Source organism: Muscardinus avellanarius, assembly GCF_963383645.1.
Source record: "Muscardinus avellanarius genome assembly, chromosome: 1".
In the NCBI taxonomy this organism is placed as follows: Eukaryota; Metazoa; Chordata; class Mammalia; order Rodentia; family Gliridae; genus Muscardinus; species Muscardinus avellanarius.
In genome coordinates, this window is record NC_137786.1 from 66,369,086 (window position 1) to 66,657,443 (window position 288,358).

The 288,358-nt window shown below is 40.6% G+C and overlaps 2 protein-coding genes across 10 annotated transcripts; both read left to right on the plus strand.

Moving 5' to 3' along the window:
* Nucleotides 1-62,032: 62,032 nt before the first annotated feature.
* TENT2 (terminal nucleotidyltransferase 2) lies at nucleotides 62,033-116,750 on the plus strand (the record flags this gene model as incomplete). 9 transcript variants are annotated; one of them, XM_080709766.1, is made up of 14 exons in its annotated part: nucleotides 62,033-62,169; nucleotides 62,611-62,700; nucleotides 64,722-64,959; nucleotides 74,394-74,508; nucleotides 74,600-74,691; nucleotides 76,610-76,688; nucleotides 79,629-79,698; nucleotides 84,956-85,032; nucleotides 85,796-85,924; nucleotides 93,709-93,752; nucleotides 100,421-100,557; nucleotides 110,373-110,464; nucleotides 114,150-114,229; nucleotides 116,676-116,750. In XM_080709766.1, 14 exons carry the CDS (start codon nucleotides 62,033-62,035, stop codon nucleotides 116,748-116,750), a joined length of 1,455 nt encoding a protein of 484 aa, XP_080565892.1. The 9 variants fall into 9 exon arrangements, with proteins under 9 accessions (XP_080565892.1, XP_080565894.1, XP_080565893.1 ...); XM_080709768.1 differs by having other exon boundaries at nucleotides 76,622-76,688; XM_080709767.1 differs by having other exon boundaries at nucleotides 64,725-64,959.
* A 4,773-nt stretch (nucleotides 116,751-121,523) lies between these two features.
* Nucleotides 121,524-216,430, plus strand: CMYA5 (cardiomyopathy associated 5; the record flags this gene model as incomplete). Its single annotated transcript, XM_080712395.1, has 14 exons — nucleotides 121,524-121,660; nucleotides 163,284-165,325; nucleotides 165,632-173,157; nucleotides 178,788-178,883; nucleotides 179,959-180,192; nucleotides 181,756-181,778; nucleotides 186,253-186,371; nucleotides 191,520-191,669; nucleotides 194,479-194,625; nucleotides 196,229-196,376; nucleotides 209,519-209,652; nucleotides 210,201-210,300; nucleotides 212,526-212,699; nucleotides 216,184-216,430. The coding sequence occupies 14 exons, from the start codon at nucleotides 121,524-121,526 to the stop codon at nucleotides 216,428-216,430; spliced, it is 11,277 nt and encodes a 3,758-aa protein (XP_080568521.1).
* Nucleotides 216,431-288,358: the final 71,928 nt, after the last annotated feature.

Genomic DNA, 288,358 nt, shown 5'->3' on the forward strand with positions numbered 1-288,358 from the left:
AAGAAGGATGCTAAAATATAGAAAAAAAATGATTAAAATCTGTGAAAATAGAAAAGACAATATGTAAACTAGAACCACTTCAGCAGTTAGGAATACTTGAAAATATTCCTCCATGCAACAGCGATTGTTTTTACTGGGTACAGGCCTTGTGCCGTATTGTGCTGCTGCCTGGGGTGACAAAGATGAAGAGACATGATCTGCTCTCTTTGGGAGTCTACAATCTGAAATAGACAGCAAAACAATACAAGAGATCTAAACAAAGTGGGAAGGAAATTATATATGAAGGGGAGACATTTTGAACTAAGATGTGAAGAGCAAGTAGAAGTTCACCAAAAATAAATGAGAAGATTCTGCAGGAAAAAAAAAATACATGCTAGGGATGCGGAGTGGGAGTAGGACACGCTAGGCAGGATGAATCTGTGTGCAAACGTACGGAGGCTGAGAAAAAGACAATCTCAGATTCAGGAGCCTATGAAATGCAAGAAAACACCAGGAGAAGACAGAGCAGAGCAGATGGGCCAGGGCAGATAGAGACATAACCGGGACTCCATTCTGTGGGTGATTAAGAGCCAGGAAGAGTATCAGGAGCTAGGAAGACATGATTCTTTTTGCACATGAGAAATGTCACCCTGTGGAGCCCAGTGATACCTAGAGGAATTAGGAGGAGTGGAGCAGTGAGTGGCCGTGGTCCTGTGTGGAGTCTGAGTTGGAAGATGGTGGGTCTGAGAAAATCTGGACATGAGATTTAGAAGTAAAATTATCAAATAAGGTAATATTGAGGGTTTGTGTAGATTATAATTAAATAAGCAATCATTAACATCTGGTAATAACTTGTATAGGTTCCCAAAGTGGCTGACACCACCCTACCCTCCTGGAAAGTGCTGTAACAAAATACAGACACGTCAAAGAATGCAAATTTGTCACTGCATCTTTTTGTTTATTTGCTTAAAGAACATATGTATTTAGGGGGGCACTGAGTAATTTTTTTTTCCAAAAAAGGGGCATCAAATAAGTCTGGGAACATATGCTACAGTTTCCAAAGAGAATTTACATCCTTCCACCTAATCACGACTGGGGGAGAGCTGCTGCTTGAAGAGCCCTTTTTTTTTTTTTTTTTTTTTTTTATAAAGAGTAGGTCTCAGAAGGCTGAAGTGGTTCGCCTGAGCCATCATGCCTCGGGAAGCAGGGCAGTGCCAAAATTTAGTTTCTCTGGCTTGAAGCCCACTCCTTCCCCCTCGATTGGATTGTCTCCATGAAAATCAGGTGAACAGATTAAGAGTATAGAAAAAGTATTTTTAAGGTAGTTCTGCCGTTGAAAAGGCAACAAAAGCAAGGAAAAAGACAAAAAAGGTCTAAAGTTTTGTCTGAATTTTCCATATAATTAAACATTTTATTTATTCATTAATATGCCAAAAGAATGAACACATTCAGGAGTCAGAACTTGAGTCTTTCATCTATTGATTTTGTGCTTAAATTTGAAAGAAAGAATCTTCATTTTTTTTTATTTTCCTCTCTGAAGGAAAATTATATTCTATAGTTTTGTGAGCAGGGCTATTTTTCTCATTGCAATTTTATCATTCATTTCAAAAATGGCATGTACAGACAGTCTCTGACTTGTCATGGTTCAGTTTACAATTATCAGCTTTTTGATGGTGCTAAAGTAATATACATTCAATAGAAATGGTACTTTAAAATTTGAATTTTAGCAGGGTGTGTTGGTGTAGGCCTGTAATTCCAGTACTTAGGAGGCTGAGACAGGAGAGTCCCAGGTCTGAGGCCAGTCTCAGCAACTTAGGCACTCAGCACAACTTAGCAAGACCCTGTTTCAAATGAAAAATATAGCAGGGCATGGTGGCACATACTTGTAATCCCAACACTTGGGAGGTGGAGACAGGAGGATCGCACAGGTTCAAAGCCAGCCTCAGCGACTTAGTGAGGCTCTCAGTACCTTAATGAGACCCTGTTTCCAAATAAAGTATAAAAAGATCTGGGAGTATAGCCCAGAGGTAGAAAAGCTCCTGGGTTCTATCCTCAGTACAGAGAGAGAGAGAGAGAAAAGAAGAAGAAGAAGAAGAAGAAGAAGAAGAAGAAGAAGAAGAAGAAGAAGAAGAAGAAGAAGAAGAGGAGGAGGAGGAGGAGGAGGAGGAGGAGGAGGAGGAGGAGGAGGAGGAGGAGGAGGAGGAGGAGGAGGAGGAAAGAAGAGAGAAAAAAAAGAAAAAAAGAAAAATATAATGGGCCTGGAAGTGTAGCTCAGAAGAAGAATGCACCTAGGTTCAATTCCTGGTATCACAATAAAATAAATAAATAAATAAATAAATAAATAAATAAATAAATAAATAAAGGAATGGGGGGCTAGTGACTTGTGGTACTGATATACTGATATTCTCTTGATACTGGGCAGCAGTAGTGAACTGCAGCTTCCAGTGAACCCCTGTGTTCCTCTCCAGTATGGTGCTGCTAAACTGTGTTTAGTAAGTTTCATGATTTAAATGTATTTGCACAGGTTAGTCATGTGGCTCAGCAGCAGAGCACGTGCTTAGCATGTGTGAGGCCCTGGGTTCAATCCCCCACACCCCCCAAAATAAAATAATTTCCAGCCCCTGATGGGTTTATCAGGACAAAGCCTCATCCTAAGTCAAGGGACATCTGTACTGAATTTCATAGTGCTCTTGTAGCTGCTTCTAATGATACTTGGACTGAGTCTTTAGGTAACACTGATCTTCTAAGGAATACAACAGACTTAGGCTGGCACCATTCAACTCACTCATCGTTATGATGTTTCCAGTGTTCCAGCATACCTCAGGAACTTTTACTCCTTCCTTGCAAATATGGAAACTCAGTAATAAAATGGTTAAGTCTGTTTCCAAGAGTTTTATAGAATAGGCCAATGCCATTCTCTTTAATCTAGTAGAATAGACAAACCAGATGAAAAAAAAAAGATTTTCTCATTTTGGATTCAGAGCCACATTCATTTATCCTATATTTAATGCCTAACTATAGGCTGGGTACTATTTAAGTTATTTTGTCCAGTACTCAGGAATTTGCTACTCTTTCATCTACTTACATAATGATTGATGGCATTAATTTAGTAGAAAGGAAATGCATTAATTGACTTTTTAAATCTCTGGGGCAGGAACCCTGAATATTTTTTTCTCCTTACATTAAACATAAACTGCAAATACAGTCTTTTCAGTAAATGGTGCTGGGAAAATTTGATATGTACATGCAGAAGAATAAAACTAGACTCTGTCTCTCACTAGTTACAAAGCCAACTAAAAATAACTTAAAAACTTAAATATAAGGTGTGAATCCATGAAAGTACTAGAAGAAAATATAGGGAAAACATTCCAAGACATTGGAATGAAATGAATTTTTTTTAGGATAAGGCCCCCCTCCAAAAAAAAAACAGGAAACAAGCAAAAATAGATGGGATTACATCAAGGAAATAATCAACAGAATGAAGAGACGATGTATAAAATGAGGAAATATTTACAAACCATACATCCGACAAGGAATTAATATCTAAAATATACAGGGAGCTCACTGAAACCTCCACAGAAAACAAAAAACAAACAAACCAAAAAGATCCCATCTCAGGGATGTAGCTTGGAGGTCAAATGCCCCTGGGTTCCATCCCCAGACCCGCAAAAATAAATAAATAAATATAAAAAATAAAAACAAAAAGATCCCATCTAAACAGCCTGATTAAAAAAATGAATAATAGCTAGCCGGGCATGGTGGAGCACGCTTGTAATCCCCGCACTTGGGAGGCTGAGACAGGAGGATCGCGCTGGTTCGAACCCAGCCTCGCTGGCTTAAGAGACCCTGTTTCCAAATAAAATATAAAATAGGTCTGGGAGTGTAGCCCGGAGGTAGAAGGGCTTCCCCAGAACCACCAAAAAAAAAAAAAAAAAAAAAAAAAAGAAAAGAAAAGAAAAGAAAAAAAGAATAATAGCTGAGTGTGGTGGCACACATTTGTAATCTCAGTTACTTGGGAGGCTGAGACAGGAGGATTGCAGATTCACAGCCAAGCTCAGCTACTTAGTGAGGCCCTCCACAACTCAGTGAGACCCTGTTTCAAAATAAACAATAAAAAATTGGGCTGCAATGTAGCTCAGAGGTAGAATGTCTCTGGGTTCAATCCCCACTACTAGGGGAAAAAAAGAAAAAAGGAAAAAGAATAATCAGCCATGGTGGTACATGCCTGTATTCCAGTATTCAGGACGCTGAAATAGGAGGATTACAGGTTTGAGGTCAATGTGCAATAACCTAGTTAGACTGTTTCAAAATTAATAAAAAAAAATTTAAAACAGGTATGGAGGAATAGCTCAGAGGTAGAACATGGCTGGATCCAATCCCCAGTACCCACCACCCCTATAAAAATGGATAATAGGCTTAGATATTTTTCAAAAGAAAGACATATAAATGGCCAACATGTATATGCAAAAAAACTAGACATCACTAATCACCAGGGAAATGCAAATAAAAACCACAATGAGATATCATTCTCCAGTAAGAATAGCTATTATCAGAAAGACAAAAGAGAACATGTCCTACGGAGGATGTGAAGAATAAAGAACCTAAGACACTGCTGGTGAGACTGTAAATTAGTATAACCATTATGGAAAACAGAATGGAGAGTACTCAGATTTAAAAAATAGAGCCCAGCACAGTGGCACACGTCTTGAATCTCAGTACTTGGGAGGCTGACAGAGCAGGATCAAAGGTTTGAGGCTAGCATGCCGTAACTTAGAACTTGTTTCAAAGTAAGAAATAAAAGGGGCCGAAGGTGTCACTCAGAGGTAGAATGCCCCTGTGTTTAATACCCAGTACCAAAAAATTATAGTAAATTCAAATGATCTTTCTTTGACTTTCATATTATTTAGTTATAATGCCTAAAATGTATTGCACAGGGAAATTTAAGAGACAATAAACCACCATTTTAAAGCCGATTTCTTTAGTTGCAGTGCCAGAGGACACCACCAGGGGGCAAGCAAAACTTATTTCCAAAATGATTCTGAAATCGCTGAATCAGAATTTTAGAGCAGGAAGTGACCCCAGAGGTCATCAAATCCATACTTTCATACTGCCACTGGTGAGATTACTTGATTTGCCCAGTGTCACACAACCATCCATAGAGGCAGGGGCTAGAGATGTACCTGGGTGGTAGGGAATAGAAGTTCTGGGTTCAATCTTCAACAACATGTGTAGATCACACACACACACACACACACACACACACACACACACACACACACACACAGCATAAGTGGAGGAGCAGCTTAGAAGTCAAGCTTTCTGGCTCCCATCCAACACATTCTCCTGCTGGAATTCAGGTGTGAGTTCTTTCTATAGCATCATGTATCAAGATGTACCATCTTCAGTGAAGTTCACATCCTCCTAGCTTTTGCCTTGGATGTGGAAACTTGGAGACTTGTGTCAAGTTTCTTGAGTGTCTTCCTGTGGTTCTGGCAATGTTAGGTAATAGTCTGAAGCCAAAATAGTACGCACAGCGTGAGCCTTTCCAATTGTATCAGTACTCAGCAAGGAAGTAAGTCTTTCTCCTTGTCATCATCAAATATATGATCTGAGTATGTTATAGTTTGGCATTGTTTTACTTTGCCAATTATTTCCCCCAGATATTACTATCTACTTATAATTGGAAAGTAAAAATTGTATATATTTATGTCATACAGTCTGATGTTTTGACATATGTATACATTGTGGAACGGCCAGAACAAGCTATGTATTATCTCACATACTTTTTGTGTGTGTGGTTAGAACACTTAAAATATACTCTCTCAGAAAATTTAAAATACGTAACACTAATTGTAGTCACTGTAATGTACAGTAGATATCTTGTACTTACTCCTCATCTAACTCAAATTAATCTATTTTGATGAATACTTGAACTCTTCCCTTCTACGATTCTACTCTAGTAAAAAATTGTACATATATATGCCAAGAGACATGAATAAAAATCTTTATAGAAGCATTTTTTGTAAAGAAACAAAAAACTGTAAATAACCCAAATATCTATCCATAATAGAATAGATAACTAAATTGTGGTCTACTCATACACTGGAATATTATAGAGTAGACAAACCAAATGAATTATAGCTTTATATTGGTTAATCTCAAAAACATGTTGGACAAAAAAAAAAAAAAAGCAAAGCACACAGGTTTCCATTTACAGAAATTGCAAAATCAGACAAAATTAAGTAATATATTACTTAGGGATACATATGTATAATAGAAACTTAATAGAGGCAAGGAATGATTAAGAAGTTTCAACATATAGTTATCTAGGGGTGGGAAGGAAGAGAAACATTTTCAAGGAGAGGCATAAAAGAAACTTCTATGGTACTGGTGCTGGTGATACTGTGTTCCATTTCTTGACATGTGGTAGAACCATTGTTTTATTGTTTTGATTTTTGTTTTTGGAGGGATTTTTTTTTTGTATTGGAGATTGAACCAAAGGTTATTCTACCTTCAGCTACACCCCTAGCTCTTTCAACTTTATTCTTTAAAAAAAAACAAAAAAACAAAACAGGGTCTTGCTGAAGCTGCCCTCAAACCTACCAGCCTCCTGTCTCAGCCTCCCAAGAACTAGAATTGCAGGGGTGCACCGCTGCACCCAGCTGGAACATAGCTATTCAAAAAAGATTATTCTAGCTGGATGTGCTGGTGCATGTTTGTAATCCCAGTACTTGGGAGTACTGAAAAAGGAGGATTGTGGGTTCATGGCCAGCCTCAGCTATTTAGTGAGGCCTTTTGCCACTTAATGAGACCTTGTTTAAAAATAAAGAATAAAAAATAGGGAATAGGGTTGTTAATCTGTTAATATCTGCAAAGTGTAGCTTAGAGGTAAAGTGCCCCTGGGTTTCATCCTCTGTACTGCCAAAAAAATAAAAAATAAAAAGATTATTCTAATTAATCTCCTCCAAATGGCATATACACATACAAATACTCTTATGGAGGCATGATAAATGTTGTAATTTTGAATTAAAGTTTGATTTTAACTTATATCTCTGAATATACTGAGTTAAACGTAGTACAAAATGTTGCAAGAGAACCATGTTTTAAGAAACACACTTACACCAAGGATGGGTAGGCTAAATATGGCCAGCTCTGATGTTGTTGGGTATAGCTATATTTATATTGGGCCAATGCATTTGAAAACCCAAGCATCCTTTTTTCAATGTTTCAGGAAATAAGACCTTGTATCTAGTAAGCCTTACATTGAAAACTGAATCAACTTGGTATTTTTTCCCCTTTGTTTTAGGTGTGATACTCTAAAAGCTGAAGTTGTCAAAGAGAACATATTCTATTATCCAATGTAATAGATCCTCAGCCATATGGTAACTGAAATCTGCCTTTGCCGGCATTAACATGACCTTAAAATAAACAAGTATGTGTGTGTGTGTGTGTGTGTGTGTGTGTGTGTGTGTGTGTGACACACACGTGCATTAAAAAAAACTTTATTATAAAGAAATGATTCTCTATTCCCATGTGTGTAATTATTGTGGTAGATTTTTGTTCTATATTGACACCTACTTGCTCTGTTAATATCTGCAAAGTAAGGTGAGGACCTTTTGGCTGAGGGTAGAGCAAGTCTGTGTCAATTCCTAAGGGAAGAGGTGGGTCCTTAGACAGGAAAAGGAAACTAAGAAAGCAGGTTCTTGCTGTGGGGTCGTAGGTGAGGAGGATGGATCTCTTGTTCTCTTAATCTAGACTTTGAACCAAATTCTAGAAGTCCAGTCAGTGAGTGCCTACACGGCCCATATAATCCATGGTACAAATTAATAGAAGGTGCCACTTTCTCATGTCTCCCTTAATACATTCTACTTCTACTGTTTGTTTTTGTTTCAGCATTTTTATAATGTAGCCAGGTGTGGTGGTTCACATCTGTAATTCCAGTCCTTAAGAGGCAGGAAGATTACAGGTTTGAGGCTAGCCTCGGCAATTGAGACTTTCAGCAACCTAGCAAGACCCCGTTTCAGACCAAAATAAATAAATAAATTAATTAATTAATTAAAACAAAAACAGGGCTTAAGGTGTATCTTCAAGGTACAACCTAGCACCTGGATTCAACTCCAGCACAAAAAATAAAATAAAATTGTTGTAACACAGCACTTACCTGCCACTTGCCAGAAAATTATATTGGTAAATTAAGAAAACTATGGTGTCTTCAATGTGAAGGTGCCTTCTTAGGCCTGATTTCTCTGTGAAGGCATACACTGCCTTGGAGACACTTTGGGATACACTGTAAGAAAGTTAATCCCTTTCTTATAGTCCAGTTTGTCTTCAGTTTGTAAAAAGGAATGACTCTGGTGGCTGGCAAGATGTACCACAGTAGAGTCTCCGGTTGTGGTGATTCTCCAAGTTACCAGACAGAGCTCCTGGAGTTTATTTCATTAATAAAAATGGCATCTCTAAGCCAGGCTCTGCAGTGCACACCTGTAATCCCAGTTATTTGGGAGGTTAAGACAGGATGACTACAGGTTTGAGACCAGTCTTGGCAATTTATCAAGACCATGTTTAAAAAAAAAAAAAATTAAGGCCAGGCGTGGTGGCGCATGCTTGTAATCCCCGCGCTTGGGAGGCTGAGACAGGAGGATCACACAGGTTCAAAGCCAGCCTCAGCTACTTAGTGAGGCTCTCAGCAACTTAGTGAGACCCTGTTTCCAAATAAAATATAAAATAGGGCTGGGAGTGTAGCCTGGAGGTAGAAAGCCCCTGGGTTCCAACCTCAATAGCAAAAAAAAAAAAAAAAAAAAAAAAGTATATATTAAAAGGGCTAGTATGTAACAGTGGTAGGTAAAACACACCCTAGGTAAAACACACACACACACACACACACACACACACACACACACACACAGCATTTTCTTGTAGATGCTCCCTGTAAGTCTGTATTGCTAGGAACCAAAGATCTGCAAGTTTGAGTAAGTGAATACAGAGACAGAGTTCAGACACTTCAGGTTTTAATAATAATAGCAAATGCTTGTTAAGTACTGATTATGAGCTGTTCTAGATGTTTTACATACTTACTTTTTTTTTTTTTTGCAGTACTGGGAATGGAACCCAGGAGCATTCTACCTCCAAAGTATATCCCCAGCCCTATTTTTTATTCTTTGATTTTGAAACAGGGTCTCACTGAGTTGCAAAGGGCCTCACTAAGTAGCTGAGCCTGGCCTCGAACCTGTGATCCTCTTTTCTCAGTCTCCCAAGGATTGGAATTACAAGTGTGTGCTTCCATGCCTAGCTACATAATTAGATATTTTAATCTTTGCAACTGTGATATGAAGTATATTCTCATAAAAGGAATTTGGGGCTTGCAGGATTTAAGTAAATTTTACTAAATTACACAGAAAATAAGTGGCAGAGGATAAATTAAACACAGATCTGTCTGATTTTAGAACCAAAAATTACCCTTATATAATTTGCAACTACCCTGAAAGACCTAGTGACTTTATGAATGGATTGAGTACTGAGACAAATATACTGTGAAGCCTTAAGACAGGCCTGCCGGGTGTGGTGGCACACGCTTGTAATCCCCACGCTTGGGAGGCTGAGACAGGAGGATCGCACAGGTTCGAAGCCAGCCTCAGCTACTTAGTGAGGCTCTCAGCAACTTAGTGAGACCCTGTTTCCAAATAAAATATAAAATAGGTCTGGGAGGATAGCCCAGAGGTAGAAAGCCCCTGGGTTCCACCTCCAGTACCACCAAAAAAATAAAAGGACTTAGGCCTCAGTGCACCTCATGTGCACAGGTCCTTTCCAAGGCCCAAGAAGGACCTCAGAAGTGGGCTCATGTGAGCTGGGCGTGGTGGCGCATGCTTGTAATCCCAGCATTCGGGAGGCTGAGACAGGAGGATCACAGTTTGTGGACAGCCTCAGCTACTTAGTGAGGCCCTCCGCAACTTAGTGAGACCCTGTTTCAAAATAAAGAATAAAAAATAGGGCAGGGGGTGTAGCTCAGAGATTGAATGCCCCTGGGTTCCATCCCAGTACTGGAGAGAGAGAGAGAGAGAGAGAGAGAGAGAGAGAGAGAGAGAGAGAGAGAGAGAGGGAGAGAGAGAGAGAGAGAAAGGGAGAGAAGAAAAAAGAAATGGGCTCATGTGGTCATAAAGGTCATACAATACTGTAACATTTAAAAGCATAATTTTCTTATTCTTTTTTTTTAAAATAGGCTCCCAAATTGTGCAGGCTTCTGGCCTCATGAGACCAGATCAATTCCTGGCTGCTGGAGACTCATGGGAGTAAGCTGAGTACCAGTTAGTGCCATCCCAGTGGGTCCAGCTGGCACTCATTCAGAGGCTTTTGCAGAGTAATCCTTGCCACTTGGAACTTAGGTTCAGTCTTGTACAATACTTGTAGTAAGGGCATCCATGTAACCTGCCAGAATGTGACTCCTTAAGAGTAGGAAGTACAGTTTTTAGCCTGAATTTCCCTGGCATTTAACTCATTAATTCCCTGGCTAAGGTCTTATCAAATACTGGTTGAGTGGATAAATGCATGAACATGAGATTCATGAAGAACAAAAATGTCCTCCCCATGGTACTGATGATTAGAAACCTGAACATGGGGAGAGAGTTTATTCAGAGGAGTAAAATCTGGAGCTGTCTTCTTTTTAGCCAGAACACTGGGCTTAGATTTGAGTATAAGAGGGTCTGTTCCTGGTGGCAGTGACTGGGGTTAGGGGAGGTGTGAACTCAGGTCGTATCTGGACTAAGGACATCGAATGGGTTGGGCTGACCACAGGCCTTTTCACACAGGCTGGTTGTTCTGCTGTGGATTTGGGGATTCATATCAGTCTGGAGCTAAGTTGTCAGTGGAGTCACATTTTGCCTGCCTTCTGTGAGACAGGAGTGTATGGAGTTTTGTATACCTCCTCCAGTGCGGGTGAGGGCACATCACCACCACATCTCAAGGAACATGAAAGAGGCTCCAGAAAACTACTTGGATAACTTAGGATGTGTCTTGGACTTGGGAGGAACTCAGACCCTGCCATATGCCTGGAGATATGTGAGCAGGAGAAGGCCAGTGAAGGGCTAAGCGGTAACACAGAGGTGTGACAGTTAGTGGTGTATTGACTAGACCATGGGGTGTCCAGAAATTTGGACAAACATTATTCCAAGTGTGTCTGTGAACGTGTTTCTGGATGAGATTAACATTTGAGGAATTAAATGCTAACCTGAATAAAGCAGATGCTTTCTCTAATGGGTGGCTGGGTCCCATCCAATCAATGAAGGCCTGCCTGAAGAGAACACAGAGGCTGATCCTCTGTGAGTAAGGGCCGCCTCCTGCCTGGTTGCCTTCGAGCTGGAACAACAGGTTATTTTGTTTGTTTATTGTTGTTGTTTTCTGATTTTGGACTAGAATTAAAACACCTCATCTTCCTCCAACTTGCTGTAGATCTTTAGACAGGTCAACCTGCCTAACATAAGCTAATTCCTTAGAATCTCTCTCTCTCTCTCTCTCTCTCTCTCTCTCTCTCTCTCTCTCTCTCACACACACACACACACACACACACACACACACACTTCTCCAGGTTTGTGGGTTCCACATCCACAGATTCAACAATCCACAGATTAAAATAATCATTTAAAAATTTTTGTTTATACTTAACATGTTGAAACTATTTTTGTTATGATTCCCTAAATAATATAAGTACAACTATTTACTTAGCATTTGTATTATATTAGGTATTATAAGTAACCTAGAGGTGATTTAAAGTATGCAGGAGGATGTGTATAATTTAAGCAAATACTATACCATCTTATGTAAGGGATTTGAGCATCTATAGATTTGGTATGGAGAGAGGTCTGAAATAAATCTCTCATGTATATAGAGAAACAGCTGAATATATGTCCTTTGCTTTTGTTTCTTTAGAGAATCCTGATTAATACAATTGGGAATAAGGGTCTGTGGGCAACGATACAGGATGCATGTGGGTTGAAAAGAGCTGGACTAGGTCTTATTTATTTATTTATTTATTTATTTATTTATGTGGTACTGGGGATGGAACCCAGGGGCATTCTACCTCCAACCTACACCCCCAGCTCTATTATTAATTATTTATTTTGAAACAGGGTTTCACTGAGTTGCAAATGGCCTCACTAAGTAGCTGAGGCTATCCGTGAACTGCACTCCTCCTGTCTCAGCCTCCCAAATGCTGGGATTACAAGCGTGCACCACCATACCCGGCTCTTAGGTCATCTTAAAGGGACTTGACCAAAATGGTCAAGAGCACCCCGCTTTGCCCCTCATGCCACCCCCAACGCATTTGGGGGCTGGAAAGCTCGATTCAGGTCTAAGGATGGAAGGAAAGGGAGTGGCAGCTTGAAGAAAGCAGTGAATCAAACAAAAACATGATTCGTGTGTGTGTGTGTGTGTGTGTGTTACTGGGGATGGAACCCAGGGGCATTCTACCTCTGAGCTACACCCCCAGCCCTATTTTCTATTCTTTATTTTGAAACAGGGTCTCACTGAGTTGCAAAGGGCCTCACTAAGTAGCTGAACCTCCTAAAATTGTTTCCAAGGATAGAAAAGAATGCTTTGACAAAGCAGGTTTGAAAGCGTGGTGGAAAGCAGTAAAGCTGTTTTCTTTTGCCTCTGACTGAGTCCAGCTCACTCAGTGGACCAGTTACATGCAGTGAGCCAAACAATCCCTGGTGGCACTTCCTTTGGAGGTGTCAGTTTGCAAAATTTCCTTATAACTACCATGACTATTTTATTTTTATCCTAAAATTATTGTAGTGAACTAAGTATTCTTTTGTGATAAGCCCTAAGGATCAGATCTCCTCCTCCCCCCTCCCCCTCCTCCTCCCCCTCCCTCCCTCTTCTTCTTCTCCTTCTCCGTCTCCTCCTCCTCCTCCTCCTCCTCCTCCTCCTCCTCCTCCTCCTCCTCCTCCTTCTTCTTCTTCTTCTTCTTCTTCTTCTTCTTCTTCTTCTTCTTCTTCTCCCTCTCTCTCCTTCCATTTTTCTTGATTGCAATAGGTCAGTATACTTATTTTCTGAATCAACTGGATGATTCAATGATCTCCAAAGCATTAAGAAGATATCTCAGGATTCATTAAGAAGAGATTGAATATTGTAGCTTTGTATAATATATGCATTGAAATGACACCAAGACTTAATGAACCAACAAGGGACTTGATTAATTCAGGGAGTCTACTGAGGAGGGAGAAGATGCCTTGACAGGAATGTCACTGCTCTTTATCAAGTGGAAGAGATGTTCTCATGAAAAGCAGAGCCATGAGTCCCTAAGAGAGGTGAAAGATGTTGGGCTATAGTTTTCAGGCCTTGGTCTTATTTCCAGAAACAATACCTTTGTCCTTAAGTATTTACTATGTCTCTCAGCACCTAACAACCCATTGCTTTTTGCCAGTCATCAAAGTTCTCTGATAAGATGTTGTCAGATCATCAGCCCACAAGCTATAAACCACCTACCCACCAGCTCTGTTCTTGAACACTACATTTCTTTTAATGCCTGTTTGTTTGGCAGGGAGGGGGAACAGGGAGCTGTTTTGATGATTTATAGCATCTGCTTGATCTCCAAGATTTGGTTTGTTTAAATATTGAGTCTGGTATTCAGAAACACTCAAAAAGTTTTGCAAATAAGCAAATACCTTTTTCTTCGAACAGAATGGAAAGAATGATTTAACCCTCCGTTTCTGCTTCTTTACCCAAAAGCGGAGAAATTAGAAAATGTCAGATGGGGTGAGGCACCTGTTGTGCCAGATTCTGTGTGATTGTTCAAACTGAGGCCAACACCTCCTTCATTTGTAATCTAGGTTTGATTTTCCAAAGCAGCTTCTGCAGTCTCAGGACCTAATGGATGGGCAGACTTTCAGGACCACCAGTCTCATCTTCTTGGACTTCCCACATGATGCTACTTAGAGATTTCTACATAATAAATCTCTGCTCCTTTAAGGAGAGTATCATCCTTCTCCTTCTGTTCTCACTTTTCAAGCCTCTGGAAACTTCTCCCTAAAGTGTCTCACCTGCAGATAAAATGCTAATGTCTTCTGGTTACAAGTCATTTATTCAACATGGAAACGTGAGAGCCTCCGTATTATTGGTAAGGGTGGAAAACCTCAAAGAATCTCAGCAGGAAACTTTCATTTGCTTTTGAGAAGCTGAAAGCCTGGTTAGTGTATGTGACCCGGTCTCTGGGTCACATATTGTGCTGCGACATCACGCTACCTTGTTGTGATTTTAGCCCAGGGGAGTTTCTTTTCTGTTTGCCTTTTTTCTGTTTGCTTTCACTTCAGCCTAGACAAGGGGTCAGTAACCTTTTGGGCCTCAAGATAACAATGAAGCTGTTGATGAGTTTAAAGGGTAGTAGGCAGAAAGAAAATGAAAAGGCAGAAAGTAATTTGAGTGTAAAAGCAAAGAGAAATGGAACAAGAGAGAGAAGGGAGAAAGAAATAGAAATGGCAGAGGAGTTTATGTAGAAGACTGGCATATTGCAAGTATCACACATGCCTACTTTATTATTTTATTTTGTGTGTGTGTGTGTGTGTGTGTGTGTGTGTGTGTGTGTGTGTGTGTATGGTGCTGGCATTGAACCCAGGGGCATTCTACCTCCAAGATACACCTCTAGCTCAAGCCCTATTTTTCCTTTTTTTTTTTTTTTGAAACAAGGTCTTGCTAAGATGTTGGGAATCTTGCTACTTGCCAAGGCAGTCCTCAAACCCGTTATCCTCTTGTCTCAGCCTCCCAAGTACTGGGATTACAGGTATGTGCCACCATGACCTTGGCCTAGTTAAACTAATAAAAAGCATATTTAATGTACAAGCCTTTTGCACCTTCTCATAATGTGGAAATCACAAGAACAGTCATTTTCCTTGGTGCATTTGATTCTCTTGGCCTTTTACCTTGGAAGGAGATGTGGTAAGTTTTGTTGGTTTGGAAAACTGTTACATGAAATGGGATGAAGTAAGTAAGGGATTTAGCCTAATGTCTGCCATATTGTAAGTATTCAATAAAATGTTAGATTCTCTTTGAAATAATAGACATAAGTGTTCCATTAAAGAAAAAGAGCACAAGAAAAAAACCCCACTACAACAACAAATGGCTGAAATCTCTAAGTGATTATATGTCCTCCTTTATCTACAGATTCTAAACTCTCCATTGCTTTTATCATTTTGGGTGGCAGGAGGGTTGCTGCTGGGGATGGAAGCCAGGGCCTTGCACATGCTAAACATGTGCTCTACACTGAGCCACACCCTCAGCTCCCTCCACTACCTTCTCTGCCAGGGCTCTTAGTAACAATATTTACTGATTAAGCTTTTCCTCTCCTGCTTCCTCCATTAGAAGAGGTTGTGTGGAACATGATGGCACACACCTGCAATCCCAGTACTTGGGAGGCTGAGACAGGAGGACCACAGGTTCAAGGACAGCCTCAGCAACATAGCGAGACTTTTAGCAACCTAGCAAAGACCTTATTTAAAAGATAAAAAGTAAAAAAGGCATGGGGTGTATCTCTAAGGTAGAATGCCCCTGGGTTCAATCCAATGTACCACAACCCCCCCCCAAAAAAAACAAAGGAAAGATAATATCAAGCAGGGTATGGTGGTACATACCTCTAATGATAGTACCTAAGAGACCAAATCAGGAGGATTAAAGGTTTGAGGCCAACCTCAGCAATTTATACACACACACACACACACACACACACACACACACACACATGAAGAGGGGAGGGGAGGGAAGGAAGGAGAGGTAGTATCAACATAAAGCAATGACTCTGCTTTTAAAGCAAATAAGAAAATAGCTCATTCTGTGCCAGGCATGAGGAACCATGACCTGGAAACATAATTCAAGTTCCTTGAATGACATGTTTCACTGTGGAAGAAGTTGCATGAACTTTCACAGAACAAAGAAAGTCTTAAGTCAATGAATTTACCAATTACATTGGTGGGTGCAGCAGGCAGGTGGGCTATAGTGACATGGGGAAACCTCTTCTTTTAAGTGGTATCTTCCAGCATTCTTAGTTTTAGGAGTGGTGAGGTTAGAGGTATGCCAAGCTTATCTGTACTTTCAGAGAAGTTTATCTACTAGTCATAAGAATGTTAGGTCAGATATAAAAATTTCAGTGAGCTGGGTGTAGTGACACTAGCCTATAATCCCAGTATTTGGAAGGCTAAGACAGAAGGATCCTGGTTCAAGGCCAGCCCCAGCAACTTAGTGAGACAGTCTCTCAAAATAAAGACAAAATAGGGCTCAGGATGAAGCTCATAGGTGGAATTCCCCTGGGCTCAATCCTTAGTACCAAAAAACTAATTAATTCATTAAAAAGTTAGGGTAATTGTTTTATTTTCTATTACTAGGACTTGAATCCAGATGCATTCTACCTCTGAGCTATATCCCCAACCCTATTTTATTTTCTATTTGAAACAGGGTCTCACTAGGTTGATGAGACTCTCACTCCTTGCTGAGGCTGTCCTCAAAGCTGCCATTCTCCTGTCTCAGCCTCCCAAGTACTGGGATTACAGGTGTGTGCCACTATACCTGGTGGTAATTGATTATTAAGAGCCTAAGATAGCCCAGGATAATTTTGGCTCTTGACTTAGAATATTCCATCTCTCCATAGTGACTACTCTCTAGCCGGCCAAGGTCGATCAGCCTGAGGGACCATGCCTCCTCAGGATCTTTAGTGGGGACACAGCTCCTTCAGAGAACTTCATTTCACAGTAGTATTCATTTTGCTGTGGTGGGGAGAGGGAGAGAGTTGTTTCTCAGAACCTTTCTGTGCTGTGCTGAGGGCAGTGAACTACACTCTGCAGGCCTAGGAGCCAGTAGCACTTTCTAAGTGGGAGAGGGTGCAACGGGCTTTTAGTTTCTAAACAAACGTTCATCTGGTGGGGGAACCTAGAAGAGCGAGGCTCTAGGCTGAAAATCATTTACTTACTCAACAGCTATGTACTGAGTGGTGTGGTATAGCAGTTGTACCAATTTACACATACCCCCAGCAAGGATGTGTGGTAGGAACAAGGGACACAAGGTCTCTGACCCCTTGGAGCTGGCTGACTAGGGGGAGAGGCAGGCCCACAAGTAAGTATATGAATCTATACTTTGGTAAATGTGATCAAAGAAAAGGGTAGGTCCTGTGGATGAAAGGAAGAGATATTTCACCTGAGAATTAATGAATCAGAAAGGAGCAGGGACTCAGGGAAGACTGTATTCAGGAAGGAAAGACTTGGGCATGCTCTGTGAGGGCAGGGCGAGGTAGGGAGGAAGGAGGGGGAGAGGTAAGTACGGAAACAGGTGATCATTTGTGGAGCAAAAGCCCTTGGGTGATGGTAGGGCACAGACCTCGGTACAGTGGTAGAATTAGTCTTGGCCAGGCAGAAGGTTAACACTGGCTCTGAGACGAGATGGAGGGTGTCTTAGTCCACTTTTAGTTACTGTAACCAAATCCCACAGATTGGGAATTTATAAGGAATAGAGGTTTAAGCCGCACATGGTGGCACACGTCTGTAACCCAGTACTTGAAGACTTAAACAGGAGAATCACAGGTTCAAGACCAACCTAAGCAATTTAGTGAGACTCTTGGCAACCTAGGGAAACTGTTTCAAAACAAAAGATTAAAAAGGCGTGGGGGCTGTGGGTATTGCATGGAGGTAGAATACCTCTGGGTTCAATCCCCAGTACCCACCCCACCCCCTTTACACACACAATAAAGATTTATTCCGTTCATGGTTCTGGAGGTTCAAGATCAAGGAGCCACATCTGGTTAGAGCCTTCTTACAGATGTGAACTCCATGCAGAGTGCCGAGGTGGTACAGGCACCACCATGCCTTTTTTCCTTTTTTCTTTTAAATCACGTGGGAGGCAGAGCAAGCTTGCTAGCTGGCTCTCTCTTCCTCTTCCTGTAAAGCCACTAATGCAATCACAGAGATAATGTGCTCCAGGCCTTCTCTAATCCTAATCCTTGCCAAAGGCTTCAGTGCCAAATGCCATCAACACATGACATTGGGGATTAAGTGTTTAACACATGAATTCCAAGGACACCTTCAAACTACAGCAAAAAAAGAGAATAGAAGCTGGAAAGTTTTCAGATGAAGGATAGCGGTAGCAGCTTCCATGTGAGTCTGTTTTCAGTGGGAGGAGAATGAGTGGTGGCCAGATATTAGCGAGGCTAGCAGAGGAGAGGGCTTGAGGAAAGTGGGAGGTGGGTTGAAGTGGCTCTCTTGGCACACTGGGAGCCTGAGATCAGTCTGGCTCTTTTTCAGAGGCTCCTAAGAATCCTCTAAGGGAAACCCCTGTAGTGTTCCCTTTCTCTCTTTAAATATTACATTTTCCAAAGGATTCAGTAATGGCATATAGCAGCCATGAGGAAGCACATAGGAGAAATTTTTCCCATTACATTTGTGCCTCCCACACTAGAGAAATAATACGTTTATGCAGGCCTGCTTCCATCCAAACCATAAATGAGACCCAATAATGAGATTGGCAAAAATGAAAAATCTGACAATATTGAGTGTGGGTGTCAGTGTGGGCAAAGGGACTCTCATCCTTGCTGGGGGTGTGTGTAAATTGGTACAACTACTATAAAGAGCAATGTTGCAATATTTTTTAAAGTCTGAACTGCCATTACCTGTATATACCATAATGTCTAGATACAGACCTCAGAAGATTGTTTTTCAAACTAAAGATGGAGAACCCAATGATGTAGACCTCTAAATATAGATTCCAAGTAGCAATTTTAAATGACTTAGATGAAAAATAAGTAACGTCAGAGGACATTATAGAAAGGCTATGGGATTTTTCTCTTATAGCTTTGTTTTAGTTAATGACAATGAGACTTGGCTCATAGTGAGACATTTGTCACTGTGGGCTGGGCCAAAATATCTGAGAAACACTGCTCTAGAGAAACTCTTGCACATGAGCACAAGGAATCATAATTAAAATTAATTATCACAGGTTTCATTATAATCGTGATTAATAATTTAGGAAATAATCTTTATCAATATATAAATGAATTAAAAATGGCCTATTTATACAATGAAATACTGAACTAGGTCTAAATATATCAGCATACATACGTCTCAAAAATAACATTGAAGGGAAGAAGCAAGTTGCAGAATATGTGAATGTGAAACCATTTATGACATTTCTTAAATGTGCCAGTATTGGGAATGACCTAGGAAGATTTGGGAAAGCTCTGATTATTAATATATTTCAAAAGAAAATAATTGATATATTTCAAAATAGTTGTGTCAAAATGGCAGCAGACATGGGTAAAGAAAGGACTTGATTTCTGCCTAAAACGGGCAGCTATTCCAATGTAAATTAACCTAGCTCAAAGCAATTAACCAGTCAATAGGAGAGGAGAACTAGGCCTGTCTCTATCTAAAGACAGATCTTAGTTGAGGAGAGAACAAGCCTTTATCTAAAGACAGATCTACAGGATGATCTAGGGAGGGGTCGACCTTCATGAAAAGAGACACCTCACCACAGCTTGCTAGGGGAGGTACCTTACAGGGACATTCACTATCAGAATTATGCAAACAAGATGGAGGTCATGGGTATAAAAGGCTGAGTCCACGTGTAATCCCTTTGGTGTATTCATTTCGAGTCACCCCCTCATGCCATTTTGGCATGGGGCTGTATTTCTATTCTCTGTATTTCTATCTTTCTAATAAACTTCTTTATATCTTCAGCAACTGTCCAAGCCATGCATATTTATTCTTAGCTTAGGACAAGAATCCACGGTTTTTCTTATGTTTGGGGTCGTTTTGGGTTTTGTTATGGGTTGGGGGTAAGTATGTCCGGGGCCCTAGCAGGGGTTCCTGGGGAACAGTTTCCTCAAACCATACTCCAAATCCGTAACATTAAATATCTAAAGAAAAATACTATACATCGTTTTCAGTATACTTATGTATATGTAAAAATTTTAAAGGATTGGAAAGATTTAACCTACAATTGGATAGTTGCTGCCTCTGGAGGATAGGAAAGGGATTGAAACTGAGCATGGGAAAAAGATTTTATTTACATTTTTATTATTATATTATTCTCAAAGATGTTCATTGGGATTCATATCTGTAATCCCAGTAACTCAAAAGGTTAAGACAGGAGATCACAAGTTCAAGGCCAGCCTAGGCAATTTAGAGAGCCCCTATCTCAAAATAAAAGAAGATGGGCTCAGTGTGTAGTATAGTGGTGGAGCGCTTGCCTAGCATGTGTGAGGCCCTGGGTTCAACCCCCCCACCCCCTCTCACACACACACACACACACACACACACACACACACACACACAAACACTATGCTCCAGCCCCTTCCAACAATGTGATTATAATCTCAAAAGAGACCCAAAGCAGAACCAACCCAGCTATGCCACTCTCAGGATACTGACCCTCAGAAATTATAGGAGATAATAAATATGTGTTGTTTAAAGCCACTAAATTTTGGGGTAATTTTTAATGTAGAATTAGATAACTAATATATGTTCTTCTGTATATTAAATTTTTCGCAAAAGAGAAAAATCACCTCTAAATGAAATTCAATAAAGCCTTAAAACAAAACACATTTGAAATGAATTTAGAAAAGTAATTGTCTCATATATATTTGCATGTATGTATATATACATATATTTATAGGACTGAACCTGGGGCATTCTACCTCTGATCTATATTCCCCAACCCCATTATTATTTTTTAACTTATTATTTTGAAACAGGATCTTACTAAATTGCTGAGGCTGGCCTCGAACCTGCAATCCTTCTGTGTCAGCCTCCCAAGTGCTGAGATTACAGGCATGTGCCACTACACCTGACTTATTTATTTTGAAACAGGGTCTTGCTAAGTTGCTACAGGATTTGCTAAATTTCTGAGTCTAGTCCCAAACCTGTAATCCCTTTGTCTCAACTTCCCAAGTGTTAGAATTACAGGGCATGTGCCCTGTGCCCAGCTAAAAGTTTTCTTTTTTTCTTTTTTCTTTTTACCTCAATTATATCTACTGAGTGACACCATTTTTAAGGGTATCTTCATATACAGTGCTCATAGAATCCTTAAAATTATTATTTTCAACTGGACACAGTGGCATGTGCCTTTAATCCAAGCAACAGGAGGATTCCAAATTTGAGACCAGTTTCCACAACTTAGCATGATCCTGTTCCAAAAATTTAAAAAGGGCTGAGGATATAGCTTAGTGAGAGAATGCTCAAGGTCAATCATCAATACTACAGAATAAAACTAAAAATAAAAATTGTATTATTTCAAATCCATAAAATTCTCAGAGAGCTTATCACTTGCTTACAAAACTGGTTAATAGGCCAAATTCAAGCTCAAGTCTTGGTAACAAGATTAGTGACATAAATAGTGTTTGGCTAGTTGAAAGGGTTTGTTTGTTTTGTGGTACTGGGGAATGAACCTAGGAGTGTTATACCTCAAAGCTAAACTCTCAGCCTTATTTTATTTTTTATTTTCAAACAAGGTCTCACTAAGCCAGGCGTGGTGGCACACATGCTTGTAATCCTGCGCTTGGGAGGCGGAGACAGGATTGAGCAGGTTTGAAGCCAGCTGTGCTGGCTTAAGACACCCTGTTTCTTTCTTTTTTTTTTTTTTTTTTTTTTTTTTTTTTTTTTGGTGGTACTGGAGGTGGAACCCAGAGGCTTTCTACTTCCAGGCTATACTCCCAGACCTATTTTATATTTTATTTGGAAACAGGGTCTCACTACGTTGCTGAGAGCCTCACTAAGTTGCTGAGGCTGGCTTTGAACCTGTGTGATCCTCCTGTCTCAGCCTCCCAAGCGCGGGGATTACTAGCATGAGCCACCATGCCCGGCGACCCTGTTTCTAATAATAATAATAAAAAAAATAGGTCTTGGGAGTGTGGCCCGGAGGTAGAAGGGTTTCCAGGAACCCCAGTACCACCAAAAAAAATAAAAAAGATCTCACTAAATTGGTGAGGGCCTCACTAAATTGCTGAGGCTGGCCTCAAACCTGTAATCTTCCTGTCTCAGCTTCCCAAGTACTGGGATTACAGGCGTGCACCACCATGCCTGGTATTTTAAAATTAATTGATGATAAAGATTCCAAAGCTCTAGTTAGGATGTTGAAGTTGCTATTGTTTGGATGTTGAACGTTCCCCAAAGTTCCATTATTAAAGCCTTGGTCACCAGAATGGCACAATCGGGAGGTTGTGAAACCTTTAGTATGTGAGACTTTATAGGAGGTTGTCTGTTCTCTGGGGGGCATGCCCGCCCAAGGGCGACCGTGGGACCCCAGTCCATCTTTCTCTTCACTTCCTGGAACATGGTGTAAATGGTTTGTTTCATCATATGCTCCCACCATGATGTGTTGCCCCTACCAGAGGTTCAAAGAATGGAGCCCCCCAATCTTGGACTGTAAGCCGCAGAACCGTGAGCCTAAACAAACTCTCTTTCTGTGTTTTTTGGTTTTTTTTTTTGGTACTGCAGATTAAACCCAAGATAGTCTACCTCTGAGCTACACTCCCAGCCAGCCCTATTTTTTTAAAAAGCATTTCACTAGGTTGCTGAGAGTGTCACTGTGTTCCTGAGACTATCCTCAAACCCGCAATCTTCCTGTCTTAGCCTCCCAAGTACTGGGATTACAGGTGTGCATCACCAGAGCTGGCTACATTTTCTCTTTATAAATTAATTTAAGGTAATTTTTTCCTAATATTTAAGTACAGTAACACAAAGCTAACTAACATAGTATTCTCTCTCTCTCTCTCTCTCTCTCTCTCTCTCTCTCTCTCTCTCTCTCTCCTGTTATTGTTTTTGTGGTACTGGTATCAAAAGTATTCTTGATTGCAGCCAGGCGTGGTGGCGCACACTTGTAATCCCCACACTTAGGAGGCTGAGACAGGAGGATCGCACAGGTTCAAAGCCAGCCTCAGCTACTTAGGCTCTTAGCAACTTAGTAAGACCCTGTTTCTAAATCAAATATAAAATAGGTCTGGGAGTATAGCCCAGAGGTAGAAAGCCTCTGGGTTCCACCTCCAGTACCACCAAAAAAAAAATAAATAAATAAAAAAAAGTATTCTTGATTGCAGGTTATTATGGACCACCTTCACGTTTTCCCATGGGGTAATACAAGATCCTCAGTTTATCCTTAGAAAGAAAAAGACCCATTTCCCCATAATGCATTGGTCTATTTGATTTCAGTAATATTCTTCTAATTGGTTCCCTATTAGATATTCAAAAGCGCAACATTTCCTAGCCAGGCATGGTGGTACACATTTGTAATCCCAGCATTTGGGAGGCTGAGACGGGATGATCATGGTTCGCGGACAGCCTCAGCTACTTAGTGAGGTCCTTTGCAACTCAGTGAGACCCTGTTTCAAAATAAAGAATACAAATAGGGCTGGGGGTGTAGCTCAGAGGTAGAATGCCCCTGGGTTCCATCCTCAGTACCACACACACACAAAAAGAGCAACATTCCAGTCAAGCACTAAAATTTTGCATGTTATCTAATGAGATTTTAGTAGAATATGAAGAGACTGAGGAAACACTCTAATTAAGACCAAACTAAGGGCTGAGGCTATAGCACAGTGGTAGCCCTTCCTAGTTTGAGTGAGGCCCCGGGATCAATCGCCAGCATGAAACAAACACAAAAACCCAATGTAAAGCCTGATATGCAGCAACTATGACAGTTTACCTTTTTCGCTTGACTTTCACAACAATTCAGTGGATTGTAATGAGATGTTTCCTTTTCTTACAGATGAAATAACAGAATTTCAGAGCATTGAAGTGACTTAGAGTCGCACAGATTAGAAGTGGCAGAGTTAATACTAGTACTCAGATCTTTCTTGAATGCACTTTGCAAAACATCACTGTAATTTTCCTAGTAATTCCACAAGTGTATCTTTAGCCTATAAAAATACCCCCAATGTGTGCAAGAATATATGTATAAGGGTGTTTATTATAGCATTATTCATAATAGGGATAACTTAAAGACTATCTAGATATTCAACCACAGAGGATTGTTTAAATAAATTAGGACACTAAGAAGCTATCTAAAATAATACATATGCATATATGTATAGATCCAGCAACATGGGAGATTAGCCAGCTATGTTGTTGCATTTAAAAATCAAGTTGCACCTGGCGTGGTGGCGCACGCTTGTAATCCCCGTACCTGGGAGGCTGAGACAGGAGGATCACACAGGTTTGAAGCCAGCCTCAGCTATTTAGTGAGGCTTTCAGAAACTTCGTGAGACCCTGTTTCCAAATAAAATATAAGATAGGTCTAGGAGTATAGCCCGGAGGTAGAAAGCCTCTAGGTTCCACCCCCAGAACCACCAAAAAAAAAAAAAAAAAAATCAAGTTGCAAGCTAGGCGTGGTGGCGCATGTTTGTCATCCCAGCATTCCGGAAGCTGAGACTAGAGGATCACTTAGTGAGGACCTCTGCAACTCAGGGAGACCCTGTTTCAAAATAAAGAATAAAAACTAGGGCTGGGAGTGTTGCTCAGAGGTAGAATGCCCCTGGGTTTCATCCCCAGTGCCATAAATAAATAAATAAATAAATAAATAAATAAATAAAATAAAAATTATGTTGCAGAACAATATGTATACTGTAATTCCATTTTTGCGCCTTAAACAGAAATAATGGGAGGCCACTGTTTTGGACTGAGCTCCTGCACTAGGCCCCAACAGACCAAACCAAACCAAAATGGAGTCACTCAAGCTAAATGCCATATGATCAAACTGAAACTTTAATCAAACTGAAACTGATTCCAAAATATACTAAACTGGGTTTTCCTGAAAACAAGAGATTGCAGTCTACCTTAGTCGGTGCAATAAGAAAGTCTTTCTGCTTTAATACTTACCGGGGGGGGGGGGAGGCAGACAGCTGTAACCTGATGTTAGCCAGTTTGTTTTTTTTCAGTTGTTCTGTTCCCTTGTGTTCCACCTATAAAAAAACCATGGTTCTGCCTTTGTCCAGTGGGAGCTGTCATTTCATTTTGTAGAATGGAGGCTTCCCAGAGTCATGAATCTCAAATAAAAGCCATTTGGATCTCTAGCTAAATTGGTTGTAACTTTGTCTTTTGACATATATATGGGGAAAATCCTTATATATTAGTGTGTCTGTACATTTAAAAAGGTCTAAGAAAACCTACAACAAATTTTAACGATGATAATCCTGTATAGAATGGTTTAGAGTAGAAGAGAAAAAGGCATATGGACCCCAATATATACTGTTTACATTTTTACTTTTTTTTCAGTACTGTGGCTTGAACCCAGGGGCCTTCTACCTCTGAGTTACAGCCTCAGCCCTATTTTATTCTTTATTTTCGAAACAGGGTCTCATTAAGTTGTGGAGGGCCTCACCAAGTAGTTGAGGCTGGCTGAGAACCTGTAATCTCTTGTCTCAGCCTCCCAAGTACTGGGATTATAAGTCTGTGCAACTACGTCCAGTTGACAATTTAAAAATGTTATACATTACTTTATACTTGAATAAAATATTTTAAATTGAATCACCAACAGTGGTGTGGGGGGGGTACTGGGGATTGAACCCAATGAACTCTACCTCTGAGCTATACTCCCAGTCCTATTTTATAGTTTATTTTGAAACAGGGTCTCACTGAGCTGAGGAGGGCCACATATTGCTGAGGCCGGCTGCGAACCTGTGATCCTCTTGTCTTAGCTTCCCAAATACTGGGATTACAAGTGTACACCACCATGCCTAGCTACTAACAGTTTTTAAAAACTGGCATGGCTTCTCCAATATTTGTTGAAAACCTGTTATGTGTGCGCTCAGCTCTCTGCCAGGGTTAAAGAACCCAAAAGGAAGCTCTCTAGAGGAACTTAGCATCAGCTTGGAGAGGGAAGCAGAACTTAGAGAATGATACAAGACAGAAGCTGGAGAAATGACCACTCAGCGTACCAGTCATGTTCCCTTAAAGTGGGTTCACAGCTGATCATAGTGGTGGCATTCCTGTAGTCCCAGTGCTTGGGAGGCTGAGACAGGAGGATCTCAGGTTTGTAGCCAGGCTCAGCAACTTAATGAGGACCTCCACAGCTTAGTGAGACCCTGTTTCAAAATAAACAAAATAAAATAGGACTAGTCATGTAGATTAGAGGCAGAATGCCCCTGAGTTCAATCCCCACTGCCCCCTTCCCACACACAAATGAGGTCACACTATCTGTAGGAGGATTTGTACAAGGGAAACTGTCTCAGGTACCAAGTTTCCCTGCACTGGGAACTAGGGTAACTTCAAATATCACTAAAAATTATAAATTTCAGTATGAGTTGGGCCAATTAAACTAGGCCTCTCCATCTATCATCTATTGTTCTCAAAGGCAGAATTTGATTTTAGCTAGCCGGGCGTGGTGGTGCATGCTTGTAATCCCCGCTCTTGGGAGGCTGAGACAGGAGGATCACGCAGGTTCGAAGCCAGCCTCAGCTACTTAGTGAGGCTCTCAGCAACTTAGTGAGATCCTGTTTCCAAATGAAGTATAAAATAGATCTGGAAATAAAGCCCAGAGGTAGAAAAACCCCTGGGTTCCAAAGCCAGCCTCAGCTACTTAGTGAGGCTCTCAGCAACTTAGTGACACCCTGTTTCCAAATAAAATATAAAATAGGTCTGGGAGAGAGCCGGGCGTGGTGGCGCACACTTGTAATCCCAGAATTTGGGAGGCTGAGACCTGGAGGATCACGGTTTGCGGACAGCCTCAGCTACTTAGTGAGGCCCTCTGCAACTCAGTGAGACCCGATTTCAAAATAAAGAATAAAAAAATAGGGCAGGGGGTGTAGCTCGGAGGTCAAATGCCCCTGGGTTCCATCCCCAGACCCGCAAAAAAAAAAAAAAAAAAGGTCTGGGAGTATAACCTGGAGGTAGAAAGCCTCTGGGTTCCACCCCAAATACCACCAAAAAATTTAAAAAAAGAATTTGATTTTAGCTTGTTGGGTTTCACTTGACAAGAGGGATGAGGTTACCAGGTAGAAAGTGGGTAAAGCCATCCCAGAAGAACATGGTATCTCTTAAATGTATCCAATATAAGGTCTTTTCTGGCTTATGTAGCTGTTCCTATCCAATCTGAGCCAAGTCAAACTTTGTTGACAAAGCCTATTTATTGAGCCACAAAGATCTAGATGGAAGAACTAACTGATGCCACTTCTTTATGGCAAATATGAATTCTTGCATTGCAAAAAAGATATAAGTTAAAGTACAAAAAAATCCAAGAAATATTGATATATAATAGATCACATGATCCAGCTTCTCAAGCTTTCTCAACCAAACTTGCGTAAGTCGCTTAACTAGCTTTACACTAAACGATATACCCATCCCACTCCCAATAATCCACTCTCTTTATTTAAGACAAACAGTTCACATTCTTTATGTGAACTATGATGCTTTGCTTTATCTGATGCTTAGGTTTATTTCATGAACCTTTCTCTTGCTAAAAAGCTCTCCTACACTGGCCTTATTTTAGTTCCACAAATGTCCCATCTTCTCAGCTCTTAGGCCTCCAAGAAGTCATTTCTATTTCCTGAAATGCTCCTTTTCTTTCTCTTCTCCCTGGGCAAAACTCACATCTCCAGCTACCACTCCATTCTTTCCCCATCTTACCTGCTTTTTCAGCACTCCATACCCCCTCTAGCCCCATTTTTCCTGCTTATCACACATGGTAAGAAGGTATTTTAGCAAAATAATAACCCCGATTCTATGCAGAGAGGAGAGCAATATTTGCAGAAAACATCTTGTTTTTTAAAAATGTGTTTGTGTGCTTGTTTTGTAGGTTCTGCACTTTGAAGACTCTAAAAGGCCTAACCAATTCAATTGGTCTAAGGGAGGCCTTACTATGCCCTTCTATGGCTGAGCCAAGGGCAAGAATCCACACAGAATACCAGTCAGGGAACTGGTTAGATGGAGAGGATCCTGGGGCTACCACAGAGGGGAAAAAAGGGAAAGAAAGAAGCAGTCAAGAGAGAAAAGGGAACTGATACCTGTAATCCCAGTACTTAGGAGGCTGAGACAGGAGGATGGTAGGTTTGTAGACAGCCTCAGCAACATAGTGAGACTCTCAGCACCCCAGGGAAACCCTGTTTCTAAGACACAAATAAAAGGCCTTGGGGGGTGTAGCTCAGAGATAGAATGCCCCTGGGTTCCATCCCCAGCATAAGAGGGAGGAAGGGAGGGAGAAAAGAAGAGAGGAAGGGAGAGGAAGAGATAGGGAGGGAGAGAAGGAGAAAAGAGGTCTGGTCTCTGTTTGGAGGTAATCTTTGAGAAAAAGCAATAGTCACCATCCTCTGGACCTTATTCTGTCACTAGTCAAGTAGAGTGATCTTTCTGGGGAGTGAATATATATAATCACCCTTCTAGACATTCTGGGAGCAGAATAAGCATCATAGTTCAGATATTTTGAAGGCCCGAAGGCCTGAAGAAGTGAGAGGGAGCAATTCCTGGAACCCAGAGATAGAGGACTGTGTGGAAAAGGCTCCCTGAGACCTCAGTCACTGGACACAGCCATCCTACATGATGTGCTGGGAGAAGCCTGAGGACTGAATAATACAACCTCTTCCTCCCTCCTTGTGTCTACTGCAGCTCTGGATTGGCCCAATTCAACAGGAAGCCCAACAGTGAGGGAGTCAGTGATAGGGCCCAATATATTTCAGTTTTTCAGGTAGGAATAGGATAGTCCTAATTGGGAGATATTCAGGACAGATGGAAAATATCCAGCACTGTACTGGTAAACTTATCCATTTACTCTTTGTAGGGAAGCAATACAGGAAGTCAAATTATAACCATAAGGTTGCTCAGGGACTATGGACTCACAGCAAAGAAAATTAGTTGGCTAAAAGGGATTCTGCTGAGGCACAGGAAGTTTGAGCTGTTATGTTAAGAAACTTACTGCTCTTTAGCACAGCCATGCGAACACTGTCCTTTTTATGATTTATTCTTCTCCATTTGTCAGGTACTGATCTTCTCAGGTACATATTATAAATTTCATATATAAAACCACATCTTACTTAGGCCTTTTTTATAGTTCCAATACAGTGTTAAAAGTTAGATTTAAGGGCCAGGATGTAGCTCAGTGGCAAAGTGCCTGCTTTGCAGGTGTGGCACTCTGGATTTGATCCTCGGTTCCAAAAGGACAAAAAAAAAAGAACCCCTTTAAAAGTTAGATTTATAATGATGATCACTTTTTCAAAGAAATAATATTTTAAAAAATCAATTCACAGGTGTCCCCATGTATATAAAGATAAGAAAAGAGTAAAGTCAAATTTATAGGTATATTTCGGGTAGTCAGGTAGGGTCACTTAGTAGCTGGTAATTCCGTAAAACTAGAATTTATGTATATGGAATTCAAGTTTCAATCACAGAAGAATTACAAATTATTCCAAGACAAAGGCTCTACTGCACATTGATTATATCCACAGTATTTCAATCCGTTCAGTCCTCTCTGAGGTTATGTTCAAATTGCTTTCACTGGATTTGGGATGTTTGTAACCTATAATTATACTTTAACTGAAAGTCTCTTAGGACTTGTAATTTCTAATTTTTGTGAATTTTATTTCATCATCGTGCATAAAATATACATGAATAAAAATAAAGGAATACCTAGGTACTCGCCACTCAGTTTAGGAACTAGAACATCACTATCTGATGTTCCACCCCCCGTCCCTCTACCATTCCGCTCTCTTTTTCTTCCTTACCCATGGATAGGAGCTACCCTGACTTATGTACTTAACATTCTTGCACTTTTCCTTATAGTTTTATCAAAAATAGATGTTACCTCAAAACAACAAATTGTTTCATTCTCCATGCTTTTTAACCCTATATAACTGGAACCATATAGGTATTTTCTCCTACAGCTTGCTCCCTTCTCTCCTTTTATGTACAGGTTTATAAACAGGACAGGTTTATCCGTATTGACATACATACTTATAACTTATTTTCACTGTGGTAGTATACTTCGTTTTATGAACGAACCATGCTTTCATCATTAAATTTGTCGGTGAGAATTTGAGTTACTAGTTTGTTTTTGTTTTTATTTTTAGTGTTTGTAGCAATGCTGTCATTAATACAACGGTACATGTTTCCTGGGTAAGAATTTCTTAAGGAATTGTTGGATTACATACTCAACTTTATTTGCAATGCTGTGGAGATTTTCAAGATGGTTTAAAACAATTACCACATTCACTCAAAGTATTTAAGAGTTCTCATTGTCTCATATCCTTATTAATACCCCATATTGAACTATTTTTAATTTTTCCCAGGAATGTCAATCTACAATGGCTGAGCATATCGTATCCTTTTATCTTTTCTGATTTCATTTTTGGATTCAACTTAAGCCTCCACTTGGAAGTAGCCTTTCATCACCTCCTTGTGTCACTTATGCTTTTTAAAAAGCTATCACTTTAGAAAAAACCTGTTTCTCAGGTGTTGAGTGACGTTCTGGATGACGTTTAGATTGACGAATGACAGTGATTCACTCCTCAGCACGGCACCGTCTCAGTTGTACAGTGGCCCAAATTTATGTACTCTGCATTCTTCCGTCCCCCGCTCTCAGCCATATCTACCCTTCTGAAATATCAAGTTGCTTCCGGGGGGATCAAGCTCCTGAGACCTCATGCTGCAGTACCTGAAAGAAGCCGGCCTCTAAAGTTCATAGGTACAATTAAATATCAAGACAAAAACTTCTGTTGTGTTTAGGACGTGGAGCCACCTGCTGAATTATTTAATTATTGAAACCAAAATCTAAAAATTAAAATTCAGCACAGATCTCTTATAGATCTACTTTATTAACATCAATCTTAAAGTTCAACTTAGGGTTCTCTTCTTATGATAGCAACTGAGTTGTCCAGGAAGACTGTTCAGGGTAAATCAGAGATGACCCCATGCATATACTGTCAACTGGAAACAAAGAGCCTGGTAACCTTTTCTGGGGGCAGAGTGGCAGGAGTAGAGTCCTGGTTACTATTCATAGTGGTTAAGGCTAAACATTGTAATACTCAGGAGAAAAATGAAAGAAACAGGTATCTGAACTGAAATTTTGCCATTCTTAAGACATATGTTTAAATCCTTAGTAATAGCATTATACTACAAGTATTAATATTATTTTTATTTTAAATCTTTACGTTACTAAGTATCTGCTCATCATAGCAAAGAGGTAGGTGCTATGATTATTTTCATGCAGTAGGGAAATTGAGATGCAGAGATTAAGAAATAACTTGTTCACTGGAGGCTGAGATAGGAGGATTCCAAGTTTCAGCCAGAATCAGCAACTTAGAAAGACCCAGTTTATTTATTTTGGGGGGTGGTGCTGGGAGTGGAACCCAGGGGCTTTCTACCTCCGGGCTATACTCCCAGACCTATTTTATATTTTATTTGGAAACAGGGTCTCACTAAGTTGCTGAGAGCCTCACTAAGTAGCTGAGGCTGGCTTCGAACCTGCGTGATCCTCCTGTCTCAGCCTCCCAAGCGCGGGGATTACAAGCGTGCGCCACCACGCCCGGCTCTGAAAGACCCAGTTTAAAAATAAAAAAATGCAAAGGACTGAATTGGGTCCAATTCCCAATACACCACACAGACATGCATATACAAACAAAAGAAGTAACTTGCCCAAGGACTTGGATAGTGACTAGAATAATGTAGCTAATGAGGGGATAAAATATATAGACAAATAGACTTTATGTTTTCGAATGATGCCAAGACTTTGAAGTTCTTTTACTTTTCTTATTTTAATTACATTTCTATTTTTTTGTAAACCAGAAGCCCCACTCCAAATCCCTATTCTTAGATTTCTGGCAGCTTGGACATCTACCCAGATGACTGGTATTTCAATCTTTTTTCTTTTCAAAGTACTCACTTGTAGGTGGCAGTGTTAGTTTCAAACCCTACTTTGCATTTTTTCTGGGGAAGATTAGAAAAAGCCATCTGGTTAGCATCACCCTAAAAAATTCTTCTGTGAGTGGGACTTCCTTAAGAAAAAAATGTAAGAGAAGGAAGTGTGGTACAAAGCTAGGCAGAATACAAATAGAAAAATTTAAAAGTAAAGCATTAATTCTGATACTTACCAGAACTATCTTTTTGAAGCCTGGTATGGTGGTACACACTTATAATCTCAGTATTTAGGAGGCTGAGACAGGAAGATTGCAGGTTCTCAGCTAGCCTTGGCAACTTAGGGAGCCCCTCCACAACTTAGTGAGACCCTGTTTCAAAATATAAAAAATAAAATAGGAGCTGGGCGTGGTGGTGCACACTTATAATCCCAGCATTTGGGAGGCTGAGACTGGAGGATTGCGGTTCTCAGACAGCCTCATCTACTTAGTGAGGCCCTCTGCAACTTAGTGAGATCCTGTTTCGAAATAAAGAATAAAAAAAAATAGGGCTGGGGGTGTAGCTCAGAGGTCAAATGCCCCCAGGCTCCATCCCCAGACCCGCAAACAAACAAATAAATAATAATAAAAAAATAGGGCTTGAGGTGTAGTTCAGAGATAGAATGCCCCTGGGTTCAATTTCAAGTACCACAAAAAAAAGAAAAGAAAAATTATTTTTCTGTGTAATAAATTTACTTTTCTTCAGCCCTCCACCACTTTTTCTTTTGTAGAGGGCCTAAGTTGCTGAGTCTGGCCTCAAACCTATAATCCTCCTATCTCAGCCTCCCAAGTACTGAGATTACAGGCATACACCACCACACCTTGTCTAGTTGAGCACTTACATGCCATACGTATTAGTCAGCTTTCTATTGCTGTAACAAAATACCTGACATAAATCAACTTAAAAGGAGGAAAGATTGGTTTTGGCTCAGTTTCAGAGGTTTCAGTCCATCGTCACTTGGTTCCACTGTTTCTGGATCCATGGTGAAACAGAACACCATGGTGGAGCGGGCACAGAGAGGAGAGCTGCTTACCTCATGGCAGCGGAGGTGGGAGGAGAGAGAGAGAGAAAATAAAACTGGGGAAGATATGTTCTTGGAAGATACACCCCCCAGTGACCTGTTTCCTTCAACTAGACCCCATCTCCTAAAGTTTCTGCCATTTCCAAACTATTCCACCATTGGGGCCCACGCCTTTAACCCATTAGCCCAGGGGAGGGCATTCCAGATCTAAACTGTGACAGCATACACCAAGCACTAAGCGTTGCCTTTGGTCGAGCAGTGATCACTGAGTCCCAGCCACTGTGCCAAGCACCTGCCATCTCAGAAATGTTTTTTTTTTCTTACCTCAATGTTTTACCCAATTTCGACTCTTTTTTTCAGGCAAAGCTTCCTCTGAGCCTTCAGGATTCAGGTCCTCCAAGAAGTGAATGCTGATAGTATCAGACATACAAGAGATCTTTGGGGGAAACATCTGCGGGAGAAAAAAGGGAGGAACCAGGGAATGAGTAGGGAAAGCCTCAGATTCCAACGCAAGTCTGTCATCTGTTAAAGGGGAGGTAAAAAAAAAAAAAGGAGACTGGCATAGACAAAGACGGTGTTACTGTTCTAAAAACGTTTAAGCTAGGCCAATGGGAAGTTCTTGAGCCAGAATTGCACATAAGAGGAGTTCTAATGGGCGAGCACTGGGCTCCCCACGCACTCAGTCACTGGCTGGTTGCCGTTCAGGAGAAGCATGTCCTCAGCCCCAAGCGTGGTGATAGATCCAGAAAGCCATCAACCAGGCAATCAATGAACTGTGCTCCCCACTTGGTAGCATGAGCAGAGTCCTCACACCCTCATGATACATTAGGTTCCTCCCAGTATTCCCCCTTTTGCTAACGTGCTTTTCCTTTTCTATCGTATTATCATTAAGACTACATTTTTGTTTCTAAATTTTAAAGGCTTTCTATTCCTCTGAGCTACGTGAAGGTTGTTAGGTCAGTTTTGGTTTTCACTGTATCCCTGCTGTGTTAGTCAAGGTTCATTAGAGTTACAGAACTCACAGGATGTGGACATGGTAAAGAGGGATTCATCAGATCAGCTTACAGTCCAAAGCAGTGTAGTCCCAAGTGGTCTCCTGCTTGCAGAGCTGGAGGAACCCACAGCTGGTAGAGTGGTCCAATTGCTGGTCTCAGAATAGGAGCAACTGATAATGCAGTCCCAGTCCAGATGGAGGGGCCAGGGAACTGGAGAAACGGTGGGGCAAGTCCAGTGTGAAGAGCAAAGGAGCTGAAGGCTGATATCCCAGGTGAGAGCAGATGAGCTTTTCTCAAGAGGAACCACAAGTGCCTTCACAGGGCTTTCTCCTTTTGATCCAGGTCCTGTGCCTGTCAGCACAGCTGCCTACATTCAAGACAGGACTCCCCCTTCAATCAGCTATTTCACAAGCCAATCAACTCAGGAACACACCTTAGAGTCACATAATCTTAGGTGTTTCATGATCTAGTAAAGTTGACAGTCCAGATTAACCACCACACCCATGGTGCACAAGATGAAATAGCACATAATAGTACAAGATAGAATAAAAAGTTATAGCCGGGCATGGTGGTACATGCTTGTGATCCCAGCATTTGGGAGGCTGAGACAGAAGGATCGCGGTTTGCAGACAGTCTCAGCTACTACTTAGTGAGGCCCTTTGCAACTCAGTGAGACCCTGTTTCAAAATAAAGAATAAAAAATCAGGCTGGGGGGGGGAGGTGTACCTCAGAGGTAGAATGGCCCTGGGTTCCATCCCCAGTATCACAAAATAATAATAATAATAATAATGATAATAATGATGATGTTATTTTCTGGACAGGGTGGTACATGCCTATAATCCCAGTACTTGGGAGGCTGAGACAGGAGGATTGCAGGTTTGAAGTCAACCTGAGCAATTTCTTGAGGCTCGCAGACACACATATACACACACATACACTGATAATAGTTATGATAGTCATTAGTTTCATATTCTTCATTCTGTTCTACACATTACTACATTCATTCAGACTAGTGTTAAAACTGCAGATTCTATCCTAATGTATATTTTAGGATTTGTTCTTATTTATTTATTTATTTATTTATTTATTGTGATACTAGGGATTGAAACTAGGGGCATTCGACCTCAGAACTACACCCTCATCCCTCTTTGATTTTTATTTTTGAAACAGAGTCTCACCAAGTTGATGAGTCTGTCCTCTAACCTGTTATCTTCCTGTCTCAGCCCCCCAAGTACTGGGATTACAGGTGTATACCACCATGTCTGGCTTTATTTTTAATATATTCGAAAAACTTAATCAAAAGTCGTGAGGAGTTGAAGACAGTCTCATGAATGTGCTAACATTCACTCCCAGGTTCTTGTTCTCTTGTTAAATTTTCAGTGTGTCTGTTCAGGCACCTTCTCTCTCTGGGCCAAGAGAGCCCTGCAGGCTGTCGGTTGTTAGTCTCTCTTCTAAACAACCTGCCTCTCCACTTGCCTTGCCTTTCCTGATAGCAACATTTTCAGCAGAAATGGCAGAAAGTATTAAGGAGATGGGAGTGGAGATATAAATGGATAAATCCAGGATAAGGGAATTTGGAAGAGGGTATAGATGATTTCAACTCACTGATGAGCTCAAGACCCCATTCACATGCCAAATATACACTTAAGAAAAAAATCAAAGCCACATCAAAAGTCCTCAGGTGCCTAACTGCTGCCCTTCTTTGCTGAGTCTGCTCAGCAAAGGGAGGGAGCTGAGCACTGAAGGGCGAGACTACCCTGGAGAGAAGCATAGAGCACCAGAGTTGGGCTATTGAGATTCAAGGCCTGACTGTGGAATTATTTGTGAAACACTGAACAAAGTGCTTGGCCTGAGACTCAATTCCTACCTGTAAAGTGGAGAAAATGATAGCAGGTAGGTTAGGGGGCTGTTAATCAGATTGTAAGAGATCATTTTTTTTTTTTTTTTTTTTTTGGTGGGTCTGGGAATGGAACCCAGGGGCATTCAACCGCTGAGCTACACCCCCTGACCTATTTTTTATTCTTTATTTTGAGACAGGGTCTCACTGAGTTGCGGGGGGCCTCTCTAAGTAGCTGAGGCTGTCCGTGAAATGTGATCCTCTGGTCTCAGCCTCCTGAATGCTGGGATCACAAGCATGTGCCACCACGTCCGACTTGTAAGAGATAATTTATGTAAAGTGATTAGCACTAGTTAAGCTTCTAACAAATCACTCTACTATCAATTTTTGTGAATATTTACATAATATCCTATTTTAACCATTTTCAAAATGTGATCCATGAGCATTTTCAGCAGTTATGAGGTTAAAATTTTTCATAATTTATAGTTTCATGCCGGATCAAAGGCAAACTCTGGCAGATAACAATGCAATACTGTTTTATAACAAGATGACCATAATAAAAAATAGACAGCTGGGCATGGTGGCACATACTTGTAATCCCTGCACTTGGGAGGCTGAGACAGGAGGATTGCACAGGTTCGAAGCCAGCCTCAGCTACTTAGTGAGGCTTTCAGCAACTTAGTGAGACCCTGTTTTCAAATAAAATATAAAATAGGTCTGGGAGTATAGCCCGGAGGTAGAAAGCCCCTGGGTTCCACCTCCAGTACCACCAAAAAAAAAAAAAAAAGAAAAGAAAAAAAAAAGAAAGAAAGAAAGAAAAAGAAATAGACAATAGCAAGTGCTGGCGAGGATAAGGAGAAATTGGAATACTAGTACAGCCACTTTGCAAAACAGTTTGAAACAGTTTGGTAGTTCCTCAAAAGAGTAAGCATAGAATTACTGTTTGACCCAGTAATTTCACTACTAGGTGTACACCCAAGATAATTGACAACATATGTTTAAACAGTAACTTGTTCAAAATAGCATTATTTATAATAGCCAAAAGGTGAAAACCACTCTAATGTCTATCACCTCATGAGAAGTTAAACAAAACATGATATGTCCAAACAATAGAATATTGGGGTAGAGAGTGCTTTGGCATGGTGTGTTGTGTGTTGTTAGTATGTTTGGCAGTGTTCTTGGCTTCCTAATTCATTAGATGCCAGTAGTAACTTATTTCAAGTTGTAATCACTGAAATCTGCCAGGTGTTTTGAAATGGGGTGCAGGGGGTGGGGGAGGGAGGAGATCATCTCCTGTTGAACTCTACTAGCACAAATTAATAGACCTTACTTTCTTCCCTGCCATTCACTTGAAGTTTATAAAAGTTACCGGCCAGGTGTGGTGGGCCATGCTTGTAATCCTGGTACTTGGGAGACTGAGACAGGAGGGTTAGAGGTTCATGGCCAGCCTCAGCAACTTAGTGAGGCCCTTTGCAATTTAGTGAGACCTCGTTTCAAAATAAAAGAACAAAATAAGGCTGGAGGTGTAGCTTAGAGGTAGAATGCCTTGGGTTCTATCCCTAGTACCACACACAAACAAAAAAAATAATAAATTCCAGTTTCCAGTTTTGCTTGGGAATGTCCTTAATGAATCAGTAATAAGTTATGAATTTTATTAATCTTCACCTTTGAATACACATCTTTGAAAATATTTTATGGGGAAAAAAAGAAATTGTCATAAAGCACTGATTTTGTTTATTTTGTACTGGGGATTGAATCCAGGAGTATTCTACCACTTAGCTATACCCCCATCCCTCTTTTTTTTTTTTTTTTTTTTTTGTGGTGCTGGGGATTCAACCCAGGGGCATGATGAGATGGAAGTAATATTAAAAAATGTGATATTTTGATAATGTAAGATAAAATGTGTCAATATTTAGAACTTTATAACTCGGTGAACTAATGTTTCTAAATGATCAATGTATCATATTACAAATCATATATGGTTTAAAAGACTTACTCAGCATATAACATGGCCCCATTAAAGCCTTTTATTTTTTAATTTTACAGATTTTTGAGGTATAATTGGGACATAAGTTAAATATGAACATCCACACACATAAAAAAACACTCAGAATAATGACTGTGTCTATCCCTCCCTAAAGTTTGTTTGTATAATTTGGCCAGTGTCTTCCTTTTTCCTTTCTCTGCTCCCCTTTCCTATCTGCCAGGCTACCACTGACCTGTCTTTTTTTCCCTAAAGATTTATTTGCATTTTTTTTTATTGGTGCACTGTATTCATACATCATAGTGGGATACAAACTTTTGTAGACATACATGCACACATCACCCAGTCAGCCCCCACCCGATCCCCACCCCATTCTCTCCCCATCCCTCCTTCCCATGCTTGGCTTAGTGGTTGACATCTAGTATTATAGCAATTTATCCAAAATTAAAAATGATAATCTCACATAACAGTTTCATTTGTCTGATACCAAGCTTTTGATGACTTAAAGTTAACATTTCGATATTTCTTTTTGCTTTCTTTCTTACCAGAGAATATTTTTTTCTATTTTTTTTAGGTGAAACTATCATATATTTATATATTTATTTTTCAGAAAAAAATCTATCCTAATATGGAATATGGATTCTAGATACCCAAAACGATCTTGAAAAAGAACAAAGCTAGAAGATATATATTTTCTGATTTCAAACCATATAAAGCTACAATAATTGAAACAGTGTAGTACTGTTCTAAAGGCAGATATATAAACCATTGGAGTTAAATACAAGCCTAGAGCTAAATTCTTCCCTATATTGTCAAGTTATTTTTGACAAGGTTTCCACGAACATTTGGTGGGGGGAATAATAATCTTTTAACTAAATATTGTTGAAAAATAATAATTACATGGAAAAGAATAAAATTGGACCCTTACCTAATCCCATATACAAGTATTAACTCAAAATAGATAAAAGACCTAAATATAAATCTTAAGACTATAAACTTTTAGAAGAAAATCTGGGTCATAAAACCTCACAACATTGAAATTGGCAGTGATTTCTTGGATATGATTTCAATGGCACAGGCAACAGAAGAGTATACAAACTCCCTAAAAAATAAAAAAATATTGTATATCCAAAGACAATGTAAACAGAGTTAAAAGTTACTAATAGAATTGGATAAAATATTTCCAAATGGTATATCTGAAGGTATATTAATATTCCAACTAGAAATCCTAAAAATTAACAACAATAAAGGCAAACAATACCATTTAGAGATAGGTAAAAGACTAACATAAATAATGAATCTCCACAGATAACCAATCTTAGTTGTCTGTTGGATGGAAAATCTTGTTTCTCTGGTTCTGGTGTGTGTTACCTATTTCTTCTTTGTAGTTAATCTCTTTGAGTATTTTCTCTAGCGCTGGTTTTGAAGACATAAATTCCTTCAGATTCTGTTTGTCATGGAAGCTTCTTATTTTTCCATCTAATTTGATAGAAAGTTTTGCTGGATAGAAAATTTTTGGCTGGAAGTTGTTTTCTTTCAGAGTTTGGAATATGTTACTCCAAGCCCTTCTGGCTCTCATGACTTGGTTTGGGAAGTCTGGAGTGATTTTAATTGGTTTGCCTCTGAATGTCACTTGGCCCTTTGTTTTTGTTGCCTTTAAGATTCTCTGCTTGGCTTCCTCAGTGGTCATTTTGACAATTATGTGGCGTGGGGATCCTCTTCTCCAATCCTGTCTAAAGGGAGTTCTATAAGTTTCCTGGACCTGTGTATCGACCTCTTGCTCTATGTTTGGAAAATTTTCTGCTATTACTTCCTTGAAGAGATTGTTGATCCCTTTGGTTTGACTTTCTTTTCCCTCCTCTATTCCAATTATTCTTAGGTTAGCTCTCTTAAAATGGGCCCATATTTCTTCAATGTCAGATTCCTGCTGTTGGATATTATTTTCTAGATTAGAAACTATGCGTTCATTTTTGGAATGATCATCTTCTAAGAGCGAGATTCTGTTCTCCATGTGGTCTAATTGGTTGTTTGTGCTTTGAATTGAAGCCTTTACTTCATTAATTGCATCCTTTATCTCTTTTTGGCTCTCTCTGAGTTCTTTTCGAAGCACCTCTATTATTTCTACAGTTATTTTCCTGATTTGATCTTCTAGAAATCTCTGATTTTCTGTTTTATCGGGTTCTGATGTTGTGGGGTTATGGGCATTCATTGCTCCAGTGTTATTCCTCTTTCCCATGATTTCGGAAGTTTGTGCCTTCTCTGGGTTCTTCCCTTGGGTCACTACGACTTCACTTAAGGTGCTCTGGATCTCGAGTCAGTAGTATCTCAGACCCCACTACTCCTTTACTGGGTTGTATCTCAGAGTCTCTGACCCAGGGAGTCGATAGAGGTGGCTTTAAACTATGGGGGGTGCCAGGTTGCATGTTCTCCTATGGTGTGATATCTCTGCCACCGCCACTCCCCCACTGGGTCAAGTCCCAGGGAGTACAGTACTGGGATTTCTCCTCTGTGGCCCGCAATTTGACTCACTGTTCTTGAGTTCGCAGATGTAGCTGTACTGGACTCGTTGAATTCGCTGCTGCTGCCGCCGGTGGCAATATGGCGCCGCTGCTACGCCCTTGGCTGTGAGGCTTCCTTATTTCTTCTTGGTTTTGAGTTCCACTCTGAGTCCCTGCAGCGTGTGCTGAGCTCAGCCACTGGGAGCTTTAGATGCTACCTGCGCTGAAAAATCCCGCCTGGCTTTTCCGCAGCGGCTCACCTCGGCTTGCTGTAGCCGTCCGGTGAACTCGCCGCTGGCGCTGACAGTATGGCGCTGCTGTCGCGTCCTCGGGCATGAGGCCGGTGTATCTCCTCTGTGGCTCTGAGCTCTGTTCTCAGTCCGCTTTCTCTCTGGAGCCTGGTGATTTTTTTGTTTCTCTGGTGATGGTGTTTTCTGGCTATGAAAGGTGCTGATTTTGTGGTAATGGAGATTGGTTGTTAGCGGGGCTCTTAAGCCCTGCTTTACTCGGTCGCCATCTTCCCGGAAGTCTCCTATTTGCATTTTTTAAATGAATATAAATGGGATTATATAGAATATACATTTTGGGGTCTGATTTCTTACACCATTCATAATTACTTGAGATTGATCAATGTTATTGCATGTGTCAAGAGTTTGTTTCTTTTTATTCTGAGTAGTGTGCCATTGTATGGATATATCATGAATTGTTTTTCCATTTTCCTGCTGATGGAAAGTTGTGTTGTTCTAGTTTTTGGCTATTACAAATACAATTGCTGTGAATTTTGGGGGATAACTATCTGTGTATATGTACACTTTAATTTCTTTTGGGTAAAAACTAGGAGTGGAATGACTGGATCACTTGGAAACACAGGCTTAAGTTCCTAAGAAAATGCCAAAGTGTTTTCCAAAGAATTTGTATCATTTTATATCTCCATTAGTAGTGTAGGAAAGTTTCAGTTGCTTCCTGTTCTCACCAATACTTGGTATGTCAGTCTTTTTAATTTTACCATTAGACAGGTAGGTTGTGGTATTTCATCATGGTTTGGAGAAATATATATATCTGGAATTATGTTTTTCTTTAAAATATACCATGTTACCTGCGCTGGTGGTACATGCTTTTAATCCCAGTACTTGGGAGGCTGGAACATGATCACAGGTTCATTACCAGACTCAGCAACTTTATAAGACCCTCCACAACTTAGTGAGACTCTATTTCAAAATAAAAAATATAGGCCGGGCCTGGTGGTGCACGCTTGTAATCCCAGCATTTGGGAGGTGGAGACCAGAGGATAGCTGTTTGATGACAGCCTCAGCTACTTAGCAAGGCCCTGTTTCAAAAAATATAAAGACAAAGCTGGGCGTGGTGGCACAAGTTTGTAATCCCAGCGCTTGAGAGGCTAAGACAGGAGGATCGCACAGGTTTGAAGCCAGCCTCAGCTACTTAGTGAGGCTCTTGGCAACTTAGTGAGACCCTGTTTCCAAATAAAGTATTAAAAAAAAAAAGTCTGGGAGTATAGCCCAGAAGTAGAAAAGCCCCTGGGTTCTACCCCATTACCCCCCCCCCCACACACATGCACACACACACACACACACACCATATATATATATATATATATATATATATATATATATATATATATACACACACACACACACACACACACACACACACACATACACACACTAAAATATAGGACTGGGGGTGTAGCTCAGACGTAGAATGCCCCTGGGTTTCATCCCCAGTACTGCAAAATAATAATAATAATAATAATAATAATAATAATAATAATGATGAAGTTGGAGGTGTAGCAGAGGTGGAATAACCCTGTGTTCAATCCCCAGGATCACACACACACACATACCCATACACACATGCGCGCCCTCTGTAACTTACTGAGACCCTGTTTCAAAATAAAGAATAGACTCTGGGCCCCGGGCCGAACTGCGAGTAGCACGCCAGACCCCTGGAGAAACCGGGCCCAGTAAGACACTGGGTTCTGGGCAGGGGTCGCGCGCGGGGCACGCCAGCCAGGGCCCGGGTCGCGGGACTCTAGGCCCTGGGCGGAACTGCGAGTAGCACGCCAGACCCCTGGAGAAACCAGGCCCAGAACAGAAAAAGATAAAGAAAAATATCAGAGAGGAGGTAAGAAAGCCGTTATGGATGCCAGGACACTGGAGATGCAGACAAAACTTATCTAAATGCACTCGAACTTATGGAAAAACTCGCCATGAAAGAGGATTGCTATTTCTCTATATTGTTAAGAATCTCAGACATCACCTGTAAGGAGAGAGTTTAGCGGAGACCAAGGAGAAAGGCGGTGTTGAAAGAGTTCTCCGCCATGGTGGTGGAGACTTGTATTCAGGAGAAGCAGAAACCGGATCCTACCAACTTTATTTTTTTGGAGAAATTACACCAAATGTCGAATGCTACCATCACGCATGCTTAGGAACACTGGACAACATTCAGAGTGGAAAAAGAGCCTGGGAAGGATTTGAAACGGTGGAGGCAGTGGCAATGCCAATGGCCAATACTCAAGGGAGGCAGAGATCTGATACATTACACTTGGAACCTTTGAAATAATAACCACAGAGACAGTGATCGGAACCTGCTGAGGGGTTAGGTGGGCGCCGGGGCCAGTGGCCGACATCTGAGCTTGCTGTGAGGCAAGGCCACTACTGAGGCCTCTGTGGCCGGGATTGGAACCTGCCGAGGGGTTAGACCGATGCTGGGGCCAGCGAGGCCGGCATTGGAGTCTGCCATGAGGTAAGGCTTGTGCTGGGGCCTCCGAGGTCGGGTTTGGAACCTGCTGAGGGGTTAGGCCGGTGCTGGGGCCAGCAAGGCCAGCATCGGAGCCTGCCGTGAGGCAAGACCGGTACTGGGGCCTCTGAGGACGGGACCGGAGCCTGCTGAGGGGTTAGGCCGGTGCTGGGGCCAGCGAGGCCGGCATCAGAGCCTGCTATGAGGCAAGGCCGGTACTGGGGCCTCCGAGGTCAGGATAAGAGCCTGCAGAAAGGTTAGGCCGGTGCTGGGGCCAGTGAGGCCGGCATCGGAGCCTGCCATGAGGTAAGGCCGGTACTGGGGCTACCGAGGCTGGGATAAGAGCCTGCCGAGGGATAGGCCGGTGCTGGGGTCAACGAGGCCGGCATCGGAGCCTGCCGTGAGGCAAGGCCGGTGCTGGGGCCTACGAGGCCAGGATAAGAGCCTGCCAGGAGTTAGGCCAGTGCTGGGGCCAGCGTGGCCAGCATTGGAGCCTGCCATGAGGCAAGGCCGGTGCTGGGGCCTCCGAGACAGGGATAAGAGCCTGCCGAGGGGTTAGGCCGGTGCTGGGGCCAGCGAGGTCAGCATCGGAGCCTGCCGTGAGGAAAGGCCGGTACTGGGGCCTCCTAGGCCGGATTCGGAGCCTGCCTTGAGGCAAGGCCGGTACTGGGGCCTCCGAGGCCAGGATAAGAGCCTGCTGAAGGGTTAGGCCGGTGCCGGGGCCAGCGAAACTGGCATCGGAGCCTGCCGTGAGGCAAGGCTGGCATCGGAGCCTGCCGTGAGGCAAGGCCAGTGTTGGTGCCTCTGTGGCTGGGATTGGAGCCTGCCTTGAGGCAAGGCTGGTACTGGGGCCTCTGAGGCCAGGATAAGAGCCTGCCGAGGGGTTAGGCCAGTGCTGGGGCCAGCAAGACCAGTATCGGAGCCTGCCATGAGGCATGACCAGTGCTGGGGCCTCCAAGGCCAGGATCTGAGCCTGCTGAGGGGTTAGGCCGGTGTTGGGGCCAGCGAGGTCAGCATCGGAGCCTGCCTTGAGGCAAGGCCGGTACTGGGGCCTCCGAGGCCAGGATAAGAGCCTGCTGAGGGGTTAGGCCGGTGCTGGGGCCAGCGAGGCCGGCATCGGAGCCTGCCGTGAGGCAGGGCCGATACTGGGGCCTCCGTGGTCAGAATAAGAGCCAGCCGAGGGGTTAGGCCGGTGTTGGGGCCAGTGAGGCCGGCATCGCAGCCTGCCATGAGGCATGGCTGGTGCTGGGGCCTCCGAGGCCAGGATAAAGCCTGCTGAGGGGTTAGGCTGGTGCTGATGCCAGCGAGGCCGGCATCGGAGCCTGCCGTGAGGCAAGGCTGGGGCTGGGGCCTCTGAGGCCGGGATTGGAGCCTGCCTTGAGGCAAGGCCGGTACTGGGGCATCCGAGGCCGGGATAAGAGCCTACCGAGGGGTTAGGCCGGTGCTGGGGCCAGCGAGGCCGGCATCGGAGCCTGCCATAAGGCAAGGCCGGTGCTGGGGCCTCCAAGGCCAGGATAAGAGCCTGCAGAGGGGTTAGGCTGGTGCTGGGGCCAGCGAGGCCAGCATCGGAGCCTGCCGTGAGGCATGACCAGTGCTGGGGCCTCCGAGGTTGGGATCGGAGCCTGCCGAGGGGTTAGGCCGGTGCTGGGGCCAGTGAGGCCGGCATCGGAGCCTGCCTTGAGGCAAGGCCAGTGCTGGGGCCTCCGAGGACGGGACCGGAGCCTGCTGAGGGGTTAGGCCGGTGCTGGGGCCAGCGAGGCCGGCATCAGAGCCTGCCATGACGCAAGGCTGGTGCTGGGGCCTCCGAGGCCGGGATAAGAGCCTGCCGAGGGGTTAGGCCAGTGCTGGGGCCTGCGAGGCCAGCATCGGAGCCTGCCATGAGGCAAGGCCGGTGTTGGTGCCTCCGAGGCCGGGATAAGAGCCTGACGAGGTGGTAGGCCGGTGCTGGGGCCTCCGAGGCCAGGATAAGAGCCTGCTGAGGGGTTAGGCCGGTGCTGGGGCCAGGGAGGCCGGCATCGCCGCCTGCCGTGAGGCATTACTGGTGCTGGGGCCTCCGAGGCCAGGATAAAGCCAGCCGAGGGGTTAGGCCCGTGTTGGGGCCAGCGAGGCTGGCATCGGAGCCTGCCATAAGGCAAGGCCGGTGTTGGGGCCTCCGAGGCCAGGATAAGAGCCTGCAGAGGGGTTAGGCTGGTGCTGGGGCCAGCGAGGCCAGCATCGGAGCCTGCTGTGAGGCATGACCAGTGCTGGGGCCTCCGAGGGGTTAGGCCGGTGCCGGGGCCAGCGAGGCCGGCATCGGAGCCTGCCATAAGGCAAGGCCGGTACTGCGGTCTCCAAGGCAGGGATAAGAGCCTGCCGAGGGGTTAGGCCTGTGCTGGGGCCAGCGAGGCCGGCATCGGAGCCTGCCATGAGGAAAGGCCGGTACTGGGGCCTCCGAGGCCAGGATAAAAGCCTGCCGAGGTGTTAGGCCGGTGCTGGGGCCAGCGAGGCCGGCATCGGAGCCTGCCGTGAGGCATGGCTGGTGCCTCCGAGGCCAGGATCGGAGCCTGCCATGAGGCAAGGCCGGTACTGGAGCCTCTGAGGCCGGGATTGGAGCCTGCCGAGGGGTGAGGCTGATGCTAGGGCCAGCGAGGCCGGCATTGGAGCCTGCTGTGAGGCAAGGCCGGTTCTGAGGCCTCCGAGGTCGGGATCTGAGCCTGCCTTTAGGCAAGGCCGGTACTCGGGCCTCCGAGGCCAGGATAAGAGCCTGCGGAGGGGTTAGGCCGGTGCTGGGGCCAGCGAGGCCGGCATCGGAGCCTGCCGTGAGGCAAGGCCTGTATTGGGGCCTCTGAGACCAGGATAACAACCTGCCGAAGGGCTAGACTGGTGCTGGGGCCAGCGAGGCTGGCATCGGAGCCTGCCATGAGGCGAGGCCAGCAGTGGAGCCTGCCGTGAGACATGGCCAGTGCTGGGGCCTTCTAGGCCAGGAACGGAACCTGCCGAGGGGTTAGGCCGGTGCTGGGGCCAACGAGGCCGGCATTGGAGCCTGCCGTGAGGCTAGGCCGGTGCTGGGGCCTCCGAGGCCGGGATTGGAATCCTGCCAAGGGTTTAGGCCGGTCCAGGGTCCAATGGCCAGCATCGGAGCCTGGCGTGAGGCAAGTTCACTCCTGCGGCCTCCAAGGCCGGACCAAAGCCAGCTTAGGGGTTAGACCGGTTCAGGGGCCAGCGAGACCAGAACTGGGGCCTCCTATGAGGCAAGGCCGCTGCTTGAGCCAGCGAGGTCTGGATCAGTCCACTGAGTAGCCAGGCCACTACTGGGACCATCAAGAGTGGGATCGGTACTTGCAACGCAGCATGCACAGAGAAATATCGTAGAAAATATAAATCAGACTCTTCTCTTAATCAGCAATAACTAGGAGGAAAAGGGCAACAGGAAGAGGTTGAGCTATAGAAAGGGCCCTATAGTGAAGCAACTAATGTGACCAATCAGAGGGTATGTAATACTGGAGGACGGAGCCTCTTTAAAACGCAGGAGGTACACAAACAAATGTATCAAAGTAAATCACCAAGGAAGCGTGGGATGGAGGGAGGGGGAGGGAATGGGATGGGGGCTGGAGGAGGGCTAATTGGATAATGTGTGCTTGTATATCCTCTCAAGTCTTATACTCCAATGTGATTGATAGATGACTACAATGCACGAATTTAAAAAATAAATTAATAAAAAAAAACAAAAAAACAAAATAAAGAATAAAAAATAAGACTGGGTGTATAGCTCAGAGGTAGAATGCCCTTGGGTTCCATTCCCATTATCAACAAAACAAAACAAACAAACAACAACAACAACAAAAAACAGGGCTGGGGGGTTGTAGCTCAGAGGTGGAATTCCCCAAAATGCTGGAGTGTCTGTGTTACTATCAGACATTTGGAGCAAAGTGTACTTTATTACCAGGGCAGTAAAGGGCCATTTATATAATGCATCATTTCATAATGATAACACTTTAAAAAAGATAATTTTATCTAAACAACAGAACAATTATGTTTATACAGCTAGTAGTAGAACCTCAAAATACAATTTAGGAAAAAGTGATAGAATTACAAGAAATAGAAAAAAATCTACATAGTTAGATTTCCATATTCCTTATATAATAAAAGAATAAGCAGACAGAAAATCAGAAAGAATATAGAAGATTTGAGTGATAATATCAATCAGCTTGATTTTCTTATTTTTCAGTACTGGGGACTGAACCAGCATCTAGAGGCTTAGGCAAGTGTTCTATCACTGAGTTACCTCTATAGTCCCTTCTATTATTATTATTATTATTATTATTAATTTTTTTTTGTAGGTTTGGGGATGGAACCTGGGGGCATTTGACCTCCGAGCCACACCCCCAGCTCTTTTTATTCTTTATTTTGAAACCTGGTCTCACTGAGTTGTAGAGGGCCTCACTAAGTAGCTGAGGCTGTCCGCCAACCGCGATCCTACGGTCTCAGTCTCCTGAATGCTGGGATTTCAAGCATGCGCCACAATACCCGGCTTGATTATTAATTTTGAGACAGGGACTCGCTGAGTGCCCAGACAGTCCAGGATCTTGCACTCCTCCTGCTTAGCCTCCTGGGTCAATGGGATTTACAGGGTTGCTCTAGGGTACCAGACTTCAACTGCCTTGACTCCAATGACACTCAGCGCCAATTACACATTCAGTTCAAATGCATATTCAAACTGAATATTTACCAATACAGACTATATTCTGGTCCACAGGACAAATTTCAATAAATTTTAAATGACTCAAATGAGTTGGGGATGGTGGTACACGCTTGTAATCCCAGTATTTGGGAGGCTGAGACAGGATTGCAGGGTAGTGGCCAGCTTCAGCTACTTAATGATACCCTGCTTCAAAATAAAGAATAAAAACAGGGCTAGGAGAGGAAGAAAGCTGAGGTTGTTTAATGGAGGAGCTACATATGAATATGTGTAATAGCATAAATACAACATGACTGGGTGGAGGGAAAGGGAGGGGGAAGGGCATGAAGCACAATGTAAATGTACACCACTCTCAATATGTTCCAGTTATAAAAAACAAGAACTAAATAAAAAAAAAAAAAAAACAGGGCTGGGAGACTGGGCATGGTGACTCATGCTTGTAATCCCAGCATTGGGGAGGCTGAGACAGGAGGATTCGGGTTCATGGACAGCCTCAACTATTTAGGCCCTCTGCAACTTAGTGAGACCCTGTTTCAAAATAAAGAATAAAAAAATAGGGCCGGGTGTGTAGCTCAGAGGTAGAATACCCCTGGGTTCCATTCCCAGTATCAAAACAAACAAACAAACAAACAAACAAACAAACAAAAAACAGGGCTGGATGTGTAGCTCAGAGGTGGAATGCCCCTGGGTTCAATCACCAGTACCACAAAATAGAAAAAAAAAAAAAAAGATTCAAAGGATACAAAGTATGCTTTCTGATTACAGTGGCATTAAATCAGAAAACAATCACAGAGAAAGATATTCAGAAAAATCTTTTAATTTCAGACTAAACAACACATTTGGAAAGAACCCACGGGCCAAATCAGTCAATAGGGAAATTAGAAACTATTTGGAGGTGAAAGAAAATAAAAACACAACATATCAAAATATGTGAGATGCAGCTAAAGGTGAACCTAGAGGAACACTCATGCCACCAAATGTCTATTACAGAAGAATAGACAAGTCATATCAATTACTTAAGAGATTAGAAAAATAAAAACTTTAAAATTTAAAGATAATTTAAAGCATTAGAAAAGAAACAATGAACAGGAAGAAATCAATGAACTAGAAAAGCAGAAAAAGCAAACCTCTGAAAGTAAAAGGAGGCTCTGAGATCTGAGGTCTCTTTGAGATTGAGAAACATAAATCTAATAAGCTTTTGTCCAGATTGGTCAGAAAGCAAAAAAAAAAAAAAAAAAAAAAAAAAAGACTCACATGATCAATTTCAGGAATGAGAGCATTCCTGAGAAGCTATGACAAGGGTAATAAAGGAATATTATTAACGGATTTAAGAAAATTTATAGACATCATAAGCTATTTGAACTCACTCAAAGAGGAAATAGCGGCATTTGTTCAACTAGTGAATGCTAGCTATTATTATGGGCAGGGCGATAGGTCCTTGCTTTAGAGGTACAGAAGGCATTTTGGCCCTCAGGAAGCACTCAGTTTATTGGAGGGAACAAAAACAACGAAAACAGAACTGATCCAAAGGAGAAGAGCGAGGTGGTGGTGGGGAACTGGTTCAGCAACGGCCTCACGGCGAGGAGTTACCCCGGCGACCTTGGCACCCTTTGGGAACGCGCATCACAACACCGCGGCTCCGCGTAAGCCGGAGCCAGGGCGCACCCGCAGCCCCGGGCTCGGGACCTTTCCCACGCGGGCGCGCGCCCGCGGAGCAGCCTCCCGCGCGGCCGTACTGCGCCTGCGCGTCCCCGCCGAGCGGACGGAGCGGGCGCGGCGGCGGCGGCCGGAAGCGTGACCTCCAGCTCCCGCTGCTTTTCTCATCCGGGGTCACGGTCGATTTTCCGGATATCTCTGGCAGGGCTTACTACGCCTCTTTCTCGGCGACTTTTTAGTCTTCCGCTTTTTGCTACCGCCCCCAAACTTCCACCCCCTGGTCGGCCCGGCCTTTTCCCGTGTCGCTCCTCCCCCGGTGGCCGCGCCCGGGCTGAGATCGGCGACGGGGTCGGGAGCTGGGCCTAGCCAGCCGCGGGTCGCCGCCAGCGCCGTGGCCTCGCCGCTCGGGTCGGTGCGCCCGGGCCGCGCTCAGCCTTCCCCGGGCGCTGGTGAGTCGCGGGGTCCGAGGGGGACGCGGCCGCGTAGGCCCTGGTCGGGGGCGGGGCGCGCCTAACTTTTTTCCAACTGTATTCTTTTGTTTTGCCTGGGAGATCTGGCATTGGCTCCCAGATAGCCCAGACGTGAGGGCGGCCCCCGAGCGGCTTGACTTTTGGAAGAATCTCACGCCCGCTTACTTCTTTCTTTTCTTTTCCCCGCGTCCCGCCCCACGCCTCTTTGCACCTCCCCGCCCTGTCCCCAGTCCCAGATCGAAAGAGGAAGATTGTTTTGGGACTTCTGCATGGTTGTTTCAATAGGCGGCGACGAACTAAGGTAAATATCTGGATTAATGAACTATTTTAAAAGGCATGTATCTTTGCAGCTTTTAACTAAATGACAGGTAATTGCCTTAGTTCTTTTATCCATGGGAAAATGCACAGGTTGGGACTGTTGGATAGTTGAGTGCCCTTGTTTTCTCGCTCAGACTTTGTAGATGGGATCTTCATCTGTCTAGTTAAGAACACAGGGATTTATGTGTCTCACAACTTCTGGATTATTTAAGTTCCCTGTCTCGTCTCTTTCAACTTTGTTAGAAATGCCAGCTGTTTATACTTAGATTATGCACACGGATGGGGTGAACAGAAAAGATACAAAAAGAAACTGAAACTCAAACCAAGTTGGCGACTTGTTAACAGATGTGCATGATTCTGTGAGGAAAGAGATCATAACCGATCACTAGGTTTGTGTGTGTGTTTGTATGGCAGGTAACACATTACCTTTGTACCCATCTTCATATCATACGTTCTAGTACCACAAGGGTTTAAACACGTGATTAATAATCGTAAGGCTTTGAATTTGTACTGATCAGTTGCCAGTAATAGTGACATTAATTTGTCGATGTGAATAGGCGCACTTATGTCTGAGTTGGACATGTAACACATAGACTCCATGTGAAACATCATTTTTCAGTTATTTAAGAAATACTCATTTAGAATCATGTGACTAGATTTATTTTTTTTAACACTTGGATGGATAAAAAGGAATGTTCTGTTCAAAACCTGACAGTCGATGTGACAGTAGGTGAGCTGGATTTAGAAATTGAACTTTTTCTATTGTGGAGAAAAAAAGTGTGAGGGGATCAGAGGTATATGGACAAAGTGGATAGGTAACTTGGTTTAGTCGGTACAGATGCAATTTTTATTCTAGGTATGTCTACCTTCCAAGGACTGACTCCTCATGAAGTAATTATGTAACTTTGAGTGTTCTGTAATTTGTTGGAGGAGAGGGCAAGTTGGTTACAGAAAGTTGAGGTTACAAGTTATAGGACCAAATACTGTATCACTAGGGAAATACTTTGTAAACTTATTGTGTTATTACCTTGCCTTATGTATGATTATTTATAAATCTGCATGATTTCCTATTGGATCAAACGTATTCAGGAAGCAGTCTATAAGGCTTTAAAATTAGTTTGAATTTACCTATATTTTATAGTTAAAGACCAAAAAAATGCTGTTTTATTTTTATTTTTTACTTTTTGTGGTAATAATTAAACCCAGAGGCATTCTACCTCCGAGCTATACCCCCAGACCGATTTTACTTCTTATTTGGAAACAGGGTCTTACCAGGTTGATGAGAGTCTCACTACTTGCTGAGTCTGTCCTTGAACCTGTGATCCTCCTGTCTCAGCCTCCCAAGTACTGGGATTACATGCCTGTGCCACTACACCTGGCTTAATTGCTAACTTTTTTTTATTTTTGGTGGTACTGGTGGTGGAACCCAGAGGCTTTCTACCTCCAAGCTATACTCCCAGACCTATTTTATATTTTATTTGGAAACAGGGTCTAGGTTGCCAAGAGCTTCACTAAGTAGCTGAGACTTGCTTCGAACCTGTGCGATCCTCCAGTTTCAGCCTCCCAAGCGTGTAAGGATTACAAGCCTGTGCCACCACACTCGGCTTAATTGCTAACTTATTATTATTTTTTTGGTGGTACTGGGGTTCCTGGAAACCCTTCTACCTCCGGGCTACACTCCCAGACCTATTTTATTATTTATTTATTTATTTATTTATTTATTTTGCGCGTCTGGGGATGGAACTCGGAAGCATTTGACCTCCGAGCTGTACCCCCTGCCCTAGTTTTTTTATTCTTTGCTTTGAAACTGGGTCTCACTAAGTTGTGGAAGGCCTCACTAAGTAGCTGAGGCTGTTGGCGAACCTCGATCTTCCCGTCTCAGCCTCTCGAAGCCTGGGATTACAAGCGTGCTCCACCACGCCCGGCTCTATTTTATATTTTTATTTGGAAACAGGGTCTCTTAAGCTAGCGCGGCTGGCTTCGAACCTGTGCCATCCTCCTGTCTCCACCTCCGAAGCATGGGGATTACATGTGTGCGCCACCACTCCCAGCTAATTGCTAACTTTTAAAGTAAGAAAAATAGGATAATGCCAGCCTCAATTTTATTTATCACAAATTGTGAGAATAATATTTTGTATAGTTTATGTCTACTTAGTGAAGAGGTTTTTTTAGTAATAATGTAAAGACTTTTTTGTGGTGCTGGGGATTGAACCTAGGGCATTCTGTCTACAAGCCACCCCCCCTCCCCCAGCTCTATTTTTCATTCTTTATTTTGAAACAGGGTCTCACTAAGTTGCAGATAGCCTCACTAAATAGCTGAGGCTGGCCTTGAACCTGTGATCCTCCTGTCTCAGCCTCCCAAGTATTGGGATTATAAATGTGTGCCATAACGCCAGAGATTGGGGAGCATTTTATGACATTGGTTAAATTATTTAAATTCACTAGGAATGATTTTCTTCACTTTGAAGGCTGACCTGGTTAAGAGACTTGAAGGGCCAAGATTCCTACTGAGGAGAGCCTGACAGATATTTTGTTTTGGAAGGACTTCAAAAGTGTCACTGCTTATCTGAGAATTTTGGATAGGCTAAAGTTTTGGGTTATACTAGATATCTGCCCTAGAGTAAACTTTTGGCTGTGGAATCAGTCTAAGCTTTTAAAAAAGCCTGGGATAATTTGGTTATTAACTCTGTAGAGCAGATGTGGGCCACACTGCATCTTTTGATTTATACTTAGTTTGGATTTGGTCATGTTATGGGGTAGAAATAAGGTGAGGTTGGGCTCTTAAGTCATTTTGTATCATCAATTTGAATGCACATATAACATAAGGACCTTATTTGGGTTCAGAGGAAAAACACAGTTTATTATTTATAGATATAAATAAAAATGTCTGTGAATGGATTAAACTGTGACTTATTTAAATAAACCTGAAAACAGCATTTTAATTCTATTTTTTAGGTCATATTCCTTTGATTAGGTCTATAGTATGTGCATTTGAACAAAAGTAGATATCAAGAGAAATTCATTACATTGAGTCATATTTAATGTAATTTCTTAGAAATTTTATAAAATATGAATTACATTTTCTGGGAAGATAGGTCAGAAAAGCCAATTAAAGAAGACCAGGTTTGACTCTTGAATCTGGCAGTCCATGATTATTCAATGTGCTTTTTTTTTGTACTGAAGGCTGAACCCAGGGACATTGTACCTCTTGAAGTACAATGCTAGTCCTGTTTTATTTTTTTATGTTGAGACTGGGTCTAGCTAAGTTGCTTAGAGTGGACTTAAACCTGTGATTCTTTTGTCTCAACCTCCCAAGTGTTGGGTTTCTGGGCATGCACCACCCACCATGTCAAGCTTTGAATGCACTAGGATTCCCTAGAATTCTCTTTGGCAATATATGTGTCCACATCTTCTGAGCAGTGAACATGAGAGAGCACAGGTCAGTAGATACTGATATTTGTTCTTTTATTTTCTTTTCCATTTTTCAGTACTGGGGATTGAACCCAGTGGTATTCTACCTCTGAGCTATAGCCCCAGCCTTATTTATTTATTTTTGGTTCTGGAGGCTGAACTCAGAGGCATTCTACCTTCAATTTGTACCCCCAGCCCTATTTTATATATATTTATATTTATTTTGAAACAGAGCTTCACTAAATTACTGAAGATCTCATTAAGTTGTTGAGGCAGCCTCAAACCTGAAATCTTATCTCAGCCTCCTCAGTGCTGGGATTATAGGTGTGTGCTACCACACCCAGATTTGTTTTACTTTTTATATTGAAACAGGATTTCACTAAATTTCTGAGGGTCTTGTTAAATTGCTGAGGTTGGTTTCTAACCTGAAATCCTCCTCTCTCAGCCTCTCAAGTATTGGAATTATAGGTATGCACCATTATACCTTGAAGTCTTTTCTTCTTAAAAAAACAAACAAAACAATCTCCTGTAACAAGACGTGAGGGCTTGCTGAAGAAAGCTGATAATTCTTCTTAGAGGTAGTAATTTGGTCCAAATTAAATATTCAGGTAGCCAGGTGTGGTGGCGCACGCTTGTAATCCCAGCATTTGGGAGGCTGAGACTGGAGGATCACGGACAGCCTCAGCTACTCAGTGAGGCCCTCCACAACTCAGTGAGACCCTGTTTCAAAAATAATAAAAAATTGGGCAGGGGGTGTAGCTCGGAGGTCAAATGCCTCTGGATTCCATCCTCAGACCTGCAAAAAATAGGTAAATAAGTAAATAGGCATTTGGAGTAAGATCAGTAAGATCTCATGATGATCCTCATTATAGACTTCTTTTTGTAATCTGTGATGCATCCTGGACTGGTGGATCTCACTGTCTGTAGCCAACCTAGGGAGTACTAATCTTATAGAATTAAAAAATAAGGAACAAAGTTTGTATAAGTGATTTATTGACTTCCTCCTGAATCTCTTAATCTTCTGTTGTCTCTTCCAGTTTTTCCAGCTCCCCTATTTTTAATCCTCAGAAGCAAAACTACTTTCTTTTAACTAGCTAATTTTTATTCTTCTTTGTTGTTTTAAGAGAAAAGCTTCCATAGCTCATTCTTTCTATTTACACTTACCAAAAATGAAGATTGAGCACCTTTTTATGCCCTCTCATCTTCTATGTATATATACACACACAAATTGCCATATATAAATATATAATAAATGTAACAAATATAATAAATGATAATGAATATCATAACTCTTGTTTAAATTCCTATATTTAATGATTGTTATTGTAAGAATTATGCAACTGGTTATATTTCCTTTTCTCTGTTACCTTTAGAATGTTTTTTTCTGTAGTTTAGTAGCTTATTTTTAGGTAGCTGCTTTTCTACAATTCTGTAATTATTTAGGACTCTGGTCAAATACATCAGATTATCTAGCAGTTGATTATTTTTTCTCCAGTATCTTCTTGAAATCCTCCATCCTTCTGTTTTAATTTTGAGCTGTTTACTACTCTTTACCATCATCTGGGTAATTTACTTTGTTTTGCTCTATATAGGATCGCCCTTTTCTTACATCCCAAGTTTTCTTTTCACCCTACATGTCAAAATATCTTTATTATTCCTTTTATCGGTAGCATAGCTGAAGATATATAGTTTGAGAGCATTTCCGCCAGAGTTTTGAAGGCGTTAGTCTGTATCTTGTAGTTTCTGCTATTGCTATTGAGAAGTCCAAAGGCATTTTGATCCTTGACTTTTTGTTCTTAACATTTCCTCCTCTGGAACATTTTATAAACTGACCTCCCATATTCTGGAGTTTTATCATATATGCCTTAATAATGTATGTTTTTTTTTTTTTACTGTTTTATATTTATTGGGTTCTCTTTCTCTCTTTCTTTTGTTCTTTCTTTCTTTTTCTTTCTCTTTTTATGATATTGAGGAATGACCCAGGGTGCTCTATCTCTAAGCTATGCTTGTGGTCCTTTTTATTTTGAAACGGGGCCTCACTACATTGCTAAGGTTGGTCTCAAACCTGTGATCCTCTGTCTCAGCTTCCCAAGTAATTGGGATTACAGGTGTGTGTTACCATGCTTGGTCTTTTTAATCTAGAGATTGGTGTCTTTTAATTCTGGACTTTTTTTTTGTTTTGTTTGGTAGTTTCCTTTGTATTTTTCTCTCTTCTTTCTGTACATTCTATTACAGTGTCAGATGTTGGACTACCTCGTTTGATTGTCTGTCTGTCTGTCTGTCTGTCTCTTTGGTTGGTCATATTGGGGATTGAACCCAGGGCTTTTTGGCCTCCAAGCTATATCCTGGTCCTAGTTTTTATTTTTATTTTGAAACAGTCTCACTAGATTACGGAAAGCTTTGCTAAATTGCTGAATTTGGCTGCAGATACTCGATCCTTCTGTCAGCCTCCCAAGTACTGGGAATACATGTGTGCGCCACCACACCCATCTTTGATTCTTTTTTATTTCTCACCTGTTGACCCGCCTATCTGTTGCTCCTACCAATTTTTTCTTTTCGTCCCCCCCACCCCAAGTACTGGGGATTGAACCCACAGATATGCTATACTCCCAGCCCTATTTTTTTATTCTTTGTTTGACTTTATCACTTAAGTTGTGGAGGGCCTCACTGAGTAACTGAGGCTGGCCTTAAACTTGTGATCCTTCTGTCTCAGTCTTCCAAGTACTGGGATTATAAGCATGCTTATTCTTTTTTTTTTTTTTTTGAAGATTTAAAGAAGTTTATTAAAAAGATAGAAATACAGGAGATAGTTACAGCCCCATGCAGCCCCATGCCAGAATGGCATGGGGGGAGGGTGGTCTGAGCCGATTCATCACCCCCCCATGCTTATTCTTTAAAAAAATTTTTTAAATTTGTTTTTGGTGTGTGTGTGTGTGTGTGTGTGTGTGTGTGTGTGTGTGAGAGAGAGAGAGAGAGAGAGAGAGAGAGAGCGCGCGAGCGCGCGTGTGCCTCTTTTTGTGTTGCCCAGGATATAGTTGAACTTAATTCTTTTTTTTTAATTTTTTTTATTTTTTTTATTTTATTGGTGCACTGTATTCATACATCATAGTAGGATACATACTTTTGTAGACATACATGCACACTTTTCCCAATCAGCCCCCACCCAATCCCCACCCCATTCTCTCCCTATCCCTCCCTCCCATGCTTGGCTTAGTAGTTGACATTTAGTTTATGGCAATTTATCTAAAATTAAAAATGATAATCTCACATAACAGTTTCATTTGTCTGATACCAAGCTTTTGATGACTTAAAGATAACATTTCAATATTTCTTTTTGCTTTCTTTCTTACCAGAGAATATTTTTTTTCTATTTTTTAGGTGAAACTATCATATATTTATATATTTATTTTTCAGAAAAAAAATCTATCCTAATATGGAATATGGACTCTAGGTACCCAAAACGATCTTGAAAAAGAACAAAGCTAGAAGATATATATTTTCTGATTTCAAACCATATAAAGCTACAATAATTGAAACAGTGTAGTACTATTCTAAAGGCAGATATATAAACCATTGGAGTTAAATAAAAGCCTAGAGTTAAATTCTTCCCTATATTGTCAAGTTATTTTTGACAAGGTTTCCACGAACATTTGGTGGTGGAAATATTAATCTTTTAACTAAATATTGTTAAAAAATAATAATTACATGGAAAAGAATAAAATTGGACCCTTACCTAATCCCATATACAAATATTAACTCAAAATAGATAATAGACCTAAATATAAATCTTAAGACTATAAACTTTTAGAAGAAAATCTGGGTCATTAAACCTCACAACATTGAAATTGGCAGTGATTTCTTGGATATGATTTCAATGGCACAGGCAACAGAAGAGTATACAAACTCCCTAAAAAATAAAAAAAATATTGTATATCCAAAGACAATGTAAGCAGAGTTAACAGTTACTAATAGAATGGGATAAAATATTTCCAATTGCTATATCTGAAGGTATATTAATATTCCAACTAGAAATCCTAAAAATTAACAACAATAAAGGCAAACAATACCCTTTAGAGATAGGTAAAAGACTAACATAAATAATGAATCTCCACAGATAACCAATCTTAGTTGTCTGTTGGATGGAAAATCTTGTTTCTCTAGTTCTGGAGTGTGTTACCTATTTCTTCTTTGTGGTTAATCTCTTTGAGTATTTTCTCTAGTGCTGGTTTTGAAGACAAAAATTCCTTCAGTTTCTGTTTGTCATGGAAGCTTCTTATTTCTCCATCTAATTTGATAGAAAGTTTTGCTGGGTAGGAAATTTTTGGCTGGAAGTTGTTTTCTTTCAGAATTGGGAATATGTTACTCCAAGCCCTTCTGGCTTTCATAACTTGGTTTGGGAAGTCTGGAGTGATTTTAATTGGTTTGCCTCTGAATGTCACTTGGCCCTTTGCTTTTGTTGCCTTTAAGATTCTCTGCTTGGCTTCCTCAGTGGTCATTTTGACAATTATGTGGTGTGGGGATCCTCTTCTCCGATCCTGTCTAAAGGGAGTTCTATAAGTTTCCTGGACCTGTGTATCAATCTCTTGCTCTATGTTTGGAAAATTTTCTGCTATTACTTCCTTGAAGAGATTGTTGATCCCTTTGGTTTCACTTTCTTTTCCCTCCTCTATTCCAATTATTCTTAGGTTAGCTCTCTTAAAATGGGCCCATATTTCTTCAATATCAGATTCCTGCTGTCGGATATTTTTTTCTAGATTAGAAACTATGAGTTCATTTTTGGATTGCTCATCTTCTAAGAGCGAGATTCTGTTCTCCATGTGTTCTAATCGGTTGTTTGTGCTTTGAATTGAGGCCTTTACTTCATTAATTGCATCCTTTATCTCTTTTTGGCTCTCTCTGAGTTCTTTTCGAAGCACCTCTATTATTTCTACAGTTATTTTCCTGATTTGATCTTCTAGAAGTCTCTGATTTTCAGTTTTATCAGGTTCTTTTGTTGTGGGGTTGTGGGCATTCATTTCTCCAGTATTATTCCTCTTTCCCATGATTTCGGATGTTTGTGCCTTCTCTGGGTTCTTCCCTTGGGTCACTATGACTTCACTTAAGGTGTTCTCGATCTCGAGTCAGTAGTGTCTCAGACCCCAGTACTCCTTTACTGGGTTGTATCACAGAGTCTCCAACCCAGAGAGTCGATAGAGGCTGCTTTAGACTGTGGGTGGTGCCAGGTTGCACGTTCTCTTATGGTGTGATATCTCTGCCACCGCCCCTCCCCCACTGGGTCAAGTCCCAGGGAGTACAGTACTGGGATTTCTCCTCTGTGGCCCGCAATTTGACTCACTGTTCTTGAGTACGCAGATGTAGCTGTACTGGTCTCGCTGAATTCGGTGCTGCTGCCGCCGGTGGCAATATGGCGCCGCTGCTACGCCCTCTGCTGTGGGGCTGGCGTTTTTCTTCTTGGTTTTGATTTCTACTCTGAATCCCTGCAGCGTGTGCTGAGCTCGGCCACTGGGAGCTTTAGGTGCCCTCTGCGCGGAGAAATCCCACCTGGCTGTTCCGCAGTGGCTCACCTCGGCTTGCTGTAGCCGTCCCGTGAATTCGCCGGTGCTGCCGGCAGTATGGCGCTGCTGCCGCGTCTGCTGCATCCTCGGGCGCGAGGCCGGTGTATCTCCTCTGTGGCTCTGTTCTCAGTCCGCTTTCTCTCTGGAGCCTGGTGATTTTTTGTTTCACTGGTGATGGTGTTTTCTGGCTATGAAAGGCGCTGATTTTGTGGTAATGGAGATTTGTTGTTAGCAGGGCTCTTAAGCCCCACTTTTCTCGGTCGCCATCTTCCCGGAAGTCGAACTTAATCCTTTGTTTCAGCCTCCCGAGTTAGTTGTGATTATATAGGTGTACACCATTATGCCCAGCTCCTTATTGTTCTTTCTAATAATTTTCTTCAGTGTTTACTTTTACTTTTTACTGTTAGTCTGCTGGTTATTTCTGCTTTCAATTTTGTTCTTCAGTTTTTTTTTAATTTTTTACTACTGAAAATTGAATCGAGGGACACCTTACTACTGAGCCACATTCGCAGTTCTTTTATTTTTTATTTTGGGACAAGGGTCTTGCTAAATTGTCCAGGCTGGTCTTGAGATTTTAATCCAAATGCTTCAGCCTCCCAAGTAGCTAGGATTATTGGTATGCCACCAGGCCCAGTTTATTGTACTTATTATTTTTGTGGTACTGGGGATTGAACCTAGGAGTATTTTACCTCTGAGCTACACCTTCAGCTCTTTTTTTTTTTTTAACTTTGAAACAGGGTTACTGTGTGCTGATGTTAATGCTGTGATCTTCCTTTCTTAGCCTCCCAAGTACTGGGATTACAGGTGTGTTTCACCACACCTGGCTTATTTGACACTATCTCTGTTTATTCTCATATCTTTTTTCCCCCTCTTGTGATCAATTGTCTCTTTTAAGTGAGAGCTACTAGAAGTCTATTTGGAAGCTCTATTTGTAGGTAGGGCCAACCAACTTTCATGTAGGTTGATCTGGTAGCTAGTTTGACTTTTCCTTGGTTGGACTTCCAACTATGTTATAGTTTCTCTTGTTACTATGTCACATAGTTTATCTCTCATTTTTTTTTGGAGAAGAGTTTTCTAATTGCTTGCTTTGGTAGGTGACCTGGGAGGTCCCATTTTTACACTTTGTACACTTAAATTTTTTTTTCCCTGTTGTACTAGGGATGGAATCCAGGGGCATTCTACTTCTGAACTACACCCCCAGTCCTATTTTTTTTTAGTTTCTTATTTTGAAACAGGGTCTCACTAAATTGCAGAAGGCCTCACTAAGTAGCTGAGGCTGTCCATGAACCATGATCCTCCTGTCTCAGCCTCCCAAATTGGGATTACAAGCATGTGCCACCACGCCCAGCAACTTTACTTAATTTTTTTTTTCTTTTAATTTTTTTGCGGTACTGGGTATTGTGCCCAGGGGTATTCTACCTCTGAGCTACACTCCCAGCCTTAATTTCCATTCTTTATTTTGAAACAGGGTTTCACTAAATTGTAGAGGGCCTCGCTAAGTAGCTGAGGCTGGCCTTGAACCTGATATAATCCTCTCGTCTCAGCCTCCCAAGTATTGGGATTACAAGGATGCACTGCCACTCTTGGCTTGGTATGTTTTCTTACCCCATTCTTTTTTTTTTTTTTTTTTTTTTGGTGGTACTGGGGGTGGAACCCAGAGGCTTTCTACCTCCGGGCTATACTCCCAGACCTATTTATAGTTTATTTGGAGACAGGGTCTCACTAAGTTGCTGAGAGCCTAGCTGAGGCTGGCTTTGAACCTGCGCGATCCTCCTGTCTCAGATCCTCCTGTCTCAGCCTCCCAAGCGCAGGGATTACAAGCGTGCACCACCACGCCCGGCTACCCCATTCTTTTTAAGTCAGTATCCATGTTGGATCAGTCATTGCAAAGAAAGACCATCATATCTCCTGCCTAGGTCAGTAAAAGGTTCAAATTTCTTCTTGAAATTTTTCTTAATTCCTATGGAATGGATCCCTCTTTTATTGGAAATCTTATATAAATCTTATATAAATTATGTAGACTTTGAGAGAAAACTTAGGATTTTATAAATTGGTAGGTGATAAAAACTTCTTTCTTTGTTTCATCAGATTTGTAAGATCTAGGAAACAGATTGTCATTGTATGAATGGGATTGAGAATATATGTAAGAAACTGTGTTATTTCATTAAATGTTTCTCTTGAATTTTTGAATGATTTTTAAAATTATTAGAGTATGTGGTGATAATATTGTTTTTAAAAAGATTTGTTGATATTAGGAAAAATTTACTAGGGTATATTCATCAGAAAATTAGAAACATGTATTTTGCTATTATTTGAATAATATGTTTAATCTAGATTTAAAATTTATTATTAGTTTTTTGTCCCTACAGTAGAATTTAAGAGACCTGTTTAAAGTTTTAAAAATAACTGCAAATAAAGTTAACTTAGTAACTAATTTTTTTTGTGTATGTGTGTGGTACTGAGGGTGGGACCCAGGGGCTTTTCTACCTCTGGGCTATACTCTCAGACCTATTTTTTATACTTTATTTGGAAACAGGGTCTCACTAAGTTGCTGAGAGCCTCACTAAGTAGCTGAGGCTGGCTTTGAACCTGCGCGATCCTCCTGTCTCAGCCTCCCAAGCGCAGGGATTACAAGTATGCGCCACTACGCCTGGCCATAACTAATTATTTTAAATAGCAGATAATAGTTATGAGAACGTTCACCATCTTATTTATTTATTTATTTATTTATTTATTTATTTATTTATTTTTGGTGGTACTGGGGGTGGAACTCTGAGGCTTTCTACCTCCGGGCTATACTCCCAGACTTGTTTTATATTTTATTTGGAAACAGGATCTCACTAAGTTGCTGAGAGGCTCACTCAGTAGCTGAGGCTGGCTTCAAACCTGTGCGATCCTCCCGTCTCAGCCTTCCAAGCGTGGGGTTTACAAGCATGCGGCACCATGCTGGCTTCACCATCTTTAATTTATAATAATTTAATACAATCTTTTAAAATTATTCTAGGTAGAAGAATACATGTTCACTTTCAGTGAACAGGAGCATGTTCCCAAACTCAATTTTGGGTCGCCCGCCCTTCACTCCAAACCATCATCACCACAATAACTTCTTTGCCCTGTCACCAACTCTTTATTCACACCAGCAACTGATAGATGCTCAGTTCAACTTTCAGAATGCAGAGTAAGTATAGTTCTCTTTTGGACCATGTTGTTTTATATTTTCTGTTTGACATAAAATTTTTATTGTGAAATGCTTTATGGTAGAGAAAATATTTATACTTCTTTTTTTGTGTGTGTGAGTCTGGGGATGGAACCCAGAGGCATTTGACCTCTGAGCTACACCCCCTGCCCAGTTTTTTATTCTTTATTTTGAAACAGGGTCTCACTGAGTTGCGGTGGGCCTCACAAAGTAGCTGAGGCTGTCCTCAAACTGCATTCCTCCCGGTCTCATCAGCCTCCCAAATGCTGGGATTACAAGCGTGTGCCACCATGCCTGGCTGAAAATATTATACTTCTTATTTTCTTTTGGTCAGTATAGTATTTCGTTTTATGAAGTTGGTTTTTGTTTTACAGGAAAAATAATGTATATGACTACTGTTGTTTGTTTGTTTGTTTTTGGTAGCTTGTCTAGAGCTGTGTCATTACAGCAGCTGACATATGGAAGTGTCAGTCCCATACAGACCTCAGCATCCCCATTATTTCGAGGAAGGAAGTAAGTAGTTCTCAATGATCTTAAAAAGAAAATTTTGCAGTTCTGAAAACTATAATAATATATCTTGTATAAAATTGTATGGGCACTGTGCCCTAGGTTTTGTTTTCTGGGACCCTTGCAATTAGATCAGTAGTAACAGAATCTTAAATATTTTGTGTGTAAAAATGTTAGGAATTCCTCAATTGATTTATTCCTGCCTTTATAAAGTTTCAGATGGAATGAAGCCATATTTTTTCAGTAAACTGCTTTTTATTTTTTATTTATTTTATTTATTTTTATTTTTATTTTTTTGGTGGTACTAGGGGTGGAACCCAGAGGCTTTCTACCTCCGGGCTATACTCCCAGACCTATTTTATATTTTATTTGGAAACAGGGTCTCACTAAGTTGCTGAGAGCCTCACTAAGTAGCTGAGGCTGGCTTTGAACCCGTGCGATCCTCCTGTCTCAGCCTCCCAAGCGCGGGGATTAAAAGTGTGCGCCACCACGCCCGGCCTAGTAAACTGCTTTTTAATTGAGATTTTTGAGCCAAATCAAGATGGCCTACCGTATTTATTTGTTTGGGCTCCCATAATGAAGAACTACAGACTGGTACTGCTGGCTTAAGCAACAGATGTTTATTTTCTCACAATTCAGGAGGCCAGAAGTCCAGATCATGGCATCAACAGGTTGGTTTCTTCTGAGGCCTCGCTTTTCTTATAGATTACCACCTTCTTACTGCGCCCTTATGTGTTCATCCTTTTGTGTTTCTGTGTCCTCATCTCTCCAAAGGACACCACTCTTATAGGATGAGAGATCATCCTAAGAGCCACATTTGAGTTTAATCTGTATAAAGGCCCTGTCTCTAAATATAGTCACATTCTGAGGTTCTGATTTGGGATTTTTGACCTTCAAAAATTTTTGAATTTTTTTCTCTTTTCTTCTTTTTTTTTTCTTTCACTACTGGGGATAGAACCCAGGGGTATTCTACCTCCATGCTATACCCCCAGCCCTGATTTTTATTTATTTTGAAACAGGGTCTCACTGAGTTGCAAAGGGCCTTACTAAGTAGCTGAGGCTGGCTGTGAACCTCAATCCTCTTATCTCAGCCTTCCAAAGGCTGGGATTACAAGTGTGTGCCACCACGCCCAGCTTTGAATTTTCTTTTTGAAAAATATTTTTTTAAATTTTGAATTTGAAGAAGATGCAATTTAGCTCATCATACTTTCTTTCTTGTAAAGTTTACTGTATACTTTTTTGTGTTATCTAAATCTTATACAGATAAGGTTCCATGATAACAAATTTTAGTGAAAACTTCTAAATGGCCTAAAACTTTCTAAAAGTCAGGAGCCAATCAATATATCACAGATTAAGTATATAGAACTTGAGAGGTTTTTTTTTTTATTAAAATAGCATTTGGTTATATTTGTATAATAATGTTATTAATTTAAAACCTATGTAAACATTTCAAAGCTTTTTTGTCTAAAAATAATACTGTAGCTGAACATGGTGGTGCACAGCTGTGATGCTAGTACTTGGTAGGCTGAGACAGAAGTATTGCAGATCTGAGATCACCCTTAGTAACATAATCCTATGTTGCTAAGACTTATCAACCTATCAAGACCCTGTTTCAAAACAAAACAAAACAAGGGCTGAGGGTGTAGGTAGGAGGTAGGATGCCTCAGATTTAATTCCCATTACCCCCCTCCCCCATGCACACTAGATAAGAATTAGTAGTTACTCACTATGTCTAGACATTAATGAACCTTTGGAGCAGTTCAAATGCAGAAAATTAATAGCCCCAATCTATACATACAATTTTTTTTAATCTATATGCATTAGTACTATTTATGTTTTCTGAGGTGTTTGAAAGGTATTTCTTGTTCTGAAAATGAATATTTTTAAGTTCAACATGGAACTAATAATGTGGCCTTTTGAAAGAATTATAATATTGTGATCACATGTTATGATATTCATGTGTTTTAATTGTTTTCTAATGTCAGAAAGTTGTATATTTAATCACTAAGGTATATACTTGTTTCCAGGAGATTAAGCGATGAAAAAAACTTTCCTCTTGATGGTAAACGCCAACGTTTCCATTCACCTCACCCAGAGCCAACTGTAGTTAGTCCTATAGTGCCTTTATCAGGTGAACGAAGATACTCAATGCCGCCATTGTTTCATACGCACTATGTACCAGACATAGTCAGATGTATTCCACCTTTTCGAGAAATACCATTTTTAGAACCCAGAGACATCCCACTGCCTGAGGCCAAAGATAAGGTAATAATGCAAGTTTTAGTTTTGCCTTTTGGAAATTTAATGTAAATAATATATGAAAATAAACTGCTTAAAAACTATTTGATTGAACTTTCTAAGTATTTAATTTTTGTTAGCTATTTTATCAAAGTATGGCTGTTATGAGTCAGATTTTCCCTGATCCATAAAAATTTGGGATTAGAGTCTAAAACATTTGATTTTTTAGTTTACGAAACTCTCTTGTTACTTGTTCTTACTATAGGAAAGATAGTTTTAATATGATTATTATAATAAAGTATTCAAAAGTGCTTGTTTTAGGGTTTTTGTGTTTATTATAAGGATTTTAACATGCCAAAATAGAGTATTCAGGAATGTCAGAGGAAGGAATACATCCAGAGTTATATGAGCATGAAAGATTTATCAAGCACATTATTTGTAATGCTGGACACAGTGGTGCATGCCTCTGATCCCAGTGCTTAGAAGGCTGAGACGGGAGAATTTTAGATTGAAGGCCAGTGCATAGTAATTTAGCGAGACCCCGTTTCAAAATTGAGAATAAAATAGGTCTAAGGGTGTAACTCAGTTGTAGAATGTTCCTGTGTTCAATCCCCAGTACCACAAACAAAATAAAAACTAACAACAAACTTATTATTTGTAAAAATAATAATAGTAATAATAATAATAATGAAATGTAACTTTAAATAATTATTATTGGAAATTGATATTTTCAGCATTGGGAACAATGAATTATTTAATGCTTAATAGTAGAAGAATATTTTTCCTTCTCCCATATTTAGTGAAAGGTAAAAAAAAACTTCTAGGTAATTGGAAAAAGTTTCTGATATAAATATCTCCATTCTCTTGGATTTTCTTTGGCTTGCACTTGCTGTATTTCAAAGCTGCCCCACTCTTGAGAAGTAGGACATATATAGGCTAAAGAAAACTAAAGAATATAGTGACTTTGTTTTACTCATTTTTGGATTTCTAGCAACCAGTGCAGGTCTGGAACGTAGTAAATGTACAGAATATGATAGGTCAGAAAAGTAACACCTATTTCATTTCCTATTCATGCTGCTTTTAATTTTTTAATTGTTCTCTGTTCTTTAATTGAGTTATGACCATATCTTAAAATTTGCTCTTTTTAAGTATAAAATTCAGTGGATTTTAGTATATTCACAAAGTTGTGTGACTTATCACCACCATCTAATTCCAGAACATTTTCATACTCCCCAAAGAAACTTTGTACTGGAAGTAGTCATTTCCTTTTCCAACCCACAACAAATACTATTTTCTTTTGGTTCTGGGGATTGAACCCAGGGGTATTCTATCTCTGAGTTATGATCCCTGCTCTTTTTATTTATTTATCTTATTTTGAAATCATTAAGTTGCTAAGGGTCTCACTGAGAGATAGTTCATAGGAAAAGTGATGGAATGTGGGAGTAACAATGTAGGGGAGTCCAGCAGAGAGAGAAGCATGAGTGGCTTTAGTGATTTGATTCTGGGTTACAAACAGAGATAAGGGGCTGAGATATTTCATTGAACAAGTTGGTTGAGGAAATAATTAAGAGATATTTGAGACTGTGGGAAAATTTTTCACATTTTTGCTCTTGAGAAAGGCATTAGAGTTTTCAGGAAACAGTGCTAGAGAAGACTACTCAAAAATTTCTGTAACCAGAACATTATCAAGAATAATAATTGACAGCTTGGGAAATAACTTGATCAGACCAGGCATGCTTCTTAGCAGGACTGGGTGCTGCTGCAGGGGATTTAAAGATACACAAAATAAAGTTGAGATACTAGTTCATGGTGGGCACTGACACAAGACAGTTAGAAAATGGAGCTCTGAGTCAGTGAGGATGCTCTTCAGGTAGAGACAAAAGGATATGTACCAGTACAGAACTGTGAGGCACAGACTAGGAGTGTGCTTTCTTGGGCAGTGATCCTACATTCGAATGATTTTTAGTTGCCTTAGGATTGATCCATAGGGCTTCTGTCTGTGCAGGAACCATACTGAGGGCTCTGTTTTTCTTTATTTGGAGGTAATCTACAGTTTCTGTTCCATGTACAAATCACCAGGGAACCTAACTTTCATGTTTCATTGATACCATCCCCTTATTTTCCAATCATTTATAAACGTATTGATATTATAGAAAAACATTTTGTAACTGAACTGATTGTATATGTTTGGAGTTCAGAAGTAAGGTGAAGGCCAGAGCTATGGGTGCCAAAGACATAGGCCTTAAAAATGACATTTGAAACTCCTGAAGTAGAAGTGATTATTTTATTTTATTTTAGTACTGGGGATTGAACCTAGGGGCATTCTACCTCTGAGCTACACTCTTAGCCCTATTTTTTATTCTTTATTTTGAAATGGAGTCTTATTAAATTGCGGAGGGCCTCACTAAGTAGCTGAGGCTGGCTGCAAACCTGTGATCCTGCTGTCTCAGTCTCCCAAGTACTGGGATAACAAGCATGCATCATCATTCCTGGCTTTGATTTTTTTATTTTAGTACTCAGCAGATATTTTTGAGTGATAGGCATGGGAGATACAATGTTGTACTAAATATAAATGGTATCTTTACCATTTACATACAGATCAGAGGGAGAGTCATTAAAAACTAATCATGCAAATCAAAGTTTTATTTATATGATTGTAATTGGTATGAAGGAGAATTACAGAGTCCTGAGAAAATATGGCGTCTCAGGGAAGGCCTACAAAGTAGTGTCTGAAGGATGAGCTAGGAGTAGAGAGTGGTGGTGGGTGGGATGCTTTAGGGAGAAGAAATGGTATGTTTGAAGATTCTAACTCAGAAAAGACCATGGAATGTGCAATGAACTGAAAGTAGACCCAGGTGAGCTAGAGTTTGGTAAAGTAGAGGAAGAGTGGTTAGAGGTATGGTAGGAGAGGTAGGGAGAGGGAGATCATGCAGAGACTCTTAGTCCACTTTGGTCTTTAGTCTAAGAACCACAGTAAGTTATTGAGGATTCTGTTTTGTTTTTAATAAAAGGAAGGAAGATGAATTAAAAAGGTTACTTTGATCGCAGATTGCAGTGTTGAGAGCAGGTTAAGCTTGAGCAAGCTTGAATGCAAGGAAGTTACTGTATTCCAGGTGAAATGTAATGGTGTCTTGAATTAGGAAGTGCTTGTGTTGAAGGTGAAGAGAAAGTGATGGGATTAAGCTATATCTGAGAAGTAGATTGATAAGATTTGATGGTGCACTAGATTAAGATGTTTAAACCTCTCCAGGATTGCTGTTTTAGGCCACCTTCCTTTGGTGTTGGAGGGGTGTTCATTGTGTCTTAGGATGGCTAGCAGCACATTAGGTGCTATCAATCCCCACATGTAACAATGGAAAATATCATAGCCATTGCCAGTTGTCCTTTGGGGGACAAAATTGTCTCTGGTTGAGAACTACTAGATTAGATAGAGAAGGTATGAGGATTACTTTCAAGTTTCTGTCATCTGATACAATTGAGTGCAGTCTTCAGTGAGATAGATCACAGTGGAAGAGGAACAAGATTTATGCATGAATTGAATAGAGATTGCCTCATGAATTCTGTGGCAATGTTGCTTTTAAGATGCTTTTGAAATACCAAATTAGATATTTAGACATGATAGTCTAGATGTATACATCTAGAATTCAGAAAGTGTTGATGAAAAATGCACATTTGGTGACCATCAGCATACAGATGGTAGTTGAAGCCAACAGTTTGTATATGATTGTCTAGGAAGAGAGCCTGTGTCCAAGACTGACTGGTGTGGGTTGAGGAAAAAAAATGGAGACTAAGTGTATTCATAATCATAACCATTTTGGAAAATTTGGCTGTGAGTGAGGAGCTGAAGGTGGGAAGTTGGGACAAAAGCTTTTTAAAGGACAGTTTCCAACTTTTAAAAATAAACATTAGCCTGAAAAGAACAACCCATGAATAAAGTTTTCTGGAAGGTGGAAAATGAACAGGTTCAGTGTATAATTGGAGTGATTGGCCTTAGCTATGACTTAGAAAAGCTCTTTGGAACTGGGAGTTAAGAGGAGAGGATAGGTAGAAGAAATTGGAGGTTTCTAAATAAGGTGGGAAGAAGTAATGGAGTACTCATGGTTTCTTTCTTGCCTTCGCTTTGAATTACCATGCAAGGTCATCTGACCTTGAGTGTGGAGAGGATGATGTGGGATGTCAGGGGTTTGTGAGTAGTGGAGGTTATAGATACAGTCACTAAATTCAGGAAATGGGACTAACCAGAGGAACAGTGGGGAAGGTTTGAAACACTACCTGCTGGTGATGTAGAAGGCTCACCTAAGGTTGGTAATAATAAATTTATTATTAATAAAAATCAGTCATCTTAAATACTTGGAGGTTTCATGTTTTATGTTTTGTAAAACCAGAGAATTGAATTTTAAAATGAGTACCTTCTGAGTTTTAATTTTTTTCTTAGTTTTAAAATCTTTTGTCAGCTGGGTGTGGTGGCGCACGCTTGTAATCGCCCCGCTTGGGAGGCTGAGACAGGAGGATCGCATGGGTTCGAAGCCAGCCTCAGCTACTTAGTGAGGCTCTCAGCAACCTAGTTGGACCCTGTTTCAAAATAAAATATATAAAAAAATAAAATATAAGAAAGCCTCTGGGTTCCACCCCCAGTACCACCAAAAAAAAAAAAAACAAAAAAAAAACTTTTGTCTGTTTTTCAAGTTTCTATTTTAACAAACAGAACTCTTTAACTTGGAAATCTGAGCTACTTTTCTGATTTTTAACTTTTATTTTACTCTAGCTTTCAGGTTGAATATATGGTTTCCTGCACAAAAAAGAGCCGTTAGGGAATCAGAGTTATCCAACCTTGTGAATTCCATCTATTTTAACTGTTCTTTGGAAATTATGGTTAGTTGAAAATAAGTGAATCGATTTTGAATTTTGAGTTGAGAGCAGTTAGGCTGAGTTTGTTGGTACTGATGGTAAAGTAAAAAGATGATTGTGAGGGAATTCAGAATTTATTGTGTATTGTTTAATTTTAGAAATGTAAATTTTATGGAGCCTCTTTGCATCTTTGAAGAAGGAGTTTGGGGTTATTTCTTACATATCTCTAAGGGCTCTGTTCATTTGTTCCTTTCTCCCCCATCCATCTATCCTCTTTTCTTTCCTTCTTTTATCTATCTACCTACCTGTCTAAGCTACATCCTCAACCCTTTTATTATTATTTTTATTGTTTTTTTGAAACAGGGTCTGCTAATCTGCTGAAGCCGGCCTTGAACCTGCAATCATATCTTAGCCTCTTAAATACTGAGATTACAGGTGTGCACCATCATGCCTGGTTAGACTCTATGTTTTGAATTTATGTGTCTGTCAAAAATTTTTGAAAACCACTGAGATGTGAGTTTATATAGAACACCTAAACCAGAATCCAGCACACACACAAAAATCTAGTAAAAAGTCTTTTTTTCTTTCCCTTTCTCTTTTTATAAGGAAGTTCTTCCTTGGCCAAATTTAGAAAGTAGTATGTGCCTAAAAACAATCAAACTAAAGGAAAAAAATTGGTAATCTAAACTGCTTTCTTAGCATGTCAGTTTATAAATTAAGAAGGTTCTACATTGTGTCCATACACAAAAATGTAGTAATTTAACCTGCTAACAAGGAGTGAGCTGTTTTAGGCATTGTATATTTCTAACTCTGTTTTATTTTAGAATTTGATAATTTGAAGGGAAATGGAATTCAGCATCAAGACTGAATTTTAGACTTCGGTTATACATTTAGCTTTAGTTACTGTATTTATTTGGGTGCTGGGGATTGAACTCAGGTCCTTGTCCTTGTGCATGCTCAGCATGTGCTTATGTCACTAAGATACATCCATCCCCACTAGCTTCATCTTAGTAAATTAGCACCAGCTCTTTCTACAGTTACGTGTGTGACAAAGATTAAGGAATTGAGAGACTGAGGCATTGCCAATTTTTATTGAATGCTTATGAGTTAATGACCTGTTTTTTGAACCATATGTAATTTTATTTGTCCTATTTTGAAACCTCATTGCTAATTTATGTTTGTTGTTTGTAAATAGCACTTATATTTAGGCAAAAACTGTTATCATTTTTCATATACTGTGGTATATGAGGTCATAGTATTTTTAGTTATAAGATTTTTTTCACTTTCTCTTACATGGGGACCCAGTTAATAAGGACAGGTTGCCAAACTGATAGAAATATTCCATAAAAGTTATCCCTTACGTTTTATATGTTGATAAATTGTAATACTTTTAAACCTAACTGTACCTTATCTTCTCTTAAAATGGTTTGTGTTGATCTCAGATGATTATTTTATTGGTAATTTAACTTAAACTTGATTTAAGGAGGGCAGGTTATTATCTTTTTTTTTAGGAAAAATGAACATTTACATTTGGAAGAAACATTTAGTATATTGAAGTGTATAGAGATAAATCTTTTTGTATGGTTTTGAGCAGATAGTTTTTTTTTTTTTTTACTTACAGTGAGAAATAAATTGCTTCTGTGATTCTTCTTCTTCTTCTTCTTTTTTTTTTTTTTTGTGGTAGTGGGGTTGGAACCCAGGGGCATTGTACCTCTGAGCTACACCCCAGCCCTGTTTTGTAGGTTTTTTTTTTTTTTTTTATTTTTATATTTTGAAACAGGGTCTCACTGAGTTGCAAAGGACCTCGCTAAGTAGCTGAGGCTGTCTGCGAACTGTGATCCTCCAGTCTTTGCCTCCTGAATGCTGGGATTACAAGCATGTGCCACCATGCCTGGCCTGTGATTAATTTTAAAATAATCTTAGTAGGCATTCTAAACAAGTAAGTAGTATAGCAATTTAAACAACTTTTAAGAGCTGGGCGTGGTGGCGCACATTTGTAATCCCCGCACATGGGAGTCTGAGACAGGAGGATCTTGCAGGTTCAAAGCCAGCCTTAGCTACTTAGTGAGGCTCTCTGCAACTTAGTGAGACCCTGTTTCCAAATAAAATATAAAATAGGTCTGGGAGTATAGTCTGGATGTAGAAAGCCTCTGGGTTCCGCACCCCACCCCCAATACCACCAAAAAAACTAAGGAAAAAAAAACTTTAAGAATGATCTGCTGTGTGTGTGTGCGTGTGTGTGAGTGTCTGGGGATGGAACCCAGGGGCATTTGACCTCTGAGCTACATCCCCTGCCCTATTTTTTATTCTTTATTTTAAAACAAGGTCTCACTAAGTTACGGAGGGCCTCACAAGTAACTGAGGCTGTTTGTGAACCATGGTCATTCAGTCTCAGCCTCCTGAATGCTGGGTTTACAAGTGTGTTCCACCACACCTGGCTTCAAGAATAATCTGCTTAATAGAGATTGTTGGAATAATTTTTAAATTAAAAACCAGGAAATATTTACCCTGAAATGAAACAAAATTAAAAAAAATTCTTGAAGTGCTTTTTGCATAGTTAGCATTACATATGTGATGTGATTATGTCACATATGTAATTTAAACCAGGTAAATTTCAAATCACATACCCTGTTTTTTTTAATTTATGAGAACCAGCTTCTGAAATATGTCTTTAAATTAGGCAGCAGAAGGCTCTAAGGCTTTCTTCAGCATATACTTGGGTTTCTTTTTTTTCCTTTTTTCTTTTTCTTTTTCTTTTCTTTTTTTTTTCTTTCTTTTTTTTTTTTTTTTTTTTGTGATGCTGGGGATGGAACCCAGAGGCTTTCTACCTTCGGGTTACACTCCCAGACCTATTTTCTATTTTATTTGGAAACAGGGTCTCACCAAGTTCCTGCGAGCCTCACCAAGTAGGTGAGGCTGGCTTCAAACCTGTGCAGTCCTCCTGTCTCAGCCTCCCAAGTACTGGAAGTACAATTATGTGCCACCACACCCGGCTACATGGATTTCTTTTGAGGTTTTGTTTCATCCGGGCTCTGTGTGTCTGTTCTAGGGCAAAGTAACATGATATGATAACCCAATTGAACGATTAGACAGCGAGGAAAATTCTTTAATTTAAAACCTATTAGGTCCTTGTTATAGTAGCCATTGGAGTGGGAGGAGGATGTTTCCATAAGTGCAGTAAAGGGAGAGGAACAAATATAAGGAATTTTCATATTTTCCATGTAATTATAAATTTTTTCACATTTGAACATTGCTTTAAAGAAAATTTATTTTGTTATCAACAAATAACTGAGGACTTACTATAATTTCTAGCATTACGTGGATCTGCCTAATTCTTTAAACTAGGAATTGGCAAACTTTTTCTCCAAAAGACCAGATAGTAAATATTTTAGGCATGCAAAAGGATCACTGTCTCTTTTCATCTGCTTAAAAAGTATAAAAATAGCTGGGCGTGGTGGCCCGTGCTTGTAATCCCAGCACTTGGGAACCTGACATAGGAGGATCGCAGGTTCGTGGCCAACATCAGCTACTTAGTGAGACTCTTTGCAACTTAGTGAGACCCTGTTTCAAAAATAAAAGAATAGCTGGTCATGGTGGCACATGCTTGTAATCCCAGCATTCGGGAGACTGAGACTGGAGGATCACGGCTCACAGACAGCCTAAGCTACTTAGTGAGGCCCTCTGCAACTCAGTGAGACCCTGTTTCAAAATAAAGAATAAAAATAGAATAGGGCTGGGGGTGTAGCTCAGAGGTAGAATGCCCCTGGGTTCCACCCCCAGTGCTGAAATAAATAAAGAAAAGAATAAAAAATAGGGCTTGGGTGTAGCTAAAAGGTAGAATGCTCCTGAGTTCAATCCTGAGGACCAAAAATATATATTATTTAAGTTGCTGCCCTTACAAAAAAGACCAGAGACCATATTTAGCTTACAGGGCTATAGTTTGCCAACCTCTGCTCTAGGTGAATAAAACTTAATTTTTTAAGTATCATTTAAAATTTTCTATTTACCACTTTTACTGGAGACTTTTTTCAAATTTATTACAAATGTAGATATCTTTTTGTTTTGCTTTTTATTATAAAAAATATCGGAATTGTACACTGTGAAGCTCCCAATATTGGCTGTTATTTCTCACCAAGTATGACCTACCAGTTTGGAGGGTGGACTGTACAGGTTCGAAGCTAGCCTCACCTACTTGGCGAGGCTTGCAGCAATTTGGTGAGACCCTGTTTCCAAATAAAATAGAAAATAGGTCTGGGGGTGTAGCCTGAAGGTAGAAAGCCTCTGGGATCCATCCCCAGCATCACAAAAAAAAAAAAAAAGAAAAAAAGAAAAAAAACAAAAGAAATCCATGTAAGGTAGTAAGTATTCATATTACCTGGTGATCTGTTATGTATTCTTGTTTCTATCACCTTTTAAAATATAGAAAACATTTTTTATGGGTCACACAAAAACTTATAGTAACCATGGATTATACTCTGCTGAGCCATAATTATATTCATTATTAGCTTTGTATCAGAAAGCATTAAGAGAACATGAATTGATTTACACTTTTAAGTATGGTAATTAGTTTACATTTCTGAACAAAAATTTTCTTTTTTTGTGGTGAATTTAAGTTGAGTCAGCAGATACTGGAGTTATTTGAAACATGTCAGCAACAAATAAGTGACTTAAAGAAGAAAGAACTCTGTCGAACACAGCTGCAGGGAGAAATTCAGCTGCTGTTTCCACGTATGTTTTTCTATTTTGCATTCACTTTATGTTTATGCATTCCTCTTTTAAATTTTAAATAATATCTTATAATTTTCTTCTGTTTTTCTAGAAAGCAGACTTTTTCTGGTTGGGTCCTCTTTGAATGGATTTGGTACCCGGAGCAGTGATGGTGATTTATGTCTAGTTATTAAAGAAGAACCAGTAAGCAATGAAATAATTTATTTCAAGTGTGTTTCCTATGTTATATCAGTAAAGAAATTTTACTCGGAAGTTATTGAGGGCCAGGGATGGTGGTGTACACTTCTAATCTCAGTACTATGGATGCTGAGACAGGAGAATCACAGGTTCATGGCTGTCCTCAGCAACTTAGTGAGGCTGTCAGCAACTTAGCAAGACCCTGTTTAAAAAAAGAGAGTGTGTGTGTGTGTGTGTGGCTGAGGTGTAGCTTAGAGGTAGACTGCCCCAGGGTTCAATCCCCATTATCAAAAAAAAAAAGAAGAAGAAAGAAAAGTTATTGAGGAAAAAAATTTGCTTTACTTGAACTAGTTCTTTGGATTTTTGTTTATCATAATTTTAGAAAACTCAGGAAATAATTGTTTTTCATTTAAGGCATGTACACAATACACATAACAGGAACTCTAGCATTAATTCACTTCCTTTTAAGTTGTTAAAAGGAAGTGACTTTATATGTATTTTTATTATTTATTTATTTATTTATTTATTTATTTATTTATTTATTTATTTATTGTGGTACTGAGGGTGGAACCCAGAGGCTTTCAACCTCCGGGCTATACCCCCAGACCTATTTTTATATTTTATTTGGAAACAGGGTCTCACTAAGTTGCTGAGAGCCTCACTAAGTAGCTGAGGCTGGCTTCGAACCTGTGCGATCCTCCTGTCTCAGCCTCCAAGTGCGGGGATTACAAGCGTGTGCCACCACGCCCGGCTTTTATATGTATTTTTAAAGAGTTCTGCCTCTGTTTTGAAATTGAATTGGATATGTTTATCATAATTCAGCAAGGAAGAACATGTGGCAGTATTATCTTCATGTGTTTCCTTTTCATTTGAATTCTCAGTGATTCTATTTTTAATCCCCTCCTTAAAAATGTGGGGTTAGAAGTTCTTATTTTGGGAAAAGAAAAGGAGAGATTTTACTATAAAGCAAGACTATTTTGATTTCTTTCTTTTTTTTTTTTTGGTGGTGGTACTGGGGTTCCTGGAAACCCTTCTACCTCTGGGCTACACTCCCAGACCTATTTTTTATATTTTTATTTGGAAACAGGGTCTCTTAAGCCAGCGAAGGTGGCTTTGAACCTGCATGATACTGTTGTCTCCGCCTCCCAAGAGTGGGGATTACAAGCGTGCGCCACCAGGCCCAGCGTTGATTTCTTAAACTTAATATATTTAAGATATTATCTTTGGCTTTGTTCCTCCTTTTTTATTTTTATTTAACAACCAGATTGTGTTATTTATTTATTTTTGCAGTATTGGGAGTGGAACTCGGGCATTCTACCTCTCTGATCTACACCTCCAGCCCTATTTTTTATTCTTTATTTTGAAACAGGCTCTCACTGAGTTGTAGAGGGCCTCACTAAATAGTAGCTGAGGCTGTCTGCGAATCACGATCATTCTGTCTTAGCCTTTTGGATGCAAGGGTGCACCACCACACCCAGCAAAGTTGTTTTAGTTTAAAACCAGGAATTAATTTGAAAATGTAGATATGAAAGGTAGTTCTAAGAGTTGGCTTTTCCTATAATGTAATTTCGTGTCATTTTAGTAATAACTCCAAATAAAAGGGTGTTTTTTTGTGGTTTTTTTTTTGTTTGTTTGTTTTTTGACTGTCTGGGGATGGGACCGAGGGGCATTTGACCTCTGAGCTACACCCCCTGCCCTATTTTTTATTCTTTATTTTGAAACAGGGTCTCACTGAGTTGCAGAGGGTCTCACTAAGTAGCTGAGGCTGTCCGCGAACTGCGATCCTCCATCTCAGCCTCCCAAATGCTGGGATTACAAGCATGTGCCACCATACCCGGCTTCTAAAAGTATTTTCTTTTTTGTTAAGATACTTAAAAAAATACTAAGCTAAGTAAGATAATGAAAAAACACTTTATTTTTAACTTATTTTTTTCAGGTAAATCAGAAGACTGAAGCACGGCATATACTCACCTTAGTCCATAAACACTTCTGTACTAGACTTTGTAAGTCTGACATGCTTCAAGTTCTTATGTCATCTGACTTAACTACTTATTTAGTATTTTCTTGCTTTATTTTCTCTTAAGTTATATTTTCTGGTCAGAATAGATATAATTTAGATCCTTTTTTCCAACTAAATTTTTTTATTTTGGTGGTACTGGAGGTAGAACCCAGGGGCTCTCTACCTCTGGGCTACACTCCCAGACCTATTTTATACTTTATTTGGAAACAGGGTCTCACTAAGTTGCTGAGAGCCTCACTAAGTAGCTGAGGCTGGCTTCAAACCTGTATGATTCTCCTGTCTCAGCCTCCCGAATGCTGGGATTACAAACGTGCGCTACCACGCCCGGCTCAACTAAATTTTTTTAAACTTTGATTTAAGGCCCATTTATTTAGCAGTCTTTATTGCGCTCACTTGCACCATACCTCATTGGATGCATTGTGAGGGATACAAAGACACATGGACTTTAGTCCTTTTTTTCAAAAGGTTATAGACCATTAGGGATAATAAGGCATGAATAGATAGCTGTAATGCAGGATATCTGAATAGCCAAAAGAATGATACAAATAAAGTTCTATAGGTATCATGTGAGGGAGAAAGTTATCTGTTTTGTAATGGTATATATCTTTACTTGTTTTAAAAATATTTGTTCCTAAGCCGGGCGTGGTGGCGCACGTTTGTATTCCCAGCATTTGGGAGGCTGAGACCTGGAGGATCGCGGTTCGTGGACAGCCTCAGCTACTTAGTGAGGCCCTCTGCAACTCAGTGAGACCCAGTTTCAAAATAAAGATTAAAAAGTAGGGCAGGGGGTGTAGCTCGGAGGTCAAATGCCCCTGGGTTCCATCCCCAAACCCGCAAAAAAAAAAAAAAAAAATTTGTCCTTCAAGATGGAGCCCAAATATTTTACTCTAATAGAAAGTAAAATTATTGACTTAGTTAATTTTATAATATTTTATTCTTTACTAAACTGACTCTAGATAGTTTTTTTTTTTTTTTTTTTTTTTGGTGGTACTGGGGTTCTGGAAGCCCTTCTTCCTCCGGGCTACACTCCCAGACCTATTTTTATATTTTTGAAACAGGGTCTCTTACGCCAGCACGGCTGGCTTCGAACCTGCGCGATCCTCCTGTCTCCGCCTCCCAAGCGCGGGGATTACAAGCATGCGCCACCACGCCCGGCGTCTAGATAGTTTTTAATATACAGATTAAACCATTTCAAATACATTATTTTAAACTTCCACAGAATTTTAAAGAAAGATTAACTGGGTGATGTTGGAAAACTATTTGTCCATTTGTTTAATAGATACCCATGTGCTAGACTTTCAGCTGGAAAGTACAAGATCAAGAAATGAATTTCTGGCTTTGAATAACTTAAATCTAGGAGAGAAATAAATCAAATGATTGATTTCCTTGGACATTATAGCATCTGTAAAATAAAGAAGTAATTCATACCTTAAATAAACTTTTTTTTTTTTTTTTTTGGTGGTAGTGGGGATGGAACCTTTCTACCTCCGGGCTACACTCCCAGACCTATTTTATATATTTTTTTTATTGGAAACGGGGTCTCTTAAGTCAGCTGAGGCTGGCTTTGAACCTGCCCGATACACCTGTCTCCTCCTCTCAAGCGTGGGGATTACAAGTGTGCGCCACCATGCCTGGCTTAAATAGATTTTAGTAGCTATTATTAGGATCATAAATGTTTTAAAAAGGGGCCTTACAGATGATCTAATTCAAATAAGGGATGCTTTTTCCTCTTTGTTATTATTTTTAATAGTTAGAGACTGGTGATCAATGTATTTTAGTAAGTAGCCTGTGGAACAGATAGTTTGTTAGTGTCAGAACCTGTACTTGCTACTCAAATTTTACTCCTAATCTAATTTTTCATTACACTTTACTGAGTTCTTGCACATAAATCCTATTTTATGGTGGTTAAAAACATAATAACGAAAAGTTATTTATTTACTTATTTTAAATCAGGTACTGTTCTCTAAAAAATTAGGAAATTGTTCCTTTAGGAAAGGTTTGTAGTTTCCTTTTTGTACATTTCTGTAACTTCCTGCAATTCACATGTGTTACTTTAACTCAGAATAATTTAAAAATTTGATGGAATAAAAAAATATATATATTTGGTTTTGGCCCTTAGAGAGCATAGTTATTTGAATGTGTCCCTGCCTTACATATCCTGTTGCAAGCATTTCCAATTTTCAGTGTGTTTTTTTTTTAATTCAGTGCTGGGGATTGAACCCTAGGCCTATGAGTAAGTTAAACATGCACTCTGCCACTGAGCCACGCTCCCAGCCCAAGCATTTCCAATTTTAATAGGATTTGTAATAGGATTTCTCTGGCTACCATTTCTTACTATGTGCCATACCAGAATTTACCAGTCCCCACGTTGACAGCATAGGTATTTCTTCACTCTTCCAATATTCTGATTCCTGATAGGTACTGTTAAATATTAGCACATACTGAACTGGGTGTGGTGGCGCACATTTGTAATCCCCGTGCTTGGGAGGCTGAGGCAGGTTCGACGCCAGCCTCAGCTACTTGGTGAGGCTCTCAGCAACTTAGTGAGACCCTGTTTCCAAATAAAAATATAAAATAGGTCTGGGAGTATATCCTGGAGGTAGAAAGCCTCTGGATTCTACCTCCCAGTACCACCAAAAATAAATAAATAAATAAATAAATAAATATATATATATATATTAGCACATACTACCTTTAGTACTTTTTCTAAAAATAACCTTAGTATATAGCCTCCTAAATGTTATTATTAGGCTTTAGTCCTAGAGAATTTGATAATGTCCTCATTTATTTGCTTTCTTTCTCAAAGACAGTATTTACTTAAGTTGTTTTAGCTTGGTAAAGTACTATTTTTAAAAGATGTGTATTGGAACACTATGTATTTGAGAAACATTGGCAGATATTCACATTATCTTTTCTCTTTCAGCTGGCTATATTGAGAGACCTCAGCTGATTCGAGCAAAAGTGCCAATTGTGAAGTTCAGGGATAAAGTCAGGTAAGTAATCACTAAATTCTCTTGTCACTCTTGCTTTAGATTATTTTTAGCTATTCATGTAATTTAGGTAGTTAAGAAATGTATATTATAGCACAAGATTGTCAGGTTTTAGAAATCACTTTGAAAAGAAAAAGAAGAAATCACTTTGCAATTTTTTTGTTTGTTTTTTGCGGGTTAGGGGCATTCAACCTCCAAGCTATACCCACTGCCCTATTTTTTATTCTTTATTTTGAAACAGGGTCTCACTAAGTTGCAGAGGGCCTCTCTAAGGAGCTGAAGCTGTCCGTGAACCACAATCCTCCGGTCTCAGCCTCCTGAATGCTGAGATTACAAGTGTGAGCCACTACGCCTGCTGAAATGATTTTTTAAATAATCTGAGCAGTCTTCCTCATGCTTACCTGTAGGTATCTTGCTTGATATTTGAATATTTGAGACTATCCAATTTTAAGATTTTTTTTTTTTTTTTTTTTGCGGGTCTGGGGATGGAACCCAGGGGCATTTGACCTCCGAGCTACACCTCCTGCCCTATTTTTTATTCTTTATTTTGAAACCGGGTCTCACTGAGTTGCAGAGGACCTCACTAAGTAGCTGAGGCTGTCTGCGAACCGCGATCCTCTGGTCTCAGCCTCCTGAATGCTGGGATTACAAGCGTGAGCCACTACTCCCGGCTTTAAGAATATTTGGATTTAGAGCCGGGCGTGGTGGCGCACGCTTGTAATCCCCGCGCTTGGGAGGCAGAGACAGGAGGATTGTGCAGGTTCGAAGCTAGCCGTGTGCGCTGGCTTAGGAGACCCTGTTTCCAAATAAAATGTAAAAATAGGTCTGGAGTGTAGCCTGGAGGTAGAAGGGCTTCCAGGAACCCCAGTACCACCAAAAAAAAAAAAAAAAAGAATATTTGGATTTAAAATGATCTCTTGCCAGCTGGGTATGGTTGCACATGCCTGTAGTTCAGTACTTGGAAGGCTGAAGCAAGAGAATCTCAGGTTGGAGGCCAAGATGTGGTAACTTGATAACTTGATGAGACCTTGTTCAAACTAAAAAATGAAAAAAAGAGCTGGAGGTTTAGCTCAGTGGTAGAACCCCCCACCCCCGCACACACACTTCCCTGGGGGTCAATCTCCATTACCATAGAATATATATAATTAGAGCCGGGTGTTGTGGCACATTCTTATAATCCCAGCATTTGGGAGGCACAGGAGGATTTGGGTTCATGATCAGTCTCAGTGACTTAGTGAGGCCCTTTGAAACTCAGTGAGACCCTATTTCAAAATAAAGAATAAAAAATAGGGCTGGGGGTGTAGCTCAGAGGTATAATGCCCCTGGGTTCCATCCCTAGTACCACACACACAAACAAATTAAAAGTAAATAATTAATGATCTCTTGACTCATAAAAATGTAATGCATTTTCCAGACGTAATCTTAATAATGGAATTTGATGTATATCTAATACTAAGGAGTTTATTTTAGATACAGTTATCACTGGTGGTACTGGGGATGGAACCCAGAGGCTTTCTACCTCTGGGCTATACTCCCAGACCTATTTTGTATTTTATTTGGAAACAGGGTCTCACTAAGTTGCTGAGAGCCTCACTAAGTAGCTGAGGCTGGCTTCGAACCTGTGTGATCCTCCTGTCTCAGCCTCCCAAGTGCGGGGATTACAGGTGTGCGCCACTATGCCCGGCTAACTATTGTTTTCTAAAAGCAGGATTGTGATAAACCAAGTTTTTCTTGTCCATTATTGCAAGAGTACCACTGAAATTATACACACACATAGCACACACATACAGATGAGCTTTCTTACTCATGGATTTACATCTTTAAGAGTTGCCTGGTTGCTCAAATTTATTTGTTCTCTCTACATCAGTATCCTCACAGTTTAGTGATCATTGGCAGCCACCTGCTGAGTGGTAAAATTTTTTGCGTCACCTAATATCTTTGTTCCCAGTTGAGGTTGAATAAGGTGACACTCTGCTTTTTTTGCTTCAGGTTTCATACAATGTCCTCACAGTCTAGTGAGTACTAGGTGTTGACCATTTTTATGCTTTCTGACTGATAAGAGTGGCCTTCAACCATGATACTGGAGTACTCTCTAGTGTTGTAAGTGCAAGAAGGCTTTGATGTGCTCTAGGGAAAACTGTCTTTAGATGTATAGTAACTTTATATTTTTGGAAAAATATTTTTCATTTTTTGTGGCATGGAGGAATTGAACCAAAGGCCTTGCATACTATACTATTATTGTGCTCTTGGCCATGAGTTCACTGTTAATAAGTCAATGATATACATTAAATAAGATGTCTTTAAGCAAAAACACAGTATAAAATCAAGGTTATGTATTCACTGGTTGATTAAACTGTTGTGATCAGGCTAGCAGAGTTAATACTATGAATCCCCTAGTAGGAGTGGTTCAGTTCTTGCTTATTCAGTGTTTGTGGCAACTTTATAGGACATATATACTGTGAATAACACGTGACTGCATATATATATAATTTTATTTTATTTTTTACTGGTACTGATGGTAGAACCCAGGGGCTTTTCTACCTCTGGGCTATACTCCCAGACCTATTTTATACTTTTATACCTATTTTATAAAAAGGGTTTTCTTTATTTGGAACCCGTGCGCTCCTCCTGTCTCAGCCTCCCAATGCTGGAATTACAAGTATGTGCCACCATACCCATCATATGTATATATATTTTAAACAAACCTTAATGCCTGGCTCAAGCCTTCCCTTCCATTTATTTAAACATCCATTCAGAATAAAATATTTCTTAAATTTCTTTCAAGTAAATAGAGATAATGTTTCTTAAAATAAAGATATAAAATATATAAGGAGATAAATAAACTTAAAAATATTAACTATAATTTTAAGTAATATATGATTGTGGTCATAGTTACATAAAAATGTTATTTATTTATTTTTTTTGCGGGTCTGGGGATGGAACCCAGGGGCATTTGACCTCTGAGCTACACCCCCTGCCCTATTTTTTATTCTTTATTTTGAAACAGGGTCTCACTGAGTTGCAAAGACTCACCAAGTAGCTGAAGCTGTCCATGAACTGTGATCCTCCAGTCTCATTCTCCCAAATGCTGGGATTAGAAGCGTGAGCCACCACATCCAGCTTATCCTTTTTATTTAATAATAATATAAACTTTTGTTAACCATTATAACCACATTTCATAATTTTTCTCTATACAAACCATAAATAAATGAAAAATACCAAAAGCCTGCTCCTAATACCCAAAGGTAACTGATGTTAATATTTTGGTATAAATCTTTCAGCCTCTTTTCTATATGCATATGCATAAAGAAATTTTTAGTAACTAAAGTTGAGATTTTTATGTTTAACCATATATCATGAATATTTGTCATTAAGTATTTTTCTGTGGCATTATCTTTTTAATCATTATTATATTTTTTCAATACTAGGGGTTAAATCCAGGAATGCTATACACAGAGCTTACCCCTACCCCTTTTTATTTTTTGTTTTAAGACATGGTCTCACTAAGTTGCTGAGGCTGGCCTCAACCTTTTGATCCTTCTCTGTCAGTCCCCCAAATAGCTGGTATTATAAGCATGCATCACCATACCCAGCTGTGGCATTATTAATGGCTTTATAGTATTCCATTGAGTAAACAGATTGTCATTAACTTAACCATTCCCCTGAGTTTGAACATTTGGTGTGTCTCTAGTTCAGTTGCTGACTAGTATTAAGTGGTTATTCATTGAGTTATGTGGAAAATGTACAAATTGAATTTAGTGTTAAGTTTATACAAACATAATTAAAGAGTATAACTCTTGTTATCATCAGTTTCCCAAAGCCAGGTATGATATCTGAGCTCTCATACCACTGTCCATTTTTATCAGTAAGCAAGAATAATAGATTTATGAGATCTCTTCGCTTCTACAAAACAAAACACTAAGATGGTAGATTTAAAATTTGATAAATAAAAGCTATAGAAGGGAATTTTGTTTTTGTATTAGGCATTCTTTTCACATAAAAATTTCAGAAAAAATTGGATCTCAGTATGTAGATATAAGTAGAATTGACTTATGTAAATTAATCCTTGTTTGTAGATTCCATCATTATTTTAGATTCTGTCATTGTTGCCCTGTTTTCTGAGTTGTGAATTGTGTATCTTTGCTTTCAAAGAAATATTTTTGTAATGTGTTTCAGTATTATAACTCTTTCTACATATCAGCAGCAACATTTGACAATGATCTTGTTAATTTACTAGCCTTTTTAGGGGGAATGCAATGTGTGCATTGAGCCTTCATTTTTTTGGCTTTTTATTTTTTTTTCCTAGTACTGGGGATTGAACCCCAGTGGTATTCTACCTTGAAACATGGTTTTGCTAAGTTGCTGAGACTGGCCTCAAAGTTATGATCTTGTTTTAGCTTCCAAAGCACTGGAGTTACAGGTATGGGCCACCATACCTAGCTGATTCTTATTGTTCTAATATACATAGTGCTGTATGTAGCTCCAGATGATTTGAGAATATATAACTTAGTCGGATAGCTTGCCAAGACTGTTTTTGATCTCATAATTTTGCTTTAATGAAAGATTATGAGTTTTATCAGGACGTTCTAGTCTTTAAGAGTAATCTTTGTGTGTGTGTGTGTGTGTGTGTGTGTGTGTGTGTGTGTGTATGTGGTACCCCAGTACCCTTCTACCTCCGGGTTACACTCCCAGACCTATTTTTATATTTTCTAATTGGAAACAGGGTCTCTTAAGCCAGCGAGGCTGGCTTTGAACCAGCGTGATCCTCCTGTCTCGTTTCCCAAGTGCGGGGATTACAAGCATGCGCCACCATGCTCAGCGCCATCTTTGTTTATATTTTTAATACACACTAGATCAGATCATTAAATTAAATTAAAATTACATACTGCCGGGCTTGGTAGCGCACACTTGTAATCCCCGTGCTTGGGAGGCTGAGATGGGAGGATCGCATAGGTTCGAAGCCAGCCTCAGCTACTTAGTGAGGCTCTTGGCTACTTAGTGAGACCCTGTTTCCAAATAAAATAGGTAGAAAGCCTCTGGGTTCCACCCCCAGCACCACCAAAAAATAAATAAAATAAATAAAGTGACGTACTGAGAATATTTTGTTTTCTTATTTCTTTAGTATTTCCTTTTAGAAACACAAGTCTGGCTTTGGGGCCCATGCTATTTTGCATCACTGGATGAATTGGTGTCAGTTTATTGCTAGGATGAGAGGTTATTTGTACTTAAGAGCTAAAGTTTGCTTTATTTTTTAAAATAGTTGTATGGAGTTCGACTTGAATGTAAACAATATTGTTGGAATAAGAAACACATTCCTTCTCAGAACTTATGCATACCGTAAGTTTTTTATTTATTTCTAAATAATTATCAGCTTCTCTTTTTCTTTCATTCTTATTCCTTTTTTTTTTTTTTTCTTTCAATTGTGGTACTGGGGATGGAAACCTGAGGCCTTCTACCTCTGGGCTACACTTCCAGACCCATTTTATATTTTATTTGGAAACAGGGTCTCACTAAGTTGCTGAGGCTGCTTTGAAACTGCGATCCTCCTGCCCCATCTTCCCAAGTACTAGAATTATAAGCATGCCCACCAGGCCCAGATCTTTATTCTATTTTAAAGATGTTTATAGTAAATAGCAATAAATCTTTAGTTGTATTTAGGTATCATGTATCTTATTTTGTTATTTGCATGTGTTCTTACATTAAAATCATGTGTTACCAGAATTATAGATGATAAAATGCATTTTTTCTTTTTCTTTTGGTGGTACTGGGGTTCCTGGAAGCCCTTCTACCTCGGGGCTACACTCCCAGACATATTTTATATTTTTTATTTGGAAACAGGATCTCTTAAGCCAGTGCGGCTGGCTCCGAACCTGCGCGATCCTCCTGTCTCCGCCTCTGCCCGGTGATAAAATGCATTTTAATAAATGATAGTTTTTAAAAAGTAACTAAGGTAAGTTTAGAAGTAAGTCTCACATTTCTGGTAAAAACAGCATTTAGCACATCGAGAGTCTTTTTGTTGGCATGGAGTTGGGAATTATGTAAACTTTGAAAGAAATTATAATATTTTCTTACCCTTTCTAAGTTCTAATTTTACTTGCAGTTGAAAATCGAGTTCGTCCATTAGTCCTGGTGGTTAAGAAGTGGGCACGTCACCATGAGATAAATGATGCCAGTCGTGGTACTTTAAACAGCTATAGTCTTGTACTGATGGTTTTGCACTATTTACAAAGTAAGTATTATGGCTTTTTCCCTCCAATTTTAAAAGCCAAAATGCAATTAAATTTCATTATGATGTCTCTTGATCTTATCTCCAAAGAGCACTGTTAAAGAAAATTCATACTGAGGCCTACCAAACTGTATTTCCTGTTTTGTTGCTTTGAACCAAGGTTTAAGAACTGTTATTCCCTTGAAAACATTATGAAGTTTCACAGTGTTTTTAATTTTGGGTATTTTTCCTATATCCCCTTTTGTATTTAAAGACCTTTCATCACTGGCCCATTATCTTGAGACAGATGAATGCTAAAAAGAATGGTGCTCGAGCACCATTCATTGTGTATTTTATTTTTCATTTGAGACAGAAATTATATGGTTTTCTTGTTGGTTAAAAAAGCTTTTAATCAGCTGGGCATGGTGGCACGTGCTTGTAATCCCAGCATTTGGGAGGCTGAGACAGGAGGATTGCAGTTGCGGACAGCCTCAGCTACTTATTGAGGTCCTTTGCAACTAAGTGAGACCCTGTTTCAAAATAAAGAATAAAAAATAGCACTAGGTCGGGTGTGGTGGCACATGCTAGTAATCCCAGCATTTGGGAGGCTGAGACAGGAAGATCTCAGTTTGCAGACAGCCTCAGCTACCTAGTGAGGACCTCTGCAACTTAGTGAGACCCTGTTTCAAAATGAAGAAAATATAGGGCTGGGGGTGTAGCTTGAAGGTAGAATACCCCTGGGTTCCATCCCCAATGCTGCCAAAAGAAAAAAAGCAAAGACTAGAGCAGGGGCTGTAGCGTGGAGGTAGAATACCCCTAGGTTCTATTCCCAGAATTGGGAAACAAAAAAGAAGAAGGAAAAAAAGCTTTTAATCTCTGTGAGTTGCATTCTCCAACTAGATTTTGTCATGGCAGAATTGTTGTGTCATATTGGCTGCCAGACTTAATTCAGTCCAGTTAGCCATACTTTTGTCCTGCACATAGTAGCAAGTAGTAATAAATTAACATTTATAATTTGTGTAATTCATAAGATAGGTGTGACAGTTGTTTTAAATATTTATCTTATTTGTTTATTTATCTATTGGTGTGTGTGTGATACTGAGGATTGAATCCCAGCCCTTTTTTTTGCAGTACCAGGGATGGAACCTAGAGGCATTCTACCCCTGACCTACACTCCCAGCCGTAGGTGTGACAGTTCTTAGAGTAATGAAAATTCCCTAGCAATATAGAACAGACCGACAAGATCTGATTGGAACTTTTACTTTCATATGAAATAATCTTTTACATATATAACTCACGAAATAAAAAACACTTCACATTTTACTCAGTGAGACCTTGAGAGATATTAAAAGTAAAACTAAATATTTGTAGTTAATAGACTAGGAAATGTTTAATGACTGACTAATCTATTGAATATACGACTTGTCATGGAGGTTCAATGTAAGAATTGATGCTAATTTGGTAAATATAGTTTATTAGGATGTACAGTATTAGGTTGATATTTCCATGGTTTAGAATCTTGGTTTCTGAAGATTAAACAATTATGAGCAAAAACATGTTTAGCATACATATACTCATTTTTTATTGCATAAATATTTGAGTATCTACTAAATAAGTCCTACGCATTACTCTAGGATCTGGGAATACAGCAGTGAATAAAATAGAAAAACAAGTGAACAAAGTAGAAAAACAATTGATCGATCTTACATTTTCAACATGTAAAAATTAATATTTTAACAGCTATTACCTATCCAAACTTATGAGTTACATTGTTTTTATGGCACTGGCCATTGAACCCTGGGATGTTCTCCTCTGAACCACATCCTCAGCCCTATTTTTTTTTTTTTTTTTTTTTTGGTCCTGAAACAGGGTCTTACTAAGTTGCTGAGGCTGCCCTAGAATCTGCAATCCTCTTGTCTCAGCTTCCTAAGTACTGAGATTATAGGCATGCACCAGGACTCCTGGCCATATCAATTATTAAGAATTGTTACAGCTGGTGGATTGCTAACAAAATGTAATATATTTACTACTGATGTATAAATTAAGCTATTGACAGATTATCATCAATATGTGTTCTATAACAAATTAACTATTACAAGCCAGGTATGGTGGTGCACACTTGTAATCCCCGCGCTTGGGAGGCAGAGACAGGAGGATCATAAGGTTTGAAGCCAGCCTTGCTGGCTTAAGAGCCCCTGTTTCCAAATAAATAAATAAATACATACATACATACATATACATACATACATACATACATATATATATATATATATATATATATATATATATATAGAGAGAGAGAGAGAGAGAGAGAGAGAGATATGGATGGATATATATAGGTCTGGGAGTGTAGCCCAGAGGTAGAAGGGGTTCCATGAACCCCAGTACCACCAAAAAATAAAGAATGGAAAAAAAAAATTGGGCTACAGTGTAGCTCAGAGGTAGAATGCCCCTGGGTTCAATCCCCATTACTACAAAAAACAAATTAACTATTACAGTGCATTGACCTTTTTTTTTTGTGGTACTGGGGATGGAACCCAGGGGTATTCTACCTCCAAGTTACACCCCGGCCCTATTTTTTTTTTTTTTTTATTCTTTATTTTGAAACAGGGTCTCACTGAGTTGCAAAGGGCCTCACTAAGTAGCTGAGGCTGTCTGCAAACCACGATCTTCTTGTCTCAGCCTCCCAAATGCTGGGATTACAAGCATGTGTCACCATGCCTGGCTTCAATGCATTGATTTTTAAAAGACTTATTTAAAAACATCCTTTTAGTGCATCATTTGTTACTTTTTATATTTAGGTTTTGAGAGAGATAAAAGGTAGTATCAGGAATTTTGTTAACTATAACAGAACAATTAGGGCTTGGAAAATTGGGATGATTGGAACACTTATAGTCGTAAATCTGTACTGGGAATACTGGAAATTGGGGAAAGAATGCACATTCTTTTTGGTATGTGTATCAGAAATTATCAGGGTTGTGGATTACAGGGTTTGTAAATTCTTGGGAAACTATGCTTCTTTGCATAGGGAATTGGGGATTATGCCCAAATTTAGAATTTCTTTGCAGAGTTCCGTTTATCAATAACAGGATAGAATGGTGGTACTGGGGATGGAACCCAGGGGCATTCTACCTCCAAGCTACACCCCTGGCCCTATATATTTTTTTATTCTTTATTTTGAAATAGGGTCTCACTGAGTTGCAAAGGGTTTCACTAAGTAGCTGTGGCTGTCCACAAACCACGATCCTCCCGTCTCAGCCTTCCAAATGCTGGGGATTACAAGCATGCGCTCTTGGTTTCAATGCATTGAAAAAAGATGTTATTATAGTGCCTTTTGAAAGAGTAGTTCAAGGTGAAATGCATTGTCAAAAATTCTTTATATTTAAATTTCTAGGCTAGCATTAGCAATTATATATTTGTAGTGAATGATTGGACAAAATTACTTCTCAGCTATTCAATCTTAGAATTATATTTTGTTTTAATTTTATCTCATTTTGGGTACTGGAGATTGAATCCTGGGGCATTTATACCTCCAAGTTACACTCCAACCCTTTAAAATTATATTTTCTTTAGAAACAGAGTCTTACTAAATTGCTGAGGCTGCCCTCAAACCTGTGATCTTCCTGTCTCAGCCTTAAAAGTACTGGGATTATAGGCATATGTGACCATTCCTGTTTTATTTATTTATATTTTTGGTGATACTGGGGATGGAACCCAGAGGCTTTCTATCTCTGGGCTATACTCCCAGACCTATTTTTTATATTTTATTTGGAAACAGGGTCTCACTAAGTTGCTGAGAGCCTCACTAAGTAGCTGAGGCTGGCTTCGAACCTGTGCAATCCTCCTGTCTCAGCCTCCCAAGCGCGGGGATTACAAGCGTGCGCCACCACGCCTGGCTCAACCATTCCTGTTTTAACCTCAGCATTTTAATGATTAGGAGCAAGAATAAAATTCTGAATTCTATTTAATTTTGGCCTTTTGTTTCAGAATTTTTGTGTTTAAAATGATTAAAACCTAGTGATATTAACTATTTTACAATTTTGAATTGTTTGAATAAGTTATAGATACACATCATAGGAAGTCTTGAAAGTATATTAAAGTAGAAAGAAGAAAAAAACAATAAATTACCCTTATTTCCATACATAAATTGTTATTATGCAATCCTCTTGTCTCAGCCTCCCAAGTGCTGGGATTAAAGGCATACACCAACACCACTAGGTACTATTCTTTTTTCTTCTTTTTCTTTTTTTTATACATGGAATTGAACTCGGGCGTTTTACCTCCAATACACACCCAGTTATTATTTGTGGTTTTTTTTTTTTAATAACTTTTGTTTTCTTTGCCAGGGTTTCAAACTATAAATCTATCCAAACATTAAATGCTAAGTTTACTTCTTTTAATTCCAAAATTTTGGACAGGTCAATTATCATAGTGAGTGTGTATTATTTTTATTCCCCTCTGCTCAGAACTTGGTCTTCTTAAATATATAGTGTATTTACTTTCTTTTTTTTTTATTAAACCTGGGCATTATGGCATTATTTCAAGATGTTTAGATTTTAAGGAATAGTGAAATTTCAAAAAAAGAACCACTCTTTTAATTTTTATTTTGTCTTGTTAATTATCCAAACCCAAACCCTGCTACCCGCTGTTAACTATGACTTCATAAAAATGTTGCAGATTAGCTGAGCATGGTGGCTAACACCTGTGATCCTAGTACTTGGGAAGCTGAAATAGGCAGCAGATTTGTAGCTCACCCCAGCAACTTAGTGAGACCCTCAGCAGCTTAGTAAGACCCTGTTTTACAGAAAATAAAGTGGGCTAGGAATATAGCTTGGAGGTAGAAAGCCTTTGAGTTAAATTACCAGTAGCAAAAACAAAAAACAAGAAAAAAATGCCTATTAATACAAAAAATCTGAGATGGATAGAATCTCAGGATAATGGAGAGACCATCCCCCAACTGTAATTGTTATCCCTTTTTCACTTTTGATACACATTTGCTTTTATTTTCTCACTTTATCATAGTTCAGGAGCCTTACCTCAGTGGTAGGTAATTCTGTGGCCATTTTTTATATTTCTCTCAGTTGGGGTGGACTTATAGCTGTTTTTCAAGAAAATCTTATTTCCACCTTCTAGCACATCTCCATCCCACATCTCTGTAGAGAAAGAGTGCCATTGTATGATGTCAACCTTTTCTTTTCTTGGTGATCAAAGCATATGGTATCCTCTTAGCATGAATGGGCCATTTTAGTTTCTTGACAGAGAATATAACTTTAAACTCTCTGTCCCTATTTTTTGTCACAAGTTTAGTTATAAAATATAACATGTAGATGTAGTTAGTGTCCTTAGTTGGTAGTTTTAAAAATGACAGTATGGAATTTACACTCCTATGCTTATGCAAGAGTCAGTTTGGGTTGACTCCTAGAAAGCAATGTTGAAGTGTTTATATTCATATCCTTTGATTCAGTGATTTCATTTCTAGGAATTTATCCGAAGGTCATAATCAGAGATGTATACATGGATCTATATGTAAGGTGATTTCACAGTGTGCATTGAAATAACAAAAGATTAGAAATAATCTGAGTTTTTTAAGAACAGGAAATGGGAAAATTAAGTATGATATAACCTAATATTAAAGTTCTATAGCCACTGAAAATCATGTTTTTAGGATATTTAGTAAGAAAGTACCCTTAATACAGTGTCTTATATAACATAATACCGGTTTTATTTTAAAAATAGCACCAGTTATTAGCTGGGTGTGGTGACAGATGCCTGTAATCCTAGTGCTTGGGAGGCTGGGACAGGAGGATCGCAGTTTCAAGGCCACCCTCAGCAACTTAGTGAGATTGTATTTCAAAATAAAAAGTAAAACTGGGCTGAGTGTGTAACTTGGAGGTAAAATGCCTTTGGGTTCAATTCTTAGTATTAAAAAAAATGAGAAAAAGAAAAAAGAATGGTACCTTGTGGTATACACATATACAAATAGTTGGGAATGAAGTATGATGTAGAAGGGAATTTTTTTTTTTTTTTTTAGGGTCTGGGAATGGAACCCAGGGACATTCGACCTCTGAGCTACACCCTCTGCCCTATTTTTTATTCTTTATTTTGAGACAGGGTCTCACTAAGTTGCGGAGGGCCTCACTAAGTAGCTGAGGCTGTCCAAGAACCGTGATCCTCCAGTCTCAGCCTCCCAAATGCTAGGATACAAGTGTGCGCTACCACACACTGTGGGAAATTTAAGTAATAAAACATCCTACTCTGTACTGTGTGGTAGATTATAAAACTCATAATTGTAGTCTGAGACCATGTAGGTTGGTTATAATGGTAAGTAAAGTATTTCAGAGGTCAGTTTTGAAAATTTTTCTAAGTAACAAGTGAATTAAATATTGTTACTGAGTCTATTTAGGATATATATATATATTCTATCCCTAATGATCAAATACAAAGTATATCAATGCAGTACTATATTTGGTCTCTAATATTAAAGAAATGCTGAAAATGTATTATTTTACCATACTTAAGATAGTATATGGTAGATATTTCTTGAGTTGTGACAATTAGGCATGTTACTTTTTCTATTCAGTTTACATTATAACATTGTGTAGTGTTAATGCCTTTAATGAGATTGTATTTTATTAAAACTGTTAAATGGTGATAAATGATTAAAATATGGTGGTAAACATGAAGATAGTGATTCCATTGTATGAGATTTTACTCATTTTATGGGCTATATTTCCTTTGTCAGGTTACTTCCTACAATAACTTATGAAGCCTAAAAGCAGCAGAGTGATGCAAAGCTTCTGGCTTAGGTGTATGATATTTTCTGAAGCTTTTTTTGTTTGTGGTACTGGGGATTGAACTCAGAGGTGTTCCATCTCTAAGCTATACCCTAAGCTCTATTTTATTTTGAAACAAGGTCTCACTAAGTTGCTGAGTCTGGCTTTGAAGCTGGGAAGCTGGGATCTTCCTGTCTTGGCCTCCCAAGTACTGGGAGTATAGGTGTGTGCCACCGCGCCTGGCTGAGGCTTTTTTTTTTTTTTTGGTGGTACTGGGCAGGGGGTTGAATCAGGCGTGTTCTGTCTCTGAACTGTACCCCCATCCTTTTTATTTTTAACTTTGAAACAGGGTCTCGCTAAGTTGGTGAGGACTTCACTAAATTGCTGAGTCTAGTTTGAACCTGCCATCCTCCTGTCTCAGCCCTCTAGGTACTAGGATTATAGGCATGCACCACTACACCTGACTTGAGGCATTCTTTTAAAATTACATTTTGAAGTTGAAAATTTGTGTTTCAGGGCTTTTTCAATAGATAAATTTCCTGAACCTTTCTCAAATTTAGTATTGTTAATAGAATAAATTATGATATGAAAATTAAGTTAGAACTGTCATTCTGTCATATTATTCATTTATATTCTTAAAATTGCAGTTCTTGATAGCTATATCCATTTTAACAATGTTCATTCAGTATTTGTAGAACAATCTTTGTCTTGCTTATTTTGTGTGTGTGTGTCTAATGTTGGACCAAATGACTGTTTCCCTTTTTTTGAAAGCCTATTGTTCTAAAACCACATAAGATACATTGATTTACATAGGAATATATACAATTTATTAACAAAAATTTAAATTGCAAACTTAAGATATATTTTAAATTTAAATTTATAGGGATAAGAATTAGTTTCATGAAATATATGAAAACGGTTAAAACTTTAGCATAAACCCTTCTAGTCTCATACCTGGGGTATAGCTTACCAGTTAATTGCATTGTGAAATGAATCATGTGAATCACGGAAGCTTTAAACTTTTTCTTTTTATAGCCCTACCTGAACCCATCCTTCCATCCCTCCAAAAAATTTACCCAGTAAGTGTTTCTTATAAATTATTATAATACATATTATGTCAAGTGTATATAGAATTATATACAGCACTAATATGAGTATAAAAGTAATAAGGCTACATACATGATAACATTTTCTATATAGGTTGAGGCATTGGCTACTGAAACATTTAAATGTTTCATACACTTCTGAAAACTCTGGTACTTTGTTTATTGGCAGATACATGCATGGTCAGTTATGGTAATGGTAGAATCTGTTTTTTCTTTTTCTTTTTTTTTTCTTTTGCATAATACTCATGATTATCACTAATAGGCCTTAAATATATTCAGTTGGTCAAAAGCCCATGTGGCCTTTTTCTAGCTTTCTTTATACTATTTTTAAATATAGTTTTACATAACTTCTTTAGCAACTGAGTTTTTGGCCTAGTAATTTATAAAAATTAAATTAAAAAGTTGGATTATCTTTTTATCTTATTTTTGATCTTGCCAGTACACCAAATTGAAGTAACAGTAATACACTATTCTTATGTGTATATTAAGAATTCTGAAATTAATTAGAAATACTAAAAAAATGAAGTGTCTGCTAGAAAAAATTTAGTATGTATTCATTTTGAGTTTAGAGAAGCCTAAATAACATAATGTACATATTCATAATGTGTATGCATCCTTTTGTTTCTTTTCCAGTTTTCTTGTATTCTTTCTCCATTTTGCCTTATTGTTTTATAGTCCTACCATTTCTGTTTTCCTTCATAGTCATCCTTATTCCTGATTTTCTTTGGAAATATTTAAGCTGCTTGTTTAGAATGTTTGGCAAACTTTCAGAAAACCACATAATTTTGACCTGTTTTATACATGTTAGTTTTATGCATACATGCACATGCATCTATACATTTCATAGAAGAGCTGTTTTCTAACCTTTGTAAATGATCATATTACTAAGGAGAATATACAATCCATCTTATAATCAATTTTAAAAGAAATTTTTATTTATTGTATTACATAAAATATTTTAACAAATATACTTGCCTACAACATCAGTTAAATATAATCTCTGATAATTGAGAATTGATTTTCTTGCTTTTTGAACATCAGTTTTATAATGCATTCATGTAAGTTACTGAATAGTAAAGGTTTGCTATAATATAGTCTTGCTATATTTGGAGTCTCCTTGTTTCTGGTGGGTCATCTGCTAGTAGAGACTATGATAAGAGCCTTTTACAATCTGGTTATCTTCCTTTTAAAAACTAAGTTCTGCTATTAGGAGGAACTATTATGAGTTTCCATTAGATCTTGGAATTAGTTTTTATGCTTTCTTTTTGTGTGTGTGTAGTACTAGGGATTGAACCCAGGGACATTTTACCTTGAGCGTCACTTCCAGCTCTGTTTTATTTTTATTTTGAAACAGGGTCTTACTAAGTTTCTGAGGGCCTTGCTAAGTTGCTGAGGCTGGTCTCCAACCTGCGATCCTCCTACCTCAGCCTCCTAAGTACTGGGAGACAGATGTGCACCACCATGCCCGGTTTTATGCTTTCTTAAACGTGAAAAATCAAAGCAGCAGCAAGAACAGAAATAAAAGTAGGTTAACTTTTTGGCCTTCTTATTTTTTCTTTGTATGTGTGTGTGTGTGGGGGAGTACTTGGGATTGAACCTAGGGGCGTTCTACCACTGAGCTATACTTAATTTTTTTATTTTGAAACAGGCCTCACTAAATTGTTGAGACTGTCCTACAACCTGTAATCCTCTTGTTCCAGCCTCCTAAGAACTGGGATTACAGGCGTGCTCTAATAAACTTGACTTTTTCCTTATTCTTGAATTTATTTTCTTCCCTCCATAAAGGGAGTTAGTTCATACCTGAAAGGTTAGAGATAGTGGTTGTGAGTTTACTATTTAATTTTATGGTCCCAACCTTATTTTTAAGATTTGGGTTTCAGTATAAAAGAGCTGCATGTAATTTTATCATACGAAGAATTTAATAGTTAAACTTACACTTAAAACATCTATTGTTGTGCATTGAAAAATGCTTCTGTAAATATCTCACTTGAAATCCTATGCTATGTGATATCCTTTTTACTAGGATAAGATAATAGAGAAATAGCAATTTGATGTATTTGCTTAGGGGTGGAGGTATTGCTTTTGTGACAAGATACCCACTCAGGTTCTTTCTGATAGATTCTAGTTTGACAGTCCTGACTTCTGTCCACACCTGTTACCTATTATACTCTTCATCCTTGATTTTTGAAAAATAATCCTATTTCTGTATCTGTGATGGGGAGCAAATTCAGTACTAGTCCAACTCCAAGGCCTTCAAAAATTACTAATTACCTGCTAAGTTAGGAATGCTATAATTTGTATTCAGCTATGGTTTACATTGTCCATTGCCATTTTAAATATGTAGACCCTGTTTTCTTTACTATAAAATTGATGATTGCCTGGATAAGGACTCACTACTCTTGCACAAGATGTTTTTCTTTTATATGAATGTTATAAGAAGGGGAACACTTTTTCAGAGGTTCCTCTGATGGAACAAGCAAGTCAGCTTGTTTCTTATTACTAATAATAACCATCATTTACTTAGTATCCAAAATTGTATAATTTCTTTAATTCTAGACAAATGAACTTGTAAGATATCATCCCTGTTTCACAGATGAAGAAACTAAGTCTTAGAAGGATTACATGATTGATCCAAGCTGTATAATCACAAGTGATGGATCCAGAAACTGGTATTTTTTCCCCTTATCCTGTGTTTCGTAGGGGAAGGCAAAAACTACTGTAGTATTCACTAATGTATCATTTCTTCCAATTTCTATTACTTATTAGATTTTATTTGTATATATCTGATTATATCCCTCTATAGACACTTCCCTATAAGAAAAGCAGATAGGGCAAAAATTTTAGCATATATATATATTTTTCATATATATATATATATATAAATTTGAGAATGGCTTAAAACTTTACAGTAACATGCTTTCTTACTTTTCAGAGGGAATTTTTTCATATTTTCATTTCAAAATTTATGGTAAAATATTTAATTTTTTTTTTTTTTTGTACTGGGAATTGACCCACCCCCTTCCCAGGGCCTCATATATGCCAGACAGGTACTCTACCATCCACCAAACCCTTAGCCCTGGATAAAGTACTTATTTTTAAAAATTGATATAGTTTAATTCCCTTATAATATTGAATGTGAAAGAAAGAGATGAAAGACTATAAACATATCTCCAGAGGCTGTATTGTATTATAGTATAGGATTATTGACTATTATTACTTCTTATGGACTTATAAAAGCAACATAAATGATAACGCCAATCTAACTTATTCTAGAAAGTGCTCCAGATTTCAGGCTTTAAAGGTAAAGTAAGATGTGGCACTGCCTGAGAAATAATTATGGAATTTGTTAAAAGATCCCCCCCCCTTTTGGTAGATAATTATATGGACAAAAACAGTGAGACTTTTCAGATGTTTTTCAAGGGATTGCTTTTAAATTTTTCTTTGAAGAGAAATAGAAAATTATATATCATTAAAAAGTCAACATTTGGAAAATATTTTCAGAAATTATTAGGTCATTACACATTTGGTGATTTGAAACTCAAAATATATTATCTTAAACATGTTACGGGACGTCTTCCTTTTATTTAAAAAAAGTAAATAAGAATAAGTATTGATAATCCCAAAATCTACTTTGTATTAGGGTGTGGTTTTTTCCTTTGAGTTTTGTATTGCTCTTTCTGTGCTTCCTATTGTATTTAACACCCACTTGTCCTAGCTGAAGTAGCATGTTTTTCTTTTTTTTTACTGGTGCATTGTAATCTCACATTATTATGTAGTTCAGAGTGAGTATATATTTTTCTTAAACATATCTGGCAATGGGGAAGCCCTGTAAAGAAATGCTGTGTAGCACAGAATCTTCGTGTTATGTGAATTATTACCAGAAACTGGAAATTTCTTAAGAACAGTGGTAATTCCTATTTACTTACAGCTTTGCTTCGTGTGTCTCTCTCTCTCTCTCTCTCTCTCTCTCTCTCTCTCTCTCTCTCTCTCTCTCTCTCTCTCTTTCTCTCTTTGTCTCTTTCTCTCTCTCTTTGTGGTACTAAAGGGTGGAACCCAGGGGCTTTCTACCTCCGGGATATGTCCCCAGCCTTATTTTATAATTTATTTGGAAACAGTCTCACTAAGTTGCTGAGAGCTCACTAAGTAGCTGAGGCAGCTTCAAACCTCTGTGATCGCCGGGCGTGGTGGCGCAAGCTTATAATCCCCACATTTGGGAGGCAGAGACAGGAGGATCGGGCAGGTTCAAAGCCAGCCAGTCGTTCTGGCTTAGGAGACCCTGTTTCCAAATAAAAAAGTATAAAATAGGTCTGGGAGTGTAACCCGGAAGTAGAAGGGTTTCCAGGAACCCCAGTACCACAAAAAACAACAACAACAACAACAACAACAAAATACAAACAAACAAACAAACATCTGTGATCTTTCTGTCTCGGGCCCCTAAGCACTGGGATCACAAGCTTGCTCCACCATGCCCAGTGTGTCTTTTCTTTTTAAGTTTGAACATCCCCTTCAATTTTCTCTCAGTAATCATGGTATGAATCCTTTTTTATAAGATCATGAAAAAAAGAATAGTGGTGCATGAGAGAAGTCTGGCCAAATTGTTGGTCTAAGGTTATTCCAATTTTTTTTGTGGGGGAGGGTGCTAGAGATTGAATTCAGAGGCATTCTACCTCCAAGCTACACCCCTAGCCTGATTTTTTATTCTTATTTTGAAGCAGGTTCTCACTCACTAAATAGTTGAGGCTGGCTGTGGATCCTGATCCTCCTGTCTCAACTTCCCAAGTACTGGGATTATAGTATGTGCCACCACACCTGACTTCCAAGGAATTTTTAATAAAGTAGATCAACAACTCTTCAGTTTTATTCTTACAGTAGCTGATATTTTTCTTTAAATTTTCTTTAAAAATAAAAAATTTAAAGGAATTTTAAACTCCAGGTAAGAAAATGACTGTTCTATTAGCATCTGCTCATAAACTGAATGTTTACTATGCAAGTGCCAGGAGTCAAAATTAATAAGAAGCTTTGAGAACAGGAGCTATTAAATAGGGACCCATTTTTCTTTTAAAAATTTTAATTGACACATAATAAATTGTGCTTATCAAGTCTACATTATATCTTTGATTCAATTTACCAGAAAATAATAAGTAAATTACACAGTTTTAAAACATCTTGTACTGAGTCCCATTTTATACTTAACAAGTAAGAAAGAAAGGCAGATAGAAGCACATCTTTTTTCCTTCTGCCTTTACTGTTTGTTGTAAATGGAAGCTACTTTTCTACCCCTCTCACCTTCTGTCTTAAGCTAGACAAAGTTTCAGCCTGAGTTTTATGATGTAATAGCAGCTATTAGAAATGTAAAAGTTAAGTTTTGTGTTTAGGCGTGCCAGCTTTTTTAATTGTGGTTGGGACAAAGTTAATCAACTCTTGGTAGTTAAACAATGTTGATAGAATTATAGATAATGGAACAGGGAGTCACTGTTTTCCTTTTTTCTTTTTTTTAGTGTTTTCTGAGGAGTAGATTCAAGGATGTACTACTCTATTTCTGTGTGCTTATCACTTAGATATTTTTTATTTTTTAACTTGGTTGTTATCAGTTGAAATAGTACTTGTAAGCCCCAGGTTAATCTGTTACATAGGTAAGAACCTTAGTTCTAGTTGTCATTCTGCTTTAACCATTTGCTTTTATTTTCTTTTAAAGCTATTTCTACTCTGATGGCAATGGGGGAAATATAGAAAACCATTTCTGATGGCACTGTACACATTACCTTAGAGTATTTTCTAATTTATGGATATATATTGAAATTTTCTGTATTCACTTAATATATTTTAGATATAGAACTTCCTGTTAGTAGAAGAAAGGTTAGATATGTAAACAAATGGCATACCATTGGCCAAAAAATATCTATCTTTTATATTCTTTCTTAAAAATGTCTTATTTGGGCCTGGATTGCAAATAATTAATACCCTCTTTTATGAATATTATGGTAAAAATTTGCTGAATATTGCTTGTTTGTATATGTGCTATCTTTTCCCCCTGTTTTTGTCTTTTCAAGTTCAATTCATGTTGAACGTCTGTCTTTTCTCTAAGATATAAAATACAAAAACAGTAAAAACAAGAATTTTAAAATCTTTAAAAGTATTATTCTTAGATTGAAGCTACCTTTCTGGTCTTTGAGAGAAATGTTAAGTGTCAAAAAAAAAAAAAAACCTGTTACCTTATGTTTGATATATCCATACATAAAGTACATCTGCTACTTAGAAAAAATAAGGAGGTTATTTGTATGTTATTGGGTGGAATCATATATATATACACACATATATATGATTATAAAATTATATGTATAATGGGTATATGTATACATGCTGATTATGCATATAATTTTATTTATAAATTAGAAATATTTTGCTATTATAGAGATGTTAACTCAGTGATATGCCCAAACCAGTGACTAGAGTATCTTAGTTTTTTAGGTACCATCTGGCTTATTCCAGATACTGGTGATCCTTAGTGGAAGATACTCTTTAAATTTTGAACTTACCAACTCAAAGAAAATTTCTTTTCTAAGAATCTAGGTTAGGATTTATGAAGTTCTTCAGTGTATGTTTTAAATGACCTTACATTTTCCCCATTCTCTTTTTAACAGGAGTCTTTTAGTCCTCTTATACATCTGCACCTTGTACATCAAGCTCCATGTAATATTCCTCCTTACCTCTCAAAGAATGAATCAAGTCTTGGGGACCTCTTACTGGGCTTTCTTAAATATTATGCTACAGAATTTGAGTGAGTAAAACGTTCAAGTTTGTTTTTTTCTTCATACCTAAGTGAATGTTGCAAATTGGTCACACGTTCTCTTTGTCTAGAAATGGTGTGTAATTTATAAAATTTCATATCTTATGATTATTAGAAACTAAATTAACCCTAACTAATAGAAAGGCTATAGCTTAAAAAGCCTAATTCTGTTTGTTTTTATTTCTGGTCCCATATTATGTTTAGCTTTCTCATTCATTAGTAAGGCTTATATGGACCCTGTGTTTTACTTCTGGGTAGATTCTATGTAGCTTACAAACTATTTTCTAGGAACTTAAAATGTTAAAAAGTACAGGCATGACAGATTTAGACAAGTTCTATTTAATGCTTGATATCTGAATAAATAGTTGTGTTAGTGTGATATTCAAATCAAGGAATACTTATTTTCTCTTTGGTTTGAGGGTAATATATAAACATGAAGTGGAGCACACAATCAGGCTGGACAGAACTGAAAGTTATAGGGGAGTCCAGAAGGATTGGGCAGGGGTTATTTACAGTTCTTGTGATCAGTGTGGAAACATTTGAAGGGCAAAGAAAGAGGGCTTAGGAATTACACAAAGTTAGAGGAGGGCACGATGATCTTAGCATACCATTTTGAAGAGTTTTGGAGAGGGGAGTAGTAATAGCAATAAGTTGCTATTAGTATGTGGGAAAATGCTTCTAAGCAGATTATCTGTAGTATCTCATTTAGTTTTCATAATATGTGTATGAGATATTGTATTATGCCCTCATATTTTAACAATGAGGCAGAGAGATAGTAACTCAATAACTCATAGATAGTAAGGGTAGTATTGCAGATAGTTTGACTGCCGAATTCATTCTTACACTTACTTATATAGTATTGATTTTGTCTTTTTGCTGTGGCACAGGTAGCTCTAAAGAAACCTGACTCATGAGAGATTATTTGAAATATCAGCCATGAAAGAAGAAATGCTACTCATATTCTTCAAAGTAAAGATTATATCAGACTGCTTGTGCCTGTTTTATTTGCAGTTGTGTCCCCAGTATCTAGCCCAATGTTAGATAATATGTGCTTGGAAAGTACTTGTTATAATTTTGAAGAAGAAAGTGAAATCATGGACATGACTCAAAGATCTTTAAAATGACTTAAAAGTTACTGAATTAGGGAAAGAAAAGGAGTAGGAAAAATGCTGGAGAAAAGTAGTTAAGTAAGAATAAAGCTGAAATCATTCAGATTAAAATTATCAGGATCTGAATGTAAATCCAGGCAATATGAATGAGAAAAGAGGTGCCTTCATTTATATAAAGAGGACATACTTAAAACTATATGGAACATAAAGAGACACCTTTTAAGATGTTGTAGTAGCAGTAACTAATGTTTAATTAGTGTTTTATCTGGTGTTCTGTATATGCTAAGTTATTGCTCACTTAATTTTTACAATAGCCTCTGCTAAGCTTAGAGAATTTATGTACATGAAACTTAACCACAGCAGTACAGCTAAGCAGTAGGAGGGCTGGGATTCAAATTCAAATCACTCTAGAACCACATTCTTAATTGTTAGGCTGTATTTACATCATCTATTGTGTAATATAAATGAGGCATTGAGTGTTTAAGGGAAGAGGATTTACAGAAGATATATTTTGCCAAATATAGTTATTTGATACAGATCTTTGAACATCAGCTGATTTGTTGGTCTGAAAGATGGTAGATATGTAGGTTTGTATGTCAGTTTAATATTAATATGCACTAGCTTGCTGGACTGTGTGGTACTAATTAGCATGCTAATCTTTGGAAAGAGGTTTTGAGATGTCATAACACTATATATTTGGCAAGTGCATTATTGTTTCACATAAAGTATTTTTAGAAATTTGGTTTAGGGGGATCAACTAAGAGTATAGTCATAGAAATAAATTGGAAACCATGTAAAAAATTCTGGCAGGTGTTAAAAAATGTTCATAAGGATTTCTTCTGAACTTTGAGGTATTCAGTTTAAAAACTCTATACTCAAAAGACAAAGAATTAAGTGCCTGGTAAGAAATGCCATTGAGTCGGATGAGTGGATTTCAAAACTATGGGATATGTACACAATGGAATTTTGCCTAGCCAAAAGGGAGAACAAAATTATGGCATTTACAATGAAATATTGCAAAAGAAATAAGAAATCAGATGCTTTTCTTAATGTGCAAAATATTAGGAAGAAATGGGTAACAGGAGGAACTCTAGATGAAGAAGGGACTCTATAGAGGAGCAATGAAGGTGACATATCTGAGGGGATAAGAGGGAGGATAAGGCAAACTCTTTAAAGCACATGATGTACTCAAACATATCAAAGTCAGTCAGGAAGCCAAGCATGAGTAGGAGGGAGGGGGAGGGAAGGGGTTAGAGATTGGGTAGGGGCTGATTGGGTGATGTGTGCATGTATATCTCCACAAGTTTTTTATCCATTGAGATGTATGACTACAATGCACCAATCAAAATTTATAAAAAAAAAAAGGAAAGAAAGAAAGAAATACACCGGGCGTGGTGGTGCATGCTTGTAATCCCCACGCTTGGGAGGCGGAGACAGGAGGATTATGCAGGTTTGAAGCCAGCCTAGCTGACTTAAGAGACCTTGTTTCCAAATAAAAATATGTATATAAAATAGGTCTGGGAGTGTAGCCTGGAGGTAGAAGGGTTTCCAGGAACCCAGGTACCACCAAAGAAAACAAGAAATGCTGTTGAGTATATAGTAGAAATGTCGCAGAAGATTTATATGGCCATATAAAATAACTGATTTTAGCTAGGCGTGGTGGCGCATGCTTGTAATACCAACATTTGGGAGGCTGAGACTGGAGGATCGTGGTTCATGGACATCGGCTGGCCCTTTGCAGTTCAATAAGACCCTGTTTTAAAATAAAGAATAAAAAATAGGGCTTGGAGTGTAGCTCAGAGTAAAAAGCCTCTGGATTTTATCCCCAGTAACACACACACACACACACACACACACACACACACACACACAAAAAAAAAAAAACCAAACAAACAAAAAAAAAAACCTTGATTTTTAGCCAGGTACAGTGGTGAATTCCTATAGTCTCAACTGCTCTGAAGGCTGATGTAGGACAATTGCTTGGGCCTAGGAGTTCAGTGCCAGTGTGGGTACTATAGCTAGATCACACCTTTTAAAAAATTAAATAAGTAAATAAATACAAACAAATAAATAAAAAATTACTTATTTTTCTCCTACTTTATTCAGTCTGGCTGCTGAAAAAGTTTTAAGTTAAGCCAGTCTCCTCAAATTGTACCTTAGAATAATCAACTGACAAAACAGGGGACAAGGATCATATGACCCAGGGATTCTAGAAAATACAATCAATTGTAATTATCTTATTTTATATTTTATTTGTTAAGAACAATAATGGATTTTCATAAGGCAAGCAAATAATGGTTAAGAACAGATTAGTAAAATATTTACTGTACTTTATGGTTTATGTGTATCTTTTTATTTATTGGTGCATTGTAATAATACGTCATTATGAGATACAGGGTGGTAGAGACATACATGCACCTCACTCATTTAGCCCTTCCACAATTTCCACCCCATTAAAGAATGAAATATATAAAGAAAATATTCTAAATTACCTTTTAAATTCACCTCTAAGAGTAGTAAATGAGCTATATAACATGTTTTACTGATTTGAAATATTTGTCAGAAATTTAAGTTCTTTGAAAATATAGTAGATTTGGATTAGTCCAAATTGTAGTGTTTCAAATATTCTTTTTTCTCTTATGTATTTCAAATGATATAGTCATTTAAATAACTATATTACTTGGGTTGATTATAGGTTTAAGCTTAAATGATATTCTGGTTAGAGATGAGGAATTTATATGTCACATACCGTTTCAGTGACCCAGTTTAGAATCAAGTAGTGGCTGGCATAGAATATGAATTTAGGATTGGATTTAATAGTGAATTTAGGATTTTAGTAGTGAATATAGAGTTCCTTTCATTTAAGGAAATAAAAGTTGTAATTTAATAACAGAATATAGTATTTTTTATTTTTCTGTGGTACTAGGATTGAACTCAGGGTGTTCTACCTCCAAGAGAGGTATTATACCCCCCCCCCCCAGCCCTTATTTTTTATTTTGAAACATGGTCTCATCAAGTTGCTGAAGGCCTTGTTAAGTTTTTGAGATTGGCTGTAAACTTGCAATCTTCCTGTCTCAGCCTCCCAAGTACTGGGATTATAGTCATGTACCACCACTCCTGTCTTAGAATATAGTTTATTTGTTTGTTTGTTTGTTTTTGGTTTGGTGATGCCAGGGATCAAACCCAAGTTGTCACACATGCTACAAGAGTGCTCTACTATAAAGTTATACCTGCAGGTCCATATTTTAATACTCTAAATTTAAGAAAACATAAATTTGTGCCTTTTAAAAATAGTGTTTAATATCCGGGCATGGTGGTATCTACCTGTCATACTAGTATTTGGGAGGCTGAGACAAGTGTATAGCAGTTCCTAAGCCAATCTTTGTAATTTAACAGAGCTTTCAGCAACTTTGTGATATCATTACCAAATAAAAAGTAAAATAGGGCTGGGGGTAAGCTAGAAGGTAGAATACCCGTAGGCTCACCTTCACCAGCCCCCCCCCCAATAATAGTAATATTTATAATCTTAATTCTATAAAATAGGGAAAATAATCTTATTAATAAATTTTGTCTTTAATAGTATAAAGTTGAGTTAATATAAGGTATAACATCTTGTTGAATAGACCAGAGTCCTTCTTTTCTATTTGGAATTCATACTAATGAAACTGAAATAACGTGAGGATCGAAAGCAAACAATAACTAATATTAAGAGTTCTCATTTGACAATCTTGTGTGCAATGAGGCCTTGCTAAGTTGCCCAGCCTGGCCTTCAAGTTTTGATCTTCCTGAATAGCTGGGATTACAGGCTTAAACCATTATGCCCAGCTCTCACTAATTTTTAAAATGATACATTTAAATATAAGTCCTATATATATGTATAGATTCATTTAAGTCATATATACATGTATATATCATATATGCATATATGACTTAAAGCTCTCTTTATAATGTATTTTAAAACTACTCTTAAATTGGAAAGTCAAACTTACAGAATGCTTTAAATTATCAAATTTCACAAAATTCTGGGATTTTTCTTGCATATTTAATATAGAGATTTATCACATTTTCAGAAACAAATAGCACACCGAGTGTGCAATAATATTCTGTGGATCTTCTGATATAGGGGAAGTGTAAGGTGAATGTAGGAATTGGAAGGTTTTCAAGCCATCATCTCTGCTTGTTGAGATGGCAAAGAAAGTTAAATACTGCTGAATAAAAAGATTTCAACTAACTGGGCATGGTGGCACACACTTGTAATCCCAGTACTTGGGAGGCTGAGACAGGAGGATTGTGATTCATGGATAGCCTCAGTTACTTACTGAGGCCCTCTGCAACTTAGTGAGACTTTGTGTCAAATTAAGGAATAAAAAAATAGGGCTAGGGTGTAGCTTGGAGGTAGAATGCCCCTGGGTTCCATCCCTAGCAACACACACACACACACACACACACACACACACACACACATCTATTCCTCAAATTTATTTTTCCCTTTTATAAAAACTGCATGGTCTTCTATTTTAGAATATTCCTTTGAAAAAAGGAAAATACTTCTAATAATTGTTAGAAATATGTAGATTTAAAAATCTTTAAGAGACTTCCGGGAAGATGGCGACTGAGAAAAGCAGCGTTTATGAGCCCTGCTAACACTCGATCTCTATTGCCAAAAAATCAGCGCTTTTCATAGCCAGAAAACACTATCAGCAGAGAAATAAAAAATGTAAACACAAGGGATGGAGAAAAAGAAGTCTAGAAGAATAACCAGAGACCAGAAAAGAAACCAACCTGCAATGCGACGGCAGAGCCGGGCCAGCACCATCTTCCCTCACAGCACGAGGCTCCAGAGAAGAAAGGTAAACAAGGAGCTGAAGTGAGCAGCTACGGATCATTTGGGTGTAATTCAGCAGTTCTTCCAGCACAAAGAACATCTAGTGGATAAGATCATCACGCCATCCAGGGACTCAGAACGGAGCTCAAAACCAGAAAAGAAATACGCCAGCCTCACGGCTGAGGGTGTGGCAGCGGTTCCAGCAGCGGCCAGCTCACCAGGCCAGCAACAGCTCCAGATCTGTGCGCACAATAACCATAAGTGAAATTGCGGCCCCTACAGGAGAAATCCCAGCACTGCATGCCCAGGGACTCCCTGGGTCTGAAATTTTACAGACCAACTCAGTGAAGGAGTAGCGGTGGCAGAGATACCACACCCTAGTTGCAGCTCCCCAGGGGAAAACGCCCAGCCCGGCACCCCCACGGTCTTGTGCAGCCTCGATTAACTCCCTGGGTCTGAGACTTTACGATACAACCCAGTAACAGAGTAGTGGCGGCTGAGATTACCACAAACTCCAGATTCAGAGCACCCTAAGTGAAGTCGTGACCCGGGGAAGAACCCAGAGAAGGCACAAACTTCTGAAATCATAGGAAAGAGGAACAACAATAGAGCAATGAATGCCCACAACCCCATAATATCAGAACCTGATAACACAAAAATTCAGAGATCTCCAGAAGATCAAATCAGGAATATAACTAGAAATAATACAGGACTTTCAAAAAGAATTTAGAAAGAGTCTAAAAGAAATAAAGGATGCAATCATTGAAGTAAAGGCCTCAATTCAAACTATAAACAATCGATTAGACCACATGGATAATAGAATCTAGCAGGAATCTGACATTGAAGAAATATGGGCCCATTTTAAGAGAGCTAACTTAAGAATAATCAGAATAGAGGAGGGAAAAGAAGGTGAAACCAAAGGGATCAACAATCTCTTCAAGGAAGTAATAGCAGAAAATTTTCCAAACAGAGCAAGAGGTTGATACACAGGTCCAGGAAACTTATTTAGACAGGATCAGCGAAAAGGTTCCCCACGCCACATAATTGTCAAAATGACCAATGTGGAAGCCAAGCATAGAATCTTAAAGGCAACAAAAACAAAAGGCCAAGTGACATTCAGAGGCAAACCAATTAGAATCACTCCAGACTTTCCAAACCAAATCATGAAAGCCAGAAGGGCTTGGAGTAACATATTCTAAACTCTGAAAGAAAACAACTTCCAGCCAAAAATTTCCTACCCAGCAAAACTATCTATCAAATTAGATGGGGAAATAAGAAGCTTCCATGACAAACAGAAACCCCAGTACCACCAAAAAAAAAAAACCAAAAAAAAACAAAACCAGAATCCATCCATCTGCTGCTTAGAAGAAACACACTTTACAAGTAAAGATAGTAACAAATTCAAGGTAAAGGGCTGGAACAAGGTAATTCATTTTAAACAGCCATTCTAACAAATGTGAAGTAGTATTTTACTATAGTTTTTATTTGTATTTCCTTAATGATTAGTTATATTATGATAATGATGAGTGATATTCATGTGTTTATTGGTCATATAAAATTTTTGGAGATTCATTACCAATTTTAGTCTTTTACCTATTTCTAAATTGTATTGTTTGCTTTTATTGTTGCTAATTTTTAGTATTTCTATTTGGAATATTAATATACCTTCAGATATAGCATTTGGAAATATTTTATCCCATTCTATCAGTAACTTTTAATTCTGTTTGCATTGTCTTTGGATGTACAATATTTTTTTATTTTTTATGAAGTTTGTTTATTCTTTTGTTGCCTGTGCCTTTGGAATCATATCGAAGAAATCACTGCCAATTTCAATGTTGTGAAGTTTTTTGACCCAGGTTTTCTTCTAAAAGTTTATAGTCTTAAGATTTACATTTAGGTCTTGTATCTATTTTGAGTTAATATTTGTATATGGTGTTAGGTAAGGGTCCAATTTTATGCCTTTTCATGTAATTGTTATTTTTCAACAATATTTAAAGAAAAGATTATTTCCTTCACCAAATATTCTTGGAAACCTTGTCAAAAATAACTTGACCATATATGAAAGAATTTATTTCTAGGCTTTTTATTTTACTCCACTGGTTTATATATCTGCCTTTATAGCAGTACTATATTGTTTCAATTATTGTTGCTTTATAAGATTTGAAATCAGAAATTGTACATCTTCTAGCTGTTTTTTTTTTGAGATTGTCTTTTTTTCGAGATTGTTGAGTATTTAGAGTTCATATTTCATGTTAGGATAGATTTTTTTCTGAAAATAAATAAGTAAATGTATAAAATTAAAGTTTAAAAAAAGTTAAAAAACAATTAATGCAATCACTTTGGAAAACAGTATGGAAGATCCTCAGAAGAAGGAAACAATCTTACCATATGACCCAGCAATACCACCTCTGAGTATCTACCAAAAAGAATGAAAACCAAAATACCAAACTAATGCATGAGCAACCATGTTCATAGATGCACAATTCACCATTGCCAAACTGTGGAACCAGCCAAGATGTCCTTCAACAGATGAGTGAATTACAAAACTCTGGGATGTGTACACAATGGAATTTGCCCAGCCATAAAGGAGAACAAAATTATGGCATTTGCAGTGAAATGTCACAAAAAATAAGAAATCAGATGCTTTCCCTAATATGCAAAAACTAGGGAGAAATGCATAACAGGAGGAACTCTAGATGAAGAAGAGATCCTATAAAGGAGCAATTAAAGTGACCTATATGAGGGGATGGGAGCGGGGAAGAGGGAAATTCTTTAAAGCAAATTATGTACTTAAACATATCAAAGTTAATCAGGAAACCAAGTATGGGAAGGAGGGAGGGGGAGGGTAGGGTTAGGGATTGGGTAAGGGCTGATTGGGAGATGTGTGCATGTATATTTCAAGTTCTCTTATCCTATTAAGTATGACTACAATGCACCAATAAAATTTATTAAAAAATAAATAAAAATCTTTAAAATCTTTACACTTTAATAAGTGTAAATTTAGTGTGTACTAAAGATCAGAAAGTTAACTTTCAGGTATGCCATAAAGTTGTTTTTTTGTTTTTGTTTTTTGGTGGTACTGGGGGTAGAATCCAGGGGCTTTCTACCTCTGGGCTATACTCCCAGACCTATTTTATATTTCATTTGGAAACAGGGTCTAAGTTGCTGAGAGCCTCACTAAGTAGCTGTGCGATCAGCCTCCCAAGCACAGGGATTACAAGCATGCCCTACCACACCCGGCTCATAAAGTTGTTCTACTTGAATAAAATGTTATTATTAACAGCTACATGTGACATAGAACAATAGCAGTATGTTTTTATAAAGTATTAATGTTGTTTTCTTTGAGCATTATCAACTTGATTCTGTTAGAAAATTTAAAAATGTTCTCCCAGATCATACAAGTACAGATGTACTTGAACAAAAAGTCTTTAGGGTACCAGAAAACAACACAAGATTGCCTCTCTTAATAAATGAAAAATTATTATTGTGATGTTAGCACTGAGTATAGTTTTTATATGATTTTTGCTTATGAAGTTTCTTATTTTTCTGTACTGCTTCATTTATTCCATAAACATGTATTGAATAGCTGGTATGAACTGAGTAACTAGGGAAACAGTGAAAAATGGATAAATATCTCAGCATCTTAGAACTTTCATTATGCTTGAGGAAGGCACACAATAAACAATAACAATAAATAGTATAATAAGTCGCTGGAAGATAAGTAGAGGAAAAATAGAGGAGGGAAATAGAGCTTGTGATTCTGAGGGTTGAGGTAAGTCTTAGTGTTCTATAAGAAAATCAGAGTAGGCCTTACTACTGATAAAATGGGAAATTATGAAAATAGTTGATGATTAATGTTTTTCTTCTTATAGCTGGAACAGTCAAATGATTTCAGTTCGTGAAGCCAAAGCTATTCCGAGGCCTGATGGTATTGAATGGAGAAATAAATACATCTGTGTAGAAGGTAGTTTTCCCATGACTACTCTATTTACTGTCCAGTTATTATCATGATATTGAGAGAATTGATTGGCTAATTTCATTTAAAAGTAATATACTTACATTCTGAAGTGACTATAAGTCTTTTAGTTTTAAAATCTTAATTAAAAGTTATTTAAAATTCTTTGCCGGGCATGGTGGCGCACAATTGTAATCCCCGCACTTGGGAGGCAGAGACAAGAGAATCGTGCAGGTTCGAAGCCAGCGGCTCGCGCTGGCTTAGGAGACCCTGTTTCCAAATAAAAATGTAAAAATAGGTCTGGGAGTATAGCCTGGAGATAGAAGGGCTTCCAGGAACCTTAGTACCACCACCAAAAAAAGGAAAATTATTTAAAATTCTTTAGTTGTAAGAAATAATGAATTTGAGCATTTAGTTTTCCTAGTTGCAAGATTTGAGCACGATTTGATTTATGTAGTCCTCATACTTATTGAACTTAATCTCATGATGTATAAATGGAAGAAAATACAAACTTTACTCTGAAAATATTGTTATTTAATGCAAGCTAGATTTTTCTTTTAAGCACTGCAGACTGAATTCAGAGGCATTCTGCCTCTGAGCTATACCCCCAACCCTTATAAAAAATTTCTTTGAAACAGAGTCTTGCTAAGTTGCTGAGTTTGACCCTGAACCTGCAATTCTCCTAACTTAGCCTCCCAAGTACTGGGATTACAGATGTGTGCCATTGTGCTTGGCACAAGCAAGATATTTGTGAACTTGGTGTTACTTGGTGTTAAATGAGGTGAGCTAGGCGTGGTAGTGCACACTTGTAATCCCAGTCTTGGGAGGCTGATACAGGAAGATTGTGATTCAAGGACAGCCATGGCTACTTAGTTGAGGCCCTGGCAACTTAGTGAGAACCTGTTTCCAAATAAAGAATAAACTATAGGGCTAGGGGTATAGCTCAGAGGTAGAATGCCCCTGGGTTCCATCCCCAGTATCACACAAACAAACAAACAAAAATATGTAAAGATAATTCTGTTCTTTAAAATTAACTTAAATGTAGTTGAATGTATGGGAAACTGACTTCAAGAGGCAAAATTGAAAGTGTCTAGTTTGTGTCAAGCTCTGGTTTGGATTCTCAACACTGGGGGAAAAAAAGGAAAATTGTCTCATACTAAAAAAGAATAAATTTAAGAATCAGCATTTGTAGAAAATATCAGATTTAGAAGATTTTAATCTTGGGTTATATGTACCATTCTGAGTTTGTGAATATGGATTAAGATCTACTTTGGTGTTTGGCTTGCTAATGGGCGGAAGGTGTATATTATTTTGGTGACCTATATTCTTCTGAATATGAAAAGTTGTGAAATGCTATGCATGGTGGGATCCCATACACTTTGGCATATGACCATATCCAATTTCATTTTATATTTATTTTGGTACAGGGAATTGAACTCAGAGGCATTGTACCTCCAAGTGAAACAACCCCCAACGCTCTGGTTACCCCTCCCTTTTTTGAAAAGTCTTATTAAGTTTCTAAGGATCTTGCTAAGTTATTGAGGCCGGCCTCAAACTTGTGATCTTCCTGTCTCAGCCTCCCAAGTACTGGGATTAAAGGCATTTACCACACCACGTCTTACCCCCTTTTTTTTTTCTTTTCTTTGCAGTACTGGGGATGGAACCCAGTGGCATTGCATCTCCAAGTTACACCCCCACCCCTGTTTTTTAGTGTTTTTATTTTTGAAACAGGTTCTCTCTCAGTTGCGAATCTCACTCAGTTGTGAAGGGTCTCGCTAAGTCTTACCCTATTTGTTTTTGTGACAAACACCTTTAAAAAAAGAACAGCCTTCCTAAGCATTCAAAATAAGCAAAAGAGAGCCAGGCGTTGGTGGCGCACGCTTGTAATCCCTGCTCTTGGGAGGCGGAGACAGGAGGATCATGCAGGTTCGAAGCCAGCCTCACTGGCTTAAGAGACTCTGTTTCCAAATAAAAATATAAAAAATAGGTCTGGGAGTGTAACCCGTAGAGAGAAGGAAGGGTTTCCAGGAACCCCAATACCACCAAAAAAAAAAAAAACCAAAAATAACCCCCCAAAAAATAGCAAAGGAGTTTTTTAAAATTATGAGCCTGCTTAGATTATATGAATATAGTGAACCTCTTCATCAGATATCTTATTCTTTCCAGGTCTTTCCCCTCAACTGCCCTTACTTCCTAGCAACTAATTCTTTTTCTTTCCCATCCTTCTCTTTCAGCTATCAGGCATAGGTCTTTTCATCTGAAAAATATGGCTTGATCCAATTGGTTCTTCCAAGCACTTTTCCCTTTTCCCCAGTATTAAACTTCGTAATCTGCACTAATTTTTACCTTTGCCATCATTATTTCAGTCATCACATCTCATTCACTTATCCTTCTCTTCTTAGTGTTATCTTCAGTTTTCTTACCTTCTGCCTTTTTTGGGGGGTCTTTATATATGCATTCTTCTCTTATCATGTGGGTGAAGGATAAGTGAGTGTGGATATGGAAGGTAGATATATTGCAGCACATTCATACATAAAAGGCCTTCCTTTGTTTTCTTCCTGTCTTCTCAACTTGCTATTCTGATTTCTTTTCTTTTTCTACCAAACTTCTCATAGATATTAGTGTTCTCACTGTATGTCTTGCTAAAGGATCCAGTCACACCATAATTCTTTGTACTGTCTTCCAGTTTTTCCAGTATTAAACCTCTGTTCAAAAATTACTGACCTTTTTCCTGCTGGACAAATCAGCTTTTAAATTTAAATTATATTTAAAATTACTTTTCCGTAACATTTGACATTGAACACCTCTCTCGGATATAGTGCTTTATTCTTTATTCTTTTGATACCTTTATTCCTTAACTTATTTTTATTCCCCTAGAGGTAGGTCTTTGACCTATAATTCTTCAGGAACCTTACGTGCTTTTATGAGTTAACTGTGTTAATGACTTTGAGTTTTGGTCATTGTTTCACATGAGTTGTATCTATCTTGTTAGATAGTTCATAGCTATACTAAACTTTCTGTATGTGTGGTCTGGAGATTAAAACCAGGTGTATTCTGCCTCTGAGTTATACTCGTAGAGTGCTTTTATATATTTATTTTTTGGTGGTACTAGGGGTGGAACCCAGGGGGCTTTTCTAGCTCCGAGCTATACTCCCAGACATATTTTATACTTTATTTGGAAACGGTCTCACTAAGTTGCTGAGAGCCTTACTTAGTAGCTGAGGCTGGGTTTGAACCTGTGTGCTCCTCCTGTCTCAGCCTCCCAAGCACTGGAATTACAAGCGTGCACCACCATGCCTAGCTGAGTGCTTTTTTATTTTGAAATAGGGTCTTGCCAAATTACTTGTACACTGGCCTAGAACCTGCAATCCTCCTGCCTTAGCTTTCTAACTACTGTGATAGAAGCAAGCATGTGCCACCACATCTGCCTTTATTAAACGTTTCTACATGAATAAACCTAGTAAAAATGTTGAGTTGAACTATATGAAATTGCTGATTGTATAGGTAAAAACTCGTCATCTATTGTCAATTTTTATTGAACCTATAATCTAATAAAATGTTCTTGAACTGGTTCAGTGGTAGAGCACTTGTCTGGCACGTGTGAGGCCCTGAGTTCTATGCTCAGTACCACACGCAAACAGAAAGTTATTTTTTTTTAATGATTTCTTTTTCACCTGTTCACTTTACATTACAGAGCCTTTTGATGGAACAAACACAGCCAGAGCTGTGCATGAAAAGCAGAAGTTTGATGCGATCAAAGATCAATTTTTAAAGGTAAACAGTGCATCAGATTAATTCTGTAAAGAGTGTGGGCTAGTGGCTTTACAAATGAAAAAAAAATATATATATATAGGTAATAGGATAGAATAATCCTGATTTCTAAGTTGGGAAACCATTAATGTAATATAATAGAGAATTTATTACTTGCATTTAGATAAACTTTTCCTTTAGGGAGAGTTTATTTAGAGCTCAGTTTTCATTCATATGGCTTTTACTTCTGTTGAAACAAAACATTATAGGGAGCTTATTAAACTCTCAAAATCATTGAATAAAACCTAATGGGTTCCTTTCCTTCCTTAAAATATCAAGGGATTTATTATAGCCTTAGAAGGAAGCTGATGTCTAGTACATGCTTTTGTTTTCTTCTTCTAACTCTACTGTCACAAAGAACTACAGTGTCATTTTATTTTTATTTGTTTTCATGAGTTAAAAAAAAGTATGTTGTGTATATGTTTACCATTATGAACTCATCAACAGTTTTACTCGACAAGGTACCTATTTTCAAAAAGTTTCAGTGTACAAAAAGTTCTCAAGGGAAGTATATTGTTAGAAATGTTTACTGTGAGACCTAAGGAAACATGCCATAGAAGAAAAAGTCCAGAGAACTGTGAAGATCATTTTAGAGGCATAGTTTTTCATTATTTAGGCATATGAATGGACTTTATTTTAATAATAATTAAAAATTCAAATATTATAATAAACTGTCTTTCAAACTAAGGCCCTTTGTTTGTCTACCAGAATAGAAAATTTGTCCTGCAGAACTTCTTTCATATTTGAATAAATACTCACGAGGGAATATTTAGATAGATGAGCTTTCATTTAGGATTATTTAGCTATAAAACAAGTATTTTTAATCAATTAAACAACTAATGTTTGAAGAAATGATACAGTATTGAGCCAGGTTCTTATTGTATGAATAAGAATTTTAGTTTCTCTTTTCTTACAAAATCTCCCTTTTCCAAGGGTATACATAGGTATTTTGTTTTAGACTTACTCTTTCCTTTGTTGAGTTGTTTGTTTTGTTTTGTTTTAATACTGGAAACTGACCCCAGGAGCATTCTACCTCTGAGCTACACCCCCAGCCTTCTTTTTTTTTAATTTTGAAATAAGGTCTTGCTAAGTTGTTGAGGCTGGCCTTGAATCTGCAAACCTCCTGTCTCAACTTCCCAAGTACTGGGATTATGGGCATGTACCACCAGACTCTACTGATCCAGCTATACCACTCCTGGGTATCTTTCCAAAGGGACAAAAATAAAAATATTAATATAAGCATATATTCATGTTTATATAATCAGAATTCATAATAGCCAAATTATGGGATCAAACTATATGTCCAACAGATGAATAGATTATAAGATTATAGGATATGTACACAATGGAATTATACTCAGCAGTAAAGAACAAAATCATGTCATTTGTAGGAAAATGGATGGACCTGGAGAATCTTGTGTTTAGTGAGATGAGCCAGTCACAGAAAGTGAAGGGTCATATATTTTTCTTATATGTGGAAACTAAGGAGTAATTAGGATACCAGTGGAACATCAATTAACAGAGGAGAAACTCCAGTGGAGTGAAGGAGATGGTCTAAGGGAGGGATAATTAATGAAGGAAACACTTCCACTGACTTGTGTACATACGTGAAAATACCAACGTCAATCTCAATATCCTGTATGGGGAAGGGGCAGGGAGTAGGGAGGGAGCCAGGGGAAAGCTGGCCAGTGCTGTGTGTATATATGTCACTATCAACTGTGAACTTACTGTGAGATTATAATGCACCAGTAAAAGTATAAAAAAGAAAGAGATGAGTAAAGACACAAGAAAGCCAATCAGATAATTGAAGTTAAGTGTCCATTACCCTCTCAAATCGAAAGATTTTGTTTTAATTACCTTGCTCTTTTATTTTTTATTTATTTTTTATTTTTAATTTTTTTTTTTTTTTGGTGGTACTGGGGTTCCTGGAAGCCCTTCTTCCTCCGGGCTACACTCCCAGACCCATTTTATATTTTTGAAACAGGGTCTCTTACGCCAGCGCGGCTGGCCTCAAACCTGCGCGATACTCCTGTCTCCGCCTCCCAAGCGCGGGGATTACAATCGTGCGCCACCACGCCTGGCTACCTTGCTCTTTTAGATGAAATTATTTAATCTGTGAATGTTATCGTTGTGAGTTATACTTTTTTGTACCACCTGTGTGCATACTTTTTAACTAATGAATTGGACCCACACAGGTTTAGAATTTTTAAATAACATTTTCCATTCTGATGACAGAAAACAATACTGGATTATGCTTAAAACTTGGGAAATGAAAACACAAAGGACGAAGTCATTCAAAATTTTCTTACCTTGGAAGGAACCACTGTTAACATTCTTTTAAACTTTCCTTTTGGTCTTTTTCTCTGCATGTAATTTATATTTTAAGAATGCTTTTTTCTTTCTCTCCCAGTCATGGCACAGATTGAAAAACAAAAAAGATTTGAACAGTATACTACCTTTAAGAGCTGCCATCCTGAAAAGATAACCGGCCTCTATTTCTTAAATTCTTCCAAGAAATAAAGAACAAGAATTACATCATAATGCATTTTGTTTACCTCCATCATGGTTTCTTTTTAAGTGTTCCTCTTGTTTTCAAGTTTTATTTTTAAAAGGACATACTTGTATAAAGATTGCATATTTTATTATGGCATTTCCTAATAAAACTTTTGATTTAAAAATGTATTTTTGAAAATGTTTACATTGATGACTAGTAATATTATGGCATGAATTTTCAGGCAATCAGATAAAATATATTTTGGGAAATTTCTTGAACCAGTAAAAGGTTTTTGATATAACTTCAACTAATTGTACCACATGCTAATACTGAAGAGCTATGTGGAGTTCTGGAAAGGCTCTCTTTCATACGTGCTTAAAGTGCAACCTCCAGTGGCTAGTTTCTTAGTGTCTACATCTGTTCTAGTAAAGTGAAGATTCAAGTCAGTTATTCAGTTACTTGAAACAAAATGAAATCTTTTATTGCAGAAAATCACTGCAGAGTCATGAAATACTGGGCAGTTGCCTTAAATCTTCACTTGCCTCCCTGGGACAGACCAGGCTTAGGCTTCCGTGTGTCTGTATTAACAGCGTTTCATTAGTACTTCACACACTTCTGATGTACTCTTGAGATTGCTTCAGATTTTTGTGTTAAAACATTTGCACTGTAGCCACGTGAGCACTTAACTCTTGCAGCAGTTACTAGGTCATTAATGTTTTAAGGACTGTTTGTGTGGACATTTTGCAGAGTCCCCTGTGCTTTATGGTAGCTTAGTGCAATGTGCACTTTTGCTTTACTTCCGTTTCCCACTTATTTTCCCTGTGACATGAAGCAACAAAAAGTGAACCATCAAAGTTAAGATTCTATCCTATTTGTAGAACCAGATTTTTTTCTGGGTACAATTAGAGGATTGTAATCTAAACTGGAATTTTTAGGCAGTAAGCCACTACAAAGTGTTTTAGATAAGACACGAAAAGTATTATAAATAAAAACTAAATGTTTGTAAAAATATCTTTTTTAGTATTTCTTTTTCACATGAACGAAATAGTGGTGGCTGCTAACAAAAAGCTACAGTGTTTATTAAGGTTGTTTTTGATTTATGTAAATATTTGTAAGTTGGTCACTTCGTATAAATTTAAATATAAAAGGTAATTTTGAAAACAGTTTTAACTTTTTCAAAAGGACTGCAAACAACTTTTAGACCTACTGTAGAACAGTTTGTACCTCTAATGTATTTTTTTGCAGACCAATTCAAAAACTAAGACTTTTGCCTTTCTTTGACTTGTAAAAGGTGCATATTTTCATTTTCTTCTTTAAGTTTAAATTTTTGTATGATGTCAAATGGAATAAAGTTTTATATATGGAAATTGTTGATGTTTTTTTTTTTTTTTCTGTGAAAGTCTGCTTTTGGATTGAGACTCAGAAGGTCTCAGAATTAAGTTCTTCCATGGTTAAACCAGCAATAATAGGAGTGAAGTTTTCCAAATAGGTAATTTTTTTTTTATGGTACTGGGCATAGAACCCAGGGACATTCTACCTCTGAGCTACACACTCAGCTCTTTTTATTCTTTTTTTTGAAATAGGGTCTCACTAAGTTGGGGAGGACCTAAAGTTGCTGAGACTGGCTTCGAACCTGCCAGGATCCTCCTGTCGCAGCCTCCCAAGTACTGTGATTACAGTTATGTGCCACCACACCCGGAACACATAGGTGAAATTTTAGATTACTGATGTATAATGAGTGCTTTTGATGCAGTTGAGCTTATTAATTGGGGGGGGGGTTCTAAAATGTATTATACATTGTGCTGGAGCCAGCCGGCAAAAGTACGGGTTCCAAAGAGAGACGTGAGGATGAAGAATTCAACTCTTAAGAATTTGATTCCAAGAATTTTTTAATTCTAAGGTGAGGGGACCGCCAGCCTACTATCTCTATTGGCCGACCCCTGCTCCTGGGTCAATATCTCTACTGCTCAACAACGGGTTCATTTCTCTTGAGGTATTTATAGTTTCAGGTCAGTTAACATCCCCGTGTTATCACTACCGGAATACAATAGAGACCAATCCAAAGCACATACATTGCAGGTCAGTTAATCAGTACCCTTGTGCCATCACCACCTGATCTCTCAGACCTTTTACTTTGAACTTTCCATGACCTCAAACTTTGTTGACTCTGGGCAAAGGACAGTCAGCTAAATCAGAAATATTCTTTTAGGGGAAAACCTTAATGGCTCCCCACAACATTGTTCTACTTATAAGACTATGTTGAGTATAATTAATATTCTAGTGATGACTCTGGATAATCATCATAAGCACTAATTATATTACTCACTGTTCAGTACTACTCTCAGGGATGAGAGTATATAAGGTGCTCTGCCTCTGTAGCATTTTGATATTTCCTCATAAAGCCTCAGAATTTCCCATGGTTGGCCCCCTTCCCTGCCATCAGAAACTTGGCATCTAAGATTATGAACTTTGTGACAATATAAATATGATAACTGGGCTGTTAATATGAGATAATTTTTAGATAAGTTATTTTTCATCTCAATTATTTGTTGGTCAATACTAAATTCTTTTATTTCCCATTTGTGTTAATCTTTCTATTTCTGTGTTTGTTATTCAAGAAAGTATTGTACTACAACTTTTTAAATATTTTTTGGTTAATGAGGATTGAATCCAGGGGGCACTCTACTACTGAGCTACATCCCCAACCCTTTTTGTGTGTGTGTGTGTGATATTGGGGATGGAACCCAGGGACATTCTACCCTTTGAGCTATACCCCCAGCCTACTTTTTATTCTATATTTTGAAACAGGTCTCACTGAGTTGCAAGGGCTTCACTAAGTAGCTGAGGCTGGTCGTGAACCATGATCCTCCTGTCTTAGCCTCCCAAATGCTGGGATTACAAGCATGTGCCACCATACCCGGCACCCCCAACCCTTTTTATTTTTTAGTTTAAGACAGGGTCTTACTAAATTGCCACTGACCTTGAATTTAAAATCCTCCTGTTTCAGCCTCACACGTATCAGGATTGTAAGCCACCACACCTAGCTAACAACTCCAATTTTTTTTAATCGAGCTAGAATCTTTGCAAACAAATCTTGTAGACTTTAATATTCCTGAGAAATTTTGAACTAAATTGAAGAAACATATAATTGCTACCTGTATTTCAGTGTTTAACAGATTTCTGCAACTACTAACTCTTTTTCCCCCTCTAGGTAAGCATGGTCATTTGGAATTACTAGTGGAAAAGCTTGCTAGTGTTGAGAGAATGAATATTGCTGATGTTAAACAAGGTTTAATGAAACCTGGAAAATTAGACTTGCTTTTTCCTGATACCCACTGCTTCTGTAGTATATCTGAGCTATGTTCCTTCATCTGTAGACTCAGCATTTGCATACAAGATAGTATAACTGGTAAATAATACCCTACCTCCATCCATATTATTAAACAACTCTGAATAAAATCTCTTGTAGTTGAGCTGGGCCTGGTGGTACATGCTTGTAATCTCAGTACTTTGGAAGCTGAGACAGGAGGATTGCGGTTCATGGATAGCCTCAGCTACTTAGTGAGGCCCTCTGCAACTTGGTGAGACCTTGTTTGAAAGCAAAGAATAAAAAATGGGGTTGAGGTATAGTTCGGTGGTAGAATGCTCCTGGTTTCCAACCCCAGTACTGAAAAAAAAAAAAGGTCTCTAATAGTTAAAAAGACACTTCTCATGAAAGGAATGCCTTTCTACAGGTCTGGTCCTGTTGTCTTCAGGGAGCATTCAGTAGGTACAGGTGCCAGGTTATGAGTTTGTAAGGGCTGGGAATGGTGAGACAAAGATAAACAAACTTACAAAGTGTACTGTGGGAAAGAGATACCAACACCTCTGGAATGTAGGCTGAGATGGGAACTTGGAGGAGGATTGGGTTTAACGTTGGGATTTCAGAATGGTGAGCAACCAGGTAAAGGTGGGAAGAACCATTCAGGTAGAAAGAATTACGTACATATAGGTATAGTGGAGTGACTTGATAGGATATTGGGAACTCCAGATGATAAGAGACCAGATAGGTTAAGATGTGGCAACATGGCAGGATTTTATCATCTTGAGGTTCTTGGTTCTCCAGTAGTGGAAAGACATTGAGGTAAGTTTTAAGCATCAGTTTATAAGATCCAGTGGGGTCTGGGGCCTTTGGGCTGAATTTCAGACAAAGACCAGCCATTGGCTAATGAATAATTGTGGCCACTTGAGAAAGAGGGCACACAATATAGCAATTTGCAATGATTAGGGGGGTTCAAGACAGCTTTGGGGCTGGGCAGACCTAGTGTTAGAATCACCTTCCTGGCAGGGGAACTTGAAGCAAGCTACCCCTAGCTCTGTAGATCCTGTTTCCATCACTGCCGTGAATCCACCTGCCGCTGCAGAGTTGAGGGGGACAGACCCTTGGCGCAGAGCCTGATACCAGTAAGTGCTTTGTTCAGGAAGGAGGGCTGTTTGGGATACAGTGGCTGCCTCCCTGGGTGGCCGCCCTTGACGGCCCCTCAGCTGTCCCTGTCTGGGAGGCCTGCCAGGGCCAGAGCGTGGGGGAGGGCGAGTTGGCAGAGGGCAGGGAAGAGGAGAAGCTGAGCCGGGCCCCAGAAGCTCGGTGGCGAAACTTTTTGACGCCTTCTATTTAAAGTCGTGGGGAACCCGAGCCGGCCAGGCAGGGCAGGAGCGGCTGGGCCAGCGGCAGACAGTGCAGTGAGAGGGAGAACACCAGGGCGGCACGGGCTCCGGAAGGACGCGATGGCGAGCGGCGACAGCAACCAGGCCACCGACAGCTTCCTCGACTCCGAGGACGAGGCCCGCGAGCTGGAGACCGAGGAGGAGTCGGAGGGCAAGGAGGACGAGGCAGAGGAGTCGGAAGAGGAGCCCGATGCCAGGTAGCAGAGCCTCCCCAGACAGGTGCTCGGGGCCACAGCCCTCCTGGCCTTGGCCTGGTTCACCTCCTGTTCTTGTTAACCTCCGCAGCTCACGGCCACGCACTCTGCCCTTTAAACTGCCTGGAGGTGGGGTGCTGGTGGGCAGCGGGGATGGCAGCCCACCTGCTGCAGGTCTGCCCCTGACTGCCGCTCCTGGGACTTGCTGCTCTTGTATATTCTTGGAGTTTTACTTGGGGTCCTGCCTAACCACAGAACTGTGCCAGAACGGTCACACCTGGCCGGAGGCTCTGAACCTTCTCAAAAGCCTGAGCTAGAGGGGAAGGGGTCAGGGAGCAGGCAGAGAAGGACCTGGCTACCTTTACACCAAAGGCCTCGCCTGTGTCCTTAGCTCAGGGCTGGGTCCCTGTAAGGAGATTCTTTAGATACAAGGGCCTATATATTTTCTGGAGAAAAGCATGAATTTTAGAAATGCTCGTTGGGCCCATATATCAACTTTTCAGTGGACATGAATGTGATTAAGTAACGTTAAATAAAAAGATGGGCCTTCCTCCTCTTCAGCTGAGAATAGCAGAAATTTTCTCTTTTTGGGTTTGTTCCTACCTTTATTTTCTAAGATCTTTTTTCCCTCTAAGTGTGTCAGTTGATGGTGTCTCTTCCTAAATCTGTTCCTATCAGTAGAAACACTTTGAAAGTAGCAGATTGGATGTGTACCATTTCAGAAGGCCCTCTTACCCAAAGTTAAAAGTACTGCCAATCAAGGCCAGTAGTGCTGAGGCTGGAGAAGGAGCCATGGAGTGGCCTTAACTGGGGCAACTCATCAGTCAAAGGAGTCTTGAATACCGGTCACATGTTTACAGAGCGACTACCAAATGGGAGACACACATGCTCTCACCTCAAGAACTTTGTGTGTGAGAAACATGGGGAGTGTGGGACCATGAGCTATGTTAGAAATAGAGGGGAGGACAGGTCATGGCTGCTGTGGAAGGTCAAGAGAGAGAGGGCAGTGTCAGGGCTCCCTTGAAGTCATGGATGTGAGCTGGGCCTTAGAGAGTGGGCAGGAGATGCATAAAGGAAGACAGAGAAGGCACTGATGAGAATGGGGGCAGGGGTCGGGACCAGTGCCTCCTGGCATATCGAAAAGGGGAAATGTATCCTTGCCCAGCCAACATTTACTCCCTCAGAGGACATGAAAACTTATTCCCACTAAAATGTGAACACCCGGCAATTGGAAGCACACTTTGGAGTAGTGCTCCCCTCTAACAAGGGTCAAGAGCTCCAGGTAAGGGCACGGTTTATCTGCAGTGAAAGCCAACCTGCTGTCACTGTAGATGGTAAGGTAGACACTAAGGAAGAAAGAGCAAGGAAAGCAGGGAGAAACATAATGGAATAAGCCAGATGGTGACGGAGGCCTTGAAAACCCATCAACTTTTTGGTTTTTGATTGGATGACATGGGCTACAAGGAGTCGGTAAAATTAACATGATTTAGAAGACATACTATTTTATTGGAAAATTAATCTGACAGGTAGTTTGGGGAGTTGAGTTTCAGGAGGGTTCTTTTCAGGAGGCAGTGGAAGAATGGAAGATACTATCTAGGTTTTGGACCGAGGTAGACAGTGGAAAAGGAGATAGTAGCTGTAGCTGGGCAAAGGGAGAGGGCAGCGGGGAGGGTCTACGAGGGGGACCTGAGCCCCCAGATCGCACCTGCCTCAATGCTGTCAGGATCAAACCACTTCAGTATGCTTATTTTCAAATATGGCGTAAAGTCCTAGGTTCTTTTGAGACTAGAAATGAGAATTTGGGATATTCTCATCATTTTTCATTCCTATCTTCTTGGCTTTTCCACAGAACTTTTCCTTTTTTTTTTTTTTTTATTTCCATTCCTAGGCCAGACATGGTGCCAAGTGTTCTCATGTGTTGTCTCACAGCAAACCCTGCAGCAACACTGTGAAGTGATTTTCTTGTTACAGATGAGGAAATAAAAGCTTCATGTAGTTTCCTGAGGGCACAAAGCAAGAAAGCTTCAGAGCCACTATGTGAGCCTTGATCTGTGTGCTCCAGGCCTCGGGTGGTCACCAACCCCTTTTGAGGAGGAGCCATCCTTGCTATAGATAATGCTGGAATGGCTCCATCTAACATTTTCTTTGAGAAGTTATTAGAGAAAAAGGAAAGGCCTTGTCTGTGTATAACAGTGTGAAATTTCCCCTGAAAAAGTTGTCTACTTTTTCTTTCAGGTCAGAACTATTCTCAGAAGCATAATTCTATACATTTTTGTTGTTGTTGTTTTTAAATTAAGAGGCACATAGAGAGCCAGGTGTGGTGGCTCATGCTTATAATCCCAGCATTTGGGAGGCTGAGACAGGAGGATCATGGTTTATGGACAGTCTCAGCTACTCAGTAAGGCCCTTTGCAACAGTGAGACCCTGTTTCAAAATAAAAATTAGGGCTGGGGGTGTCAATCAGAGATAAAATGCCCCGGGTTCCATCCCCAGGACAGGGAAAAAAAAAAAAAAAAAAAAAAGAGGTACATAAAAAGCCAGGCACAGCTGGGCGTGATAGCGCACACTTGTAATCCCAGCATTTGAGAGGCTGAGACAGGAGCATTGTGGTTCATGGACAGCCTCAGCTACTTAGTGAGGCCCTTTGCAACTCAGTGAGACCCTCTTTCAAAAAATAAAAGAATAAGCTGGGCGTGGTGGTGCATGCTTGTAATCCCCGCGCTTGGGAGGCGGAGACAGGAGGATCCCTCTGGTTCGGAGCGAGCCTCGCTGGCTTAAGAGACCCTGTTTCCAAATAAAAAAATATAACATAGGTCTGGGAGTGTAGCCCAGAGGTAGAAGGGCTTCCAGGAATCCCAGTACCACCTAAAAAAAAAGAAGACTAAAAAATAGGGCTGGGGGTGTAGCTCAGAGGTAGAATGCCCCTCGGTTTCATTCCCAGTACAAAAAAAAAAAAAAAAAAGCCAGGCACACAGTACACATCTGTAATCTCAGTACTTGGGAGGCTGAGACAGGAGGGTTGCAGGTTCACAGCCAGCCTCAGCAACTTGGGAGGCCCTCCACAACTTAGACCCTGTTTCAAAATAAAAATAAAATAGGGCCGAGCATATAGCTTATATAGCTAGGGTGTAGAAAGCCCCTAGGTTCAATACCAGTAATATAATAAAAGCAAAAAGTAATTTTTAAAAAGGGCTGGGGTATAACTGGAACTGGGAGGTAGAATGCCCCTAGGCTCGATTCCCAGTGCTAAAAAAAAAAAAAAAGAAGAAAAAGAAGGAGAAAGCACATTAAGGTTAAACATGAAAACAACCTCAGTAATAATCACAGAATGACTATTGCATATTTTTGATATATGAATAAGCCTTTATCAAAATGCTATTTATGATGATTCTAACTATGGAAAATGCTTATTGAATTTGAAAAAATTAATTCACAGTATCATTTAGAATTGTGTCAACCATACAGTAAAAAATGTACTGGAAAAAGGCTTAAAAGATTAATAAAGGTGCCTGGCGTGGTAGTGCATGCCTACAATCTCATGACTGGGGAGGCTGAGACAGGATGATCATATATTTGAAGCCAGAAGAATCAACTTAGGGAGACCCTCAGCAATTTAGTGAGACCCTGTTTCAAAATAAAAAATAAAATAGGGCTAGGAGTGTAGCTCAGAGGTAGAATGCCCCTGGATTCCAGCCCTGGTACCACAGGAAAAGAAAAGATTAATAAGGGTTAAGGCTAACTTAATAAATGTTATCTTATGATTAAAAACGTTAATAATACCAGTTATTTCTAAATAATGGGATAATGGTTGATTAAATTGTTTGCATTTATTTGAACTTTTAGTTTTGTATAATAAGCACATATCACATTTTGTTATCAGGAGAAAATAAATTTTAGTTTTAAAAATTTACAAGGCAAGAAATAATGTGCTTGTAAACCATTTCTAAATATACAGAATTATCTATAGCTACCCTTTTGAATCAAGGAAACATTCCTTCTAATTCTAAAAATGCTTTCAAACTGGGCATGTTGACAGACACCTATAATCCCAGTACTTGGGAGACAGAGATAGAAGGATCACAAGTTTGAGCCAGCTGCAGAGACTTAGTGAGGCTCTCTACTACTTAGTGAGATGCTGTTTCAGAATAAAAAAAAAAATGAAACAGGGCTGAGAGTGTAGCTCAGAGGTAGAATGGCCCTGAGTTCAATCCCTAGTACCATAACCTTACCCCCCAAATGCCTTTTTTTGTGGTACTGGGGATGGAACCCAGGGGCATTCTACCGCAAGCTCTATTTTTTTTAATTCTTTATTTTGAAACAGGGTCTCAGTGAGTTGCAAAGGGCCTCACTAAGTAGTAGCTAAGGCTGTCCATGAACCATCATTCTCCCGTCTCAGCCTCCCAAATGCTGGGATTACAAGAGTGTGCCACCATCCCCGGCTTCCCAAATATTTTTATAGTGCAAAAAGCACATCATCACAAGAACAGTTCTTATACTGGATTAGAAAACTACCCTTCTGATCTATCATTCAGTCGTGTGACTATGATATATAGTATCAAGAGGCACAGGAATCCTGTTAGCTTTTCTGAAGACAACAGGACCAGACCTGCTGAGTATGTGCAACAAGTAAAGCAGAAACACGTTCTTTTCATGAAACAGTTTTTTTTTTTTTTTTTAACACAAGAGATTTTTTCTTTCTTTCTTTTTTTTTTGCAGTCCTGGGGATGGAATCCATGGGCATTCTACCTCTGAGCTATACCCCCTCCCCCCCTTTTTTTTTTCTTTACTTTGAAACAGGATCTCACTAAGTTGTGGAGGGCCTCATTAAGTATCTGAGGCTGGCTGAGAACCCATGCTCCTCCTGTTTCAGCCTCCCAAGTACTGACTGAGATTACACCCAGTAATAATAATAATTTTAAAAAAAATCAAACACCACTACACCCAGCTCTTTTTTTTTTCAGTGCTGGGATTGAACCCAGGGCCTCGTGCAGGCTAGGCAAGTGCTGTACTATGGAGCCAAGTCCCTGGTCCTCCTATTAGCTATTCTATCAGGGGCAAATCCTGTCCCTTTTGAACTCAAATTTTCTATCCATAAAATTATAGTAATAGTTTCTAATTCATATAGTTTCATAAGGATTAAACAAGCAACATGAGTGTATGTAGGCATTTGTGACTCTTAGTAGGGTCCCAATAAATTTCTCATATTCCTTCAGATGAATCACTGTGGACAGCGGAGCTCTGCCTTCCACCCACCATTGACCAGCCAGGGGAGGGAGATCGTATCCACTTGTAATAAAGGAATGATCCCAGCTGGGTGTGGTGGCGTACACTTGTAACCCCAGCATTTGGAGGATCGCAGGTTCTTGGCCAGCCTCAGCTACTTAGTGAGGCCCTCTGCAACTTAGTGAGACTCTGGTTCAAAATAAAGAATAAAAAATAGGGCTGGGGGTTCTGGGGGTGTAGCTCAGAGGTAGAATGCCCTTGGGTTCAATCCTTGGTACCACAAAAAGAAAGAAAGACATTATTGCATTCCACTTAGGCTTATCTGTGTTCATTCATTCTCTAAACGTTTGTGGAGTGCCATGGACCATGTAAGGAGCTAGAGATGCAACAATTCCTGAGAACCCATTACTGACTTCACATTAAGATGTCACATTTTAGCTGGGGAAAGAGAAAACATAATTATGACATTTGCTGTTAGAAGAGATTGAAGGAAGAAAAAAGGTCTGTGTGAAGCACCTCAACGTAGAGAGATAGTCCTGGGATCCCTATGGCCTGGGAGGGCTCAAGAAGGCTTCACCATTGAAGCAGGGTTTAGAATCATAATGATGTGTTCCTTCAAGAGGGCTTGTGGTAGATATATATGTGTATATACACATGCATATATGTATATAATGTATATGTATATATAGTGTGTGTGTGTGTTGCTAAAATTTCATACAAAATTATATGTAAGAGGAGGTTCTTTAAAGCTCATGGGATTCTAGAGCTGGGAGAGGTTTTATAAACATTTATTCTCACTAACCTTTTTACAGATTCAAAACTGGATGTTAAGAGACTTTTTTTTTAAGTCACATAGTTTTTCAGTGGTAGAATTAAGACTAGTCCTCAAGTATCAGGACTCTAATCTAATGTTCATTAACTTATTCATTCAATAGATTTTTTTTTTGTCGTACTAGGGATTGAACCCAGAGATATTCTACCTCTAAGCTACAACCCCAGCCCTTTTTTATCTTTATTTTGAAACAGGCTCTCATTAAGTTGCTAAGGCTGGCCTTGAACCTGCGATCTTCCAGTCTCAGCCTCCCAAGTACTAGTATTATAGGCATGCACCACACTGTACCCAGCTTACTCAATAGATGTTTATTGAATTCTCGAGGCAGGCACTTCCTAGGGTCAAGGGTTACAAGTCCCTGCCCTCCCAACACTTGCCAACTTTCCAGTGGGGAAAAGCAAATAATTAAACAAATATAGAATACATTGGGTGGCCCTACGTTATACAAACCCAGCAGGAGAAAGGGGTGTGCTGTTTTGGATGGAGTAATGGAAAAAAGCCTTTCGCACAGGGTGACATCTGAGCAGAAGCTGAAAGAAATGGGTGTTCCAGAAAATGGGAGGGGCCAGTGTGAGGGCACGAAGGCTCAGAGGCAGGAATGTGGGCTTGCCTTAGCACAAGAGGCCAGGGTCTCTGAGCAGAGTGAGCCAGGGGGAGAGTAGTCAGAGGAGAGGCTAGTGATGACTGGGTTGCAGGCCAGGTGGGCTTCCTAGGCCATGGTGAGGTTTTCAAATTTTATTCTGAGTAATATTGGGGAGCCATTTACTGTCTACTGTACTGCTAAGGATTCAAAACAAAGCAAGAAAAAAGTGATGATGGCAGTATCGCTTTTTCTAAAAATTTTTAATTTTTTTTCTGGTACTGGGGGTTGAACCCAGGGGCATTTTACCTCCGAGCTCCACCCTAGCCCAGACCTTTATATTTTATTTTGAAACAAGTTTGCACTAGGTTTTGCTTTGAGTCTTGCTAAGTTGCTGAGACTGGTCTTGAGCCTGTGATCTTCCTGTTTCAGCCTCCCAAGTACTGGGATTACAGGTGTGTGCCACCTCACTCAGCTCAGTATTGCTTTAAATAATGAACAACCTATACATTCATGTTTTCATTCAGCCAATATTTATTGAACATGTGCCAAATGCTATGCTAAATGTTTCAAACTCATGGTCTCTTTTGGGAGAGAGAGAGAGAGAGAGAGAGAGAGAGAGAGAGAGAGAGAGAGAGAAAGATATAAACAGACACTTGGGTTTTTGTTTGTTTTATTTTTCTGCATATAGATCAGTGAAGCCCAGTCTTTTAGCCTTTCCCACAGATCACTTTTTTTTTTTTTTGAAGATTTAAAGAAGTTTATTAGAAAGATAGAAATACAGAGAATAGAAATACAGCCCCAGACCAAACTGGCATGAAGGGGTGACTCGAAATGAATACACCCCCCACAGATCACTTTTTACATCACTTTTGTTTTGGATCAGTGTCTGTTGGTCAAGTTTAATTTCTCTCTCTCTCTCTCTCTCTCTCTCTCTCTCTCTCTCTCTCCTGCAGTACTGGGGATTGAACCCAGTAATATTCATATTCAATGGGTTTTTTTTGTGGTACTGGGGTTCCTGGAAACCCTTCTACCCCCGGGCTACACTCCCAGACCCATTTTTATACTTTTATATTTGGAAACAGGGTCTCTTAAGCCAGCGCGCGTGGCTGGCTTCGAACCCACACGATCCTCCTGTCTCTGCCTCCCAAGCGCGAGGATTACAAGCGTGCGCCACCACGCCCGGCGTATTCAATGGTTTTGCCACGGCTGTCCCCAAAACTTAACACCTTCAACTGTAGTTTTGCCGTTGCCTTTATAGGAAATGTCTATCTGAGCTGATAGAATTAGAACTTTTAGTGACATTCACATTTAACTAATCATCACAGGAAACACCTTTTGTAAGGTAACAGGGCATTTATAAGTGGTTTTGGTTATCAGTATGGAGCATTCTGTTTCCAGATATCTATTTATATGGTGTCTTTCACTGATGTGCTTACCTAGGTGTTTTGACAAGTGTGTTATTTGAGCCAGCCTCTTCTGAGGTCAGTGGAAAGAGCATGAGCTGGGAGGGGTGGCTGACTGCTCAGGATGCCGGAGGCTGAGGGAGGAGAGGGGATAAAGCAGAGGCACTTAGAGCCAGAAGCTGAAGAGCTATTTAAGTGTTGGCTGCATGGATATCACATGCCCTTGTTGACTTTGACTCAACATAGAGGAATACAGAAAGAATTGCAATTATTATTATTATTATTATTATTATTATTAATTTTCCTTAAAACATGACCCTAGTTGGGCGTGGTGGCGCATGCTTGTAATCTCCGCACTTGGAAGTTGGAGATAGGAGGATCACTCAGGTTCGAAGCCAGCCTTGCTGGCTTAAGAGACCCTGCCCCCTCCAAAAAAAAAAAAAAAAATTATATATATATAATAGGTCTGGAAGTGTAGCCCGGAGGTAGAGGGTTCTATCCCCAGTACCACCAAAATAAATAAAATAAATAAAATAAATAAATATTTAAAAAAATAAAAGATGACCCTACTAATGTGTAGGCCATCCCAAGTGATCATAATTTATAAAAAGTGACTCCGATTCTTGGGATATTCTGAACATGGACTTTTGGTCCATTCAGACTTTATAACTAAATTCTTCTTCCTTGCAAAAACCTTATAAGAATCAGAGACAAGAGACTTGTATGTGATTTATACATGAAAATTGTTTTTGGCTTTATCCAACATTGTCCAAAAGAAAAATAATGCCAGCCTCATAAAGTATTTTTAATTTTTTAGTAGCCTCATTAAAAAATCTAAAAAGAAACAAGTAATACTAATTTTAATGTTATTTAACCCAGTAGTCAAAGTATTATTATTTCAACATGAAATAAATGTAAAAATTATTAATGATACATTTTACATTATTGTGTACTAAATCTTTGGAATTTGGTATATATTTTACACCTACGGCACATCTCAATTCACCCTACGTAAACACATCTCAAGGTCTCCACAGCCACACATCTCTTGGCTGCCCTTTGGAATAATGCGGGTCTGATAATACTAGAAATGCGTTCGCTTCATTGGCTCCCACAGAACTGCCCCATGGGTAATGAGCTCCACATGCAGGGCCCTGTTCTAGATACTAGAGACCTGGAGGTGGCTGAGTGGCACGGTCACTTCTCCCAAGGAGCTCACAGCCTGGTAGGGGAAGCAATTAACTCCAACTTAATATCACGTTCATGACACTAAGGATATTAAGTAAAAAAGTAAGGAAAAGACGTTTTTCCTTTAATGAGATTTAGAAGAGTTTCAGAGAGTGACACTGGAAAGAAAAATGTTCCAAGCATCATGGATAGTTAGCTCTTCTTTAGTTCCTGGCTCAGCTCTTACGCTACTCATTGCTGCCCTGTCTAAACTTTCTTTTTTATTTAAAAGGTTATTAGCAGCCAGGCATGGTGGCGCACGCTTGGAATCCCAGCACTTGAGAGGCTGAGACAGGAGGATCACAGATTTGTAGCCAGCCTCATCAATTTAGTCAGGTCTTCTGCAACATAGTAAGACTGTTTCAAAATAAAAAAATAAAATAGGGCTGTGGGTATAGCTCAGAGGTAGAAAGCTCCTGGGCTCAATCCCAGTACCCCCTCACAATTATTAGCATTTGTTTGTGGTAGATTTATTAAAATGTCCAACTTTGCCGGGCGTGGTGGCACACGCTTGGAATCTCAGTACTTGGGAGGCTGAGAGAGGAGGATCACACAGGTTCAAAGCCAGCCTCAGCTACTTAGTGAGGCTCTCAGCAACTTAGTGAGACCCTGCTTCCAAATAAAATATAAAATAGGTCTGGGAGTGTAGCCCAGAGGTAGAAAGCCCCTGGGTTCCATTCCCTGAACCACACATACACACACAAAAATATCCAACTTAAACTGTCCAACTTAAAGTCATCTGTATCATTAACATTGCTTTGTTATTTCTTGGTTATATGTGAGCTTTCTCCTTATCATCCAGAATTACTCAGGATTCTTCAGGGTTGAGAATATTTGTTGATTGAATAAATGTGAATGAATGAATGAATGTCAAGTGGTCCTGACTTTTTCAAGAAGCAGAGTTATTGGGGATGTTGAACTTGTTGGGTCAGCGAGGATCTTACTGGCGGTTGGCTGTTCAGTTGCCAGGGACTGACAATGCTCAGGAAGTACAGTGGCTTGGAGGGGACAGTGCTAAGTACTGGAGGATTGTTCAATTATGATGCCCGCGGCAAGCATTCCCTCCTTCTAGGGCTTGTCGGGAAGCCACCCCTAGACTCACCCTTGAGCTGGATCAGAGTTAGAAGGATAAGAATAGGCTTTGCTTTTGTGCCCAGAGAAAAGTCCTCTATTAAGACAACCAGAGTGGATTCAGTTCCAAAATTCCACATCCTAATCTGATAAAGTCCAAGATATGTGGAAAGATTAATCGACCCTACTCTTCAGTCCAGTAAACTCTAAATACTCAAAGCCCTGTCCTACAATGTTTACTTCATTTTCTTATGCTTCTCTTTAAGCAAAATCCACCTGCCAGACAGAAATGTGCAATCACTATTGCATAATGTAAATCTATACAATTTTTAATTGTCAATTTATTTTTTTTTCTTTGGTGGTACTGGGGTTCCTGGAAGCCCTTCTAACTCCGGACTACACTCCCAGACCTATTTTATATTTTTATTTGGAAACAGGGTCTCTTAAGCCAGCATGGCTGGCTTAGAACCCGCACAATCCTCCTGTCTCCGCCTCCCAAGCACGGGGATTACAAGCGTGCGCCACCATACCCGGCGTCAATTTAAATTTTTTAAAAAGTTTACATCCACCCAAAATCTCCTCTTAATGGCTTGGTTTCACTAGAACACTTAAGATTAATAATTTCTAAATAAGACTAATTTCTTCCATTTTTAGAAATATATCTATAATAAGAGAAGCCTTATTCATTTAACAAATATTTCCTATGGAGTGTGTGTGTGTGTGTGTGTGTGTGTGTGTGTGTGTGTGTGTCTTTTACTGGGTCTTGAACCATTGAACCCAGGGGCATTCTGCCTCTAAGCTATACCCCCAGCCCTATTTTTTTTTCCCTTTATTTTTGAAACATGGTCTCACTAAGTTGCGGAGGGCCTTACTAAGTAGCTGAGGCTGTCTAAGAACTCATGATCCTCCTGTCTCTGGGATTACAAGCCCACCATACTCGACTTCCCATGAATTTACTTACGGCTCCTAGTCTTTCCAGTTTATCTTCGGGAACGGGCTGGCATCAAAAAAATATTCTCACAAGACTTTAATAGAAGCCAGTGGGTTGGTAAGAAGAATTGGTTCTAGGGGGGTTTAAGAGGGGGTGTGCCTGGACGCTGACCCTTTGTGTCCCAGTCCTGGAAGCTTCCCTGCTCATTTTCCTGGGAGTCTTCTGTCTCTGGGTCCCTCTTGCCAGCATTTTTCCATCCACCTATCACGGAAGGATTCACTATTGTGTGGTGGGATGGGCAGGAGAACCTGGCTGTGGATGACACTGGCCCCTGGGTGAGGGGCTCTTAGATGCCAGCCACTGACCCTCTTGTGTTTCTGATGAGTGACAGAGGCCTGGAGAAGGCAGGGAAACCAACCCTACTCAGGGGCCAACTAATCTATGCCAAGCGCCATCACTCATTACCAGAGTTGTTTTCACATAGCTTCATGCTCCTAAGATTTGTTTTCATCCACATTTTATGGAAGAGAAAATGGAGGGTTAGCAATATTGAGTAATTTACCTAATTTCCCGCATAAGTATCTGAGCTAGGATTCTAATCCTAGTCTAGTGGCAGGGCCAGGGCTGGAATACTCATGAATTCAGTGCTCAACACACACATTGAAAGACCCCCGAGTGGTCTTTCCCTCAGAAGTGGGGACCCCGAGACCCAGAGATCAGTCCGAGACCACTGGCTGCAAAAGCACGAGGATTTTATTGCGGGACACAGGTACCTGTGGGCGACAGAGTCTGCACAGAGACTTGCGCGCCCTAGGTGAGTTTTAGGTAACTTTTATAGGGGGTAGGGGGCAGAAGCGGGGGTACAGAAGCGGAAAAGCATAGTTACAGGAATTTCATTGGTTCGAGTTAATGAGGGACTGAATGACCTTTGCTTGCCTCCGGCTTGTCTGGTCGGGGCTTGGTGGAAAGTCCCGGGGGCTTGGTGGAAAGTCCCGGAGTTATCTCGTAACTGCCTTCTCTTATCCGCAGGTATGCAGTTAACTACCTTAACTACCGACCCCATCCTGTTTTGCAGGCTTACTGAATCCTGTAATTTCCCACAGTTACATTTTAACTTCCTGGTACTTGGGGGGGCCAGTAAAACATGGCGTCACTTCGGCTAAGCTGAGTTAGGTCTTTCAACATACACACATGCACATGCACACGTGTGCACATGTGTGCCACGTATATATGTACACGTTGTATATTGGACAGACACCTGTTCTTTATTAACCAATTTTTTTGTGTGTGTGTGGTATGGGGGTTCCTGGAAACCCTTCTACCTCCGGGCTACACTCCCAGGCCTATTTTATATATTTTTTAAATTTGGAAACAGGGAACAGGGTCTCTGAAGCCAGCAAGGCTGGTTTTGAACCAGCGCGATCCTCCTGTCTCCGCCTCCACCGCCTCCCAAGTGCAGGGATTATAAGCATGCGCCCCCATGCCCTGCGGATTCCTTTTTTATTTTGGTACCAGGGGTGTTCTACTGCTGAGTTGCACCTCCACCCATTTTATTTTTAGTTTTGAAACAGAGTCTTGCTAAGTTGGTGAGGGTTTTGCTAAGTTGCTGAGGCTGGCCTTAAAACCTGTGATTTTTCTGTGTTGCCTCCCAAGTACTAGGATTATAGGCATGTGCCACTCAGCTTCATTTTTTAATTTGAGCATAATTTTACTATTTTTTTAAATTTTATTTTGTGTGTGGGGGGAGTATGGGGATAGAATGCCGGGGCCAGCCAGCAAAAAAAAGTACAGTTCCGAAGAGAGGAGTGAGGATTAAAGAATTCACGCATGGGAGGGTCGCCAGACTCCACTGGGCTGAGGACCCTGGGTTTATTCTCTTTTGGTATTTATATAGTCTCCACCTTCAGGTTACACAACAATGCAAGAAAGGCGGGTAGAAAGTACATAATCTTGTGGGCAAGCCAATTAATACCCTGGTACAACACACCCTAATCTTAGAACAATAGTATCAATCATTCTAAGAGAATCTTAATTGCATGACAACACACCTTGTTGACTCCGGGCATTGGGCAGTCAGAAGTACTCTTTTAGTAAAGATAAGGGGAAGAAGACCTTAATGGCTCCCCACAATGGAACCCATGGGCATTTGACCTCTGAGCTACACTCCCTGTCCTATTTTTATTCTTTATTTTGAAACAGGGTCTCACTACGTTGCAGAGGGCCTAAGTAGTAGCTGAGGCTGTCCGCAAACCGTGATCCTCTGGTCTCAGCCTCCTGAATGCTAGGATTACAAGCCTGCACCACCACACCTGGCTTAATTTTACTATTTAAAAATAATTATTTTAATTTACTTATAAGTTCTTATAAAAGCAAAAGCACAAAAAAGACTCTTAAAATCTGCATAGTAGCTAATCCTGACCGGCATCTTAGCTATATTAAGCTTCCTAGTGTGTAATAGAGTAGATCTTATGTTTAAAAATAGACATTAGGCAATCCAGTGCGATTACATTTTCATAAGGTCAAAGATAGCAACAACAAAATAACTTCTCTGCATGCTACTTAAATTCATGTGATAAACGTTCAGTACGTTTTTTGCCATAATATCTATGGGATTCTAATATTCTATTTAAAAGAGATTTTGTATTAGGTTTAGGGTGATGAACTTCGAAGCTTTTAAGTCTAGTACTTTTTCCCCAAGAGGGTGTGAGGAAGAGCGTGACAGGATGTCTTTGGCTCTTGGAGCCCTGGGACCTCCAAGGGCTTTGATCCAGCATCGCGTGGATCATAAACCAGGTTATACTGTGTTGAAAAATACCTGTCTGGATTGAAAAGACCAGGATTGCCATCGTGGCTGAGCCACCTCCTAGTTTAGTGACTTGGGGGCCCGGCGCTCACCTCTCTGTGCCTTTACCCAGCTTTCCCAGGTCCTCCCTTAGCTGGCCCTGCTGAGCAGTGTTCCTACCCTCCACCATGCTGGTGGTGTCCTGCTCCTCCAGCAAGCTGAGCCTGATCCTGCACCCAACTGTTTACACTTGTTTTCTCTCCCTAGAATGCAGCTTTCTTCCCTAGGCCACTGTTGAAGTTTCAGGGACACGTCCCTTTCTCAGGGGCTCCCCCCACCCGCCCTGCCTAAGGGCACAGTTCACCTCCTCCTGTCCTTCATAGCAAGATACTATTTCACATCCCTCTTCTACGTACTTATCACTACCTGGAATGATATTTTGAATGATATTTTTGGTTTATGTATTGTTTATTACTACCACTAGACTGGAAGCTCCCTGAGGCAGCATCCTTGCTTTTCTTCTCTGCCTGCAACTAGAACATGATGCCTGGTACCCAGCAGGTACGTAAGAAGTGATTGTTGAATGAACAGGTGGCTGGACTTCACCATAACATTTTATCCCCAGAATCTCATCTCATTCTCACTGACTAATGCCATTCATATTAGCACCTTCCTCCTCATGAATCATCTTGTTGTCTAGACATCAGTGTCGTAAGAGAATTGAGAAGTGGTTATTGAATCTGGCAAAATGAAACCCAATAGGGAGAGAGAGCTTACTTAAAGAAGTGCAAATACCTTTGAGACTTAATAGGTTAAACCTATCTGTTTTAGATTGGACTTCTTTTTGAACAGTTCCTTTTCAATACAGGGTCTAGAATCCTGTCCTGGGAGAAGGGGGCACTAGCAAGTGGGTGCTTATAAGAGGAGTGAATGGTACCCAAAGCTGACTGTGCATGCCCTTCTGCCTCAGTTTATCTTTCTCACAGAACTGAACCTAGGATATCACACAAGAAACTGCAGGAAACCACCTTTCCAAAGTCTTGTCCTCAGGTTCCAGAAGAAAACTCCCAAAGGGAGTGACATTCTTACTTCCTTGACTCCTTAGAGAACCCAGGTACGAAAGGGAAGGGGTAACATGAACAAATCAGCAGTGTTGACAGAGGAACTAAAACTGCCTGTCAACCAAATGTGGGGTTAAATGGGTTGGCTGACAGAATTAGGATCCCTGCTTCATTTCCATACTTGACCTTTTGGAAAAATTCCTAATGGAGTTCCCTGGACACCAGCTTAGGTTGCCAGAGAGATAAAGAGCAATGTAGTCACTGTGATTGAATGACAAAGGCAGAGAGAAGACTGTCAGCCTCCGAAGACCAGGGGCTATCTGGGTGCTGTGGTGCACACCTGTAATCTCAACACTTGGGAGGATAAGACAGTAGGATCATGGGTTGGAGGCCAGGACATGGTAACTCAAAATAAAATAGGCTGGCATCTAGCTCAGAGCTATAATGCTCCTCATTTTAATCATCAGTAGTGCACACACACACACACACACACACACACACGCACACCAAAAAATAAAAATAAATAAGTAAAAATAAAAGAAAACCAGGCCTTATCATTTATATAAATTATTAGAATCAGTGGCCTACTTTTTCTTAGAGGAAAAAGGCAAGACATGGCAATGGCTTCTTAGATTTTCCTATTTCTTTCTGCTCCAGTTTATACTTGCTACTCAACTTGCCAAAGTTTCTGCCTGTCAAGCCCGTAAAGTTTCCTTAGACTGCACTTGTAAAGTTTAACAATTTAGGATCATGAATTCAGAAACCCAGGCTTCGGTAACAATACTGCCACTGAACAGATTCCAATCTGCCAGTAAAGTTGTATGTAAAAGTTATTTTCTCTAGGTGGGGGGTGGGCCTTGGATTCCAGAGTTTCGTCAGTTGGAGTTTTGAGTTGTAAGAGAAGTTAACTGTGAAAGAAGCAGAAAATGACTTGGTAACTCATGGAATCATGGGGAGGGTGGAAAATAGCTGGGAACAAGCCCTCAAACCAAGCCCCAAACTGGTCTGATGAATTATTAGAACTCTATTACAAAAAGACAACCCAATTTAAAAATGACCAAAAGATTACTTTAGACAGCTTTCCAAAGAAAGTATTCAAATGTTCAATGAGCACAAGAAAAGATGCTCAATATCATTAGTTATCGGGGTAATGCAAATTAAAACCACAAGATAAAACCATTTATACCTTCAGGAATGGCAATCATTAAAAAGTCAGATAATAACAAGGGTTGGTGGGAGTATGGAAAAATTCAAATTCTCATACAGTGCTGATGGGAACATACAGTGGTGTAGCCACTTTTTTATTTTCCTCAAACAGTTAAATAGAGAGCTACTATATGACCCAGCAATCCTGCTCCTATGTACATATTCAAGATAAATAAACATGTTTTTATGTCTACATAATGGTTATATGAATGTCCACAAATGGTTATATAAATGTGGATGGCAGCATTACTCATAGTGGCCTCAAAGTGAAAACAAATCAAATGTCCATTAACTAGTAAATGGGTAAAGAAAATGTGGACTATATAATAAGAATATATTTGGTCATAAAAAGGAATGAAGTACTGATACATGCTACCACATGGGTGTATCTTGGAAATATTGTGCTAAGTGAAAGAGAACAGACACAAAGGACCAGGTATTATATGATTCCACTTATTTAAAATGTCCAGAATGGGCAAAACCACAGAGACAAGAAGTTGATTAGTAGTTGCCTAGAGCTGAGAGGAAAATGTGGAGGGGATTGGAAAGTGATACTTGAGGAGTGTGGGGTTTCTTTTGGGGATGGGGGAAATGTTTTAAAATTGATTGTGATGATGACTGCCAGTGTTAAAGCTATTGAAAGGTGTACTTCATTCATTCATTCATTCATTCATTCATTCATTCATTTATTGGTGGTACTGGGTTCCTGGAAACGCTTCTACCTCCGGGCTACACTCCCAGACCTATTTTTTATATATATTTTTATTTGGAAACAGGGTCTCCTAAGCCAGCGAGGCTGGCTTTGAACCAGCGCGACCCTCCTGTCTCCACCTCCCAAGCACGGGGATTACAAGCGTGTACCACCACACCCGGCTGAAACATGTACTTTAAATAGATGGATGGATGTGGGGCATGGTGGCAGCTCACGCTTGTAATCCCCGCACTTGGGAGGTGGAGACAGGAGGATCGATCGCATAGGTTCAAAGTCAGCTGCGCTGGCTTAAGAGACCCTGTTTTCAAATTTAAAAAAATATATATATATAAAATAGGTCTGGGAGTGTAGCCTGGAGGTAGAAGGGTTTCCAGGAACCCCAGTACCACCAAAAAAAAAAAAAAAGATGAATGGTGAGCTGTGTTTTACAAGTTACCTGGTGAAGAAACTCTTGCTGGGCCCTAGACCTCATGATTTGTCCTCTTGCACTTTCCTACCAGGAGCTCCAAGTTGCAGCAGCTGTAAGGACTGCCAGAGGGCAGGAGGAGCGCTGCCACCTAGTCCCTTTGTCAGTAGCTCTCAAGCTGGGAGCCAGTGTGCAGATCACCACTGGGAGCATCTGGCCCTGGCCCCAAGGTGGGGGATTCACCAAGTAGGAGGAGAGATCTGTTGCTGAACCATCAAAAAGGATGTCAGATCTCTGCTGGAATGGCGGGGGGCACTAGGCACTTTCTTCAGGCTTTGTTACCTAATCTTTGCATCATTTGACACATGGGGCAGCAGTAGATTTTGCTCTTTTATTTATTATTTATTTACATTGGCTTGCTGTGGATTGGCCCCCAGGTCCTTGTGCATGCTAGGCTAGGCTCTACCCCTGAGTCACATCCCCCAGAACAGGTTTTGTTCCTTCCATGGGTGTATAACACTTTAACATTAAACCAATGGAACAAATAAATTAGTTAATATTTACCTAAGAAACATATTTTACAATGTAACAAAGAGCAGTGAACAAACACCATGTGAAGTTGGAGTAATTTTTCCCCCATTAAGTACCAGCAGAATCTGATGATTCGTGGTTCTAGCGTAGACTTTTCATTTCACGATAAAAACAAACAACTAGAAGCTCAACATGACTTGTCTTAGGCGCCTCTATGTCTATGTTTTGGGGTTTCCAAGCTCCATCGAAATCCTTTCATTATCTTTTGCTATTATCAGAAAGCCTTCTAGCGCTTCTAGTTTGTATTCTTAAGTCCCTTTTTCTTTGGAGAATTGTGTTCCAACTCACAGGGTGGGCTACTACATGGTTTATATACAACCTTGGCCAAGGGGAGAAAGGAGACTCAAGTAATACTGATTCTGTTCTCAGGTTCTATTTAGTCAGATTGAGAAGAGAGGAGTTTGGCTACTTGAGAGGCTGATGCAGGAGGATTGCAAGTTGGGGTCCAGCCTTGTCGAAGGGTCTGTTTGATCTGGCCCTATACCAGGAAAGGCTCCATCCTTCCTCAAAGTAAGTGAAGCCAGTAATGAGGAATGAGATTGCGTTGTGTTCCCCACCCCTGTCTTTTCCTTCTCTGGAACGCAGAGATTAAAAGAGAGAAAAGCAATAAAATACCTTCCCTGAAAATCCCAGAGCCTCCTCCTTTGTTCTTGGTTTAGCCCTTAATCTCCTTGGGAAACAATTTTCTGTTACAAAAAATAAATAAATAAACTCAGAACTCCAAGACAATTCTGTAGACTCTGAGATTCAGGTCAATATTTGAGGATAATCATAATGATGAGGAGAGAGAGCAAGGGAGCTCTAGAGAGGATATTTGAATATTTGCAGAGAATAGAGAAAAGAAGTCACCCTGACATGCACAGGGAGTCGCTTCCTTGATTCCTCATGATTTTCCTGTTTCCCATTCCCTGCAAAGCCTGGACAGATCCTTGGCCCTTAGATTCTAAGAGAAGTCTCTTTTCCTTTGACGAGTGACTAAAGAATAAATAGAAAGTGCATCAATTTTTCTTCTTATACTTTTTCAGAGTTAATCATTTTTAATGAGGTGCCTTTTGCTTCAATTATAACCTCATATAAATTAAAGTGGGTTTGTAACTCTTCAGAGTTTGGATTTCACAATGTTAATTCAACAGCGGAAGGGAAAAGGGAGAGAACAAACATATGGAACATTTGTCATTTGCCAAGTGCAGATGCTCTGCAACTTATGACGGGGTTATGTCCTGATAAACCCGCTGCAAGTTGAAAAATATTATAAATCAAAATGTATTTGATGCACCTCACCTGAATCTCACATCTTTAGCAACACAGTGCACTGGAGAGCGTCAGTTGTTAACCCTCATGATAACGTGGCTGACGAGAGGGTGCTGTGGCTCACTGCCACTGCCCAGCTTCATGAGAGTCTTGGATCACATATTGCTGGTTTAGGAAAGATATTTCTGATGATGTTGTACCATTATAAAGTAAAAAATCATAAAGTTAAACCATCATAAACTGGGAACTGTCTTGTGCCGTATGAGGTGTTGGGCTCATGTTGTTTCAACATAGCTGCCTTCTTAGGAACAGGGTTTCCCTCCTTCACTGATGGTGACCTTTGAGCTCATGGAAGGGGAAGTAATTTGCTCACACTCATAGAGTCTCAGTCTATTTGTGCAGCTATAACAAAACACTGGGTGTGGCGGCACACGCTTGTAATTCCAGCGCTTGGGAGGCTGAGACAGGAGGATTGAGTAGGTTTGAAGCCAGCCTCAGCAGCTTAGTGAGGCTTTCAGCAACTTAGTGAGACCCTGTTTCCAAATAAAATATAAAAATAGGAAAATAGGCCTGGGAGTATAGCCCGGAGGTAGAAAGCCCCTGGGTTCCTCCCTAATTACCACCAAAACAAAACAAAAACAAAGGCGGGAGTCTGGATAATTTATAAACAACAGAAATTTATTGCTCCAGAATCAGGAAAGTCCAAGATCAAGGTGCCACAGATTCAGTGTCTGGTGAGAGACTGTACCTTCTTAATTGGCCCTCTCTTAATGGGAAGAGCAAGAAGGCCTCAGGCACTTTCTTCAGGCTTTTTTTTTTTTTTCTTTTTTGCGGGTCTGGGGATGGAACCCAGAGGCATTTGACCTCCGAGCTGCACCTCCTGCCCAATTTTTTATTCTTTATTTTGAAACAGGGTCTCACTGAGTTGTGGAGGGCCTCACTAAGTAGCTGAGGCTGTCCACTAATCGTGATCCTCCGGTCTCAGCCTCCTAAATGCTTGGATTACAAGCGTGCGCCACCACGCTCAGCTTCTTCAGGCTTTTTTTTTTAAGGTGGGTAGCCCCATTCCCAAGGGCTACTTCATCTCCTAAAAGCCTCACCTTTCAATATTATCTCACTGGGAATTAATTTTCAACATTGGAATACTGGAGGACACACTCAGACCATAGCACACAGAGATCAGTAGTGAAGCTAAGATTTAAACCCATGCCTCTCTGAGGTGGAAAATGATGTCTACCGCTATTAACTGTAGTCTCAATCGCATGGGCACAGTGGTGTATGCTAAGATAGGGAGATGAGGTTTCTGTCTAAAGAAACTTAGTGTCAAGTAGAAATTAGATGTAAGCTGCGCATGGTGGTGCACGCTTGTAATCCCAGCATTTGAGAGGCTGACACAGGAGGATCGAAGTTTGCGGGCAGCTTCAGCTACTTAGTGAGGCCCTCTGCAACTTAGTGAGACCCTGTTTCAAAATAAAGAATACAAAATAGGGCAGGGGGTGTATCTTGGAGGTAGAATGCCCCTGGGTTCCATCCCCAGACCCACACACACACAAAAAGAAAATAGAAAACACATGGTAAATTTGAATAAAATAATGCAAAGCCGCATTCAATAAACACTGTGGTTGCCAGGCATGGTGGTGCAGGCTTGTAATCCCAGCATTTGGGAGGTTGAGACAGGAGAACCCTGGTTCGCAGACAGCTTCAGTTACTTAGTGAGGCCCTTTGCAACTCAGTGAGACCCTGTTTCAAAATAAAGAATAGAAAATAGAGCTGGGGGTGTAGCTTGGAGGTAGAATGTCCCTTGGTTCCATTTCCAGTACCAAAATAAATAAATAAATAAACAAACAAACACTGTGGTCCAATTATCAGAGAATGACTCTGTCAGTTTAGGATTCCAGTAAACCTCAAGTGTTACAGTTCGTAGAAGGCAGTGAGCTCACCAAGGGCCAACTCAGTCACACTTAGATTTTCTGAGAACAGTTATCAAGCCAGTACTCACGTGGTCCCCACTGGGGACAAGGGCCTGAGTAGGAATGGAAGGGCACTCACTACCAATAGCAGTTCAGGTTCTCATATTTCTGAGGGGAAAGCTGGAAATATGTATAAAAAGCCTGCGATGGCTTGCTTTTGACTTCCAAATTCTACTTCCTAAGATATTATGTTAAGAAAACAAGAGTGCAGAAAGATGCATCTATACAGATGTTTGTCAGAGCACTTTAAAATTTTTTTTAATTTTTAATTATTATTATTATTATTATTATTATTATTATTATTATTTTTGGTGGTACTGGGGTTCCTGGAAACTCTTCTACCTCTGGGGTACACTCCCAGACCTATTTTATACTTTTATTTGGAAACAGGGTCTCTTAATCCAGCTGAGGCTGGCTTCGAATCTGCACAATCCTCCTGTCTCTGCCTCCCAAGCATGGGGATTACAAGTGTGCGCCACCACACCTGGCCGCATTTTTTTTTTTATTATAGCAAAACCTTGGAAACAATATAAATGTTTAATAACAGGTTAGTGGGTCAGTAAAGTGTCTGGTCATATCGACAGAAAGCTATGCTAATTAAATACAAAGTCATAGAACTGCAGTGCTCCAAGTATGATTCTCTTTAAAAGTGACCTAAAAGGCCCAAACTGCTTTCACAGTAATACTAAATACACAGTAATACAGTGTTCAGGTTTTCCACTTTCTCCTTCTCATGAGTTTATAGAGTATGAAAGTTTCATTGGCTATTTTTCATGTTTCACATTGCTACTATTCTTTAAGAAACTGCCACTTTTCAATTTTTGGTGTGGCAATAAAGATAATCCCCACTACCTGAAAATACTCCCTTTTCCAATGACATGTCTGTGTTTCTTTATGTACTTCCACTAATAGAATATATCTGTGTTTTGAGTGCAGAAGCAGAAAAGAGAATTCAGTTGTCTTGTTGAGCCAACCTTGATAAGACTTGCAGCCAGGCGCGGTGGCACACGCTTGTAATCCCAGCATTTGGGAGGCTGAGACAGGAGGATCCTAGTTCCCAGATAGCCTCAGCTACTTAGTGAGGCCCTTTGCAACTCAATGAGACCCTGTTTCAAAAGAAGGAATAAAAAAAAAAAAAGAAAAAGGACTCGGGGTGTAACTTGGAGGTAGCATGCGTGCCCCTGGGATCCATCCTCAGTACTGGAATAAAATAAATAAATAAATAAAGACTTACAAAAACATAAAATAATGCCACTTTTCTCACTAAATGTTTTTGTGTGTTTTGGAAAATGGAATTGCTCTTTGTAAAATATGTTACTGATGTTGACATACAATAGGTTACTATTATATTTATTTTGTGGTGCTAGAGATTGAACCCAAGGGTGCTCTACCACTGAACTACATCCTCAGCCTATGTATTTTTTTAATTTGAAACAGAGTCTTGCTAAGTTGCCCAGGCTGGCCTTGAACTTGTATTCCTCCTGTCTCAGCCTCCCATGTACTGGGATTACATGTGTGCACCACTTGTTTATTTTTAGATGAATTAATAAAAAAATTTAAATTCTTGTTTTAATTACGAATATTATAAATATTGATAAAAACAACCCATGTAAGCAGAAGTGTTTTGAGATCCTCAACACTTTGGTTTTTTTTTTTTTTTTTTTTTTTTTTTTTGCGGTACTGGAGATGGAACCTAGGGGCATTCTACCTCTGAGCTACACCCCCAGCCCTATTATTTTATTCTTTATTTTGAAACAGAGTCTCACTGGGTTGCAAAGGGCCTCACTAAGTAGTAGGTGAGGCTGTCTGCAAACCGCAATCCTCCTGGCTCAGCCTCCCAAATGCTGAGATTACAAGTGTGCATCACCATGCCTGGGTTCCTCAATACATTTTTAAGAGTATAAAGTAAGCCCAATGTGGTGGTACATGCCTGTAATTCTAATAGTTCAGAGACTGAGATGGGGGGAATCCCAGGATTGAAGCCAGGTTCACAAATTAGCAAGACCCTCAGCAACTTAGCCAGACTTTATTTTAAAATATAAAGGAAAAAGAGCCGGGAGTGTAGCTCAGAAGTAGACTGCCCCTGGGTTCAATCCCTAAGTTCCTAGTAACACACACACACTATCATCTGTCTATCATCTATGTATCATCTATGTATCACCTATCTATGTATCATCTATCTAATCTAGAGATAAATTAGTTCTGAGACTAAAAATATTGAGAATATCTGTTAAAAAGAATATGTCATATCTTGGAAAAAATTTCAGAATATATTTTTAATATTTAAAAAACTATTGCAAGACATACCATTTGTGTAAAAAAAAAAAAAAAGCACATCCTGGGATACATCAAACATGAAGTTTGTATCCCTGTATATTAAAAATGGTCATTTTTGATTGTTAGAATTGCTGATTATTTTTATTTTGTATGCTTTTCTGTTTTCTCACATATTCTACAGTGTAATTTATATCTGATAAGTAGAAAAAAAATTGATTTTAAAGATAGGTCCTAAGAACCTTAAACTTTGACCTGAGTTCCACCGAGGACTAGGGTAAAAGTGTGAGCAATGAGTGCTTATGACTCTACAAACATTTCATTCCATCAAATACAGATTAATTTTATTATTTTTATGACTTTTTCTTTTTGTGGGTGATTAATAAGAGAATATTACAGAAAATTTATCTTAATTTTTAGAACTACTACCAAGATCTAAATGCTTTAAAGCCTTGGAAAAATGATTTTGGGAATGTGAAATTTTAAAAAATCCCATTTATCTCAACACAGTTCCATAAAAGTGAAGTGAACTATTGGATCTGTTGTGTGGACTTCAAATTTTAAAATTTTATAGGAGATATCAACAAATTATTTTATAATTTTATTTAATTTCTTTGTTTCTTCTTCCTTCTGAGGTTTTAGAGACTTCCATTTATGAGTTTGGTTTTATTGTCTGTGTTGTGTTTCAAGTAACGGGCCTCTTGTTTTTCCTAGTGGTGGTGTTTGAGTCTAATGATGGGACTGTCCGTTGGGCCTTCTGGATGCTCCTACCTGGTAACTCTGATGATCTGCTTTCAGCGGCACAGTAACCAGGCACCTCTGCCACCAAATAATACAGTAGAATTACATAAAAATATAATAACCCTTTAAAGGTGATAAAAAAGAGAGTAAGAATTTAAAATTCTTGAAAAATTGCTTCGAGAGGGGAGATGCACTGTTTCAGTCACCAATACAGATTTTGTAAATTGAGTTCCCAAGAAATGAATCTTTCAGGTTACAATTCTCCTATTTTAAGGCCACATTGAAAAGAAAATTAACTACACTTAAAAAAAAAAAAAAAAAGAGCTGGGCATGGTGTGCAAGCTTGTAATCCCAGCATTTAGGAGGCTGAGACAGGAGGATCCTGGTTCCCGGACAGCCTCAGCTACTTAGTGAGGCCCTTTGCAACTCAGTGAGACCCTGTTTCAAAAAAAAAAAAAAATAGGGCTGGGGATGTAGCTCAGAGGTAGAATGCCCCTGGGTTTCATCCCCAGTACCACAAAGAGAGAGAGAGAGAGAGAGAGAGAGAGAGAGAGAGAGAGAGAGAGAGAGAGAGTTTTATACACCCTTTGTAGATCATTAGTTTGAGAGCAAAGAAAAAAAAATAGAGGCTAGGATGCTTTCTAAATATTTCATGTATGTATAAAAGAATACACTTTCTACTACTGCACTTGCAGAAAACACAATGGTGCAAATGAGTTATCATCCAGAGCTGATCTAGAAGAAAATGTTCAAGGAGTTGTTGGTAACTCTAATTATCATGGTTAATTATCCTTCATTGGTTATTGTCAGCACTAGTTTTGGGAATAGATTAAAAACTGAGTAGAAAAACACTTGAAAATAAAAGAGAAGGGATGTGATTGTCAATCAGAATTTTCAGTGTGATGCCTTTCCATCCGTACTCCTCTGCACACAGCACAGAGGGCCCTCGGGGATGTTTTTCCCCATTGCTGGAGGATGCCCTGCTCTGCCTCCAGTGGAATCTCTCAAGTTATCCAAACAGGCCCTGGAGAGTCAACCCACTGTCACTAGGCAAACGGGTCCTCCTTCCTGAAGCTCTAGGACAAAGATACCCTCCACCCATCATGACCCATCTCAGCAACATCTCCTGCAGGGAGGACTTAGGGGCTTTTTTTCTCCCTTAAAAAATGAGAGAGAAAAGAAAAATGTTACCATAACTCTACTATGTATACACACAAATCCTGATTCCATTTAATACATGAGCTGGGTTTTATTTTAAAATATATTATTATTTTGAAAGCCACAATATAGGGCCTCTTTGTTGCAAACTTAGCCAAAAAAAAAAAAAAATTGCTGGAGGGCCACCAAGGAAATCTCACTATATTTCTTCTGCTTTTTGGACCAATTAGTGCTCATACCTCATGCTCTTAGGGAGTTATAATTGTAGGTTTAAAAAAAAAAAGGCAGTGAAACAGCCAAGGAGAAGTCTAGCCTGGCTCACTGATTTATTTTAAAAAGATCCCAACCTGACATAATCTATTCAGATGAAGTGCTCTGTCTCCTAGTAACCACCACTCAACATTCTCAGGAATTTGACAGCAGGGACTGGTGGGGACAGATCCTGTTCTGTGCTAATACTCAGTAGCTGTTGAAGAATTCTAGTGCTAAACAGTTAAGCCTGTGTTTAACTTCTGGGCTGGGAATCCCAGAACACAAATATTCTTATTCTTCATGGTTTTTCATTTACATCTTCAGCAAAGGTGGTGTTCCCCATATCTATAGTCCCTTCTGGCCCTTGGGTATACCTGTCCCAGTGGGTCTTGTTTATCAGGTCTGAAGACATTTTTGATGTCTTGACTAGGGAATGAGGTACTACTGGCATGTAGTAGATAGAGACCAGGGGTACTACTAAACACCCTCAGCACAAAGGAAGCCCCACAACAAATGATTATGTAGCCCAAAGTATAATAGTACCTCTATAGGTACCTCAGCTTATAAAATCACAGATAATTGAGTTGTCCACATATCAGTTTGAAGGTCACTAAGCTATGAACCAGCCCTGTCGTACCATAGTATTGTTCATTTATTTTGGATCTCTGAACCTGGCACCTTTTTGCCCTTGGTTTTTAGTAATAGTGGACAATTTGATGCACACATTCTCATGCTTTTCTCTGGTAAATTCAGATGTTTATCTACACGATAGTAATTGAATCACGGCCCCAGCTCATGGCCAGACCTTCAGAGATACTCCCAAAGTATTCATAAATTGTTAATGTTGAAATCCAAATGACTCCTTTTAACTCTGGAGAGATAAATGAGTTCTATAATTCCAGAATTCTGGATGGGTCATATGGATACCTTTATCCACTAAAAGTAGCCATTTCTACTTGAAATGAGTGGGAAATTTATGCATGTGGCCTACATGCAGTGTTTTGTTTGGGAAGAGTTGGAAGGAAAGAAGCCAGCCACTATTTTGAAACCTCCTACTTTCAAATGGGTCACTTCATCATCTGGTCCTGCTTTTGGGGCCAATTAGCGTTCAGACTTCATGTTCTTTTGGAGTTATAATTGTAGTTGTTTTGTTTTTTAAAGTCAGTGGAACAGCCGGGGTAGAGTCTATCTCTGGTACTGGGACAGGGATGGGGTTGTGGTAATTAAAAGTAACTTTGTTTATGTTAGATTGCTTTTTTTTTTGAGGTCTGAGAGATTGAACCTAGGGTCTTGTATTTGCTAGGCAAGTGCTCTAATCACTGACCTACACCCTCAGCCCCTAGATGATGATTATTATTATTTATTTATTTATTTATTTATTTTTGCTGGTCTGGGGATGGAACCAAGAGGCACTTGACCTCTGAGCTACACCCCCTGCCCTGCCCAATTTTTTATTCTTTATTTTGAAACAGGGTCTCACTAAGTTGCAAAGCCTAAGTAGCTGAGGCTATCTGCGAACCGCCATCCTCCAGTCTCAGCCTCCCAAATGCTGGGATTACAAGTGTGTGTCACCACGCCCGGCTTCTAGATTATTTTTTATAACAAGAATATTTTCATTTATTTGTGTAATTAAAACTAAAATTGTTTTCCATGCCAAGGTCAGGCCCAGGTCTGAGACACTCAAGGACTCAAGTTACCTCAGCTGTTAGTGATAACCAGGATACGTGTAGCCCACCATTGGCCAATTATCAGGCCTGTTGAAAGCCTGGGGAAGGTGGGGTGCTAGGTACTTTCCAACCTGCGTGGAGGCTGGAGTAGCATTTGGAAGCATGTGCATAATACTAGCATTATGGACCGGGTGCTGTCTTTCAAGATGTTAAAGACTTTGCCAAGGTGTCCCAGACCACACCCAGACATGCTGTATGGGTCCACACCTTCCTCCTTTGGGACACATTGTTCTTTTATCTGAATTGCCTCCAACTACCTGCAACATACTCCTCCTGGGAGACTCAGTTTTGTCCTGCAAACTCTTATACCGGCCTCTAATTCTTTTATATTTTGTGGTTATAGTCCAGGCACCTCCTCTCATACTTGTTTCACACAGCCTGCGACATTTGATCCCAAAGTTTAAAATTTACCTTCTCTGTGCGCCTCTTGCACATGCTTTCTGTTGAGGCATTCATCCTAGTATATTAGAGTGGCCTGTCTGCTGATCTATCTCTGTGTGAGCCTCAGAGTTCCTGGAAGGTGGGAACCACGGTACTTCTCTCTTCCTATTCCTGTTACTTCGCGCATTAGGATACTTATTAGAACTTTTTTTTTTTTTTTTGCGGGTCTGGGGATGGAACCCAGGGGCAATTGACCTCCAGGCCACACCCCCTGCCCTATTTTTATTCTTTTTTTTAAATTTTGAAACAGGGTCTCACAAAGTTGCGGAGGGCCTCACTAAGTAGCTGAGGCTGTCCGCAAACCTCAGTCCTCCGGTCTCAGCCTCCCGAATGCTGGGATTACAAGCGTGCGCCACCACGCCCAGCGTATTAGAACTTAAAAAAAAAAATTTCTGTTGTTTATTTGCCCAAGCTCAGCTTTTGGTTTTGCTTTTTTAATTTACAAAATGTTATTGATTAATTGGGCTATTTCTGGTAATGGCATAGAGACAGATGTGGTAATTAGGAGAGACTTGGCCTAGCTACATGAGGTTACTTTTTATAATAAGAATGTTTTCATTTGCTTGTTTTATTAAAATTAAAAATATATGTGTGCATACATATGTAACCTATATACCTTTTTAGTTATATATATAACATGTATATATATATCAATTTGTATAAAATTATATATATTTTCTATCCCAAGGAATACAGATCTTTGATTGGGGTGAGATGTTTAATGGTGACAGAAATATGTTTTAATTAGGGTCTGTATTAGATAAGGTAGCACTAGCTTTTATAATAAACCAACCCAATCTCAGTGACTTAGTGTAGTAAGTTTCTCTCTAATTCACTTTAAAACCCAGCACACAGTTGGGCAACTCTTCTCCAAGCAATGACCCAGGACTAAGGCATCTTTCCCTGCGTGGCACTGGGTTCTTCATCCTGTGGAATTTAAGGTTGCTATGCTTTAAGCTGTGTATGGAAAAGGTATGGAGTCTCGTGTGGGAAATGTTGGTGATCTGTGCCTAGAAGTAGAGCACCTTGTTAGTATTCACTTTCTATTGCTAGATCTTGGTCAGGTGGCCATCACCTGGCAACACCTAGCTCAGTGGAGGCTGGGAAGTGTAGGCCATCTTCAAGCCTGGAAGGAAGAGAAGTGAGTGTGGTAATAAGCTAGTCATCTCTGGCAATGGGCAAAAATCAACTCGACTCTATACCAAGTAGAAAATGGAACATGGTAGGGGACTTTAAGGAGCTCACAGAATGAACGGTAGACTGGAGGAATGCTGGGTGGGGTACAGAGAGACTGCTCATTTCAAATTCATAGTTGGAGTAGGACAGGGGAAGCCATGAGGCCCCCGCACTTCAGCCTGAGTAGCTGCTCATCCTGAGCTCTTGGAAGATGGCAGGGCTGATGGCCCAGTGGCTTCTGTCACTCAGAATAAAATCCCAACTCTCCAACAAGCGCAGGCCAACCGGCTGCCAGCTACCCTCTGACCTCATCTCTTCTTGCTTTCTCTCCCTCGCAAGCACAGCCCCGTCTCAGCGCTGTGGATGTCATTGCTTGCTCTGTTCTTCAGAGCTGTGGTTACCCTCTTGGCTTGCTCAAATATCTCTTTAGTTGAGAGATCTTCTTTGATCACCTATGTAATACAGCACCCCACTCATAGCCATCGCGGCCTACTCCATACTCTGTGGGATTTTCTTCCTAACACGTATCTTTTTGTTTTTGAAGATTTATTTATTTTGATACCTTTTTTGGTGCAATATAATTATACACCATAGTGAGACTGAAAGTGATGCAAACATACATGCACAAATCACTTGGCATATTTCTTTCTTCATGATAGCACCTATATTAAACTCTACTAGAATTTAAGCAACACAAGAACCAGGACATTATTTTGTTTGCTGTTGTATCCTCATTACCTAGAACAGGGTCTGGTGTGTGTTAAAATTTGTTGAATAAGCCGGGCATGGTGGCACACGCCTGTAATCCCCGAGCTTGGGAGGCTGAGACAGGAGGATCCCGCAGGTTTGAAGCCAGCCTCAGCTGGTTTAAGAGACCCTGTTTCCAAATATATAAAAAAATAGGTCCAGGAGTGTAGCCTGGAGGTATAAGGTCCCTGGCTTCCAACCCCAGTACCACCAAAAAAAAAAAATTGTTGAATAAATTAAAAGGTAAATTTATAGATAAAAGAAAATAATATATAAAGCATTTTGAAAATCATTAAGTACAATTTTAACTTGTTGTGGAAAACCAGATACCTGTGAGTTTCAGACTGGAATCCAAGTTCCTTTTACTTCTGTTAGTAGATAGTGGCAAAGGCAGCTACGGGGCTAGCATGGCTCATGGGTAAAGTGATCTAAGGCATTTCTTTTAAGAATACAAAATATGATCATTTTGCCTACTCCAATTCAAATTGTCAACCTTATTTCTACCAACTCTTAGACACTGTTGCTGCTTATATAAAATTGTTTATATTGATGATGGGTATGCACCTTCAAAGTTGATTTGTAGTGCTTATGAAGCATCATGTCAACCACTATATTTCTGGAGTTCTTAAAGTTGTGCGAGTAAAGATGTGAGTGTGAGCTTCATACGTATGTGATCAGAGCACTGATGAGTTCTGGCTGGTAGATTTCATCTGTTTAGTTCATGCATCAGGTTTTGGTGGGTACTCACAAGCACATAGATTATCATATCTCTTCTTGCTCTCAAGGGATACCCTTTAGGTCCTACCAGGTACTGTTTCCTGTGTGCATTTATTTATGCTGGGATTTGGCAAGTAGAATTACTACACAACACCCTCTTTCTCTTGTCTGAGTTCTAAAACAACTGATAAATAAGTAAAAGGAATGATAGATAAAATAGTAACTTTATTACTGGCAAACCTGATATCAGAGAATGTGCCTCAGGTATATAGGACAACAATATGCTTCCTAGTCTCAGAAATGGACTGATTTATACCCCCAGTCACAGGCAGAACCATAGGCCTGTCCTCATATATTTCACAGCACAAGTCAACTGAGAAAGAGAAGCTTTTGCTAAAGATGTCTTTCTACATGAGAGAGAACATCTGGAATAAGAAATCAGCATTCCAAGTAATTATTTTAAGTAAATTGCTATCATGTATTTTAAGTGATTTTATAAATATGTTTCTTTAAAAAAAGCTAAAAAATGTGAATCTTCATATCACATAGTTTATTCATATACTCTTGCATAGATGAAGCAGGAAGCTGTTCACACACAACAACTGAGTGTTCTCAAGCTAAACTGGGAGGATGCTGTTGTGTCTAGCGATGCTCCTGTGCGGATGAGGGCACAGGCAGGCACCCAGTTTGCTTCATTGTGGAGCTGCCTCTGGCGGCATCATCCACATGCATCCTAGATTTCAGAAGAATAAAATAGGACAACATTCATTTTTATTTCTATCGCAAATCTATAACTCACACTGAGTTGGTTAATTTAAAGTGAATTCCCAACACCTTGGAGAAAATCTGCACTGAATAGTAATCCTGCCATAAGACACAATGGCTAACACAGTATCTTGCTCATCAATACTTGTTGAATGGATAAATCGACTTTGGGCTTCAATCTGAAGTCAGCTAGATCCACGGTGATTGAGGAAATCTTGAGTTTTACCTGAAAGAAAAACTGCCCATGGGTAAACACGAATAAATGGAAACTTAGCAATGTAAGGAGAGAATAATATAACTACTTCAACTACTTTTTACTAAACCCAATTGGCTGGAGTAACCAAAGCTCTCTGCTTTAAAATAGACTGATGCCCAAGGAAAGCTGACTAATTCAATCAGCCTATTACTCTCTAATTAAAAGCCTATTATTTTTGTACCAGGTCAGTTGTGCTTGTTCCTGAATCTTTTTATACTAGTCACATTTGTGATTGTTACATGGTTTAATTAAATATTAGTTTAAGCTGATGAAATGTGAACACAAAAGTGAAAGAGCTATTGTCACTGAAAACAAAGATGAATGTTTTATAGGGTTTCATAAAAGAAGAGTCTATTAAAAATACAAATAAACCACTGAATGACATGATGTTTGCTCACAGTAAGTAAGCTGGGCTTTATATGTTAAAAAAAAAAAAGGTCTAGAGTGGCAAATGCCATAGGAGGAGATTAATTAAGATTCTAGAAGTTTTGAGGAGAAAAAATACTTTGGCTTGTAGAATCAGTAACAATGACACGGAGAAGCTGATATATGAGCTGGTCTCAAAGGAAAGAAACAGTAAGTAACGTAGTGTAAGGCCTGGTCACAGATTTTATAAAGGAGAGCACTACTAGGCTTCAGAGAGTAGAGGGATTCTGAAAGGTCTGGTCACTGTGAAAGTCAAATACTTGTTCTTTCCATCTACAATGAACCTGAATAGTTTCTGGTATATCCATAAAATGAGAACTTCCTATTATGGCCTAATGATGAAGCATAATAAATTTTTTTTTAATTTGAGGTTTCATAGACTTTTTTCTTATCTTCCTAGTGGCTTAAAAACTTTTTAATCATAGCTATTTTTATGTTTGCTTTATTTGGCAATGCTTATGATATTTTTTCTTGCTAAAGACATGAATATTAAATTGATCCTTGGCAAAAAATTGTAGAGTTACTATGTTTTTAAGAACACATTATTTTTTTAAAGACCCACATAAAACTCCAATTTGTATTGTAAACTTATAAGCAAGTTTGGTATTTTATGCTTTAAAGAACATTTTTCAAAACTTGTAATATAAGTAGGATCATATGTCACTTCCCCATTTTTATGTTATAAAAGTTGATATTTAATGCATTTAAAAAGATTTAGTTGGAAAAAACTGCCCATTACCTTCTCTTGTTTGAAGCACTTCCTGTTAGTACACTGTGATTTCTTGAGAGTAGAATTAGGCACAATGCAAATATAATGTATTATTCATAATTATATTCCTACAAAGAACTTTAATGTTGCTTTAACTGCTGTTCAGAGAAAGGAACTACCAGTTCTTAGAATATAAATCTTGATACCAATAGAAATAAAGTATGATGGTTATACATCTTAATGTTTGATAAGAATGTTTGAGAAATTTCACTTTTTTCAGAAGTATAGTTTTTTTAAAGGAATAAATGGGAGTTTAATTCAAAACAAAGATATTGATGATGAAAAGAGGGAACTTATTATTGTGGTAGCTCCACTTCGATGGCTAGCTATTTCTCTTCAAATTTTCAATTTGGACACATCTATTCACTCTTTCTTGTTTTCTCATTTATAAAATGAGAAATATAAAATTATAAGTTTCTTTCATTCATGATTGTTAATATTTAATTTCAATGACATAATAATCCCTAAGAGCTAACATGGAATGAAGAAAAAGAGACAGAAGATGTTCCTAGGGAAAGTGCTCAGGAATCAGTGTGAAACACAAGGATTTTTGACATACTCATCATAGTCCAGACATGATCCTTCATTTTGGAATGTCGGAGATTATATTTTAAGTACATTTAATAAAATTCATCTTTTGAGAACTGATTTAGACTAGTACTACTGATAAAAATAAGCATACAAATAGAGTATTAGTTTAACAATTGCAGATAAGAATATCTGGACACACAATGCAAATATGTTATTTTATTCAGGAAAACTTAGACATGGAGTAGTAGAGCGCACCCAATTCTTTAAGCTCTCGTCTCACAAAGAGTAATGCTTATTGTAGGCCTAGCCGGACTGCTATGGAAAGGGAAGGGTGATGTTTATGTAAGGCTTATTTATAGGGATGGGGACATGGAAAGAAAAGACAAGACTGAGAACTTTGTCATGGGATTGGAAACAGTTAAAACAATGAAAATTCTAGAACTGAAAATAGAATAACAAAAAATTGCACATTGATGATTTTAGGAAGCAGTTTAGACCCAGTTGAATACAGATGTAGCATACTAGATGACGGGTTGGACAAAACAACCAAAGAAGGGACAGGTGGGATATAGTGCGCAGTGCTAATTTATGAAAAATTGGAATATCGGAAGCAAAGAGGGGCATTGGGGCAGAAGCAGTGTTTGAATAGAGAGGATATTTGAGAATGTCTCAAAAATGATGAAAGTATTAATCTACCAATTCAAGAAACCATATAAACTGTAAGTAGAATAAGATACCTAAGCATGTAAGAGTAAACTCTGAAAACTAAAGACAGTCAGATTCCCAAAATAGTTGGGGGTTAGTAGAGGAAAAGGTTCAGGTTACCTCAAAGAAACTGCAGTTACACTGACAGCTTATAAACTGAAATAGTGGATGACAAAAAACAATGGCACGATTATATATACATTTATAAAATATATATATATATGTATGTATATATATATATATATATATATATATATATATATATATATATATATATATATATATTCTTCCCTCCCCCTGGAGGCACAAAGGCTTGTTTAGAAAAGCAAGAAATACCCATTCAGGAAGAATTCAGGCCATCTCCAGAGTGAGAGACGCCAGGATGTTTTGAAGTGCTGTGAGAAAATACCTACCAGTCTTGAATTTTATACTCCTAATTTTTTTCAAGAATGAAGATATAAAAGACTTTTAGTAGAAAAAGTAGTGAGAGTTTGTCACCAGAAAATTTATACCAGAGGAAATACTAAAAGGGAATTCTTTAGGGAGGAGGAAAATGATTCCAGATGAAATCTCAGAGAAGCGGAAAGGAATAAAGCACAATAAAAAGTTTGGTATCTAGGTAAATCTAAGTCAAAATGAAGAATTTAAACAGTAAAAGTAAATTATGTTACGTGAAACTTAAATACATTTCTAGAAGCCTGGGTGTGAAGGCGCATGCTTCTAAACCCAATACTTAGGAGGCTGAGACAGGAGGCTTACAGAATTGAGGCCAACCGTAGCAACTTAGGCTCTCTGCAACTTAGTGAGAGACCCTGTTTCAAAATAAAATAATAATATTGGGCTGGGAGTGTAGCTTGGAGGTAGAATGTCCTTGAGTTACATCCCCAGTACCGTGCACACAAAAATTATAGACTTAAAATATGTACTTATAATGACATGTAAATTGAAAGTAAAGTAATTTATGGTACTTAATATTGTCTAGAAAGAAGTAAGAATACTAATTTATGTTAAACATCAATTAGTCAAGGGTGCATATTGTTATTTTTAGGACCATTTGCTAAAAGAAGAGTAAAAAAGAATGTAGCCGACAAGCTAATAGAGGAAGATATGGAATAATAAAAATATTTAATCCAAAATGAGAAGAGAAAGAAGAGAAAAAGGAACATAAAATAGGTAGTTCAAATAGGAAACAAATAATAAGGTAGCAATTTCTTTCTTTCTTTCTTTCTTTCTTTCTTTCTTTCTTTCTTCTTCTTTTTTTTTTTTTTCACTTCTGGGGATGGAAACCAGGGACATTCAACCTTGGAGCTACACCCCTTGCCCTATTTTTGAATTTTTATTTATTCTTTATTTTGAAACCGGGTGTCAGTGCGTTGCAGAGGGCCTCACTAAGAGGCAGAGGTTGTCCGTGAACTGGGATCCTCTCGTCTCAGCCTCCTGAATTCTGGGATTACAAGTGTGTGCCACCACGCCTGGCTAAGGAAGCAAATTTAACTCCAAATACATTGGCAATTATATTAAATTTAAACAGATTAAATGCTCCATTTGGATTGTCAAAGGATTTTTTTTTTATTTTTTTATTTTTTTATTTTTTATTTTTTGGTGGTACTGGGGTTCCTGGAAGCCCTTCTCCCTCCGGGCTACACTCCCAGACCTATTTTATATTTTTTATTTTGGAAACAGGGTCTCTTAAGCCAGCGAGGCTGGCTCTGAACCAGCGCGATCCTCCTGTCTCCGCCTCCCAAGCATGGGGATTACAAGTATAATCGGGCCACCACGCCCGGCAGAGGATATTATTTTTTTATTTTTTTGGTGGTACTGGGGTTCCTGGAAGCCCTTCTACCTCTGGGCTACACTCCCAGACCTATTTTTATATTTTTATTTAGAAACAGGGTCTCCTAAACCAGCGCGCGCGGCTGGCTTCGAACCTGCGCGATCCTCCTGTCTCCGCCTTCCAAGCGCGGGGATTACAAGCGTGCGCCACCACGCCCGGCGCAGAGGATATTTTTAAAATAATAATATCTGTCTATAACAGACCTATCTAAAATATAAGGACATATAAAGGGTAAAAGTAAAAATAAAGAGAAGATACTCTATTTAAACATTAGCCAAGAGATAGATGGCATACTTTTGTTAATCACAGCGAGCTGGGTGTGGTGGTGCATACCTGTACTCCCAGTACCTGGAAGGCAGAAACAGGAGGAGAGCAGGTTTGAAGTCCACCCAGCACTTAGGAAGATCCTTAGCAACTTAGTGGGAAGACCCTGTTTTAATATAAAAAGGGCTAGGGGTGTAGCCCAGAGGTAGAATGCCCCTGGGTTCAATACCCAGTACCCAAACAAAACAAAACAAAAAAACCCAAAAAATATCAAAGCAAAGCTTTACTACTATCGATATTTTGATACTTTAGGCAAAAAAAATCATTACTTAGAAATAAAAGGATGTTTTGTTATGGTTAAAAGTTAAAATTTTTAGGATGATATAACTTCCAAAATTATTTATATCTATTAATATTGTTTTGAAACATATAAATCAAATATTTACAGAACTAAAAGGAGAGACAAATCTGTAATTGTAGTAGGACATTTAACACATATCTCTTGGTGTAGAAGAAGCAGACAAAAGGTGTTACTAAGGATAAAGAAAGACTTGAATAACACAACTAATAAGTCTAACTTAGTTGACATATAATAAATTTCTAAAAAACTATGAGACATAGGTCCTTTTCAGGAGCACAAATTTTTTTTTTGTTTTTTCTGTGCTGCGGGGGAGCGAACGTAGGGCCTCACATAAGCTAGTCGAGAGCTCTAGCACTGAGTTCGAACTCAAACTCAAACCTGCTGAACCCCCTTTTTTTTTTTCTTACCCGGTTATGGAAGGTGGATATGAGAGGAATCATTAGATTTGTCTCATTTCCCTCCTTTAGATAAACCTACACGGGGAGCCAAGAAATAATAAGGTTCCTTTGTGAGAATGCTATTAGAAGAGAACGGATGAGATGATCTAATAGCCAGTATCTTTAACTATGGAAAGCTGGTATATACATAGATGCGAACACCGTGTTGCTGAGTAAGAAAATCCTGGGAGCATTTATGGACTGTGTGAGGAGCATCCCCTTCTGTTAGTATTGTTTCTTTGGATGGAGTGTGGTATGAAATCTGGGGCCATGGCTTTCCACAAGCTGATCTCGTCATCCTCTGATTCCTCTTGGCTGCCACTCGGCTTTGTCTCTCAGTGAGCCAGACTGTTCATTCACGTGTATATTTTGCATATTCTACGGCCTTTTCCAAGAATGACTTCCTCTCCTCATATCACCTCCTCTCCTCATCCATTTGGAAAACTCCTATTTGTTCTACAAACCAACTCAAGTACCTTCTGTGAAGTTTTCCCTTCTTTCTGTCCTCATTGGATTTTGCCTGTCCTCTGAGCTAGTACTTACCGTACTATATTGAGATGTTTAGATCTGTCTCCCCATTGGATTTGGATTTCTTCTACTTTTATCGATGCATCAGAATTGTACACTTGTGAGATTTACAGAGATACATTCATATATGCATATAACAGATCTGGATTTCTTAAAAGAAGGTTCCGTGTCTTCATGTTTGTATCACTACTGTCTACACTTAAAAAGTGTCTTAAATGCAGAAATAACGAGTGAACAAATAAGCAGATGACTGGCTGAGCGACTCCACCCCGTGGGGCTCTGCCTGACACCATCGGGTTCTCTGCTCAGCCCTCCCGAACTCATTCCAGCTAGTAATGAAAAACGTCTTTGGTTGGGTACACTGAATTTACAACCAATAATGAACTCTAAATTGAATTTATAATTGCTTTTATAATGCTGCTACGGTCACAGGCATTCTAAATGCTAACTTCCCAGATGCAAGTCATAACCTTAAGTTTTAATTTCATCCTATTTCTGTTAAGTGACACGAAAAGGAGAGGAGTAGTATGAATTGAAAATTATGAAAAATCATGTTAATTAGATTTGGGAAAGCCTAAAAAAACAGTTCCAAGTAAGATTCGGTCCAAGACCACGATTAATTACTAATTAAGTTTAGTAGCTTAACACCAAAACAAATGAGGGAGAGCAGAGTTGCCAGGAAAATGGAGAAACTAGTTGTTTCCATTGCTTCCCAGTCCTCGCTCCCCTGGTGTGCAGAGAGCATGCTATTATTTACAGCACACGGCGGCGGTGAATGGTGGAGGCTGCCTGCTGGCTAGCACTGGCTGGGGCTCTGGCTGCCAGGCTCCACCTGGCTGTGCCGGGAGCTCAGAGTTCGGATCAAGATCTCAGCATGTCCAGATCTCCTTCTCACTAGACTGCAGGGGGGCTCTGAGGTTTTGTTTTTCTTTCTTTCTTTTTTGTTTCTGTGGTGCTGGGGATGGAATCCTGAGCCTCGTGCATGCTAGCAAGCAGTCTACCACTGAAATACATTCCCAGTCTGGAGGACTCTGAAGTTTAACCAAGCGGAGTGAAGTGTACCTGCAAGAACTTGCGGTCCTGGTCCTCTGCCAAACCTAATATACTGGGAAGGGTTCAGAGTAAGAAAGGTATTTAACATTTATGTTTCAGAGCTAGGAGTAGGCCACTGTGAAATCCCCTGGAAACTTCTAAAGCATAAAAACACAGCAATGCTCTGTTAATCTGGCCCCCTGATCCCCCTTTTTTGGTGCAAGGGATCAACTCAGGACCTCACACGGGCTAGGCAAGTACTCTACCACTGGGCGACATCCCCAGTCCTACCTTCATACATTTGAATCAGAGTCTGTGCAGAGGGATATGGAGTGGTTCAATATTTTAAAACAGTTCCTCACAGGTGTTTCTAAAGTGTTTCTGAGTTAAGAACCACTGATATAAGCACTGACTGATGATTATACATGGTTGATAAGGAACCTAAATTCTAACTATGTGTTCTTTTTTTTTTTTTTTCCTGTACTGGGGATTGAACTCAGGGGCATTCTACCTCCGAGCTGTACCTCCAGCCTTGATTTTTTATTCTTTATTTTGAAACAGGGTCTCACTAAGTTGCAGAGGGCCTCATTAAGTAGCCAGTCTGGCTGCAAATCTGTGATTCTCTAGTCTCAGCCTCCCAAATACTGAGATTATAAGCATGCACCACCATGCCTGGCTAACCATGTGTCTTTTAAAAAGAGCACCTTCATTTAATACTTGTGCTGTATTTGACATAGAGAGTTTTCTATTTTTATTGTTGTAGAGAGGAAAAAGCCAGCTGATAGTTTGGATTCATCTTAAATTGTAGCCATATTCCTAGAAAAAAAAAAGAATATTTGGGGTTTGAATTTTCAACCTGATATTTCTGGAGCAATGGCACCCATGAATGCTTAACTGGTCAAACATGGTAATGGCAGAGGCTCTAAACTAAGCCCTGAAAGGCAGGTGAACTTAGATATGCTGAAGTGGAGTATGAGTGGAAGAAGCATTCTTGGTGGAGGAACAGCATGATGAGCACAGAGGAGGGAAGGGATAGAGGAAAGAGCCAGAGAAGAAGGCTACCTAGCCTGAGACATGGGCCCAGTGGCAAACGATGGGGCAGCCAAAGCCAGCAGTCCACAAGGACAGCCTTTCCAAACATCTGGAGCAGTTGAAAATGACCAAGCCCAGCCTTCTCCAATGTCTACTCCAAGGATTGTATGGAAGGCCAAACTACAGATAACATTTATTTATTTTTTTACCACTAACTTTATGCCAGGCACATTTTCATGGCATTTCTTAAGGATTAACAAATGCAATCCTCACCACAAACCCAGGAGGCAGGTTCTGCTATTATCCTTGTTTTACCGAGTAGGAAATGAAGTGCTTGAGGATGCCAATGTTTGTGATCTCTCTTGTAGTCAACGACCCATTATTTTAAAATCATGACTCAGAGTTCCATGCCATATTTACTGGACAGCAAAATACATATGGTCATACGTCACCAAATGACAGAGATAAATTCTGAGAAGTGCGTCTTTTGGCAGTTTTAATCATTGTGTAGACATCATAGCCTAGATAGTAGAGGTCAAACTGCATGTGGCCTCCTGATGCATTCAAAATATGCAGTAGACACACAATGTAAGAGGCTGCTGCTGAGGTAATGTGGCACATGGTTTTACAGTAAATTTTTTTCTCCTTTTCATTTTTTTTCCTCCTTTTCCTCCCCCCCCTTTTTTTTCTGATACTAGGGATTGAATCTAGGGGTGTTCTACCTCTGAGCTACACCTTCAGCCATAATTTTTTTTTCTTTGAAACAGAATCTTAACTAGGTTTATGAGGACCTTTCTAAATTGCTTTCTAATGGCTTTGAACCTGTGATCCTTTGGTCTCAGCCACCCAAGTACTGAGAATACAGGTGTGCAGCACCACACCCTGCTGTAGACTTTTTTTTTTTTATGTAGAAGAATACTCTAAACTAATGATAAAAAGCATAACACGGTAAATACACGAACCACCAACATAGTTTATTCTCATGGGTAAGTACAATTGCATGTGTTCTATGTTTATACAACCGGCAGCTCGGTAGATTTATTTCCACCAGCATCACCATAAATATGTGAGAAATGCATTGAGTTACATTGGGACAGCTACATCATCACTAAGTGACAGAGACTTTCAGCTCTGTTATAATCTTCTGGGACCAAGTTAACCACAGAGGTAGAAGGGATGTGAGTATTTGGAAATAATGTCAGATAGGGATCAGAGAGCTAAGGACTTATATATAATTCTTTTTTCTGTAGGTGTGAGAAGTTAACTAAGATTTTTGAGCAGGGAGTAGCATGATGGAAATGTTTAGTAAAGACAGTCTGGGAAGAGGCAGGGAAGAGGCAAAGCTGACCAGTGAGACACGGAGAGCAGTAGTTTAGGAGGGGGACGGTACAGAGAGCAACTGCTTGACCACAGAGGTTACAGAGAGGGCACAGGCGCAGGACTCATGATGAGGATTGGGCCTCAGTGACTGGTGATCAGGAGGTGAACCTTGATGGGGGAAGATGTTGAACTCAGTTTTAGCTTTTCTTGAGTTTGAGGGATCTTGAGTCATTCTGGCCTAGAGTGTGTTATTGTATTTAGTGTCTTGACTTTAATTTCTAACTTTTCTTTTTTATTTTATTTTATTTAGTACTTTGGATTGATCCCAGAGGCATTCTACCTTGGCACTATACCCCAGTCTTTTTCATTTTTATTTTGAAACAGGGTCTTGCTAGGTCACCAAGGCTGGCCTTGAATCTGCAATCCTATCTCAGCTTCCCAAGTACTGGAATTATAGGCATGTGCCACCACTTTAACTTAATTTGATGCAATATATAGCCCTATTTTTGATGTAGATGACAACATTGATCTCTGTATTTTAACTTCACATTAATTCTTTATCTACTAAAATTTATTTACTTATTATTCCAATAATTAACAGAAGCTGGGCATGGTGGTACGTGTTTGTTCATCCCAGTTCTTGGGAACCTGAGACAGGAGGATTGTGGGTTCTTGATCAGCCTCAGCTACTTAGTGAGGACCTCCATAACTTAGTGAGACCCTGTTTCAAAATAAAGAATAAAGAATAGGGCTGGGAGGTGTAGCTTGGAGGTAGAATGCCCTTGAGTTCCATCCCCAGTACTTACAAAAACTAAAATAAAATAAAATAGACAAATTTTATTACTGTAATAATATATAATTGTTGCTCTTATTACTTGCTATAGGTTATCAGACCAGGATGAAGAAGAGGGCAAGACCAAGCAAGAGTGTATCATATCTGACCCCTCCTTTTCCATGGTGACAGTTCAACGGGAAGATAGTGGAATCACCTGGGAGACCAATTCAAGTAGATCTTCTACTCCTTGGGCCTCAGAGGAAAGTCACACTTCTGGTGTGTATAGTCCAGAGGGGTCATCTGTGAATTCTCCTCCAGGAAATGTTTCCTTCATTGTGGATGAGGTTAAAAAGGCCCGGAAAAGATCTCATAAATCGAAGCATGGTTCACCATCATTGCATCGGAAAGGCAGCAAAAAAAGAAATTCTTTGGAATTTCAAAATGTTCCAGCAAACAAAAAAGACAGTTCTTTAATCTCAGAAAGCCAGGTATTAAATACCGAGAAAGAGAAGTTATTATCTGACATTTATGATAAAACAAGAAAAAAGAAGACCACCTCAAATACACCTCCTATTACTGGGGCAATATACAAAGAACACAAGCCATTGGTGATAAGGCCAGTCTATATAGGAACAGTACAATATAAAATTAAGATGTTTAATTCGGTTAAAGAAGAACTAATTCCTCTACAATTTTATGGGACATTGCCAAAGGGTTATGTAATCAAAGAAATACATTACAGGAGAGGCAAGGATGCGTTCATTAGTCTAGAGCCAGACAATCATGATTCTAACATAGTTTCCAAAACAGGTAAACCAATAGCCCAAAACTTAGAAGATGAGAAAGTAAAAGAGCTTGCTCCACCCTGGAGAAGTGCCCTCTCTAAAGGATCAAAGGCCTCCACATCCTTATTTGGTCACGAAAATCAAAAGAAAATTTACTCTGATTCCCCCCTAAATGCCACATCTACCACCAAGCATACAGTTTCCTCTTATTCAAATAATGACACAGTGGAACAAGAGGCACAGCCCAGGCCACCATGGTCAGTGCCCAGAGAGCCGGGTGAGGAAGCAGAATCCCATGCAATGGAGTCTTCCTCTCTTCCACCCGATACACCTGCAACTGTGTTCTTGGAAACAGCAAAGGAAGAATTTGAGCCTGATTCACAAAGAACTGTAACTTCAGAGAATGATTCTGCAGTCTCACCAGCTTTATTGGAAGAGTTACGGGAGGAAGACCTGGATTCTGCAGACCATCCCGCTTCCCTAGTGGCAGAGAAGGATTCTCTGGAGACAGGCCTATTGGGTCTGACACCATCGATCCAGGAAGGGCTTGAACCAGGAAAGGAGGAACTAGATCTGACTTCACTAGAAAGGGCAGAACCAGTTTCTGCACACCTGACCTCTTCTCTTCCCAGTGTCCAAGGAGAGAAGGAAGAACATGTGGCTGAGCCATCCATTTCACCTCCTGAACCTTTAGTGCTACAAGAACCAGATAAAGAAGAAATAGAAACTTCACTACCATCAGATGCTACTCCTGAAGCTGAAGGTTCAAATTTAGCAGAAGAGATCATAGAACTTGATTACCCAGAAAGCCCGTTAGTTTTTGAAAAGCCCTTCCCACCACGTTTGTCCCCTGAAGTGGAGCACAAAGAAGAAGATGAGCCCATTCTGCCATTACGGACAACAGCAACACCTGAACGTGTCACTTTGTCGGAGGAAGAAAGAGAGGAAAATGAGTCTGTTTCCACAGATTCTGCTTTTGTATCGGAGTATTCAGTCCAGCAGGATTTGAAACTTGAACCAGCAAAGCAAGAAGTTGAGCCTGTTTCTCCATCCAGTATGAAAGCCACATCTGAACATGCATTTTTGTCAGAAGAAGAGGCTGAGGCATTTGAGCCCTATTCCCCAGCTGCAGACTCTGAGTCTGAGCTCTCTCTTTCGCCACCTGCTATTGGGAAGAGTCCTGGATTCCAGGGCCTGCTGTTTCCAACAGTTACCTCAGAACCCACAGTCCTATCAGATGAGGCCTCAGAAAGTGGACGTTACACACCAGATTCCACGTCTACTTCTGAATATTCCATCCCATCACATGAGACACAAGAGTCACTGAAGAAAGCAATTGACCACAAGTCCCAATTAAAATCAAAAGGTATTTCTGAGCACAGGGTTCTGTCAGAAGTAGAGAAGGAAGACACCGGCTCATCTTCCCCCACTGCAGTCTCTGCGTTGGAGCGCTCTCTCTCACCATGCCCAACTGAGAAGACTCCTGAATGCCAGTCACCACTCTCTTCTGCTGCCGCATCGGAACACGTGGTCCCGTCAGAGGAAGAGGAGCTAGGCAGAGAGCGTTTCACACCAGATCCCAAACTAATTTCCAAAGGTGCAGTTCCACCAAAGGCAACCCAGGAATCCCAAAGGAAAATAATTGATGATGTATCTCAATTCAATTCAAAAGGTGTTTCTGAGCACAGGACTCTGTCAGAAGAGAAGAAAGACACTGGACCGCATTCCCCAGATGTGGCCTCTGCACCTGAGCACTCTCTCCCTTCACGTACAGCTGAGGTGACTTCTGAGTGTCAGGCCCCACTGCTTCCAGCCTCCCCATCTGAACTTGTGGGCCTGTCAGAAGAAGAGGCTATAGAAACAGGGTGGTATTCACCCTCTTCTACATCTGCTTCTGAGTTTTCAGGACCACCATATGCAACATCAGAGTCCCAGGAGGAAGAAATTACCCAAAGATCCCCTCTAAATCTAAAGGGTGCCTCCTCACCCATGAATTTATCAGAACAAGAACAAGAAGACATTGGACCTTTCTCTCCAGATTCTGCCTTTGCGTCAGAATTCTCATTTTCACCCTACGCAACTCAGGAAGCAGAGAAAAGAAGATTTGAGCATGATTCTCCTATGTGTTTAACATCACCATCTGAACACACCATTCTGTCAGATGAAGACACAGAAGAAACTGAGCTTTTTTCCCCAGACTCAGCGTCACAAGTTTCAATTCCACCATATAAAACCCCAGACACGGAGACAAATGAGACTGAGCTGGATGCTCTATTAAGCCCAACATCTGCTTCGGGACATTCCTACTTTTCAGAAGCAGATGAAGAAGAGTTTGGGTCAACAGCTGTGACACCTGTACCTGAGCATTTTGATTCATTACAGAAGCAAAAAGTTGAACCTCTTCCTTTCCTGTCTGCACCTGAAGACACAAGCCAGCTGCCACAATCAGCCAGTAAAGCAGACAAAACAGAAATTGAGCCAGATCATCCGATAATCTCAACCTCTGTATCAGAATATCTCATTTTGGAACAGCACCGGAAAACTCAAGCATCTGTAGAGCCTGAGCCTGAAGATTTGGTTTCACCATATTCAACCAGTGCATCAGAAAAGAGAGAAATGAAGATAAGTCCATCCACAACTACAACACCAGCTCCTTCACCTGCACCATCATTGGTGGCAAAAGAAGAAACCAAACTGGGTTCGCCTGCACCTCAATATCCAGTTTCACCCAATTCCATCAATGCAATTAAGAAAGAGCAGGAACCCAAAGCGACACTCTCTCTAAAAGTTGCAGATGAACAGATGGCTTTGCCAAAAGTCAGAAAGGAAGAAACTGTGCCTGATTCTCAAGTAGCTACAGCACATGTATCACAGGATCAAAAACTGGAGCCTCAGCCTCCAAATGTTCCAGGGTCGGGGATAAAATATTCAGCTTTTCCTGATTTGGTAAATGAGCCAAAGGAGAATGCTAAACCCAATTTATCTCCAACTGTGGCTTCTGAACTAGAACAGAGAATGTTGTCAGAGGATGAGCCTGAAGTAGTAAAACCATCTTTACTTCTAAAGGAAGCATCTATATCTAGATCTGAGGTTTTATCTGGAGTGAAAACGGAAGTGAAATGCGATTCCAAGATAACAAGTACACCCAGAGAGCTTCATTCAGACTCATCAGGAGTAGGAAAGGAAGTTGAACGAGCACCAATATTTTCAGCTTTGTCAGAAGAAATAAAGAAGGAAATAGAACCCGGCTCCTTTACGACCACAACACCTGCATCTAAGCTTGATTCAAACTTAACCAAATTGGTAAAAGAAGAAATCTCAACAGATTCATCTCTGGTCACCCCTGAAGAGCATTCAGTCTTAACAAAAGTAGGAGAGGGTGAACTAGGAAGGGGTTTGCCACCAGTCATAATGTCTATAAATGAGTCTACAGTTCTTAAAGAAGCGGAAAAGGTAGCAATAAAAAATGCTTCTCACATGGAAATGTCTTTATCCAAAAGTTCAGCTTGGTCAGAAGCAGAGAAGGAGATTACATTAGATTCCACTCCAAACATGTCCTCTGAATCAGAGCTTTCTCTTTTGTCAAAGGTAGAACCCGAAGAAGTTAAGCCTGGGTTCCCAGTATCCAAAATGTCCTCTTTTCATCATCCAGATGTGTCTGAGGAAGCAAGAGTAGCAGACAAACAGGGTCTTTCATTTTCTACAGCCCTTGACTCTGAATGTGTGATTTCATCAGAGAGCAAGGACTCAGGGTCTGTCTTAGAAGTGTTAGGACCCAAACCAGTACCTTCGCTCCACCACGGTGGTGAGATCCAGAAAGAAGCTGAACTTTCTTCAGCACACAGTGTGTCACCTGCACCCAAGCATCTAGTCCCAGAAGGCAACAATGAGGAGATAAACTCTTCTCCCAACTTTGAAGACTTAGCATCAGAAGATTTAGCCCTGACTTTACCAACCCTCAGAGATGATCAGAATAGACAGACAAGGGAGACCTCTGCTGCAGCTCAAGGAGGCTTCCTGCCTAGAAGGCAAGCCTTGACAGAGTCCCATTTGAAGCCAGAGGAAAGAGATGAGCCACACCAACTACCAGAATTGCCAGATGCTGGGCCAGAATTCACTGGTGCTCTAGGTAGACAACATGGATCTGTAGGTACAAAACCAGAGAAGTCTCTTACAATAGAATCAGGGGATTCTGTTTCAGAAAAGGACCTATCTGAGCTTAGGAGCAGAGGAGAAGGAAATGAAAATAGGGAGCCTCATGTGTCTGCTACAGAACCGTCCAAAATTGCTTCTTTAGACCTCCTCGTGGAACAAAAGAAGCCCGAAAAAGCACCTCATTCAGATCAAGCTGTTAAATTATCTGATGCGAGCAACTCTTTTGTAGATAAGCCAGATCTGGGTACTAAACAATTTTCATTTATCAAAGAAAATTTGCCTGTGGAACAATCAAAATCACTTATGACAATGGAGTCTGTAGATATTAAGGAAACCAAAATGCAAGAGTCCTTTATTTCTCCAAAGGATGATAATTGGATGCTGGAAAAGCCAGAATATTTGGCCAATCGACACGAAGAAAAAATACTAGGATCCATGCAGCTGGATTCCTCTGACAGCAGTGATCTGAGGAGAGGGCAGCTCAAGGCAGTTCCGTTGGATAGAACGCAGGTTTTGCAGCATTCTGCAGAAGAATCTCATTTGTTATCACAAGAACCATTTTCTACACTTGATACCTCTGGCAGTAATGCAGAGACCCTATCAACTAAAACTTACTCATTGGGAGAAACAAACCTGGCCCAAGAACCCACATCTCTAGTTCCAGCTGCAGATGTAGAAAGAACCATAGCAGAGGAGAAGCAGATTCACTCTTTTACAGGAAGTGAAAATTTGATATCAGAGAAAGCAAAACTAGAATTTTCTAGGAACTGCCAAGAGGAAAACTGGGAGGAAATCAAATTATCTCCTGAAAGAACCTTTGAGATACCAGTGCCTGGCCCACTAGTAGAACAGGTGAAGTCAGAGACTCTCCCCTCTCCTGTCAAAGCAGCCCATTTCCTGGCAAAAGGCACAGAACCTGCACTGGACAATGATGCAAGCAGGAGCCTACCACGTTTACTTGGAGAGAAACCACTGGAAGAAACAAAAATGGTTCCGTCTAAGATTGTAGATGATACGAATGAAGGAAGGAAACCAGCACCTGAGGTGAAAATACCAACGCAAGGAAAGTCTGTCCCCTCAATCCTAGCACATGAAGAACCTCACCCCCCAGAGACACCTGCAGTGACACAAACACTGCCTGAGAAGCCAAGGGTGGCCGAGCAAGGCCTTGCCGAGGAAAAGGGGAAGAAGGGGATTTCATCTTTCAAGTCGTGGATGTCTAGTTTATTTTTTGGATCAAGTACCCCAGATAACAAAGTTGCTGAAAAGGAAGATTTGGAAACTCAGCCAAGTTCCTCTGCAGAAAAAGCAGAGCCTGTTTTGGAGCCTGAAGGTACAATTCCTGCTGATGTCAGGGCAACTGAGAGAACAACTGATCATTCATTGCCAGAGATAAAACTTAAAACTGCTAAAGAAGGTCAGGACCTTAAAGAAAAACCCATCTTTTTATCGAATTCAGAAGTTTTACAACAGTCAAAATCCAACTCTAAGGTGTCTAATGAAGATTATGGGGAGAAAGAAATACCAGACTATTCACAAAAAATGGACATAGACTCAGTTACTTCAGCTGATGGTGAGGATCATCTTGGAATTCAACCTTATTCTCCCACTGGTGAGAAATCAGTTGTGGAAGAAGCCAAAAACTTTGTTCCTCTTCATGTTACTGAGAGTAAAAAAGACCAGAAGCCAGAAATATCTCCTGCATCTAAGTGGAACATTTCTATTCTTAAGGAAGAGCCAAGTAGCGATCAAAAAGCGAAATCACTCTTTCCATTGGATGTAGTAGATAAGAAGCCACAACAGCCAAAATCAGCTGCCTCTGACTTCACAAGTAAAAATATCACAAAGGAACCAGAAAAGCCAGAGCCAATAATTGTGCCAATGGAAGACTCAAAAGGCAGTGTAATTGATCTTGGTGAGGACAGACTAAAGAAAGAAATGCTCAAACCGGCTTCCTTGAAATGTTCTGAGGAGGAAATGAGACTCAGGTCTGTGAGCCCAGTGGAGGAGAAAAGTAACTTAGAAACTAGATCATATACCTTTGCATCCAAGAAGGAGCTGGCAGAAAAGCAAGAACCTGTGCCCCCTGTAGAGCTTAGAGAAAATAGAGAAAGCTGGCAGGCACAAGTGATGCATGAATCCAGTAGACCAACGGAATTGGGAGACTCCAAAGTAGCTGCTAGTCTGGGGCACATCTATCCAAATGAGGACCGCAAGGAAAGACCCAGCATTGTTGTTGGTTCTGAGGAGGAGAAAGGAGAAGAAAAAGAAAAGCAGACACATATATTTTCAGAAGAAAAGAAACATCAGGAAACTCAGTCTTATCCCCTGAATGCAGCCAAGTCTATGCCTGAAGAATCAGCTCTCTCTTCAGGTCATTCTTTGGCTGAAACTCACGCATTTTCATGCATTAAAACAGCAGTGGTCACTGAAAAACCAGAAAGAATACTCTCAGAGGCTCACCAAGAAACCAGGGGAAGAAAGGCAGCAGGAACTCAACTATGGCCATTAGAAGAAAGTAAAATTTTTGTGGAAAAATCCCACGCTTTTGGTCCTGTGGATCTTCCTTCTCACGATGACATAGATAGCCGCCCTTTTCCTCAGAAAGAAAACTTGGTACCAGAAAAGTCCATCAGGGATGTAGCAGGCCACACAGAGGAAAGGGGGCAGTTCTTAGAGTTGGAGCTGTCCAGAGGCAGTTCAGTAGCTATCACAAAAGAAAGAACGAAGCAAGTCCCAGCTAAAGACTCTGAACAGACTTTAGATCGTCCTTGTGATCAAACGGAGAACTTGGCAACACCACCCCTTCTGCTGTCATCCCTAAAACCACAAACTCTCACTTTAGGAGTTTCTCCAGAAATTAATACAGCGAAGAAAGAGGAAATGCCGTGGTCAGAATTGACTCCAGTGAGGCCGATGGTCCACACCATCCACACATCTAGAGACCACCCTCCTGAGATGCCCAAACAATCTGTTCTTGTTTCAGGGGGCCTCTCAGAGACTGTGGAGGAAGCCCCCATTGATGCACCACTCTCTTTAGCAAGAAACAACTATGCTCAATTTATAATGAATGCATCGGCCACCAGTGCTGATAAAATGGCTCCTACTGATGAGATGTCCAAGGTGGCTGAAGACACGTATGCGAAAGGTGAAGACTTTACAGGGACTAGCAAGCCAGCTGGACTTTCCGAAGATCAGAAGAGCACTTTCAGTATCATTTCTGAAGGCTGTGAGATACTGAATATTCATGCTCCTGCTTTTATTCCTTCAGTGGACCAGGAAGAAAGTGAACAAATGCAAGATAAGTTAGAATATTTGGAAGAGAAAGCCTCATTTAAAACCACATTTCTTCGTGGTGATAGTGAGATAACTGCTTGCCAGAAAGCATTACAGGGCAAGTTAGAAGAGCCTGATGGAAAAGTCACATCACTGAGAGTAGATGAACACCAGGAAACTCAGAAAGCAAAAGCGGTGATAGCCACAGATTCAGAAACTGGCGATTCAGCCTTTATTCAGCCCACAGTCCCCAGTGAAGAGGATTATTTTGAAAAATATACTTTGATTGATTATAACATCTCCCCAGACCCAGAAAAACAGAAGGCTCCTCAGAAATTAACTGCTGAAGAGGAATTCTCAAAGGAAGGCATGAAAGAAGCTATCTCTTTTCCAGAAAGTTCACAGGAAAGTCCCCTAGAACATGAATATGACTTGGTGAAGTTGGATGAAAGTTTTTATGGACTAGAAAAGGACCTCACCAAATTATCTCACTCAGAGACACCAAAGTCTCTGGTTATCCCCAAATCAGCAGATAAAGACAATTCAAAAGACTACAGCCGAGTTGTGGACTCCAGGTCACCCGGGATGCCTTTATTTGATGCAGAGGAAGGAGTTTTGTCAAGAGCCCAGATATTTCCAACCACGGCCAAAGCCGTTAACCCCGAGCTTCTGGAGGAGCCACCCGCACTTGCATTTTTATATAAGGATCTGTATGAAGAGGCAGTTGGAGAGAAAAAGAAGGAAGGAGAGACAGCTTCTGAAGGTGACAGTGTGAATTTAGAGGCCTCATTTCCAAGCAGAAATTCTGACACTGATGATGGAACAGGAATGTATTTTGAGAAGTACACACTCAGAGATGACATTCTCCATGACACATCTGCAACTCCAAAGGACCAAGGCCATGGTCTGGAAGAAAAAGTGATGGGTAAGGATGATTCATATCAACTGATAGCTGCAGATGGGGAAATTTGGGGGAAAACAAAAACTATTTTGGGGGAGAAGAAGAGTCTGGAAGAAGAAAAAAAGACTGTTTACCAGGAAGGAGACTTAATAGGCCATGTGGAGATCCTTGATGATACAGCTATGCAGAGGAAAGCTCCAGTCACAGAAGAAGTCCAAGTAGTTACCCAGAAGATAAGCTATGCAGTTCCATTTGAAGATACTCGCCATGTTCTAGAGAGTGTGGACGAACCAAGCAGTCAGAGTAATGAGGCAGGAAATGCAAATCCGGAGGTCAACCTGAATGTCCCAGTACAAGTGTCCTTCCCAGAGGAAGAACTTGCTTCTGGTGCAACTTATATTCAGGAAACATCACATGAAGAACCTAAAGTGCTGGTCCCACCTGAGCTATGTGAAGAGAGACCCCGTAGCAGCCCTGTGCAGGATGAATATGATTTTGCTGAATCCCTAAATTATGAAGTGGTTAGTCCAGACATTTTATCAGAAGAAATGTATTCACAATCCACACCTGAAGATGTGTTATCGCAAGGAAACGAATCTTTTGAACACATCAGGAAAGATGAATTTGTCAGTGAGGAGGAACCAAGTGTGTCTGTTGAACAGGATGAGTTGGACAGAGAGAGGACAGAACCAGACCAATTATCAACAGAGCTGGTAACTGAGAAGGCACAAAAGGAACGGAAAAAGGCCCAGATTGACACATATTGCTACACCTGCAGAAGCCCAATTTCTGAAATGGACAAGGTGTTTGGCACCCACAAAGATCATGAGGTTTCAACGATTGATACAGCTATAAGTGCTGTTAAAGTAAGTCAATTTAAAGGCATACAAATAATAATACATATGCATTAAATTTGCTTTCTACATTTTTTTTCCCAGTTTTAAAAATGGCCAATGTTGCTGGGCGTGGTGGCGCACGCTTGTAATCCCTGTGCTTGGGAGGCTGAGACAGGAGGATTGCACAGGTTCGAAGCCAGCCTCGGCTACTTAGTGAGACCCTGTTTCCAAATAAAATATAAAAATAGGTCTGGGAGCATAGCCTGGAGGTAGAAAACCTCTGGGTTCCACCCCTAGTACCGCCAAAAAAAAAAAAAAAAAAAAAAGGCCAATGTTAGTTGGGTGTGGTGGAACACACCTGTAATCCTAGTACTTGGGAGGCTGAGACAGGAGGATGCCAGGTTTTGAAGACAGCCTTAGCAATGTAGGAGACTCTCAGCAACCGAGTGAGACCTATTGGTGGCTCAGGTGGATGCTTCTTGTTTCCTAGTCCCGCCATGGAGGGTTGGTGCTTCATGCAGCTCACTAATAATTGTTCCACGGTTCCTGCCATGGAAGCCTGCTGCTCCCTGCAGCTTTCTGAAAATTGTTCCATGGTTCCTACCATGGAAGGTCACTGTTCCAGCAGCTTCCTGACACTAGTCTTTTTTTGCATGACAATGACATGAATCCTGATAGAAGGATTCTAAGAGAATTTAATAATTGGAGGGCCAGGGAGGGCCCCCAATTCTCCTGCCTGTCTGCAGCCAGGGCTTTATTTTTATAGAAACCTTAGACAAGGCATCATAATCAAACAAGTTAATCATAACAAGTTAATCAAACACAGAAGCTAACAATTGTCATGCATTATAATAAAAGAGATCGGTTGAGGTAAGGCATGTGCCAAGCTTAGAGAAAGGAGGGACTAGACCTTACTGGGTGGAGACGACATCAAAGACTGCCCCTCAGAGATTACACCAAGTCCCTTGGAATTTGTCCGCTTTCAGACAAATCTTACTCGGCCAGATACCATGTGTTCAAAATGAGCTGATCCAAGATGATACTCTCACTGTACATTCTAAGATGGCCCCCGACAAGACCCTGTTTCAAAGTAAAAAATAAAAAGGGCTGGTGGTGTAGCTCAGAGGTAAAGTGCCCCTGAGTTCAATTCTTAGCACCCCCCACACCCCACACTCATACACATACATGATCATTATATGATATATCCATCTTTAAATAGAATAGTCTGGAAGCAAAATGAGAGTACTTCATCAAGAATTTGGTTAAGATTGGTTCAACAGATACTTATTGGCTCCATACATTGTGTCAGACATTTTTCTAGGTCCTGGGAATACCAAGAAATAGGGTCACTGCCTTTGATGGCTTGTTATCCTATAGCAATGGTCCTTAATTGCATAAAAATGCCAAATAATTTTAAACTTAAAAAATACACTTTTGAAGGCTAAATGTGGTGGTACATGCTTGTAATACCAGTACTTGGGAGGATTAGACAGGAGGATGATAGTTTCGTGGTCAGCCTCAGCTACTTAGTGAGGCCCTCTGCAACTTAGTGAGACCCTGTTTCCAAGTTTAAAAAAATAAAAAAGGTCTTGGAGTATAGCTCAGAGGTAAAAGGTCCCTGGATTCAATCCCCAGTAATACACACACAAATTATATATATATATATATATATATATATATATATATATATATATGCATAAATTATATATATAATATGCATATATGATAATATATGCATAAATATTATATATAAAACATATACATATCTATCTATCTATCTATCTACATATATATATCTTTAAGGAGCTGGATGGGGTTGCATAATCCTATAATCCCAGTTACTGGGGAGGCTGAGGCAGGAGGATTGCAAGTTCAAGGCCAGTCTAGGTAACTTAGCAAGACTCTGTCCCAAAAAAAAAAAAATGGTGCCGGGGTGCTGGCATTATGGCTGGGTTTAATCTCCAGTATCAGCATCACCTCCTCCACCCCCCCCCAAAAAAAAAGGAGAAGAGAGAAAAAAAATACACTTTTGAGCATAAAATATATCCTAATTTTCTATCATCTATAATATTGTCCTTTAAATGTATACATATATTACATTTAGAAATTTTATTGTAAGTTTTATTTAAATACTCAAAGACAGTAGGATTTTAAGTTCTGGAAATACCCATATTTCTTTTTTGCTTCTAAAACGTATGTTAGAAATGGAAAATATTTTCATTCTTTTAGAAGCTATCTAGAGAACTCTAATGTTCAATGTAAAAAGTTAGTCCCAACACATGTCCTTATGTATGGGATTGTAAATACTCCATTTCCCAGAGATGCTGTTGGAAATGAGCATTTAGTCTTCTGGACTCCCATCTATTTTCTGATATCCTTCTAATGGTCTCTCTATTCTTGCCTCTTAAATCCATTTCCCAGACAGGAGCCAGACAGACTTTAAAATTAGCAAATAATGACAAAAATTTGACCTAGTCTGTGCCAGGCACTGTAGTAAGTTCTTCTTACAGGATGCCTTTTAATCCTCTTAACAACCCTGTCATTAGCATCAATTTGCAGATAACCAAATGGGCTCAGAGAGTTATATGGTCTGCCCAGAATCGTGGGAGGCAGAACTGGGATTATCTGAAACTAGAGCTCATGCTTTTTGAAAGTATCCATATTCCTTGACTCAGTGGCTGCTAATGGTAGTGATTCTCAAAACAACCATTCAATTAGGTCATTATGAAATAACCGTCAGACTCATTTTGATTAACTAGGATAGCATATTAGAATCTTGGCTTATTTTTAGTCTGTACCCGATGAACCCTTCTCAACTTTTCTGATATTCGTTCCATTTCCCTGGATGATGTTTGAAGATTAGGAGGGGGGCAATTTCTTTTGTGAAATCCAGACATTGGCTGCATTAGCTCTGGTAAAAGTTCCTCATTCTTTGATGGCACTTGGTTTTGTTAACTAACAGCTTCTGCACGCTGTCAGTAGAAAGAAGACTGGTTTTTTTCATCCTTTTTAATTATGTTCTGTTTATCTCCAAGTTTTAGACACTAAAAAGTAATTGTCCAAATATTGTCAATTTAAAAAGTAAAAAAGTAGAGAGATAGAATGTCTCCTGCTTTAAAAGTATTTTTAAAAATTTTGTCTTCATCTTCTCTAATAGTCAAGGAGGAGAAGGAGAACGTGGAAACAAGTTGACAAAAAGCCAGGGAGGCTTGCTTAGTTTTAGTAGTTAACCATGAAAAGTAAGGACTGGGTTGGTGCTGGGCTTGATAGTGTACATCGTATAATCCCAGTACTTGGGAAGCTGAGACAGAAAGATCGTGGGTTCAAGGACAGGCTTAACAACATAGCAAGACTCTCAGCAACCTAGTGAGAATTTGTTTCAAAAATTAAAATATAAAGGGCTGGGACCCAGGAGAAAATGTACCCACTGCAACATGAGTCTTCTAGTTCCTTGGAAGTGAAATATTTCATTGTCAATAAATAAACTCGTAGTAGCCATGGTAACCTCACCTGGGTACTGCCATCCTTTCAAATCTCAGCATTTTAGTTTAGCTGAAACAGCAAAGCCCCTACGAGTCCTTCTAATTCTGCAATATCTTACTTTTATAAAACAATGGCACAAAGCAGTGATCTCCTTGATTTCCAAACCTAGTTCTAAGACAAGTCACCAAGAAGAACTGACCTCCGTAAGTTTTACTGTTTAACGCCACTCCTCTAACCCAGCCCTCGGTCCACTTCCCCTTGTTCCAACCTTCCTCTACCTCACTGTCCTGTCATCTGCTCTTTGGGTGTGACCTAATACCCAACCAATGGGAACTTGCTGAGCAACATATGCCACTGTTTTCTCTTCCAAATGTATCAGTATCTTAGACATTTCCAAAGTTGACTCAACTCAGTAAGTATGATATATGCTGTGATCAGAGGCAAGCGCCAGCTATTAGTGCAGGTAAGACATGCTGCCATGTAGAATAGGCTTGGGTACCTAGGTGAGGATTCAAATGATAATTGGTTAATACCATCCATGTTGAGTGTGAAATCTCCATGGGGACCTAAGTAGGGAAATCCATCCAGCCATGACATACACAGGTCTAGGGTTTGATCACAACAATAGAGAATCCCACACAGAAATCATTGCAACAATTGAAGTCATCAAGGGAAGGAATTTAGAATGGAAGGGAATGGAAGAGAAGCCAGCCTGGTGGAGCACGCTTGAAAAAAATAATAATAAAATAAAATAAAATAAAATATAAAGGGCTGGGAATGTAGCTCAGTGGTAGGATCTCCCCTGGGTTCAATCCCCAGTAACACACACACACATACACACACACACACACACACACACACACACACACTCAGTTGAAAAGCGTTGTAGCTTGCACATTCTCTAGTGTTTAATGGCGGGTTTTCGTGCCTCCCTGGGGACATGTACACATGACTTGCGCCCTTGCTTCTCCTTTTCCTCCCTAGTCCATCCCCATCGTCATGGCTTATCTTGTCCATCATTTATTTTCATCCTTCCTTTTTTTTATTTCTATTTACTAAACTCCTGTTCTGGGTAAGGAATGGTGCTAATCATTGAGAGTGAGAATAGGGAATAAAAAGATGGACTTGTAGCTCCCCCAATCAGTTCAGAGTTTTGGGAGCACAATGTGCTGAGGAACTCACCTTCTGGGAGTGAAACAGTGGGTGGAAAGGGAAGGGGAGGATCGTGTCTCTAAACGCAGATGCCTGGCTGAGTCTTAAATGATCTAGAGCTTGTCTCCCCCAGTGCAGGGGAGAAAGCACATTCGACAGCTAGTGAGTATCATAGGAAAAAGGCGTGCGTATGAAGAGAGTCCCAGGAAGAGACACTGATGGTAGCCTGGGGGTTGGGAGGTTCTGGAGGTAGGGGCTGTGGTGGGAAGTAGAGGATGGGTCCCGAAGAGGCTTTATCATTGCAATATCTTCATCATTCTGAGGATAGTGAATCAAATACCCGAAGGTCTGCCATTTTGTTTCATTGTTTAAGTTTAGCAGGATAGAATACTTCTAAGTTTATAACTCTGGGTAAAGTAGATACCATCTACCCCATCACGCCATATGTTTTCTAGTTGAGTGTCACCTCTTGAGTAGTTCAACCCTTTGAAGGTCTTCAGAGCTTTTGGGTGCCCTTAACAGACAGTTTGTAGGGCGAGATGTTCTAGGCACACCCAAGACCATTGGTATGAAATATAAAGACCCAATGCAGGTGTATTGAACTAGTTTAGCAAAAAGCCTGCTATTTCAGAATGTATGAAAGTTGAGGCATTACTAAGTACTATGGAGTCCATAGTACTTAGTAATGCTTAGTAATTACTCCATAGTAATTTAATGAATCTATAGTTCATTAAAACAAGCACAATTTTAGCTCCCCAATTTACTAAGAAGTCCTTTCTTTTGTATAAGAAGTTAAATTGTCTTTCCATCGTTTCTTTTGAAGTCCTTACAAACCTCCTAATTGTTCATCCTACACAATTATGTACAGTCAATTTAGATGAAGCAGCAAAAATAATTCAAAATTGATTTGTTAGTAAATGTGGTAAATCTCTATCAAATATATTTATAAGGAATTGGAGCCCACTGTTTGAAATTCTTTTCCCAAATGTTACATAATAAGAATATTTTTAATTCCTATCTTTTAGGTTCAATTAGCAGAATTTCTTGAAAATTTACAAGAAAAGTCCTTGAGGATTGAAGCCTTTGTTAGTGAGATAGAATCCTTTTTTAATACCATTGAGGTAAGTTAATATTATTCCTTTTACTTTATCACTAATAAATGGTCCTGAGATCAAAGGATCTGAATCGAGGTGTGTGTGTGTGTGTGTGTGTGTGTGTGTGTGTGCATTGTTTGTCATTGTTGGTTTTGTTTCATTAGAAGTGAGGGTCCTTAGAGTTTTGGGATTGGTCCTGCAGAAATTCTCTGAATGGCTGCCCAATGCCCCAGGCCCAGGAATGCCTCCCATGGTATAACCATCTTTGATGGGTTCACTCTCTCCCGGCTGCTGGCTTTTGCCCCTCCACAGTGAGGGGATTAAGTAGAAATGTGCCATCCTTGCATAGATGGCTCAGGCACCCCCACTTGTCAATCAGCAGTGGCAGAGGGCCCACGGCCTCTGCAGGAGGCTGCTGTATGAGTCCTCTACTTCTGTTGTAGATCAGTGACCACCAGGTAAGCATTTTTCTGTCCCATTTCCCCAAGTGTCCTTTTTAGAGAGTAAATATGTGATTGCCTTATCACTAGCCCTGCTAGTGAGCATAGCCAGGCATCTGGGTATATCTAGGCGGACAATACAGTTTTTCCCACTCTCTGAAGCTGCCCCCTTCCTGGAGAACATTTGAGAATGTAGGACCCTGTTTGATATCCTGGCATCTCTCTCTCTCTCTCTCTCTCTCTCACACACTATAATAGTGGAGTGCTAAAAATGACACTCGCCCTTCTCCACCACCTGATAGCCAGGGAGCCTCACTTGCCGTGGTGCCATTTTCAAGTTTTATCTATGGGAAGGCAAGTGGGCAAGATGCACATACATATAATTGTCTCACTTCCTTCTTCCTTCCTTTTCTGCTTTTTTTTTTTTTTTTGAGTTCTAGTATCTAAAACCTTTTCGATGTAACTCTTACAGTTAATTCCATTGCAAAGCTAATGATGCAAAGGGGTTTTGTAGTTGGAAATTCAGGCTGTGCACTTAATGTCTGATTCTCTTATCCGGATGCCGAAGGTTGATTCTATAAAAGGGATAGGGATGGGGAGAAAAATAAAGAAGGCATACCCTTCCTGTTTCATTGAGAAGTGCTTTTGTTTTTCCCTCCTAGGAAAACTGTAGCAAAAATGAGAAAAGGCTAGAAGAACAGAACGAGGAGATGATGAAGAAGGTTTTGGCACAGTATGATGAGAAAGCCCAGAGCTTTGAGGAAGTGAAGAAGAAGAAGATGGAGTTCCTGCATGACCAGATGGTCCATTTCCTGCAGAGCATGGACACTGCCAAGGACACCCTGGAGACCATCGTGAGAGAAGCAGAGGAACTGGACGAGACTGTTTTTCTGACTGTAAGTGCCAAGGGAAGCAGGTCTCAGCCCCTGGAGCCCACGAGTATACTGTTAATTCATCTTTCAATATTATTTAAAATCATTTACATCTCAGTGTGGGGCCCATAAAATTCTGGCATTTAAAAAAAAATTGTAGAGCTGCATGACACCCATAGACAAGGCCTCATGAATCCTGAAAGCCCTAATGACCGTGCAGCTGGAAGAGCCGTGGGGGGGGGGGTCAGGCCGCAGTGTCATCATGCCATGCTGTCACCTTCTGAGAGAGAGAGAGAGAGAGAGAGAGAGAGAGAGAGAGAGAGAGAGAGAGAGAAAGCAACCTTACAGTCATATTCACACCACACCTTCCCTCTGCGGGCCAGCCCTTAGCCTCTGAGACTGTCCTGTCTACATTCCAGTCTGAGGTGGCCACTCATGTGAACCATTTCCTCCGAGCTTAAGATAATTGGCTGAGAGTAACATTTTGGGATACTTTTAGATGCACAGAGGTGACATAAACTGTGGTACCCCTCTCAAGGACTATGGTGGTGTTTTTACAAGGGCTTTATGGAGAATGAGGTTTCTTAATTTAAGCAAACAACTCTGGACAGGGAGAGTCCTGTGGGTACTCCTCAACAGATACCACAGAGGCAGCTCTTGGCTTCTCAGAATTTACTAGAGCTTTCAATAAGATGCTGGTTCTCTGTGGAGCAAGGGTGTATGGGGCATAATGGAGATGTTTTTCTAGAAGGCAGGTCCGAGCCTAATCACCTGCTAGGAGAAAGCATCACTCGATGACCTGGGACCTCCTTTGCGAAGCTCCTTGTCCTCCTAGTTCTCTAGTAAAGCTTGGACACAGAGCCAAGACCACTTGGAGCAATGCTGAGCTTTTGATTTGTCTCTAGGGACACTTTAAACAGGGCAAATTTGTAACCAAGGTCGGTCATCTCCAAAGGAGAAGCAAAATCATTAGGTTACCTTATGTTTAATTAAGACAAATACCCCTTACGAAGGATAACATGAATAATGTGCCTTGTGTCCCCTGACAATCTCATCTTTGTTTGATAAGAGTTCCTTCTCTCCAGAACAAACTAAAAAAAAAAAGAAGCATTTTTCCCCTGTTTATGCGAGTGATAAATATCTATTCTAGAAAAATTGGAAAATACAGGAAAGCACAGAGAAGATATCACTCAAAGATAACTACTGATTACATTTTTGATATATATCCCACACTGAGCAAATTCAAGTCATTTTTCTTGCGTTGGAGAATTCTATCCTGGAAGCTAAGTCATTTGTTAATAGACTGAAGCAGAGTATAAGCAACCAATGCCAGCCTGGCTGACCAGAGAGCGCAGCAGTGAACTGCAGACTAAAGCCCCTCTCCACACCTGTTCACACCCCTGAGTCACTCTCTACTGCCCAGGCTGAAGGCCCAAAGAGAAGCAGCTTCCTGGAATCCAGGCAGAATGCTTTTTCATCCTATGTGATGTTAATGTTCTGGGTTGGTTTTTCTTTTTGCGGTTAATTAGATTTATTTTCTCTCTCTCCCCCTCTCTCCCTTCTTCCTCTCTTCCCCACCCCCACAAGTCATTTGAGGAAATCAATGAAAGGTATATAAAACACGGCACGATGTATTGGTGACTGAGAATAGCATGACTGGATGTTTTATTTTTAATATTTTGATGCTTTATAGAAAACGAACTGCCAATTAAAAAATACATTACTGAGCTACCGGAGTCTCGCTTTTAGACGCAGTGCTTTTAAAAGCGAAATGACAGCTTTGAAAGAAAATTGCATGTGCTTTACTTAAATAACAATTATCATAATGTAGATTTTTTAACTGCTTCCTTGAGATGTATTCTGTATATTCAGCCTAATCTAGAACATCTTTCCCGTCACTGCATACAACAAAATTTTGTAGATACTTAGACTTATTGGTTAAATATGAGTATGTGAAGGAATCGCCCCTTATCTGCCTTGAGTAATTTTATGACTTATGTAATCTTAATGGCACGTTCACTCTCATTTTCTCTTCAAAAGACAGTCATGCACTTATCTTTTCTTTCTGCTAAGCTAACCCAAATGAATCTTATGCTTTTGATTTTGTTTTGTTTGTTGGTGTTTTTAACACTCAGTGTAAGAGACTCATTCCTTTGAAAGGCAAAACACTCAAACAAGAAATTAGAAAATGTCTATAAAAGAATAACATCAAACTTAAGTTTATTTATTTATTTTTTTCAGTGCTGGGGATTGAATACAGAGTCTGGGCATGCCAAGCAAATGCTCTACCACAAAGCTACCCCCTAGTCCTTATGTTTATTTTTTGGCACATCTGAAATTAAAATTCTCATATTGATCTTACCTTTTAACTTTTGCCCCATGGCAAAAAAAAAAAAAAAAAAAAAAAAAAAAGACTGATGTCTTTCCTATTGGTTGAGCCTAATGTTTTGCTTTTTCACTGTATTTTTAAGTGTGTGGATTTATAGTGTTATTTCTTATATACTGAACAATATAGGCACATTATTTATATTTCATGCATTCATAAAAGATAATGATCAGTAAGAAAATGCGGTGAATGCAGATTTTCAAATGCTTTTACCTTAAAAATGTTACGGAGCTAAGCATGGTGGCACATGCCTATAATCCCAGTATTTGGGAGGGTGATATGGGAGGATTACAGGTTTGAGGCCAGCAACTTAGTGAGACCCTCTTTCAAAATAAAAAATAAAGCCGGGCGTGGTGGCGCACGCTTGTAATCTCCGCGCTTGGGAGGCGAATACAGGAGGATCGCACAGGTACAAAGCCACCCGCGCTGGCTTAAGAGACCCTGTTTCCAAATAAAACAGTATAAAAAAAAATAGTGGTCTTGGAGTGAGCCCGGAGGTAGAAGGGTTTCCAGAAACCCCAGGACCACCACCAATAATAATAATAATAATAATAATAATAATAATAATAATAATAATAAATAAAATAAAAATAAAAAGGGCTGGGGATGTAGTTCAGTGGTAGAATACCTCTGGGTTCAACTCCCAGTGTCACAAAAGAAAAACTATGCTATGGACTATTTTTACTTTTTAAAGCATCAGAATTTGCTGGTATGAATTGATAACTATTTAATACTAAATGCTAATATTTTTGGTTTTGTGTTTATAATTGTTAATCCATGTGTCATTTTAATTAATTTCTATTACACTCTTCAATTGATAATTAATCTTTTTTTTTTTTTGCAGTACTGGGGATGGAACTCAGGGGCATTCTACCTCTAAGCTACACCCCCAGCCCTAGTTTTTATTCTTTTTTTGGAAACAGGATCTCACTGAGTTGCAAAGGGTCGCACTAAGTAGTAGCTGAGGCTGTCCGTGAACCGTGATCTTCTTGTCTCAGCTTCCTAAATGCTGGGATTACAAGCATACGCTACCACACCCGGCTGAATTAATTCTTTTTAAAGCTACAAGTTATCTAAGCAAAATACTTTTGGGATAACCATTATTTTTTTAGGAAAAAAAATGACAGCATATTTTAGGATTTGGTGAAGAAATATGTGTAATTAAAGAAAGCCCCATTAACCTATGTGTATACACTCATATAGACACAAGACTTTCATGTCTTCATGACAACTTCTGCCTCTAAGTCCCAATTTTATTATAATTCCTCTGTGAGAAGTACTATATATCTAGTTTATTTTACCTTGCCTTTTCTCTGTCTTTTCATATTCTATCTCTAAAGGCAGTGCTTGTATATAAAATGATTTTTCTCAGCACTAAGAATGCTTAAATTAAGGAATGCTGTCAAGCATACTTAGACTCTACATTTGCATATCTTGAAAAACACATTTGCTTAGAAAATGCTGTTCTGTTAAGGGGATGCATTTTTCCCTCTGCTTTGCTCTTTTGTATTATAATAATGAAAAAGAAAGTCAACGCCATTGTAGAACCTACTTATGAAAGGATGTCTACTTGCCCTTTCAAATGCTAGTGTTAAAATTGAACAGGTCACTGCATAAAGGAAAACTCAAACATTTTTCTTGTGGTATCTACAACTAGAGCTTTTGTGCTATAAAAAAAACAAAACCCTGTATTTAGCCAGTGATGCGTATTGAGAGGACTAGTGTATGTGTTGGTCACCATTTTTTGTTAATTCCGAGTCTGTTGTTTGCCCCTCTGCATTCTCAAGATTTATGAGGCCTGTTTTGTTTTTCCTTACCTGAACCATTTATAGTCCTCCCAAACATCCTCATTGTCTTTATCCACTTGCTCTGGTTCTTCCACAGATACTTGTCAGAGTAAACTTCTTAACTTGCATGAACATTCTGCAGCTAGCCCTGCCTTAAGTAATAAGCTTAAAGGCTGGAGGGTGGGCAGGTTTAAGTCCTACCTAGCAATTTATCAAGATCCTGTTTCAAGATAAAATATAAAAAGGGCTGAGAGGGGCGTAGTTTGGAGGTAGAATGCCCCTGAGTTTAATCCTCAGTACCAAAGCCAAAACCCAAACATTGCCAGCTGGCCATGGTGGTGCACGCTTGTTATCCCAGCATTCGGGAGGCTGAGACTGGAGGACCACAGTTTGTGGACCGCCTCAGCTACTTAGTGAGGCCCTCCATAACTTTGTGAGACCCTTGTCCTTGGGATCCATCTCCAGACCCGCAAAAACAAAACAAAAAAAACATTGCCAAACACCAAAAACAAAAGTAGAATTTGAAACTCTCGGTGGGCATGAAAGGCTCTTCACGGTCAAGCCCTATCCACATTTCCTTTCATACCAGTTTCTCAACTCCCATGGTTCCCCAAGGTGCCCTCTGGTCCTCTAGTGCCATCCATATTTTTTAATTTCTCCACCCCTTTGGTCATACTGCTCATCTATCTTTAATATTCACACTCCCGTTTCTGCCTAGGAAACTTCTGCTCATTTTTTAAACACCAGCCCAAATACCACTCCCTCTTTGAAGCCTCTTCTGGAACCATCTCTCCAAGATCAAGTGGCAGTTATGGTGTCTTAACAATACTAAGCAGAGAAGGCACTCTTTAAATATGTTGTAGTCTTTTATCCTTATACTGACCCCAAACCCACCATCCCTGAGCTCCCAATATTCCCCTTCAAATGAAACTATTGTCTCTTATTTATTCAATATTTATTAAGTGTCTACTATGTGCCAACTAATGACCAAAATGGTCCTTTGCTGATTGTAAATTATATTCTGTTGAAGACAAGAGCTGAAAAACAAATAGGTTTTGATAAGTTTGAAAAAAATAAAATTAAGTAAGGGGCAAGCCCTGCTGTAGTACAGGGTACCCTCTGAGGAGGAGACATTTAAAAGGAGAGCTAAATTAAATGAAGGAAGGAGCTACACGAGTATCTAGGAGAAGAAAGTTCCAGCAGCATGGGTGAAGGTGGGTCTATTGCTTGGAAAACCACAAGGTCCATAGGACTAACGCTGATGAAGTCCCTGGGGTTGGCTGGTCTCCTGAAAGAGAGGCCTAGGCCTGCATGAGAGAGGACGTGGCGGAGAGCTCCCAATCTACTGTGAGGCCCCTTCTGCTGTGCCTCATCTGGTCTTTGGACAACGGGAGGCCTCTCCCTCTCTCACTGCTCTGTCCCCAGTACACAGTATAGTAGGTAAGCCATGTTTTTGGATGATTAATGACTAGAGGCTTGGTACCAAGGGTGGATAATAGCAAGGCTATTGTGCGGTATGTATATTTCCAGATGGGCCTGGATATTTATATTCTTTAGGAAATAAAGGAAATACTCGTCGATAGAAATGAAGTAATTTTTAGGACTAACTTTATAGAAAAAAAATGAAAGACTATAATTTGATAGACTTTTGTTTTTAAATGTGAAGTTATAGGAATGAACTGTTCAAAATGTTCAAGATTACTCAGAGCCTAAATAGCCTAAGCATAAATAGATTTTAGACATATATCTTCAGACTCCAAAACTATTTCCATCTCCTTTGGATATGGTGGGGGACTTGGTTCGTACAAACTACCCCTGGCCACATCGGCTTCACCTCGAACAGTTGTTTTTTGGCCGCCATTCGGTTTGCTAATACTTTGTTGACTCATGGAGAGACATGTCCCCTGCTAGGTTGCTTTCTGCAATGGAGAGTACAGCTTCTTTAGAGAAAATGCCTGCTGCCTTTTCCCTGTTTGAACATTACGATGACAGCTCTGCCAGAAGTGACCAGATGTTAAAACAAGTGGCTGGTAAGCATTCTAATATATTAATTTCCTGATGAAATCTAGTAGCTCTTGCTTGTATGTTTTGCAGCTTCTGTAGCTGGGAACAGAGAAAGGTTGGTTATAAAATTTTAAGACTCAACTCTGAAATAAAGCATGAGGCCAGCCTCTCATTGTGGTGATGAACTGCTTTTCCATCTGAAGCTTTATAGCTGTGTTGGGGTTAGAGGAGGTGGGAGGAAGAAATCATAGAGCCAGAATCTTCTCTCTCCCTCTCTTCCTTTTGAAAACAGGATTTTTCTCCATCTCTGTAAAAGCATGATGTACTTTGTACCAGCAGCCGAATATAGAAGGAAAAGGGAATCAAATATTTTCATATGCATTGAACCTATTTTTCCTTGTGAGTGGTTCCCCCCTTTGCATTTGGTTCTTTTTCCTTTTTTCCTTTCCTTTTCCCAAACCAAATAAATTAGTTTAGAGAACTAACAGCTCAGCATCATGGTCTGTAGCCAGGAGCCTCCCACTCAGCTGTCAGGAGCATCCTGCTGGCTCTTCAAAATATTTTTTAATGTGCTATTTTAACAAACAAGACAATGAAACTTATTTAGATTTCACAAAGCTGCCATGTTTCAAGTTACTGAGTTTTGCTTACTGTACAATGTGCTCAGATATCCTCTTAAAAACATACTATATTCTCCCCAAACTACCTTAAAGATGGTAGTTGTGTCTATGTTGAAAATTAACTTTCATTTTACTAGTTTAGTAACTAGTAAAAGACTACTGAATCTTTAAAAAGACAAAATATAAAAAAAACCCAGCGAATCAAAACCAAAAACCGAAAAAAACCCAAAACCAAAACCAAAAAAAAAAAAAAATCCCCACAAAAATCTCAACAATCTTTTACATAAAGCAAAAATTTCAGTCATTTATACTAATGGATTTTCTTTAGAAATATCTCAGAACAAAAAGATATTTTCTTGTAACATCTTTAGGAGACATTAAATTTGAACAGTAATGGCAAACTAAAAAATTCTGATGGACAGAGCAGATCTTTTGCTTTTAAGGGATGAATATATTTTTGAATACCTGATGGATAATGAGAGAACATATTATGTATTTTATTTTTAAATTCTGTAGCACTGAAGACCGAAAACAGGGGCATCTTGCCTTTGAGCTATATCCCCTGCCCTTTTAATATTGAAACAGGGTCTTGTCAAGTTGCTGGGGTTCTTGCTAAGTTACCCCTGAACCTGCGATCTTTCTGCCTCAGCCTCCCAAGTACAGCGATTGCAGGTGTGCACCACCACGCCCAGCTGTACTTATTTTAGAGGCCACAGATTTCTGTTGTTTTAAAGCGGTAACTGCTCACAGCCCTCTGTGGAGGAGGCTTGTCTCCCAGAGATAAATGTTACTTTATGTCTCTGTTTCAGACAACTGGAGCCCAAGGTGACTTGCTCCTATTGTTTTTTTGACCAATGATACTTTTCCAGATATAAAGTTCTCACCTGATACCTAATCATTCTGATGACTCCATACCCAAACGAAGCAGATGGAGGGAGGGAGGATGTGAGTTTTTCCAGGAGAACCCGCTGTTCTTCCCATATATTCCATACTGCGGGAGGCTTGGTGGAGACGGTTAAGCACAGTCAGCTACCTACCCTCACAACACCCCTCCCCCATAGAGGTCGTTGTTCCTTTTGACAGACAAGGAATGAAAGGAACAGGACTGCTCAACCACGCAGCTGGTTGGGAGGAGTGTTGGGGAGTTTGGTTCAGAGCCTTTGCCCTGTGGTGAAGAGGCAGAATTCACTGCTGTGAGAGAGATAAACTCAGATTAGTGGTGGCCAGGGTTCCCTGACTCTGGCTTCTAGGGGTTTTTCATTTTTTATTTGTGGCAAAATTACGAAACATAAAATTTACTGTGTTAGCCATTTTTATTTTACGAGTCAGTAGTACTAAGTACTGTAGTATTGCTGTACAAATGTTACCGTCCTTTTCCAGAACTCTTCATCTTGCAAAACTGAAACTACTCCCATTTAATACTCTCTATTCCCTTCGTTCCCTCGGCCCCTAGAAACCATCATTTTTCTTTCTTTTTCTATGAATTTAATTACTCTAGGCACCTCAGACAAGTGAAATCATAAGTATTTATCTTTTTGTAGCTAGCTGATTTTACTTAGTGTGTTTCCACATGTTGTAGCATGCATCAGAACTGTCTTCCTTTTTAAGACTGTGTCATCACATTTTGGTTATCCAACCGTTCTTTTTTCCACTGATGAACGCCTGGGTTGTTTCCATTTGTTGGCTATTGTGAATGAATAGTGCTGCTCTCTTGGGGAGAGTTTGGGAAGCGAGGCTGAGCAGCAGAGATCTATACCCAGACACAGGTGCTGAAGTTCAGGTGGATTAGCGCTTAGCTCCCCGGGAGTGACGGCTCTTTATGGCCACATTCCACAGGACAGAGGGAATCCAGGGGTGATTCCTCTGCTCAGTGCTTTAGCTTTTGGTAAAGAAATCCTAAACTTCCTCCCCCTTTTTTTTGTATCATACTTATTCAAGTTTATCACTACAAAAGTGTATTTAGAGTTGCTAACATATAAAATTTGGGTCTCTGTTGTTTTTTTACCATAAAGGAATTACGAATCTAGCCATTATTATTACATTTGTGAAACATTCTTATTTCCTTCTTCATTTCATAATAGTTTGAAGAGGAAGAGTATTTCTTGCTTTTAAAGTCAGATGTTTCAACTTTAATTCTTTGAGGGGGAAGGAGCACATTAGTAACAATATGATTTCTAGCTCATAAGCTTTCATTCTCTACCTCTGCTCCTTCCTCAGAATGAGGTGACTTTTGAAGGGTCAATTATTATTAGTTTTTAAGTTGGGTAATTTGCCTGTGAGAGAGAGGAGTGTAAAGAGATGTTACTGTTTTTTTTCAAAAGCAGATATGCAGAAAAGCCATGTGCAGTTGGTAGAAACGAAAGGGAGGCCATGCTCTTTGCTCATGACTCAGGAAGCTCCCGGCACTGCTTCAAAGACCACTGCTAATAGTTGAACCGTCCCTAGACCTGGTCACAGGAAAACAGACTGAATCACCTCTAGCCAAATGGACTCCTGTGGGGAAGACAAAACGCTAAAGTCAACACCAGTATGAGGGTCCCTGAGCATTGCCAGCCCACGGGGCAGGGCTCTGCAGTGGGCCTGCCTCCTCATACAGCCTTGGGCTGGCCTCCCTCTGCAGCCACGTGGCTTTGCCAGCTGCTGGGGCTCTCCCATCGCTGGGGGCCTCCTGCCTCATGAACTCGATTCTCCTGCTCCTGCTACGGCCGCCTTGCCTCCCAAGTGCCGTCCTGGTTATGCATGCGTCAGTCACATTCTTCAGCACTTGTCATACATTATCTTGCTTCTTACAGCAACCCCAGGAGGTAATGGCGTTATTACCGTTTTATCATCTTAGAGCCGGGGAACAGAGGCTAAAACAGAGTAAGTGAGGATCTGACTTTAGCCCTGGGCCAGCCTCTCTGCTCTGAAGCTCAGGAACTTGAACATACTTCTATCCGCTGTCTCAGTTTTTCATAACTATGTGCTTTATGAAATCTTTTCAATGTTTCTCTTTTTTGAAAAATTTTTTTATTGGCGCATTGTAGTCATGTATCTTAATGGAGCACAAGATGGTAGAGGCATATAGGCACACATCACTCATTTAGCCCTTCTTTAGACCTATTTTTTTTTTTTTACAGTACTGGGAATTGAACCCAAAGCAAAGGCAGTGTACCTCCAAGCTACGCCCTGAGCCCTATTTCTTATTCTTTATTTTGAAACAGGGGTCTCACTAAGTTGCAAAGAGCCTCACAAGTTGCTGAGGCTTGCTGCGAACCTGTGATTCTTCTGTCTCAGCCTCCCAAATAGGGAATAACTAGGATTACAAGTGTGCACCACCATGCCTGGATTATTTTAACCCTCTTATTGTACTAACCTTTGTTTTTCTTTTAGTGTCAACTTGGCCCATCTTATTTTAGTAAGCTTATCTGTCAGAAAATTGTTGGCAAGGAAAAAAATAAGCAAACACACAAAATTAAAAGTACAACATCTTTTCAACTATGGGAATAACCTTTTCCTCTAACTTGTAAAATATGTTCATAATTTTGTGTCATAAATTTTGGAGGAGAATAAAGCTTGGTTTATGGTGTTATATGTACTATTAATATTCAATATACATAATTACAAACTTTAAAAATCTCTATCTAAACATTCAAGATTTACTGTCTTCAAAATTCAGAGTTAGCCGAGCATGGTGGTGCACACTTGTAATCCCAGCATTTGGGAGGCTGAGACCAGAGGATTGCAGTTTGCAGACAGCCTCAGCTACTTAGTAAGGCCCTCCACAATTTAGTGAGACCCTGTTTCAAAATAAAGAATATAAAACAGGGTAGGGGGTATAGCTCAGAGGTCAAATGCCCCTGGGTTCCATCCTCAGACCCGTAAATAAATAAATAAATAAATAAATAAATAAATAAATAAATAAATAACTATCAGAGTTATACTAGCTGTCTTAAACTTGTGCCTGATTCAATAAATAGGGGACTTCCTCCACTGTGTGGTCTTAGTATTTTAATTTAAAACAATCTGCAGACATAGCCATATTGGAAAAAGAAAATGGATAGTAGTTTCAGAAAGTATATTTTGATGTTTATTCATGCATGATTTTTTAGTTTGAAGATCATTGCACATGTACCTAAGAAGGGTTTCATTCTATTGGGATTATATACTTTATATTAATATAGAACAATACAGCATTGGTTATCCTGAAAAGGAACACTTTTTTTTTTTAAGGAAAGCCATGTCATTTGATATATCCTCCAACCTGTATAAGTTTATTTCTTGAAATATAAGACTACAGAAGAGTATTATCAGGTGGCCCTAGTTTGGTGCCCATTTTTGTTTATATGTACACAAATAAAATACATAGAGAACATCCTGAAGGAAGACACACTGGGCAGTCACAGTGATTGTATCCAAGGAATGTAATTGGGGCTGGATATTGGACACAGTATGAGAGACTCCATGTATTTTTGTATTGTTTGTATTTTTCCCCCAACAAGATGAGTATCTTTTGCAAAACAACCAATCAATAAAAAAGAGCCTTCATTACAGTAAGACATGCCTGTATTCCAGTTCCACAGCCTCCTAGACTAGAACCTCAGGAACCGAATTCTGCCACTAGCACAACGATCGCAGTTTATTGGAGCATGAACAAGGAAGATGTCATCGATTCATTCCAGGTGTACTGCGTGGAGGAGCCTCAAGATGACCAAGAACTAAATGGTAAGATTGCTAACACAAATATAAATGCATCTTAATATGAAGTATTTAAATATATGCATATAATGACTCTTTCCACAAAGCATTTATAGCCACTTAGAAAACAACAACAAAACCCTGAATAATCATATAGTGAAATAATAACAGAAAAGCAAAATTTGGAAATCAGGATCAAGGAAAACAAAAACCAAAAATGGTCAACATGAATTTTGTAAGTAAATTCAAATTTGACTTTGAGCTTTCAGAATAACAAGAACAATTTAGTTATTCTCATTTTCAGAAAGGAAGTACCACACCAGAGTTTCAGGGAGAACAAAATCTTAGTCAGTACCAAAGTTTGAAAGATGAGAGTAATGTGTCCCACTTTGTAGAGGAGAAAGCAGCTGGGCCCTACAGAACAGTCTGCCACAATAACTTTAACTGGATGTCACGGTCAGCAGATAAACCTTAGAGGCTAATTCAGTGCTCATGATCCTCAAGGCACAGGCATAGGTATGGGGTAGTCTCCTAGTGTCCTAAGTTGAGAGGACTTCTAGTAAGACTAGAAATAAACTAGGCAGTTTGAGATCGTACTTCTTGATGAATCAGCTGGAAGTGCTGGCATTTTGTGTTTCTTGTTGAAGACAGGCCCACCTGTTTTGGAAATCAGATGAGCATGTAGCAGGACTGACGTGCCATTATGAAACTCAGGAGCCTGATTTGTAATAAGGAATGAGTTGTAATATATTTCACGGTTACTAGGATTTAAGTTTTTTAAATGTCATGTGATAATTAATTTAGGAATATGAATGAAAAAAAACCAAAAAGCAACCATAGGCATACTGTAAAGTTGGCTAAGTTTGTCTCTATAGACTTCTGTTTAATTGAGAACCTGTTATCATAAACCTGTCACAACATAAGGAAATAAATGTTATGGCCCTTTTAGCAAATGAGAAAACTGTGTGAGGTCAGATAATTTGTCCAGCACTATACAACTTGTGCATGACAGGGGCATGATTGAAACACAGATCTTCCAGACTCATAAACAAAACCCTATGTTTTTTAGCAGGGTGTGGTGGCACATGCTTGTAATCCCAGCATTCCTGAGGCTGAGACAGGAAGATCACGGTTTGCAGCCAGCCTCAGCTACCTAGTGAGGCCCTTTGGAACTCAGTGAGACCCTGTTTCAAAATAAAGAATAAAAAATAGGGCTGGGCATGTAGCTCAGAGGTAGAGTGCCTCTGGGTACCATCCCCAATACCACAAAAAGAAAAACACCCCCCCAAAAAACCCCAACAATTCTGCTTTTATTATTTTGCGTTTTCTATGTGCTCCATCTCCACTCCTGCCCCCAATACTGTCTTGTGTTCAGTGCTTTTAATGGCACTATTGACATTTAGCTATCTGATGTCTACACTGTGATACCATGCTAGGCATAATATATATTATGTCCATTGATAAAAGGCGTGCCTAAAGAAATCCTAGTGAAAACTGTAGTCACAATTTCTGGCTATAGAGGAAATGTTTTTCAACATATTAGTCCTTAGGGACATTTCTTTGAACTAAACTATCTGTCCTGAACTGTTATTTCTTTTTTTAATATAATGTGCTTTTATTAGTGTATTATAGTCTCACATCATAATAATGTAAATCATGTTGACAGGATATACATGCACACAGCACTTGATGCCCCCCTGCCTCCTCCCCACTTCCCTCCTTCCCAATGCAGAGGATCGAGATTGATGTTAGTATATTCACATAGGTATACATAGTCTATGGTAGTATTTCCATTAATGAACATCAGTCTTCCTCCTCTGAACTATTATTTCATTGGAAAAGAGAGGTAGTTGAAAAGACCTGCCATTTTGAAGAGCTACTGTCTTTAAGGAACAATCTGAATTTTAACTCGTGTGTGTGTGTGTGTGTGTGTGTGTGTGTGTATGTGTTGCTGAGGATAGAACCCAGGCCTTCCTACATGCCAGACAAGTGTTCTACCATTGCAATCCCTTACCTGAAATGTGATATTCAGGAGTAGTAAGGGAGGATAACCGAAATTAATATAGGCTAATTTAGAAAAGAAAATAATTCTTTTTGAAGAAGAGATTTCAATAAAAATAATCATGTTGGCCCAACTGGGCAGATGTTCAGAATAGTATTGAATCATACTTACTAAAAATTAAAGTAAAGTAATTTAAAAAAATTTAAAAGGGAATGTCTTGATTGAACAAAGTTACTTCTTAGAATAGTTTAAAACCTATCAAAGTTAGTTAAGTATGTTTATAAATTGTAGCACTGTGTAGTTAAAAGAATTCTGGAATTCATGAGAAGACACCAGGATTTGAAACTTAGAAAGTCACACTGAATACCAAATAGTTTACTAATTTTTAAAGATGCCTTGTGGCATCTTAAGTTTAGAAAACATGGGGTTGTCGTTTTTAAAAATTCTGTACTCCTATGAAATGCTGGTATTGATTCTTAAGAATGTATAACTAAGATTTATGCAAACACAAACTTTATGCAATTTTAATATTTGCTATTGAAATTAATTACTTTAATTGTGGTATATGAAGCTTTAAGACTTACTAGTATGCTATTATTTTCTTGTATGTGCAAGTAATACTATGTCATTATAAATATTTATTTTCATAATGCTGTTCTTTTTTTAATCCTAAAGAGTTAGTTATCATCTAATGATATCTGTAAGTTTATAATAACACTGATACCAATTTTGTTATTCCACTGAACAAAAGCATACAGTACTTTTTTTCAGTAACTGTAACTTCAAGTTAGCTTTGGAAAACACCTTAGGGTTTCTGATTATGTTTTATGCTAGAGTTGGTAGAAGAATACAGATTGACAGTGAAAGAAAGCTATTGCAGTTTTGAAGACCTGGAACCCGACCGATGCTACCAAGTGTGGGTAATGGCTGTGAACTTCACTGGATGTAGCCTGCCCAGTGAAAGGGCAATTTTTAGAACAGGTAAGGATGCTGAAGGGATATTAAGAGGCAATACTCAATTTTTCACACTCTGGAGATCAACCAGTAAGTACTTATGAAGCACCTATTACATGGGGTATTGGGCAAAGTGCTGAGTTATGCAATGATGAACAAGACTTGAAATTCTGTTTGCAAGAAGCTCAGAGTCAAGTGGGGGTAATAGAAAAACAGAAGAACATATGTTTGTCAAGGGCAATGATTCAGATATGCACAGGTCATCATGAAAGCACCTAGAGGGGTACCTGAGATGGCCAGGAGAGGGACAGGATCAGAAATGGCTTCCTACAGCGTATGCCTGCAAAAAATACTATGAAGTAAAGTGTTAATGAAGCATGTTCCACTTGAAGACATATGAGCAGAGACATCTAGGTGTGATGAGAATGGAGTGTGTAGAATACTATTAGAAGTAATTTTTTTAACTTAAAGACAAGGAAAAACAGCTGGGTGTGGTGGCACATGCTTGTAATCCCAGAATTTAAGAGGCTGAGACAGGAGGATGGTGGTTTGTGAACAGCCTCAACTACTTAGTGAGGCTCTTTGCAACTCAGTAAGACCCTGTTTCAAAATAAAGAACAGAAAATAGGGCTGGAGGTGTAGCTCAGAGGTAGAATGCTCCTGGGTTCCATCCCCAGTACTGAAAAAAAAAAAAAAAAAAGGCAAGAAAAATATAAGGTGAGAAAGACTGACATATAGAAGCTGTGTTTGTGTTTGCAAGGGAAGAAGCCTGTGCATCAATATATCTGCGCTGAGAGATTGTGCTAATCAGCTTTCTATGGCTGTGACAAAATACTTGAGAAAAACAACTTAAAGGAGGACAGATTTATTTTGGCTCATGGTTTCAGTCCATCGTTGTCTGGCTCCATCGTCTCTGGGCCTGTGGTGAGGCAGGACACTGTGGAAGGGAAGGCATGGCAGCAGCTGGGGAGGGGGAGGAGCGAGAGAGCGAGAGAGAAAGGCCAGGACAAGAGATACCAGGCCAGGGCATGACTTCAGTGACCACCTAGCTCCACCTCCTATGGTTTCCTTCACCTCCCAGTGATGTCATCAGCTCTGAACCCATCTCTGGAGTTACCCGCTGATGACCTCTGATCCTCATGAGCCTCACCTCTGAACATTGCTGCAGTGGGACATCCCATATCCAAACTGTAACAGAGACCCCAAAATGTCTGAAGCAATGGGATTCAACTGGGTATACGATGGAATCTTTTCCCAGAGGCAGCAGCAGGTGCAGCATCAGTGGAAGTTGCAAAGCCTTTAAGATAATTGCAGCTCCCTCTGGGGAAGCATGAGCTTACCCCACTCCTCTGATGGCTATTTATCCTTCTTTCCTTCTAAAAAAACTTTTCTGAGAATCTACTGAGGACAAGATCATGGCTACCTTTAAAAGGAGAGGGGCAAAAAATGTAATTGTTACTTGCTTATACAATAGATGTATAAAGAAATTTTGGCGTCTTTGGATTTTTTTTTCGTCCAGAATAAAGTTTCGGATGAAAGACTAAAATAAGCCATGCCTAAGCATTCTTCCCAGGTATTAGGGAAGCAGAACTGGCACTGCTCCGTGGCTGACTTGCTTCTCTCTCTGCAGCACCCTCTACCCCTGTGATTCATGCAGAGGACTGTACCGTGTGTTGGAACATGGCCATCATTAGATGGCGGCCTGCCAACCCAGAGGCCACGGAGACCTACACTCTGGAGTACTGCAGACAGCACTCTCCTGAGGGGGAGGGTCTCAGGTAAGGCTTCCCTTCCACAGAGGAGACTGCCCAGTTCCCGGTTCCTAATCTACCTTCTGGACTTAGACTCACCAAGTGAGAAAAGCATCCTCAAGTCCTGCTGAGCTAATTAAGCTGTTGACTTGATTTGCAATTCCATCACTATCCATCAATGGACTCCAAGCTTGTAATAAAGCACATGCTACAATGCAGAATAATAACTCCCTTGTAAGAAAAATGTATGTGAATTTTAATAAGATAGAACATTCTTTGAGGTATATTTAACTTGAGTCATTAGACAGAATTTATGCATATTTTATGCACTTTTTACTAGCTCTATCAGAATAGGTACCACCTAACTCAGAAACTAATAGTGAGCTTGTGTATCATGTAAATCGGAATGTCTCCATAATATATTGGCAACATAAAGGAGCTAATTACGAATATATTATCACAGAGACATACCTGCCTCTCCAATCTACAGATTCTTCTAGTAAAAAAGAAATATGAAGCTCTCTCACTAAAATGACGACGCACAATTTATCAATAAAGGTCCATGATTCCACTACGCATTTGGTAAATGTTAATCCCCTTATGAGGTGGTGTTTCCTTAACCTTCTGGCTATAGAGCAACTGCCCATACTTTGATGAATATGCAGATTATATTTATCAGTATTCTTATTTTAATAAGAAGAGTTATATTTAGTTTTTTTAAACCAAGTGCACTCAGATAAACTATTTTGGTAGGATATGGAAATTATAAAAAATAGTATGAAATTAGACAGCTTTTTAAGCTCTTGATTATCTTCATGATCAATCAACAACTATTTATTTAGTTATGGTGTAAGGTTCCTATGACTGAACAATAATTATAGTTTCTTTCCAGTTGAAGACAGGCTTCACATAATAATGATCAAAGGATGAATTGGGGTTGAGCAGGGTACGTAGAGGTGGGATATAGACATTTCAGCAGAAGTGAAATTGCTGTATGTACAAGAATCTGGGATCTCTTTCCAGGTGTTGACTGTTGGAAGGAGGGCTTCATGGATCAGAGTACAGCTAAGATATGAGCTCTGGCCAGGAAGGGGTGGGGAGAGAGAGAAATTGATTTTAGTGAGCATTTTCTCTGTGCTCACCACTGGACTGTGTGCTTTATATATATTGCCTTACTTAATCCCCACAAGAACTCTGAGAGAGCCACTTTGAGACACTACTCAGCTAGTGAGTGGCAATCAGGATTCAAAACTCATTTCATCAGATTTCAGAGTTCAAGCTGTTGACACTTGTTTAATGTCACTTAGGGGAGTCCTGGACCTTACCTTCAAATCCCCCTTGATGCTGTGAGAATTTTACTCCGGCAGGGCCCCAGCCCCAGGGCAATGTCTCCCACCATCAGTAAGGAAAACTCATTTCTCTCTGAAGCTAGCTCAGACTGTTAAGAAGTGCTCTGAAGTGACTCATCTCTGTTATGGCATCAGTCCCCAGCTTGCATTTGCATAAATCATATCAGCACAGTTGGAGACTTAAATCAGCCTAAATCTGGAAACCTTGAGACCTGGTAGCCATCTCACAGAGAAAACTGGGATGCCATCTTAAAAATGTGATAGAGACAAGGGAAAGGACAAAAAGAAAGAAAAATAGTGTCCACTAAGGGCTCTGAACTTGTCAAAAACTGTGCTCTTGTTTAACCCCCTTAACAATCCTATAAGTTGGATAATGTCTCCATTACATCAGACTCCAAGAACTTAAAATGTTTTGGCCAATGTATTAAATGGTGGAGTGAGAGTTTGGGGGTTAGGAATCAAACCCATGTCTGTCTTATTCTTTCCTCTAGTTTTAAAACTCTCATCACTATGCAGATTGAGTTGACATGCTTCAGTAACCTGACAAATGGGAGTTAGTGTAAATCTTTAATTTTCCTTTGGCACATGAAAATATGAACAAAGAATGTACTACCATCCACATCTCCTTTGATTAATGTTTTTTTTTTTTTTCCTTTTGCCTGACGATTCAAAACTGTTTAAAAGGGTGGAAGATGGAGATATAGGTCAATGGCCAAGTGCTTGCCCAGCCTGCCAGGTGCTCTGGGTTCAACACCCAGTACCACAGACACACACACACACACACACACACACACACACACACACACAGGAGTATCTGTCTTACTTGATGTCAATAATGTACTCCAAACAAATTCTTCTATTAAAACCCAAGAGACCAATGACAGTTCCATTTACAGAGGGGAAAAAATGAGCACTCACCAATTTTATCAAAACCAAGCAGAATTTATTGAAACATAAAACCCACCACTAATTTATTTTATCTGAGACTTTGCCAGTGAGTTAATTTTTATTTTCTTTGCTACAAGAGCATAGAAGGGGCCAGATAAGCAGAAATTTATAATTATTTAGAACAATACAAAAATCCTTTGTTGTTATCAAGTAGAGTCCAGCAATTTTAAAAGTGAAGAGAATCTGGCCATGGTGGCGCATGCTTGTAATTCCAGTACTTGGGAAGATGAGACAGGAGTATCACAGGTTCAAGGCCAGCCTCAGCAGCTTAGCAAGCCCCTATATCAAAATAAAAACATAAAATATGGCTGCAGCAATAAGTCAGAGGTAGAGTGCCCTTGGATTCAATCATTAATACTGGGATTAAAAAAAAAAGTGACAGGAAAGTCCTTGTACGGATCTCTGCTGATGGTGTTAGGCTGTGTTGAAGATGGAGCTGCCTCCCAGTTAGGTGCTCAAAGATACCTCAGTACCAGCGCTGTAACAGTATGTCCAATCCATAGCCCAGGGTTGGCTCATTAGCCTCTGGAGCTCTGCTGAGTCTGACAATAGGTAATTTTTGAAGCAAGCAAAATTTTCTTGGCCACTAATTACTACTTTGTTTGCCAAGTTTATCACCAATCTACTACATTGGAGCCATCCTGCATCAATACAAGTCTCAAAGTTTTACGTCCAGGCTGGCCTCAACAGATTGGGAAATAATTCATCCTTACTCTCAGAGACCCAGGACTTCAGAACTCATTTTATTTCCTTGGGTGGAAGTAGCTATGTGTCTCAGATCTGGTTCTCGCAAACAACTTAAAAATATCCCTTAGGGTTTGGTGTTTGGAAACTATAAAATATGAACTATTTGGCCACAACTGGTAAAGCTCAATCTGAAAGATGTCAGCTATGGAGAACCAGTCAGACAGTAAAATCTATAAGTATGGAATACAAACTTTCATCACCTCTAGTCAACAAATGGAAACAATTCCTACTTTCTTCCCACTGTGTTAGAACCACAGTCCTCACATTTTTGGTTTGTTTTTGTACAGCAGCAAGTGATTAATGCTAATTTGTCTTTTAGAAAGAACAGCAAGCCAAGGGTTGTTGATCCCACTTATTCCTTATCTCCTTAAGGGATTATTATGCAAAATTGTCTCAGTGCTTGTGACAGTGGTACATGGAAGCTGCTTCTTGAACATGCGTGGCCCAAATAGGTACATATCTATAGCATTAAATGTACAACATTGACCGTAAGAAAAGGTCCACTGACCAATGGTCCACTTTGAGGATAACCTCAAAAAATAAATTGTGCCAACACCATAGTAAAGAATAGTGAATGAATTAATTTTAATACTTGGATTCTTAACCAGTAGATAGGACTACTCTAATGTGCAGGTTGGAAAACTTTCTATAGATTACTTATACAAAACATTAGCTGGGTGTGGCGGCACATACCTGTCATCCCAGAATTTGAGAGCCTGAGACAGAAGAATCACAGGCTTGAGGTCAGTGTGGTATTTATCAAGATGTTGTTTCAAAATAAAAAGGGCTGGGGATGTAGCTCAGTGGTAGAACACCCCTGCGTTTAATCCCTAGCACCATCTCCCCACCCCACACAGTGTTTACAGTCCTGTTTATCCATTGGTCATTTAACTCTTCTACAGGGTTTGAGTTCCATGGAAAAACCCTATATCAAATCAGGTCCAAAAGATGATGCAGAGGTCACTGAAGGGGAATAAGGCAGATCAAGACTACTTCTCTTTGATGTGGCTCAGCTCAGTGGAGCTTAGACCTAAGTGGGTGAAGATGGGACCTTATATGTGCAGATACTCAATGCAGGTCTAGTAAATGAGTAAGTGAATGAATGAATGAATGAATGAATGAATGAATAGGATTACCAGTATCTTTTTGTCCTTGCACTTTTCAAGTTATCGAACTGGCTGCAATCTCTAGCAAAAGAAAGAGGGAGCAAGAACTAAATAGGTTCCCATCTTTTCCCATCCTCAATCCCTGAAAAAAAAAAAAAAAAACAGGCAGCCTTAAAAGCTCTTGTCTAAGGTAGGAAGAGAAGTTGGAAGGAAATGAAAAAGGATGAGTAATATTAAATCAATCTCTCTCTCTCTCTCTCTCTCTCTCTCTCTCTTTCACACACACACACACACACACACACACACACACACACACACACACGCTCATGGAGGGAGGGTGTTGATTGTCCTGAGAATGGGGACTCTAATTTTGGTTGTCAGAACAGAATCATGTCCATCTTCACACCTGCATTGATTCTCCTCGTGTGATGACCTGTAGCTGATCTTCCAATTTAAGAGCAAAAGTGCTGGTTGAACTCTTACCGTGGGTGTTGAATGGAATGAGCCTCCCTTGCCCCCAAGTCCTATGACGCAGTGTCTGAAATAGCTGAGCAACTGCCTTGCTTCCATAATCCTCATACATTTGCATATTTTTTGCATGTGGGCACCAAGGCTTGGTCCCAGCAGTTGGCCCTGTTGGGACTAGGGGTAGGCGGGAGTGACAATCCCAGGCTTGTGTGTGGGGGCCCGAGGGAGCTCCTACTCACCCTCTTCCTGTTTTTCTTTGAATGCTCTCCTCAGGTTGGGTGGGCTCAAAACACTTTCAAAAATTTTCCACCGCTCTGCTGTTTCCTCAGCTGTTCTGTCTCTCCTGTGCGGAGAGAAGTCAGCAGAAGTGTGGGTGGAGGAGGGAAAACTGAGAGAAATATAGTACAGGGATTAGCTGTGTGGGCTGTGCGGAGAGAAGCTGTGCATTGAATGACAAATCTGTGAGACTCAATACTCCATCAAGCCATCCAGAGTCAGCTTCCTGCTCCCTGGCCCTGGCTGAGGTATGGGTCTGAGACCCTCTTGGGGCCGCCCTCTGGGGTAAGCACTCACACAGGCTTCGGGTGCTGAGCCTTTTTGTTCACTTTCCCACTGTTCCCAGCTTGTGATGCCATCCTGGTGGGGTAGGAACCAGAATTCCCCGTCACAGGTGGGTGTTCCAGCTGGGGACACCTGCTTTTCTGTCTGTATAAGAAGGACAAGCAATGGTTGGTTTCCTAAAGAACCTGCTGCCTGAGCAGGCACGAGGACCATCAGCATTTCTTTCTTTGTTTCAACTTTCTTACTAAGCTTGCAGATGGCTAGGTTATGTAGCCAACAGCGAGTAATTGAACCCTTTCTGCAGCCTGTGGGTGGAGGAGGTAGTCATTCCTGTTCCGTGTCTCTTCACAGGGTGACAGGAGGGCCACGGACATGATGGGCCCAAATTTGCTGAGTAATTAACTGTTAATAGCAGATCTTTTATATGGTATTGTTTTCTGGGTCCAAGTTGTGATAGCCCTCTGCAGGGAGCCTTTTGGAGAGAGAGTTATGTGAAAAATGATTTTCCCCCAGCGTGCTTGGCATTTAGCTTTTTCTAAATGAAATCTTTGTTCCCAAATGAATCTAATTTGACTTTGATTATTTAAAATCCCATACACCTCCTGGTGGTGCAGTAAAACCTCAGTCAATGGAAACCCAACCTGTCCTTTCACTTCGAACTCATGCTCTGTTGATTTCTAAAAGTATTCAAGTTGTTCACAATGAAAGAAACTGGCATAACAGAACCACTAAGACAGCCCTGTAAGAACCAGAACCACATAATGCAGGGCTGAGGCGACAGCATGAGAAAGCACAGGTTAAAAACAGTACCTCGATGGAACAGAAAATTCACATCTGAACTTCCTGGCAGCCTAAGTGAAAATGGGAGAGGAGAGAGAGAGGAGAAGAAAGAGATTACATAACACATCTCTTTTTAAAACGGAAGCACAACATTTTACCAAGAGAGACAATTATATTTCTTGACATTCAGCTCTAAGATGAATTTTTCGTGTAGGTCTTTATATAAGGGCAATTGAACAAGATAATAGTGATTGTCTTTAAGAGCAGTTTTACAAAAGATGCAAAAACATTCCCTATATAACTATTTTTTAGACGAGACCTGAAAGTATTAATGTTAAAGTGCCATTCTGTGCAGCCAGGTCTCTGGGGATCTAAAGTAATTGTCCACATGTGGGGCCAGGGAGTAGTAAAGAGCTTCGAGAATCCAGAGGAATGAACTTTATGAGGCTCCCGGTGTCCTCTGCCTGAAATATAAATGATACCATTCAGTCTTTGGAGGGTAACTAAAGAGAAAACAAAAACCCAGGCTCCTTCTCCTGAAGCCTTTGGATCAGGGTGATTTTATGAGCGATTCTAACTACAGGAAAGCCCAAATCCCATGGTTATCAGCATTCGGCCTCCATAATAGTTGTTTCCTTATACTATTATGAACTAATGGTGATATTTGAGTTAACACTTAGTCTCATAATACCATATAGTTCTGGTCAAAAATTTTCACTTAAAGGTTCCTTAAAAAAATTTTTTTTCAGCTGGACGTGGTGGCTCACACTTGTAATCCCAGCATTCGGGAGGCTGAGACCGGAGGATTGTGGTTCACAAACTGCCTCAGCTACTTAGTGAGGCCCTCTGTAACTCAGTGAGACTCAGTTTCAAAATAAAGAATAAAAAATAGGGCAGAGGGTGTAGCTCAGAAGTTGAATGCCCCTGGGTTCCATCCCCAGACACACACACACACACACACACACACACACACACACACACATTATCTTAAACAAAATTTGCGAATTTATAATTAAGGTTTTATAAATGGCTTCAAAGAGTCATCACTAGTTAGTTTTATTTCTGTATCTAATGCTACTTATGTTCTCATGTATTTTTCTTTTTTCTTGTTTCTCCTCCCCACCTCTTCCCACCCCACAGTATGCTATGACTATTTTTCAACTCTCACTGATCATAAAAGTTAACTGGGATGCTTGTTAGACATTCAGATCCATAGGTCTCAGTTCAGAAGGCTGATGCCCAGGCAGACCAGAAAATACTGTTTCTGTAGCTGGTTCTACAAGGCCTCATATATGTCTGCTCACAATTCACATTAAATGGTGTTGACTGAATGTTGGTACTGCCAATGTGAATGCCAGTAAGAGCCAACTGTGTTTTTAAAAACAATTCATACTTAGCCATCTGCTGAGCACCGCGGTCGGCATTATCCGTAGGCTGGTTCCAGGAGTCATGGCACTGGATCTCTCCATAGTGTGTGTACACAGGCCGCCCCCTCCCCTGGGAAGAAGGCAAGCTTACATCCAGTTGTTCCATGAGGCAGCACAGAGAGTGAAGCTACAATGCAGTGTTCAAAGGACTGTTCACTTGAAGGCTCTCCAAACACATGCCAGCCATTCCTGAGCTCCATCCTGACCTTAAAAGTAAATTATTTGATTAATTTTGGGCAGGTAATATACACGTATGGTACAAATTCAAAAGATACGAAAAGGCAGGCAATAAAATTTCTTTCCTTTCTGCCTCTACTTTATTTCCTCCATTCTTATCCCAAAAGGCGATTGCTGTTACTTGATCCATATTTATCCTTTCAGAGAGTCCATGCATGTACACGCATCTGTAGTTTTTCAACAAGTGGTAGCATACTCAACACATTTCTACCACTTTGTTTTTCTTTCTTAAAAGTATGCCTTTGTGAGTATTCTGTATCAATACATATGGAACTATCTTAATTTTAGAAATCGATTGTATTATCTTTCAAGGATAAAATTTAACTTGTTTAACCAATTGAGAGTTATTATTTAAGCTTTTCCATTTTACCTATTACAAACAACACTACAGTGAAAAACCCTGTGCATGTATAATTTCACACGTGTGCAAATACATTTGCAAGATAAATATATCAAAGTAGAATGACTGGTTAAAAGATGTGTGAATTTTAAGTTAGATCTTGCCAAACTGTCAATCAATTTCACTTTTTTCTTTTTTGGTGGTACTGGAGATTGAACCCAGGAGCACTGAACTCCGATCTGCAACTCCAGCCTTATTTTTTATTTTGAAACAGGATCTCACAAAGTTGCAGAGGGCCTTACTAAATTGCCAAACCTATGATCTTCCAATCTCAGCCTCCCAAGTACTGGGATTATGAGTGTGTGCCACCATGCCCACTGATAATTCTACTTTCTAGACTAGATATTTTATCATCTAGAATTTATTTCAGAAGGAATTATGAAAAGTTGGGAATCCAAGGTGTTTTTTTTTTTTTGGTATGGCTATCTAGTTTTTTTTAACATAAAATCTATCATTTCCCCATCTAGTTTGAAATGCTTCCATTATTAAGTATATACTCAGGAGACTATGTGTTTTGCTCTACTCCTGACCCATCTATTTATGCCTCTGTATCATACTGTTTTTATTATTGTAACTTTACAACTTAGAATCCCTGATAGGTTAGTTGGCGCGTTCATTACTTTGTTGTTGTTATCTGCTATCTCATTTGTGGTACTGGGAATTGAACCCAGGGACATTCTTCCAGTGAACTACACCTCTGGCCGTTTCTACTTTTTATTTTGAAACAGGGTCTTGGTAAGTTACCACATGCTATCCTCAAACATGCAATCTTTCTGTCTCAGCTTCCCAAGTGCTGGGATTATAGGCATTTGCCATCATGTCTGACTCTCTGCTAGTTTATATTTTATGTGACCTTTATATATATATGTGTGTGTGTATATATGTATATGTATGTGTATATACATTTTTGGTTTCTTATATTAGTTTCATATCTAGCCATCTTCTGAATTGTCTTATTATATAAGAGCTTTTCAGCTAGTTTTCTTGGGGCTTCTAGACAAACAGTTATATCATGTGCAAATGGTAATAAATTTACTTCTTTACCTCTTTACCTCGCTTTTTATCCTTGTGTCTCTGACTTAATGCAGATGCTTTCAGTAATTCCCCCCATACACATATCCCTAATGATCTTTTATTTCCTGGAAATCCTTTCCAATTCCCACTTTATGTGATTCTTGTACTGATATCCATGGTTAGATATGGTTTCCAGTCATTTCTCTTGCACACACTAGAAAATGAAAGGGCTTGATCTACCAAGGCTCTCCGCATGCCAAGCAGTTATCAGCCTCCAGGGGCTTCCACACCGTTTTGTCCTCTGAAATAGCAGAGAAGGAGACCAGCGTCTCACTGGGATGGCCGGTCCACGGGCTGCTGAGGAGAGAGTGGGCCTCACCTAAGACTTTCTCTCTGCTTTACAGCATTGGCGTGTAACAAATGTCCTTTGTCTGCTGATGGAGAGAAGCGCAGGTTGAGAGGCCTTTGAAGACCTGCTGTGCGTGGAGCTCTAGAAGCTCCAACTCCATGTGTGCTCAGCCAACGATCAGCTGTTTTGCTAATGTGCCAGGGTTTCAAGGTGTTCCTGTCCTCATGTGACTGCAACATCCACACATAAAGCTCCCCCTTTCCACTGTGCTATGGCACGTAAAGGGAAAATATCACACATGGAACCCAAACTGAGACCATTCAAGTCATTTCTTACTGCCTTTTGAGTTGTATTATTAGCCCTAGGCTTCTGATGATAGTCCCGTAACTCAGCCATACCATTTACTGGCCTAAAATCCCTTCTTCACTAAGCACCCACAACTGACTGTGGTTCTGCTTGCTGTCTGGTCACTTTGGGTGCTCAGCTTGGGTATTATGTGAACTTGAATTCTACTGCAAATTAAGCAAAGCTCATTATGAGTCATGTGTGACAAGTTTTTGTTTGGAAGTAAGAAAGTCATAATCTATGAAAGGGTGCTACTTTTCAGATCATAAATTCCAAAACTTTTAAAGTTTCATTTGGCTAAAAGCAGGGGCAGCTGAGATGAAAATTTTGGTGACATCTAAGTGGAGTCAGGCAGGATAAATAAACACTGATGAACCATCTATATCTGTTTTTTTTCTTTTTTCTTGGTGTTTGAGCAGATGGCAACTTGTGAACAATAAGATGTCACCATATTTCATACTACTTGTGTTTCTTTCTTTTTTAACATTTTTTTTCTTGTGATACTGGAGATTAAACCTAAGGTCATTCTACCTTCTGAGCTACTACACCCCTAGCCCTATTTTACTTTTTATTATTATTATTATTATTATTATTATTATTATTATTATTATTATTTGGTGGTACTGAGGTTCCTGGAAGCCCTTCTACCTCCGGGATACACTCCCATGAGCCACACTCCCAGACCTATTTTTTACTTTTTTTATGTGGAAACAGGGTCTCTTAAGCCAGCGAGGCTGGCTCCGAACCAGCGCGATCCTCCTGTCTCTGCCTCCCAAGCACGGGGATTACAAGCGTGCGCCACCACGCCCGGCTTACTTTTTATTTTAAAACAGGGTCTAGAAAGGTTGCAGAGGGCACTAAGTTGCAGAGACTGGCCCAAATCTGACATGCCCCCGTCTCAGCCTTCCAATACTGTGATAACCGGCATGCACCACCATGCCCAGCTCTACTTCTGTTTTTCTGCCTAGTAATTTTATTTTACAGATTCAGCGAGGGCATGGTGGGTATTTGTTGAACCTGCATGACCTGTTTTGCACACTTTGAAAATCAGACCCGATTCTGTATTTCAACTTCATCACTAAGCAAACCTTTATTCTTTATCTGAGTGATGAGACATAGTGTGCAGTCGACGATATGCACGGGATTTCCTCCTTGACAGACTTCATAAAACTTAAGAACAGACACCTAAAAGGCAGCATCTTTGGTATTTAACAACTGCGTTATTGCCAAATGCAGCCACTGTTTTGTCTAGTCTCTAGAGCTAAAGCTTCCTTCTCTGTCTTTGCCACTTCCTCTCATGCTTCAGGGTGACAGGCAGAGACAAGGTCTGGAAACATGACAAGCCATCAATAACTATTTATCTAATGAGCGAATGCAGTCTGAAAATGATTTCAGACTGAGTATGCTTATTGAGACAATTTTATTACTAATTATAATTAATGTTAATTTAAAACATTTTTTAGTCATCCTTTTAAATAGGATTAGTGATACATCTACCCTAAAAAAATAAAAAGAACCTAGCTATTAGTCAGGAATTGTATTCTTAATCATAGGACATGGTTTTTCATTAACTGCAGCACAGTGGGTTGTCAGTGGTCTTGTGGCTCAATCCCATTCTTCCATTCTCAGTGCATCGAGAGACAGTACTTTCTGGAGAGTCTGGTCAGGTGAGAGGTTCAGAAGTAACAATCATATAATTAGAGAAGTTTCTACCCAGCTGAGTGTGGTGGTGCATGCCTGTAATCTTGGTACTCAGGTGGCTGAGACAGGAGGATTTCAGGTTTGAGACTCACTCCAGCATCTAAGCATAATCCTCAGCAACTTAGTGAGAACTTGTTTCAAAATAAAAAATAAAAAGGGCTGGGGGTGTAGCACAGAGGCAGAATGCCCTGGGTTCAATGCACAGTACCAAAACAGAAAAGAAGGAAGGAAAGAAAAATAAAAGTTTGTACTGATCTTTTTCAGGCACAGACACTAAACAGTAGATACACAGATAGGTGCAGCCTGCTCCCCTTTCCTTCCTTCTGTGGACCACACTGCATTTTGTGCTTTTAGATGTGCAGCGGGGGTGGGAATGCTATTCCATATGTATCTTTTTGCTTTTAAGAAGTTCTAAATTAGTTTGTTTGCTGAGTCAATGGTACTTTTTCTTTATCCGATTCTTCGTGTTATTCTCAAAGGCAGGTATTGAGAAAGGAAATAAGTCAACAAAAGTAGAAATGCCCTCAAAGAGCAACAACAATACTGAAAACACCCTGATTCTAATGCTTTTGTGGTACATTCATTAATAACAAAAACAACCCCCCCCCTTCGAAAGAAGCAAAACCCCTCCACCCTCTGAGAATGAGCATGTAGGCCATTGTGCTATAAATTTCATTGACCACTGTCCAGCGCACATCTCCTCGGCACTGGACTCTGGCTCTCTTTTAGCCAGGCTAGGAATTCTTTCATTAGCAAGAAGCCTAACTCATGACTCTCCCCAGCCCTCTCCAAATGAAGGCTTAAAGAAAGAAGCATATACACTTTTTATTTTGTATCTACGCTCTAGGCCATGATATCAAGCAGATTAAATAGAATAGGAAAGTAGCTAAAAAATATCCCAGCACACTGGGAAGTCCAGAGAGCTCCATCTTCAAACCCAGCAAGAATACTTCTATTTAAATGGTGTGTCTACCGTGTTCACTACAAGCTAGATACTAGATATCACCACCAGAACTTTTGTTTTAATTTAGATGGGTGTTTTAGGAATAGCAACTTTAAGAATTTTTTTTCAGTTAGAATTCTGTTTGCTTGTTAGGATTGTTTGCTTAAAAATGGTATCATGGGGCTGGGGATATAGCTCAGTGGGAGAGCACTTGTCTACCATGTGTGAGGCCTGGGGTTAGATCCCCTGCACTGCAGATAAATAAATAAAACATTGTTGTCTTTAAAAAATCTGCAGTTTTTATTAACTTCGGTGGACTTGGCATGATGGTCTTGTGCAAAATCATCACATATCCTAAATTTTCCACAGTTTGGATCTGTTAATGAGATAATTAGGCTTTTTTGTATTATAAATTGGGTTGACATCATTTTATTCCCAAAGTGTCCCCTCAGCCAAAATTTAATAAAGAATATCTTCTTGGAGATCTATTAACCAGAAAATTACTAGTCTTTTTCCAGAATTTTTTTTTAAAAAAGCTCTTTGGTTTTATTTAAAAGAGTACTCTGGAAGGCATATACTAGACAAAAGCCAACAAAAATAGAAACAACTTGATAAAATAATCTCAGTGAACAATGGCCATTTTGCAAAATCTGCCTTGCTAACTCTGGTGGTCATAAAAAGGGAAGAAAGTAAGTTATTTGTTGTTAACAAAAGATATCATTTTACCATAGAAATAAAACATGAGTCATTTAGCACATAATACTGTATTTAAATTTATTTTCCTTTGTGTTTAGATCTTTCTCTGGAATTAAAGGGCTTCAGCTAAAAGTTAACCTCCAACCCAATGATAATTACTTTTTCTACGTGAGAGCCATCAATGCATTTGGTACAAGTGAGCAGAGTGAAGCCGCCCTCATCTCTACCAGAGGTACTCTCTCCTTTGTGCTCAGCAAGCTGTGTCCAAGCATTTCCATTTTCATTCTCTCCCTTCTGTCATCCAAGATCAGGCTGCCTGCCCAGGAATGTTTTCTCCACAGTCCCCAGAAAGCACCTGTACTTTCCATCCTCAGAAGCCCTCCTGTGTAGGATACCACACCCCCCACCCCAGTTTTCAGGTGCACACAAATTCTCTGAAGAACTTGATAAAGTAGAGTCTGATTTGGGAGTTCTGGAATGGGGCCTGCAGTTTGGCATTTCTAACTAGTCCTCCAGGTAACATGGATACTGGTGGTCCAAGGAGCACCCTTTGCCTAGCGGAGGGAGCTCTAGTCCTTGACACATCTGTGAGGACTTCCCTGAAGCACCAGGTGGAGGTGACGAACATCCACTGATGCCTTAGATGATGACATTTCAGCTAAGAACACTGAGCAGGAGATTTTGATGCCAGGGGAAAGAGAGACTAGGGTCTGAAATGTGGGGATTCCTAGCCCTCGACACTGTGGTAAATATATTATCCTATTTTCGTAATGGTTGTAGGAACCAGATTTCTCTTGCTGAGAGAAACAGCGCATCCTGCCCTGCAAATTTCCTCAGATGGGACGGTGATCAGCTTTGCTGAGCGGAGACGACTGACGGAGTAAGTAGAGGGAGGCACCTGCGTGTGCTGATGCTCAGCGTGAGAGCAGTAGCGTGAGCCGCGAGCCGCCTCGGTGTGGCCTCGCCTGAGCCTGTCCTTGGTTTAATGAACATGCCTGGGTGGGGCACACTATATAAATATATTAACACCCCTCCAGCAGTCAAAGTGTTTTAGGAAGGGATAGTAGCATGGATTGTTCATAACTCAGAGCAAGTGTCAATATTTTTATTGGGAATATAAGCACAGATGGTTTCGTTTAATTTGCTCGCTGTTTTAAGGTATTTTCTGTGTTTCAAGGAGTACAAGAGTCCAATAATAATTCTATTATTTTATATAGCAAACTATATGTTGTAGCAACCACTTGGAAAGGGACAGAGGAGAAGGACATTTTATTGAGTTTCTACTTCTGGCCACCCTCTTGCCCCATAGTAGCTCCCACAAATAAAAGCATTAAAGAAAAGAAAAACCAAAAGCTGAGGGTGGGGCAGAGTCACTGCCCTGAAATTTGCCCACAGCCTCTTGTAGTCATTGTGAGGGTCAAAATGGCCAAATGGCAACTGGGTGCAGCGGCACAGGCCTGGAATCCTAGTACTTGAGAGGTTGCAAGTTCAAAGTCGGCCTCAGCAACTTAGCAAGACCCTGTTTTAAAATAAAAATTAAATAGGGCTGGGAGTGTGGTTTAGAGGTAGAATGTCCCTGAGTTCAATCCCCAGTACCAAAAAGAAAAAAAGAAAAGACCAACTGGGAGAAAGTATGTGAACATTTTTTTTTTTTAAACCATGCTGCCGAGGGTGCTCATGTGCCCAGGTAGAGGTGGCCAGCAAGAGCTCATGGTCAAGTCCCCTGCGGAGACTTGCACATTTTCTCATCTTGCTTCTCTCCTGTGTGTGGCACAGCATGGGTGTCACTTACTCCAGGAAATCCTCCTCCTGGCCCTCCCGCCATCTAATCTTAATCTGTGCAATTGGATTAATAACGTGTGGAGCCTGCCTTCTGCATCGCTGAATGCTTACAATCTAGCATGTGACCTGGGACATCGTTGGTCTTAAAAATATACACATGAGTGAATTCAGGAGGGGGAAAAAAAGGATTTAAGAAGAAGTACACTGGACTTTTCCATTCCTTTTTGTATTTCTCAAAAAAAAAAAAAAAGCAGTGAACTGGAGGTTGGCAAGAGTTCATAGATAATAACTGATGAAAACTGTAATGTATTTTATAGAATTTTGTTTATTTATTATTAACCTGAAAATTAGCTCATAAATATCAGACAGCCAGGCTTTGCTCCAGGGAGAGCGGGCTGGTCAGGAGCCACCTCTCTAGAATGAGGTTGTTGGGTAAAGGCATGAGAAAGTGAAATACATTCCCTTGCATTAATCATTTTCTCATCTGTTAAAGGGGAGAGGGAGAGGTGCTGACTAAATATTAATGCTGCTGGAATTAAAAAATGCCTCCTTGCTGTCTCAGCCATTTCCAAGCAAAATTGAGCAATTCAGGCAAACAAGGTCACCCATCAGTTGTGGAAAGTACTTTGGTCCATTTCACTGTGCTTCTTGTAAAATTAGCTAAGGTGAGAAAAAAAACAGGCCTTTAGCCAACCTCTCAGGAGTGCCTATTTCAACTCAGAGAGGCCAGTCATGAAGACTGAGGACCACAGCCTCTACTAAGCCCCTAATTAGGCCTCATCAGTTCCACGCCCTGCTCTGCTCGGGACTTAATGGCTGCTGTCCTGCCATCTAAAAGCTGCACCTCATTAGGTTGCTGTGCCAAGGAACATCAGCAGACACTAGAACTCATTGTTAAAGAAGGTCTTGGAGATTCCTTTTTTGCAAGTTTTAGAAGAAAACTTTGCAAGCCATGTGCCTCGCCTACCTCCCTTCTATTTCCTCCCTTTCCTTCAAAGCCGAGATTGTGCCATTTATTTTCTTCCTGCCAGTATTCTAGTTATATCCTGGTTCCCAGCTCCTTTAAGAGCTGCAGTGTGCCCTATGATCATGCTGTATGAGATAGCAGACACGTGTTAAAGGCATGTTAGGAGTGTGGGAAATTCTGGGGCAATGTGATCAGGGTGAGCAGCACAATGAACAGAGAATGTCTTTAGTCAAATCCCAGCAGCTTCCAAAGATTGAATCTTTCCTAAAGGGTATATGAGGTTGTGAATGTTGATGCTCTTGGATAAAGTCTGGCAATCCCTATGCTAGTATTAATCTGATCAACTCTGTGTGCAGAGTCCCATCAGTACTGGGTGAGGAGCTGCCTGCCTGTGGTCAACACTACTGGGAGACCACAGTCACAGACTGCCCTGCATATCGACTTGGCATCTGCTCCAGCTCGGCTGTGCGGGCTGGGGCCCTGGGACAAGGGGAGACTTCGTGGTACATGCACTGCTCTGAGCCACAGAGGTAAGCAGAACTCTGCTTCTCCTCACTCAATTGAAAGTGTCAGGTGTAGATGTCCAGGCAGGTGTTCCAGAGGGACTTAGTAAGAAGCAAACTATGTATCTGCCCAAATTCTGAGCCAACTAAGAAAGACCAGTCAAGTAGATGGAGACTGAATTATGGCTTTGCTTACTGAGGTAATGGAGCTTAACTGAGGAGAAAATGTTCCTTATACTGAACTTCATTATTAGATAGACTTACCCAACTAGAACCCTGGCCAGGCCATACTCCCTGCCCTGCAGAGCAGACTTGGTTCTGGAGAGGCACAGAGGCTACTCATGACTGAGAGACATAAAAGAGGAAGGGGAAGGCAGGCTATGCATGGCCAGTTTTTCCTTCTAAACTCTCCCTAGGGTAGATGATCCTAAAATGAGCTCCCTCCAGAGACTAGAATCACTAAAAGTGAGGAAGAAATGGATTCCCAGCATCTCCCCGGAATTGGTCTATATCCAAAAGTACAGTCCATGGACCAAGTAGGAGAGCCTGCCTGCTTTTGTAAATAAAGTTTTATTGGAACACAGTCATCTTATTTGTTTATGTATCATCTGTGGCTACTTTTGCAGACCTGACAGAGATCCAATGGCTTCCAAGTACTAAGATGTTTACTAGTAGGCCTTTTATTTTATTTTTATTTATTTTGCGGGTCTGGGGATGGAACCCAGGGGCATTTGACCTCCAAGCTGCACCCCCTGCCCTATTTTTTATTCTTTATTTTGAAACCGGGTCTCACTGAGTTGCAGAGGGCCTCACTAAGTAGCTGAGGCTCTCTGCGAACCGTGATCCTCCAGGTCTCAGCCTCCCAAATGCTGGGATTACAAGCGTGAGCCACCACGCCCGGCTACTAGTAGGCCTTTTAAAGAATAGCCTGCCAACCCTTGGTCTACAGTATTCATATCGCTGGATTGATTGGTGTGAAGAAGAATGAACCTGGGTTAGTCAAAGAGAGACCAAGTAAAAATGCTGTGATCTAAATATTCTCACAGGGTGGTCTAGTAGAATACTGGACTGGAAGCCAGAACTCCAAATTGGGGCCTGGTTTCATCCTTGATTAGACCCCTACTGGTTACTCACCATAAGCTGGTCAATGTGTTGCACATATCTTGTGCTTCATCGGTCTCAGCAGGAACAGTAGTGCTTTGCCTGTTGCCTTTTGAGATTGTGAGGATCATGTGAAATTGAGTACAGGGAAGAGCTTTGACATTGTAAAGTATACAAATGGGAGGCATTATTCAAATGTAAGACTTTTAAAAGGAAGCCTCCAGTGCTTGTGAGCTCCCAGAAAAAGCCCACAGATTGGGCTTTTGCATATCTTTGGCTGTGCTTCCCTCCTGCATCCTACTTGACAGTTTGAGGCTCTGTGATGGTTCATAAGGACGCCATCTCCAAGCACTATTTAAAGTCACATTTCATCAAGTCAGAGCAATTATGATTAATTGATATTCAGTGCTGTGTAATGCTTAAGGACTCAGCCCCAGCCCAGAGTTTGAAATCACTCAAACCCAGAGTTTACAATCACTAGATTTAGAGCTCAAACTAAGTAGTCATTTCATGAATGTGCCCTTGGATACTTGGCTCCCTAAGAATTCAAACCAAAGATTAACCTCTAATAACATATTTCCAGAATACAGAAAACAGAATTGCATGTGTTGTTGATAAGTTCCACCTACAACCTTGGTCTTTGGCTCTTCCAAGCCTAGGGTAGCATGCTGAGAGGAAGAACACACCAACCTCTGGTGTGGTCCCCTGCACAGAGCGCTCAGCCTCGGGGGCCTAGTTTCATGCTCTCAGGTTTCCTCAGAGAGCACCACATGCATCTCACCATCTTGACTCCTGGAACCTCTTCCCCTCCACGTGAGCTTCTCTCTGCGGTGAAGCTGCCAACGTTTCCCCCAACCCCTGCCAATGCTTGCCCTTGAGCTTTTGGCCTTCAGATGGGCATCACAGGGTCCTTGGCCCTCCCTGCCTGGCCAGTCACTCTCCCACATCTCTAAGCATCAGACCGCCCAGATGTGCTCCCAAAACACAGATCTAGCTGGGTGTGGTGGCACACGCTTGTAATCCCCATGCTTGGGAGGTGGAGACAGGAGGATTGTGCAGGTTCAAAGCCAGCCGCGCTGGTGTAAGAGACCCTGTTTCAAAAGTATAAAATAGGCCTGGGAGTGTAGCCTGGAGGTAGAAGGGCTTCCAGGAACCCCACTACCACCAAAACAAAACAAACAAACAAAAAACACCACACACACACACACACACACAGATCTACCTATTGGAGAGTTTCTCTCACCTCTTTTCCTTCATCTGTCATTCCTTCCCTTCTGCTTTCAGGGCTTCACTCTCAGTTTCTAAGACTGGAGAGAGAAAACCTCAAACCTGTGCAACTTTGTTTGCATGGGGCAGTTAAGCTTTCCTGGTCAGTATCCCCCCACCCACTCCCAGTCTGTCTTTGAACCTTTTTCTTCACAACTGAAACAGATGCATTTATTGTGTGGAGTAAACACTTGAACAGTCTATGCCCTGATGTGGACTCTCAGCCCTAGCTCTGTTTAAGTCAGTAACATTTCTCCCCCTTCTCAGCTCTGTCTAATACGGGTTCCCCAGAGTGCCCGGGAAAGTGCTGCATACATAAATATGCCCAAGGAACACTTGTTGAATTGAATTGATCGATTTGAAGAGAGAAATCAAAGACGACTGCCCCTGGATGTAAGGCAGCTGAAAACATTAAGATGAATGGGAGTTCGTTTGGGGTAGGGGGCAGTAGAATCAAAGCATGAAGTTGGCCAAAATAATGAGATTTTTCTTTAACTTCATAGAGACCCTTATGTAAGTTACCTATAAATCTTTAAAACTGTAAAACTAATGCATTGTATGGAAGGCAAGCATGCAGTACTTTTAAAAATACATGGCAGCCTCAAAGGAGTCTTATTCAAAAGAATGACACACCATGAATGCAGTAGTTAAAACATGTGGGCAGCCAGGAAAGAATTAGAATGTTGAGAAAAATCACAAGGGAGGCATATGTCGGCTATTCTGGGATTGCCTCCTAATGCAGGAGCAGAATTATTAAAAATGTTCATCTTGGAGGAATCTGGTTAAAGTATGTGGCACAACATTTTTGCAACTTATTATTATTAATTTTTTTTTTGGTGGTATTGGGGTTCCTGGAAACCCTTCTACCTCCGGGCTACACTTCCAGACCTATTTTTTTATATATTTTTTAAATTTGGAAACAGGGTCTCTTAAGCCAGCAAGGCTGCACGATCCTCCTGTCTCCGCCTCCCAAGCGCAGGGATTACAAGCATGCGCCACCATGCCTAGTACAACTTATTTTTAATTGAAGTTAATAACTGAAAAATTGGTTATCTCCAAGTGATTTTCATATCAAAATCAAGAGTTTTCTTATCAGAATCTAAAGGTTTTTTCCCCCTCTAATTCTCATTTTGTTTTATTTCAGATACACGTTTTTCTACAGTGGCACTGTGAGTGACGTTCATGCGACCGAGCGTCTGGCCCGAGTGGGCATTCTCCTGGACTACAACAACCAGAGACTCCTCTTCATCAATGCCCAGAGTGGGCAGATGCTCTTCACCGTGAGGCACAGGTTCAGTGAGGGTGTCCACCCTGCCTTTGCCCTGGAGAAACCTGGAAAATGTACTCTGCACCTGGGGATAGAGCCCCCGGATTCTGTAAGGCACAAGTGATCCTTGGCTTTCAGAGTTTGCAAGAGCAAGAATTCAGGTTTAGGCAGGGGTGGGGGATAGGATCTGTCGTTCTTTCTCTTGGATGCTATCCAGTTTTCAAAATGCCCCACCCACATTTGCACAAATGATAGCTACACACCCGGCAGTCAGCACGTGTGCAAAACCAACAAGAACACCTTGCCTGGCAAAGCAGCGTGTGAGTAAGGGGGATAAGAAGCAGCCTCCACCCTTTCGCTTATATAGGTTTGAGTTCTTTCCTAAATTGAAAGGATTTCACTTGGCTTGGGAACCCTAATAGAGGAGTGCACTTCCACCTGATTTATTGGACAAAGAAATCCTCCGATGGACAGGTTGGAGCAAGGGAAGATTGTGTAAGCGACACATCTCCGGCAAAGAAATACGAACTTTTCCCACAAGAAAAATGTCACCTCACTTCACTAACGGATGATGAATCGCAATCATTAGAGAAAGTGTTTTAGCTGATTTGAATTTATAATGAACTCTTTTGTAATACTGTATACAGTAGAATGTGAACTTCATTTCCTTGACATTTTAAATGTAGAAAAGCACTAGATATTAGGAATTTTCATTTTGTTAAATAAATGGTTGGAGTCTTATAAAACAACACATGTTGTGTGAACTTATTACATGTAATTTACCAGTCTGGCTTCCCTGGACCAGGACATACCACAGAGAAAAGACTCATTGCATTTCAGTGAGCTGTGTTTCCACTGATTTTCATGTGAGAACTTTACACATATATAATTTAAAATAGAAACATCTTCAGCCCTTATAACCCTTTCAGTTGGCTATAAAGCCAAATACCAGAAGTTTAGAATTTCCTTTTACTAAAAAATTTGGTTGGTCATTTTTAGACATTAGACTGAAATCTCTCAAAATCTTCCCAAAGTATGTGTACAAAGCTGATAAATATAGAATGTACTTTTTGTGGTTTTGTATGGTTTTGCTTTTGTACTAGCCCTTTTTATTTTTTACTCTCCAGCAAGGTCTCACTATATTGCTGTGGTTGGCCTTGAACCTTCAATCCTCATGTCTCAGTCTCCCAAGTACTGGGATTATAGGGATGCAACATCATGCCTGGCTTAGAGAATGCATGTTTATAATGTAAATGCTTTGATCATATCATATGCATGGTTTCTCTCTCTCTCTCTCTCTCTCTCTCTCTCTCTCTCTGTACTGGGGATCGAACCCCTATCTCAGGACTATACCCCTAGTCTGTTATCTATCTATCTATCTATCTATCTATCTATCTATCTATCTAATCATCTATCTGCCTGTCTGTCTGTCACCAGGTCTCACCAAGTTGCTGAGAGTCTCACTAAGTTGCTGAATCTGGCCTTGAACCTGTGATCTTCCTGTCTCAACCTCCAATGTACTGGGATTACAGGTGTACAGCATCTTACCCAGCTTAGGTGTCTCCTACTGTTATAAATCCACTTATTTTCTTGAATTGAGAAGTAACACCTTACTTTTTGGATATGTTCTAAAATCTCTTGTTTAATAACTAGAAAATCCAAACTGGATCTGTATATGAATTCATCAAGCCCTTGAAAGCCTTTACCATGATAGCAGGTGTTGGCAAGATGGATTCTTTGTGAAACTGGAGGAGTGACTTGCTGCTTTGTGGAGAATGCTACCTGCACTTTTCGAAGCCTTGAACTGACTGACCATTCACTCCTGGTCAGTGTTATCATGGCCCAGACTGTGGATTGGAAAAGAATTTTCCAAGGAAAAGAATAGAGCTACAGGTATTTATTTAGGAAAGCAAGACATACACATTCAAGGGAGAATGTGGCCACTTCCAGAGTGGGAGCAACATTTAGGGGTTTGTGGCTTCTTTTTTAGAGGAGACTTTCCTTCTTGAGTGGTGGGCTGGAGCAAGTGTGTGAGGATGACATTAGTTCGGTAATCACAAGATGATCCAGGGTGTTTGGTCATCTCCCATGTCCTGAGAGGGCCTTCAAGGACATGACAGATGCTTTTATTTTAGTTGCAATACAGCTGGGCTTGTGATAGGGACCTATGCTTGGGGTTAAAACATGGCAGGTGGGGCTCATTGAGGCCTGAGGTCAAAACACTCATTTTTGGGGGCTCCCTGAAGCCTCTCCTGGCTGCCTCCCAAGGTTAAGCAAGGCACCACAATTATTACTTTTTATGGAGGGGATAGGGTGGGAATAAAATGTAATTAAAAACAATAACGACACTAGCAGCAACCACAGGAAAAGCCTGTCTTTAAAAGTAGAGCTTTTAGAGATTTAGTGCTGGTTTCTTACATAGGGAATGCTTGAGGAAGTGGAGAGGGTAAGACAGGAAGTGTGGGGGGGGAGCCAATAAAGTGCTTGTTTAATGAGGGGGTATTACTACTGTGGAAAAGTAGGCCTCAGTTGTGCTGGAGTCCTCTGGAAACCACATGGAATGTGCCAGATGTTGACATTTAACCAACCTTAGTTGGTAGAGGGTTGCCTGGGAGGGGTCATTACATTAGCACCCCTACTTTCCCAGGCACATTCTCTGCAAGACCTCCTGTTCCTAAAAGAGTGCTCAGAGAGGATGAATGATCTGCACAGGCACAGGATGCGGACAGTGGCGTGCTGAAAGCTGCCTGACGTTGCCGCTGGGGCATCTGTTCAGTTGGGGTAAAAGGTGGAACGGCGGCAGCAGAGGAATCTGCTCTCACATTGATGTAGCTCCAGGAGAAAAGAGCAAACTATAATAATGAGAAGAACTTGGCTTGGATCTTGGTATGTCCTTACTAGATAATCACTTGGGGCAGCTCGATTTTTCTAGGGGGTACTGGAGATGGAACCCATGGCCTTGAGCGTGCTAGACAAACACTCTCCCATGGAGCTACACCTCCAGCTCAAGTTTGGATTTTTAGCTATGTTTTTAGTAATCCTCCACTCAGGAGCATTGAGAAGTGAGATTAAACAAGCAAGTGAAATGAGAGTCGGATCCTGTAAGCCCAGCCCTCTGTGTTCCCCAGTGAGTGGCCCTCCGTCTCCAAGGGTGGCAAGTGGGTGGTGGGAGGTAGGACTCGGGGCCTTGAGATCCCTGCGTTGCTGCCTCTGTTGAGTGATTTCCTGGTTGGTTCTTAGAGGATTATTCTAGTGCAGACAAGTAGGGTCAGTTAGCACAATTCCCTGTGTGTTCAAGCAACTGTTTCCTCCTTGGCCCTTCTCTGACCCCTATTTTCCTCTTCACACAACATTGTCCTCAGAGGGAGGAAAGGAAACTGGCAAGTTCTGGTTAAAATCACTCCTCTGGAAATTTCTCATTGGTGTTTATTAATTTAATAGCATGTGCAGACTATAAACTCTCTTTTAGTCCTCATCAGAACCTGTGAAGGGAAAACTGTGGCCGTTTTATAGATGAGGAAACTCCTCTTAGAGCAGTTCAAGAACGTGTTCAGTCACAGCCGGCAGGGGGCAGAGTGTGGATTTAGATACAGCTCAAATCCTAGCTAAGAATGAGTCTATTTTATTTCAGTTTTTAAATCATAGATTATTTTTCCACATACATGTGGTGTATGAAAATTGCATGATGCATACACACACACTCACACACACACACACACACACACTCACACTTGTATATACACATACATTCATGAACACTCTTCCTCTGTAACTAATTTCCTTCCTAAGCCGGTGCTGCTGTTGCTGTCCTAACTCCTGGCTGACATGGGCTTGCTTTTTTATTTTTTCTTCTTCAGTCCCATGACCTTAATTCATTTGTGTCCAGAATTATCTGTTCACGGCATTTTGAGAATTCAAAAGAGTCTATAACATTCTATTTGTGGAGCAAAGACCTTCCCTATAAGGCACGAGGTCAAAATAAAGAAGTTTGTGAATTTTTTTTAAAATGAGGATTAACACCGTAGTCCTCTTTGCATACATGTCTGCAATGTTGGGCAGACATATTCTTTGTGGACTTTAGGAGTGTTCTTGTCTTAGAGCAAACCAGAACATGTTTCTGCTGTTTTCTTGGAGATGCTTTCTTAAAGTCCAACACCTTCCCCACACAAACACTGACTATTTAAGGGCTGAACACCAATACTTTTTATGATATGCATCCTACAGGCCTCACGGGCCAGGATCTGAAATCCCTTCTCATTCTTCCACCATTATTCACCCATCAATCATCCCATGTCAGTCGCTGAAAGAATCCATGGGCCTCAGTTTACACTCTTGGAATAGGATAAAGAAGGGCTACACTGAAGAAAGGATGGCATTGCAGTGGGCCTGAAACCTCAGGTGCAAGCTTCTCTGTTCTACTGTTGGGTCGCAGGATATTCGCACTGTCTTCAGTTCTCAAATCACCATCAGTGAGCATGCAAAACACCTGCTAACAGGAAGCTGGGGTCTTGTTTGTGATGGTGAGCGATGCTGGCAAGCCCCTTACAGTGAGCTACTCAGGTAGGCACTTTCTAGCTATGTGACTAGCCTTAATCCATTTCTTTCTTTCTTTCTTTCTTTCTTTCTTTCTTTCTTTCTTTCTTTCTTTCTTTCTTTCTTTCTTTCCTCTTTCTTTCTTTCTTTCTTTCTTTCTTTCTTTCTGTATTGGAGATTGAAACCAGGGGCATTCTACCTCAGAGCTATATTCTCAACCAGTTTTTTGAGACAGGGTCTTTTTAAGTTGTGAGGGTCTAAGTTGCTGAGGCAGCTAGAACCTGTGATTATCCTGTTTTAAGTATCTCAAGGGCTGGGATTACAAGTGAGTACCCCTGAGCCTGGCTAGCCCTAATTTTTGAAACTCACTTCCCTAACCCTCAAAGGCTTCACCAAAACCAAGGGAAAATTATAAATACAATGACTATTAAAATGAGGCTGGCAGGCCAATATGTTTTGGTCTGAAACAACTGATGGATCTGTAGTTAGAGAATGTCACTGATTTTTAGGTATAGAATGTGTGGCATTGTGCTAGGGCCAGTAGCGTGGATATGCCTGTGCTCAATTAGGATCAGCTGACATTAACCCATGCTCGGCACTGACTGTCCTGCAGTCCTGAGCCCAGCTGCTGGGGGCCATTTTGAGAGTTCTCATAATAAGAGCAGAGTGCCTCTGCTGCCAATGGTCACCCCCTCATGTCTCTGATTTGGTGAATGCTAGGGCCATGGAGTGATTCCAGGCACATCCCTAACCTAAGTGAAATTGGACTTGATTCCAGCCCCTTCATAGGGCTCAGGACAGAAGATGTAATCTAGGCTGCTTTTAGAGCAGGAGGTCAACCTCTCTTTTCTTTTATTGCCCTCACAGTGTATATGGTTGTGCCTGTTTAACACGAATGTCATTTCTATTCTGAGTTTGTTTTTCCAACTGATGCTAGTAATTTCAAATCCCCAATTAGTATATGAACTTACGAATAATTGGAAAATAGAGGATGAAGAGTGTTTAATGTAGAGCAAACACAACTTAGGGGAGAACATAAAACATCGATGCGCAAAGTTGTTTCCCAGAAGGAATTGGTTTATTTTGAGTCTTCCATCTGGACCAGGAGGTAGCAGTCCCAGCAGTGGACTGAAGTGAGGAATTCAATCCAAGAGAAGGAAGAACACCTCATCGGTGCAGCTGGCTAAGGGTCATGCTGCTTAGCAGGTGATGAGCACCTGGAGGCAGGCCGAAGGGTCCACCATCTGGAATATAAAGAGCACATTTCCGCTTTGGGTTCTAGACTGCAGTTTTTGTGTTCCTGGATACAGGCATTCCACATGGCCTCGGGGCCAACATGACCCCAATGAGAAGGCCAAGTGGGCATAAATTCAAACCCCTATCACATTTCAACACCAAAGCTCAATTTTTCTTTATACATTGCACTCCATATAATACTTCATTTGATTAAAAGGTTTCTCTGGTTACAGATAAACACTCCAGATAAACACTTGAGATAACCACTAGATAAACACTTGAGAGCTGTGTCTGCGTACTGTGACCCATGGTTATGGTTTGGATCTGAGAAAAGACCTTACATGTGTGAAACCACAGTGCTTCTTCTAAGAGGTGTAGGGTCATGTGTTGGGCAATGCAGAAATGTTTAGAGGTGAACGGATTGGATCAGGAGGGCTCTGATCTCATCAGTGGATGAACTAAGAACCTGAATGGATTACTGGGAGGTGGCTACCAGAGCTGGGGGTGTGGCCTTGAACTATATCTATCACCAGCTACTGTCTGTCTGTCTGTCTGTCTGTCTGTCTCCTCTCTCTCTCTCTCTCTCTCTCTCTGCTTCCCAACTGCCGTAAGCTGAGCAGTTCTCCTCCTCCACACCCTTACTTCATGATGTTTCTGCCTTGGAGTCATCCAACTATGGACTAAGTCCTCTGAAACTATGAGCTAAAACAAACCTTTCCTTCTCCAAGTTGTTTGTATTAGGTATTTGGGCCACAGCAACAAGAATCTAACTAACATACCAAAGGGCTCCAAGTCCTCCATTTTTTTCAGAGTTCCTTTCCTTTACTACCCAAATACTGACATAATTTTGATTTCAATGAATTTGTTTCATTATCCCAATTTTTCTGAATTCCGCTAGCTGGTTACATTTTCCTGGTTAACAGCTCTGACCTTCTGCTTCCTTGTCTTTCACATCTCGCCATCTCATCACTACTTCTACTGCTTCCCGAGTTCCATTTGGTCTGCACCATCCCAGGCTCTGGTCGCAGTGTTCTGTGGATTCCGTAAGGCAGAATCAGCACAAAGCTGACATTGCTAGTGGTTAACAGGCTTCTGTTGAAAACTGGGGGCTAAGGAGGGGCATTTTTTCAGAGAACATGAAACAAACTGAATGTGAAAAATCCAACTTTGTGAGGAGCCCCTTCTGATCTCATTGTCAGTCCTGTCTTCCTGCCATATCGAACAGGCTAACCTCTCCATTTTACTTTATTCTTTAGGTTTCTAGCTTCTGCTCTGATTTTGGATTTTCAGTTTAAGCAGTGAAACTAGAAAACATTAAAACCACTCTTACTAGTATAGACATCTTTTATAATAGTCTCAGAGCAAAATGTTGCCCTTCTTATCTCTGCCTCTTTTATCCTGCACAAGTGCTGGGCCTCTCTGCAGAACCAAAAGGCAAATGAAAGCAATCTCTCAAGCCAAAGAACATGCCTCTCCCCAAGATGTATTTGGCCATTATCTCGTAGAATGGTTTTTAGAATCCCCTTAGCGCCTCCTCTTTAGTGGTTTTCTATAGAACTAGCTGATGAATGAAAATTCCTTCTTAGCCTGAGTGGACCTCCTAGACTTTTCGTTGATCTGTCCCAGTATCATAAAAAACGTTATCCCCTGAAGGACTTAAAAGAGAAATGATATCCTTCTAAAGTCAACATGTTAATCAAAGATTTTATAAATTAGAGAAAAGTGGGTAGAATAATAAAAGAAAGAAAAGGAAACGAGGAGGAAGAACACTATTCATCCATTCCACACATATTTATTGGTACTTACACTGGGCTAAGCATTATCGAAGCCCTAGAGAAATAGCAGTAATTAAATTAGACAAAATCTCTGCCTCCAATGAGTCTATATTCTAGTGAAGGAAGGCAGATGATAAATACATGTATAATATATCAGTGAAAACAAGAATCATAAAGAAAAACAAATTAGGGTAAGAGAATAGAATAATAGGAGGTAGGCGTGGATACGTATTTTAGGTATGATGGAAAGGTATCTCTGAGAAGATGATATTTGAATGAAGACCTAAATGAAGTGGGGAGCCAGCCATGAGGACACCTATGAGGGAAGAGTATTCCATGTAAAAGGAAAAGGTAGAGGCCTCGAGGCAGCCACAAGGGAAGAGAATAAATAGGGTCTTGACAAGGAGGTAGTGGGTGGAGTCAGATAGTAGCTGGGAATCAGTTCATAATGGCCTTGAAAGCCAGTAAAAACTTGAGATTATCTTCTGAGTGGACTGACAAGAATTGACAGGCGTGAGGAGTAGATGCAGTATCACTGGAGTAACTGGATTTTCAGGCAGTCGGGTATTATGTTTTTAAGCATCAAACAGGATTGCCAGTTAGCTCCTGCAGAGAAAGGGCCCAGAGGGCCTAGTGTAGGTAGAAGAGAAGAAAAGCATCTCTGTTGCCTCTGCCCTGCCCAGGACCCCTGTGGCCCTGCTCACTTACTGCCTCAAGGAGAGCAGACCAGCCACGGCAGAATGGCGGAGTCTATGCTGAACCGAGGCTGCTCTCTCTCTATGAAAAGTTAGTAAATACTAAGATGGAGAAATACAAGCTGAATGCCTTTTCAACTGCATGATTTTGTAGTTATATGGAAGATGAGATAATGGCGTCATCTGGGAAGGCTGCTGGCTGGACAGGGCATCATGGGTGTGTATATACATGTACATGGGAATGTGTGCACACATATTTCACATGTGTGAAAGTATATGTGACTGTGTATATATGTGTGTGCATTCATAGGAGCAGGGAAGAGTGCAGAAGTAAAATTATTCCTACAACATAGGGCTGGTTTTCCCAATAAAGATCCAGAAACTGGATTTTTCTAGAGCTCCCAGAGGTTGTCAGATTCACAGGATACACATTAACTAATCTCACAAAACACTAATTAATGATCCCAAGTCCCAATTGCTTAATCTGTAGTGCAAAATCAAATTGCCAACAGGGCTGGAGAACACGTATTTTCTGGTCAGAGGATTCTATCTCCAGGCTCCAGAGCTGAAAATCTGCAGGTAGCCATTCGGTTTGGCACTAGGCTGTACAGGCTACCCAAGGCTGCCAATCTCTCAGATTCCACCCACCCACCCACGAAGACTCCCATATATTCACATGGGAAGTCCCATGTCAGTCCAAAACTGGTGATTAAGGCAAGTTAGAAGGATGGTCTTCATGGCTGGCATTATTGGACTGCCCTGGCTAGCCATAGAACCCAGGTCCTGCCGTTAGTTTTACTGGTCCAGGTCCTTTTTCTTGCATCAGTGCCAAGCTTCCCTGAGAAATCTTGGTCTCTTGAAGGTTTCTATCTCTTTATTCCAATTTCTTTTCTTTTTTTTTTCCTTTTTTTTTTTTTTTTTTTGCGGGTCTGGGGATGAAACCCAGGAGCATTCTACCTCTGAGCTACACCCCCTGGCCTAATTTTTATTCTTTTATTTTGAAACCGGGTCTCACTGAGTTGCAGAGGGCCTCACTAAGTAGCTGAGGCTGTCTGCGAACCGCAATCCTCCAGTCTCAGTCTCCTGAATGCTGGGATTACAAGCATGCGCCACCACACCCAGCTCCAATTTCATATATTCACCATTGTCTGTTTGTAAAAGATGGTTTAGCAGGGAGTGGTGGCGCATGCTTGTAATCTCAGTAGTTGAGGTTGAAACAGGAGGACCCCAGGTTCAAGGCAAGCCTCAGCAACTTAGTATGACCCTGTTTCAAAATTAAAAATAAAAAGACTGGGGGAATCGCTTGGCAGTGGAATGCCCCTGGTCCAATCCCTAGCGCTAAAAATACATAAGTAAAGAAATAAAAAGTAATGAGCCAGGCGTGGTGGCGCATGCTTGTAATCCCTGTGCTTGGGAGGCTGAGACAGGAGGATCGTGTAAGTTCGAAGCCAGCCTCAGCTACTTAGTGAGGCTCTCAGCAACTTAGTGAGACCCTGTTTCCAAATAAAATATAAAATGGGTCTGGGAGTACAGCCTGGAGGTAGAAAGCCTCTGGGTTCCACTCCCAGTACCACCAAAAAAAAAAAAAAAAGAAATAAAAAGTAGCTTTTAAAAAGAGACCATATTCTAGATGAAACTTTTCTTTTTTATTTAGTGAATGCTTGGTTAGATTTCTGTGCCCTGTCACTTCTGTGTTTGAATTGAAAAGCTTCATGCCTGTGATGGTGACTATTGCAGGTGGTAGACCATCACCTTGTATGTGAAGACCTTATTAGTTGATTAGTCAAAATGAGTTTGTCCCATCTTACCATCTCTCCCTTGGATTGACTACAAGTGGGTTGTAATTGATGCCAGAGAGTGATTCAGAACATAGTTCCTAAAGTAATGTTTCAGCTTCATAGGTGTGTAGCTTTGGGCAAAACTTTAGCCTCTGTTAAAGTCCTCACTGTAAAATAGGAATAGTACTAGTTATTATGTCATAAAGCTGCTCATTAATCCATACAACAAACATTTATTGAGTACCAAGGTGTCAGGCACTGTTGTAGGTACTAGTGATACTACAGTGACCAAAGCAGACAAATATACTTCCCTGCCCCTTGAACGCCTATGCTTCAGTGAGAGGAAGGATATACAGTAAAGAGGTAAATACGTAATAACTGTTTAATACCAGGAAGTGATATTCTATGCTATGAAGAACAAAGAAGGGAAGGGTTGTTGTGACAAGTAAATGGGAAAATTTATATATATCTTAGTGGAATACCTGCATAAAACAACAACACCTGCAATTCATTCAGCTACAATTATAGAGAATAGTGCACCCCCAGAATAGCATAATATCTTCATACACACCTGGGCACACAATTATTCTACTGTGACCACTGTATCCCGAGGAAATTTTAATGTTTTCTCTTTTTAACTCATTGTAAACATTCAAGAAAAATACTTAAGCCAATAACAACAAAAATAGATTGTCCTTAATTTTACCAGAGATAACCAATGTTCACATATATTATATATTTTCCCAGGCTCTACATAATTCTGTGTCATGGACATCTCATATCAACAAGTATAAATTCACACAATTATTTTTTTTTCCTAGATCAAACCAATGGCATTTTTAATTTTTGCAGTGTAAAATTGTAATTTTGAGAAAGAAAAGGTTATGTTTCATAGAACTGACAATTAAGCTCTGTTTCTATTCAGAGAATTTTTACTTGGGTTATTTATTTACCAAAAAAGAGCCATAGTAAAAATTAAAATAACAGAGATAATTGAAAATACATTATCTTAAAATACTAAATACCCATGTTTTAGTTGTTGTAAGGTAAAATTTCCCCTGTTGTCAAAATATAATTACTTCTGTATTCTGCTTGGAATTTGCTTTCTCATTGTTGTACATTATGGGATGGATGGGATGGATGTGTATATGTTTGTGTGTGTGTGTGTGTGTGTGTGTGTGTGTGTGTGTGTGTGTGTTACTAGGTATTAAAGCCAAGGGCATTATATTACTGAGCTACACCCCAGCCATTTTTATTTTGAAACAAGGGCTCACTATGTTACTTAGTACTGGCCTTAAGTTTGTAATCTTCCTGTTTCAGCCTTTCAAGTACTGAGTGATAGGTCGGGTCCCCTCCCCCCATGTGACACCGAAGCGGGGACAGGAGACGGAACCCTGGAAGCCAGAAGTAGAGATATCATGAGATCCCAAGGATGGCAAGGCTGACTCCAGGCATTGTGAGGCTCCAGATGTCCCAAGAGAATCAGCATTCCCACACTGTTAGCCCAAACACGGACAATTTGGCTGCTATGTGTGACTCAGCTGGCCGATTGGGATTACGCCGTGACTCTTCTGATGCTTGCTTGGCAGTCCCTTACCCCAAAGTCAGCTGACTTCACCCGGGAAAGTGCCGGGTTCTGATTAAAGCAGCTTTTTTGATACCTCAGCTGGTGTTTACTTCCTTTGTGACTCCCTAGTTCAATTTTCAACGTTTCACTGAGATTACTAGCCTTTTTTTTAAGGATTCTTTTTTTTTTAATTGGTGTACTGTATTCATACATCATAGTGGAATACATACTTTTGTACACATACATGCACACATTGCCCAGTCAGCCCACACCCGATCCCCACCCCATTCTCTCCCTATCCCTCCCGCCCATGCTTGGCTTAGTGATTGACATCAAGTATTATAGCAATTTATCAAAAATTAAAAATGATAATCTCACATAACAGTTTCATTTGTCTGAGACCAAGCTTTTGATGACTTAAAGATAACATTTCAATATTTCTTTTTGCTTTCTTTCTTACCAGAGAATATTTTTTTTCTATTTTTTAGGTGAAACTATCATATATTTATATATTTATTTTTCAGAAAAAAAATCTATCCTAATATGGAATATGGACTCTAGGTACCCACAACGATCTTGAAGAAGAACAAAGCTAGAAGATGTATATTTTCTGATTTCAAACCATATAAAGCTACAATAATTGAAACAGTGTAGTACTATTCTAAAGGCAGATATATAAACCATTGGAGTTAAATAAAAGCCTAGAGCAAAATTCTTCCCTATATTGTCAAGTTATTTTTGACAAGGTTTCCACGAACATTTGGTGGTGGGAATAATAATCTTTTAACTAAATATTGTTGAAAAATAATAATTACATGGAAAAGAATAAAGTTGGACCCTTATCTAATCCCATATACAAATATTAACTCAAAATAGATAAAAGACCTAAATATAAATCTTAAGACTATAAACTTTTAGGAGAAAATCTGGGTCATAAAACCTCACAACATTGAAATTGGCAGTGATTTCTTGGTTATGATTTCAATGGCACAGGCAACAGAAGAGTATACAAACTCCCTAAAAAATAAAAAACGTATTGTATATCCAAAGACAATGTAAACAGAGTTAACAGTTACTAATAGAATGGGATAAAATATTTCCAAATGCTATATCTGAAGGTATATTAATATTCCAACTAGAAATCCTAAAAATTAACAACAATAAAGGCAAACAATACCCTTTAGAGATAGGTAAAAGACTAACATAAATAATGAATCTCCACAGATAACCAATCTTAGTTGTCTGTTGGATGGAAAATCTTGTTTCTCTAGTTCTGATGTGTGTTACCTATTTCTTCTTTGTAGTTAATCTCTTTGAGTATTTTCTCTAGTGCTGGTTTTGAAGACATAAATTCCTTCAGTTTCTGTTTGTCATGGAAGCTTCTTATTTCTCCATCTAATTTGATAGAAAGTTTTGCTGGGTAGGAAATTTTTGGCTGGAAGTTGTTTTCTTTCAGAGTTTGGAATATGTTACTCCAAGCCCTTCTGGCTCTCATAACTTGGTTTGGGAAGTCTGGAGTGATTCTAATTGGTTTGCCTCTGAATGTCACTTGGCCCTTTGCTTTTGTTGCCTTTAAGATTCTCTGCTTGGCTTCCACATTGGTCATTTTGACAATTATGTGGCGTGGGGATCCTCTTCTCCGATCCTGTCTAAAGGGAGTTCTATACGTTTCCTGGACCTGCGTATCGACCTCTTGCTCTATGTCTGGAAAATTTTCTGCTATTACTTCCTTGAAGAGATTGTTGATCCCTTTTTGTTTCACTTTCTTTTCCCTCCTCTATTCCAATTATTCTTAGGTTAGCTCTCTTAAAATGGGCCCATATTTCTTCAATATCAGATTCCTGCTGTTGGATATTTTTTCCTAGATTAGAAACTATGCGTTCATCTTTGGAATGATCATCTTCTAAGAGCGAGATTCTGTTCTCCATGTGTTCTAATCGGTTGTTTGTGCTTTGAATTGAGGCCTTTACTTCATTAATTGCATCCTTTATCTCTTTTTGGCTCTCTCTGAGTTCTTTTCGAAGCACCTCTATTATTTCTACAGTTATTTTCCTGATTTGATCTTCTAGAAATCTGTGATTTTCAGTTTTATCGGGTTCTGATGTTGTGGGGTTGTGAGCATTCATTGCTCCAGTATTATTCCTCTTTCCCATGATTTTGGAAGTTTGAGCCTTCTCTGGGTTCTTCCCTTGGGTCACTATGACTTCACTTAAGGTGCTCTGGATCTTGAGTCAGTAGTATCTCAGACCCCACTACTCCTTTACTGGGTTGTATCACAGAGTCTCCGACCCAGAGAGTCGATAGAGGCTGCTTTAGACTATGGGGGGTGCCAGGTTGCACGTTCTCCTATGGTGTGATATCACTGCCACCGCCCCTCTCCCACTGGGTCAAGTCCCAGTGAGTACAGTACTGGGATTTCTCCGCTGTGGCCCACAATTTGACTCACTGTTCTTGAGTACGCAGATGTAGCTGTACTGAATTCGGTGAATTCGGTGCTGTTGCCGCCGGTGGCAATATGGTGCCGCTGCTACGCCCTCGGCTATGGGGCTGGCGTTTTTTTTTCTTGGTTTTGATTTCCACTCTGAATCCCTGCAGCATGTGCTGAGCTCAGCCACTGGGAGCTTTAGATGCCCTGTGCGCCGAGAAATCCCGCCTGGCTGTTCCGCAGCGGCTCCTCTCGGCTTGCTGTGGCCGTCCCGTGAATTCGCCGGTGCCGCTGGCAGTATGGCACTGCTGCCGCGTCCTCGGGCGTGAAGCCGCGTCCTCGGGCGTGAGGATCTCCTCTGTGGCTCTGTTCTCAGTCCGCTTTCTCTCTGGAGCCTGGTGATTTTTTTTGTTTCTCTGGTGATGTTGTTTTCTGGCTTTGAAAGGCGCTGATTTTGTGGTAATGGAGATTTGTTGTTAGCGGGGCTCTTAAGCCCCGCTTTTCTCGGTCGCCATCTTCCCGGAAGTCTCACACAATTATTTTAATGGCCATTGCTGTTCATTGAAAAATAGACCTTAAACTACTCAACTGGCTCCTTATTGTTACACACACAATTGTTACTTCAGGTTTTATTTCCATGAAATGCTTTGGTATGTGTGTGTATGTGTGTGTGTATACATATATATATATATACATATATATATATATATATGTTTGTATGTATATATGTATTTATAGCAATGGGGATTAAATCCATAGGTTCTCTAACACTCAACCCCAGCCCTGTTTATTTTTTTTTGGTATTTTGAGACAGGGTCTCTAAATTTCCCACTCTGGCCTCAAACCTGTGATCTTCCTGTCTTTGCCTACTGAGTAGCTGGGATTACACGTGTGTGCCACCGCACCCGGCTCTACTTTGGTTTTAAAGGAATTAACTTCACTACTTTGCCTAGAGTTTATCTTGGGTGTGTCATGTGAGAGTGTATATGGTTTCCATATCTACTATGAACATTAATCAATTTTTATAAACCCAGCTGGGAAGACGTGAATAAAACTCTTTCATGGGGCAAACTTGGCACCCACTTTTATTTACAGTCAATTCAACGTAATTATATTTACCTATATTCAACTTTAACATATATTTTAGCATCTACCATCAGGGCACCATACTGGTTCCTGTTGGGAACAAAGAAAAGTAAGATGCAATCCTTACCTCCAAGGAGGCCATGACAGGCACACAAGTGTCTGGAATGTATCCTATAGGTCAGAACAATCATGGAGTTTCAAAGTGGGGAGAGGACACACCTGCTTGGCATGTCCATAAAATGTTATGCATAGAATAGGGCATGTGGGACATGCAGCATGTGTGGGGGGCGATGAGTATTGAACCCAGAGGCATTCTATCTCCAGGCTACACCCCCAGCCACACCCCCTTTTTTTTAAACATGCTCTTGCTAGGTTGCTGAAACTACATTGCTGAGGCTAGTCTCGAAACTGTGATCCTCCTTTCTCAGCCTTCCAAGTACAGGATTTCAGGTATTCACCGACATGCTTGGATATGTGTGGGATTGTAATAGATGATGGGGGAGATTAGAGAAGTGTAGGCAGAGGCAAGTGCACAAGACAAACAAGTGAGGCAGCATGGGCTTGGGGGACGATCCTACTGCGTATAGGGAACATGTTAGGAGCCTGAAGGGTACTTTGAGTCCAAATGATCATAGTTGTTGAGATAACAGAGAAGTGTGCTTTTACTTAATATAGGACCTACTGGGGTCTTATTAGATACTTCTGACATGTAAGGAAAGTGGACTAGACAGGAGTCATTACAGATTTGGGTCACCAACTAGTATAAATATATAGCAATGAGACTCTGAAGTAGAATACTGGCAGGGAGAAGGGGAAGCAGGGGAGAGACTCCGGAGCATTGTGATGTAGGATCTAAGGCTATATGAGCAGGTACAAAGCAAAGGGCTGCAGACTCCACACGCTTTTGAACCTGAGTTTTTGGGAGCACAACTGTGCTATTAGCAAAAGAGGCAGCAAAGAATACACGCCTGGTGCGTGGGAAGAGAGTTCAGTTCATCTGGGGACATGTTGACTTTGGGATCACCCAATGGAGTCATCCACCAAATTGCAAACTGACCTGAGAGCTCAAGGTTAGAGGTGCACACTTTGGGAGTTGCCTGCATTAACGACTCCCTCAGACTCCCTCACCAGCTTTGTTACCTTGGGGGAAGTAATTTAACCTCCTTATACTTTAGCTTCTCCATTTGTTAAATGGGGACAATTGTAGACCTACTTAGGGCTACCGTGGGGAGTAAATGATATGCAATAAATAAATAAATATGCATCATGCCCTTAGAACAGTGTCTGGAATGGAAAAAAGCTTAAGAAATGGCAGCTGTATATCATCATTGGCCAAATGGCAAGATTCCTAAGAAATAGTCATAAAAGACACTATTTTTTCTCCTTATGTTCTTTCTATTCAGGGGGGATGTTCTAAATGGGATTGTAGGCAGGGGGGCTTCAGAGAACTTAGGTGGTTTCTCTTAGCAGGAATGTCTAAACCAAGGCCATATTGGTGGGAAGAGAGAAGAGAATAATGTCTCTAATATACTTTCAGGTGAGATGTGAGGTGGTGGGGGCGTCTCTGTGGAGATCTGGTGGGAGTTGACGCTACAGGTGGCTGTGAGATATGACAGTGTATGGATGGTTGTGGAGGTTCCTGTGGTGAAAGAATTTTTCTCTGAATTTGCCAGGTTTTAGCACAGGGCCTTATCCAGAGTGGGCAGGAATGAAATGTTGAAAGCAAAATTTGAAAATTAGATATTTTTTTGTTTTTCAGCACAAGTTCTTTTTTTCAATTTTAAACCACCACACATTGACTTCTTACTTCTTTTCACTGGAAAATTTTAGGACTACCTCAAGTGTTTCTTGTATAGTAAACCAAAGGGCGATAACTATCTGGGCTTTTCTGAGCTTCTCTCCCCATAAAATTGTTTGTTGGTAGCCAAATTATCTAGAAAACTCAGGGTCAAGAATCTTTACTCAGATAGAGTGAATCAACTTGACTCTTTTCAAAACACCAGGTATTTCAAAGGTCATTTTCTTAAGAAAAATTGTTGATCAATGATATCTTTCAGGAAATCAATTCTGCACTCAAATATAATTTATACTGCTCTTTACTTTGACTTCTTTCAGTGAATTAAACTATGACCAAGCTTATTTCTTTTTTGCATTTCTCCTCAATTATCCTGAGCTAAGCTCTACCCTGCAGAGCTCCAGAAAATGGATAAAATATGCATTTGAGTGTTGAACAGCAGCAGACACCTACATACCAAACCCTGGCTGTGTAGGATGCTGCTGCGTTCCCTAAGTCATTTCAGGCCAGATACACCTCTGCTCCTAGAGAATACCACTTAGGGGCCCACACATGATCTCTCTATGCCTCTTATGAGAACCAGGGAGCAGTACATTGTTCTGCACCCTCCCGATAATAGGACCAGGGCATATTTTTAAGGTTTCTCCAATTATTCAGCTCAATGGAAAACTGATGAATTACTTCCATTGGACTAGAAGTCTAAAACCAGAGAATGATTTTTCTCTATTGCCATCCAATTAACAAGCTTTCTTTTAAAAATAGCACTAATACAGATCATTGTGCAACATTTGGAAACTAGAAAGAATCGCAATGACTAAAATAAAGATTATATCCAATTCTGTAGACTTAGACTCAGTGTGTTCTTTGATTTTTGACCTTTTGCCTCTCTTTACCCTAATGCCCATGCAAGGTCTACAAGTGTCACCGGCATCTTGCAGACTTGAGGATGAAATTCGCATGCCAAGAATGAGGAACCGTGAGGGGAGGAGCCTAGATTCTAAGCAACATTGTGAAGGTACTGTTCTCATTCTCTGTGAACTACTTCTAAACTTCCTGTTGCCTGCTTGAGTTTGTAGACCTTAAGAGAAATGAGGTACACATTCATTAAAAAGTGAAATTTATTTGGGCTTATCAGAGTTACAACTTGGGAGACACAAATTTTAGGCAGGCTGAAATGTGCCCTGGGTCTTACAGATTTCAAACAAGTTTTAATGGCAAAAATCACAATGGGGATAACATAGGTTGTTCATCAAGATTTATCAAGGGTAGAAGGCTGTCTGATAATGCTATTGGGTAATTTAATGCATAAATGAAAAATGCATATATTTAATGCATATATGTAAATTTAATGCATATATGTGTGTGTATGTGTGTGTATATATATATATAGCAATTTTCAGAAAAGGGGAGGACAAGAAAAAAGAAACTTTGGGGAAAGGAAGAGAACTAGAGGTGAGATGACCCTGGCTGCTATCTGTAGGATTGAGATGTCCCACTCTAGTGAAAACTATAGCTCTCAGCACATAAACTCCAGGGTGTAACAAATTGCACAGGGTCAAAGTTAATTTGGAGGTAGACATGACTGAAATCTGGTCTCTCATGTCCTCTTAGCATAGTGTTTTGGGACACCTTGGTCTGTCTTTATCTGTTGGATTACAATTTTTTCTTTACAAGTTGAATCTCTATAACTTTAAGTCATTAAAAAAGTTTTCTGTTGAAACATAACACTCAGAAAAGTACATCAGAAGCTTACCACATGATGAAGTTTTTCATAGCTAATATATGTGTCAACAGTTTTCGAATCAAGAAAAAGAACATTATCATCACTGAGAAGTGACTCCCAGTCACTCCCACTGCTGAAAGTAACCAGAAATTAATTTTGCCTGTTTTTGAAGCTTATATAAATGGAATCACAGGGTTTTCTTTTTTTCTTTTCTGTTTTTTTTTTTTTTTTTGCTCTATGTCTAGTTTCTTCTGCTCAGTATTATAGTTGTCAAATTTATCCATGTTATTGTGTATGGTGATATTTATTTCTTTTTGCTGTATAGTAGTATAGTTTACGAGTATTCTGTAACTTACTTACTCATCCGTATTGATGACAAGACAGACATTTGAGTATTTCCAATTTCGGTACTATTTACAAGTACTACTGCTACAAGCATTCTATTTATTTATTTTATTTATTTATTATTTATTTATTTTGCTGTATTGGGAAACCTAGGGGCATTATACCTGTGATCCACACCCCCAGCCCTAATGCTTTTAGTTTTTTAAAAAAATATTTTTGAAGCAGGGTCTCACTGAGTTGCAAAGGCTAAGTAGCTGAGGCCATCAGCGAACTGCAATCCTCAGGTCTCCGCCTCCTGGATGCTGGGATTACAAGGGTGAGCCACCACGCCTGGCTACAGTCATTCTTGCATCATTCTTCTTGTGAATATATGTGTACTTTATGTTGTGTCAAAAACTAGGAATAGAGTTGCTGGGTCATGGCAGACATATCCTCAGCCTTATCAGATCCTGCCAGAGAGCTCCAAATTTCTATGAATTTACACTCCGACCAGAGCTAGATGGAGAGTTTCAGTTGCTTCATCTCCTTGCTACTGAGTGTTTGTCTCTTTTCTTTGAGCCGTTTAAATGGATGTGGAGTAGTGTCACTTTGCAGTTTAAATTTGCGTTTTCCTGATGATGATAGAAGTTGAACCCCTTTGCATATATTTATTCATCATTTGGATTTTTAAAATTTTAAATAGTTCTTGTTCAAATATTTTATATTTCTGTTATGTTAGCTGGGTTTTTTTTTTGATAGGATTTCTATGTATTCTAAATATGAGTCTTTTGCTGACTATGTCTTGCACATATCTTCTCCCTGTCCGCGAGCCGTGATCCTCTGGTCTCAGCCTCCCGAAGGCTGGGATTACAAGTGTGCGCCACCATGCCCGGAAAAATGCATATTTTTTACTATGGGAAAAAATGAATCTAACTTCACTTACAAAAGATTACTCCTTCTCAATGCAGAACATTGCCAACTTTGCCACAGACTCTTAAGGCATTTGAATTTATGTGGTGCTGGGGATTGAGGAGAGGACCTTGCTCTACCACTGAACTCCACCACCCAGCCCTGAATTGTTGTTTGTTGTTAGTAGTAGCCAGGGAGCTACATTTGGTGTAATTATATAAGCGTGTATACAGATATATTTTCCTTCATATCCTTAAGTATATATTCTTTGATTACACACCTAATATTCTATTGTAATGATATATCATCATTTACTTAATGATGTGTATTTGGTTCTAACATTTGCTTATTACAAGTTATTTAAAATGAATATCCAGCTGGATGCAGTGGCACACATCTGTAATCCCAGTACATGGGAGGCTGAGACAGAAGGATCACAGGTTTGAGGCCAGCCTTAGCAACTTAAGGAGACCCTGTTTCAAAATAAAAATAAAAGGACTAGAGAGGAGCTTGAAGGTAGAATGCCCCTGGGTACAATCACCAACGCATGCGTGCACACACACACACACACACACACACACACACACACACACACATCTTTAGCCATAAATATTTGCACATATATCACATCAGTTTCTTTAAATAAATTTCTATAAATTGAATCATGAGTTAAAATGCACACAATTTTAAAGGCTTTTGCTAGATACTGCCACGTCGGCAGAGTTAAATAGTCCCTGAAAACTTGGAGGATGTGCAATGGAAGCAGCTTATTCTGCAGTCAAGAAACAAATAATACCACGTTAAAAATATGAATATATTTGGTTAACTTTTTTTCAATAAAATTCATAGAATTTTTCTGCCACTTACCTTCCTAATGATTTATAAAAAAAAAAAAAAAAGAAAGAAAAAAAACCTCAGCAGGTTGGAAATTACTTGACCTAAATTCGAGTTTGGCTATCCAGGGACATAATAAAAAATTCCAACATAAAAGCCTATTTATTTCTTCTACTTGAAGCCAGGACTGCCAGTAATGAGGGCAGGTAGTTTTTGCACTCAACACATTCCTGCTTTCTTGTTTAGTTCACAGGTCCTTTTTCCCCCCTATCTTTTGCAATTGCTATTTTCTTTTCTCTTTCTTTCTGGGCTAAACAAGATCCGGGAATGGAATGAAAATAATAGAGCTTTTTGGAGGAAAATAATACTTGAGTGGTGGTTGAAAGAGGGAAAATGGTGTTAGGGAACTGCCTTCCTAAGTCCTCTACTTCATAATTCTGTTTTGTCAATGCAAGAAAGGAGAGATGAAGACAAGGAGAAACAGGGCTAGGGGAAGGCGGAGCCCTTTTCCTACAGGGCTCTGCTCATTCAAGAAGATTGCAGAGTAATTGTGGTCACTTCTCCTAAGCCAGAGTAGACTGAGCCAAAGGACCCTCAGGGGGCTGTTGCGTAGACCTTCTGAGCACAGACCCTCCGAGTTACAGATTGTGACCCTCTAAGTTGCCATGGTGATGGAGGGTTTAGAGGGAAGGCGCTGACTTATCTTTACAAAGCTGAAGATTTATTCTTTAGTGCAAAGTCAAAATTATATCTCTTAAGGCTCAGGAAAAGGGACCTTAATGAATAGGTTTGGTATGCTGAGTAGTTTCGGCCAGAATGTAAGCACAACAACAGTACTGCGCCTCTCCAGTGCTTACCAGTCTGTGACTGCCACCCAGACTGGTGCAGAAAAATCTGGCTGGACACAAAGGAGGGCCTGTGTATGGTTTGGGCTGGGTTTAAAATGATGGCGTTTGGGTGATGATAACAAGCTTTTGGAGAAAACTGTTCTCTCCCCTTTCTGACTGTGGAAGGTGATGGGCCAGCCCCTAACCTCCTAGAGAAGGCAGCTATAGTCTTTCGGGAATGGCCTGTTCACCACTACTGATCATGTAGGAAGGTGCCTGTGCCTTCTGGAACCTTGGGGGCAGGAGACTGAAGTGGCCGCTTCCTCATGGAGCTACCCAGGGGGACATGCCATGCTCTGACAGGCAAGTCAAACTACACCTGGACTTCAGCCATCACTGAACACACATCTTCATTTTCATGCCTTTGTATTTTCCATTGTTTTGTTATTGCTGCTATTGTCATTTAGTAGTTTTCACTTTCCTTATAACATTCGTTTCTGAAATTTTCCAATTTTTGTCTTGGGCAAAGCAATTAAAAAGAAAAAATGTCCCTGACTGTTGTGGGTTGAATTTTGTCTCATTAAAAAAAAAGGTATGTCGCTGGGTTGTGGTGGCGCACGCTTGTAATCCCCGAGCTTGGGAGGCGGAGACAGGAGGATCACGCTGGTTCGGAGTCAGCCTTGTTGGCTTAAGAGACCCTGTTTCTCCATAAAAAAGTTAAAAAATCGGTCTGGGAGTGTAGCCCGTGGGAGTGTATCCCGGAGGTAGAAGGGCTTCCAGGAACCCCAGTACCACACACACAAAAAAAAGTATGTCAAGATCCTAATCCCGATATTTGTGAATGTGACCTTTTTTGGGAATAGGATCTTTGTGGATGCTATCAAGATAGAAAGAGGTCATGCTGGAATAGGGTGAGCCCTAAATCCAGTGACCGGTGTTCATATAAAAAGAGGTTGATTTAGAGACATGGGTACACAGGAAAGAAGCCTGTGTGAAGATGAATATGGACTATGAGTGATGCACCTATTTGCCAAGAGGTACCAAGGATCGACCACCAGAAGCTAGAGAGAGGCAAGGGAGAATTTTCCCTACAGCCTTTGGAGGGAGCATGACCCTGCTGGCACGCCGATTTCAGCCTTCAGGCCTTCAGAACTGTGAAAGGATGAATTTTTGCTGCTTTACGTTAGCTGGTGCATGGTCCTCTGTTTCAGCAGCACCAGGACACCAACTGTACACGTGGTGGGGCTCAGGGCAGGGAGTACTCTCAGTGCAGCCATGTCCCAGGTGGAGATCCAAGCAGATGTGAAGATGGAGCTAAGACAGAACTGTCCCTGGCTACAGAATCCTTCCAGCCTCTTGCCTTCCCTTACACCATGATTTGCCAAGTCACGTGGTGGTGGTGAGGGGGGAGGGATTCTGAGGAACCTCACAATGTACATTGTGGGTCTAACAGGGACTGTCTTTAAAAAAAAGTACACATATTAGAGAAAACATATGGCTCATCACTTTCTATGACTTGGCTAATCTCACTTGACATAATGTTCTCCAGTTTCTTCCATTTTCTTGAAAATGACATAATTTTGTTCTTCTTTATTTCTGAGTAGAATTCCGCTGTGTGAATATCCATAAGCTAGGGAGTAATTGGGATAAGGGAAGGACTCTAGATAATGGAGGAGAAACATTAGTGGAGCCAGGGAGGTGACCTAAGGGAAGGGAATGGGAAAGAGTGAGGTTCATTAATGGAATTATTAACCTCAGCTATGTGTACTCATGTGAAAATACCAAATGTCAATCTCAGTCCTCCATATTGAGAGGGGGATGGGGAAGTGGGGGGCACCAAGTGCTGTGTGCATGTATGTCACTGGCAATATGATTTCCATTATGATGTGAGACTTTAATGCACCAATAAAAGCATATTTAAAAGGGACACATAAATTTTATCATTTTAACCATTGTGCTAGAGTTCAATAATGCTAAGCATTTTAACATTGTTGTAGGACCTGAACATATTTTTTAAGATCAGAAAGTACATGCTTTCTTAAGGTCCTTGTCATGCAATTACTCTTACTCTTTACTCCCTAAATACCAAATTCAAGCCTTAAACTTAGTGAATGATTCTCTCTTTAAAGGGCACAAAATTTACATTGAGTCAGGAGGTTAGTATGAGCATTTGGGTTTTGGAACAAGGTGATCTCTTAGCAACAAAGCTTAGAACTAATGCCATGCTTCATTTGAAACTTCACGATAAGTTTGCTTTGGTCAACCAATCCCAGTTTTGTAAATAAGAGAGAATGTGTGGGCTGTTCCAGCTTCCTTATGATAAATGTTGTGCCTACCTCAGGATATCAATGTGGACAATGGGACACAGAATTCAATGATCTGGCCTGGTGCCAGATACTCTGCAGAATGAGGAGACAGCTGACAGATGAGGAAAGGCTTCGGAAGTGTCAGTAGAGTTGCCCTTCAGGAATGAGACCAGTGCTGCCATAGGCGATCCTGGCTTGGTTGATACAGAGTACAGAGGGGTTCACTGGATCAGGGGGCTCAGGTGGAAAGCACAGCTGGGTCTGCCTGAGGAAGCCAGTGTATAAGCTATCTCAAACCCAGGAGGAATCATCCATTCTGTTCTGAGCTTAATCCCAGACCATGCATAGAGCCTGATAAGCCAATACAGGAATATGGGGAGAAAGAAAGACCCCCCAGGTGGCCTGGCTCTGGGCTCTGCTCAGTGTTCTGAGGCTGGTCTTCTGGGGTGTATTGGCAAAGGTTGAAGCAGCAGCATACACCAGCTTCTCCCTGAGTTCTTACCACTGAGTCCTCCCTCTTGTTCTCCCCATCCTCCTTTTCCTCCTCTTCTTCCTTTTCTTCTTCCCCCTTCTTCTTGTACTAGCGATTGACCCTGGAGACATTCTGCCTCTGAGTTATACTTTCAGCCCTATTTTATCCTTTATTTTGAGATAGGATCTTAGGGTTGACAAGGCTAGCCTTGAACCTCCAGTCTCAGCCCACTAAGTACTGGGAATACAGGTGTGAGCCACCATGCCTGGCTACACTGAGTCCTTGCCACTGAGGCTGCTCCAGCAGGAGTTTGTTGGAGGTAAGGCTCATGGATGAGGCGCTGGACCCTCCCACCCTCCCCTCTGGAAGGCACGCTCATAGATGGTACTCACCTCCTGGAGGAGGCCCTGTGCCCTGGCTGGAGTGGGGTCCTCTGTGGCCACTGGTCCCAGGGAGGGACTGAGGCACACCAGGCATCTCCCCATTGCATGGCACATCCTGTTGTCCAGGACTGCTGCTTTTGATTCCAGTGATGCAGACAAGGGATACCTGGTTGTAAATAAAATAGATTGAAAAAAAAAATCCCTGCTTCTTTGCAGGAAGTACTTCAATAATAAAACTCTGGGCAGCTCAGTTGCTTATAAACCACAGGTTTCTTTCTTTTGTTGCACGTCCATTGTGGTTGGCTGTGGCTCAGTTCCATATTGTCTTTACTCTAGGACCCTGGGCGATGAAGTGGCTCTATATTGTACATTGTTATTGCTTTCAAGAAGATGTGGGTGGCTGAATGTGGTGAACACCTATTGGCTCTTAAATTTCCTGCTGCTTGGAGGTCAAACAAGGCTCTTCTGACCAGATTCTTTTGTGTGTGTGTGTGTGTGTGTGTGTGTGTGTGTGTGTGTGTGTGGTACTGGGAATGGATCTCCGGGGGAAAAAGGGTTTCCTCTAAGCTGTAGCTCAGCCCCCAGCCCCCAGCCCTTTTAATATTGATTTTTGAAAAAGGGTCTAAGTTATTATATGCTGGCCTTAAACCAGTGATCCTCCTGTCTCAGCCACCCATGTACTGGGATTATAGGTGTGTGCCACAACGCTCAGCCTCTTAGAAAGCAGCCTGGAATGTTTGCAAAATTAATTAATAATAATAATAATAATAATAATAATAATAATACAGCACAACACAGTTACAATAGATTTAGAGATAATCTTTATGCTGAAGATCCTGAAGCTAGAGGTTCTTAGACTTCTGTTCATCAAAATTACCTGGAAAGTTTCTCCTTCTCCTCCCCTTTCCTCCTCCTCCTCTTCCTCCTCCTACTTTGTCGTCTTCTTCTTCTAGACTGAACTTGAACCCAGGAGCATTCTACTTCTGAGCTATATCTCTAGCCCTTTAAAACCTTTTTCTTTTCTTTTTTTTAAATACACTTTTATTGGTGCTTTGTAGTCTCATATCATCATGTAGTTCAGAGTGATAGGGACATATATGCACGCAGCACTTGGTGCGCTTCCCCCTTAATAGAAGACTTTGCTAAGTTGCTAACGTTGGCCTCAGACCTGTGATCCTTCTGTGATCCTGCCAGTAAGGGATTGCAGGCGTGCACCACCACACCTGGCACCTGGAGGGCTTCTTAAAGAATAGATTTCTGAGTTCTATCCCCAGAGTTTGTGATTCAGTAAGTCTGGGATTTGTCCTGAGGAGTTGCATTTCTACTGAGTTCCTGAATGATGCTGGTAAGCTGTCAGGAGACTGAACTTTGAGAACATTTCATGAGGCTGTTGGGGGGGGGCAAAGTAAACCCCTTATCCATGTACCGAGACATGTGAGCCCTTATGTGGAAGAGGCCTTCATACTGCTCCCATTGCTCACCATTACTCCCTTTACTGGTGAACACTATTTTAACCAAGGGCTACCAGCTATTTCCAATAATTCTTTTTTTTTTTTTTTTTTTGGTGGTACCGGGGTTCCTGGAAGGCCTTCTACCTCCAGGATACACTCCCATGGGCTACACTCCCAGACCTACCTTTTAACTTTTTTATATGGAAACAGGTTCTCTTAAGCCAGCAAGGCTGGCTCCAAACCAGCGCCATCCTCCTGTCTCTGCCTCCCAAGCGCAGGGATTATAAGCGTGCGCCACCATGCCTGGCTATTTCCAATAATTCTGAAAAAAGAACTCTGTTGTTTTATTTCTAAGTACCAAATGTCCTGGAGTGGGTTAGGAACCAATCAGCGGGGAAGCCACCATCAAGAAAGCTGCAGGCAGAAGCCAAAGCTCATGCCTCCTGCTGCCAGTGTGCAGAGAAGACAAAGGGGCACAGCAACTCCTCAAAGAGCATCAGGTTCACAGGTGTGTGTGTGTGTGTGTGTGTGTGTGTGTGTGTGTGTACAGAAAGTAAGCAGCCTCTTGGCGGTTGGCACATAAGATGGAAGGGAAAGTGGCTCCATCATGCTATAAATTATTTACAAGTGGCTTTTATTATGTTTTGCACCAATATGCTTTTTAGGATAAAGTAAAATTATCTTCTGGCTTTACAACACATGGACAGACAGACAGGGCAATGGAATGGAATCAAGTGTTCAAAATTGACCCATTATACATAAAAATTTTAATTCAATGAAGTAGCATAGATATTGTTAAGGAAAGAGTGATCTATTCAATAAATGGCACTGGAGCATTTATCTGTCAGGAAAAAATTCTACAAGGTTCCCATTTATACTTAATACAAGCATGAGTATTTTCCTATATTACCCCAATACAGCAGCCAAGTTAGGAAAGTAAAACTGATATGTTACTATCATCTAATTCTCATATTCATGTTGAAGTTTCATTAATTGTCCCAATAATGCCATTAATAGCAAAAATATCTAGTTCTGAATGAGCCAGAACTAATTATATATCTCTTTAGTCTTCCTCAGCCTGGGAAAATTTTTCAGTCTTTTTGGCTTTCATACTCGAAACCCTTCTCAAAGTTAAGTGCAGGTTATATTCCTCAATTTGGGTTTCCCTGGTAGCTCCTTATGATTAGATTCAGAATTTTTTTTTTTTGGGGGGGAAGGAAGTAAGCATACTGCAGAGGTGAAGTTGGATTATTTCCAATACATTCTATAAGGTGGCAGATTATTTTGACTTGGTCCCATTATTGATGGTAACTTTGATCATTTAATGAAAATGAGATATTATTATTATTGTTATTATTATTATTATTATTATTATTATTATTATTTTGCGGGTATAGGGATGGAACCCAGGGGCATGCGACCTCTGAGCTACATCCCCTGCCCTATTTTTTATTCTTTATTTTTGAAACAGGGTCTCACTGAGTTGCAGAGGGTCTCACTAAGTAGCTGAGGCTGTCTGCAAACTGCGATCCTCTGGTCTCAGCCTCCCAAATGCTGGGATTACAAGCGTGAGCCACCACGCCCGGCTAAGATGAGATATAATTATAAACACACCTATCTGACAAACTTGGGGAAGTCTGATAGTGCCAAATGTCTGTAAGGCTATGGAGCTATAGGAGCGGTTTCACACTGCGGATGGGAGTGTGAGTTGGTATAACTCTAGAGTGGAATTTGGTAATCTCTAGAAAATTTGAAAATGTTCATACTCTGTAATCTGCAGTTCCACCCATAGGTGCATCCTGAGAGAAAGCAAGGCACATAAACCACGGAGATATGTTCAAAACTATTCACAGGAAGCTAGGTGTGGTGGTACAGCTTGTAATCACATTACTCGGAAGTCTGAGACAGGAGGATTGCAGGTTTGAAGACAGCCTCAGCAACATAGCAAGCCTTTTGTCAACTTAATGAAACCCTTTCTCAAAATACAAAATAAAAAGAAATAGGGGTATAGCATGGAAGTAGAATGACCTTGGGTTCAACCTCCAGAAACACAAAATAGAAAAGATAAAGCCCCTTTTTTGACAGGAGGCAGCCTAAAAATCATCAGTAGGACAACAATACTTAAATTATGGGATAGTTTGTATACTTACACAGTACTGAAAAGGAAAGAAACAGGGCTGACAGTCAATCAATGTGGCTGACTGAAAATAAAAATGTTGGGCAAAAAAAGTCAAAAAAGAATAATACCGAATAATTCCATTTCAATATTGTTAAAAAACAAACAATGGCCGGGGTGTAACTCGGTGGAAGAATGTTTGCTTGCCACGTACAAAGCTCTACCTTCAGTCCCCATCACAGCAAAATACAAAACAAAACAACCCAAACTAAACAAATGCATTTCAGAAATACCGACATATCTTGTATAGCTATAATGAAAAAAGCAAGAGAATAATAAACACAACTTCAGAATAATGATAGATCCTGGGGAAGAGAGAGGAGGATGTGATGGAAAAGGAGTTCACAGAGGCTTTGGCTATTATTTTATTTTTTATAATAGAAAATGAGAAGAATGTGACTAGAAGGGAGTTTGTGAAACCTTCAACTGTTATTTTTCTTTATACCTTTTATGTAATTTGTAAATCTCCCTTTCTTTGCATGAAATATTTCATAATGTAAACTCATTTCACACATCTTCATTCTTCTGATTTAGCAATGGTCTATGAAAGTTTCTTCTTTTCTTTTCTTTTCTTTTCTTTTCTTTTCTTTTCTTTTTTTTTTTTTTTTGTGGTACTGGGGGTGGAGCCCAAGGGCTTTTCTACCTCCAGGCTATACTCCCAGACCTTTTTTATATTTTATTTGGAAACAGGGTCTCACTAAGTTGCTGAGAGCCTCACTAAGCAGCTGAGGCTGTCTTGGAACCCGTGGGATCCTCCTGTCTCTGCCTCCCAAGTGCGGGGATTACAAGCGTGCGCCACCACGCCCGGCTGAAAGTTTCTTCTTTGAGCTAGCATTTGGAAAGCATGCAGATTCTGTGCAGGAATAGTGCAGAATCCCATTCCTGTTCCCCAACCTCCATAATACATTTTCCTCACAACTGGTCATTGTTCTGGTTTGCCCATGATAGTCTTTTGGTATATCTGTGGCCACAATTTAATTATTATTAGCACCTTCAAATGTGTTATGGTTTGATAAACCATATATGGTTCTACCTGCATGTGTATAACACCTTCATTCTCAAGAGTTCCGAGGGCACAAAAAACTCGCAGAACTCATGCATTTCATAGCTGATAGGAGAGCCCCCAGGAATCAGTGGCTGAACCTGCACTTGCAGATCCCCACGCTGAGGCTGGGATCGGGTCTCTTCACTTCCTCCAAGTGCTTCTGTGTTTGTGCCGCCTCTGTCTGAAACCAGTCTTGGAGTAGGTCTGGAAAGTGCTGACTTCACCACCAGAAGGGATTGCATTAACATCATTGATTCTCGTGTCTAGAGCAAGGGTACACAGCAGACTGTTGGAAGGTTGGCGCCAGTTCAACATGATAAGTGTGGTATATTTCTTGATTTGTAATATCCCTTGGCTACAATTCACAGAACGATAAGATTCTCTGGCCTGTGAACCTTATGCAAAAAACTTCATCTACCATGATAAACTAAGATATCCACAAACCACAGCAAATGCTTTTTCTGTAGGGGTGTTTGTCTGCCTCACTCAGTATTCTGTCTTTGGTATCCGTCACTGTCTCAGAGGTCATCTTTGTCCTTCATGGCATCAGTGGGGGTGAGGGGTGAAGATGGAGGAGCAACAGTCCCAAGCTGCCTTTGTTTGTTTTCTTCCTTGCTTATTTATTTATTTATTTATTTATTTATTTATTTATTTATTTTTGATACTAAGAATTGAGCTCAGAGGGATTCTACCTCCAAGCTATACCTCCAGCCCAATTTTATTTTTATTTGGAAACAGGGTCTCATTAGGTTGCTGAGAATCTCGCTAAGTTGCTGAGGCTGGCTGTGAACCTACAATCCTCCTGTCTCAGCCTCCCTAGTACTGGGATTGCAAGTGTGGGTCATCATGCCCAGCTCCAAGCTTCCATTAATAACAAAGAATGCACTGTTTCTGGTCCTTGAAGTACTTGTAGTTTTAGCCTGGATGTAAAGAACTCTTAGTTTACTATCAACTATAAAGTATACAGTAATTCTTTCATATGCCCAAAGAACCATCTAGTAGAAACTTTAAAAGTTCAGAGTAGTTTTCTTTTGAATTTTTATGACATGAAGTATAATAGACATGCAGTAAACTGTACTTATTTACAGTATAGTTTGATGAGTTTTGTATATATATATATATATATATATATATATCCATAAACCCATCATCACAACTAAGATAGTGAACATATCCATCACCCTTAAAGTTTCCTTGTATCTCTTTGTAATCAACTTCCACTCCTTACATAATTCTGCATCCAAGAAACCACCAATCAGCTTTCTGTCACTCACTTGAGATTAGTTTATCTTCTCTAGAATTTAAATATGTAGAATCATACAAGATACACTTAAAATTTTTTTGGTCTAGCTTTTCTATTCAGCTGAGATTCATTTTTGTTGTTGGGTATATGAATAGATCATTTTTGTTTGTTTCCATGTAGCATTTAATTATATGGATATACCACAATTTGTTTTTTCACCTACTAATGAGCATTTGGGCTGATTTGAGTTTGGGGCAATTACAAATGAAGTGCTATGAACATTCTTGCCTTCCAAGTACTGGGATTACAAGTGTGAACCACCACCCCTAGCTGGATTTTGTTTTTTACAAATGAGGCAGAGTCTTGCTAACGTGTCCAGTCTGGCCTCAAACTTGTGAGTATATGGGACTACAGGTGCATGCCAACAGTGCCTGGCTAAGTGTCCATTTTTAAATTAAATTGCTTGGCTTATTATTGAGTTCTTTTTCAAAAAATAATTATAGACATAGTCTTTTGTCCAATAAGTTTTTCAAATTCTGTTTTCCCAATCTGTGACTTGACCTTTTCATTTTCATACAGTGCCTCTTAAAGAACAAAAGTTTTTTTATTGTGATGAAATCGAGTTTATTAATTTTCTTCTTTAACAGTTTCTATTTGTGTCCCATTTAGTAATTCAAAGTCTAAGTTTTCTTCTGTGTTCTCTTCTAGAAATTGTATACTTTTAGTTGTTACCTTTAAGTCTATGATCCATTCTGCAATGACTTCTAGGTCCTGTGCTGGCTATTCTAGAGGATACATCGAGATAGCTTATTGTGATTTTAATTCACATTTCTGTATTGATTAATGACGTTGACCATATGATGTTGTACACTTCTTGAGACAATGGAAAACTCGGTTGTTATTACTTTATGAGTATCATTTAAATTCCTTTTCTCTAAATACTGAACATTCTTTCACACTGATTGCTTTTCAAGAACTTTGCCCATTTACCTATTATTGAGAGGTCATTCTGTACTTTGCCTGATCAGATTAGTATTTAATGGCCTGAAAAGACATCTGAAAACCAGAGCTTTCATAGAGTGTATGTTCTCCTTTATATTTAATTTTTAAAGACGCATCCTGCGGTGATCCCAGGAAACCCCACTGTGGTTTCTTCTCCATTGAGAGATTAATTTATTTGTCTCTGTCCTTTGTTTTCTCTCATAGTGTTCTATTTATGACCAGACTTTTCAATTCTGGACCACGATCCCTAAAAATACAGATTCTAAGAGCGTGTATGCATGTGTGTGTGTGATTATGTCAAAGGACTGGGAAAACAAAATAATGAATTCGGTGGCATGAGGCTTAAACCCCTGCCTCCCTTACTTGATGAAAATTCTGGCAACATTTCACTCTAAGTGATGTGATGACTTAAGTGGGGGATCGTCCTTTAGGGTCTCTTGCAGCATTTTAGAGGAAAAGGAAGACAAAGTTGTTAAATGTTAAATAAAAAAGCTGAAAAGTCATTGAATGCAAAATAATTCAAAAACTAAATGAGAGAGTTCAGGAGGGACTTCTCAGAATAAAGGGGGAAATGTCAAATCAGCAGTAGTTAAGGGAAAAGTCAGACGGAGGCCGGAAGCCTCCCTTCTCAGAAGCAAAGCACTACTCTGACTTACACCTCCCCACACTCCCTTTTAAAAATCGGATGAGGAAGGTGACAAAACCTGGAAAAAATAGATGGAGGGAGGGAGGGCAGGAGAAACTGCTGGCTGAGCAAGAACGGCAGGGGAAGAGGGTGAAAGGCCCTGCCTGGGGCGAAAAAGGATCTGAGAACCAGGCGAAAAGCTGCCAACAACAGGAATATGAATTAAGGAGGGTGACCTTACAGAAATAGAAAAAATGACCTCTCTGTAAAATCTAGAGATGAAAGATGAGGATATAAACTAGATAAGGGAAGAGTGTCTTTGCAGGTTGGGATAGGAAAAGACCGCAGAGTTCATGGAACCTCAACGCCTGCATTTTATGATTGGAACAACATCTGAGAAGAACTAGCTATCATGATTGGTCTAAACCAGACTGCCATACTATAACATGTTTGCATTTGAACAACAAAAAAATAATACCCCTAATCTTCAAAGAAATTGTGTATTCTGAGAAAATACTCTTTTCTTTTTAATCTTACGGTTTTATATAGTCTTAGCATTGTCATACACCTGTTTGAAAAGCAACAGGTCTTTGGACTTGCTTGAGAGCCACTGCTTGTTTTGTGAGATTGTTTTAAAAGTTGTTTTATAGTCTTTAGAAAGAAACATCATCATCATATTTGGTTTTTCTGAAAAGAGTCCATCCATCTTAAAATTTTAAAATATAGGCATGTTATTTGAATGGCATCATGGCATACCCGTTCAATGCTGTATACCAGAGGCAGGGTGGATCGAGACCAAGGAAGACTTTGTGGCTGCTCCCTTCCTAGCCAGCCCAGACTTACCTGGTAATGATAGAAGAGGCTTCAGGTGGTCTTCCTGTCTTCTGTTCTGCCCTCTTCCAATCCATCTTCCTTACTGCCTCCTATGACCTTTCTTAAAAGCAAATCTGATCATAGCACTCTCTTGCCAAACACTCGTGGTAGAAACTCTCTGATGACAGCACAGAGTCTAAACTCCTTAGCCTTTCTCTGCCCTCCTCACCTGTGGTTCCCCTGACACTATGCACACACGTGTGCGCGCGCTAAGGATTTTCTATTACTCTTAGCTCCTCAGGCCAGTTCATTTCCATATCTTCACAATGGTTCTCTTCTGCCTGCAATATTCTTCTCCATATCCTCTTCTGCCTGGAACAGGTCTCCTCGCTGCTCAAGGTTGAAAGCAGCACTTTCATTGGACTTTTAGTTAAAACTAACCACCCCTCCAATAGTGTCTTTCTCCCTGCCTGCACATTTATCCTAACACCTGTAATATCTTATTGCATTTATTTGCATGCACATCTGTGTCAGAGAAATCAATGGCTTCCAGATTTTAATGTACATGGTATTCATAAGACTCATACAGAAATTTCCTTAAATGCCAAATTCCTCAGCCTTCCCCTCAAGAGATACTAATTCAGTTTGTTGATGCCAGAGGAGTCCATAGACATCTCTGAGCCTGAAGAGGGCTTACCCTAAAGCAGGTAAGTCTTTACCTGCTTGAGGCACCAATTTGCTAAGGGCAGAGGGCAAAACCACTTCTTCCCAATCACTGGTTCCCAAGAGTATCAGCTCAGAAGGTCCCAGCACCCCCTTCCTTCCCTCCCACTCTCTTGGGGGTAAAATATCAAAACTCATTTATATTCCTGCAAGTAGGTGAGAATAACATTCTGGGCCATCACCATTCAATAATGGAAGCTTTGTGCAGAGTAGTGACAGGTGAGAGGAATGATTTCATTTTTCACTTTGACAATTGGGTGAAGCAGATTCCTGGCAGTTCTGTAAAGGTTTTTGTGCCCACATAGTTACCCAAGGGATCTGCTTAGCAACCAAGAGTTGCTGCAAGGAGAGGGAAAAGCAAATGCTTCTCTCAGTAGCAGCTCGGAACTGAGACGCTGGCGAACAGGGAGGAGAGAGGGGACAGCCCTGCCTGCCTAGGGCTTACTGCTTGTTCTCTGGCCTGCAGAGGTGCCATTCCTGAACAGTCCCTCCCCCAGCCCCAGAGCCCATGCGGCGTCACCAAGCCAGGAGTGTCACTCCCCAAGGAGCTTGGTTGTACTTACTATATTTGTTCTTTGTGTAACTTTTTTTTCTGATTATGAAATTCAATTTGTTGGAGGTTTTGAAGAAGTCTATTAAATAGCACCTTTCTTCCATGCCTGTGGGTTTTTTGTTTGTTTGTTTTTTACTGAGACCAAAAATTAGGCACCTGGCACACTATGATCTGTTCTCTGATAAAGTTGATATTCATAATTGCTTATATCTGTAAGCAAGTGGGCTTCCAAATAGTGAACCCCAGATCTGAACTTAACCTGCCGGAAAACAGCACCACCAATCCTTTTCTCCTCTTACAAGGCATAGTCCTACCTCTAACTCTTATCAGGTGCAGGGGTAATCCAGACGACCTGCTCTTGATAGGTAGAGGGACTGGCAAGGGCTGGACAATCACTCCTAATCCTGCCAGTCTAGGACTCCTTCAGCCTCCCTGGGCAGAGGGAGTGCAGGGAAGAGAGGAACCTCGGTGATCCTTAACTTCTCATGACAGGCTGCACTGGCCAGGGAGCCAGGCATTCCCCAGCCCATCAGGCTCACTGTTAAAGATCTGGAAGGAACAAAAAAGCAAAAGAGTAAGCTGAAAGTCACAAACAACCCCCAAGATGCCCCATATTTTTCCATGGCATGTATTTCTCACCTTCTAGTGTTTCTTAAATTGGGATGGATTTTTCAGTTAATGCCTGTTTAATGCGCTCTCTAAAATATTTTTTTTTGTTAAGCCTCTGGTGCCTCTTTAAGTTGTTAGTATCTTAGAAATGAAGACATATGGTAAATTTAAATTGTTTTTAAGAGATAGCTATTATATTAGAGTATTTCCTGTGCCAATAAATACTGAAGACTTGATGTATAATGACTGCAAAACATTCCATCACCAGAATATGCAAATATACATTTTTCTTTTAAGAATTGGCCCTTGAATTCAGGATGTTAACTTTTTTTTTTCGGTATTGGAATGGAACCCAGGGGCTTTCTACCCCCGGGCTACACTCTCAGACCTGTTTTCTTTTTATATATATTTTATTTGGAAACAGGGTCTAAGTAGCTGAGTGCCTCAGTAAGTAGCTGAGGCTGGCTTCAAACCTGTGCAATCCTCTTGTCTCAGCCTCCCAAGTGCGGGGATTACAAGCGTGCGCCACCACGCTTAGCAGGATGTTAACTTTTTAAAGCTCTTGGTTCATGATCATATCATCCCTCGGAATAGCTCACCAACGTTACCCCCCGTCAGTGTCGTCTGAGAGTGCTGGTCTCTCAGCTCAGCCAGCAACACATAGGCCACTGTTAGAAGGTGGGTAGTTGCAGCCGGGCGTGGTGGCACACGCTTGTAATCTCCACACTTGGGAGGCAGAGACAGGAGGATCACGCAGGTTCAAAGCCAGCCACACTGGCTTAAGAGACCCTGTTTCTAAATAAAAATATTTTTAAAAAAAGGTCTGGGAGTGTAGCCCAGAGGTAGAAGGGTTTCCAGGAACCCCAGTACCACCACTACCAAAAAAAAAAAAAGGTGGTTAGTTGTCCTCCAGATGTGACAGTCCTTACTGCTAATCCTGCAGCTCCTTGTCAGCCCCCTCCCTCTCTGTCCAGTCCTGAGTGTCCTGGGTTAAAGAACAAGCACACTCATGTTTACTGTTGTTCCAAACCCTTGCTACCAAACCCAGTGCAGTGCTCTGATGGGTTAGGCTGACTGATACGGTTTTTGTCTAGGTAAGAGGCAACCCTAAGTGACCAGCACCTATGGCAGGCAAAGAAGGATCCACGCTCTCTTCTCTGTCCACACCCATGGCTCCTGCTGAAAAGCACGGCCTAGGAAGTGGATGACCATGCATGCCGGTTTGGTCCTCCTGCATCCCTTCTACACAGTTCTCAGGACTGGGAGAACTTTGAGCTTTCTCTGGAGGCTGAGGCGCCTCCCTGATGAGGGTGCCAGGTGGTGTCCGGCTCAATATCTGTCCTCCCAGAGGGAGGTATGAGCCTGGGTTTGTGGGATGCCCTGCAGCAGGTTCTAATGAGTGTCTGCTGTAGGAAGGATGGAATTAAGTGCCGCAGGAAAGATGAGATTTAATTTTTGTAGCACTGGTTTCATGGGTTGCATCCTTATTCAAACCCATCTGCTGACCCCTGGAGTATAGGCAGGGCACTTTTCTGGGGAGAAGAACCATGTGTTTGCTTCTCAGAAACACAGGCAAGAGCAGACTGGGCTGTGGCAAATGCAAACCTGCTCTATTTACTGAAAAAAAAAAAATTTTGCTCTCGGCTCCCCAAAGTGAAATGGGTCCTATGGACATTCCTCAGCAGGATGGCTTCTACCCAGATTAAATAGAAAATTTCAGAGGCTAAATATTCCCAAAATACACATTTTTCTTTCCCTGAGCATACAGATTTTCTTGAGAGTCAGATATTTGAGAGCTTTAGGTCAAGCTTTTTAGAGTAAAATTGGTTGGGCTTTTCCCAGGTTTTTACTAGGTTCAGCAGACCTAGAAAGCCAAGCTCCTTCAAGTTATGACAGCTTACAGAATTTAACAGTTTCTAGAATTAAAGGGACTCAGGATTTCTTAACCAGGTGAACTTCACTAGGTTAGTACTTAATGGTAAAAGAGCTGAAGGAGAATTCCCAAGGGTCACTACCAGGGATAATGGATTTGGACAAGAGAGAAGTATGACTGGCTTGTCTCTTGGTCAAGAAAGATATCCTTTCCCCAAATAGACTGGGAGTACAGAGTGTTAGATTAGTTTAGAGTGAGGCAGATATGCTTGGTCAGTGTCCCTCAGGGCTTCTTCCAAACAGATTAGAAGGCACTTTGGAGGGAAATCATCTAAAGCTGGCATCTCATCCACCCAGGAGGGCTCTGAGAGCTGATCCAGACATCCTCAGCACAGCCATCTCCTACAAAAAGCATGCACTTCTACCTGGGAAGAGAAGAGCTGGTTGGGGAAGTGTAGAGTCAGGCACAATCCCATGCCCCGCAAATCCTCGGAGCACAGGCAAGGCAGAAAGAAGGCCCATAAGCTCATTTTTCCTAAGGCTGGCCTATAAAATGAGCCTTACTGCTTAGGGCAGAGTGGGGATTAGCACCAGGTTCTCTCTAGCCAAATGAGAAGGGAACCTGGGCCAAACCAACCTTAACAGGGTTGGTCTTTCAGGAAGGAGCATGCAGGGGCAGCTGTGACCTCTAACCTGCCTAGTACAGGTCTTCCCCATATTAATGCTTCCAGAGCTACGCCTTCTACTACCTGAAAACATCTTCTATCCCTTCTTTCTACCTAAAAGATAAATCATGAAAAAACAAAAAAAAGTTAGAAGGTAATAAAGACAATAAGTTCGATAATAAAAGATTAAAATTAAGATGGTATCAAAGCTAAATATATATATGTATGTATATATGTATATATATTTATTTATTTTCTGGTACTGGGGATGGAACCCAGGGGCATTCTACCTCTAAGCTACACACTCAGCCCTATTTTTTTTATTCTTTATTTTGAAACAGGGTCTCACTGAGTTGCAAAGTGCCTCACTAAATATTAGCTGAGGATGTCCTCAAACTGTAATCTTTCTGTCTCAGTCTCCCCAAATGCTGGGATTACAAGTGTGTGCCACCATACCTGGCCAAAGCTAAATATTTTAAGAAACAAAATAATTTAAAAATAAACAACTTTGAGCCCCAGGCATGGTGGTGCATGTCTGGCGTTCCAGCACTTGGGGGTTTAGACAGGATAATCACAGGTTTTAGGACAGCTTCATCAATTGAGGGAGATTCTTAATAACTTATTGAGACCATGTTCAAAATAGAAAATAAAATAGGGCTGGTGGTGTATCTCAGCAGTATACTGCATCTGGGTTCAGTCCTCAGTACCAATAAACAAACAAACAAACAAACAACTTCATTTAAAATGTTAATATAAATGAAGAAAAAAATAACTAAAAAAATTAGTGTTTAAAAAGAGAGAAATAAGCTGGGTGTGGTGGTGCACAATTGTTATCCTAGTACTTGGGAGGCCGAGACAGGAAGATCTCAGGTTCACTGCCAGCCTCAGCTACTTAGTGAGACCCTCTGCAACTTAGTGAGATCTTGTTTCAGAGAAATAAAAAAAATAAAACTCAAATTCAAAAAAATAAAATTTAAGAATTTTTATGTCTAGAAAGTTGGTACAGAAGTTATAATTCTGACCAAAGAATGTGAAAGGTTTTTTAAAATGAAGACAAGATACTAGATGAGACTAAGATAAGTGGCAGAACTCCAAAAGAGATTAAAAGAAACTTGAAAATGATTAATATAAAAACAGAGCCATAAGATATAAGTTAAAGACATGTTAATAAGTGAAGCTCGCAATGCATAAGGCTTTTAAACACTGTGGTGTTAGTCAGCTGACCACCGTTATAACAAGGATGGGAAGCTGTGAGTGGTGGCATAAGCCTGTAATCCCAGTGCTTGGGAGGCTGAGACGGGAGAGCTGCAGGTACAAGACCAGCCTCAGCAACTCAGTGAGATTCTCAGCAAGCTGACAACACCCCCATTTGGAAACAAAATAAAACAAACAAAAATAAATAAAAAGAGCTGGGGTATAGCTCAGAGGTAGAATGTCTCTGGATTCAACTCTTAGTACCACAAAACAAACAAACAAACCCCCAAATACCTGAGATACTCAACTTGTAAAAAGAAAGGCTAATTCTGGATCATGATTTTTGGAGGTTTCAGTCCATGACCAATTGGCCATAAGGCAGGACATCATGACAGGAGCGTGTGGGAGATCAGAACTGCTCACTTCATGGCTGAGAAGTGAAAACGAAACTGGGGTCCCACTAGCCACTTCATGGGAACAGCACAGTGACCTAGGCCCAGTCTCTTAACCTTTTCACCTCCTCCCTATAGTTCCCAATAGGCCTTTGGGGGACATTTAAGATCCTAACTATAACAACTATAATGAAAAATATATAGGATAAAGTGAAAGCAGAGATTTTAAATTTAGAAAGATGGGTAAAAGAAAGAGAGGCTGAGGAGGAAACAGAGCCAGTAGTAAATTCTAGTGAGTACCAGTCTCAAAGCTGTTCTAGTCTCTTCTGGGGTGTGGTCTCTAGTTTAAGGGACACCATTTATCTGCGGTAGGGGTAAAAAGCCAAGCTCCTCTTTCCTTCTTTGTCCTAAACATTGTGCCCAGAGGTGCACAGCTGTGTCTGACTCTGACCTTAATTCCTCTGGCATCTCATTCACCAAGGTCCTGGAGGAAAGGAACTTTCCAGACCCATGGCAGCCAGGGGTCAGGGGAAATAGTTTTAGATCCTGCTATCTGCCCTCGCAGGAAAAAGGAGATGTAGAGATGAGTGAGGACAAAGACCAAACCAGAAGGAAGGGTAAAATGCAAAAAGCTGCAAACCATTGGCTAACATATCCTTTTCGTGTCTTCTGCATTGGTACATGAATACCAGTGGCAGGAAGTTCATCTCCTGTAAAGTTGCTAAAACTACCCCATATGTAATTATATATTACTGTATTGGCTCAAATTTGTGCAGAATAAAGTGTAACCTAAAGAGAAACCAGAAATAGTTCCTTGGTTTCCTTTGCCAAATTTCCTTGAAAAATGTAAATGCGTGAGAATTTAAAATTAGATATAATCGGCTAAAAAGTATTTGCTGAGTGTTCGGGGCTGGCAAGCTTCCCAGGGAGCAATGAGGACAGATACCCTGGCCTCGGCTGGCCCCAGAGGGCCACGAGGCTGAGTCCAGGCTAGTTCATTACTAAGTGCTACTCTTCCTCAGTCTCATAGACAGACAACATGTTCTCAAGATTCTTGCTCCTCCAAGACCTCTCTTTGGCTCACTACTGACACCCAGGTTGGTTCCTTGGTTTGGTTTTCCTTTTTGTTTCTCTTTGAAGAGATTTCTGCAGGCAAGTGGGCATTTTACAAAAGTGTCACGCTTTATTTCTACTGCTTTAACTCACTTCCTTCTGCCTGCAGCCATGCTGCAGGTCTGACTACACAGCCTTAGCAACAGCAGATAGGATGCTCTGGGAAAAGCTTGGGTGACATTTTAAGATTAACTTCAGACTTTCATTTTTCTGTTTATTACCATGTAGCATAGTCTGTTCAGGCTGCGCTAATGAAATATCTTCGGCTGGGTAACTTATAAACAATACAAATTTATTGCTCACAGACCTGGAGGCTTGCAGATCCAATGGGATCAAGGCACCAGTAATTTCGCTGTCTGGTGAGGACTCCCTCTTTAGTTCATAGATGGCATCTTCTTGCTCAGTCCTCACATGGTAGAACGGGCAAACAACTTCCCTCTGGCCTCTTTCATAAGGGCACTAATCCCATTTGAGGATTAGATCACCCTGTGATCTAATCACCCCCAAATCTCCACCTCTTACTACCATCTCTGTGGAGGTGAGGTTTAAACATAGACATTTTTGATGGGACACACACATCCAGATCATAGCACTGTGTAATTCAGCTTCTTCAATCCTCAAAAGACTACTGGTAACAGAGAAGTCCTATACCTAAAAATGACCCAGGTTTGTATGACCCACACAACTAAGGCAGAATGTTGAATTCCAAATAATTTTCCAAATCTCATCTCATGGTTTCTGGGAATGTCTAGGACATCTCACACCATGTCACGAAAGTTCTTATGTTCTCCTGTGGTTCCTTTATGACCTTCCTGATTCAGAAGCACTGGGTCAACTCCTTCCTGAGCTTCTTTCTAGAGCTCCTTTCTCCATAAGACTTGTACAAAAAACAGTGGGGTTGGCTTTAGGTCTGTTGTGACACAGACACCTGGCTCTCCTCCCAGAGGACATAAGTCCTCTCCCCATTCTTTTCAGCAAAAATGACTATCATCATGTCCACCCCAACCAGGCTCTCCCACCACTCAATAAGGCGTGGTCCCAGTGCTGGGCTCCACATTAACTTCAATCTAATGTTGCTTTTGGCAAAAATGAACCTTGTGATCATCAGCAAGGCATGGCCCAACTTGAGCCTCTGTTTCTTTATCTACAAAATGTGACCTGCCCCTTTCATGTCAATTTATGAGCATCAAATGAGATTACTAATGACCAGCTCTTTGTTGGTGGCAGTACTAGAAATTGAACCCAAAGTTTCCCTACCACTGAGCTACATCCCAAGACCTTTTTATTTTTATTTTGAAACAGGGTCTTGCTAAGTTGCCCACGCTGGTCTTGAACTTGCAATACTCTTGTCTCAGCCTTCCAAGTACTAAGATTACAGGCAAATATTATGCCACGGCACCCAGCTCAGCCTCTTTTTATTTTTATTTATTTATTTTTATTTTTAATTTTTGGTGGTACTGGGGTTCCTGGAAGCCCTTCTACCTCAGGGCTACACTCCCAGACCTATTTTATATTTTGAAACAGGGTCTCTTAAGCCAGCGCGGCTGGCTTCGAAACTGTGTAATCCTCCTGTCTCCGCCTTCCAAGCGCGGGGATTACAAGCGTGAACCACCACGCCCGGCTCAGCCTCCTTTTAAAAAGTCTTAAGTCCTATATGACAAAGATAAGAGCTGATCAGTTCATTGTTTTTCAGGCCAGAGTGGCAAACTTGTGGGAGGTTGCTTTCCGTTTTCATAATTAAGATTCATTGACCTAGTTTAGTCTGTGTTTAACCTAAGATTAAACTTTATAATATATAGATAATATAGATTACTAACATATTTTAGTAGTATTTAACATATTTAGTATTTTGTAATTTTAGCAATACTAACATTTTAGTAATACTAACATATTTAGTATTTTGACAAGAGACTTTGGAACATCACAGATATTGGGGAAAGTGAGAGAAAGAAAACCAGAGACTGTTGTAAAGTAAATAAAAATGTATAGACTCTATATAGGTACCTCTATAAGTAGACTAGATATGTGGAACTAATTAGCACACTAGTTCTTGAAGGACAGCTACAACAAGGATGGGCTGTGGAGTCGGCTAATAGGAGAATCAGGGTCATTAATTTTATTCATGCCTGCTTTCTCGGCAGACATTGCTAATCAATTGTGGCATGCTTCCTGACTGAGCTAAAACTTAACCCACATTCCTCCTCAACAAAATGCTTAATGGTTTAGATTGGAGTTAGCATCCTGGATGAAACTAATTTTTATGCTAGAAGACTTGAAGAATATAGTTAGGAGAGCTCACATAACAACAGTAGCTGGAAGCTACAATCATTAAAAAAAAAAAAAAAAAAAGCTATGCAGCCATATGCTGAAGGAAACTGCTCCATGAATGTTCAGGCAGTTGGTGGTGGTTTGTGGAAGGACCATGCACCCAGAGAGGGCCAGGAGAGGAGGGATGGGTAGGATTCCAGCTCTGATTCCCTCCCCTGAAGCCTTCCCCAACACACACACACACACACACACACACACACACACACACACACACTTCCCTAGCTGTGCTACATATTTAAATGTTTGGATATTTAAATTTAGAGTTAGATTTAAGTTAATTAGAATGAAATACATTTTAAAATATAGTTCTTCAGTTGTACCAGCCACATTTGAAGAGCTCAGTAGCCACACATGGCTGCTGGCTACTGTGTTGGACAGCACAGATCTGGAATATTTCTGTCATCATAGAAAGGTTTCATGGCAAGCTCAAGCAAACCCCAGGGTATAACTTCCACCTGTGCTGAGTAGCCCCCATCACAGGCTTGTGCTTTCCTGGTGGCGTTAAACACACAGGTATATGAACAGGAGCTGACCTCTCGACTCCCTCCCTCGCCTATGCAGACAGGAGGATCAGGCTAGGGCAAGAAAGGGAGAAAACACACAATTCCAAAAATCAAAATTATTTTTCTTCAACACAAAAGTTGCAGGAAGAACAGATGGCACTTTTTTAAAAAATGAAAATCTGGGATCAAAGAGAAGGAAGGTGCCAAGAATGAGTCTCAGGGTTGCTGTTGATTTTTCCTGACCACCCAGCCAACTCCACATGATCACTGTTGTTGCTGTTAAACACACAAATGTTCCTAGTGCGGAGATTTGGGTTGCAGAGAGAACTCTTACTCTTACATTCAACTGAAAAGGAGATGCTTGTTTTTGCCCAACTTCTGATGATCCTATGACTCCTCGTCCCGCTGCCTGTCAGCTGTCTTGTGGATGAGGCAGAACAGATAGCTTTGACCTTGGAGCTGCCCCGTGGGATTTTTGCAGATGGTTCTCAATAATAAGGTGTTTGCTCATTTGTTTCTAGGTTCTTTTATTTCAAAATAAAAGTACAGCCAAATTGACCCATGGGGAGAAAACAGATTAGGCAGAAAATGGTGTCTCTTTAGATTTCTTACTCGAATGCATGGATTCCATCTCCCCGTGAAATTGTCCCACCAGGATGCTGGCAATAATATTGGCAGGGCAGGCCAGGGGGAGGCTAAGCAGAGACCTTAGTTCTGGGCAGGTACATGCTGAGGGCCAGGAAAGTGAGCTGAGGCTGAGGGGACAGAGCAAGAGTCTGGGAAGTCAGCAGCAGGGTGAGTCTGAGCTGAGCCAGCAGGCTGGGCAAGTGCCTCAGAGGCGGTGCTGACCATTTCCCTACTAGTCCAGCCCGGGTAGCCTCTAGTGCATAGCAGCTATCTTGGTAGGTCCCACCCCTAACTGAGGAAGACAAAGAAATGGAATCTGGGTGTATTGAAGCTAAAAAGGCCTTCGGAATAATTTTCCAGTGTCCTTCCCCAATATGCTTTGGGCTAACACACAACTACTGTGCTTGTCCAATGTGGACACCCATACCAGGGCTGTTGAAGCATACTCACTAGACATTTAATAAGCACCTCACAATGCTTCTGACCCTGGGAAAGTCTAGGAGATACCACCTGGTGAAAACCACCTGGTGGTTTTCAAGCTGGGCCTCACAGAGCACAGAGGTCCTTCAGTGAGTCTTTAGGGCTAATGAAGGGGGTCTAGTAAGAATGAGGGGGAACGACTGAGTGTTGAAACTACTGCAACCTGGAAATGGTGAATGATAGTAGCAAATACTTACTGAATCCTCTGTACAAAGTGCTGCACACAGATCCTCTCACTAATCTTTGTGTGGGTGTCTATGGGGGGGGGGGCTAGCTGGGGATCCAACCCAGGGATATTCTACCTCCAAGCTATACCCTCAGACTTTTTATTTTTTGTTTTGAAACAAGGTCTCACTATCATGCTGAGATGCTCACTACATTACTGTGGCTGTCTTCAAACCTGTGATCCTCCTGTCTCAGCCTCCCAAGTACTGGGATTACAGGCATTAATCTTTACAGGAATTCTATGAAGTAGGTATCATTATAATCCTGTTTTATGGACTCAAAAACTAAGGCTCAGTGAATAAGAAACTTCTCCAAAGTCATGCTAATAATTGGCAGAGATGGCATGGAAATGATAACACTCATTACTGTTATACTAACCTTGAAGACGTTCCACTTATGTTTGTTTTATGTGTCATGGGGCACTTTGGAGGATTTAGTCTACAAAATGGGCTCCACTACTAATAAAAGTTTGAAAACATATCCATTCTGATCACTACCATTTATATAAGAAGACTCAAAGGCCTAGAGAGATGAAATAACATGGTCACAAAGTCACAAAATGACCTTCCCTGGAGAAGCTGCTGAGTTGGACACTGTCCGGAGCCAGCAGTGTGCCCTGGGCCAGCATAGACTGTGACCTTCCCACCTGCGGGCTGAGGGCCTCCACCCAATTTCCTAAGGCTGGCGGACACCATCTGCTGAGAAAGAGTTATGGCCCTTGCTGAGGGCTGGATCTGCTACTAGGGACATTGAGCCAAAGGAGAAAACAGAGGTCACCGTTTCGAGTGAATAAATTTCGGCTCTTGTTACAAGGGACCGTGACTCCTTTGTTATTCTGCCTTGTGTTCCTACCACTGCGACTGAATCTGATCTCTTTCAGTCCTCTTTTTTTATATATCCAGGTGGCTTGGGGCTTCCTGAAAGAGTGAAATATTTTCCTCCAGAGGTGGCTGCATTTCAGAGACCGGTGACATTTCTTTCTTCCCTGGGACACATTCATCAATCACTTTGGAGATGTTTTGCAATCAAAGGGCAAATGCATTTCTCAGAGGAGCTGCCTCCACCCTAGTCTCCCAAGCCAAGGCCAGATCAGAAAAGGGCTTGGGGAGCAGCCAGCCCCTCTCTTCCAAAGCCAGCCACCTGGGGAGTGAATGAGCTTGCCTTCTGTTCCCGCTGGGGCAGGGACACCTCGAGATGCCTGCGAGTCCTGCTCCTGGAGCATGTGGGTTTCTTCCAATCTCCTGTCCCTCTGAGAGGGAGAAGGGAAGTTTTATAAGCTGCGCACTCTTTACGTACAGCCGAGGCTCCAAGTTGATTTATTCGATTGAGTGTCCAAGATCCAGTGTGTTTTTCCAGGGCTACTGTTAAAAGTATTCTTCCATGTTGAAAATTCAATTTTTCTACTTGACTGAAATGGATTCACATAGTGCTCGTTTGAGAGAGGCCTTCATTCTGTAGGATACTTTTTTTTTATGACATGCCTCTTGACACTACTCTCTTTAGGGGCGGCTTGGATTAGATGGGGGAGTCTTGGCTCCTTTTCTGAGCTCCTGGCCATTTCAGGATTCCAAAGAAGGCAGCTCCACCAGCTCGCCTTCCACATCCCTCCTTGTTTCATGGCAGATGGATCACAGAGAATTTCTCTCTGCATTTTTTACAGTAGTTACAGCCCCAATATATCTTAGCAGAAAAGTCCCACACTAAGAAAATCTGACCAAGGAAATCTGACATTTGCATCTAGAGCAATAGTGTGACGCCACAGTCTTTAGGAAAAAGTCTTCAGAAGACAGATGCGTAGATATAGCAAAGGTGGGAGGAACAGGGCATGTGTGGAGGGCGTGGTGCAGGACGAGTAGAGGCTGCAGAGGGTGGAGGAGAATGTCAGCCTTCCAACCCACTTGGGCTTGAATCCTGGCTCTGCCACTTCCCAGCTGTGTCTCTAAGAGCAAGTCCTGGTGGCTTAATCCAAAAATAAAAACAATTTTGTACGAATGCGAGAACCAAATAAGTTAATGAATAGGAAACACTCAACACTGTGCTGGCACCCAGCGCGTACTCGGTGAGTATTAACTGTGATTATTTATCCTTTATTGGGAAACAATCATGGACCCTCTGGCTTAGTGTGGGACCTGGCCAGTGAGGTTTTGATCTCTCTCTAACTGATTTCTCCTCCACCTGGGCTGCCATGTTTCCATGGATGTTCGCCAGCAAGGTGGACCTCTCTAACTTGCCAAGAGACGTGGGGCTCAGCTTCTAAAAGCAAGGAGGCCAGGAGGCAGGTGATTTGTTCAGGGGCAAAGTGCTTCACAGACCCTTGTCTGCTTCATTCTACCTTTGAAGAAAAAATTTTATTTTTCTCCTCTTTTGGTGCTGGGGATTGTTCTACCTTCGAACTACACCCTCAGACCTTTTTTAGTTTTTATTTTGAAACAGGGTCTTGCTAAATTGCTGAGGCTGGCTTTGAGCCCGAGATCCTTCTGTCAGCCTCTTGAGTACTGGGATGGCAGGCGTGTACTACCATGACCAGCCAGAAGGGATTTTTCAGTTGCATTAAGAGAGACCAGGTACATTTAGCCCTGCCTTGTAGGGAGACCTGGAGGTCTGTGTAAGCCCAGATTGATCCCTCTCCTTCAGGCCCAGGGCAGAATGCCCTTGTCTTTTTTTCGGTCTTCTCAAGAGGAGGAAATACTGCTTTCAAATAAATACATAAATGGAAAGGATAATTAAGTCTGTCAGTGTTTGAAGTAAATCCCTGGCCTATGACTGTCCTACCCCATCACAGGCCACTCATCCCCGGGCCTTCACAGAGTCTCCAGGCAGAAAGGAATAACAAACAGCCCTAGCACTGCATGAGGTGCAGTCAACCAAGCTTCTGAACTGCAGGAAAAGTGTCCTGCTAGAGCTTCAGGGCCATCCTAGGGGTCGGTACAGCTGTCTAATAAAAGACCAGCTTCGTAATCGGTGTGCAGTGAAGACGTACCGTTTTCATTTATAGAAACAGTGAAGCCACCTGCTATTTAAAGACCCCCCTCCTCCTCTCCTTCCTCCGGGCTGAATCTCCCAGCTCACTCCCTCAGCCAGCTGTGTCTTGTCAAAGTGCCAGTCTCCTCCCCGGGAAACCTGAATCTCTCTGACCACCCAAGCCATGTGCCTTGCTTTTTATACTCTCTCTGCCTGGAGTGAAGGATTACGGCCTCTCCCACAAAAAATAGCCTTAGCGAGAGCGGTCAGCTGAGGAGTAAGGTGTGCCGGATCAAGTGGACAGTGAAGGGGACCACGAACCTCCTGGGGAGTCTCAACTCACTGAGTCACTCCACCCTGTGCCCACACAGCCTTGGCTGAGTCAGACATGACAGCCGAGAGGGCGGGAGAAGGGAGGGGAGGAAATGCTGCTGCAGACATGTGCAGGAGCCCAGAGGAAAAGGAGGGCCTCGGAGCAACAGAGGAAGACTATGAAACAAGAACCCAGAGGCAGCAAACCCTCGCTCAGCCGGCCGGCTTGGGGAGTGGGGCATTCTGATTAATGGAAGTGTCTAGTGAAACTGCATGAAGACAAAATCTTGTCCTAACCCTGAACAGTTGTTGTTTTGTGGTGCTGCAGATTTTACCCAGGGGTATTCTACCACTTGGGATGAGTTATATCCTCAGAACATTTTATTTTTATTTTGAAACTGGGTCTTGCTAAGTTGCTGAGGGCCTCACTGAGTTGCTGAGGCTGGCCTCGAACCTGTAACCCTCCTATCTCAGCTTCCCAAGTACTCAGATTATAGGTGTACCACCATGCCTATCTGTATTAACTGTGAAATTAGAAAAGATTTCCTCAAACCATTAGTTCATTTTCTTATTCTGTTGCAGATGGGGAACACGGGTGCTTACAGTATCTCCAAGGGCAGGAGTCAGAAGGTGAATATTAATTGCAGAGTGGAAGGAAGTCTTTGTCAGTCTGATTATCTATGAGGAATCCCTCTGCTTATGCTAAAGGCCAAATTGATGAAATAAACTTGCTTCTTCGTGTTTTTTAGAATATGCTTCAAATGTCACTTACTATCCCCTCCTCTGTAAAGCCTTCCTGACCAATCACTCCTTCCATACGCTGACCATGCCCGGCCAGTTACTTCCCCCTCTGCTCGGCATGCTGCATTTAAGTAACGTGCTGACATGGGTGGCGTGGGCAGTTGGTCGAGGAGGGTTTCGTCTCAGAGTCGGCTTGTTAGGAAACTGAGCTCCAAGTCTCCAAGTCAGCCTCAGTTACTTACAAATTCTCGAAAGCAAGAAAACAAGTCCTGTTTCACTATTATAACCCAGCTCATGGCCAGAAACAAGGAAGGAAAGTTGGGAGGGAACAAAGAGAGGAGAAGTTCTATGAATAAGTTAGAGAAGGAGAGAAGTAATTTATGGGTATGGTGACTTAATTCTGAGAAGACCTAAGCCATGTCTGTTTCACTCTGATTTGTGAAACAAAGTGCTTCTTCCAAGATTTCTGAGTTTTGAAGCAACAGAGAAACTTGGTGTGTCTCTTGGCTACAGGACAAACCATCCTGGAAGAAGCAGGAGGTGTGATACAAAGAGAAATGCACCAGGTGACGTGCGCCTATATATTACTGTGATGTAATTACAATGCATTAATTAAAGTTTATTTATTTATTTATTTATTTATTTATTTATTTATTTATTTATTGGTGGTACTGGGGTTCCTGGAAGCCCTTCTACCTCCGGGCTACACTCCCAGACCTAATTTTACATTTTCATTTTGGAAACAGGGTCTCTTAAGCCAGTGCGCGCGGCTGGCTTCGAACCTGCGCGATCCTCCTGTCTCCGCCTCCCAAGTGCGGGGATTACAAGCGTGCGCCACCACACCCGGCTAAAGTATATTTAAAAGGACAGTATATTCCATAAAAGTTTGGTTATGGGTAGGGGTGAGGTGGGAGTTTAGGCAAGAAAACCAGTCAGTCATTACTAACAGCCAAATGGACAGTGGCAGATCTATGAGCGCTGGATCTCAGGAGAGGGAGAACAACCAAGTGGCAGATGATCTGTCTACCACTCCATGTCTTACATTATCTGTTGTCGGTGGGCCATAATAGAAAGTCACCATAGAGTTCTTACTGGGTCATGACCTGCTGCTAAGAATAGAAAACCAGAGTACAGTAAAACAGGGCAGGACAATGACCTGGTAGCCCATCGCTGGGTGTGCCATCCTCTGGGCTGGGAGATAGGACACAGCTGCCTGGCTACTGGCCCTGGGGGATTCAAAATGGAGGGCCCCGGAAGGAGCAGGCAGGCTATTCTCTGGGTGTTTAGCTCCATCTGCCCTGAGCTCAGTGGAAACCTTATGTCCTTCCTCCTCTCTGGGCCTCCTGCTGGTGCCTGGCCCCAGCATCCCTGGCAGCATAATGTCCACCTGGCCATGATGTCAAGTCTAATTTAAGCAGGGGTCCAGTGATCCTTTCAGCTGTCCTCTGAGAAAGCCTACATGTTACTTCAACTGCCAGGCATGGTGATGCATGCCTGTAATCCCAGTAGGTGGGTCTCTGAGACAAGAGGCTCACAGGTTCAAGGCCAGCATTCACTAACTTAGTGAGGCTGTGTTTCAAAGTAAAAAATAACACAGGGTATGGTGGCACATGCTTGTAATCCCTGCACTTGGGAGGCTGAGATAGGAGGATTGTGCAAGTTTGAAGCCAGCCTCAGCTACTTAGTGAGGCTCTCAGCAACTAAGTGAGACCCTGTTTCCAAATAAAGTATAAAATAAGTCTGGGAGTATAGCCTGGAGGCAGAAAAGCCCCTGGGTTTCACCCTCAGTACTAAATAAATAAATAAATAAATAAATAAAATATGGCTGGGGGTGTAGCTCAGAGATAGAATGCTCCTGGGTTCAATCCCCGCTCCCTAAAATGAAATGGAATAAACCAGTAATGAACAAATCAGAAGCCCTCTTACTCTATGGGTTTTACAGACAGGGATGCATGGGGGAAGGCCTGTTATAAGAGACTGTAACAACCCTGTCCTTTAGGAAATTAAACAGGAAGCACACGGGACATTCCCTCCACATGTCCCACTTCCTCCAGACTCCTGGGTGGCAGGATCTGTTCTTATTTCTTTTGCAGTCTCATTAACTAGCACAAAGCCTGACAAAGGGTAGGGTCTTTCCCAAATGAAAATGATAGTTCTATTTTCAGGATTTAATTATGACTGGATAAAGTCTGGCCCAATGTCCCTTTGCTTCTTCATAGTGATGGGATCATGGGTCTCCCCACAGTTCCCAGCAATTCACCTAGTACGCAGCTGCCACCTCCTCCGTGGAAGACTGGCTTCTTCTCATGCCAGCAAGTCAAAGTGCATGAGGGCTCAGCCCTAGGCCCACTCCTTCAGTCCCTGTCCTCTCCTTCTGTGACCAATTGCCTCGGTATACCCAAGTCTGTGGGGTTTTCCAGGATGCAGGACTTGAAATGCTAAAACCAAGAACATCTTAAATAAATCTGGATGAGTTGGTTATTTTATATACCTTTTCCTTCCTAGAAACATTTGCAGAACCATGGTGTGAGATTTGCCCTGAACTAGACCTGGGAGTGTGTTGGGAACAAGATACAACTTCTGTCCTCAGCGATCTCAATCTGAGAGACACGAAGTGGGCAAGATGTTATGGAGAATCCAGGAGAGGTGCCCATCTCAGATGGAAGATGAGAGAGGGTGAGGTGGAATTAGAAAAGTCTCTCTTCAGCCAGGCACAGTGGTGCACAACTGTAATCCCAGTACTTGGGAGGCTGAAGTTGAAACAGGAGGATAACAGGTTCAAGTCCAGCTTTAGCAACTTAGCAAGCTTGTGTTTGGGGGGAAAAAAAAGAAATTAAAAAAGGGTTGGAGTTGTAGCTCAGTGGTAGAGCAACCCTGGGTTAAATTACCAGTCACACACACACACACACACACACACACACACACACACACACACACAGAATTGATATCAAAGAAGATCAGAATGAGAAAGTCTGTTCAGATTAGTTTGCCTATTCCTGGTCAGGGAGACTGAAAGCAATGTTTCCTATAGGGGTGGGAGGCTACTGTATAACAGTATCCACTTACCTGGGGGTGCCATAGCATCCCTGAGGAGTCAAAGAGGATTTGCAGAGGCTAACAGGGTTGTACATGATGCACCGTGACTGCACCAGGCAAGTACAGACCCATACCATGTGAGAATGTGTAGACTGGTGTTACCTGGGAAGAGAGACCATCAGAGAGCCAAACTTCCTCTGCTCAGGAGCGAGGAAAGGCTAATTGTATCCCATTTCCCCTTCTTATTAGTGTCCTCCCTCCCTGCTGGGTCCTGGCCTATCTTCCCTACATCTAAAACATAAATACATATACGTATCTTGGCCAGGTCATAAGACAGGGCATCATCCTTTCTTTCTGCACCTCAAGTCTTGATTTCCACCGCTTCTAGAATGCAGTGTGTTGAAGCTGGGGTTGGGAGTCACTAGTGACTTTTGGCCTAGTGTTGCAGATTCTGAGCTCCATACCACCATGCAGGCAGCTTCGGGGCAGGCTTGGGTGCTCAGGTACCCCTCTTCCATCATAGGTGGGATTCTACTCCCAGCCTGCTTCCTTGTCGGTATTCTCATGTTGCTCTTGAAATTCAGATAGCATCTTCTGATTTTTCTGGCTCTACAGCTTTCATGCCTTGGGGATCTTTGCTGACCACAGTAGTTGCTGAGATGGGGCAAGCAGGTGCATCTGGACTGGAGTCTTGTGCTATTTCTTCAGGTTCATGTTAGATCAAGCTGCCCGCCATGCATACGCACACCAATGGCACATGTGTGGTTACTCCACATTCATTTGAAAGTGTAGGGAACTGGACAGAGTGCTCCCTGGTGAGCTTGCTTGTTTCCATAGAGAAGTTTGTGTTTATTGATTGGTCAAGGCCTCTTGGGATTCTCATTTGACTGAATCCGTTATTTCTTGGTACAACAGAGTCCAATGGGTAATTAGAAGTGACGGCCTAGCCAGAGTGGGTGCGCACACCTATAATCCCAGTACGTGGGAGGCTGAGGCAGGAGAATCACAGGTTCGAAGCCACCCTCAGCAACTCAGTGATGCTCACATCAACTTAATAAGACTCTGTTTTCAAATAAAAATTAAATAGGGCTGAGAGTGTAGCTCAGAGGTAGAACACCCCTGAGTTCAATCCCCAGCACCGCACCACACACACACACACACACACACACACACACACACGAAGTGATTGTTTATACTTAGGATTTTTATTCTTTTCATTCATTTTTTAAAATGTTTCTCCTTGTTCTACACCTATCTATCTCTACCTTCTACCCATAATTTAATAACACTTTTCTCTTCTAACACGCTGGAGATTTGATGGTAAGAGTGTAGTGTGGAAGTCTTCATCTGGCAGGAGGATGGACTCCCAGGAGTCTTCTCTCAGAGTGACGGTGGCTACACCTCTGGCCCATCCCTCTGGGTGGCTGTATAATCTAGGACCTGCCAAGCTGTCTTAGCAGATTCTAGCACTACAGGAGGCAGGGCTGGGACTCCTGCCCCTCAGGAGCCTATTCTTTTCCTCTGCACATATAGCTGCTGGCTCTCTGGAGCAGCCCAGCTTCCCAACACTGAGGCCACCAAGACAAGAGGAGGATGAGGCCTTGAAGCTGGGTAGGTGCTCTCCTTTCAGTGCTACTGAACCAGCAGGCTAAGAAGGAATCAAAAGACGAGAAATTCCATTTGGCATTGACTTGTTCCACCTCCATCTCTTCTCCCTACAGTAGCATCCCCTTGACTCCTCTCTTTGGCTGAGTTCCTTTCCAATTTCTTGCACAACTTCTTCCGGTCAGATGTTTTCTCCCAGAGTCCACCGCAGTATCAGTAGTCTGTGCTCATGGATTAAAAAATGCATCAAGATTTTGAACTGGCTTTGTGGTATCACATGACTATTAAGGAGGCACCTTATACCAAAAGGGACCATACACGTAACTTACCTTTTTTGAAATATGATGTTATGTTTAGAACTGGAGGAACCATAGAGGAAAAGATTATGCTGAACTCATTAGAAAGCAGGTTTAGCTGATGAAATTAAAGCATGATAGCATGGGGCAAAAGGCCCCCATAATCCTGGTGTTCTATATCAAAACTAAAGTGAATCTTAATGGAAACAGCTCAGATTTGTGCTAGGGTGTCATGTACAATGGCATTGACGATGAGGATGATGAGAAGGGATATGCCAACTGTAACAGTGCAGTTTGAGTGTTTGACCGAATGCCATGCTTGCGTTGATTAGGTTACTAAAGCCATTATTCCCGGAATTGCTGACATTTTCCTGGCCATTGGCACTAGCATTGATTGGCAGCAGCTGCTTAAGTTGGGACAAGAAGAATTCTGGAATTGCACCCAGCGTCATCTGTAAACTATGCAATAGTCAACGAGTGGTGTTAGGTGTACCCTGGAAAGAAGTGGGGAGCAAGTATTCCATGTACTGACCATCCATGCAGTTTCAACCGTGGTTCGTTTGTGTCCCTCCTCTTTCCACGAGAACCAGAGTCATCTTGGCGGTTGGATTGTGTGCAGCGTTACTGACTGAAGAGAGCACTGTAGCTGTTCTGGTCGGCTGCCCTCACTGTTCTCCTACCAGATGCCAGGTGCTGCCTTGTTCTTTGACAGTGAACCTCCGATCCTTCAGCAGGGCCAGGAAAGTGGCCTTTCTCAGAGTAACCTTGGGTCCCACCACCCACCCTTATCTCTGCTTCCTGTGAGCGCACAGTCAGTTTTTCAGTGACAGGGCTGATGTCATGATGATTTCAAGTGATTTGGCCCAAAGACAACACCTACTCCCTGAATAATATCCATGAAAACTTAACATAGTGACTTGAGTGAGTCACACTTTCCCTGTGGATTGATTTGCAGATGTCAAGATGGAACCTTCCCAGGGTTTCCTTTTGCAATGGAACTTCCAGAAAGTGGCAGACAGACTGTAGAGCATCCTTCCCAGAGAAAGAAAAGCCTCCTATAGACCAGCAAAGGCTCTGATCATATGAATGCAAAGTTTCCAAAGAAATCAAAATTATAACTTAATGTGGACAGAAAATTTCTTTTATGAAAGGATTAAAATTTACAGTACACCTGAATAAAGGTATCATGGCTTACATGTTTTCTGAAACTACATTGACAAACATTGGCTTATTTGATGCTCATAAAAGCCTGTGCGTCTTGAGTTATAGGTGTGTGCTATAAAGACATCATCCTCCATTTGTAAGTATCCATTATAACTGAGAGAAGGTAGGTAGCGTCAGTGGCTTTTGTTCCAGGGAACCTGACTAGCACTGACTGAGGGGGCAGGTCTCCTGATCACCCGTGGTGAGGCCTCTCCATCTCCAGCCTGACTTCCCATCTGGAGACAGGCCACTGAAATAGTAGTTCACTTAGTTTTTTTTTTTTTTTAAGAGAGTTATATTTAAAAAAAAAATAAGAAGGAATATAAAAAGTTGTATCAAGAGCCAGGCATTGTGGTGCACACTTGTAATCCCAGTACTTGGGAGGCTGAGACAGGAGGATCACAGGTTTGCAGCCATTCTCAGCAACTTGAGAAGTCCTCTGCAACTTAGTGAGATCCTGTTTTAAAATAAAGAATAAAAAAATGGGCCAGGGTGTAGCTTTGGAGGTAGAATGCCCCTGGGTTCAATTCCCAGTACCACACACACAAGAAAAGTTGTATCAAATAAAGCATTTTGGTTATATTTTTATGATACATTTGAAGATTTTTTTTTAAATATGGGGATGGAACACAGAGGTGTTCGACCTCCGAGCTACACCCCCTGTCCTATTTTTTATTCTTTATTTTGAAACAGGGTCTCACCAAGTTGTGGAAGGACTCACTAAGTAGCTGAAGCTGTCCATGAATGCTGGGATTACAAGTGTGTGCCACCACGCCCAGCTTGAAGATTTTTAAAAAGTTATTATTATTAGGTATTTTTGTACTAAAAATTGAATCCAGGGGCATTATACCTCTGAGATGCACCCCAGTCCTATATAATGTTTTATTTTGGAATAAAGTATTGCTGAGTTTTGAGGGCCTTGCTAAGTTGCTGAGACTGGCCTCAACCTGCAATCCGTCTGTCTCAGACTTCCAAGTACTGGGATTACAGACATGCATCACCATGCCTAGCTCATTTGAAGATTTTCAAAGATTAAAACAAAAACAAAAGCCCTGAAGAACAGAGGAAAGAAGAGATAGAAGAAAATGGGAAAAGACACACCCAGAGTATCACATGTACTCAAGACTTACATGGAGTAACAGCCCCATAGTGTGGCTCGTTAGGATATCAAAGCATGGTTATGTTTTCACAACTGTAAGAAGAAATATGGGTAGCTCTTCTTCCAGGACCTGAGGATAAAATTTGGGCCAGGAACCAAGTTCATGAGCACTGACCTAATCCCAGGGAGTGACACTGTTGGTGATGTGATGTTTAATTTTTAGGATGAAACTATTGCTCTGGCCTCTGTTCTTTCTTTGTGAGCCATAATGACTGGACAGCACACAGAATTCAAAGAGTAAGATAAAGTGCAGTGCTGCGAGAGGAAACCCCAGCTGCAGCCCCTTAGCAGGTGGCTTAGCCTCCCTGCACATCCCAGATCACCTGGGGAGCTTTAAACATGCAGTGCCCTGGCCCGTCCCAGACCAACTGACTCTGAACCCTGGGTGGGACTCAGACATGGGCATGTAAAAGCTCCCGGAGTGATTCCAATGTGTGCAGCCCAGTTTTAATGTTTTTATTTTTAATACATTACTATTATTATTATTTTTTTTATTTATTTATTTATTTATTTTTAGTGGTACTGGGGTTCCTGGAAACCCTTCTAACTCTGGGTTACACTCCCAGACCTATTTTTATATCTTTATTTGGAAACAGGGTCTCTTAAGCCAGCGCAGATGGCTTCGAACCAGCGCGATCCTCCTGTCTCAGCCTCCCAAGCGCAGGGATTACAAGCGTGCGCCACCACGCCTGGCTATTTTTAATACTTTATTGATGCATTATAGTCTCACATCATAATGGAGTTTATAGTGATAGTGACATACACACTCACAGCACTTGGTGGGCTTGTCCCTGGGTCCCTCCATCCCCCCTTCCCCATACAGGGTATTAGGATAGACATTGGTATTCTCATCTATGTATATCATGGCTATGGAAGTGATTCCTTCATTGACCCTCCCTCTATCCTCCCCTTCTAGGCAACTTCCCTGGCTCCACTGGCATTTCTTCTTCATTATCTATGTCCCTCTGGTATTCCTATCGCTCCCTAGTTTCTACATAGGAGAGAAAACATATGACGCTTCACTTTCTGTGACTGACTTATCTCACTTAAATGCAACCCCTATCAAAATGCCAATGTCATTCTTCACAGACCTAGAAAAATCAGTCCTAAATTTCATTTGGAGAAACAACAACAACAACGCCCAAAATGGCTAAAGCAATTCTCAGCAATAAGAACCACATAGGAGGCATCACAATTCCTGACTTCAAATTATGCTACAGAACTATAATAATAAAAACAGCATGGTATTGGCATAAAATAGACATATGGACCGATGGGACAAAAAGAAAGTGCAGAGACAAATCCACACACTGAAGGTGCCAAGCACATATATTGGAGAAAAAACAGCTTTTTCAACAAATGGTTTTGGGGAAATGAGTTATCTATCTGTAGAAAAATATAAATAAATCTTTACCTCTCACCTTGCTCAAGAGTCAACTCAAGATAATTCAATGACCTGGAAATTAGACCAGAGATTTTGAAGTTACTAGAGGGCATAGATCCAACACTCCAACATATAATCATAGGTAGAAATTTCCTCAATAAGACCCTCAGAGCTTAGGAAATTAAAACAAGAATTAATATATGGGATGACATTAAACTAAAAAGTTTCTACAGCCCAGGTTTAAAATCCTGGTTCAAGAGCTTTGTCTAAGGAAGCTGGTTGAGGAAAGGAAGAGGCATGGATGCAATTAAATGCTGCATCAAGGTGGAGAATGGCCACAAAAACATCCTCCTGGAGAAGAGATTGAGGACCAGAGATGGCAAGGACTCTAGAGGCCAGAATGCAGGACCCACGGTGGCTGAAGATCACCTCTCCTTGAGAGCACTTCTGTGGGCAAAGGATGAGGAGCTTCACTGGAAAGTTTACTGTAAGATCATCTTCTGCCCGTTCACCTTAACTGACCTTTGTTCCAAGTGAAACACTTGTAGGGCTGGGATGAAAGGGCTAAGACTCCCTGTATTTAGGTGTTGGCCTCACTCTGCCTTCTACAGCAGTAGTGTTGTAGAAATTCCTCTTTATTTTCCTTTGGTATTTAAACCCAGTGTACCTCGAAGCTATACCTCTAGCCCTTCATATTTTTAATTTTTTTAAATTTTGGGATTGAGTTTTACTAAGTTGCTGAGCATCTTCAATCTTCAATCTTTCTGTTTCTGTCTCCCAAGTACTGGAATCACAAATGTACACCGTCACACCTGGTTCATATGGAAGGAATTCTTACCAGCAAGAACACACTCTTATGTAGAACTCCTAATCTTACCCTCTAAAGAAGGAAAATGCCTTGGCCATGAATAGAGGGCCAGACACCAAAGTGTCTGAGAGGAGCTCTCTTGTTTGAGGACAGGAAGCAGAGTTTATCTGTATGTGTAAGGAGGGAACAGCACTGGTGAAGACCTTGTGATAGCAGAGCCTGCCATTGGTCCTGGGTATAGGGACTGTCTTTGACCCCCACAGCCACTGAGGTGTGCCATTTCTCAACTGCCATGACTTTAAACTTGGTAAAATTCCACTTCCTGGTCACATAGTCTTCTTGTGGTCAGAGAACTTGACGTTGGCTCTGTGTAGACCTTGATGACATGCTCCTTGTGTTATTGCTTAGTACCAGTGGCCATGACAACTTGGTGAATAATGACCCGGATGCTGTGTCCTGGGACTCTCTAAAGGCACCTAGCATGCCTGTCTGGCATCTAGGTGGAGAACAGCACAAGGTGGAAGACATGAGTATCCATTGGAAAGGTTTGTCTTAAAGGTCCTCTAGGTTAACTGATACCAGTGACAGCCTGCATACACTCCTGAGGAGGCTGACATCTGTGGTCATTGCACATGAGGTTCCCACAAAGAAAGAAGAATGGTGGGCTTAATTAGCCATAGTGTGTAGAAGAGTTCTTGACATTTACATTGTAACCCTTGGAGATACAGGGCACAGAATATGATCTCATGGTCTGATCTCGCCCTTTGGGCCCAGGGCCAATGCATTCAGGAGACAATTGAGGAACTATGGCACCAGGTGTCACTGCTCCTCATAGACATAGCTTGAGCTCTGGGAGGAAGTTTCTCGGATGCCAGAGTCCTTCCTGGAAGGCCTGTATCACTCTGTTGAGTGTTCAAGTAGGCCTGAGGATGGGATTTTTCTATTGATGAAAAAATTCTTGTTTCCTCTGAAATAGTAGGTCCTGAGTAAGATTTTGGAGCACCTCTGGAGCCTTGGAGAGCTTGTCACTTCTGAACAAAGTGTCTAGTACATACCCCGAGGAATAATGAGCTGGAAGCTTCCATCCACCTTGCTCAGAGTTGGGTTTTTTCTCCTCCTAGCAATATAAAAAGTTTCCACTCTGCATCTCCCCTGCTCTCATGTTTTTGATTAATCACATTCTGAGGGCGAGCTTGGAGCCTGGCCTGGCTGAGATGTCAGGGAGAGGAGGCAGATATATTGGTCAGGACAATTACAAAGATGGGTCAGGGCATTAGAGGCTTTGGCTGCAAGTGCTGGCGATTAGGTTAGAATCCTTTGGACAAGTGGATTAGTGCTGGCTGAATGGGCTCACTCAGACAAAGAGAAATAAAAGGCAACTTTAATCAAGGCTGAGCCTCATATCCCAGCCAGGACTAGCATCAGTGCCTAAGAATGTCTGTTCCGAGACACAGTGGTCCGGCTCGCCTGGTGAGACAGGACCCTGCACCTGCACTGGCTGGGAATATGGTCAAAAGATGGAAGCCTACGCAGAGATATCTGAGTAAAATAAAATGGACTGTCCATTTGGGTCCAGATAACTACTGGACCACAAGTAGTGGCTGGCCTGCATTTGGATAGACAATGGTTCTTTAAGCTCTCATCTCCAAGGCTTGGCTGATTGGTCCTTGCCTTTCAAAGCTGAGTAAGGAAACCTTCCAGGTACGGGCAGGGGCTGCAGTGTCTTGACTCTTCTATCACATTCTCCTGGTGTTTTCTGGAAAGAGGACTTGGTCTGAGATTTTCTTGGTCTGTGTATTTCTTTGATGGAAGCATTAGGACCTTTAGAACAATCAATAATACTCCTTTCTGGCTGGGGAAATCAAGAAAAGTAAATTAATCTCTGTGTAAGGAAAAGTAGGATTTAGGCCAAAGTTTCTCAAATCTGATGGCACCTTAGAATTGTATGGTGGGGGGAGAGAGCAATCAAGAATATTAATGCCTGAGTTCTGCCCAGATGTTTCCTGTTTAATTGTCTGGCACAGAGCTCGGGCACCACCATTGTTTCTGAATCTCTCTAGAGATTGTGTTAGTGTGTGGCCAGAGCTGAGAACCCACTTCCAGGCCCCCAGCTGAAAGGAAAATTTTAAGTGTGTGCCTGTGTTCTGTCTGATCAGATCATGACCTCCTCAGGAGCCAGGGCAGTGCCCCGTGGCTTGGCACCTTCTCCTGCAGTTTCACAGAGTGCTGTACATGGTGAGTTCTCGGTCATATTTAAATACGAATGCCTCAATGCATCTGCAGTCTGTATCATTTCCTTAGACACCTCATCCCCTCGAGGCAGTGATGACTGTCTTGAAAATGCTGCAATGCAGAGGCCATTTAGGAACATCTGGGCCAGCTGGACCTGCCAATTACTCTCAGCACCATTCTAGCCGCTTAAGAAGTGTCTAGAGAGAAATGCCTGCCAGATGATAAAAAGTAGAAGGTGGTGTGTGTGTGTGTGTGTGTGTGTGTGTGTGTGTGTGTGGTGATTGGTCAAGTCTCTGATAAAGAAAAACAAGAGGCCTTATCTTAGCAGATTATTTGCTTTTCTAACAGGCTGGTGAGGATTCTCTCATTGTCTGGTTTTCCTTGGAGAAGTTGGATAAGATAATAGTGTCACTTGTCTAAATGCAATTTAGACAATTATTCCGATACCCCATTATGATTCAAGTACCTGCATTTCTGAGCACTTCATTCTGATAAAGATTTATTAAGGAAATGGATAAAATCACTGGGAAATAGAGGTAAGCAAGAACAAGTCAGGAGAGTGTGGAACTAGAGTTTAGAATGAAACCTTGACGAGCCCTTGTTGCTAAACTGCACCATGTCTATAGAGGACAATAACAGCAATAACAAAAGCCAACAGAGCATTTTGAACTGTAAAAAAAAGAAAAAAGCTCAACAAGGAGGGATTACAAGTCAAGAACATGATTAAGCCGGGTCCCTGGAGCATACTCACAGTACCGGTTACTTGGAAGGATGAGGTAGGAGAATCACAAATTTGAGGCCAAGTTGACCAATTTAACAAGATCCTGTCTCAAAATTTAAAATAAAAACTGTGGGTATATATCTCAGTGGTAAAGCATCCCTGGGTTCAATCCCCAGTACCACACATGTGTGCTTGTGTACACATACACACATGTACAGACACGCACACTCACAAAGGGGGAAAAAAGAGCTTGAGTAAGAGACTGGATGGAGCTTCATAAGCACTTAAAATATGATGAAAATAGAGGGTTTTTAAAAATTTCCTTTTTTTTTTTTGGTGGTACTGGGGTTCCTGGAAGCCCTTCTACCTCCGGGCTACACTCCCAGACCTATTTTTTTTACATTTTTATTTGGAAACAGGGTCTCCTAAGCCAGCGCACGTGGCTGGCTTCGAACCTGCGCCATCCTCCTGTCTCCGCCTCCCAAGCGCGGGGATTACAAGCGTGCGCCACCACGCCCGGCTAAATTTCCTTTTCTTTCCCCTTTTTTCTTTTCTTTCTCTCCTTTCCTGCCTTCCTTCCTTCCCATAGGCACTAATTGAGCTGAGAAATTTTATTTACTTATTTTTATTTATTTATTTTTGTGGGTCTGAGGATGGAACCCAGGGGCATTCAAACTCTGAGCTACACCTCCTGCCCTATTTTTTATTCTTTATTTTGAAACCAGGTCTCACTGAGTTGCAGAGAGCCTCACTAAGTAGCTGAGGCTGCCCATGAACCACGATCCTCCGGTCTCAGCCTCCTGAATGCTAGGATTACAAGTGTGCGCCACCACGCCCACTTGAGCTGAGAAATTTTAAATCCACATTTATAAAAAGAGGTCATTATTTAGGGGCACTAATGTGGGTAGTAGGGAGTGGCAGTAGAAGCTCTGACAGGGGGTAGCATGTGAAATGTACCCAAAACGAAGGGGACCCTGGACAGGGGACAGGATGTTCCCGGGGGAGGAGAAGGATTCACAGATGAACCCAGAACAGCCTCGCAGAATCTGAAAGGACATTTCCGGCCTTTTCCTTCAGAGTATCTTATGGGATTCTCAACAAGTCAGATGTTTTAGGGCCTTCCTTAACTACATAGCAAATCTGGCATGGTTAAGATAAGCAACAGACAAAATCTGTGTTAGTCAGTAGCCACCAGCGCTGCCTTGGTTGTAAGACAGAAAATTGACAATCCGGTAGAAATGAAAAGGTAATTGAGTGTCTCAGATAACTGAATCATATAACTGAAATGTCCAGGAAATAGGTCTGGCTTCAGGCAAGGCTGAATGTAGGAGCTCAGATGATGCCATTCCCCTTCCCCACCCTCTGGGCTGAGCTTCAGATTTGTTTGCAGGTAGGCTTTCCCTTGTGGAGACAAGATAAGTACCAACAGCTCAAAGTTCCTGCCTGCTCAGCAACCTAGGTGGAAGTGAGCACCTTTCCTAATGGCTTTAGGTGAGTCCCACTAACCCGGCTGGAGTCAAGCTGCTCCCAAAACTAACCACTGTGGCCAGGGATGGAGTACAGAGAGTACTGAGAGGCCAGGTCTGGGTTACAGAAATACCCTGAGAGCCAAGGAGTGAGCCAAGTGACTGATACTGTGACTGTATGTGTGGGGTTGTTCCCCAAAGCAAAATTAGGGAACTAAAACCAGGAAAAGGGGCCTTGGGTGCTGGACAAAGTCAGCGAAGCCAATCTCAGTACAAAACATCTACTTCCATAAATCAGATGCAGGAAAATGTCATAGTAAAAAATAGAGAAAACCTTGCCGGGCGTGGTGGCGCACGCTTGTAATCCCAGCGCTTGGGAGGCGGAGACAGGAGGATTGTGCTGGTTCGGAGCCAGCCTCACTGGCTTAAGAGACCCTGTTTCCACATAAAAAATTTAAAAAGAAAAAATAGGTCTGGGAGTGTAGCCCGTGGGAGTGTATCCCGGAGGTAGAAGGGCTTCCAGGAACCTCAGTACCACCAAAAAAAAAAAAAAAAAGAGAGAGAGAGAGAGAGAAAACCAAAAATTCCCCTGTAATTGCACCACTCCGTTGCAATGAACATAATTGCTAAAACCTAGAGTGCTTTTATCCAGTGATCCTTTTCTACCTTCCTTAGCTACAGAGCTGAGACAGACTCTCTTAAAAAATCAGAGAACAGCCCTTCAACTGTTTGAAGATGGCTCTCATGTCCCTGCCAAGTTCCCAGCAAAATATTCTAACTGTACCTCCGTTGTCCAGGTTTCAAAACTATCTAGGTCATGGGAGTGATCCTCTTAAGAACTTGATTCAGTTCGTCTGCTCCCTTTTGACATGCGTTGCCTAGATCAGACCTCAATCCCTGGCCAGCACAGATGGGCAACGGGTACTGCCCTTTTCCTGGCTCCACACACTGCATCCCTGTCCATGGAGCCTACCGTGATATTTGTTCTCTTGGCTGCTTGCACCTGGTTCAGATGGAGCCTGAAATCCATGAGAATTCACAAAACCCTAAATTCTATATAAAAGTTTGCTTTCCTCATTTCACCTCACTGAATTCACTTTGAACTTCAATGCAGAATATTTTATGAGTTTTTGCTAAGCCCTTTGGCTTTTTTTGCTTTGTTTTTTAAAAATATGCTTTTATTGGTGTATTGTAGCCTTACATCATAGTATAATTGAGAGTGATATTCACTCCAGCCCAAGAGGTTGTTTAGAACCCCTCTGTCATACATACATCAGCTCTACCTACCAGTTGTGGGCCAGCAGCATGTGGGGCCAAGGTGTGCATCTCAGGTGGAGAATTCCTGGGCCAATCAGGGGCTGCAGCACACATACAGAGTTTATACCTTGACTCATACTGATGGGTTAACCAGAGGTCCTGGGGTATGGCTGTGACCAGCTCAGTGCCCTGAAACCATGTGCCATCTACTCTGTACTTCCCTGTCTCAGCCACTAGAGGCAAGATGGTCTTTAGACTGGGTTCACAGTGGGTGGACTTTCAATGGAGATGGAGTTTCTAGAGATCCACATGTAGAAAATGAGACAGGGGAAAGGCAATCACTTTGAGAGGCAGTCACTTTGTACAGGTAGGGCTGAAACAGAAGGTCATGTCAGATCCCCTAGGGTCTAAATGTCAGGTGGGGGAGCTCCCTTTCTGGGAGTGAGAGGCCCATCACTCAAGGTTTTGGAAACAGAGCTTGACAGGTCCAGGACGGCCCTGTAGGAATCCCCTGGCTGCTGAGCATGAAGGTGGCCAGTGGAACAGACTAGGATCTAGATAAGGGCAGTAAAGCTCTGAGTCAAGACATGAAGGTGGCAGGGATGTGCTCAGAAGAAAAGAGGGAGGGCATTTTGGAGATACAGTCACAAAGACCTGGTCATTGTGTGTGTCAGGTGAGTTGGGAGAGGAAGGTAGAGGGTGCAGAACAGCAAGAGAAAAGGAACAACCAAGGATAACCCCAGGGCTTCTGACCAAGGGAAACTGAAACATGTTCATAGCTTGATCGAAATTAGAATAATTAGAAATTGTATTTGGGAAAAAAGGAGGGATTGGGAAAAATAATTAGATTTTAGGTAAGTTAGTAGTGTTTATGGGATTCTTTTTTGTGTGTGGTACTTGGGTTCCTGGAAACCCTTCTTCCTCTGGGCTACACTCCCAGACCTATTTTATATTTTTTTATTTGGAAACAGGGTCTCTTAAGCCAACGTGGCTGGCTTCGAACCTGCGCGATCCTCCTGTCTCCGCCTCCCAAGCGCGGGGATTACAAGCGTGCGCCACCACGCCTGGCGTATTTTTGGGATTCTAATGATGAATGGCAGGTGATTTAAAAGGTGTGGGTGGGAGTCAGGCATGGTGGCACATCACTGTAATATCTTGACTAGGAAGGGTGAGCTGGGAAGATCACAGTTTTGAGGCCAGTAACTTAGTGAGACTCTGTTCCAAAAAACAAAAAAGGCTGGGGGTGCAGCTGAGAGGTAGGACACCCCTGGATTCAGTTTGTAGTAGACAGATGCACACATATACAAAAGGTGAGGATGGGGTTTTGTGGACAAGCTGGAATTGGAAGTGAGAATTTGGATCATTATATAAAAATTAGAACTAAAGCTACAGCATTGGTTGTTATGTTTAATATGGGAGACTGTGTACTAGTTGGTGAGGGCTCTGGACAAGTGGGTTGTAGGCTATAAAGCATTTTTCAAGTAGGAATTTTACTACTAGACTGAAGATTACATTATGGTATTGGAGGACAAATAAAAAAAAAAGAAAAGAAAGAGAAAAGTGTAGGTAGAGACCTGAATAGTGCATATAATAAATAGAATTTTTTACTCAATTTTGTAATTCAGTTTTTTTAATTAATGGGAAACTATTCAAACTGGTTAAATATAAAAAGGAATACATTGATCCATGTATCTGGTAAGCCCAGGACAGTCCAGGCTCATATGCATTCAGGGACCCAAAGATATTGGGACTTATTTTTACCCTTTTCACTTCATTGTGATTTCCTCTCTTGGCTCAGGGATCTCCTCATGGTGACACAATAGTTGCCAGGAGCTCTATTCTATCTCCTCCAGGAGTGCCAAAGAAGATCTCTGCATCCATCTTGCCTGGCTCTGCTATGGTGGCCATTGCCTTCCCATTTCTAACCCAGTCTGTGTGGCTGAGAGGTTGTTATTCTCTGATGTTTAGAACAAAGTCAACGTTTATCTCTGGGGTCACAAGTGGAAAGAGCAACGCATAAACGACGTGGACTGAGAATGGGAGGGAGTCGGCTCCCTACAGGGAAACTGAGGTGCTTCTCCATGAAGATGGAGAGGAAGCAACAGAAATGACCATCTGCTACAGAAGCCAAGAGAAGTGGGCGTCGTCAGCAGCGCAAGTGATGGATGAGAGTGAATGGTCATGAGCTTTGGACATGTTGGCCGAGTCATTCATTTCTTAAAAGGTCAGAAATATGGGAGACAGATTTTAGTGGGTGAAAAGGCAAGTGGAAATAGAAACACTATAGCATGTATTGTGCTTTGGATATAGAATGTCCCCTAAAGAGCTCATGTATTGATGTTTAGAGGGGATAACATTAAATAATGAGGGCTCTAATCTTATCCTTTGTAATGGGCTTATTGAAAGGTAACCTAGGCAGGTAGAGTGTGACTGGAGGAGGTGGGTCACTGGGGTTGTGGCCTTGGGAACTATAGATATGTCCATGAAACCCCCTTTACTAGCTCTCTCTCTACCTTGAGCCTCTGTGATGTGAGAGCAGAGCCCTCACATTCTCTCTCTCTGACCTCTATGGAGAGGACAAGCCCTGAGCTCCACAGACTTCACCTGGCCTAATGTAGGTTGAACCCCTGAATCTCCAGAACTGTGAGCAAATAAATCTTCCTTCCTCTAAGTCATTGGCATCAGGTTTTTTTGGGTCACCGAAGTGAGAATGTTGACTAAAACAGTACGGATTTCTGTTTTTAAAAAGCTCATTGGAGCCAGGTGTAGTGGCGCACCCTTATAATCCCCACGCTTGGGAGGCAGAGGCAGGAGGATCGCGCAGGTTCGAACAAAGCCAGCCACGCTGGCTTAAGAGACCCTGTTCCCAAATAAAATTATAAAATAAGTCTGGGAGTGTAGCCCAGAGGTAGAAGGGTTTCCAGGAATCCCAGTAAAACACACACACACACACACACACACACACACACACACACACACAGAGTTAATTGGGAGGCTGAGACAGGAGGGTCACGGTTTGCAGACAGCCTCAGCCACTACTTAGTGAGGCTCTTTGCAACTCAGTGAGACTCTGTTTAAAAAAAAAAAAACTATATATATATATATATATATATATATATATATAGAGAGAGAGAGAGAGAGAGAGAGAGAGGGGGGGGGGGGAGGGCATGGTGGCGCACGCTTGTAATCCCCGATCTTGGGAGGCAGAGACAGGAGGATCACACAGGTTTGAAGTCAGCCTCAGCTACTTAGTGAGGCTCTCAGCAACTTAGTGAGATCCTGTTTCCAAGTAAAATATGAAAAAATAGGTCTTTGAGATTCTTGAGGATACCGATTGGAAATGGTTGGTCTCAGTGCTCCCAGGGCCCTGGCACCGTATCTCAGCCAGTGATTGTGGCCTAGAATTGGGGTGGAGCTGGTTTCTCCACCTCCTCTCACCAATGAGCACTTTTTTTTTTTTTTTTGCAGTACTGGGAATGGAATCCAGAGGCATCCTACCTTCAAGCTACCCCCCCCCAGCCCCATTTTTATTAATTATATATAGCTCAGAGGTAGAAAGCCCCTGGGTTCCACCCCTAGTACCACAAAAAATATATATCATTAATAAAAAATGGGGCTGGTATCCTCAAGAATCTTGAAGTGTGGACTGGAAGAGAGAAGTGTAGATAAATAAATGATGAGGAAACAGGAGAGTTAATCACTACAATTTCCCAGAAGGGTAAAATAGTGAGAAGCTGAGCCAGAGTCACCACAGAAGAGAGGATGGCATCAGTCCAGGGTACCAGGGCAGGCTGTCAGGGGAGGAGCTGCCTGAGCTGGGTTTTGTAGGATGAATGGGAGTTTGTTTTAGAGTCAAAACAAAGAAACAAAAGTTTGGCATGGTGGTGCATGCTTGTAATCCCAGTACTTAGGAGGCTGAGAAAGGAGGATCGCAGGTTCACGGCTAGCCTCAGTTACTTCATGAGGCCCTCTGCAACTCTCAGTGAGACCCAGTTTCAAAATAAAGAATAAAAATAGGGCTGGAGGTGTAGCTCAGAGGTAGATGCCCCTAGGTTCAATCTCCAGTACTGCAACAAAAACAACAATGATAAAGGAATTTCAGGCAAAAGCCAAACGTTTTCTTAAGGGATTTATAGGCACATATTGTAGGAGTAGAATGTATTGCAGCAGGGAAGGCCTGTGTGATATGGCCAGGAATTAGAGCTTTGCCCAGAGGCTGTCGGGCAGGTAGCAATGGAAGATTTTAAGTCAGGGTCAGAAGGTGTCAGGTTAGCACATTGGAAGAAAGCATGGGGTGTATGTGTGTATGGGGGAGGGTGGCAAGTGGACACAGAGGGGCCAGTGTATAGTGTTGACAGTGGTGGAAAGGAGAGACACAGTCCAGCACAGACAAGGCCAGGAAGAGGGGACAGAGTCAAAGTGAAGGGCATCGTGAGCAAGGCCTGATAGGATTGGGTGATTACTAGATGGGGGAGTGAGGAGGAGGGGCACTGAGAAGACTGGTGATGGGGGTCAGGGAAGGTGATGTTCCCAGAGGGGGAGAAAACAAGGTGCAGGTGCGGGGGAGATAACGAGAGGACAGTGCCCTGGGGAGGTAGAGGGGCCGGCTCCAAGCAGAGGTGAAGGGGAGACAGGCTGAACACCCAGAGGGGAGGAAAGATGGAGTGAGTGCCCGGGAAGCCAGAAGCCACCTAGGAGGACATATCAGCTGGGGAGTGTTAATGCTCTCCATTCGCGAACTGATGAGATCCCTGTTGTGAGTGCATAGGCTTCAGATGTCCTCGGGGGACAGGAGCCTGGCAAGAGGACCAGTCCATCACTGAGTCGTGGCGACTCCACGCCCACCTGCCCCCTCCCCTCCACTCTTGCCTGGCCAGGCCCTCACTCACTCCACCTGCGGTGCTATTGGAGTGGGGAGCTGATCAGAGCCTGGGTGGTCCCAGGAGCTTCTTTTAACTCTCACCTGCCCTGACCTCTGACCCAGGGCTCTAGAGCGAAATCCACGGGCACGAGTGTTTTCAGGGAATTTCATGTAAGAGAGTCTGAAAGGCATTGTGCCCACTGCGCCTGCAGTTAAGTCACTGAAGTTTGCAGGACTGAGTTCTGGAATTGGCGATGGTGTGGGAGAAGATGGGTGGAATGGTTTGCAGAAACGGGTGGGTGTAAAGCGACTCAGGAAAGGAGGACAGGGAGGGGAGGGGACCGTGCAGCAGGTCCAGGAAAGAGCAGGGCTCCACTGCCACCTCCGATGCAGCTGCCTCTCCAGACTCTGGCCTGGCCGGTGCCCACCCTCTTCCTTCAACATTTCCACTGAGGTTCACTGCACTCTGTGGCTACTAGCATAAACATGCAGGGTAATAAAATACCAGAGGAGACTCGAACTTTAAAAGCTGGGCAGTGTGAGGATAACCAGCCTTGTCTGAAATACGATCATTCTTGTAGAGGCAAGGAAAGAATAGGAGGAAAACCCAAGCCACTGACTCTGGAAAGGCACAGGAGCGCCTCAGAGGTGCTGCACTGACAACGGTGTGCAGCACTGCCCTCTGCTGGTCACGGTCAAACCCGCAGCCGAATGGCAAGAGCATCTTCGACTTGGCTGGATGATGGAGAAGATGGATGAGTTAGGCTTCTGAGTCTCATGCTGTCATTAAATCCATAGGAATGACTCTTTAGTGCAAACTAAGCCTGCAACTTTAGACTCTAATTTTTGTTCCTTTGTTTTCTTTTTCACCTCCTCTTTTGTATTACTTGAACATTTAGCATTATTATTTAATTTGTGTTTAAATATTTAGTGTTCCATGTCAGTTTACCTATTGGCATTCTCCCTATACTTTTAAGATTTTTTTCATTGGTACTCTAGAGGTTACAATCTACATAGTATACACATACTTAAACTTCCACAATACTTTTTTGTGTATGTGTGGGTGTGGTACTTCTGAGCTACACTCCCAGACTGATTTTTATTATTTTTTTATTATTTATTTTGAAATAGGTTCTTACTAAGTTGTGGAGGGCCTCACTAAGTAGCTGAGGCTGGCCTCAAATCCAGATCCTCCATTCTCACCCTCCAAAGTACAGGGATACCCCACCACTCCCGGCTTAAACTTTCACATTCTAAGAGGTAATACTTTACCTCTTCAAGGAAAAAAAAAATAGAAGCCTTAAAACTATATTGGTTCCTTCACTTTCTGTATATATAGACATTGAATTCTCTACTCTACAATTTTATAGTTTTTTCAATTGTCACACATATTTTAAGTAACTGAGGAGGAGTTTTTATTAACATAGATATTGGCTGCATCTTGCTTTTCCTTCTTTCCTCCAGTTTCAAGTTTTCCTCTGAGACCATCTCTTAGATCATCTGTCTTTAGCCTAAACACCTCTTAGCATGTCTTTTAGAGCAGGTCTTTTGTAGACATCTGTTTTGTTTTATCTTCCTTCATCAAGGAGACCCCATGGGACCATGACCAGAGCCCACCATGAACGAGTCAAAAACACAAGAAAGAAAATGGAGACGACCCCTGAAACTCATCTCTGCCGTTCTCTTTCAGTTTTTACCATTTTCAACTCACCTGCTTTTCTTTACTTCTCAGGTGGTTGTCTTTTGTTTTGTCCAGTGTTTTTAGTTATAATCAATACAATAGTCTATAATTGGCTTGCTCAGTTTTAGCCTACCTTGGTCTGTTTCTTCTGTGTTTGGTTTAATTTTTTTATCTAGCCTCTTCTCACTGATTGAGGTTTTTTCCTTTTCTTATATAATCGTTTAAAGCTATAAATGTCCCTTCCAGCACTGTTTTCACTGCATCTCACAAATTTTGATGTATTGTGTTTTCATTATCTTTCAGTTCAAAATATTTTCTAATTTCCCTTGTGATTTCTTCTTTGACCTGCAGGTTAGTTAGAAGTACATTGCTTAATTTCTAAATTAAACATTTATTATAGACTCTTCAGACATCTTATTTTTATTATTGAGTCTAAGTTAATTCTGGTGTGGTCACAGGATAGATTAGGAATCATTTCAATTCTATTAAGTATATTAAACTTCTTTCATGGCCAATGCATTTTCTGTCTTGGTATTTATGTGCAACTTGAAAAGAAGGTATTATTCTGCTGGGTTTTGGTGTGGTGTTCTATAAATGTTAATTAGACAAGGTATAGTTCAGTTGTTCTATTGCTACCAATTTTCTATTTACCTGTTTTATCTTACTAATAAAATGTTGAAATTCTGCACTTTTTAAAAAAACTTTGTTAGTTTTGCTTTATATGTCCTCTAAAGTTCTGTTTCTGGGCATATAGTTAGCCCTCTGTATCCATGGATTCTGCATCTGTGGATCTAACCAACTACCAGTTGAAAAATACCTGAAAAATGATTGTGTATTTTTACTGAACATACACAGAGTTTTTCTCTTGGTAGTATTTTCTAAAATATAGTATAATAAATATTTATAAAGCACTTGCAGTGTATTAGGTATTATAGGTGATTTAGATGTTATTTATTTATTTATTTATTTACTATAATGCTGGAGACTGAACTCAGGAATGTTCTACCTGTGAGCTACAACCCCTGTGCTATTTTATTTTGAAAAAGAGTATCAGTAGGTTATACATGATGGCTTTGATCCAACTTTCTATCTGGTATTATTTATTTCAGCTTTAAGATATCCCCTTTCATTTCTTTTAATGCAAGTCTGTTGGCAATGAATTTACTCAGCTTTAATTTTCCTGCAATCCTCCTGTCTCAGCCTCCCAAGTACTGTGATTATAGGCACACACTGTGGCACCTGGATTAGAGATAATTTAAGATACAGGAGAGAATGTGCCTACATTATTAGCAAATACTGTGCTATTTTATATAAGGGACTTGAGCATGAACAGATTTTGGTGTCCATAGGGAGATCTTGGAGCCAATCCTTCATAGATAATGAGATATACACATAGAATTATACTCTTGTTGAGCTGACACATTCAATCATAATTTTTTCATCTTTGACAATGATCATTGTCTAAAAACATATTTTGTCTGATATAAATATAGCCATTCCATTCTGTTTAGGATTATCACTTTTCTTGAACATCTTTGTTCTATCTCAGACTTTAACTTCTCTGAGGTTTTTTGCTTAAAATGCAAATGTGGCTTTTCTTTGGATTACATTTAATAAGTTTTACTTAGTTTGACAATCTCCTGCCTTTTATTTTGAGTGTTTAGGCATTTATACTTAATGTAATTGTTGATATAGTTTGGTTTAAAAATAATAGATTCCTCTTTGTTTTTTATTTATCCTGATTGATCATCGTTTCTTTCCTTCATCTTTTTTTTTTTTTTTTTTTTTTTTTTTGCGGTTCTGGGGATGGAACCCACGGGCATTCTACCTCTGAGCTTTACCCCCAGCCCTATTTTTAATTTTTTATTTTGAAACAGAGTCTCAGTGAGTTGCGAAGGGCCTCACTGAGAAGCTGAGGCTGTCGATGAACCGCAATTCCCCAGTCTCAGCCTCCCGAATGCCGGAATTACAAGCGTGGGCCACCACGCCCGGCTCTGCTTCATCTTTGACTATTCTCTTTTA